The following is a 288358-nucleotide window of genomic DNA, read 5'->3' as shown; positions in this document are numbered from 1 at the left end:
TTTGGCAGCTTTTGCTGGGAAAGCATAAGCAAATACTCTGGGACACCCACTCCCCAATAATGGGACTTATGTTTGTAATATGCTGTACTGCATGGCTCTTGTAAGGGGCATTGCAAGTTGCTCCGTCCTAATTTTTGGCAGCTTTTGCTGGGAAAGCATAAGCAAATACTTTGGGACACCCACTCCCCAATAATGGGACTTATTTTTGTAATATGCTGTACTGCATGGCTCTTGTAAGGGGCATTGCAAGTTGCTCCGTCCTATTTTTTGGCAGCTTTTGCTGGGAAAGCATAAGCAAATACTCTGGGACACCCACTCCCCAATAATGGGACTTATGTTTGTAATATGCTGTACTGCATGGCTCTTGTAAGGGGCATTGCAAGTTGCTCTGTCCTAATTTTTGGCAGCTTTTGCTGGGAAAGCATAAGTAAATACTATGGGACACCCACTCCCCAATAATGGGACTTAAGTTTGTAATATGCTGTACTGCATGGCTCTTGTAAGGGGCATTGCAAGTTGCTCCATCCTAATTTTTGGCAGCTTTTGCTGGGAAAGCATAAGCAAATACCATGGGACACCCACTCCCCAATAATGGGACTTATGTTTGTAATATGCTGTACTGCATGTGACGTGCCCCCTGGGCCATGTGTACACGTGTGTGGGATACCCGGTGCCAGGTCTCTGTGATCTGTAGTCTCCGTGGTGGTGACCCGGTCCTGTGGCTCAGGCTGGTCAAACCAGTGGCAGTCTTTCTTAGGTTTTGAGCTTAATTGTCTGACTGCGCAACCCGTGGATTGCAGTCAGGGAGTACCACCCCTGCGAGGCAGACCGCCGAGGCTGTTGTGTGCGCAGCATAGAATGGGATAACTCCCCTCGGGAGGAGTATAGCCTCAGGGCAGTGAGTGTGGATGATGGGGGTGATGGTGCACGAGCGCAGCAGGAATGACTCAGAGTCTTTGCAGTGCAGTTCAGGGTCTTTACTGATGATTATAAGGTAGACCCTTCCGGGAGTACTGGCTAGCATAAGAGGCCTGGTCTGTCTGTGAGCAAGCAGGAGTTCCCCTGGCCAGGTGGAGTTGTAGGCCTCCCCGTCTGTCTGCACTCTTCCTGGCTACCTTGCTGTAAGCGGGTAGAAGTAGCCCACGTCCCTGAGTGTACTGTGTAGTGCTCACCCGTATGGCTGGTGACTTGGGGCCATCTGTTAGCCTCCGCTCCACGACGGTGGTGCTGGTCCCTTGCTTGTGACTGAGCCTCCGGGCTTCTATGGCCAGAGGACCTGAAATCCCCTGCCGGCTGGTTTCTGCTGCTGGATATATAAGTCCTCACAGCTTCGGACTCCTGTGTCCGGTTCCTATTGTCTTCTGCCTGGGCGAGCTCTGCTCAGCTTCCAGCCCCTGGTCTTTAGCCCCTAGCTCCTACAGAGCTCCTTGCTTTTACTTTCCCTTGCTCTCACTCTGACTCTGACTGTTCTCTGACTCACTCAACCCCGCCCCAGATCCAGTTTATAAGGGCAGAATTCTCCCCTCCTAGGATTGGGGCAGGAGGATGTTGCATGTTTAAGGGATCCTGACCAGGAAATCTCCCACTTGCTCTCCGACGTAATATCTCTATTACTGTGGTGACCAGACCCCTGGGGTGCCACACATGGCTCTTGTAAGGGGCATTGCAGTTCCTCATAATTTTTGGAATGCCTTCCATTCACTGCTTAGGCCAACAGTGCACGGGAGACCCAGTTGCTATAAATGGAAAAAAAGGTTTAGTTAACGCCCTCTGACCTCCATGTCATTTCCAAGGGGCATTGGAGTGGCTGAAAATTTTTGGTAGGCATTGCACTCACTGTATGCCCTATAACTGTGTAGCCGAACCGCTCCTTTTGTTACAGAAACATATCCTACAAGACATATCTGGTTGACTGGCCTGATATTGATGTGAATGGTCCCTCTTCCTCCTGCTCTTTCTCCTTTGCCACTACCTCATCCATGATTTATCACCTGAAGCTTTGTTTTAATGGGAGTCATAGAACTTTGATAGTAGCAGGAAAACATCCAGCAATCCTCGGAGGAGGTAAGATATGCGCCAAAACGCTGACCACCTCGGGCCTAGCTGCTACTACATACATGCGCTTGCATTACAACAACACAAAGCAGATGCTAACTTCTATCATCCTCATCATGCTCCTCACCTTGGCACTCTCAACTCCCCTGATCGAGAAGCCAGGACCCACCGGAGGAGTCTAATAGTCCGGTGGGCTCGGCCAATGCTGCCCTAAAGCAGGCCAGGCTAAGAAAAGTGTGGGAAAGTTTACCGGGACAAATAGGGGTGGCTGGCGACCGAGTATGGACACCCGGCCACCCCCTGGAGGCTGGGGAGCAAGTGGGGACACCCGGCCACCAGGCGTCTGGGGACTGAGTATGGATACCAGGCCGCCGACACAGCCATGGCGTGGTGGCCAGTTTCCGCCTCCACATGCCTAAAAAGCCCAATTTAAAGTGCAAGCAAGCAAGCAGTATGGTATTGCAGCCTGGGGGTGGGTGGGTGGCTGGCTGGCTGCATACTAGCGCTTGCATTGCAAGGAATGGGAGAGGTACAATTGAACACTGCCCTGGGACAAGGACTTGAATGGGGATAGTTGCAAGTCTGCAACGACAGGTGCAAGGTGGGTGGCATCTTGGCATGTACCATGAACAGGGGTTTGGCATGCACACACTACAGCGGAATAGGCTCTCCTTCCCACTAAATGCACTGGGGAGGGCACAGGTAATGTTTTGGTATACACGCTTAATCTTATGTATAAGGCACACCAGGACAAATATGGGCGACTGGGGACTGAGTATGGATACTTCGCTGCCGAAGCAGCCATGAGGTAGTGGCTAGCTTCGGCCTCCTCCAAACTAAAAGACCCCATTTCAAGTGCAAGCTAGCAGTATGGAATTGCAGTCTGGGGGTGGGTGGGTGGCAGGCTGCACACTTACACTTGCATTAAAAGAAAACATAGCAGATGCTAACTTCTGTCATCATCATCATGCTCCTCACCTTGGCACTCTCAACTCCACTGATGGAGAAGTCAGGGTCCACCGGAGGAGTCTGGTTCTCTGGTGGGCTCGTCCAATGCTGCCTAAAGCAGGCCGGGCTAAGAAAAGTGTGTGGGGGGATGTTCCAAGGAGAAATAGGGGCGGCTGGGGACCGTTTATGGACACCCGGCTGCCCCCAGGCGGCTGGGGACCGTGTGTGGACACCCGGCCACGGGGCGGCTGGGGACCGAGTATGGACACCCGGCCGCCGGGCTGCTGGGGACTGAGTAAGGATTCCAGGCCGCCAACACAGCCATGACGTGGTGGCCAGATTCCACCTCCACATGCCTAAAAGGCCCAAATTCAAGTTCAAGCAAGCAAGCAGTATGGTATTGCAGCCTGGGGGTGGGTGGGTGGCAGGCTGCATACTTGAGCTTGTATTGCAAGGAATGGGGGAGGTACAATTGAACACTGCCCTGGGACTAGAACTTGCATGGGTATAGTTGCAAGTCTACATCTTCTGATGCGGTAAGGATCACTTATGATGGGCACATTTTTAGACCTGGGAGTCAGAGATGCTTCCAGGGGTCTTCCCCATGCTGTTCCCTTGTCTTTTCAGCACTTTATGCATGTGTCACACAGCACATGGCCAGAAAAGGTTGTAAAATGTTAAAATGACATTTCACGGAGAATGCATTTGTCATAGTTGAAAGCAATACAAAAGTGCAAAAAGGCATAAAAAATGCTACTTGTGAACATAGCCTATGGTGTGGAGGAGTATTTTTGTTTTTGGTCATTTATTTTAACTTATACACAAGTCTTTACCCTGAAAACATATTTCTCAGTAAAAAAGTTTCACTTTCGTTTTTGAACATTTTATTGTGAGCCTGTAAAAGTGGCTTAATACCTCTGACCACGTTGTTGACAGTAGTGACCTGGGGGTCAGAAATGCTTCCTGGGGCGATCCCCATGCTGTCCCCATGTCATTTGAGCACTGTCACTATCGTTTTGGGCACTTGTTAGGCTTTTAAAAGACTGCCGGGGTGCCACCGCAAAAATGCTCGAGTCTCCCATAGACTAACATTGGGCTCGTTGCTCGGGTCGAGCACCTGAGTATCACGGTGAGCTCGGCCCGAGCTTCGAGCACCCGAGCATTTTAGTGCTCGCTCAACACTAATGATAAGACAATCGGGGATCTAATACCTCCCCATCCTAAATTCATCTTTAGAAAAGCAAAAAATATTGGCATGGAGGTAGCACTCACAATAAAAACCCACAAGCCCCCCACACCCCAAGCATCGTAGGCTTCTTTCCGTGCAGATACTGCAAAATGTGTAAAATCTTACACACAAAAAAACAGAGCCTTATTTCCCATGGTCACATAGAATTCCCCATAAAAGACCACATTACGTGCACCACTAAAGGAGTAATATATGGGTTAAAGTGCCCATGCAAAAAATTATATGTTGTACGTACTATACGACCTCTTAATAAAAGAATAAGTGAGCATGTTAGAAATATTAAAAATCAATATGAGGGACATCCCTTATCCAAACATTTCTAAGACAAACATAAAGGTTCTATAAAAGGTATAGAAATTACAGGGATACAGATTGTCCAAAAAAACTGGAGAACTGGTAACTTTATTAAACAGATGTCAAAGACAGAAACAAAGTGGATATTTAAGATGGACTCATTAAGGCCAAGAGGCCTAAACAGCGGCATTGAACTTTTTGCTTTAAATGATGACTAATTATAAGCACCTCCCACCAGCTTTAATATGTATATAATGTGAGCAGTGAGAATCAAGACCATCCCTGATGAAGGATACCGTAGTATCCGAAACGCGTTAAGACATTTGGCCTTTCCTGTCTCCGTCTTCAAGTCACGTGACCTACTAGGACCTTACGCAACGCAGGTCCTATTGCGTATACGGCTACGTCCGGGTGCTGCACTCTGGTGGCGGAGTCTCCGGCCAGGACTCCGACACCCATCAGCCCCGATATCTACCAGCCTGGACCACACACAGAAAGCCGCCCATCAACAAAAATCAACAAAAGTCTACAAAGGTAAAGCCTCAGCAGCGCACAACTCACTGGATCAACTGGTATGGTATTATATTCTTCTTTTTTTTCCATCTCCTCAAGATACTAAGTTCCCCATAGGAACTTTATTACTATCTAAAGGACTTACTACAGAGCCCAATCAGGCTCTTGGTATAGAGCTGGGAACACCTCAGAGTCCTGCAGCACCAAAGAGTTATTTACCAGCTGTGATCTGACCCACCAGTTCCCTCTCGGGCAGAATCTGACCCACCATACAGACCCTGCTGTGGTAAGATCTCTGACCCCATTACAGAACCTTATATACCTCTATATGTAAATACATAATAATAGTAAGTTGACCAATCAATCCTATGTTCACTGACCATGTGCACTATTTTTACTGTTGACACCTAACTTCCTTAGGTTTGTATAAATAACCCTGATGGCAAAACTGTGACCACGATCAGCTTCCTTGGATAAACGAAAATTTATTAGAGTCCATACAATCACCTCCCTACAGGTAAGGTATCTATAATATATATATATTAAAAAAAAAAAAGTGTGCTATAATTACTCACCTTTTTTTCTCAAGTTCCTACTCAACACCATCATATATTCCTCCTTGCTTACCCAGGACTGTGACTCCCCAGGTTAACGGATTCTATTACCAAACTCACATCTTCACTAAAACAGGTAACTATCTAACCCATTGATAAAAGGTGGCAGCATTTTTGTCTCCTACTAATTGGCCCCCTCTTCACTCACAGCTGACAGATTCAGCAAAGCAGGCCAGAGGCGCTCACACACCTGTGAACAGTAATCTTCCACCACGTAACTGCATTCCAGGTAACTAGGACCACGACCTATTAAAAGGTAATCTGTTGGTGTTCTGCAGAGCTTACTATAGCAAATATATACTTTTTGCAGGCACCAATATGTCTTGGATCTATAAAGATAAGCCAATAAGGAGAACCTGGACTCCTGAACACATTCCTCAATACTGAAGGAACCCCTTCCTACTCCTGGATTTTAACCTTGTATTTTAACTACACACTTTTTTATATCATTTTAAATATTCTTTGAACAAATAAAATCCTTTTTTACCGCCAACCCTCTCGTGCTATTTTAAGATTCAGTACACCAGCGCAGTAGACCTCTTTTTACAATTTGTTTATTTCTATGTGGTATATGGTGCCCCTTAATACTTGCTGCAGGTAAATCAGATTATTCCCACTAGCGCCCCTAAAATCGCCTCCCTTAAATACAAAGGTGGTGTAGCTTGGTACAGATTGGCTACTCCAATGAGTAACAGACACTGCTACTATGCCCAAAAGGTTTTACTTGGCTAGGTGCAGTAAAAAATTGGTATTAGATAAACAGGTGGAGTAGCTTGCAACACAGATAGGCTACTCCACTGTCTAACACACACTGCTAGAGGCCCAAAAGGATTGGCTTAGCTAGATTTAGCCAAATGCTGTGAAAAACACTTGCACAGCACTGGCACAGACCTGCCTGGCAAAAAGTGCTTGAAACTGCTGTAACCTAGCCCTCAAAAGGGCTGGAATTACAATGATTCCCTATTCCCTAAACCTATCTGTCTATTTAAAAGCAAATTCGCTTGCAATTCACACAGTTCCAAAGTATAGCACCCACAGCAGCAGCGGTGCCGTCTAACACTCAGCTGCAGCAGTGAGAAAATGGTGGCGACGGGGAAAATGGCTGAGTCTTATAGGGCAAGGACATGTGACATACACAGCCAACGACACATGCCCTTGCTTGTGTGAAAAAAAAGCACTTTGCTGCGTGTGTGCGCTGCTGATTGGCTGACAGACTGCACCTCCCCACTGTAAATGCGGGAAAGAAAAAAAATCCCCTGCCTATCTCCCCACCCACTCTACACTGAAACTGTCTATTAACATTGATTAACAGTATTACTGTGAAAAAATCCAGTTACGATTTTGGTGCACGAACAGTTATCAAACATAACCTCGAAAAGCCATATATTTTGCAAATCATTCGGGTTCGTCGAACGGCTCGAACACCGCCCAAAACAGCTTGAATTTTAGATTGGCGAACAGTTCGAGTCGAACACAGCTTATCTATAGACACTATTACAGTTTTTTTACGGCAAAAAATGCCAAAAGCAGGATAATACAGAGATTTGACCCGTTGAACTGCAAAACAGCAGTTATAGTTATGTGGCGTACACCACAATCTTTTAAACAGATATATTGGTGTCTGACCAGTCAGAGAGACACTATTACATTTTTTTATGGCTGAAATGCCAAAAACAGGATAATACAGAGATTTGACCTGTGGAACTGCAAAACCACAGTTATAGTTATGTGGCGTACACCAGACTCTTTTAAAGAGATGTATTTGTAACATCCCTAGCGGCTTGCAAAGTGCACCACCTCCGACCATGCAAGACCGCAATCTTACCTGTCAGTCCATGCTGCACTCTTTGCTCCAGTACCTGCTCTGTCCATCTCTCTTGTCTGATTGCTTAGGGCGTTGGCGCAGCTTTCTGCTTGTTTCTTATAGCTACTGTGTGCACAGTCCTAATGCATCCCCAGCCTATTGCTGTGAGTCACTGGATATTTCAGTGGGAGGTGCTTAAGCAACACCTTCACTCAGTTTGTCTTTGCAACTGAATTGCCAGGTCCTGTCCTGTATCTCGTCTTTTTCTGCCACCCTGGGGGCTGTATACCCAGGCCTGTTACCTGCACTTGTGACTTTAGTCAGTTTCCGCCACCCTGGGGGCTGAGTTCCCAGGCTCGTTCATGTATCTTGTTCCTGGTTCAGATCCTGTCTGAACAGTGTCCTAGTCCGTTACCTGTTTGTCTCTATGTCTGTACCTTTCCCTTTTCCTGCAGTGTCTGAACATGCACCTAACTTCAACTCATTGTCTCTTTACTTCTGTTTGTGAGTTTTGTGTCCACTCGCTACTTCATTGTAAGTACCTTGTGTGTATCTGGTTCTGCTTGTCCACTTTCCCTTCCTCCATATCTACCTCCTGTGTTCTAACCATCTTCCTGTATTCTCCAGTCTGTTCCATGTGAACAGAGCCCTGTCCTGTCGGCCTTCACCTTCTGCTATGTTCTGCTCTGCTTGTTCACCGCTCCAGTGATTCTGCTCTGCTCCGCTTGGTTACCGCACCTGCGGTTCTATTCTGCTCTGCTTGTTCACCGCTCCAGCGGTTCCGCTCTGCTTCTCTTGTTTACCGCACCTGTGGTTCTGCTCCGCTCTGCTTGTTCACCGCTCCAGTGGTTTTGCTCCACTCTGCTCGTTTACCGCACCTGCGGTTCTGCTCCGCTCTGCTTGTTCATCGCTCCGGCAGTTTTGATCCTCTCCGATCGTTTACCACACCTGCGGTTCTGCTCCGCTCTGCTTGTTCACCGCTCCGGCGGTTTTGCTCCTCTCTGTTTGTTCTCTGCACCTGCGGTTTTGCTCCACTCTGCTTGTTCACCGCTCTGGCGGTTTTGCTCCTCTCTGCTTGTTTACCCCACTGCGGTTCTGCTCCGTTCTGCTTGTTCTCCGCTCCGGTGGTTTTGCTCCTCTCTGCTTGTTCTCCGTACCTGCGGTTTTGCTCCGCTCTGCTTGTTCACCGCGCCTGCGGTTTTGCTCCGCTTTGCTTGTTCTCCTTTCCGGTGGTTCTGCTCTGCTCCACTTGTTTACCGCACCTGCAGTTCTATTCTGCTCTTCTTGTTCCCCGCTCCGGCGGTTCCTCTCTGCTTCGCTTGTTTACCGCACCTGCGGTTTTGCTCCGCTCTGCTTGTTCACTGCATCTGTGGTTTCGCTCTGCTCTGTTTGCTCACCGCTCCAGCGGTTCTGCTCTGCTTGTTCACCACATCTGCGGTTTTGCTCTGCTCTGCTGTCCACCGCACCTGCGGCACTGTTCCTGTGTCCCAGTCTGAACTGGTCCCTATCCTACCTGCGTTCCTACCTGCCAGTACCCGCCAGTCTGCATACCAGTCATGCCTGCCAGTGCCCACCTGTCTGCATGCCAGCCGAGCCTGCCAGTCCTCTCCTGTCTGCATACCAGCTGTGCCTGCCACTACCCACCTGTCTTCATACCAGCCGTGCCAGCCAGTACCCACCTGTCTGTATATCAGCCTAACCTGCCTATTCCTGCATTCCCCGGTGTGGGTCAACAGCTGTGACCGGGGTCTGACCTGGAGTAGCACCTGGTCCCTCTGCTCGGTTCCTCCCTGGTTCACGGAGTCGACTGAGCCGCAGTGTGACCTTGGTCAGACTGAGTTGATACTTAGTTACGCCCCTCCAGCCACTCCTTGGTTCATGGTACAGTGGGATGACTAATCACGCTCACGCCAGTTAGTCTGGGCGCGAGCGTAACAATATTGGTGTCTGACCAGTCAAGGAGACACTATTACTGTTTTTGTTTACGGCAAAAAATGCCAAAAGCAGGATAATACAGAGATTTGACCCGTGGAACTGCAAAATCACAGTTATATTTATGTGGCGTACACCAGAATCTTTTAAACAGATATATTGGTGTCTGACCAGTCAGGGAGACACTATTACTGTTCATTTTTATGGCAAAAAATGCAAAAAACAGGATAATACAGAGATTTGACCCGTGGAACTGCAAAACCACAGTTCTATTTTTCTGGCCTACAGCAGACTCTTTTTAACAGATATATTGGTGTGTGAACAATCACAGACACACTCAATTTTTTTTTTTGGGTGGGGGGGATGCCAAAGGGTTAATAAGACGCATATTTGGACAGTCTGACTGAGGAAAAAAAAATACAGGATTTAGATGGAAAGAAAAAAAAAATTCCTGGCCCCTGAGACAGGGGTGATAAGTCTAGCAATTTGACCAACAGGAGCTCACAGGACTGTAATGCAGCATTTGCTGGTATAACCACTGCGTCTCCTATACAGCCTGCCTGCCTGATATCTGGGATGGATATTAGTCCTGAGAAGGACTGTTTGTTTGATTTGGCAGGCTTTAGAGACCCTACGCTACCTATTTCGCACTATATATCTCTCCCTAAATCAGCAGCACTGACCCTACACTGGCTGATCCGGAGCGACTGTGTCCAAGATGGCGGCGCCCAGTTTTAAATACTCGAGGTGACGCTGTGCGGCCAGCCAATCACTGTAATGCCCACAAACAACATGGCTGCGGAATTACAGTGACTGGCTGGCAATCCCTGCATGTTCATTGGCTCTGTAAAGAGCGCAAACGTGCAGGGCGGAGACCCGAGTTCCCACCCGAGTAACCCGGAAATGCTCGGTGCTCGCCGAACATCCCGAGTAGCGTGATGCTCTGGCGAGTAACAAGCAGTGTCGAGCATGCTCGCTCAACACTAATCCCCAGTGATCAGCAAGTTATCCAAGATCCTATACATATACATACATACATAAATACCCATATACACCCATATACATACTCACATGTACATATACATACATCCACACATATACACCCTTTTACACAGGCATATATAGAGACATATACACACACATACACTCATATACTAATCTTTTATGGTGTCAGGATCTTCTGGAGTCCACTGTGGAGGAGGGGGCACACTACACAGCAGACAGCACAGATTCCAGCTTCCTGTTCCTGTGCTGTCCCTGCTGTGGACTTTCCTCTCCCACCCTCTGCACCTAGGAGATGCTGCTGGGAAGGGATCAGTGCACTGAGTGCAGGAGGCAGAAGACTCATTGTAAGTTTTTCTACGCTTGTCCCTTGTACTGTACTACTGTGCAGCTGCAGCAGCCGGGCTCCCTGAATTGATTGTGCACCGTATAGGAGGACAGACACAGCAGCCAATAAGCGCTCTCGTAAGTCTGATGTGGAAGCGTTCTTTGGCCATCTCTCTCTCCTGCATGACACGCCCCTTCCTCAATGCCGGCACTCTGCTCGGGGGAATGGGAATTGACTGAGCGGATACTGTTATGAGCATTAAAACCCCTGCCAGCTCTGGGCCACGGTGCAGCTGCACCGGCTGAACCGGTGGTGTGTCTGCTCCTGGATCAGATGATGTGCTGCCGATATCAATGTTTTTATTTTTTGCCAGTTAAAACAAGATAGAAAAAAGTAACTGCAATTCTTAAACCATTACACCAATGTTTCTGTTAATTCTCTTGAATTAAAACTGAAAGTCTACACTTAAAGAATATTTTTTTTAATATATTTTATAAGTATTTAATTTCTACTTTTAACTTAACATTTTACAAAGTGAATTGATTAGAAAAAATGGCTCTAAATTATGGAAAGATGGGTTCACGGCACAGTTCCAAATTAAACATACTTATGATGTCAAATGTTCTAAAAAGAGGAACACGTACATTGTCAAATGTGGCTCATACAGTTGCTTTCGAAAGTATTCAACTCTACTTGACTATTTTGTTACATTACAACCTGTGTTTAAATATTTTTGCAATCTAATTTGTGTGTGATGAATCAGCACTAAATAGTCTAAGTTGGTGAAGAGATGTGAGAAAAATATAGGCATAAATTAAATTTAACTGATCAAATAACTAAAAATTGGCATGTGCATAAAGTGGGTACTCTTTGTTTCATTACAGCCATTTGGTAAATTCTGAAAAGTTTATTTTTTCTCATTAAAGTACACTATGCCCCCTTCTTGACTGAAAAAAACAAATGTAGACATTTTTGAAAATTTATTAAAAAATAAAAAGTGAAATTTAACATGGTCATAAGTATTCTGACTCTTTGCTCAGACACTCATATTTAAGCCACATGCTGTTCATTTCCTTGTGATCCTCCTAGAGATGGTTCTACTGATAGGACTTGATTTGGAAAAGCACACACCTGTCTATATAAGACCCCACAGCTCACAGTGCATGTCAGACCAAATGAGAATCATGAGCTCAAAGTAACTGCCCAAGGAACCCAGAGACAGAATTGTGGCAAGTCACAGATCTTGCCAAGGGTACAAAAGAATTTCTGCATGACTCAAGGTTCCTAAGAGCACAGTGGCCTCTATAATCCTTAAATGGAAGATGTTTGGGACCACAAGAAGTCTTCCTAGACCTGGCCATCCAGCCAAACTGAGCAATCGTGGGAGAAGAGCCTTGGTGAGAGAGGTAAAGAAGACCCCAAGATCACTGTAGCTGAGCTCCAGAGATGCAGTAGGGAGATTGGAGAAAGTTTCACAAAGTTAACTATCACTGCAGCCCTCCACCAGTGGGGCCTTTATGGCAAGAGTGGCCCAACGTAAGCCTCTCCTCAGTGCAAGACATATGAAAGCCGGCATAGAGTTTTCTTAAAAACACATGAAGGACTCCCAGACTATGAGAAATAAGATTCTCTAGTCTGATGAGATGAAGATAGAACTTTTTGGTTTTAATTCTAAGTGGTATGTGTGGAGAAAACCAGAAACTGCTTATCACCTGCCCAATAGAATTCCTACAGTGAAACATGGTGGTGGCAGCATCATGCTATGGGGGTGTTTTTAAGTTGCAGGGACAGGACGACCTCTTTCAGAGTGCTCTGGACCTCAGACTTGGCTGAAGGTTCACCTTCCAACAGGACAATGACCCTAAGCACAAAGCTAAAATATCAAAGGAGTGGCTTCAGAACAACTCTGTGACCATTCTTAACTGGCCCAGCCAGAGCCCTGACCTAAACCCAATTGAGCATCTCTGGAGAGCTGAAAATGGCTGTCCACCAATGTTCATCATACAACCTGACGTAACTGGAGAGGATCTGCAAGAAATAATGGCAGAGGATCCCCAAATCCAGGTGTGAAAAACTGTTTGCATCATTTCCAAGAAGATGCATGGCTGTACTTGGTCAAAAGGGTGCTTCTGCTCAATACTGAGCAAAGGGTCTGAATACGTATGACCATGTGATATTTCAGTTTTTCTTTTTTAATAATTTTGCAAAAATTTCTACCTTTCTGTTTTTTTCAGTCAAGATGTGATGCAGAGTGTACTTTAATGAGAAAAAAATGAACTTTTTAGAATTTAACAAATGGCTGCAATGAAACAAAGAGTGAAAAATTTAACAGGGTCTGAATACTTTTCATACCCACTGTATGTATTCAATCCTCTAAAACATGCAAGCAATTAAAAAGCCACATGTTTAGTGAAAGGAAGTCCATCTGTGCACAATTTAAGTGTCACATGTCTGTCAGTATATACACTTTACCTCTTCTGAAAGGCCACAGAGGCTGCAATACCATTAACAAGAGGCACCACTAACAAAACAGCACCATGAAGACCAAGGAGATCTCCAAACAAGTCAGGGACAAAGTTGTGGAGAAGTACAAGTCAGGAATGGGTTAAAAAAAATTATGCAAATCACTGATGATCCCCCAGAGCACTATCAAATCCATTATCATCAAATGGAAAGAACATGGTACCACAACAAACCTGAAAAGAGATGGTCACCCACCAAAACTCTCAGCCCAGGCAAAGAGAAGCAGCACAAAAACCAAAGGTAACCCTGAAAGAGCAGCAGAGTTTCCAAATAGAGACTGGAGTATTTGTCCATATGACCACAATAAGCCATACACTACATAGAAGTGGCTTTTATGGAAGAGTGGGCAGAAAAAAAGCCTTTACTTACTCACAAAAATTGTAACTCATTTTGAGTTTGCCAAAAACATGTGGGAGACTTCCTAAATATATGGAGGAAGGTGCTGAGGTCAGATGAGACCAAAATTTAACTTTTTGACCACCAAAGCAAACGCTATGTCTGGTGCTAAACTAACACAGCTCATCACCCCAAGAACACCATCCCCACAGTGAAACATGGTGGTGGAAGCAACATGCTGTGGGGATGTTTTTGGGCAGCAGGGAAAGGGGAAATAGTATGAGTTGAGGGAAAGATGGATGGTGCAAAACACGTGGAAATGCTTCATTAAAACCTGTTTTAGTCTGTCAGTGATTTGAGACTGGGACGAAGGTTCACCTTCCAACAAGACAATGACCCAAAGCATGCTGTTAAAGCAACAATCAAGTAGTTTAAGGGGAAAAATGTAAATGTTGTGTAGTGGCCTAGTAACAGCCCAGACCTTAATCCAATAGAGAATCTGTGGTCAGACTTAAAGATTGCTGTTCACCAGAGGAAACCATCTGACCTGAAGGAGCTGGAGCAGTGTTGCCTTGAAGAATGGCAAAAAATCCCAGTGTCAAGATTTGGAAAGCTCATAGAGACTTATCCAAAACAATTTGCTGCTCTAATTGCTGCAAATGGAGGCTCTACAAAGTACTTACTTTAGGGAGGTGAATAGTTGTGCACGTTGAAGTCTTCAGTTATTTTTTCCCATTTTTTGTTTGCTTCATATAAAAAAGAAAACCAAATGTTTACAGTTGTAGGCATGCTCTTTACATGAACAAGTGATGCAAACTCAAAAAATAAACAGTGAAATTGCAGGTTATGAGGTAGAAAACATGAAAAATGACAAGGGGTTGAGTACTTTAGCAAGCCACTGTATATCACTCTAAAGGGAACCTGTCAGCTGATTTATGATGCCTTATGCATGTGCATCAAGAATTTGAGAAAAGTTCCTTCATTTCTTGAATTATAATCATCCAGCATTTCACAGAAAATCCTGGATGTTTTTAATGCAGAAAATGGTCTCTGATTCATGCGGCTTAAACAACTGACAGGTCCACAAGTCAAATGAATTATCTTAAAGGTTCCCTTTAATATAGTTTAAAAATATTGGACAAAAGTTACAAAAAAGAATTAATAGCATATAGTCATATCCATAAAAATATAAGTCACCTGAGAGTATCCAAAAATTCTTAATAATTGTGCTAGGTGAAAAGAAATGTCTGGATTCACATCTCCAATAAAACCAACCAAACTTCCAAAGTTCTCACACAAGTAATTAGGCACTGGGACTCCAGGACCAGATAAAATCTGCAGGACACTATCTATAGCATTATTCACATTGTTACAAGAGTCGTACACATGGTATCCAAGAGTCAGATTTGGCAAAATATCAGGATTCTTGTTAATCTCATCAATTGCAAACATAAAGGCCATAATATATCTGTAAAAACGAGGTGTTGGCCTAAAGAAAGTTAAAAAATCAGAAGTTACATTCTTGTGTCATAACTGATTCACTTTAAGTCACTACTGGAGATGATCGAATTTGATGAAATTTAAATTTGCCAAATCGATTTTACCAGAAAATTTGATTTACAGTGAAGTTATTCTTCATAAATTAGATGTCCCTTTTATGATTTAGAGTCTCTCCAGAACACATTAGGCTTAAAATGTTAAAATAAATAAGTGAAATAATACTTCACTTCTCACCACTTTCAGCTACCCCCAATGATTGCTGTCCCCTGTCCGGTCCACAATGCCTATTATTATCATTGTCGTGTGCAGATAAGAAATGGGGCAAACAACCAGGAAAGGGACAGTAATCATTGTGGCTGCCAGAGAAGAGAGTTGAGTATTTATTTTTGTATTTTAATATTTTGTCTTCTCTCTATGGTTCAATCAACTGGCCACCATTTTGCTGAATTTGCACAAAGGAAGCCACAATAAAAAACATGTATCCTAAGGAATATGCATTTTTGTGAAATTCAAGTAGACTTCAATTCTAAAAATGTCTCACAATAGGACATAAATTCAAAAAACATCACAGAAAAAAGATACAGCATTACTAACACCAGGTAAGATTACTAATGCACTAGCAGGATACAGAAGACCACCATGATAAAGGCAGGTGAAAAATACTGATGAAATCACCATTCACAAATTCACAAACCTATCAATTCATGAAGAGTGAGGTTACCTAGTCCTAAAATGGCACAGAGATGAGGCTTGTCAGTCACACAGTTACGTGTGATGTACAGTGTCTGGCTTACAGTTTTTTGATGATGCCTATACTATTAGATCAGGCGGGCTGTCCAGCACTATATAAGTGCACCATGTAAGGGCAGACACACCAGTCCACTCAAAGGGCCGTGCTGCATCCTGCATAAAAATGGAAAAATGTGCAAAAAAATGTGAAAAATAATGTATAAAATATATGAGGTATTGGTTGATATTTTGGCCAAAATATACAAGCTCAAAACCCTCGTTAAGGGTCCTCATACTTGTGAGCCCTACACTCAATTCAAAATATATCTGTCTTTTTTATCTGTGATCTTTTAAGACTTCAATTCTACTCAAATAAGCTCACTTATCTCTAGTTGCCATACTTACTCTTAGCCTAGACATCTAGCTTATTACTGATTTAAGAGATCTGAAAAAAAGAAAAAAAAAAAAGGGAATAAAGGTCATGTCACCTCCGCGTGTGCATTTCGGTCAGCATGTTGTATCATTGCTGTAAGCCATCAGCAGGAGTGGAACCTGCATTTACATTTCTTCTGTGATTTGGATTCAACCCTGGTTTTGGCTTACAGATGCTGATATTACATAATAAGTGACCTTAAGTGCTGCATTCTAGTTGAAAGCATAACATGTTACCTTACACGCGACATGAGTCCTTGCAAAGTGATTTATTAGACCTTGGCAAAAATGTATTAGTCAGTAAATATGCTTTGTTTACATGAAAATGAAAAACTTGATTTAACTAAAATATATAAAGAATTTGTGTTACGACACTGTTATAGGATATCCCGAGGCTAGGGGCTCCTTCCCTATCCTATCCCAAAAGCTAAGGACTCCCTAGATATCTCTGCCCCCTGGATTACTTCTGATAATGAAGACACTGGGGCCACGGGCTTTGCTCAGCTCCTTAATCAGCCTATATCTGTCCCCCTCCCCACTCAGGGAAATAGGGAGTTGTAGTGTATAGGAATACACAAACCAGACAAACAAGGGAAGACTTACAGGGATAAATAAAAATACCAATCATACAAATATGCACTCTCAAACAACAGAGTGAAACTCCGGGAAGTAAAGGAAGGAAAAAACCAATAGAAGTGGATGAGTATATACACACAGACAAATCACCATTCAACAGTCTTCGGAACAACACTCTAAACGCCTCCTAAAAACAACCAAAACCTCTACTTCCAGAACCAGACAGTATAACACGGCAATCCATGAAACTAACACTGGCGAGTTTATATAGCAAAAAGGAGTGGCCAACATTGAACCTGAGATCATTAACCCCATAAGGTTCAATGACAGACAATGCATGGCATGATTGGTTGTAAGTTCCTGTTCATTGCCATGCAGCGCTAGTCATAGCTTTGAACTGTCATTGTGACAGTGACAGTTAAGTGCTGACAGCTGTCTGTGACAGCTGAGTGGCAAGAAAAGAACTGCAGGGACCCATGCCGGCAGTCCCTGGACCCAGATTGCTGTGATTGGTCAGTCAATATGACTGACCGATCTCAGCATGATAGTACATGAGATGCTGTAATTTGAGCACCTCCTGCTCGATCAGTGATGGAGGTCAGCGCTGTCAGTGGCTGAGCTCCGGCACTAAACATCCAGGAGTGGTGTCTTCACCACCCCTGGCTGTTAGCCCCCTGAATGCTGCAATCATGCTTGATCTCAGCATTCAGGAGGCAGGCAAAGGGGAGGGAGCTCTCTCTGCCTTCAGATCGGTGCCCCGCGACATAATCGCAGGGCCAAATTGTTGCCATGGTGACCATGGGGTTGTCATGACGACCCTTGGGTCACCAAGCTACAGAAAACTGCTGACACCATGCTCACAGCATGATCTCAGGATCTTTAACTATAGGTATGATGCACTGCAATGTAGTGCATTGCAATGCATTATACCTGTAATCAAAGGGAAAAAAGTGAAAATTCATAAAAGAGACTAAGTAAAAAAGTTTCAAAGAATGCTAATTTTTAAAAAAAAAATACGTTCAGTTTTTTTTATAAATAATAATAATAAAAAAAAATTACACTAATAAATACACATTTTTACATAAAAAAATAAAATAAATTAATAAAGTATACATATTTGGTATTGCCGCGTCCAGAATGACCAGACCTACAAAAGGGTCAGACTAGTGAATGCCATAAAGCAAACAATGCTTTATCATCATACCGCTGGAAAAAAGCACAATAAAACGCGATGAAAAACAAATATAAATAAAATTGGCACCACTGAAAATGTCATCTTGTCCCGCAAAAAACAAGCCGCCATGGAGCCCCATCACCAGAAAAATAAAAAAGTTATAGCTTTTAGAATGAAGCGATGCAAAAATAATTATTTTTTCCATAAAAGTTTTTATTGTGTAAAAGCGCCAAATCATAAAAAAAATTATATAAATGAGTTATCGCTGTAATTGTACTGACCCAAAAAATAAAGTTGCCTTATCAATTTTACCACACGCAGAACGGCATAAAAAAAAATTCTGAATTGCTGGTTTTTGTTCATTCTGCCTCCGCAATAATCGGAATAGAAAGTGATCAGAAAATGTCATGTGCCCAAAAATGGTAAAAATAAAAACGTCAACGTGTCCCACAAAAAACAATCCCTCACATGACTGTCTCGGAGGAAGATTCCCTATAATGAGGCAGATGGAAGCACTTTGGACATCGTTTGACCTGTGATCCGGCGATCTCTATCTTTTTATGTTTATGTCTATCTTTTTACATAAAAGTGCAGATGGCCGCAGTTTTGTGCACCTCTAAAAAGAAGGACAATGCTGAACAGAGGTCAAACGGAGTCCAGAGTAACTCTGCTGCCTCATTATAGTGAATGGATTCCTTGGGTTCACCTGAATCACGTCACTCAGAGATTGATTTGGAAAGTAATTGCTCAGTGTAGAGCACTTGATAAATGTGATCCCAAATTTTATGTAAAATGTTCCAAATAAAAGCTTCAACTCAATCCACACAAAAAAACAAAAAAAAACACTCAGGTCCATCATCTGTCAAAGGAATTATAAGGGGCTTCCACGTTACTGGTAGCACAAAGGCTCTGGAAAAGTGAAATGGCTCCTCACCCCTAAAAGAAATTCAGCATGTTCTGCGCTATGAAATTCTAAAGTCCCCCTGCCCTTTTGAGCCTCAGTGTGTACCTAAAGTACATTTAGCATCCACATGTTTGAAAGGGGTATGATTTCCAAAATGGGGTCATTTGAGGGGGGATTCTGTTCTTCTAGCACTTAGGGACTCTGTATATGGAGTCCACAAACTATTCTAGGAAAATCTGCGCTCCAGGAGGAAAATAGCGCTCAGTCTTTCCTGAGTGTCACCGTGTGGCTAAACAGTAGAGTACAGCCACATATGAGGTATTGCCACATTCAGCAGAAATTGTGGGACAATTTTTGGTGCCATTTTTAACCATTATCCCCAGCTGAAAATGTAAAATCTGTGACTAAAACTACATTTTTGTGGTAAAAATGTAATTTACTTTTCTTCCCTGTCCAATGGTATAAAATTCTGTAACTCACCTGTGGTGTCGATATGATAACTGCACCCCTAGATGAGATCATTGAGAGGTGTAGTTTGTAAAATGGGGTCACTTATGGGGAATTCTGCTGTTCTGGCACCTTAAGGGATCTCCCAGTGGGTCATGGCATCCTCAAACGATAATAATAAAATCTGTACTATAATATGGTTCTCCTTTCCTTCTGACCTTTGCACTGTGCCTCAAAAGCATGTAGGGTATTGGTGTACTCAGAAGAAATTGCAAAACAAAATTTGAGGTCAATTTTCTCCTGTTACCCATATGAAAATAAAAGATTTGGGGCTAAAAGACATTTTTTGTGGAAAAAAAATAGATTTTTTTATTTTCATGATTCTAAGTTACAAACTTCTGTGAGGTACCTGGGGGTTCAAAGTGCTCACCATACATCTAGATAAGTTCCTTGAGGGGTCTAGTCTCCAAAATGAGGTTACTTGTTGGGGGGTTTCCACTGTTTAGGCACATCAGGGGCTCTCTAAATGCGACATGGTGTCTTTCTCAATTCCAGCAAATTTTGCGTTTAAAAAGTTAAATGGTACTCCTTCCATTCTGAGTCTTGTTGTACGCCCAAACAGTGTATTTCCCCCCCATATGGGGTATCAGCGTACTCGGAAGAAATTGCACAATAACTTTTGGGTCAATTTTCTCCTGTTATCCTTGTGAAAATCAAAAAATTGGGACTAAAATTTATTTTTGTGTAAAAAATTTGATTTTGATTTTCACGGCTCTACGTTACAAACTTCTGTGAAGCACCTAGGGGTTCAAAGTGCTCTCCGCACATCTAAATAAGTTCATTCAGGGGTCTAGTTTCCAAAATGAGGTCACTTGAGGGGGGCTTCCACTGTTTAGGCACATCAGGGGCTCCCCAAATGCAACATGGTGTCCGCTAATTATTGCAGCAAATTTTGAATTCAATAAGTCAAATGGTGCTCTGTCACTTCCAAGCCCTGCCATGTGCCCAAACAGCAGTTTTCCGCCACATATTGGGTATCGTCATGCTCAAGAGAAATTGTACAATACATTTTGATGTCCATTTTTTTCTGTTACCCTTGTGAAAATAAAAAAATATGGGTCTAAATTTAAGTTCTTGTGAAAAAAAGTTAAATGTTAAATACTTTTTCCTCATTGCTTCAGTTCCTGTGAAGCACCTTAAGGGTTAATTAACTTTTTGAATGTGGTTTTGAGCACCTTGAGTAGTTCAGTTTTTGGAATGGCTTCACTTTTGGGAATTTTGTGTCATTTAGGTCCCTCAAAGTCACTTCAAATGTGATGTGGTCCCTAAAAAAATGGTTTTGTAAATTTTGTTAGAAAAATGAGAAATCGCTGGTCAACTTTTAACCCTTATAACTTCCTGTAGACATGTGAGAAATGTTATTTATTAACTTTTTTTGTATGACATATCTCTCTGATTTAAGGGCATAACAATTCTAAGCTTGAAAATTGCAAAATTTTCTACATTTTCTCCAAATTTACGTTTTTTTTTTCACAAATAAATGCAAGTGATATTGAAGAAATTTTACCACTATCATGAAGTACTATATGTCATGGAAAAACAATCTCAGAATCAGTGGGATCCCTTGATGCATTCTAGATTTATTATATTAATAATAATCTTTATTTTTCATATAATGCTAACATATTCCGCAGCGCTTTACATACATAATCATCTATTAGCTCTTAAAGTGACAGTGGTCAGATTTGAAAAATGAGGTCCGATCATTAACCTACAAAGTGTCTCGGTCTTTAAGGGGTTAAAGCAGGAAAGCTCAAGGAGCTTTCAACTGAACAGGTTAACCCTTTCACTGTGTTCAGAAACTTGCACTGTTTAATATGTTGGAGAAGTGCTTCTAATCAGTGCAGGAGTATGTGACATCAGATACGGTGGTCTTCTGGCCCCTCTCTGTAACACTAAACCTGTGACAATTTGGCTGTATGAGGTTAAGGGCTCCCAGATACAGAGAATGTATGGCAATGAATAGAGACTGCATGGCTCACTAGTAAAATGTCACATAACATTTATGTGCAGCTATGCTACATATGATACATCCTCCAGTCCAAATGACATTTCTTTTGGAGAATATCAATGTATTGTCTGTATCTGATGGATTATGCCATTCGTTTCTAATCCTGAATCATACAGAAGACATTAGATGTTTGTGGAGTTGCAGTAATGACTTCAGCACCTCTATAAAAGCTTAATCTACCTCTAGAAAACAAGAATAAATTTAAGATACTTACAAGTGGCAATAAGAATACAAATCATTCAGTTCTCTGTACTTCATTTGTTCAAAACAACTCACGGCAAATATCCCCCCGATGATGACATCTCCGTCCTGCACATAATGTGCATTGAATAAAGTCGTTCTTTTCCGGAGAGAACATTGTAGACTTTTGCCTATTTTTCGACTGTGTGATAATGAAATAATGCTGAGACATACAATTTCTATAAAGAAAGATTTACCAATCATTGCTGCTTTACAAAGTTTTGGGATCAATTATTTTCAGAGAGAACAGATCATGACACAGTCTCCATGTAGCTGTTCCTAAGGGTATTGTGCAGCCTTGCATAGTCTTATATAGGCATGGCAATACAAGAGAGACAGATTTATTCCTATAATCTCTTGTGACAACCTTACAGTTTTGGTATTTTGTATTTTAAAATACATAAAAACAGATTTTGATTGTAATATTGTTTTCTTTGTACTATTCATGTGCTGAATTCTTACACAAGATGTTTGAAATAGTATCAGATTTTAATCATTCATGTTTATAACTGTAATACTTTATGATGTAAGTTTTCTAACCCCTTCATCACCCCGCCAGTTTCACCTTCCTGACCAGGCCAATTTTTTCAATTCTAACAAGTGTCATTTAACCACTTTCTGATGTTGGGCGTAATAATCCATACCTGCACCCTGGGTCTTAATGACCAGATACTTATTATGCCCTGGTGATCGCACCAACACAGAGGCTGTGCTGGCACGATTGCTGCCAGGTGTCAGTTGATTTTGACTGCTGACACCCGGTACTATGTGCCAAGAGTGGTCCCGCACCACTCCTGGCACACTAACCCCTGAAATGCTGCGATCAAAGTAGATTGCAGCATTTAAGGGGAAAGCAGTGGTAAGAGAGCCCCTCTTACCCTGTATCGGTGACCCAGTGCTGTGAGCACAGGGTCCCGATCATTGCCATGGTTACGATTGATATCGTCATGATGACATCCGGATCTCCAGACATCAGGAAGTAAGGTAGATTGTGCTCAGTGCATGATCTACCTAACTTGTGTTTGCAGGGCTGATAGTCTGCATAGCATAGGAAATACTGCTGCATCTATATGCTATGCAAGCAATCAGCTTTGTCCACTCCTGAGTTCTTATGTGTGGAGTCTGAACTGAATACCAACGCACGTATTGATGCTGGTAGTCAACAACTGCCCTCTTCTACTCACAAATCCTTCCCAACATCTGCAATGTAGAGTTCCAACACGTGGGGACATTGCACACTAGTCGGTGAGCTGGAAGCTGCAAACGCAGCGGAAGCATCGAGGGCTGTGGGATATGGAGATAACTTTCTAAAATGGGCACACATGAGGCATACTTTGACAAGCAGATCTGGCAGATCAGGGTAAGTATTGAGAAACCGCTGAACAACTAGGTTAAACACATGGTCCAGGCATGGTAAGTGAGCTTGCCTCGCTTCAGAGCCACCACCAGGTTCTGGCCATTGTCACACACCATGCCTGGCTGTAGGTTCAGCGGTGTCAGCCAGAGATCTGCCTGCTCTTTCAAAGCTGTCCTCAACTCTTCAGCATTGTGCGGTTTTTCACCTAAGCATATTAGGTTCAGCAAAGTCTGTTGCCGCTTAGCCGAGGTAGTGTTGCAGAGCTTCCAGATTGTGACTGATGTGGTCATTTCAGAGATGGAGGCTGAAGATGAGGAGGAGGAGGAGGTGCAGGAGCTCTAGAATGTGGGGGCAACCCTGATTGACCTAGGGCCCGCAATCCTCTGCATCGGGAGGACCTGTTCCGTGCCAAGGTCCGACTGGGTCCTGGCTTCCACTATATTAACCCAGTGTGCTGTCAGTGAGATGTACCGTCCCTGCCCACAAGCACTTGTCCACGTTTCTGTGGTTAGGTGGACTTTCTCAGTAACTACGTTGATGAGGGCATGGCTAATGTTCTGGCACACGTGATTATGTAATGCGGGGATGACACAATGGGAGAAATAGAGGCAGCTGGGGACCGAGTACCGAGGAACAGCCGCCATCAGGGTTCAGAAAGCTTCCATCTCCATGAGCCAAAAAGGTAAAATTTCGAACACTAATATTCGAGAAATGTGTGAATTTAGTAGTGTTGCCTGTGGGGCATTGGCTGCGTACTTGCTCTTGCTTTCCAATGACATGGGTTGGGACAACTGAACTTTTTGCTGGGACAAGGACGTGGACGTGGTTGCTGATTGTGCTACTTGAGAGTGTGCAACAACAGTTGCAGGGCGGGAGGCTTCTTGGGATGCGCCATGGACAGAGGATTGGCGTGCACGCACAACAGTGGAGGAAACAGTGGTGTCACCTGCAGACACTGGTTCTGGACCCTGGGGTTCAGCCTACTTAGTCAGATGCTTTGCTGCCATTTGCCTGGTCATGCTGGTGGTGGTCAGGCTGCTAGTTTTGCTACCCCTGCTGATACTGGCCTGGCAGGTGGTGAAAATGGCTTTTTTGGGGCTATATGCAGAGTCTTGAAAAATCAACCAGACTCGGGAAGACCTAACAGTTTTACTGGCAATGGGGAACGCTTTGCCTTCTTGTGTCTGCTGCCACCACACTGCTTGTTCCTGCCTGTTGTGATGCTATGCCACCCTCCCCTTGCTCTGCTGCTATCCTTGCTCTGCATGTCCCCTGCCAGGTTGGGCCAGTTATTATATCATCCACCACCTCGTCTTCCACACACTGGTCTTCCTCCTGACTTTCTGGCAATTGTGTCTCATCATCATCCACCTCTTGTGACAGTAATTGCACTTTCCCACCGTTGCCTTCATACGGCTGCTAAAATATTTGGGCATCGCATCACGCATTCTCCTCTTGACCCGCTTGAAGCTGGCCAGGCAAGAAGCCCAAATTTATAAATGGAAAAGTGAACAGCTCTTCTGAGAGTGATTGTCCAAGTGTGGGATCAGTTGTCTCCGGGCACTTGGCATGGTGGGAAGAAGGAGGATAAGAGTGAGGAATATGCGATCCAGACTCAAGGCTACTGAAACTTAACCATGTGGAAGACAAGGTGGTGGTGGTTGAGGCAAAGTGACAGGAAGCATTATCTGTTATCCAACCAAAAACATTTTGACACTGATCTAGGTTCAATAGTGGTGTTCTGCGGTCCCCTAGTATACTTCGACAGGAAGGTCGAGTGACAAGATGTGGGTGTTTGTTGTGGCACATTTTCAGCTTGCTCACGGCCTCGGCCTCGGCTCTGCATGCACCATCACCATCACATCCACTTCCCCGTCCTTTGCCACGTGCCTTACCCATTTTAAATGGAGGACAATATTTTCCACGTTCACTACAAATGGCTGGATTTGGACCGTAGTTACATGTGCTATGTCTGACGGACAACCACAGTTTTAAATAGCGAGCCTGTAGGTTACTATTCTTCACAGCGACCTCGTGTGAATAGCTTCACTGACACATTGCTACAAAATGTAAATGGAGGCCAGAAATGGCTGAATTTGGACCGTAGTTACATGTGATACATCTGATGGACAACCACGGTTTTATATAGTGGGCCAGTAGTTTACTAATACTATTCTTCACAGCGACCTCGTGTGAATAGCTTCACTGACACAAAATTTAAATGGAGGCCAGAAATGGCTGAATTTGGGCCGCAGTTATATGTGATACGTCTGATGGACAACCAAGGTTTTAAATAGTGGGCCTGCAGGTTACTAGTCTTCACAGTGGCCTCGTGTTAATAGCTTCACTGACACACTGCAACAAAATGTAAATGAAGGCCAGAAATGGCTGAATTTGGACCGCAGTTATATGTAATACCTCTGACGGACAATCATGGTTTTAAATAGCTGGCCTGTAGGTTACTATTCTTCACAGCGACCTCGTGTGAATAGCTTCACTGACACTTCAACAAAATATAAATGAGGCCATAAATGGCTGAATTTGGATCTCAGTTATATGTGATACATCTGACTGATAACCAAGTGTGAATAACTTCACTGACACACTGCAATATTTCGTACAATATTTTCCACGTTCACTACAAATTTCTGGATTTTTATCGCTGTAATATGAAAAAGATCTGGCTATATTCTGCAGTGCTAACAAGCAAATTGAGCAGAAAAATGGTGTACTCTGGATTGCTTTTTAAGCAAACAATCAGTATTAAGATAAAAAAAAACTAGCCCTGGCCCCTGATACCTGGGACTATGTCTACAAATATCTGTAACATCAGATCAGGTGCAATGGACCCTTTTGTGCTGCATGCACTGCAGTCTGCCACAAGCTCTGCCTGCCTGCCTAACTCCTGCTATCACCACTGAATATATGTAGTTGGGTTAGTCCTCAGAAGGACTGTTAGTTCAGATGGATATATATATATATATATATATATATATATATATATATATATTTATATATATATACTGTGGAATACTTTTACTAATTATAAACAAGCAAATCTCTCCATGACTCAGCAGCAGCTCTCCCAACTCTGACTGTTTCTGGGGTAAACTGTGATGAGCCTAGCGTAACCGAGTCTTAAATAGACCCGATGACGCTATGCGGCCAGCCAATCACTTTAATGCCACAAGCGACATGCTTACGGCATTACTGAGCATGGCAAGCAATCCCTGCATGTTCATTGGCTCTCTAAAGAGAGCCAAACATGCAGGGCTGGGACCCTAGATTCTGCCTGAGCAACCTGGAAATGCGAGCTTGTTGAGCACAGTGATGCTCGGGTGATTAGTGGTGAGCACGTTCGCTCATCAATAGGATTCACATTATAAAATCAAAACTTTTTCTGTTACTACCGTACTACAGAAAGTAGGCCATATTTGAGCTTGTAATTGTTTTTTGCTTAGATTCTACTGTATCCAGGGCTCCATATTACTGTGCTACATAAACCATGCCACATTTGAGCTTTTAATTCTTTTGCGCTGATATTGTGCTCCTTCCAGGGATTGATATTATAAGATCTAATTTTTTTCTGTTATTATGGTGCTGCAGAGAGAAGGCCACATTTGAGCTTTTAGTTCTTTTGTACTGATATTCTGCTCCATTTAAGGGTTCACATTATGAATGAAGATGGACAAACCCAAACAGGAAAGTTTTGGTTCCATACCCAACACCCACTGTTTGTGCACAGACCCCAAACACAGACTTCTTCAGGAAGTCCGTGTTACTTTTCGGGTCTTGGTTCGCGTGTTTATCGCTCTGTCATCTGCATGACAGTGAAGGAAACATGGTTTCTGATCGATGGTAACATTGTTACCACGGGTGCGAGCTCTGTGGGAACACACTGTGAGTTGTCAGCGTGATCCAGCATGTGTGATTGTCACCTATGACAAAAAGCTTACGGCTGATGACAGGCGCCGGATAGTGAGACTACTACCTTCATCAGCCAGCACCTGCTGCCATTTTAAATAGCAAGTGCTGGCTCTTCTGGATGGAAGCAGTAGTCTCTCATCAGCGGCGCCTGTTCTGAAAGAAAAAAAAAGTTACAATTAATAACTTTTAGTATTGTTTCTTTATTACAGGTGACATGGGCATTGGGGATTATGCGTTAAGGTGACTATATGGTGTTTTTTTATTTTTCACTTTTTTACAGGTGATGAGGGCATCAGCAACTTGGTGTAGGTGAGCATAATTTGATTGCTATTTTTATTTCAATATTTGCTTATTCATTTTAACATTTTTCTTACTTTCAGCACAGGCGCCACTGATTAGAGACTACTGCTCCCATCCAGCGGCACCTGCGCTGCTATTTTCATTGACATCAGGCACCAGCTGATGGAATTAGTATTTTCATCAGCTGGTGCTGGACCTGAACAGTCAGGGGTTCGCCCATCACTAATCATGGTTCGAGATGCTCGGTGCTAGGCAAGGAGCTCGAGTCCCCATCCCACATGTTTGGTGCTGTTTAGACAGCGAATAAACATGCGAGGATTGCCTGCCACTCACTCAAATTCCGAAGCCATGTTAGTTGTGGCATTACAGTAATTGGATGGCCGCATAGCATCATCAGATCTATATCAGACTCTGTGACCCTATGCTCATCAAAGTCTACCCTTCAGACAGGCAGAGTAGGAAGAAGTGCCAGAGCAATATACATATGAACTAACAATTCTTATAAGAACAAATCCACATGCATATTATTAATCCTGGTGATAGTAGGCATTAGACAGGCAGAGTTTGTGGAGAATGTAAAGAACAGAATAGGGTCCATTGCACATTCTGTCTGCTGCTGTTACTGATATTCATTGGCCTAAATATCATGGCTAATGTACTTTTTTGCTCTTAATCCTAATTATTTGCTTTAAAAGCCATATAATACACAATTTTTACTGCTCTATTTGCTTGTTAGCAGTCTGCAGCCAGATTGGTTTCATTTTATTCACATTGCTGTAATGTGGAAGCAGAGAAACCTCATTTCAGACGTAATCCGATATTACTGTGGTAAAAATCGTGACATTTTTGGGAGCGTTCCAAATATTACACTCCATTTAAAGTCTCCCAGTTGTGTGCTGTTCAACCTATTCACACTTGGTCACTGATCAATACTGTACTACAAGGCCACTGCACAAAACCATGGTCATTAGACTTGATCTGACATTACTGCCATAATAATCGTGACATTTTGTGGAGAGTGCCAAATATTACACTCCATTTAAAATGGGCAAGACACGTGGAGAGGGACAGGGAGGTGGACGTGATGGTGATGGTGCATGCAGAGGTCGAGGCCGTGGGAAAGTTGAAAGAGTTCCTGCTGAGGGAGCGCAACAAGCACCCACATAATGTTGCCCGACCTTCCTGTCCCACTTTGTAGGGGGCTGCGGAATACCACTATTGAAGCCAAAGCTGTGTGAAAAGGTTGTTGGTTTGATAGCAGATAATGCTTCCAGTCAGTTTTCCACCACCACCACCTTTTTTTTCAACACGGTCCAGTCTCAGTCATGAGTGTGGACCACATATTACTCACCCTGATCCTCCTTCCTCTCACCATGCCGAGTTCCCGAAGACAAGTGATCCCACACCAACACAAGGGAAGTTGTCAGTACAACTGTTAAGTCTTCCTGAGTCTGTCCAGTTAACCCCAAAAAGGCCATTTGCAAAATCTGCCATGCCAGCATCAGCAGGGGCAGCAAAATTACCAGCCTGACCACCAGAAGCATGCTCAGGCACATGACAGCAAAGCATCCGACTAGTTGGGCAGAACGCCAGAATCGAGAAACAGTGTCTGCGGGTCACACCACTGCCTGTCCCTGTGTCTATAGCATAGGCGAAGATGCCGCCCGCCCTGCGCCTGTAATTGCACACTTGCAACCACCACCATAAGCAACCATGTCAACATAACATCATTGTCCCAGAGCAGCGTTCAGTTGTCCCTACCCCAGTTCTTGGAATGCAAGCTCATATAAGCATCCAACCACCCACAGGCCACAACACTAAACTGCCACATTTCTCTAATGTTTGCGCTTGAAATATTGCCTTTTAGGCTCATAGAGACAGAATCTTTTAGCAACCTCATGGCGGCAGCCTTCAATAGGTACTCAGTTACCAGCCAAACTCTTTCTCCTGGTGTGCCGCCTAACACAAGCACGCATCCCAGAACATTACCTGTCCCCTCAACAACGCAGTTACTGGGAATGTCCACCTAACCACAGACACATGGACAGGTTATTGTGGCCAGGGACGGTACATCTCGCTGACTGCACATTGGGTTAATAAAGTGAAACTGGGACTCAGTCGGACCCTGGAATGGAACACGTCCTGACTAGTGTTGAGCGATACCTTCCGATATCGGGAAATATCGGATCGGATTGGATCGGACCGATACCCAAAAAATATCGGATATCGCCGATTCCGATACCGGAAACCAATGCAAGTCAATTGGACACAAATATCGCAATTTAAAATAAACCGTTTCCTTCCTTGTAGGTTAATTCTACATGAAGGAAAACAACTAAGAATAATGTAGAATGTATTACATGAAAAGCCGGCAATTCAGAAGCAGCATACACAGGTACCCGACAATTTAGAACAGAAAGAATAAAGCATCATACATAGATTAGATAGATAGAAATATTTCAGTCACATATATAAGAAGTACAGTGACAGTGTTGCTTACTGTACTTGTCATTTAGTGTTAAAGGATTTATTTAAAAAAATAATAGTGTTTTCATGCACCGTCTCTTTAAAAAAGCCAGCTGGCAAATCAGCATCGGTACCTGACAATTTATAACAGAAAGAATAGAGCATCACACATAGATTAGATACATAGAAACATGTCAGTCACATATATAAGAAGTACAGTGATACTATTGATTACTGTACTTGTCATTTAGTGTTAAAATAAAGGATTTATTAAAAAAAAAATTGGCGTGGGGTTCCCCGCAATTTTAGTCTCTAGCGGAGGTTAAGCAGACAGCTGGGGTAGATGTTTGAAGCCTGAGAAGGGGGTAATACCCACAGAGCTTCCCAGTCTACTAATATCAGCCCCCAGCTGAATACCTAGCCTTTACTAGCTATTAAAATGGGGGATCCCCAAAAAGATGACATGGGGTCCCCCCTATTTTAATAGCTAGCAAAGGCTAGGCAGACAGCTGGGGGCTAATATTAATAGCCCAGGAAGGGTGCCATGAATATTGGCCCCCTCCCAGGCTAGAAACACCAGCCGTCAGCCGCCCCAGAAATGGCGCATCCATAGGATGCGCCAATTCTGGCACTTAGCCTCGCTCTTCCCACTGCCCTGTAGCGGTGGCAGTGGGGTAATAGTGCTGGGATTGATGTCATCTTATAATGCCAGCTGACATCAAGCCCAGGTTAGTAATGGAGAGGCATCTATAAGACACCCCCATTACTAACCCCATAGTCAAAGTTAAAAAAAAGCACGAACACCCAGAATAAAGTCCTTTAATTGAAATAAACACATAATTCTTTATTGCTCTAAATTAAACCATACTTACCATCACGCCCATTCCAGCTGAAGCCAATGTCTTCTGCAATAAAAGTAAAATAATAAAGCAACATCATCCTTACCTGTCCATGGTTCCCACGACAGCTTCAGCTCTGCTACATTCACATGACTGGCTGGATCGCAGCCGAAAGACACTGAGCGCTGCTATCCAGCTTGACATCCTTCAGAGACACTGCAGAGCGCAAGCATGCCTGCGCTCTGCAGTGGCTGTGAAGGATGGCATGCTGGATGGCAGCGCTCAGCTGGGATCTAGCCTGTCATCTCAATGCCATCCCAGCGTGGGAGAATTCTCCTGCTGAAGCACTGAGCGCAGGAGAATTTTCCCACGCTGTCAATGACGTGCATGAGGTGAGCTGAGCGCATTGGACCTGACCTTGGCTCATCTGGATGCCGTCACAGCGAGACACTGAGGAGCGCAAGCATGCCTGCGCTTCTCAGTGTCTGTGGCGTGGCAAGCTGGATGGCAGCTTTCTGCTGCGGTCCAGCCTGTCATGTCAATGTAGCAGAGCTGAAGCAGTCGTGGGAACGATGGAAAGGTAAGTATGAGGTTGCTTTATTATTTTGCTTTTATTGCTGGAGATTGTTGGCTTCAGCTGGAATGGGCGTGGTGGTAAGTGTGGCTTAATTTAGAACCTTAAAAAATTGTGTGTTTATTTCAATTAAAGGACTTTATTCTGGGTGTTGTGTTTTGTTAAATATTTTACTAGAAATTCATGGTGGTCATGTCTAATATTGGCGTGACCCCATGAATTTCGGGCTTAGGCCCAGCTGATAATGCCAAGCTGGCCCTAACCCCTATATTACCCAATGAGCCACCGCACCAGGGCCCTGGATGAGTTGGGTACAGCGCCAGAAGGTGGCGCTTCTATGAACGTGCCATTTTCTGGGGTGGCTGTGGACTGCAATTTGCAGCGGAGGGGGGCAGAAAGCTTGGGCCTCCCTGCGCAATGGATTCCAGCCCCCAGCTGCCTAGATGCACCTGGCTGGACACAAAAATAGGGCAAAGCCCAACATATTTTTTTTTAAATTATTTCATGAAATTCATGAAATAATTAAAAAAAAAAAGGGCTTCCCTATATTGTTGCGTCCGGCCAGGTACAAGTAGGCAGCTGGTCGTTGGGGGCAGCCCGTTTCTGCCTGCTGTACCTGGCTGGACACAAAAATAGGTCGAAGCCCCGTCACTTTTTTTAAATTATTTCATGAAATTCATGAAATAATTAAAAAAAGGGCTTCCCTGAAGGCCACGTCAAATTTTTGGTGAAAAATTTAATAAAAATTAAAAAAAAAAAAAATTTAGGGACTGCATCTTTATTAACCCCTCCACGTGAGGGGTTAATAAAGATGCAGTCCCTAAATTATTATTTTTTTTTATTATTTTTTAATTAATTTTTCCCAAAAATGTTGACGTGGGCTTCGCCATATTTTTTTATGCCAGCCAGGTACAGCATCCAGGAACAGGTTGCCCCCAACCACCAGATACCTATTTGTACCTGGCCGGACTCAACAATATAGGTAACCCTTTTTTTTATTAATATTTCATGAATTTCATGAAATAATTAAAAAAAAAATACGTGGGGTCTCGCCCTATTTTTATGTCCAGCCAGGTACATCTAGGCAGGGCCCTGGTGCGGTGGCTCACTGAGTAATAAAGGGGTTAGGGCCAGCTAGGCATTATCAGCTGGCCCTAAGCCCGAAATTCATGGGGTCACGCCAATATTAGACATTACCGCCATGAATTTCTAGTAAAGTATTTAAAAAAACACAACAACAAGAATAAAGTCCTTTAATTGAAAAAAATACACAATTTTTTAATGTTGTAAATTAAACCAAATATACCATCACGTCCATTCCACCTGAAGCCAATGTCTTCTGCAATAAAAGTAAAATAATAAAGCAACATCATCCTTACCTCTCCATGGTTCCAAAGACAGCTTCAGCTCTGCTACATTGACAAGACAGGCTGGATCGCAGCCGAAAGCTGCCATCCAGCTTGTTATGCCGCAGACACTGGGAAGTGAAGGCATGCTTGCGCTCCTCAGTGTCTCGCTGTGATGGCATCTAGATGAGCCGAGGTCATGTACAATGAACTCAGTTCACCTCATGCACGTCACTGACAGCGTGGGAAAATTCTCCTGCGCTCAGCGCTTCAGCAGGAGAATTCTCCCACGCTGGGATGGCATTGAGATGACAGGCTGGATGGCAGCTGAGCGCTGCCATCCAGCATGCCAACCTTCATAGACACTGCAGAGCGCTGGCTTGCTTGCGCTCTGCAATGTCTCTGAAGGATGACAAGCTGGATGGCAGCGCTCATCTGTGATCCACCCTGTCATCTCAATGCCATCCCAGTGTGGGAGAATTCTCCTGCTCAAGCGCTGAGCGCAGGAGAATTCTCGCACGCTGTCAGTGACGTGCATGAGGTGAGCTGAGTTCATTGTACATGAGCTCACCTCATGCACGTCACTGACAGCGTGGGAAAATTCTCCTGCGCTTAGCGCTTCAGCAGGAGAATTTTCTCACGCTCACTGCAAGCGCAGGAGAATTTTCCCATGCTGTCAGTGATGTGCATGAGGTGAGCCGAGTTCATTGGACATGACCTCGGCTCATCTGGATGCCGTCACAGCCAGACACTGAGGAGCGCAAGCATGTCTGCGCTTCTCAGTTTCTGCAGCATGGCAAGCTGGATGGCAGCTTTCGGCTGTGATCCAGCCTGTCATGTGAATGTAGCAGAGCTGGGGCCATCCTGGGAACCATGGAAAGGTAAGGATGAGGTTGCTTTATTATTTTACTTTTATTGCAGGAGATCATTGGCTTCAGCTGGAATGGGCGTGATGGTAAGTATGGTTTAATTTAAAACATTAAAGAATTGTTTGTTTATTTCAATTAAAGGACTTTATTCTGGGTGTTTGTGTTTTTTTTTTTAACTTTGACTATGGGGTTAGTAATGGGGGTGTCTTATAGATGCCTCTCCATTACTAACCTGGGCTTGATGTCAGCTGGCATTATAAGCGGACATCAACCCCAGCCCTATTACCCCACTGCCACCGCTACAGGGCAGTGGGAAGAGCGAGACTAAGTGCTAGAATTGGGGCATCCTATGGATGCGCCATTTCTGGGGCGGCTGACGGCTGGTGATTCTAGTCTGGGAGGGGGCCAATATTCATGGCACCCTTCCTGGTCTATTAATATCAGCCCCCAGCTGTCTGCCTAGCCTTTGCTAGCTATTAAAATAGGGGGGACCCCATGTCATTATTTTGAGGGTCCCCCATTTTAATAGCTAGTAAAGGCTAGGTATTCAGCTGGGGGCTGATATTAGTAGCCTGGGAAGCTCTGTGGGTTTTACCCCCTTCCCAGGCTTCAAACATCTGCCCCAGCCGTCTGCTTAACCTCCGCTAGAGACTAAAATTACGGGGAACCCCACGCCAATTTTTTTTTAATAAATTGTTTATTTTAACACTAAATAACAAGTACAGTAATCAACACTATCACTGTACTTTTTATATATGTGACTGACATGTTTCTATGTATCTAATCTATGTGTGATGCTCTATTCTTTCTATTTTAAATTGTCGGATACCGCTGTCTGAATTGCCGGCCAGCTTTTTTAAAGAGACGGTGCATGAAAACACTATTATTTTTATAAATAAATCCTTTAACACTCAATGGCAAGTACAGTAAGCAACACTGTCACTGTACTTCTTATATATGTGACTGACATGTTTCTATCTATCTAATCTATGTGTGATGCTCTATTAATTCTGTTCTAAATTGTCGGGTACCGGTGTATGCCGCTGCTGAATTGCAGGTTTTCATGTAATACATTCTACATTATTCTTAGCCATCCAGCTTGTCATCCTTCAGAGACACTACAGAGCGCAGGCATTATGGGAACTTCCGATTCCGGTATTCGATATTCTAAAAGTATCGGAAATCAGTATCGGAACTCCGATACCGCGAATATCGGTCGATACCCGATATTTCAGTATCGGAATGCTCAACACTAGTCCTGTGCCTTGCAAGGCTAGTGCACAGTTCTCTGTGCTGTTCACTGCTGTCTGCAAGGTCTCTATGTGTGAGTGCAGCTCACGCTGTAGTGTGTGCTTCAGCCACGTCTGGTTGTAGTGCACTCAGCATGCGTCACTGCCTCATACATTGTGCTTTTTTGCTAATTGATCATTTTTCCTGATTTCTCCTATTAGTGTGGTGGTTCCATCCGTATCCAGCTACATTGGTTCCAAACACACTATATAGGAGTAGAAAGAGAAATTTTATTTTGTATTGCAGCGCTAGTGCACAGTGCTCTGCATTTGCACTGTTCACGGCAGTCTGCAAGGACTCTGTGTGTGAGTGCAGTTCATGCTGTAGTGTGTGCTTCTGCCACGCCTGGTTGTAGTGCTCTCAGCGTGCGTCACTGCCTCATACATTGTCCTTTTTTGCTAATTGATCATTTTTCCTGATTTCTCCTATAAGTGTGGTGGTTCCATCCGTATTCAGCTACATTGGATCCAAACACACTATATAGGAATAGATAGTGGAGCCTTTCTGCAGCCTTGTGCCCTGCAGCCCCAGCCAGATTGGTATTAGCCTATTTTTTGCAGCCTCATCTATTGCATTGTAAGTTACCTTCATGCATTGTAATAGCTACAAAAAGTTTGTGATACTATCGGTATTACATCTTTGGGCACATCCAGTGTCTTTTTGTGACAAAAAAAACCTTAATAAAGTTCACCAAACACTCCACTTTACAGTTGTGTAGGCCACATTAGCTCATATTAAAGGCTAGTCCACACTTTATAAAATTAGTGTTTCTTATACCTGTTAGCAGCTGTTCAGGAATAAGCAAACTAAGCCCTTAGTACTTTTCTGAAAATCTTTATCAGTCTACCAAGATGAAGAAGGCAGGGAGTAAGGCATATGGTTGTGGGCGAGGGCGTGGAGTTTCTGCAGGGAGAGGACGTGAGAATTCTGTGCCTGCAGGGAGAGGACATGGGGATTCTGTGCCTGCTGCGGGCACCAGTAACTCAGCATCCCCGAGTTTTACCAGGGAACAGTCCTTTATGTGCAGCTTTGTAGGAGCTAGCCGTACCCCACTGCTGCGGGAGGACCAAATTGAAGCCGTTGTCGGATGGATGGCAGCTAACGCATAGACTTCAATTAGTTCCAGATCCTCTCAGGTCCTGAGCACTGAATAGCACCCATCTGTCTCTTCATCACCTGCCAAATTGCCCAGGCAGTCAGAGAGCCCTGGACAGGAGCCATCTCTACTTCTGTTCTCTGAATATCTTGGCTTGGAAAGAGTGGGCCAGCCAAGCAGAATTCGAGAATTTGAAGAAGAGGCAGTATGCAGTGATGCGCAACCATTTTGTCTCTCTGAATCTGAAGAGGCGAGTGGGCCAGTGCCTATGGTCAGCAGCACACCTCAGTACGCATCTGATGATGAGACTCAGGTGCCACTTTCTGGTGCGTACTGTGCTGTCGAGACTACCCAGGAGAAGCAATTGTTTGAAGAGGGTGGTGTAGATGATGAGGTCCTTGACCCTTCATTGCGTGAGGGACAGGAAGGTGGTGGGAGCAGCTCTGAGGAAGAGATTCCCCGAACAGCCCAAAAAGGAGGGAGAGAGAGGGGGCAGACTTGGTTGCCTGTAGCCTCCACTTTGGCACCCATTAGGAGCATGGCTCTTCCAAAAATCAAAGCGGGCGCTCCCAAGACTTGCAGTGCCTGGTCCTTTTTTGACACAGTTGCAGATGACATTTGCTTTGTCAAATGCAAGCTGTGTAATCAGAAGGTGAAAAGAGGGAAAAGTGTCAGCAACCTCAATACCACAAATATGTGAAAACATGTGCGGACCGAGCACGTGGTGGAGTTACAAAGACACACTGAAGACCTAGGCCAACCTACAGCCCCACCTACCACCTCTTCAGATCGTGTTGTAGCCTCTTCCTCTAGCTCACACACAGCTGGTTCGGCTTCCTCACTAGTGTTGAGCCACCTCTGTAGTGTTCGAGTTCGGTTCGGTTCGTCGAACACCCGTATGTTCGCCGAACTGTTCGTCGAACTGTTCATCGAACTCCTTCGAACACCATTAAAAGCAATGGCAGGCAAACAAAAACACATAGAAATACATAGGTGTCCAAAAGCTGAAAAACTGCTCAGAAGACACAACCAACACATGGAAAAGTGACAAGTACATATAGTCATGCGAAAAGAAAAGAGGTGGAGGAGTAAAAGGAGGGGGAGACACAGATATAGGCATGTCATGCCCTTCTAAAACCAAAAAAGTGCGAAGCTGACACGGCCAGTCCGTTCCTGCCCGTGCAACCTCCGTGTCGCCGGGTTTGTGCCAGAGCCGCGGTGGACCCTGATGGCCAGCCCCTCTCTCCCAATACTGGTGCCTGTCCGCTGGTGGGTCGAGCCCCCCCACGGTGGGGGGGGGGTAACATCTGCAGAAGAAAGACCATCTTCCAGCCAAACTAAGATGTCTACTTCTTTTCGTGGACAATGTGATATGATCCCTTTCTTACGGACACGCCCATCGCTACAAATTCCAGATGAGGCACAAAAACAGCAGGTGCTTCTACTGATATCAAGTGCTCCTTCAAGTGGGCTCTACTCCACCTCAACTTCAACATCACAAATACTCCAGTCCTCAGAGGTGTCACCCCAATCGCACTTGCTTCTTCACAGCTCCCAAGTCTCCAGCTGCCCGTCTGAGTATGGGGTAACACAGATGGTTGAGTCTGCACAGCTGTTTACTCATACTATAGCCTGGGAAACGGAGGTCTGCTCCAGAGCTTCTGTTAATCCAGACGAGGAAATTATCTCCACTGATGCCCAGAATCTTTATAAGTCAGATCCAGGACCAGATGAAGAAGATTCTGAGCATAATGTAGACCCTCGTTCCCAAACTGTAACTCCTGTTGGTGGAGACAATGATGAAGATGATGATGAGACTCAAATACCTGATTGGAGCGACAACTTGACTTTTCGGTCAGGGCAGGAAGAGGTTGGCTCTGAGGACGACGGGTGTGAGAACGCACAGGGTGATGATAACGAGGTTGGAGATCCCACTTACTGTCAACCCACAGTCAGCCAGTCGATGAGGTCCGGAGAGGAGGTGGAGGAGGATGTGAGTAGCCCAGGGGATGGGGATGACTCGGTACCCGGGCCTTTGCCTGGCCTTGGGGATGTCGCTGTGGTCGGCTCCCGGGCCCGTACCCTGGGGTCACTCTTTAAAAGGGAGGATAATTGTTAATTTTATAAAAGTTTGTGACGCCACCTGTGGTATCTGGTGAGAAGGACCAGCGCTGCAGCAGTCCACTGAGGCCGGTGATAAGGCAGCTTGATGGTATAGCTCCCCACAGGTGGGGCTAGGCCTCAGAAAAGCGTATGCAGGGGGAATGCAGGACAGGCGAGACCCAGCTGGGTCAGAGCAAGAACGGGAACGGACACGGTAGTCACTTCAGTACCTTATACTGGTGGAAATTTAGGCACATCCCGGAGCACAGTAGGGTGAAGGGTGAATATCAGGATCCTCCCCAATGAGCGGGTGTAGGGCCTCCTGTTTCTTGCCTCTGCGTAGTAAGTTTCTGACCTGCCTGGAGCTCGGCCTAACTTTGTCTCTGTCCTGCGCTGGCTGACCTTATGGTAGGGCCTTGTCTTGCAGTACACGCTCCCAGTATGCGGGGCCTAAGCATCTCCTGGCTCTGTTACGTATCAGCACCTTAGCGATCCGGGGACTTGTAGTTCTCCAGGGATTCAGGTTATGCCTTACTGGGTCATAGAGATCACGGTAAGCTCGGATCCGGTGTCCGGTAAATGCTTCGGGGTGAGCTGGTTAAGCTCCTCGGCCCCTTATGTACTAACTCGCCACTCGCCTTCGGCCTACTCGGGCCCTCACTAGGCTATACACACTAACGGCAGCTTGCCGTGCTTCACCGATCTTATGGCGCTGACACATCTTAAGCTGTAACTATGCTCCCTGAATCTAGCTAGCAGGAGCCTCGTGCTCCACTGCTGAACTATTAACTGAGTTATCTAGACTAGACTGAGCTCCACTGCAGACTGACCTCTCTTAGGCTTCTCTACTGCAGGAACTCTTCAGAGGAACTGAACTGCCTAGCTCCACCTTCCCTATTTATATCCCTAACGGGCTCCCTCTGCTTGTCTGAGGTGGAAGGTGGAGATGTGTGAATGTTTATGGGGCCTCTTGTGGAGGATTCCATCAATGCACTCTTCTAGGGTCTGTGATACCAAGCGCAGCTGGGCATCACCGATGCTATTGACGACGAGGTTAGGTTGCGCCTTCCTGGACAGGGACAGAGTACTGGAAGCACGTCAACAACTGCATCCTCAACCACAACTCTGCCTCTGACCACAAGTCGTTGTGGCTCTTCAGGTCGCATGGGCTCTAAGCCTTGCATAGCCTGGGCATTTTTTCAGATCGATAAGGATGACCCAACTCGTGTTATCTGTAATATTTGTCACCAAAAGCTAAGTAGAAGCCAAAAATCCATAGTTTGAGAACTTCATGCATGAACCGTCACATGGATATGAAGCATAAATTGCAGTGGGAAGCTCACCCTTGCTACAATGCGGCCTAGCGGGCCTGGCAAACCACCGACTGCCCCATCTTGTGAATCCACGGCCTCTTCATCCTCTGTGGCTGGGGGGACAGCAGTCACACATGTTTTTGGACGCAGACCTGCCACCTTTATACCCGCAACAGCTAGTTTGATTGGCAGGTCGTCAGTTCATTTGGAAGTGGAAAAACCTGCTGGTGTTGAGCGCTCTCTGACATCGAGAGCTCCACCTTTGGATCAAGGCAACCTAACATGTCTGCCTGCATCTTTCTCACAGACCGGCAGTTTGCCGGGGACACCCTACTCAACCACGTCTAAGCACAACAACCACCCCTCGGTCCCTCAGATGTGGACAAGTAAAAGACCATTTCCTCCTAGCCATGACAAAGCTAAGAGGTTGAATTTCACCATCTGCAAGCTCTTGGCTACAGAAATGCTGCCTTTCCGCCTGGTGGACACAGAGGATTTTCGAGACCTTATGTCCGTCGCAGTGCCCCAAAACCAGATGCCCAGTCAGCACTACTTCTCAAAGAAAGGTGTGCCTGGGCTCCACCAGCAAGTCGCACACAACATCACCGCTTCTTTGTGAAACTCTGTGTGTGACAGGGTGCATTTCACCACAGACACTTGGACGAGTAGGCATGGACAGGGGCGTTACATGTCGCTGACTGGGCACTGGGTAACTATGGTGACAGCGGGACAAGGGGCTGCTGTCCAAGTCTTACCATCCCCACGAGCTGTGCGTCAATCCTCTTTATCTCGAAGTTCTTCCACTGCTTCTGCCTCCTCAACCTCCTCTCGGTCCTCCACCTGCACCCAAAGACAGTCTGGTAATGCCACCTGCTTTCTAACTGCACAGAAGGAATCCTGCACACCTCCTTACTATGCTGGCAGCAGGACTCAACGGCATCAGTGTTTACTTTGAAATGTCTGGGAAATGTGAGACACACAGCTGAGGAGTTGTGGTCAGCTCTGGAGACCCAGTTTCATAAATGGTTGTCTCCACTGGACCTGCAACCAGGGAAGGCCGTGTGCGACAATGCAGCAAACCTGGGTGCAGCCCTTCGCCGGGGCAATGTCACACACGTGTCTTGTAATGCTCACGTGTTGAACCTGGTTGTCCAGCAATTTTTAGCCCACTATCCCAGACTAGATGGCCTTCTGTAATGGGCATGGTCGCTGTGTGCTCACTTCCGCCGTTCGCATCCCGCAGCTCAACGACTTACATCTCTACAGAAGTCGTTGGGCCTGCCAGTTCACCGGCTGAAATGTGATGTGCCGACACGGTGGAATTCAACTCTGCACATGTTGCAGCGACTGTGGCAGCACCGACAAGCCCTGGTGCAATACGTTCTGACGTATAACCTGGGCCAATGAGATCCAGAGGTGGGGCAAATCACGCTGCAGGAGTGGTCTGATATCAGGGACCTATGAAGTTGACGCGCCCCCTGGGCCGTGGGGTACCCGGAGCCGGGCCGGTAGACGCTGGGGGTTATAGTCACTGTGGTAGTGACTCGGTCCGTGACCCAGGGCGGTCAATCCAAGGGTAATTTGTATATATGTGTTTTATAATGCCCCACTATGCCACCTGTGGAGTGCGGCAAAAGGGGCCGCCGCTGCGGAACAGTCCTCTGAAGCTGGTGGTTATGCAGCAATGGTATTATTACTCCCCACAGGAAGAGTGTAGCTTCAGGGCAGTGTGGGTGGATGATTGTGGTTGTAGTGCAGGGAGTCAGTAATGAACACAGAGTCCGTGTGATGCAGTCCAAAGATCTTTACTCACAGTTGTTGCAGTCCAGATTACCGGTACCAGAGCAATCTCCCCCGTCGTGCTGTGCGTACTCAGTGAGGGGCTCAGTCCACCCCCAGATAGCTCCGGAGTACTTAGCAGGACCCCCTACTTTGCGTCCTTTCTCTGGCCTTCTCCCTGCACCTCGCACCCAGTCACACTTCAATCCGGTATCCTCGGGCCTTGGCGGGCGACGTGTGTTCCGTTACCTGGGTCCTATGTGGCTTCCTTCTTAGTGAGACTGGTGTGGACTTTGGCCTGCAGTACATGAAATGCTGCAGCCTCCGGTTTCTAGATGAGCCTTTCTGTTTCTCCGCTAGTTGAGGGACCGGTTCCCGTTATCTGGCCTGACCACTCTACCTCCTGGTAGCAGCGGGCGTACGGTTGGCCTTCTGCACGGCCCATACCCCTAGGGTCCCTTTGGTTCCTGGAGCCTTCCTGCTCCCACTCGTCTCTTCTCTCCTTCAGTCCAGGGCCTCCCAGGCTAGGCCCGCCTCCGGAGCAGAGCTCATGCAGAGCCTCTGCTCCTGTCACTTCTCCTCCTCTGACTGGCTTGCTCTTTATAAGATGGCTTCCTATTTATACTCTCCCTGTCATGTGCTACCCTAAGCTGCTCCCCTAAGCACCCACTACATAGGACCCTCCCGCCAGCTAGGGACCTGGGACTGTGTTCTCCCTTAGGAGCAATCTCGCCCTACCCCCACTGCGGGTATGTGTTGGATGCAGGTGTTAGGGTCCCGAGCCATACTCCTTCCTTACCTGAGGGTGAGATACCACACCTCTGGGTGAGATGCAGTAACTCTGTGGCGATTGAACCCTCAGGGGCGCCACACACCCTTCTGAACAGTTTTGAAATGGCGATGAAGATGTTTAGTGCTGACGACGATGCCATTATCAGCATGACTATTCTGGTGATTTACATGCTGGAGTACACATTAAACAGAATTCAGAGTCAGGTGGTGGGACAAGAGGAGGTGGAGGAAGTAGAGGAGGAGTTGTATGCGGAAGGGATAAAATCTCGAAGGTCCAAACGGTCGTCAGCACCAAGGCGGCAGGCATGGGAGGGTGGGGGAGAGGGATTAACCAGGGCACATGGTAGCAGCCAAACTCTTGAGGAAGGTGCAGGAGCCGAGGAAGAAGTGGAGGACGAACTGGCGATGGGCATGGAAGACTCATCAGATGAGGGAGACCTTGATCACATTTCTGTTGTGCGAGGTTGGGGGGAGAGGGCAGAGGAAGGAAGCATGATTCTTACCTCGCTACCAACACAACAAGGACTTGGTCCTCCTGGATGCGCAAGACACATGAGTGCCTTCTTGCTGCACTACCTGCAACATGACCCTCAGATTGTCAGAATTCGAAGTAATCCCGACTACTGGGTTGCCACACTCTTAGATCCCCGGTACAAAAGTAAATTTGCAGAAATTATTCCTGCCATAGAAAGGGATTCACGCATGCAGGAGTATCTGCAGATGCTGTTGCAGAATCTTACATGTGCTTTTCCACAAAATACCAGTGTTGCACGTAGTGAATCTCACAGTTCTAACTTGCAAACCATGTGACTGTCGAGTCTTCATCACTCAAACCGTAACAGTAACACAGTATCTGCTGGTAACAGTAATTTTGTGGAATCGTTTCACCACTTTTTTAGACCATCCTTTGCAAGGCCACAGGAGACAAGAAGTCTGACACATATACTCTCCCTGTCATGTGCTACCCTGGGAGTTGGGAGTTGGGCCAAAAAATGGCAAATGGGGTTCAATGCCGATAAATGTACCCTGTGCTACCCTGGGAGTTGGGCCAAAAAATGGCAAATGGGGTTCAATGCCGATAAATGTACCCTGTGCTACCCTGGGAGTTGGGAGTTGGGCCAAAAAATGGCAAATGGGGTTCAATGCCGATAAATGTAAGGTCATGCACATGGGAAAGAAAAACAGCAGTCACCCATACATATTAAATGGGAAACCGTGGGGGAAATCTGACATGGAGAAGGACCTGGGCGTCTTGGTTAATAGCAAATTAAATTGGAGTGCCCAGTGTCAGGCAGCAGCTGCGAAGGCAAATAGAGTCATGGCATGCATCAGAAGAGGAATAGGGGCATATGATGAGAACATTGTTCTTCCTCTGTATAAAGCGCTGGTAAGGCCGCACTTAGAATATTGTGCACAGTTCTGGGCTCCGGTGTTCAGGAAAGACATATTGGAGCTAGAGAGGGTACAAAGGAGGGCGACTAAGGTAATAAAGGGAATGGAGGGACTAGAATACCCAGAGAGGTTGTCAAAATTAGGCCTATTTACGTTGGAAAAGAGAAGGCTTAGGGGAGACCTCATAAACATGTATAAATACATCAGGGGGCGGTACAGAGATCTCTCCCATGACCTGTTTATACCAAGGATGGTGACAAAGACGAGGGGGCACACTATGCGTCTGGAGGAAAGGAGGTTCCTGCACCAGCATAGAAGGGGATTCTTTACGGTCAGAGCCGTGAGACTCTGGAACTCTCTGGGAGAGGAAGTGGTGATGTCCAACTCACTTAATGAGTTCAAGAGAGGCCTTTACGCCTTTCTTGATAACAATAAAATTACATCTTATGCTTAGTGATAGTTAATTAATCCAGGGATTTAATCTGACTGCCAGATTGGAGTCGGGAAGTGAATTTTTCCTCAATGATGTAAATTGGCCTATACCGCATGGTTTTTTTTTTGCCTTCCCCTGGATCAACGCTGCGGAATACCTGCAGTGCACAAGAAATAGGCTGAACTCGATGGACGCTTGTCTTTTTTCGGCCTTATAAACTATGTAACATAGTCAACGCCTAGAGAGGATGGTACAGGAGTATCTCCAAGTGGACATCGAAGACATGACTTTGTCACTGGACCCTTGCTCATTTTGGGATTCCAATCTGGAAAAATGGCTGGAGCTCACCACTCACACCTTGGAGATCTTGTCATGCCCTGCAGACAGCGTTCTCTCTGAACGTGTGTTCAGTGATGCTGGTGGTGTGCTGACAGATAAGCGCATGTGGCTGTCCCCTGAGAATATAGACAGACTCACGTTCATAAAGATGAACAAATCATGGATTCGCAAGGACTTTTCTACCCCTGTGTCATCCTGGGGAGACTAAAGCTTGAGGATTTGGTAAAATCACCTCACAAACCATTTTAAGCAACTGTGGGGCAATTGATGCCACTTAACCCTAGAACGCATGACCATAAAAATCTACACTTTCACATACCTGGGGCTTTTTAGGCCCGTGTGCTAATAACATGGAATAACTCAAAGTCAAATGTGTCCGGCAAATTTTCCTACTCTGTCCACATCCACTCTACTACTAATTTAAAACTTGCTCCAATTACACCTCTGGCTCCTCTGTTTTCAGTATTTACCCGGGACTCAAACACCGCTAGCTGCTGCTCAGAAGTGCCGTCTGCACAGTCAACACTTGCTCCAGTGTTATAGGGGTTCAGTAACGTCAGCTGTTCACCTGCTGTGTGTACGGCAATTTCTCCTGCTCTGTCCACATTCCAAAACTACAGATTTTAAAGTTGCTCCAATTAGGCCTGTGGCTCCTCTGTTTTCAGTATTATCCCTGGGCTCCAACACCGCCAGTTGCCACTCAGAAGTGCCGTCTGCACAGTCAACACTTGCTGCCGTGTTATTGGGGTTCAGTAACGTCAGCTGATCCCCAGCTGTGTGTCCGGAAAATTCTCCTGCTCTGTCCACATGCACTCTATTACTAATTTAAAACTTGCTACAATTACACCTCTGGCTCCTCTGTTTTCAGTATTTACCCTGGGCTCCAACACCGCTAGTTGCTGCTCAGAAGTGCAGTCTGCACAGTCAACGCTTACTCCAGTGTTATTTGGGTTCAGCAACGTCAGCTGATCCCCTGCTGTGTGTACAGCAATTTCTCCCTCTCTGTCCACATTCACACTACTACAGATTTTAAAGTTGCTCCAATTAGGCCTCTGGCTCCTCTGTTTTCAGTATTATCCCTGAGTTCCAACACCACCAGTTGCCGCTCAGAAGTGCCGTCTGCACAGTCAACGCTTGTACCAGTGTTATTTTGGTTCAGTAACGTTAGCTAATCCCCAGCTGTGTGTACGACAAATTCTCCAGCTCTGTCCACATCCACTGTACTACAGATTTAAAACTTACTCTAATTACACCTCTGGCTCCTCTCTGTTTTCAGTATTATCCCTGAGCTCCAACACCACCAGTTGCTGCTCAGGAGTGCCGTCTGCACAGTCAACACTTGCTGCCGTGTTTATGGGGTTCAGTAACGTCAGCCGATCTCCAGCTGTGTGTCCGGCAAATTCTCCTGCTCTGTCCACATCCACTGTACTACAGATTTAAAACTTGCTCCAATTACACCTCTGGCTCCTGTCTGTTTTCAGTATTATCCCTGAGATCCAACACCGCCACTTGCTGCTCATAATTGCCGTCTGCACAGTCAACACTTGTTGCCGTGTTATTGGGGTTCAGTAGCGTAAGCTGATCCCCAGCTGTGTGTCCAGCAAATTCTCCTGCTCGGTCCACATTCTCACTACTACTACAGATTTAAAACTTGCTCCAATTGCAACTCTGGCTCCTCTCTGTTTTCAGTATAATCCGTGAGTTCCAACACCACCAGTTGCTGCTCAGAAGTGCCGTCTGCACAGTCAACACTTGCTGCCTTGTTATTGGCGTTCAGTAACGTCAGCTGATCCCCAGCTGTGTGTCCGACAAATTCTCCTGCTCTGTCCACATCCACTCTACTACTAATTTAAAACTTTCTCCAATTACACCTCTGGCTCATCTGTTGTCAGTATTTACCCCGGGCTCCAACACCGCTAGTTGCTGCTCAGAAGTGCCGTCTGCACAGTGAACGCTTGCACAAGTGTTATTGGGGTTCAGTAACGTCAGCTTATCCCCAGCTGTGTGTCCGGCAAATTCTCCTGCTCTGTCCACATTCTCACTACTACTACAGATTTAAAACTTGCTCCAATTACACTTCTGGCTTCTCTCTGTTTTCAGTATTATCCCTGAGCTCCCTCACCGCCAGTAGTTGCTGCTCAGAAGTGCCGTCTGCACAGTCAACACTTGCTGCCATGTTATTGGGGTTCAGTAGCGTCAGCTGATCCCCAGCTGTGTGTCCGGCAAATTCTCCTGCTCGGTCCACATTCTCACTACTACTTCAGATTTAAAATTTGCTCCAATTACACCTCTGGCTCCTCTCTGTTTTCAATATTATCCCTGAGCTCCAACACTGCCAGTTGCTGCTCAGAAGTGCCGTCTGCACAGTCAACACTTGCTGCCGTGTTATTTTGGTTCAGTAACGTCAGCTGATCCCCAGGTGTGTGTCCGACAAATTCTCCTGCTCTGTCCACATCCACTGTACTACAGATTTAAAACTTGCTCCAATTACACCTCTGGCTCCTCTCTGTTTTCAGTATTATCCCTGAGCTCAAACACCACCAGTTGCTGCTCAGAAGTGCCATCTGCACAGTCAACACTTGCTGCCGTGTTATTGAGGTTCAGTAACGTCAGCTGATCTCCAGCTGTGTGTCCGGCAAATTCTCTTGCTCTGTCCACATCCACTGTACTACAGATTTAAAACTTGCTCCAATTACACCACTGGCTCCTCTCTGTTTTCAGTATTATCCCTGAGCTCCAACACTGCCAGTTGCTGCTCATAAGTGCCGTCTGCACAGTCAACACTTGTTGTCGTGTTATTGGGGTTCAGTAACGTCAGCTGATCCCCTGCTGTGTGTCCGGCAAATTCTCCTGCTCGGTCCACATTCTCACTACTACTACAGATTTAAAACTTGCTCCAATTACACCTCTGGATCCGCTCTGTTTTTTGTATTATCCCTGAGCTCCAACACCACCAGTTGCTGCTCAGAAGTTCCATCTGCACAGTCAACACTTGCGGCCGAGTTATTGGGGCTCAGTAACGTCAGCTGATCCAAAGCTGTGTGTCCTGCAAATTCTCCTGCTCTGTCCACATCCACTATACTACCGATTTAAAACTTGCTCCAATTATACCTCTGGCTCCTCTCTGTTTTCAGTAATATCCCTGAGCTCCAACACTGCCAGTTGCTGCTCAGAAGTGCCGTCAACACCGTCAACACTTGCTGCCGTGTTATTGGGGTTCAGTGATGTCAGCTGATCCCCTGCTGTGTGTCCGGCAAATTCTCCTGCTCTGTCGACATCCACTATACTACTAATGTAAAACTTCCTCAAATTACACCTCTGGCTCCTCTGTTTTCAGTATTTACCCTGGGCTCCAACACTGCTAGTTGCTGCTCCGAAGTGCCGTCTGCACAGTCAACGCTTGCGGCCGTGTTATTGGGGTTCCGTAACGTCAGCTGATCCCCAGCTGTGTGTCCAGAAAATTCTCCTGCTCTGTCCACATTCTCACTACTACTACAGATTTAAAACTTTCTCCAATTACACCTCTGGCTCCGCTCTGTTGTCAGTATTATTCCTGAGCTCCATCACCGCCAGGTGCTGCTCAGAAGTGCCATCTGCACAGTCAACACTTGCTGCCATGTTATTGGGGTTCAGTAACGTCAGCTGATCCCCAGCTGTGTGTCCGGCAAATTCTCCTGCTCTGTCCACATACACTTTGCTACAGATTTAAAACTTGCTCCAATTACATCTCAGGCTCCTCTCCGTTTTCAGTATTAACCTGAGCTCCAACAATGCCATTTGCTGCTTAGAAGTGCCGTCTGCACAGTCAACACTTGCTGCCGTGTTATTGGGATTCAGTAACGTCAGCTTATCCCCAGCTGTGTGTCCGGCAAATTCTCCTGATCTGTCTACATTCTCACTACTACTACCGATTTAAAACTTGCTCCAATTACACCTCTGGCTCCTCTCTGTTTTCAGTATTATCCCTGAGCTCCAACACCGCCAGTTGCTGCTCAGAAGTGCCGTCTGCACAGCCAACACTTGCTGCCGTGTTATTGGGGTTCAGTAATGTCAACTGATCCCCAGCTGTGTGTCCGGCAAATTCTCCTGCTCTTTCCAGATCCACTGTACTACAGATTTAAAACTTGCTCCAATTACACCTCTGGCTCCTCTCTGTTTTCAGTGTTATCCCTGACCTCCAACACCGCCAGTTGCTGCTCAGAAGTGCCATCTGAACAGTGAACACTTGCTGCCGTTTTATTGGGCTTCAGTAACGTCAACTGATCCCCAGCTTGTGTCTGACAAATTCTCCTGCTCTGTCCGCATTCTAACTACTACTACAGATTTAAAACTTGCTCCAATTACACCTCTGGATCCGCTCTGTTTTCTGTATTATCCCTGAGCTCCAACACCACCAGTTGCTGCTCAGAAGTTCCATCTGCACAGTCAACACTTGCGGCCGATTTATTGGGATTCAGTAACGTCAGCTGATCCCCAGCTGTGTGTCCTGCAAATTCTCCTGCTCTGTCCACATCCACTATACTACCGATTTAAAACTTGCTCCAATTACACCTCTGGCTCCTCTCTGTTTTCAGTAATATCCCTGAGCTCCAACACTGCCAGTTGCTGCTCAGAAGTGCCGTCTGCACCGTCAACACTTGCTGCCGTGTTATTGGGGTTCAGTAACGTCAGCTGATCCCCTGCTGTGTGTCCGGCAAATTCTCCTGCTCTGTCGACATCCACTCCTCTACTAATGTAAAACTTCCTCAAATTACACCTCTGGCTCCTCTGTTTTCAGTATTTACCCTGGGCTCCAACACTGCTAGTTGCTGATCAGAAGTGCCGTCTGCACAGTCAACGCTTGCGGCCGTGTTATTGGGGTTCCGTAACGTCAGCTGATCCCCAGCTGTGTGTCCGGAAAATTCTCCTGCTCTGTCCACATTCTCACTACTACTACAGATTTAAAACTTTCTCCAATTACACCTCTGGCTCCGCTCTGTTGTCAGTATTATTCCTGAGCTCCATCACCGCCAGGTGCTGCTCAGAAGTGCCATCTGCACAGTCAACACTTGCTGCCGTGTTATTGGGGTTGAGTAACGTCAGCTGGTCTCCAGCTGTGTTTCCGGCAAATTCTCCTTCTCTGTCCACATCCACTTTGCTACAGATTTAAAACTTGCTCCAATTACATCTCTGGCTCCTCTCCGTTTTCAGTATTAACCCTGAGCTCCAACACTGCCATTTGCTGCTTAGAAGTGCCGTCTGCACAGTCAACACTTGCTGCCGTGTTATTGGGGTTCAGTAACGTCAGCTTATCCCCAGCTGTGTGTCCGGCAAATTCTCCTGATTTGTCTACATTCTCATTACTACTACAGATTTAAAACTTGCTCCAATTACACCTCTGGCTCCTCTCTGTTTTCATTATTATCCCTGAGCTGCAACACCGCCAGTTGCTGCTCAGAAGTGCCATCTGCACAGTTAACACTTGCTGCCGTGTTATTGGGGTTCAGTAACGTCAGCTGATCCCCAACTGTGTGTCCGGCAAATTCTCCTGCTCGGTCCACATTCTCACTACTACTACAGATTTAAAACTTGCTCCAATTACATCTCTGGCTCCTCTCTGTTTTCAGTATTATTCCTGAGCTCCAACACCGCCAGTTGCTGTTTAGAAGTGCCGTCTGCACAGTCAACACTTGCTGCCGTGTTATTGGGGTTCAGTAGCATCAGCTGATCCCCAGCTGTGTGTCCGGCAAATTCTCCTGATCTGTCCACATTCTCACTACTTCTACAGATTTAAAACTTGCTCCAATTACACCTCTGGCTCCTCTGTGTTTTCAGTATGATCCGTGAGCTCCAACACCACCAGTTGCTGCTCAGAAGAGCCGTCTGCACAGTCAACATTTGCTGCCGTGTTATTGGGGTTCAGTAATGTCAACTGATCCCCAGCTGTGTGTCCGGCAAATTCTCCTGCTCTGTCCAGATCCACTGTACTTCAGAGTTAAAACTTGCTCCAATTACACCTCTGGCTCCTCTCTGTTTTCAGTGTTATCCCTGACCTCCAACACCGCCAGTTGCTGCTCAGAAGTGCCATCTGAACAGTCAACACTTGTTGCCGTTTTATTGGGCTTCAGTAACGTCAACTGATCCCCAGCTTGTGTCCGACAAATTCTCCTGCTCTGTCTGCATTCTAACTACTACTACAGATTTAAAACTTGCTCCAATTACACCTCTGGATCCTCTCTGTTTTCAGTATCATACCTGAGCTCCAACACCACCAGTTGCTGCTCAGAAGTGCCATCTGCAAAGTCAACACTTGCTGCCGTGTTATTGGGGTTCAGTAACGTCAGCTTGTCCCCAGCTGTGTGTCCGTCAAATTCTCCTGCTCGGTCCACATCTACTATACTACAGATTTAAAACTTGCTCCAATTACACCTCTGGCTCCTCTCTGTTTTCAGTAATATCCCTGAGCTCCAACACTGCCAGTTGCTGCTCAGAAGTGCCGTCTGCACCGTCAACACTTGCTGCCGTGTTATTGGGGTTCAGTAACGTCAGCTGATCCCCTGCTGTGTGTCCGGCAAATTCTCCAGCTCTGTCCACATCCACTCTACTACTAATTTAAAACTAGCTCCAATTACACCTCTGGCTCCTCTGTTTTCAGTATTTACCCTGAACTCCAACACTGTTAGTTGCTGCTCAGAAGTGCGGTCTGCACAGTCAACGCTTGCACCAGTGTTATTGGGGTTCAGTAACATCAGCTGATCCACAGCTGTGTGTCCGGCAAAATCTCCTGCTCTGTACACATTCTCTCTACTACTACAGATTTAAAACTTTCTCCAATTACACCTCTGGCTCCGCTCTGTTGTTAGTATTATTCCTGAGCTCCAACACCGCCAGTTGCTGCTCAGAAGTGCCGTCTGCACAGTCAACACTTGCTGCCGTGTTATTGGGGTTCAGTAACGTCAGCTGGTCTCCAGCTGTGTTTCCGGCAAATTCTCCTTCTCTGTCCACATCCACTTTGCTACAGATTTAAAACTTGCTCCAATTACATCTCTGGCTCCTCTCCGTTTTCAGTATTAACCCTGAGCTCCAACACTGCCATTTGCTGCTTAGAAGTGCCGTCTGCACAGTCAACACTTGCTGCCGTGTTATTGGGGTTCAGTAACGTCAGCTTATCCCCAGCTGTGTGTCCGGCAAATTCTCCTGATTTGTCTACATTCTCATTACTACTACAGATTTAAAACTTGCTCCAATTACACCTCTGGCTCCTCTCTGTTTTCATTATTATCCCTGAGCTGCAACACCGCCAGTTGCTGCTCAGAAGTGCCATCTGCACAGTTAACACTTGCTGCCGTGTTATTGGGGTTCAGTAACGTCAGCTGATCCCCAACTGTGTGTCCGGCAAATTCTCCTGCTCGGTCCACATTCTCACTACTACTACAGATTTAAAACTTGCTCCAATTACATCTCTGGCTCCTCTCTGTTTTCAGTATTATTCCTGAGCTCCAACACCGCCAGTTGCTGTTTAGAAGTGCCGTCTGCACAGTCAACACTTGCTGCCGTGTTATTGGGGTTCAGTAGCATCAGCTGATCCCCAGCTGTGTGTCCGGCAAATTCTCCTGATCTGTCCACATTCTCACTACTTCTACAGATTTATAACTTGCTCCAATTACACCTCTGGCTCCTCTGTGTTTTCAGTATGATCCGTGAGCTCCAACACCACCAGTTGCTGCTCAGAAGAGCCGTCTGCACAGTCAACATTTGCTGCCGTGTTATTGGGGTTCAGTAATGTCAACTGATCCCCAGCTGTGTGTCCGGCAAATTCTCCTGCTCTGTCCAGATCCACTGTACTTCAGAGTTAAAACTTGCTCCAATTACACCTCTGGCTCCTCTCTGTTTTCAGTGTTATCCCTGACCTCCAACACCGCCAGTTGCTGCTCAGAAGTGCCATCTGAACAGTCAACACTTGTTGCCGTTTTATTGGGCTTCAGTAACGTCAACTGATCCCCAGCATGTGTCCGACAAATTCTCCTGCTCTGTCTGCATTCTAACTACTACTACAGATTTAAAACTTGCTCCAATTACACCTCTGGATCCTCTCTGTTTTCAGTATCATACCTGAGCTCCAACACCACCAGTTGCTGCTCAGAAGTGCCATCTGCAAAGTCAACACTTGCTGCCGTGTTATTGGGGTTCAGTAACGTCAGCTTGTCCCCAGCTGTGTGTCCGGCAAATTCTCCTGCTCGGTCCACATCTACTATACTACAGATTTAAAACTTGCTCCAATTACACCTCTGGCTCCTCTCTGTTTTCAGTAATATCCCTGAGCTCCAACACTGCCAGTTGCTGCTCAGAAGTGCCGTCTGCACCGTCAACACTTGCTGCCGTGTTATTGGGGTTCAGTAACGTCAGCTGATCCCCTGCTGTGTGTCCGGCAAATTCTCCAGCTCTGTCCACATCCACTCTACTACTAATTTAAAACTAGCTCCAATGACACCTCTGGCTCCTCTGTTTTCAGTATTTACCCTGAGCTCCAACACTGTTAGTTGCTGCTCAGAAGTGCGGTCTGCACAGTCAACGCTTGCACCAGTGTTATTGGGGTTCAGTAACATCAGCTGATCCACAGCTGTGTGTCCGGCAAAATCTCCTGCTCTGTACACATTCTCTCTACTACTACAGATTTAAAACTTTCTCCAATTACACCTCTGGCTCCGCTCTGTTGTTAGTATTATTCCTGAGCTCCAACACCGCCAGTTGCTGCTCAGAAGTGCCGTCTGCACAGTCAACACTTGCTGCCATGTTATTGGGGTTCAGTAACGTCAGCTGATCCCCAGCTGTGTGTCCGGCATATTCTCCTGCTCTGTCCACATCCACTTTACTACAGATTTAAAACTTGCTCCAATTACACCTCTGGCTCCTCTCCGTTTTCAGTATTAACCCTGAGCTCCAACACTGCAATTTGCAGTTTATAAGTGCCGTCTGCACAGTCAACACTTGCTGCTGTGTTATTGGGGTTCAGTAACGACAGCTTATCCCCAGCTGTGTGTCAGGCAAATTCTCCTGATCTGTACACATTCTCACTACTACTACAGATTTAAAACTTGCTACAATTACACCTCTGGCTCCTCTCTGTTTTCAGTTTTATCCCTGAGCTCCAACACCGCCAGTTGCTGCTCAGAAGTGCCGTCTGCACAGTCAACACTTGCTGCCATGTTATTGGGGTTCAGTAACGTCAGCTGATCCCCAGCAGTGTGTTCGGCAAATTCTCCTGCTCTGTCCACATTCTCACTACTACTACAGATTTAAAACTTGCTCCAATTACACCTCTGGCTCCTCTCCGCTTTCAGTATGATCTGTGAGCTCCTATACTGCCAGTTGCTGCTGAGAAGTTCCGTCTGCACAGTCAACACTTGCTGCCGTGTTATTGGGGTTCAGTAACGTCAGTTGATCCCCAGCTGTGTGTTCGGCAAATTCTCCTGCTCTGTCCACATCCACTTTACTACAGATTTAAAACTTGCTCCAATTAGACCTCTGGCTCCTCTCCGCTTTCAGTTTTAACCCTAAGCTCCAACACTGACATTTGCAGCTTAGAAATGACATCTGCACAGTCAACACTTGCTGCCATGTTATTGGGGTTCAGTAACATCAGCTGATCCCCAGCTGTGTTTCCGGCAAATTCTCCTGCTCGGTTCACATTCTCACTACTACTACAGATTTAAAACTTGCTCCAATTACACCTCTGGCTCCTCTCTGTTTTCAGTATTATCCCTGAGCTCCAACACCGCCAGTTGCTGCTCAGAAGTGCCGTCTGCACAGTCAACACTTGCTGCCGTGTTATTGGGGTTCAGTAACGTCAGCTGATACCCAGCTGTGTGTCCGCAAAATTCTCCTGCTCGGTCCACATTCTCACTACTACTACAGATTTAAAACTTGCTCCAATTACACCTCTGGCTCCTCTCTGTTTTCAGTATGATCTGTGAGCTCCAACACCGCCAGTTGCTGCTCAGAAGTGCCGTCTGCACAGTCAACACTTGCTGCCATGTTATTGGGGATCAGTAACATCAACTGATCCACAGCTGTGTGTCCGGCAAATTCTCCTGCTCTGTCCACATCCACTGTACTACAGATTTAAAACTTGCTCCAATTGCACCTCTGGCTCTTCTCTGTTTTCAGTATGATCTGTGAGCTCCAACACCGCCAGTTGCTGCTCAGAAGTGCCGTCTGCACAGTCACCACTTGCTGCCGTGTTATTGGGGTTCAGTAACGTCAACTGATCCCCAGCTGTGTGTCCGAGAAATTCTCCTGCTCTGTCCACATTCTAACTACTACTACAGATTTAAAACTTTCTCCAATTACACCTCTGGATCCTCTCTGTTTTCAGTATTATCCCTGAGCTCCAACACCACCAGTTGCTGCTCAGAAGTGCCATCTGCACAGTCAACACTTGCTGCCGTGTTATTGTGGTTCAGTAACGTCAGCTGATCCCCAGCTGTGTGTCCGGCAAATTCTCCTGCTCTGGCCACATCCACTGTACTACAGATTTAAAACTTGCTCCAATCACACCTCTGGCTCCTCTCTGTTTTCAGTATTATCCCTGAGCTCCAACACCGCCATTTGCTGCTCAGAAGTGCCGTCTGCACAGTCAACACTTGCTGCCTTGTTATTGGGGTTCAGTAACGTCAGCTGATACCCAGCTGTGTGTCCGAAAAATTCTCCTGCTCTGTCCACATTCTCACTACTACTACAGATTTAAAGCTTGCTCCAATTACACCTCTGGCTCCACTCTTTTTTCAGTACTTACCCTGGGTTACAGACCCATTAGCTGTTTCCTGGCAGTGTCTTTGGCACGGTTACTCCCTAATGCCCAGCCTTGTTCCAGCACGCCAGCTGTTTCCGGGTACTGTCAACATCACTTTGCCTCCAATACTTTGTCCTTTCATGTTGCGGTCGGGTTAGCCGACTCTATTGTGCCTGCAGCTTAGGTGACTCCTATGTGGGCTGCGGGAGATGGCAATGAAGGCTGGTTCCATAGTGCCAATAGGACAAGCACCCCATGTAGGACTGTGGGTTTCGGTAACTCAGGACGGCTCGCGGCCTTGCAACTTTTTTTCATGGGTACCTTCTGCTACCCATCTGAGTTCCAGTACCGTCAGCTGGTTCTCGGCAGTGCCTTTGGCTTAGGTGCCTCCTTCTCGTTATCCAAGTTCCACCAATGTCTGCTGGTCCTTGGTAGTGCTTTCTGGCACAGGTAACTCCTGCTTAGTAACCGGGTTCTAGTACCGTCAGCTGGTCCTCGGTATTTCCATTGGCTCTAGTGCCTTCTGCTCCCCATCCGGGTTCCAGTACCGTCAGCTGGTTCTCGGCAGTTCCTCAGCCTTCTTGTACCTTCTGCTACATTTCCAAGTTCAAGCTTTTTGAAATAGTTCTTGGTAATCACTCTGGATCTTCCTGACATAAACCCTGAAGACAAGGACCCTGAAGACTAGTGTTGAACCACTCCCGTAGTGTTCGAGTTCGGTTCGGTTCGTCGAACACCCGTGTGTTCGCCGAACTGTTCGTCGAACTGTTCGTCGAACACCTTCGAACACCGTTAAAACCAATGGCAGGCAAACAAAAACACATAGAAACACATAGAAAACACCTTCAAAGGTGTCCAAAACCTGACAAACTGCTCAGAAGACACAACTAACACAAGGAAAAGTGACAAGTACATATAGTCATGCGAAAAGAAAAGAGGTGGAGGAGTAAAAGGAGGGGGAGACACAGATATAGGCATGACATGCACTTCTAAAAGCAAAGAAGTGCGAAGCCGACACGGCCAGTCCGTTCCTGCCCGTGTCACCTCCGTGTCGCCGGGTTTGAGCCAGAGCCGCGGTGGACCCTGACGGCCAGCCCCCTCTCCCAATACTGGTGCCTGTCCGCTGGTGGGTCGAGCGAGCCCCCCTGTGGTGGAGGCAGCTCTAAGCTTTTTAATTTAAATTGTCTCTCTAATTTGAATGAATACACTTTAAATCCTTTTACAAGGATCTATTAGAGGACAAGTCTCATGCCTGCAGCCGCGTAATTACAGGTCCAGTAGTGTCCACTAAAGCTGCTGCAGTTAAAAAGCTTTTATAAGGATCGAGCTCGGGGGTCCACCGCAAGGCGTCCTACCGCCAGTCCCAGCCCTTATGCCTTGGGGTGCCTCCTGATTAGAGATGAGCGTTGTTCTACTCGAACTGTTCGCCAATCTCAAATTCGAGCTGTTTTGGGCGGTGTTCGAGCCGTTCGGCGAACACGAACAATTTGAGAAAAATTCGGCTGTTCGAGGTTATGTTCGATAACTGTTCGTGCACCAAAATCATAACTGGATTTTTTCTCAGTAATGATGAAAATTAATGTTAATACGCAGTTTGAGTGTACAGCGGGGGGGGGGGGGGCAGGGGATGGATCTCTGCAGGAACAATGAAGATCTCCATTTTTTTTTTCTCTTTCCCGCATTTACAGTGGGGAGGTGCAATCTGTCAGCATATCAGCACGCACACACGGAGCGAAGTGCTTTTTTTCATACAAGCAAGGGCATGTGTCATTGGCAGTGTATGTCACATGTCCTTGCCCTATAAGACCAAGCCATTTTCCCCGTCGCCACCATTTTCTCACTGCTGCAGCTGCGTGTTAGACGGCACCGCTTTTGCTGTGTGCGCTATACCTTGTTAATTTCAAGCCAATTTTCGCACAAATCTACAGATAGCATGGGAGTAGGGAATAGTTGTGATTGCAGTCCTTTTAAGGACTAGGTTACAGCATTTCCTACGACTTTTATCAGGCAGGTCTGTGCTCTTAAATAGATAGATTGTGGGAGTAAAGACTAATTGTAATTGGAGTCCTTTTCAGGACTAGGTTACATCAGTTCCTATCAGTTTTTGCCAGGCAGATCTGTGCCAGTGCTGTGCAAGTTTTTTTCACAGCATTTGGCTGAATCTAGCAAAGCTAATCCTTTTTGGCCTATTGCAGAGTGTGTTAGTCAGTGGAGTAGCCTATCTGTGTTGCAAGATATACCACCTGTGTATAGAATACCAATTTTTTTACTGCACCTAGTGAAGTAAAATCTTTTGGACATACCATCATTCTATTAGTCCATATATACTGACCTCCATCAGGTTGCAAATTGAATATATTTTTTTCTGCATCTACCTCTGAAAAAATATTGGGCTTCTAGCTGTGTGTGGGACTTGTTCTATTAATCCATCTATACAGACCTCCATCAGGTTGCAAACTGAATATATTTTTTTCTGCATCTACCTCTGAAAAAATATTGGGCTTCTAGCTGTGTGTGGGACTTGTTGTATTAGTCCATCTATACTGACCTCCATCAGGTTGCAAACTGAATATTTTTTTTTCTGCATCTACCTCTGAAAAAATATTGGGCTTCTAGCTGTGTGTGGGACTTGTTCTATTAATCCATCTATACTGACCTCCATCAGGTTGCAAACTGAATATATTTTTTTCTGCATCTACCTCTGAAAAAATATTGGGCTTCTAGCTGTGTGTGGGACTTGTTGTATTAGTCCATCTATACTGACCTCCATCAGGTTGCAAACTGAATATATTTTTTTCTGCATCTACCTCTGAAAAAATATTGGGCTTCTAGCTGTGTGTGGGACTTGTTCTATTAATCCATCTATACAGACCTCCATAAGGTTGCAAACTGAATATATTTTTTTCTGCATCTACCTCTGAAAAAATATGTGGCCTTCTAGCAGTGTGTGGGACTTTCTCTATTAGTCCATCTATACTGACCTCCATCAGGTTGCAAACTGAATATAATTTTTTTCTGCATCTAGCTCTGAAAAAATATTTAGCCTTCTAGCAGTGTGTGGGACTTTCTCTATTAGTTCATCTATACTGACCTCCATCAGGTTGCAAATTAAAAATAATTTTTATCTGCATCTACAGTACCTCTGAAAAAATATTTGGGCTTCTAGCTGTGTGTGGGACTTGTTGTATTAGTCCATCTATACTGACCTCCATCAGGTTGCAAATTGAATATAATTTTTATTTGCATCAAGCTCTGAAAAAATATTTGGCCTTCTAGCAGTGTGTGGGACATTCTCTATTAGTCCATCTATACTGACCTCCATTAGGTTGCAAATTGAATATAATTTTTATCTGCATCTAGCTCTGAAAAAATATTTGGCCTTCTAGCAGTGTGTGGGACTTTCTCTATTAGTCCATCTATACTGACCTCCATCAGGTTGCAAATTAAAAATAATTTTTATCTGCATCTACCTCTGAAAAAATATTTGGGCTTCTAGCTGTGTGTGGGACTTGTTCTATTAATCCATCTATACTGACCTCCATCAGGTTGCAAACTGAATATATTTTTTTCTGCATCTACCTCTGAAATAATATTGGGCTTCTAGCTGTGTGTGGGACTTGTTGTATTAGTCCATCTATACTGACCTCCATCAGGTTGCAAATTAAAAATGATTTTTATCTGCATCTACAGTACCTCTGAAAAAATATTTGGGCTTCTAGCTGTGTATGGGACTTGTTCTATTAGTCCATCTATACTGACCTCCATCAGGTTGCAAATTGAATATAATTTTTATCTGCATCTAGCTCTGAAAAAATATTTGGCCTTCTAGCAGTGTGTGGGACTTTCTCTATTAGTCCATCTATACTGACCTCCATCAGGTTGCAAATTAAAAATAATTTTTATCTGCATCTAGCTCTGAAAAAATATTTGGCCTTCTAGCAGTGTGTGGGACTTTCTCTATTAGTCCATCTATACTGACCTCCATCAGCTGGCAAATTAAAAATAATTTTTATCTGCATCTACCTCTGAAAAAATATTTGGGCTTCTAGCTGTGTGTGGAACTTGTTCTATTAATCCATCTATACAGACCTCCATCAGGTTGCAAACTGAATATAATTTTTTTCTGCATCTAGCTCTGAAAAAATATTTGGCCTTCTAGCAGTGTGTGGGACTTGTTCTATTAGTCCACCTATACTGACCTCCATCAGGTTGCAAATTCAAAATAATTTTTTGTCTGCATCTAGCTCTGAAAAAATATTTGGCCTTCTAGCAGTGTGTGGGACTTTCTCTATTAGTCCATCTATACTGACCTTCATCAGGTTGCAAACTGAATATATTTTTTTTCTGCATCTACCTCTGAAAAAATATTGGGCTTGTAGCTGTGTGTGGGACTTGTTCTATTAATCCATCTATACAGACCTCCATCAGGTTGCAAACTGAATAAAAAAATTTTCTGCATCTACCTCTGAAAAAATATTTGGGCTTCTAGCTGTGTGTGGGACTTGTTCTATTAGTCCATCTATACTGACCTCCATCAGGTTGCAAATTGAATATAATTTTTTTCTGCATCTAACCCAGCCAATAGTTTTGGCCTAATACCACAGTTTGGCCACTCAGCTCTGCTCGGTTCCCATCCATTGTTTTTTTGTGCAAACAACTCCAGAGTTGTGAATTAGTTTAACAACCAAAATGAGTGGAAAAAGGCCTGCTGCTGGTGGAAAGGGGAATAGGCGTGTTGGGAAGGGGAAAAAAGGTTGTGTCCATGGGGTAGGTGTTAAAGCAACAGTAACATCTGCAGAAGAAAGACCATCTTCCAGCCAAACTAAAATGTCTACTTCTTTTAGCGGACAATGTGATAAGATCCCATTCTTACGGCCACGCCAATCGCTACAAATTCCAGATGAGGCACAAAAACAGCAGGTGCTTCAACGGATATCAAGTGCTCCTTTAAGTGGGCTCTCCTCCACATCAACTTCAACATCACAAATACTCCAGTCCTCAAAGGTGTCACCCCAATCGCACTTGCTTCCTCACAGCTCCTAAATCTCCAGCTGCCCGTCTGAGTATGAGGTAGAACAGATGGTTGAGTCTGCAGAGCTGTTTACTCATACTATAGCCTGGGAATCAGAGGTCGTCTCCAGCGCTTCTGTGAATCCAGACGAGGAAATGATCTGCACTGATGCCCAGAATCTTTATGAGTCGGATCCAGGACCAGACGTAGAAGGTTCTGACCATAATGTAGACCCTCATTCCCAAACTGTAACTCTTGTTGGTGGAGACAATGAGGAAGACGATGATAAGACTCAAATACCTGATTGGAGCGACAACTTTAGTTTTTTGTCAGGGCAGGAACAGGTTGGCTCTGAGGATGACGGGTGTGATAACGCACAGGGTGATGATGATGAGGTTGGAGATCTCACTTACTGTCAACCCACAGTCAGCCAAGAGATGAGGTCAGCAGAGGAGGTGGAGGAAGATGCTAGTGACGACGAGGTCAGGTTGCGCCTTCCTGGACAGAGACGTAGTACTGGAAGCACGTCAACAACTGCATCCTCAAACACAACTCTGCCTCTCACCACAAGTCGTGGTGGCTCTTCAGGTCGCATGGGTGCTAAGCCTTGCATAGCCTGGGCATTTTTTCAGATCGATAAAGATGACCCAACTCGTGTTATCTGTAACATTTGTCAGCAAAAGCTAAGTAGAGGCCAAAAAATACATAGTTTGAGTACTTCATGCATGAACCGGCACATGGACATGAAGCATAAGTTGCAGTGGGAAGCTCAGTGTGCTACAATGCGGCCTAGCCGGCCGGGCCAACCGCCGTCTGCCATATCTTGTGCATCCGCGGCCTCTTCATCCTCTGTGACTGGGGGGACAGCAGTCACACCTGTTTTGGGGCGCAGAGCTGCCAACTCTTTACCCGCAACAGCCAGCGTGATTGGCAGGTCATCATTTTCTTTGGAGGTGGTAACACAAGCTGGTGTTGAGTGCTGTCCGACATCGATAGCACCACCTTTGGATCAAGGCAACCTAACATGTCCGCCTGCATCTTCCTCACAGACCGGCAGATTGCCGGGGACACGCTTATCAACCCCGTCTAAGCACAATAGCCAGCCCTCGGTCCCTCAGATGTGGACAAGTAAAAGACCATTTCCTCCTAGCCATGAGAAAGCTAAGAGGTTGAATTTCACCATCTGCAAGCTCTTGGCTACAGAAATACTGCCTTTCCGCCTGGTGGACACATAGGATTTTCAAGACCTTATGTCCGTCGCAGTGCCCCAGTACCAGATGCCCAGTCGGCACTACTTCTCAAAGAAAGGTGTGCCTGCGCTCCACCAGCATGTCGCACACAACATCACCGCTTCTTTGAGAAACTCTGTGTGTGACAGGGTGCATTTCACCACAGACACTTGGACGAGTACGCATGGACAGGGGCGTTACATGTCGCTGACTGGGCACTGGGTAACTATGGTGACAGCAGGACAAGTGGCTGCTGTCCAAGTCTTGCCGTCCCCACGAGTTGTGCGTCAATCCTCTTTATGTCAAAGTTCCTCCACTGCTTCTGCCTCCTCAACCTCCTCTCGGTCTTCCACCTGCACCCAAAGCCTGTCTGGTCATGCCACAAGCTTTCTAACTGCGCAGAAGGGATCCTGCACACCTCCTTACTATGCTGGCAGTAGGGCTCAACGTCATCAGGCGGTTTTTACATTGAAATGTCTGGGAAATGTGAGTCACACAGCCGAGGAGTTGTGGTCAGCTCTGGAGAACCAATTTCATGAATGGTTGTCTCCACTGGACCTGAAACCAGGGAAGGCCGTGTGCGACAATGCTGCAAACCTGGGTGCGGCCCTTCGCCGGGGCAATGTCACACACGTGCCTTGTATGGCTCATGTGTTGAACCTGGTTGTCCAGCAATTTTTAGCCCACTATCCCAGACTAGATGGCCTTCTGCAGAGGGCACGGTCGCTGTGTGCTCACTTCGGCCATTCGCATCCCGCAGCTCAGCGACTTACATCTCTACAGAAGTCGTTGGGCCTGCCACTTCACCGGCTAAAATGCGATGTGCCTACCCGGTGGAATTCAACTCTGCACATGTTGCAGCGACTGTGGCAGCACCGACAAGCCCTGGTGCAATACAATCTGACGTATAGCCTGGGCCAATGAGATCCAGAGGTGGGGCAAATCACGCTGGAGGAGTGGTCTCAGATCAGGGACCTATGCACCCTTCTGCACAGTTTTGAAATGGCGACGAAGATGTTTAGTGCTGACGATGCTATTATCAGCATGACTATTCCGGTGATTTACATGCTGGAGCACATGTTAAACAGAATTCGGAGTCAGGTGGTGGCACATGAGGAGGTGGAGGAAGTAGAGGAGGAGGAGTTGTATGCGGAAGGGCTAACATCTGCAAGGTCCAGACGGTCGGCAGCACCAAGGCGGCAGGCATGTGAGGGTGGGGGAGATGGTTTTACCAGGGCGCATGGTAGCAGCCAAACTAGTGAGGAAGGTGCAGGAGCCCAGGAAGAAGTGGAGGACGAACTGATGGAAGACTCATCAGATGAGGGAGACCTTGATCACATTTCTGTTGTGCGAGGTTGGGGGGAGAGGACAGAGGAAGGAAGCATGATTGTTACCTCGCCACCAACACAACAGGGACTTGGAGCTCCTGGATGCGCAAGACACATGAGTGCCTTCTTGCTGCACTACCTGCAACATGACCCTCGAATTGTGAGAATTAGAAATAATCCTGACTACTGGGTTGCCACACTGTTAGATCCCCGGTACAAAAGTAAATTTGCAGAAATTATTCCTGCCATAGAAAGGGATGCACGCATGCAGGAGTATCAGCAGAGACTGTTGCAGAATCTTACATGTGCTTTTCCACAAAATACCAGTGGTGCACGTAGTGAATCTCACAGTTCCAACTTGCCAACCGTGGGACCGTCAAGTGTTCAGCACTCAAACCGTAACAGAACCACAGTATCTGCTGGTAACATCAATTTTGCGGAATCATTTCACCACTTTTTTAGCCCATCCTTTGCAAGGCCACAGGAGACAAGAAGTCTGACACATAGTCAATGCCTAGAGACGATGGTACAGGAGTATCTCCAAGTAAACATTGAAGCCATGACTGTGTCACTGGACCCTTGCTCTTTTTGGGCTTCCAATCTGGATAAATGGCCGGAGCTAGCCACTTGCGCCTTGGAGATCTTGTCATGCCCCGCAGCCAGCGTTCTGTCTGAACGTGTGTTCAGCGCTGCTGGTGGTGTGCTGACAGATAAGCGCACGCGGCTCTCCACTGATAATGTAGACAGACTCACGTTCATAAAGATGAACAAATCATGGATCCGAAACGACTTTTCTACCCCTGTGTCATCCTGGGGAGAGTAAAAGCTTGATGATTGGTTAAAATCACCCTACCAACCGTTTTAAGCTTTCAAATTACTAATCATGTTTATCTGTATCTTGGCTGGAAAATAATTTGGGCTTTGTAGCAGTGTGCAGCACTGATTCTATTAGGCCATCTATAATAAGCTCCACCAGATTTAAAATTACTAATCATGTTTATCTGTATCTTGACTGGAAAATAATTTGGGCTTTGTAGCAGTGTGCAGCACTGATCCTATTAGGCCATCTATACTAAAGCTTCACCAGATTTAAAATTAATAATAATTTTTAGCTGCATCTAGCCCGGGAAATAATTTTGGGGCTCCAAGATGCACAAGACACATAAGTGCCTTCTTGCTGCACTACCTGCAGCATGACCCTCATATTGTCAGAATTCGAAGTAATCATGACTACTGGGTTGCCACACTCTTAGATCCCCCAAACTTTTCAATCAACCTTTTCAATTTAATAAAGACCAAAAAAATGGTCATTTTTGAAATTATAAGCATTAGCAGGTTGTTAGAAACTGAAATCAAACAGTTTTCAACTCAAAACTTTATTCTAGGTAATGTTAGATTTTCACATAGGACCCCTTGTTCGAAAGGAGCTTCTGAACTCTCTCGTCCATTGAATTTGTCAGGTTTTGGATGGTTTCTGCTTCAATTGTTTTGCATGAGGACAGAATACCCTCCCAGAGCTGTTGCTTAGATGTGAACTGCCTCCCGCCATCATAGACACTCCTTTTAATGATGCTCCAAAGGTTCTGAATGGGGTAGAGGTCAGGGGAGCATGGGGGTCACACCATAAGTTTGTCCCCTTTTATGCCCATATCAGCCAGAGATGCAGATGTTTTATGTGCAGCATGAGATGGTGCATTATCATGCAAAAAAATGATCTTGCTGTGAAATACACGGTTCTTCTTCTTGAACCATGGCAGGAAGTGCTGTTTGAGAAAATCCACATACATTATGGAGTTCATCTTTAGCGCCTTCAGGGATCCTAAAGGGGCCGACAGTCTCTCTCCCCATGATTCCAGCCCAAAACATTACTCCACCTCCTCCTTGTTGGCGCTGTATCCGTGTTTGCGTGGGGTGTCCATCAACCAGCCATCCTCCACTCCATCCATCTGGACCATCGAGCGCTGCATGGCACTCATCCGTGAACAAAACAGTTTTGAAATCAGGCTTCATGTAATGTTTGGCCCACTGGAGCCGTTTCTGCTTGTGTGAAGTGGATAGAGGAGGTCGACAGGATGGCGTATGCACAGCTGCAAACCTCTGAAGGACCCTGCATCTTGTTGTTCGGGGGACGTTGGAGGCACCAGCAGCTTCAAAAACTTGTCTGCTGCTATGACAAGGCTTTTTTGCCTCTGCTCTTTCAACCTGACGTAATTGCCTGTAGGAAAGAGTCCTCAATTTGCCCTTATCAGCACGCACACGTGTGTACTGTGAATCAGCTACATACTTCTTGATTGCCAAGACACTTCATCCTGATCATCGCACAATGTTGATTGTAGTCATGCCTTGACCTAAACACTCCACAATTTGTTGCTTCTCAGCAGCCGACACATCCTTTTTCTTTCCCATTTTGGCAGAAAATGTAGGCTGCTTAATAATGTGAGACAGCCTTCTTAAGTAGTCTTGCCTTTCATTGGACACACCTGCCAAACTAATTAGCACAGGTGTCTTCAATTGCTTACAGTGATATAAAGAGCACTGACACACATCACCATCAATGAGTTTAACTGACAAACAAACAAATTCTTCCCTTATCACTCCTAAACACTTTTTGCATAATAATTTGGAACACAGTGTACATGTGCTTTTCCACAAAACACCAGTGGTTCACGTAGTGAATCTTACAGTTCTAACTTGCCAACCGTGATCTGTATGGAGTTGTTCAATAAAGGGCCCAAAATTAAGATAACATAGATGGGAGAGGTCTCTATGAATAGGAATTCCTAAGTATTTGATACCCTGTGAGGGCCAGGCAAAGGGAAAGTTGGACTGGATGGAATCCTGTATGGATTTGGGGAGGGAGACATCGAGGGCCTCAGACTTCGCTGCATTGATTTTAAAATTTGACCATGTATCAAAGTGATCTATTTCAGCCATAACAGCATGGATGGATATACGTGATTGAGTGATATATACTAGGACATCATCAGCAAATAGAGAGCACTTGTACTCGGTGCCTCCCACCTCAATCCACCTAATATTGGGGTTATGGCGAATTGATGAGAGCAGGTGCTCCGCCACTAGGATGTATAAGAGAGGGGACAGAGAACATCCCTGCCTTGTCCCATTGGTGATTGTGAAAGGTGATGAAAATGTTCTGACGCGCCCCCTGGGCCTTGGGACACCCGGAGCCGGACCCTTTTTGGTGGATGCTGGTGGTTGTAGTCTCCGTGGCGGCGACCCGATTCCGTGGCTCAGGGCGGTCAAACCAGTGGCGGAACTATTTATGTGGTTTTGATGTTTAAATGTCCGACTACGCCACCCGTGGATTGCGGCCAGAGTGAACCGCCGCTCCAGGGCAGACCACTGAGGCTGGTGTTGTGGGTGCAACAGAGCGTAGCATAACTCCCCACGGGAGGAGTATAGCCTCAGGGCAGTGTATGCGGAGGATGGGGGTGATGGTGCAGGGCAGCAGCAGTAACGACACGGAGTCAGTGATGCAGTCCAGGGCCTTTACTCACAGTTCTTATTATCCAGACCACGTCTGCAGGTAACGGCTGCCCACGTCGTACTGTGCTCACCAGGTGAGGGGCTCAGACAACTCCCAGATAACTTTGGAGCGCTTCACAGGACCCCCTTTGTGTGTCCTTTGTCTGGCCTTTCTTACCAACCCTTCTGTCCGGTTGCCTCGGGCCTCCTCTTGGTAAACTTGGCGCCAGTTTCCCTGACCCTATGTGGTGCCTTCCTAGCGGGTGTAGCGAGGGGCTGCGCCACATAAAATGTCACAGCCTCCTGTTTCTAGCTGAGGGTCGTTTCCTGCCTCCACTAGTTTCGGGGACCGGTCTCCCCCTTTGGCCTGACCCCTCCACGCAGGTGGATTCGGGCGTGCGGTGGCGACTCGCCCGTCCGCACCCCTGGGATCCCTTCGTTCCTCGTTCCTGGAGCCTTCTCCGCTCCTCTTCCTTCCTTCTCCCTCTTCCAGGCCTGGGCCTCTGTTACTAGGCCCGCCTCCGGAGCAGAGCTCATGCAGAGCCCCTGCTCCCTGCCACTTCTGCTCAGACTTCTCTGCACTGAACTAAGATGGTGCCCACCTTTTATACTCCCTTCTCAATGCACCCAGGAACTGCTTCCTCCCTGCTCCTGCACTACAGGGTTCCCCTTCCTCAGTGTTCCCTCCCCCCACTCCAGCCAGGGACAGGGACTGTCGTGCCCATCTCAGGGGCATATTGGTCGCCCTGCCCCACGGCAATGTGGTGTAATGCATGCAGGTGTCGGGTCCTGATCCACACTACATCCTTACCTGAGAGTGAGATATCACACCTCTGGGTGAGGTGCAATACCTCTGTAGCAACCGAGCCCTCAGGGTGCTACAGTTCCATTTATCTTCAGCCTTGGTGACGTATTGCGATACAGGGCCGTGATTTTGGCTATAAAAGGGTCCCCTAGACCCCTACCCCAAGCTTTTTAAGAGAATCATATATGGCGTGCCAGGAGACTCTATGGAATGCTTTCTCAGCATCCAACGAGAGTATCTAATTACAAATTTTTAACTGCATCTAGCCCAGGAAATACTTTGTGCCTAGTAGCAGTGTCTGCTAGTCAGCGGATTATCCCGGCTGTTAAGCAAGCTACACCACCTGTAGTTTGGACACTTAATTTTTTCAAAGGAAATGCTTCGGGACCACGGGATACTCAGTGAAGAGCATCAGGAGGCACCCCAAGGCATAGGGGCTGGGACTGGCAGTAGGATGCCTTGCGGTGGACAGCCGAGCTCGATCCTTATAAAAGCTTTTTAACTGCAGCAGCTTTAGTGGACGCTACTGGAGCTGGAATTACGCGGCTGCTGGCATGAGACTTGCCCTCCAATAGATCCTTGTAAATGGATTTAAAGTGTATTCATTCAAATTAGAGAGACAATTTAAATTAAAAAGCTTAGAGCTGCCTCCACCACAGGGGGGCTCGCTCGACCCACCAGCAGACAGGCACCAGTATTGGGAGAGGGGGGCCGGCCGTCAGGGTTCACCGCGGCTCTGACACAAACCCGGCGACGCGGAGGTGGCACGGGCAGGAGCAGACTGAACGTGTCGGCTTCTCACTTTTTGGATTTTAGAAGGGCATGACATGCCTATATCTGTGTCTCCCCCTCCTTTTACTCCTCCACCTCTTTTCTTTTCGCATGACTATATGTACTTGTCACTTTTCCATGTGTTAGTTGTGTCTTCTGAGCAGTTTGTCAGCTTTTGGACACCTTTGAAGGTGTTTTCTATGTGTTTCTATGTGTTTTTGTTTGCCTGCCATTGGTTTTAACGGTGTTCGAAGGTGTTCGACGAACAGTTCAACGAACAGTTCGGCGAACACACGGGTGTTCGACGAACCGAACCGAACTCGAACACTACGGGTGTGGCTCAACACTACTCCTGATGCTCTTCACTGAGTATCCCGGGGTCCCGAAGCATTTCCATTGAAAAAATTAAGTGTCCAAACTACAGGTGGTGTTGCTTGCTTAATAGCTGGGATAATCCGCTGACTAGCAGACACTGCTACTAGGCACAAAGTATTTCCTGGGCTAGATGCAGTTAAAAATTTGTAATTAGATACTCTCGTTGGATGCTGAGAAAGCATTCCATAGAGTCTCCTGGCACGCCATATATTATCTTACCTGCAGAAGTGGTCTGGATAATAAGAACTGTGAGTAACGGCCCTGGACTGCATCACTGACTCTGTGTCGTTACTGCTGCTGCCCTGCACCATCACCCCCATCCTCCGCATACACTGCCCTGAGGCTATACTCCTCCCGTGGGGAGTTATACAACGCTCTGCTCCACCCACAACACCAGCCTCAGCGGTCTGCCCTGCAGCGGCGGTTCACTCTGACCGCAATCCACGGGTGGCGTAGTCGGACATTTAAACATCAAAACCACATAAATAGTTCCGCCACTGGTTTGACCGCCCTGAGCAACGGAACCGGGTCGCCGCCACGGAGTCTACAACCACCAGCATCCACCAAAAAGGGTCCGGCTCCGGGTGTCCCAAGGCCCAGGGGGCGAGTCAGAACATTTTCATCACCTTTCATAATCACCAATGGGACAAGGCAGGGATGTCCTCTGTCCCCTCTCTTATACATCCTAGTGACGGAGAACCTGCTCTCATCAATTCGCCATAACCCCAATATTAGGTGGATTGAGGTGGGAAGCACCGAGTACAAGTGCTCTGCATTTGCTGATGATGTCCTAGTATATATCACTCAATCACATATATCCATCCCTGCTGTTATGGCTAAACTAGATCACTTTGATACATGGTCAAATTTTAAAATCAATGCAGCGAAGTCTGAGGCCCTCGATGTCTCCCTCCCAAATCCATACAGGATTCCATCCAGTCCAACTTTCCCTTTGCCTGGCCCTCAAAGAGTATCAAATACTTAGGAATTCCTATTCATATAGACCTTTCCAGTCTATGTTATCTTAATTTTGGGCCCTTTATTGAACAACTCCATACAGATCACGGTTGGCAAGTTAGAACTGTAAGATTCACTACGGGAACCACTGGTGTTTTGTGGAAAAGCACATGTACGCTGTCTTCCAAATTATTATGCAAAAAGTGTTTAGGAGTGATAAGGGAAGAATTTGTTTGTTTGTCAGTTAAACTCATTGATGGTGATGTGTGTCAGGGCTCTTTATATCACTCTAAGCAATTGCAGACACCTGTGCTAATTAGTTTGGCAGGTGTGTCCAAAGAAAGACAAGACTACTTAAGAAGGCTGTCCCACATTATTAAGCAGCCTACATTTTCTGCCAAAATGGGAAAGAAAAAGGATCTGTCGGCTGCTGAGAAGCAGCAAATTGTGGAGTGTTTAGGTCAAGGCATGACTACAATCAACATTGTGCGATGATCAGGGTGAAGTGTCTTGGCAATCAAGAAGTATGTAGCTGTTTCACAGTACACACGTGTGCGTGCTGATAAGGGCAAATTGAGGACTCTTTCCTACAGGCAATTACGTCAAGTTAAAAGAGCAACGGCAAAAAAGCCTTGTCATAGCAGCAGAAAAGTTTTTGAAGCTGCTGGTGACTCCAACGTCCCCCGAACAACAAGATGCAGGGTCCTTCAGAAGTTTGCAGCTGTGCGTAAGCCATCCTGTCGACCGCCTCTATCCACTGCACACAAGCAGAAATGGCTCCAGTGGGCCAAACAATACATGAAGAGAGACTTCAAAACTGTTTTGTTCACGGATGAGTGCCGTGCAACGCTCGATGGTCCAGATGGATGGAGAGGAGGATGGCTGGTTGATGGACACCCCACGCAAACACGGCTACAGCGCCAACAAGGAGGAGGTGGAGTAATGTTTTGGGCTGGAATCATGGGGAGAGAGATTATCGGCCCCTTTAGGATCCCTGAAGGGGTAAAGATGAACTTCATAATTTATGTGGAGTTTCTCGAACAGCACTTCCTGCCATGGTTCAAGAAGAAGAACCGTGTATTTCACAGCAAGATCATTTTCATGCATGATAATGCACCGTCTCATGCTGCACATAACACATCTGAATCTCAGGCTGATATGGGCATAAAAGGGGACAAACTTATGGTGTGACCCCCATGCTCCCCTGACCTCATCCCCATTCAGAACCTCTGGAGCATCATCAAAAGGAGTGTCTATGATGGCGGGAGGCAGTTCACATCTAAGCAACAGCTCTGGGAGGGTATTCTGTCCTCATGCAAAACAATTGAAGCAGAAACCATCCAAAACCTGACAAATTCAATGGACGAGAGAGTTCAGAAGCTCCTTTCGAACAAGGGGTCCTATGTGAAAATGTAACATCACCTAGAATAAAGTTTTGAGTTGAAAACTGTTTGATTTAAGTTTTTAATAACCTGCTAATGCTTATAATTTCAAAAATTACAATTTTTTTATTCTTTATTAAAATGAAAAGGTTGATCGAAGAGTGTGGGAGATCTAAGAGTGTGGCTACCCAGTAGTCAGGATTACTTCGAATTCTGACAATCTGAGGATCATGTTGCAGGTAGTGCAGCAAGAAGGCACTCATGTGTCTTGCGCAACATGGAGCCCCAAAATTATTTTCCGGGCTAGATGCAGCTAAAAATTATTATTAATTTGAAAGCTGGTGGAGCTTAGTATAGATGGCCTAATAGAATCATTACTGCACACTGCTTCAAAGCCCAAATAATTCTCCAGCCAAGATACAGATAAACATGATTAGTAATTTTAAATCTGGTGGAGCTTAGTATAGATGGCCTAATAGAATCAGTACTGCACACTGCTACAAAGCCCAAATAATTTTCCAGCCAATATATAGATAAACATGATTAGTAATTTGAAAGCTTGAAACGGTTGGTGAGGTGATTTTAACCAATCATCAAGCTTTTACTCTCCCCAGGATGACACATGGGTAGAAAAGTCATTTCGGATCCAAGATTTGTTCATCTTTATGAACGTGAGTCTGTCTACATTATCAGTGGAGAGCTGCGTGCACTTATTTGTCAGCACACCACCAGCAGCGCTGAACACACGTTCAGACAGAACGCTGGCTGCGGGGCATGACAAGATCTCCAAGGCGTAAGTGGCTAGCTCCGGCCATTTATCCAGATTGGAAGCCCAAAAAGAGCAAGGGTCCAGTGACACAGTCATGGCTTCAATGTTTACTTGGAGATACTCCTGTACCATCGTCTCTAGGCGTTGACTATGTGTCAGACTTCTTGTCTCCTGTGGCCTTGCAAACGATGGGCTAAAAAAGTGGTAAAATGATTCTGCAAAATTGATGTTACCAGCTGATACTGTGTTTCTGTTAAGGTTTGAGTGCTGAACACTCGACGGTCCCCCGGCTGGCAAGTTGGAACTGTGAGATTCACTACGTGCACCACTGGTGTTTTGTGGAAAAGCAAATGTAAGATTCTGCAACAGTCTCCGCTGATACTCCTGCATGCGTGCATCCCTTTCTATGGCAGGAATAATTTCTGCAAATTTACTTTTGTACCGGGGATCTAACAGTGAGGCAACCCAGTAGTCAGGATTATTTCTAATCTAATTCTCACAATTCGAGGGTCATGTTGCAGGGAGTGCAGCAAGAAGGCACTCATGTGTCTTGCGCATCCAGGATCACCAAGTCCCTGTTGTGTTGGTGGTGAGGTAACAATCATGCTTCCTTCCTCTATCCTCTCCCCCCAACCTCGCACAACAGAAATGTGATCAAGGTCTCCCTCATCTGATGAGTCTTCCATCAGTTCGTCCTCCACTTATTCCTGTGCTCCTGCACCTTCCTCACTTGTTTGGCTGCTACCATGCGCCGTGGTAAAACCATCTCCCCCACCCTCACATGCCTGCTTCCTTGGTGCTGCCGACCGTCTGGACCTTGCAGATGTTAGGCCTTCCGCATACAACTCCTCCTCCTCTACTTCCTCCACCTCCTCTTGTGCCACTACCTGACTCCGAATTCTGTTTAACATGTGCTCCAGCATGTAAATCACCGGAATAGTCATGCGGATAATGGTTTCGTCAGCACTAAACATCTTCGTCGTCATTTCAAAACTGTGCAGAAGGGTGCATAGGTCCCTGATCTGAGACCACTCATCCAGCGTGATTTGCCCCACCTCTGGATCTCGTTGGCCCAGGCTATACGTCAGCACGTATTGCACCAGGGCTTGTCGGTGCTGCCACAGTTGCTGCGACATGTGCAGAGTTGAATTCCACCGGGAAGGCACATCGCATTTTAGCCGGTGAAGTGGCAGGCCCAACGACTTCTGTAGAGATGTAAGTCGCTGAGCTGCGGGATGCGAGCGGCAGAAGTGAGCACACAGTGACCGTGCCCTCTGCAAAAGGCCATATAGTCCGGGATAGTGGTCTAAAAATTGCTGGGCGACCAGGTTCAACACGTGAGCCATACAAGGCACGTGTGTGATATTGACCCGGCGAAGGGCCGCACCCAGGTTTGCAGCATTGTCGCACACGGCCTTCCATGGTTTCAGGTCCAGTGGAGACAACCATTCATGAAATTGATTCTCCAGAGCTGACCACAACTCCTCAGCTGTGTGACTCACATTTCCCAGACATTTCAAAGTAAAAACTGCCTGATGACGTTGAGCCCTACTGCCAGCATAGTAAGGAGGTGTGCAGGATCCCTTCTGCGCAGTTAGAAAGCTTGTGGCATGACCAGACAGGCTTTGGGTGCAGGTTGAGGACCGAGAGGAGGTTGAGGAGGCAGAAGCAGTGGAGAAACTTTGAGATAAAGAGGATTGACGCACAACTCGTGGGGACGGCAAGACTTGGACAGCAGCCACTTGTCCTGCTGTCACCATAGTTACCCAGTGTCCAGTCAGCGACATGTAATGCCCCTGTCCATGTCTACTCGTCCAAGTGTCTGTGGTGAAATGAACCCTGTCACACACAGAGATTCTCAAAGAAGCGGTGATGTTGTGTGCGACATGCTTGTGGAGCCGCAGGCACACCTTTCTTTGAGAAGTAGTGCTGACTGGGCATCTGGTACTGGGGCACTGCGACGGACATAAGGTCTCGAAAATCCTCTGTGTCCACCAGGCGGAAAGGCAGCATTTCTGTAGCCAATAGCTTGCAGATGGTGAAATTCAACCTCTTAGCTTTCTCATGGCTACGTGGAAATGGTCTTTTACTTGTCCACATCTGAGGGACCGAGGGGTGGCTTTTGTGTTTAGACGGGGTTGATAAGGCTGTCCCCGGCAAACTGTCGGTCTGTGAGGAAGATGCAGGCGGACATATTAGGTTGCCTTGATCCAAAGGTGGTGCTATCGATGTCGGACAGCGCTCAACACCAGCTGGTGTTACCACCTCCAAAGAAAATGATGACCTGCCAATCACGCTGGCTGTTGCGGGTAAAGAGGAGGCAGGTCTGCAACCCAAAACAGGTGTGACTGCTGTCCCCCCAGTCACAGAGGATGAAGAGGCCGCGGATGCACAAGATGTGGCAGACGGTGGTTGGCCCGGCCGGCTAGGCCGCATTGTAGCACAGTGAGCTTCCCACTGCAACTTATGCTTCATGTATATGTGCTGGTTCATGGATGATGTACTCAAACTTTGTATTTTTTGGCCTCTACTTAGCTTTTGCTGACAAATGTTACAGAGTTGGGTCATCTTTATCGATCTGAAAAAATGCCCAGGCTATGCAAGGCTTAGCACCCATGCGTCCTGAAGAGCCACCACGACTTGTGGTCAGAGGCAGAGTTGTGCTTGAGGATGCAGTTGTTGACGTGCTTCCAGTACTACGTCTCTGTCCAGGAAGGCACAACCTGACTTCATCGTCACTAGCATCCTCCTCCACCTCCTCTGCTGACCTCATTGACTGGCTGACTGTGGGTTGACAGTAAGTGGGATCTCCAACCTCATCATCATCACCCTGTGTGTTATCACACCCGTCTTCCTCAGAGCCAAACTGTTCCTGCCCAGACAAAAAACGAAAGTTGTCGCTCCAATCAGGTATTTGAGTCTCATCATCATCTTCCTCATTGTCTCCACCAACAGGAGTTACAGTTTGGGAATGAGGGTCAACATTATGGTCAGAACCTTCTGCGTCTGGTCCTGGATCCTACTCATAAAGATTCTGGGCATCAGTGCAGATCATTTCCTCGTCTGGATTCACAGATGCTCTGGAGCCGACCTCTGATTCCCAGGCTATAGTATGAGTAAACAGCTCTGCAGACTCAACCATCTGTTCTACGCCATACTCAGATGGGCAGCTGGAGATTTGGGAGCTGTGAGGAAGCAAGTGCGATTGGGGTGACACCTCTGAGGACTGGAGTATTTGTGATGTTGAAGTTGAGGTGGAGGAGGGCCCACTTAAAGGAGCACTTGATATCCGTTGAAGCACCTGCTGTTTTTGTGCCTCATCTGGAATTTGTAGCGATTGGCGTGGCCGTAAGAAAGGGATCGTATTGCATTGTCCGCTAAAAGAAGAAGACATTTTAGCTTGGCTGGAAGATGGTCTTTCTTCTGCAGATGTTACTGCTGCTTTAACACCTACCCCACAGACACAACCTTTTTTCCCCTTCCCAACATACCTATTCCCCTTTCCACCAGCAGCAGGCCTTTTTCCACTCATTTTGGTGGTTAACTAATTCACAAATCTGGAGTTGTTTGCACAAAAGACAATGGATGGGAACTGAGCAGAGCTAAGTGGCCAAACTGTGGTACTAGGCCAAAAGTATTGGCTGGGTTAGATGCAGATAAAAATGATATTGAATTTGCAACCTGATAGAGGTCAGTATAGATGGACTAATAGAACAAGTCCCACACACTGCTAGAAGCCCAAATATTTTTTCAGAGCTAGATGCAGAAAAAAATTATATTCAATTTGCAACCTGATGGAGGTCAGTATAGATGGACTAATAGAACAAGTCCCACACACAGCTAGAAGCCCAAAATTTTTTTCAGAGGTCGATGCAGAAAAAAAATATTTTTAATTTGCAACCTGATGGAGGTGAGTATAGATGGACTAATAGAACAAGTCCCACACACTGCTAGAAGCCCAAATTTTTTTTCAGAGCTAGATGCAGAAAAAAATTATATTCAATTTGCAACCTGATGGAGGTCAGTATAGATGGACTAATAGACTTATGCTATGCCCAAAAGGATTTACTTCACTTGGTGCAGTAAAAAAAATTGGTATTCTATACACAGGTGGTGTAGCTTGCAACACAGATAGGCTACTCCACTGACTAAGACACTCTGCAATAGGCCAAAAGGGATTAGCTTTGCTAGATTTAGCCAAATGCTGTGAAAAAAACTTGCACAGCACTGGCACAGACCTGCCTTGCAAAAACTGATAGGAACTGATGTAACTTAGTCCTGAAATGGACTGCAATTACAATTAGTCTTTACTCCCAACCTATCTATTTAAGAGCACAGACCTGCCTGATAAAAGTCGTAGGAAATGCTGTAACCTAGTCCTTAAAAGGACAGCAATCACAACTCTTCCCTACTCCCAAGCTATCTGTAGATTTGTACGAAAATTGGCTTGAAATTAACAAGGTATAGCGCACACAGCAACAGCGGTGCCGTCTAACATGCAGCTGCAGCAGTGAGAAAATGGTGGCGACGGGGAAAATGGCTGGGTCTTATAGGGCAAGGACATGTGACATACACTGCCAATGACACATGCCCTTGCTTGAATGAAAAAAAGCAGTTCGCTCCGTGTGTGCTCTGCTAATAGGCTGACAGACTGCACCTCCCCACTGTAAATGCGGGAAAGAGAAAAAAAAAATGGAGATCTTCATTATTTCTGCAGAGATCCATCCCATGCCCCTCACCCCCACCCCGCTGTACACTCAAACTGTGTATTAACATTGATTATCAGCATTACTGTGAAAAAATCTAGTTACGATTTTGGTGCACGAACATTTATCGAGCATAACCTCGAACAGCCGGATTTTATTCAAATCGTTCAGGTTCGTCGAACGGCTCGAACACCGCCCAAAGCAGCTCGAATTTGAGGTTGACAAACAGTTCGATTCGAACACAGCTCATCTCTAAATACTACGTCATGGTGCCCTGTGCTTATTGGTCCAATGACGTACTATTAGTTCATGCGGTGATCGCGCCCGCACACAAGTAGTGTGTCAGCTAATTGTCACAGCTGACACCCGGTACTATGTGCAGTGAGTGGTCATGCACTGCTCACTGCACATTAACCCCCAAAATTCTCCGATCGTAGTCGATCGCAGCATTGCGGGGGCAAGGGGAGGTAAGGGCAGATACTTACCTCCTCTGGCGGTGTCCCGCATTGTCTGCGGCCGCTCCCGGATGTTGTCATGATGACCCGATGTCGTCATGATAACATCCGGGTCACCAGATAGCAGGAAGTTACTTTGATCGTGCACAGTGCATGACCAAAGTAACTTCTCCCTCTGCAGCTGTGACAGCATGTATAGCACAGGGATGCTGCTGCATTGCTGTTGTATACAAGCAATCTGAATATGAAAAGCGAAAGTCCCATAGTGGGACAATGTGTAAAAGTACCAAAAGTCTCAGAAAGTGAAAAACAAAAAAAAAAATGTAAAAATATAAAAAAAAAATAACAAAAAGAATCCAAAAAAATAAAAATATACTGTACCCATGAACAAATATTATTGTGAAAAAAAAACCAATAAAAGTACACATATGTGGTATCACTGTGTCCGGAGCGACCTGACCTATAAAACTGTCACACTAGTTAACCCCTTTAGTGAAGAAAAAAAAAAAAACTAAGCAAAAAACTATGCTTTATCATCATACAGCCAAACAAAAGATGCAATAAAACGCGATAAAAAAGATGAATGCAATTAAAAATGATACCGCTGAAAACGTCATCTTGTCCCGCAAAAAAAACAAGCAGCCATACAGCTCCAACGAAAAAATAAAAAAGATATAGCTCTTAGAATAAAGCGTTACAAAAAATTATTTTTTCTATAAAAGTTTTTATTGTGTAAAAGTGCCAAAACATAAAAAAACGATATAAATGTGGAACCACTGTAAACGTACTGACCCTAAGAATAACGCTGCCTTATCAATTTTACCACACGCGGAACGGCATAAAAAAATAAACGATTTCGGAATTGTTGTTTTTTGTTTATTCTGCCTCCCAAAAATTGGAATAGAAAGCGATCAAAAAATGTCACGTGCCCGAAAATGGTAACTTGTCCCGCAAAAAAAAAGCCATCACATGATGGCTGAAATATGGAAAAATTATAGCTCTTAAAATATGGTGATGCAAAAACTAGTCTTTGCAAAAAAAGCATCTTTTAGTGTGTGACAACTCTCAATCATAAAAAACTATATGAATTTGGTATCGCTGTAATTTCACCGACCCGAAGAATAAAGTCGTCTAATCAATTATACCGCACGAGGAACGGAGTTAAAAATAAAATCTAGGGTTGTACTAGGGTTAGGGTTGTGCTAGGGTTAGGATTGGGCTAGGGTTAGAGTTAGGCTAGGGTTAGGGTTGGGCTAGGGTTAGGATTGGGCAAGGGTTAGTGTTGGGCTATGGTTGGGTTAGGAGTTGGGCTAGGGTAAGGGTTGGGCTACGGTTAGCAATGGGCCAGGGTTAGACTAGGGTTATGGTTGGGCTAGGGTTATGGTTGGGGTTAGGCTAGCATTATGGTTGGGCTTGGGTTAGGTTTATGCTAGGGTTAGGGTTGGGCTAGGGTTAGGGATGGGCTAGGGTTAGGGTTGGAGTTGGGGTTGTATTAGGGTTACGATTGTGTTGGGATTTTTTCAAAAGTAAAGAAAAAAAATGATGATGATATGGCCACTAGTGTTGAGCGCAAGTGATCACTACTTGAGTTTGCATCGGGTGCTCGGGTATGCACCAAGTATCGCGGGTGCTCAAGTGACATGCTCGAGTCTCCGTCCCATAAGTTTTGCAGCTGTTATACAGCCAAAAAAAAACTTACGGGGATTGCCTGTCATGCATGAGCGATTCCAGCATGTTTTTTTGGGTGATAATAACCGTGAAACATGTGGGCGGGGACTTGAGCATGTCACTCGAGTACCCGCGATACTTGGTGAATACCCAAGTACCCGATGCAAACTGTAGAAATGAGCACTTCCGCTCAAGACTAATGACAACTTATTCAATATGATGACCTAATGTTATCAAATTCTCTGTCATACCTCTGGGTTCAAAATGTTCACTATATCCCTTTATAAAATCCTTGAGGGGTCTTGGTTCCAAAATGGTGTCACTTGTGGGGGGTTTCCACTATTTAGGCACATCAGGGGCTCCCCAAACGCAACATGGTGTCCACTAATTGTTTAAGCAAATTTTACATTCAAAAGTCAAATGGCGCTCCTTCCCTTCCGAACCCTGCCGTTCGCCCAAACAGTGTTTTTTCCCCACATATTGGGTATCGGCTTACTCAGGAGAAATTGCACAACAAACTACATGGTGCAATTTCTCCTGTTTCCCTTATGAAAATGCAAAATTGGAGGCTGAACAACATTTTTGTTGGAAAATGTGAAAATTTTATTTTTACGGCTCAATGTTCTAAACTTCTGTGACGCACCTGGGTGTTCAAGGAGCTCATTACACATCTAGAAAAGTTCCATGAGGGGTCTAGTTTCCAAAATGGTTTCACTTGTGGGGAGTTTCCACTGTTTAGGCACATCAGGAGCTCCCCAAACGTAAAATGGCGTCCACTAATTGTTCAAGCAAATTTTAAATTCAAAAAGTCAAATGGCGCTCCTTCCTTTCTGAACCCTGCAGTGTGCCCAAACAGTGGTTTTCTCCAACATATTGGGTATGAGCTTACTCAGGAGAAATTGCACAACAAATTGTATGGTGCAATTTCTCCTGTTACCCTTAAGAAAATGACATATTGGAGGCTGAAAAACATTTTTGTTGGAAAAATGTGAAAATTTTATTTTTACGGCTTAATGTTCTAAACTTCTGTGAAGCACATATTGCTGTTCATGCACCTAAATTTCTATTGGCTACATCTTTTGGTTGGAATTTTTCTTTGTTTGTGACACTAATTAAATTAGATCTGTGCTTTAATAAACCAGAAATCCTACTTAGTACACCATGTTAAGGTTGAGATGTCTGAATTCCTGAAATCTTGGAAACAAATCTTAATATTTGTAGTTCAAGACATAGAAAATAATTGATTTTGCTCAAATAATTTGGCGCCCTAACAGGGATCAGAGATGCATTGTACCATCCGGATCTAGAGTGAGAAAGAACTCTTCAGTGAAAGTGAACCTAAAAAGCTGCAGTATAAAATAAGATGCATATTTTTGTATGTTTCCTTCAGTTCCATTGTAAGTTTGGTCCTCTTCCATCCCAGGTGAGTTATTTTGCATTAAATAGTCAGGTACAAGGCCTGAAGAGATACATATGTCTTTATGTACTGTGTGCATGTTAGGGAATTAGTTTATAAATGTGAAATATAGTTGTTCTCAAATTTGGAGGATTAGTAGTGCTGCTGTGTCTTGTTTGGCTGTTGAGAAGGATCAACTCAACAGAAGGGATGTCCTGTAGTTTGTTTACTGGAGTTCGTCTTATGTAGGGTTTGAAATTGGCTTGGTGCCTACTTACACATGAATAAATTGTGTCCTCACTGTGATACAAGTTTCAAGGGTGTTTACCTGAGGGGGTTTGGGGACAAGCAAACTTGCTTTGGAAAGGAAACTTGCCTTAGTAAATGGACATTGAAAACCTAAATGAAAAACAGCAAAGAGAGTGGTCAGAGAAGGTCAAGGCAAAAAATTCCATAACTTATTGTAAAAGAATGTTGAAAAGGGAAAAAATTGAAGGTAGTTTCTGGCACAAATGGCTGGATAAAAATATATAAGTTTATTGAGTCAAGTTAAAAGTCTATTTAAAAATTAAGGACCTCAACTTTTAAATGGACTTTAAATTTGAGTCAATAGGCTTATATATTTTTTATTCAGTGAGTTGTGCCCGAAACTACCCTCGTTTTTTTGTCTGTTAGCTGCAATCACCAGCAGGTACGGCACATGCTGGTTTCTAATCACAGCAACAGATTCATCCATGTTACCAGCATGAACAGCTCTACTGAGACATATACAAACCCAGAGGTGGTCTGTATATGTCTCAGTAGTAGCTGTTCATGAGACAACAGTATAGTTGGCTACAAGACAATTGTCTGAAGTCTAAAGCTGAGCAATGAAAGAATGTGCTTGAGGAAGTGACTAGAGGAGTATGGGTGAAGAAACCACTATAGGTAATAAAATGAAAGTTTTGACAATGGACTGGACAGACTTTGTCAATGAGAACCATCAGTACCTTCTCTCTATAACAGACAGGGAGCGTGGATAAGTACAGAATCCTTGATAAAGAGAAAGTTGTTTAAATTGTGCGGCACCCAAAACTAAGCTTAATGTCCCAAATGCTCCTATAATACATGTGGTGATTAAAACGGATATAGTGCATAGAGGATACAGCACTCAATCTCCCTACATTTGCTGACATGGATTCAGGAGAGGGTCGAGAGTAGCACAGTAGGGGAGGCTTATAGAGGGCCCCTAGACAACTGATTATGAGCCAGGTGGGCCATAGAATAATTCTCCTTGGGCACTGGTGACTGCCCCTCCTCAAAGGGTGGTTGCGATGAGAATAAGCTCTGGTATTCAGGAGGCCAGTTAGGTATGCATGCTGAAACAGCTTCCTAACCCCTACGAGATGCCTGTTCTTTCCTTCAGACATATCCAACAGATACAAGTTTCACATAACTGTACAAGGCAAGATCTTGAGGTGTTAGTAGATGCAAAAAGCAGGAAACCATCAAAAGAATATTGAATTATTACATATGAAGCCGAGTATTTACGGACTTTAGACTCATGGGAATAGTACTGGAAAATATTGCAGCATTGAGGTCTGACAAAGCAGAAGGATTAATCCATAGCATTAAATGACATAACTCAGGAGAAAGATGAGATGATGGAAAAGTATTTTTACAATTTGCAGATGGCTTAGACAGCTATGGTATATTCTCCAAGATATAACCTTAATATACATAGATTGGGAACTGCTTTCGTGAATGAACTAAAGATACCCATTAGGGCGGGACTTGCAAGCGTGTTGTCATGGCTCGGTTTGGAGATTTGTTCCGCTGACCTGTTGGTCCAAGGTCTATTCCTCTTTCTGCTGAGCTATTACATTTTTTCTCCTGTCCAAGTGCTAATGCTTCCAACTGTCTTTGTTTCTCCATTTTCCCATTTTGATCTGCCCTATCACATTCTGGATTGGGCATTATATGTTCACACTTCACTGCACTTCTTTTCTGGCTATACCTCTATTTGGACTTGGGTTAAGGAGTTTCAGCCATTCAGCTAAGGGGTTTACCTTGCATGGTAAACACCATTTTATTTCCAACAGTAAGCCTGTTTGTTTTCTACCCATAATTCCTTTCCTTGCCATATTTCAAGCAGTTTTACACCAGAAAACAGTAACAGGATCTCTCTCCAGAATTTTGAAAACAAAGATTTGACTAAAATACTGGAATAAGCTCATTAGCTGTCTAAAAATTTTATTGAATGTGTGGTCTTTTAAAGGTTTTCACTGTTCCAAAAATCTGATACCATTGAAAACACATAGCAGATTCAACAACAATGATCTAAAATGGAAATTGTATAATTCGTCATTGTGAAAATGAAAAAAATACAAATTGAAAAAAAATCTGAATACATTAAATTGCTAAACATAATTTATGTGGTTATATTTTCTCTATCATATTTATTCTTATTTAACAAATTGCCCTTTGAATTTAAGTCTGGTCTCAGGATAATAATATAACATTTAGGAAAAAATATACAAGCCAGAATTCCAATACTTGAAGACAATATAGCAAATATCTCTACGAGAACTGAACTTTTTCCAGTTACACTTAAATAGGCTGGAATAAAAGCCACCCAGACACTGCAGACAATCAGCATGCTGAATGTGATGTTTTTGGCTTCATTGTAACTATCTGGCAAATTTCTTGCCAGAAAAGCAACAAAGAAACTCACTGCAGCAAGAAACCCCATATTACCCAGAATAATGGAAAAGGCCATTATTGACCCTTCATTACATTGAAGAATAATTTTGTCATCATACAAGTCAAAGTTGTTTTCTGGGAATGGCGGTGCAGTAGATAACCAGATAATGCAAAGTACAACTTGGATAAATGAACAAACAAACACTAAGGAGTTGGTGATCTTTACTCCAATAAATTTTCTACATTTGCTTCCAGGTTTGGTGACTTTGAAGGCCGTGTAGACCATAATAGTCTTAGCCAAAATAGAAGAGATGGCTACTGAGAAGATGATCCCAAATAAAGTCTGACGAAGCATACAGGTGACTCTTGTAGGACGACCAAGGAACAAAAATATACAGAGGAAGCTTAACATAATGGAGACAAGTAAGATGAAGCTTAGGCTTTGGTTAGTTGCTTTTACAACTGGAGTATCTCTAAATAAAGTGAAGATTCCCAAGATAACCGAAGTTTGGAGAAAAAGAAAAATAACAATGATAGCTATAATAAGAGTTATTGAGTCATCGGAATATGATAAAAATTCTGTCTCCTTTGGTGCACATTGATTGTTGTCATTTGGCCACTGGTCTGTAGGACATCTAATGCATGATCGCTTGTCTACAAGCAAAATAAAAGAAAATATATTTTATTTTAAATTTGTTCGATGAATGCAACTATAAGAAATATTTTGAAAAAAAAAAGATATTTACTAGAAAGTGATGAGAACCTACATGATCTAGTTTTACAAAAACAATTGATTACATGTAAAACTGCAACGTAAAAGATAAATTAGTCCAAAATCACTTGAGAAATAAGTGGATTACCAGTGATTAGATAGAAATGTCTAATGTATCATTTTGGTTTTGCTTGATGTAATATTGATTTATGTTAAAAAAAGGACCTGTCATTTGCCATAGATATAGTTTGGCTTGACAGAACATAGCTAAAGGGAATTTTAAATGTTAACATTGATCTTTTTGTAGTTTCCATATTTTGTAAAACCCCATTTGTATTGGATTACACATTACGTTAAACACTTTGTCTCATGCAAAACTCCACATGTATTTTATTCCCTTTGTGCTTGTAGATTTTTCTATATAGGAAAATAATCAGGCATTTATTTGTAAGATTTAGAAAATACAATTGTTCTATATGAATGAGAAAAGGTTCACCAAAATTAATAAAACATATATGTGAGGTCAACTCAGCTAATCCAAAAGGTCTACGTTTTGTAGAACTCGAAGTGTTTAATATTCCAGAATGAGGAGACTTCACAAATTATTACTTGAAAGGGAGGCAAAGTGGATAATTATCTACAAATGCACAAGGCCCTTTAGGTCTATATGACAAGAATGATCTATCTTTGTTGGTATTATATACACTGCTCAAAAAAATAAAGGGAACACTTAAACAACACAATGTAACTCCAAGTCAATGACACTTCTGTGAAATCTACCTGTCCAGTCATGAAGCAACACTGATTGTGAATCAATTTCTCCTGCTGTTGTGCAAATGGAACAGACAACTTGTAGAAATGATAGGCAATTCGCAAGATACCACCTATAAAGGAGGGGTTCTGCATGTGATGACCACAGACCATTTCTCTGTTCTCATCCTTTTTGGTTGTTGTTTTGGTCACTTTTTCATTTTGCCATTGCTCTCATCCCTAGAGGTACAGTAGCATGAGGCTGTGTCTACAGTACAACACACAGAAGTTGCTCAGGTAGTGCAGTTCATCCAGAATGGCACATCAGTGGGAGCTGTGGCAAGAAGGATAGCTGTGTCTGTCAGCACAGTGTCCTCAGCATGGAGCAGATACCAGGAGATGTGGAGGGAGCGATAGTAGGGCAACAAACCAGCAGCAGGACCATTACCTCCTTTTTGTACAATGGAGGAACAGGAGGAGCACTGCAAGAGCCCTGCAAAATTACCTCCTTCAGGCCACAAATGTGCATGTGTCTGCACAAACAGTTAGAAACCGACTCCATGAGGGTGGTATGAGGGCCCGACATCCACAGATGGGGGTTGTGCTCACAGAACACCATGATTGGCAAAGTCGCCACTGCCACCCTGTGCTCTTCACAGATAAAAGCAGGTTCACACTGAGCACATGTGACAGATGTGACAGATGTGACAGAGTCTGGAGACGCCGTGGAGAGCAATCTGCTGCCTGCAACATCTTTCAGCATGACCGGTTTGGCAGTGGGTCAATAATGGTGTGGGGTGGCATTTCTTTGGAGGGCCACACAGCACTCCACGTGCTCGCGAGAGGTAGCCTGACTGCCATTAGGTACCGAGATGAGATCCTCAGACCCCTTGTGAGACCATATGCTGGTGCAGTTGGCCCTGGGTTCCTCCTAATGCAGGACAATGCCAGACCTCATGTGGCTGGAGTGTGTCAGCAGTTCCTGCAAGATGAAGGCATTGAAGCTATGGACTGGCCCGCCCGTTCCCCAGACCTGAATCCGATTGAGCACATCTGGGACATCATGTCTCGCTCCATCCACCAACGTCACATTGCACCACAGACTGTCCAGGAGTTGGCAGATGCTTTAGTCCAGGTCTGGGAGGAGATCCCACAGTAGACCAACCTCAACCTCATCAGGAGAATGCCCAGGCATTGTAGGGAGGTCATACAGGCACGTGGAGGCCACACACAATAATGAGCCTCATTTTCACTTGTTTTAAGGACATTACATAATGGATCAGCCTGTAGTGTGTTTTTCCACTTTAATTTTGGGGGTGACTCCAAATCCAGGCCTCCATTGGTTAATAAATGTGATTTCCATTGATGATTTTTGTGTGATTTTGTTGTCAGCACATTCAACTTTGTACAGAACAAAGTATTCAATGAGAATATTTCATTTATTCAGGATAGGATGTGTTATTTCAGTGTTCCCTTTATTTTTTGAGCAGTGTGCTTTAAACATAAACATATTGCTGTTTTTGTACATAGGAAGTATGCTTATGTCATATTACATTCAGACCTATAGAAGTGTACTGACACGCAAAAATGCCGTCTGGTCACACCCTAAGAACTCCCCGTCGGCCTGTTTGATTTTAATGGACTACAATAAAACTACTTGATTTTTACACTAATTAACCAAAAGAGAACCTCCCATATTAATGCGAATAAGACAAGATAAAAAATATACATAAATCATATATATTTTATTGAACACATATACCAATGACATACAGTACATATTAAAATCAATAAAATACAAAAAGGAGAACACACTGCCACTGAACAAGTCAAGGTAGAGCTAATGTTATTGTAAATATAATATAAGCTCTAACACACTCCACATGGAAAAATATAATACCACATTAGTATTAACAACAATAAATAAGTAATAGGGTTGAGCGAGCATGTTCTGTCCGAGTATGCACACGGGAGCGATTCAACCATATCTCCGAGCAGCTATAAATACTCGGAGCTCGGCTCAAGCATACTCGCCGAAAGGGTTAATAGAACATACTCGCTCAACACTAATAAGTAACAGTCACGGGATTTCTATATCATAAGTACCCAGATGTGGGTTATTATAAAGTGCTCTGTGCAACAAACAATTGTATGGTATTTACTATCCTAATCTCTTAACTAGAGATGAGCGTTGTTCTACTCGAACTGTTCGCCAATCTCAAATTCGAGCTGTTTTGGGCGGTGTTCGAGCCGGTCGGCGAACACGAACAATTTGAGAAAAATTCGGCTGTTCGAGGTTATGTTCGATAACTGTTCGTGCACCAAAATCATAACTGGATTTTTTCTCAGTAATGATGAAAATTAATGTTAATACGCAGTTTGAGTGTACAGCGGGGCGGGGGGAGGGGCAGGGGATGGATCTCTGCAGGAACAATGAAGATCTCCATTTTTTTTCTCTTTCCCGCATTTGCAGTGGGGAGGTGCAATCTGTCAGCCTATCAGCAGCGCACACACGGAGCGAAGTGCTTTTTTTCACACAAGCAAGGGCATGTGTGTTTGGCAGTGTATGTCACATGTCCTTGCCCTATAAGACCAAGCCATTTTCCCCGTCGCCACCATTTTCTCACTGCTGCAGCTGCGTGTTAGATGGCACCGCTGTTGCTGTGTGCGCTATACCTTGTTAATTTCAAGCCAATTTTCGCACAAATATACAGATAGCTTGGGAGTAGGGAATAGTTGTGATTGCAGTCCTTTTAAGGACTAGGTTACAGCATTTCCTACGACTTTTATCAGGCAGGTCTGTGCTCTTAAATAGATAGATTGTGGGAGTAAAGACTAATTGTAATTGGAGTCCTTTTCAGGACTAGGTTACATCAGTTCCTATCAGTTTTTGCCAGGCAGGTCTGTGCCAGTGCTGTGCAAGTTTTTTTCACAGCATTTGGCTGAATCTAGCAAAGCTAATCCTTTTTGGCCTATTGCAGAGTGTCTTAGTCAGTGGAGTAGCCTATCTGTGTTGCAAGATATAACACCTGTGTATAGAATACCAATTTTTTTACTGCACCTAGTGAAGTAAAATCTTTTGGGCATAGCATCATTCTATTAGTCCATCTATACTGATCTCCATCAGGTTGCAAACTGAATATAATTTTTTTCTGCATCTAGCTCTGAAAAAATATTTGGGCTTCTAGCAGTGTGTGGGACTTGGTCTATTAGTCCATCTATACTGACCTCCATCAGGTTGCAAATTAAAAATAATTTTTTTCTTCATTTAGCTCTGAAAAAATATTTGGGCTTCTAGCAGTGTGTGGGACTTGTTCTATTAGTCCTTGTATACTGACCTCCAGCAGGTTGCAAATTGAATATAATTTTTTTCTGCATCTAGCTCTGAAAAAATATTTGGGCTTCTAGCGGTGTGTGGGACTTGGTCTATTAGTCCATCTATACTGACCTCCATCAGGTTGCAAATTAAAAATAATTTTTTTCTGCATCTAGCTCTGAAAAAATATTTGGGCTTCTAGCAGTGTGTGGGACTTGGTCTATTAGTCCATCTATACTGACCTCCATCAGGTTGCAAATTAAAAATATTTTTTTTCTTCATTTATCACTGAAAAAATATTTGGGCTTCTAGCAGCGTGTGGGACTTGGTCTATTAGTCCATCTATACTGACCTCCATCAGGTTGCAAATTAATAATAATTTTTTTCTGCATCTAGCTCTGAAAAAATATTTGGGCTTCTAGCAGTGTGTGGGACTTGGTCTATTAGTCCATCTATACTGACCTCCATCAGGTTGCAAATTGAATAAAAAAAATTTCTGCATCTAGCTCTGAAAAAATATTTGGGCTTCTAGCGGTGTGTGGGACTTGGTCTATTAGTCCATCTATACTGACCTCCATCAGGTTGCAAATTAAAAATAATTTTTTTCTTCATTTAGCTCTGAAAAAATATTTGGGATTCTAGCAGTGTGTGGGACTTGTTCTATTAGTCCTTCTATACTGACGTCCAGCAGGTTGCAAATTGAATATAATTTTTTTCTGCATCTAGCTCTGAAAAAATATTTGGGCTTCTAGCGGTGTGTGGGACTTGGTCTATTAGTCCATCTATACTGACCTCCATTAGGTTGCAAATTAAAAATAATTTTTTTCTGCATCTAGCTCTGAAAAAATATTTGGGCTTCTAGCAGTGTGTGGGACTTGGTCTATTAGTCCATCTATACTGACCTCCATCAGGTTGCAAATTAAAAATAATTTTTTTCTGCATCTAGCTCTGAAAAAATATTTGGGCTTCTAGCAGTGTGTGGGACTTGGTCTATTAGTCCATCTATACTGACCTCCATCAGGTTGCAAATTGAATAAAAAAATTTTCTGCATCTAGCTCTGAAAAAATATTTGGGCTTCTAGCGGTGTGTGGGACTTGGTCTATTAGTCCATCTATACTGACCTCCATCAGGTTGCAAATTAAAAATAATTTTTTTCTGCATCTAACCCAGCCAATAGTTTTGGCCTAATACCACAGTTTGGCCACTCAGCTCTGCTCGGTTACCATCCATTGTTTTTTTGTGCAAACAACTCCAGAGTTGTGAATTAGTTAACCACCAAAATGAGTGGAAAAAGGCCTGCTGCTGGTGGAAAGGGGAATAGGCGTGTTGGGAAGGGGAAAAAAGGTTGTGTCCGTGGGGTAGGTGCAGAAGAAAGACCATCTTCCAGCCAAACTAAAATGTCTACTTCTTTTAGCGGACAATGTGATAAGATCCCTTTCTTACGGCCACGCCAATCGCTACAAATTCCAGATGAGGCACAAAAACAGCAGGTGCTTCAACGGATATCAAGTGCTCCTTTAAGTGGGCTCTCCTCCACATCAACTTCAACATCACAAATACTCCAGTCCTCAAAGGTGTCACCCAAATCGCACTTGCTTCCTCACAGCTCCCAAATCTCCAGCTGCCCGTCTGAGTATGAGGTAGAACAGATGGTTGAGTCTGCAGAGCTGTTTACTCATACTATAGCCTGGGAATCAGAGGTCGACTCCAGCGCTTCTGTGAATCCAGACGAGGAAATGATCTGCACTGATGCCCAGAATCTTTATGAGTCGGATCCAGGACCAGACGCAGAAGGTTCTGACCATAATGTAGACCCTCATTCCCAAACTGTAACTCCTGTTGGTGGAGACAATGAGGAAGACGATGATAAGACTCAAATACCTGATTGGAGCGACAACTTTAGTTTTTTGTCAGGGCAGGAACAGGTTGGCTCTGAGGACGACGGGTGTGATAACACACAGGGTGATGATGATGAGGTTGGAGATCCCACTTACTGTCAACCCACAGTCAGCCAAGAGATGAGGTCAGCAGAGGAGGTGGAGGAAGATGCTAGTGACGACGAGGTCAGGTTGCGCCTTCCTGGACAGAGACGTAGTACTGGAAGCACGTCAACAACTGCATCCTCAAACACAACTCTGCCTCTCACCAAAAGTCGTGGTGGCTCTTCAGTAGTGTTGAGCCACCCCCGTAGTGTTCGGGTTCGGTTCGGTTCGTCGAACACCGGGATGTTCGAGGAACTGTTCTTCGAACTGTTCGTCAAACACCTTAGAACACCGTCGAACACCGTTAAAACCAATGGCAGGCAAACAAAAACACATAGAAACACATAGAAAACACCTGCAAAGGTGTCCAAAAGCTGACAAACTGCTCAGAAGACACTCTCTTTAAAAAAGCCGGACGGCAAATTCAGCAGCGGCATACACCGGTACCCGACAATTTAGACAAGAAGGAATAGAGCATCACACATAGATTAGATAGATAGAAACATGTCAGTCACACATATAAGAAGCACAGTGACAGTGTTGCTTACTGTACTTGTCATTTAGTGTAAAGGATTTATCAAAAAAAATAATAGTGTTTTCATGCACCGTCTCTTTAAAAAAGCCGGCCGGCAATTCAGCAGCGGTACCCGACAATTTAGAACAGAAAGAATAGAGCTTCACACATAGATTAGATAGATAGAAACATGTCAGTCACGTATATAATAAGTACAGTGATAGTGTTGCTTACTGTACTTGTCATTTAGTGTAAAGGATTTATTTAAAAAAATAATAGTGTTTTCATGCACTGTCTCTTTAAAAAAGCCGGCCGGCAATTCAGCAGCGGTACCCGACAATTTAGAACAGAAAGATAGAGCATCACACATAGATTAGATAGATAGAAACATGTCAGTCACATATATATGAAGTACAGTGATAGTGTTGGTTACTGTACTTGTCATTTAGTATTAAAATAAAGGATTTATTATTAAAAAAATTGGCGTGGGGTTCCCCTTAATTTTAGGCTCTAGCGGAGGTTAAGCAGACGGCTGGGGCAGATGTTTGAAGCCTGGGAAGGGGGTAATACCCACGGAGCTTCCCAGGCTACTAATATCAGCCCCCAGCTGAATACATAGCCTTTACTAGCTATTAAAATGGGGGACCCCCCAAAAAAAATGACGTGGGGTCCCCCCTAATTTAATAGCTAGGAAAGGCTAGGCAGACAGCTGGGGGCTGATATTAATAGCCCAGGAAGGGAGCCATGAATATTGGCCCCCTCCCAGGCTAGAAACACCAGCCGTCAGCCGCCCCAGAAATGGCGCATTCATAGGATGCGCCAATTCTGGCACTTAGCCTCGCTCTTCCACGCTGCCCTGGTGCGGTGGCAGGGGGTAATAGGGTTGGGGTTGATGTCAGCTTATAATGCCAGCTGACATCAAGCCCAGGTTAGTAATGGAGAGGCGTCTATAAGACACCCCCATTACTAACCCCATAGTCAAAGTTAAAAAAAACACAAACACCCAGAATAAAGTCCTTTAATTGAAATAAAGACACAATCCTTTATTGTTCTAAATTAAACCATACTTACCATCACGCCCATTCCAGCTGAAACCAACGATCTCCTGCAATAAAAGAAAAATAATAAAGCAACCTCATCCTTACCTTTCCATGGTTCCCACGACAGCTTCAGCTCTGCTACATCGAGATGACAGGCTGGACCGCAGCAGAACGCTGCCATCCAGCCTGTCATCCCGCAGACACTGAGAAGCGCAGGCTTGCTTGCGCTGCTCAGCGTCTCTCTGTGACGACATCCAGATGAGCCGAGTTCATGTCCAATGAACTCGGCTCACCTCATGCACGTCACTGACAGCGTGGGAAAATTCTCACGCTGAAGCGCTGATTGCAGGAGAATTTTCCCACGCTGTCAGTGACGTGCAGGAGGTGAGCTGAGCTCATTGGACATGAGCTCACCTCATGCACATCACTGACAGCGTGGGAGAATTCTCCTGCACTCAGCACTTCAGCGTGAGAATTTTCCCACGCTGTCAGTGACGTGCATGAGGTGAGCCGAGTTCATTGGACATGACCTCGGCTCATCTGGATGCCGTCACAGCGAGACAGTGAGGAGCGCAAGCATGCCTGCGCTTCTCAATGTCTGCGGGATGACAGACTGGATGGCAGCGTTCTGCTGCGGTCCAGCCAGTCATCTCGATGTAGCAGAGCTGAAGCTGTCGTGGGAACCATGGAAAGGTAAGGATGAGGTTGGTTTATTATTTTACTTTTATTGCAGGAGATCGTTGGCTTCAGCTGGAATGGGTGTGATGGTAAGTATGGTTTAATTTAGAACAATAAAGAATTGTGTCTTTATTTCAATTAAAGGACTTTATTCTGGGTGTTGTGTTTTTTTTAAATACTTTACTAGAAATTCATGGCGGTCATGTCTAATACTGGCGTGACCCCATGAATTTTGGGCTTGGGGCCAGCTGATAATACCAAGCTGGCCCTAACCCCTTTATTACCCAGTGAGCCACCGCACCAGGGCCCTGGATGAGTTGGGTACAGCGCCAGAAGATGGCGCTTCTATGAACGCGCCATTTTCCGGGGTGGCTGCGGACTGCAATTTGTAGCGGGGGGGGGCCCAGAAAGCTTGGGCCTCCCTGCGCTGCAGATTCCAGCCCCCAGCTGCCTAGTGCAGCACTGATCCTATTAGGCCATCTATAATAAGCTTCACCAGATTTAAAATTAAAAATAATTTTTAGCTGCATCTAGCCCGGAAAATAATTTTGGGGCTCCGAGATGCGCAAGACACATAAGTGCCTTCTTGCTGCACTACCTGCAGCATGACCCTCATATTGTCAGAATTCGAAGTAATCATGACTACTGGGTTGCCACACTCATAGATCCCCCAAACTTTTCGATCAACCTTTTCATTTTAATAAAGACCAAAAAAATGGTCATTTTTGAAATTATAAGCATTAGCAGGTTGTTAGAAACTGAAATCAAACAGTTTTCAACTCAAAACTTTATTCTAGGTGATGTTACATTTTCACATAGGACCCCTTGTTCGAAAGGAGCTTCTGAACTCTCTCGTCCATTGAATTTGTCAGGTTTTGGATGGTTTCTGCTTCAATTGTTTTGCATGAGGACAGAATACCCTCCCAGAGCTGTTGCTTAGATGTGAACTGCCTCCCGCCATCATAGACACTCCTTTTAATGATGCTCCAAAGGTTCTGAATGGGGTAGAGGTCAGGGGAGCATGGGGGTCACACCATAAGTTTGTCCCCTTTTATGCCCATATCAGCCAGAGATGCAGATGTTTTATGTGCAGCATGAGATGGTGCATTATCATGCAGAAAAATGATCTTGCTGTGAAATACACGGTTCTTCTTCTTGAACCATGGCAGGAAAAGCTGTTTGAGAAAATCCACATACATTATGGAGTTCATCTTTAGCGCCTTCAGGGATCCTAAAGGGGCCGACAATCTCTCTCCCCATGATTCCAGCCCAAAACATTACTCCACCTCCTCCTTGTTGGCGCTGTAGCCGTGTTTGCGTGGGGTGTCCATCAACCAGCCATCCTCCACTCCATTCATCTGGACCATTGAGCGCTGCACGGCACTCATCCGTGAACAAAACAGTTTTGAAATCAGTCTTCATGTAATGTTTGGCCCACTGGAGCCCTTTCTGCTTGTGTGAAGTGGATAGAGGAGGTCGACAGGATGGCATATGCACAGCTGCAAACCTCTGAAGGACCCTGCATCTTGTTGTTCGGGGGACGTTGGAGGCACAAGCAGCTTCAAAAACTTGTCTGCTGCTATGACAAGGCTTTTTTGCCGCTGCTGTTTCAACCTGACGTAATTGCCTGTAGGAAAGAGTCCTCAATTTGCCCTTATCAGCACGCACACGTGTGTACTGTGAATCAGCTACATACTTCTTGATTGCCAAGACACTTCATCCTGATCATCGCACAATGTTGATTGTAGTCATGCCTTGACCTAAACACTCCACAATTTGTTGCTTCTCAGCAGCCGACACATCCTTTTTCTTTCCCATTTTGGCAGAAAATGTAGGCTGCTTAATAATGTGAGAGAGCCTTCTTAAGTAGTCTTGCCTTTCATTGGACTCACCTGCCAAACTAATTAGCACAGGTGTCTGCAATTGCTTACAGTGATATAAAGAGCCCTGACACACATCACCATCAATGAGTTTAACTGACAAACAAACAAATTCTTCCCTTATCACTCCTAAACACTTTTTGCATAATAATTTGGAACGCGGTGTACATGTGCTTTTCCACAAAACACCAGTGGTTCACGTAGTGAATCTTACAGTTCTAACTTGCCAACCGTGGTCTGTATGGAATTGTTCAATAAAGGGCCCAAAATTAAGATAACATAGATGGGAGAGGTCTCTATGAATAGGAATTCCTAAGTATTTGATACCCTGTGAGGGCCAGGCAAAGGGAAAGTTGGACTGGATGGAATCCTATATCGATTTAGGGAGGGAGACATCGAGGGCCTCAGACTTCGCTGCATTGATTTTAAAATTTTACCATGTAACAAAGTGATCTATTTCAGCCATAACAGCAGGGATGGATATATGTGATTGAGTGATATATACTAGGACATCATCAGCAAATAGAGAGCACTTGTACTCGGTGCCTCCCACCTCAATCCACCTAATATTGGGGTTATGGCGAATTGATGAGAGCAGGTGCTCCGTCACTAGGATGTATAAGAGAGGGGACAGAGGACATCCCTGCCTTGTCCCATTGGTGATTGTGAAAGGTGATGAAAATGTTCTGACGCACCCCCTGGGCCTTGGGACACCCGGAGCCGGACCCTTTTTGGTGGATGCTGGTGGTTGTAGTCTTCGTGGCGGCGATCCGGTTCCGTGGCTCAGGGCGGTCAAACCAGTGGCGGAACTATTTATGTGGTTTTGATGTTTAAATGTCCGACTACGCCACCCGTGGATTGCGGTCAGAGTGAACCGCCGCTACAGGGCAGACCGCTAAGGCTGGTGTTGTGGGTGCAGCAGAGCGTAGCATAACTCCCCACGGGAGGAGTATAGCCTCAGGGCAGTGTATGCGGAGAATGGGGGTGATGGTGCAGGACAGCAGCAGTAACGACACGGAGTCAGTGATGCAGTTCAGGGCCTTTACTCACAGTTCTTATTATCCAGACCACGTCTGCAGGTAACGGCTGCCCACGTCGTACTGTGCTCACCAGGTGAGGGGCTCAGACAACTCCCAGATAACTTTGGAACGCTTCACAGGACCCCCTTTGTGTGTCCTTTGTCTGGCCTTTCTTACCAACACTTCTGTCCGGCTGCCTCGGGCCTCCTCTTGGTAAACTTGGCGCCAGTTTCCCTGACCCTATGTGGTGCCTTCCTAGCGGGTGGAGCAAGGGGCTGCGCCACATAAAATGTCAGAGCCTCCGGTTTCTAGCTGAGGGTCGTTTCCTGCCTCCACTAGTTCGGGGACCGGTCTCCCCCTTTGGCCTGACCCCTCCACGCAGGTGGATTCGGGCGTGCGGTGGCGACTCGCCCATCCGCACCCCTGGGATCCCTTCATTCCTCGATCCTGGAGCCTTCTCCGCTCCTCTTCCTTCCTTCTCCCTCTTGCAGGCCTGGGCCTCTGTTACTAGGCCCGCCTCCGGAGCAGAGCTCATGCAGAGCCCCTGCTCCCTGCCACTTCTGCTCAGACTTCTCTGCACTGAACTAAGATGGTGCCCACCTTTTATACTCCCTTCTCAATGCACCCAGGAACTGCTTCCTCCCTGCTCCTGCACTGCAGGGTTCCCCTTCCTCAGTGTTCCCTCCCCCCACTCCAGCCAGGGACAGGGACTGTCGTGCCCATCTCAGGGGCATATTGGTCGCCCTGCCCCACGGCAATGTGGTGTAATGCATGCAGGTGTCGGGTCCTGATCCACACTCCATCCTTATCTGAGAGTGAGATATCACACCTCTGGGTGAGGTGCAATACGTCTGTAGCAACCGAGCCCTCGGTGCTACAGTTCCATTTATCTTCAGCCTAGGTGACGTATTGTGATACAGGGCCGTGATTTTGGCTATAAAAGGGTCCCCTAGACCCCTACCCCAAGCTTTTTAAAAGAATCATATATGGCGTGCCAGGAGACTCTATGGAATGCTTTCTCAGCATCCAACGAGAGTATCTACTTACAAATTTTTAACTGCATCTAGCCCAGGAAATACTTTGTGCCTAGTAGCAGTGTCTGCTAGTCAGCGGATTATCCCGGCTGTTAAGCAAGCTACACCACCTGTAGGTTGGACACTTAATTTTTTCAAAGGAAATGCTTCGGGACCACGGGATACTTAGTGAAGAGCATCAGGAGGCACCCCAAGGCATAGGGGCTGGGACTGGCACTAGGATGCCTTGCGGTGGACAGCCGAGCTCGATCCTTATAAAAGCTTTTTAACTGCAGCAGCTTTAGTGGACGCTACTGGAGCTGGAATTACGCGGCTGCTGGCATGAGACTTGCCCTCCAATAGATCCTTGTAAATGGATTTAAAGTGTATTCATTCAAATTAGAGGGACAATTTAAATTAAAAAGCTTAGAGCTGCCTCCACCACAGGGGGGCTCTCTCGACCCACCAGCGGACAGGCACCAGTATTGGGAGAGGGGGGCTGGCCGTCAGGGTTCACCGCGGCTCTGGCACAAACCCGGCGACACGGAGGTGGCACGGGCAGGAGCGGACTGGCCGTCTCGGCTTCTCACTTTTTGGATTTTAGAAGGGCATGACATGCCTATATCTGTGTCTCCCCCTCCTTTTACTCCTCCACCTCTTTTCTTTTCGCATGACTATATGTACTTGTCACTTTTCCATGTGTTAGTTGTGTCTTCTGAGCAGTTTGTCAGCTTTTGGACACCTTTGAAGGTGTTTTCTATGTGTTTCTATGTGTTTTTGTTTGCCTGCCATTGGTTTTAACGGTGTTCGAAGGTGTTCGACGAACAGTTCGACGAACAGTTCGGCGAACACACAGGTGTTCGACGAACCGAACCGAACTCGAACACTACGGGGGTGGCTCAACACTACTCTTAACTCCTTCAATTGGACACATGCAGTATACCAGCAGATCACTGCAAATAGTATATAATCTAGTGAAATACTGCAGTATACCTGCAAAAATTGAAGACAAATAAGAATGTTTATCAAGCATGCAAATTGCAGTTAGGTCACATGCTGCATTAATCACAGGACAATTCCAACCACAATCTAATAAGGATAGAGGGTGATAAGTATTAATTTAATCATGATAGGAAAGAGCTATCACGCGAAACGCGCGTAAGGGAGAAACAAGTTCTGGTAATTATTGTCTTACCTTCCATCTGGTGTATTTTGCACTTTCCTATCATGATTAAATGAATACAGTACACACAGCGAAAAGTACCAAACAACAGTATCACTGTGCTTGATTGGCAGCAAACTCGCCTGACCTTAACCCCATAGATAATCTATTATAGAGAATCTATGGAGTATTGTCAAGAGGAAGATGAGCGACACCAGACCCAACAATGCAGACGAGCTGAAGGCTGCTATCAAAGAAACCTGGGCTTCCACAACACCTCAGCAGTGCCACAGGCTGATCATCTCCTGGCCACGCCGTATTGATGCAGTAATTGATGCAAAAGGATCCCCGACCAAGTATTGAGTGCATTAACTGAACATACATTTCAGTAGGCCAACATTTTGAATTTTAAAAACCTTTTTCAAGCTGTTGTTATAAAGTATTCTAATTTACTGAGATAATGACTTTTGTGTTTTCATTGACTGTAAGCCATAATCATCAACATTAACAGAAATAAACAATTGGAATAGATCACTGTGTTTGTAATGACTCTATATAATATATGGGTTTCACATTTTTGTATTGAAGAACTGTAATAAATGAACTTTTTGATGATATTCTAATTTAGTGAGATGCTCCTGTATCAAGGCAGATGGGACATACACATAACGGCAGACTACTATTGGAATCTCCAACGTGATTGTCCTGATGACAAAGAGGAAATTGCATAGACAGCAGTTTTTGAAGCACTGACATTAACCCCATTCTGATGTGGGGTGTAATAATACGTACCTGTGCCCTGGGCCTTAATGACCAGGAACAGATTATTATGGCCTGGCGATCGTTTACGTAAAGAGACTGTGCGGGCGTGATAACCGCCAGGTGTCAGCTGATTCAAACAGCTGACACCCAGTACTATGTGCCAGGAGCGGTCCCGAACTGCTCCCGGCACATTAACCCCTAAAATGCTGCGATTAAAGTCGATCGCAGCATTTCCAGGGCAAGCAGAGGTAAGAGCGATATTCTTACCTTGGATCAGAGACCCCGAGTTGTGTGCCATGGTGACCCAATGTCTCCATGATGAAATCCGGGTCGCCAAGTATCAGGAAGTTAGATATATCATGCGCAGTGCACGATCTATATAATTTGTGCCAGTGCAGAGATGGCAGCCTGTATAGCACAGAATTCTCTGGTGGGCCCGTCCAACCCTGCTGTGAAGCAGCCTTGGCTAAGAAAACTGTGTGGGAAGGTTCCTGGAAACTTTATGGCTGCATTTTTAATATTAATTTTTTAATGTGAACTGGCTCCGTACCATCCCTGGCCACATTCACCTGTCCATGTGTTTGTGGTTAGGTGGTCTTTCCCAGTAAGTGCATTGGGGAGGGTACGGGTAATGTTGTGGGACCCGTGATTGTGGACGGCGGAGATGACACCGAGACAAACAGTGGCGGCTGGGGACCGAGTATGGATTCCCGGTCACCGCCATAAGATTGTGGACAGCTTCCGCCTCGACAAGCCTAAAAAGCCACATTTCAAGTGAAAGCAGCTTTAGAGGACTTCGTGGAAGAAATGACAGCTCGAGTAGATATGGTTTCCCAAGTCCTTTCACCAAGCTAAAGAATATGGCTGTGGTGAAATACAACTCAGCAAAAAAAGCTGTGAACTGGCTCTGTACCGTTCCTGTCCACATTCACTTGACCATTCACTTATGGGTAGGCGGTCCATCCCAGTAAGTGCAGTGGGGAGGGCACGGGTAATGTTGTGGGACCCTTGTTTGTGAAAGGCGGAGACAACACCGAGACAAACAGTGGCGGCTGGGGACCGAGTATGGATTCCCGGTCTCCGCCATAAGATTGTGGACAGCTTCTGCCATCCACAAGCCAAAAATGCCACATTTCAAGTGCAAACAGCTGTCAAAAATTTGGCAATATATTATTGCGGCCTGTGGGTGGATGGGTGGCTGGCTGCATACTTGCGCATGCATTCCAAGGAATGGATTAGGGGCAACTGAACGCTGCACTGAGACCCGGATGTGGACAATGATTGTTGCAAGTCTGCAATGACAGGTGCATGACGGGAGGCATCTTCGCATGCACTAAGGATCACTTATGATGAGCACACTTTTAGGCAGTGACTTGGGAGTCAGAGATGATTCCAGAGGTCTTCCCCATGCTGTTTCCATGTCTTTTCAGCACTGTATGCATGTATCTGATGATGTGTCACACACCACATGGCCAGATAAGGTTGTAAAATGGTAAAATGACATTTACCAGTGAATGCATTTGTCTTTGTTGAAAGCAATGCAAAAGTGCAAAAACGCATCAAAAACGCTATGTGTGAACATAGCCCATGGTGTGGATGAGTATTTTTGGTTTTGGTTATTTATTTTGCCTTATATACAAATCATTACCCTGGAACGGATGTTCCTTAATTGTTGGGGGATTTCCACTGTTTAGTTGCATCAGGGGCTCTCCAAACATGACATGGCGTCTGCTCTCGATTCCAGCCAATCTTGCATTCAAAAAGTTGCACAGTGCTCCGTCCCTTCTTAACCCTTCCATGCACCCAAACAGTATATTTTCCCCACATAGGGATATCGGTGCACTCAGGAGAAAATGCACAACAATATTTGGGGTGCACTTTTTCCTCTTACCCTTGTGAAAATAAAAAAACTGGAGCTAAAAGAAAATTTTTGCCGGAAAAATTAGATTTTTTTTTATGTTTATGACTCTACAATTAGAGATGAGCGGTGTTCGACTCGAACTGTTCGCCAATCTCAAATTCAAGCTGTTTTGGGCGCTTTTTGAGCCGTTCGGCGAACACGAACGATTTGAAAAAAATTCGGCTGTTCGAGGCTATGTTCCATAACTGTTCGTGCACCAAAATCATAACTGGATTTTTTCTCAGTAATGCTGAAAATTAATGTTAATACACAGTTTGAGTGTACAGCGGGGCGGGGGGAGGGGCAGGGGATGGATCTCTGCAGAAATAATGAAGATCTCCATTTTTTTTTCTCCTCCCCACATTTACAGTGGGGCGGTGCAGTCTGTCAGCCTATCAGCAGCGCGCACGCGGAGCAAACTGCTTTTTTTCACACAAGCAAGGGCATGTGTCATTGGCAGTGTATGTCACATGTCCTTGCCCTATAAGACCCAGTCATTTTCCCCGTCGCCACCATTTTCTCACTGCTGCAGCTGCGTGTTAGACGGCCCCGCTGTTGCTGTGTGCGCTATACTTTGTTAATTTCAAGCCAATTTTCGCACAAATCTACAGATAGCTTGGAAGGAGGGAAGAGTTGTGATTGCAGTCCTTTTAAGGACTAGGTTACATCATTTCCTATGACTTTTATCAGGCAGGTCTGTGCTCTTAAATAGATAGGTTGGGAGTAAAGACTAATTGTAATTTCAGTCCTTTTCAGGGCTAGGTTACATCAGTTCCTATCACTTTTTGTCAGGCAGGTCTGTGCCAGTGCTGTGCAAGTTTTTTTCACAGCATTTGGCTAAATCTAGCAAAGCAAATCCTTTTTGGCCTGTTGAAGAGTGTGTTAGTCAGTGGAGTAGCCTATCTGTGTTGCAAGCTACACCACCTGTGTATAGAATACAATTTTTTTTGCTGCACCTAGTGAAGTAAAACCTTTTGGGCATAGCGTCATTCTATTAGTCCATCTAAACTAACCTCCATCAGGTTGAAAATTCAATATAATTTTTTTCTGCATCGAGCTCTGAAAAAATATTTAGGCTTTTAGCAGTGTGTGGGACTTGTTCTATTAGTCCATCTATACTGACATCCATCAGGTTACAAGTTCAATATAACTTTTTTCTGCATCAAGCTCTGAAAAAATATTTCGGCTTCTAGCAGTGTGTGGGACTTGTTCTATTAGTCCATCTATACTAACCTCCATCAGGTTGCAAATTCAATATAATTTTTTTCTCCATCTACCTCTGAAAAAATATTTTGGCTTCTAGCAGTGTGTGGAACTTGTTCTATTAGTCCATCTATACTAACCTCCATCTGGTTGCAAGTTCAATATAATTTTTTTCTGCATCGAGGTCTGAAAAAATATTTCGGCTTCTAGCAGTGTGTGGGACTGGTTCTATTAGTCCATCTATACTAACCTACATCAGGTTGCAAGTTCAATATAATTTTTTTCTGCATCGAGGTCTGAAAAAATATTTAGGCTTCTAGCAGTGTGTGGGACTTGTTCTATTAGTCCATCTATACTAACCTCCATCAGGTTGCAAGTTCAATATAATTTTTTTCTACATCGAGGTCTGAAAAAATATTTCGGCTTCTAGCAGTGTGTGGGACTTGTTCTGTTAGTCCATCTATACTAACCTCCATTAGGTTGCAAGTTAAATATAATTTTTTATGCATCTAGGTCTGAAAAAATAGTTAGGCTTCTAGCAGTGTGTGGGACTTGTTCTATTAGTCCATCTATACTAACCTCCATCAGGTTGCAAGTTCAATATAATTTTTTTCTGCATCGAGCTCTGAAAAAATATTTATGCTTCTAGAAGTGTGTGGGACTTGTTCTATTAGTCCATCTATACTAACCTCCAACAGGTTGCAAGTTAAATATATTTTTTTTCTGCATCGAGGTCTGAAAAAATATTTAGGCTTCTAGCAGTATGTGGGACTTGTTCTATTAGTCCATCTAAACTAACCTCCATCAGGTTGCAAGTTCAATATAATTTTTTTCTGCATCGAGCTCTGAAAAAATATTTAGGCTTCTAGCAGTGTGTGGGACTTGTTCTATTAGTCCATCTATACTAACCTCCATCAGGTTGCAAGTTCAATATAATTTTTTTCTGCATCGAGCTCTGAAAAAATATTTATGCTTCTAGAAGTGTGTGGGACTTGTTCTATTAGTCCATCTATACTAACCTCCAACAGGTTGCATGTTAAATATATTTTTTTTCTGCATCGAGGTCTGAAAAAATATTTAGGCTTCTAGCAGTATGTGGGACTTGTTCTATTAGTCCATCTAAACTAACCTCCAACAGGTTGCAAGTTCAATATAATTTTTTTCTGCATCGAGCTCTGAAAAAATATTTAGGCTTCTAGCAGTGTGTGGACTTGTTCTATTAGTCCATCTATACTAACCTCCATCAGGTTGCAAGTTCAATATAATTTTTTTCTACATCGAGGTCTGAAAAAATATTTCGGCTTCTAGCAGTGTGTGGGACTTGTTCTGTTAGTCCATCTATACTAACCTCCATCAGGTTGCAAGTTAAATATAATTTTTTATGCATCTAGGTCTGAAAAAATAGTTAGGCTTCTAGCAGTGTGTGGGACTTGTTCTATTAGTCCATCTATACTAACTTCCATCAGGTTGCAAGTTCAATATAATTTTTTTCTGCATCGAGCTCTGAAAAAATATTTATGCTTCTAGAAGTGTGTGGGACTTGTTCTATTAGTCCATCTATACTAACCTCCAACAGGTTGCAAGTTAAATATATTTTTTTTCTGCATCGAGGTCTGAAAAAATATTTAGGCTTCTAGCAGTATGTGGGACTTGTTCTATTAGTCCATCTAAACTAACCTCCATCAGGTTGCAAGTTCAATATAATTTTTTTCTGCATCGAGCTCTGAAAAAATATTTAGGCTTCTAGCAGTGTGTGGGACTTGTTCTATTAGTCCATCTATACTAACCTCCATCAGGTTGCAAGTTCAATATAATTTTTTTCTGCATCGAGCTCTGAAAAAATATTTATGCTTCTAGAAGTGTGTGGGACTTGTTCTATTAGTCCATCTATACTAACCTCCAACAGGTTGCAAGTTAAATATATTTTTTTTCTGCATCGAGGTCTGAAAAAATATTTAGGCTTCTAGCAGTATGTGGGACTTGCTCTATTAGTCCATCTATACTAACCTCCATCAGGTTGCAAATTCAATATAATTTTTTTCTCCATCTCGCACTGAAAAAATATTTCGGCTTCTAGCAGTGTGTGGGACTTGTTCTATTAGTCCATCTATACAAACCTCCATCTGGTTGCAAATTCAAAATAATTTTTATCCGCATCTAACCCAGCCAATACTTTTGGGCTAATACCACAGTTTGGCCACTCAGCTCTGCTCGGTTCCCATCCATTGTTTTTTGTGCAAACAACTCCAGAGATGTGAATTAGTTAACCACCAAAATGAGTGGAAAAAGGCCTGCTGCTGGTGGAAAGGGGAATAGGCGTGTTGGGAAGGGAATAAAAGGTTGTGTCCGTGGGGTAGGTGTTAAAGCAGCAGTAACATCTGCAGAAGAAAGACCATGTCTACTTCTTTTACAGGACAATGTGATAAGATCCCTTTCTTACGGCCATGCCAATTGCTACAAATTCCAAATGAGGCACAAAAACAGCAGGTGCTTCAACGGATATCAAGTGCTCCTTTAAGTGGGCTCTCCTCCTCCTCAGCTTCAACATCACAAATACTCCAGTCCTCAGAGGTGTCACCCCAATCGCACTTGCTTCCTCACAGCTCCCAAATCTCCAGCTGCCCATCTGAGTATGGGGTAGAACAGATGTTTGAGTCTGCAGAGCTGTTTACTCATACTATAGCCTGGGAATCAGAGGTCGGCTCCAGAGATTCTGTGAATCCAGACGAGGAAATGATCTGCACTGATGCCTAGAATCTTTTTGAGTTGGATCCAGGACCAGACGCAGAAGATTCTGACCATAATGTAGACCCTCGTTCCCAAACTGTAACTCCTGCTGGTGGAAACAATGAGGAAGACGATGATGAGACTCAAATACTTGATTGGAGAGACAACTTTAGTTTTTTGTCAGGGCAGGAAGAGGTTGGCTCTGAGGACGATGGGTGTGATTACACACAGGGTGATGATGACGAGGTGGGAGATCCCACTTACTGTCAACCCACAGTCAGCCAAGAGATGAGGTCAGCAGAGGAGGTGGAGGAGGATGCTAGTGACGATGAAGTCAGGTTGCGCCTTCCTGGATAGAGACATAGTACTGGAAGCACGTCAACAGCTGCATCCTCAAACACAACTCTGCCTCTGACAACAAGTCATGGAGGCTCTTCAGGTCGCCTGGTTGCTAAGCCTTGCATAGCCTGGAAATTTTTTCAGATCGATAAAGATGAACCAACTCGTGTTATCTGTAACATTTGACAGCAAAAGCTAAGTAGAGGCCAAAAAATACATTGTTTGAGTACTTCATGCATGAACCGGCACATGGATATGAAGCATAAGTTGCAGTGGGAAGCTCACTGTGCTACAATGTGGCCTAGCTGGCCGGGCCACCCACCGTCTGCCACATCTTGTGCATCCGCGGCCTCTTCATCCTCTGTGACTGGGGGAACAGCAGTCACACCTGTTTTGGGATGCAGACCAGCCACCTCTATACCTGCAACAGCCAGCGTGATTGGCAGGTCATCATTTTCTTTGGAGGTGGAAACACCAGCTGGTGTTCAGCGCAGTCCGACATCGATAGCACCACCTTTGGATCAAGGCACCCTAACATGTCTGCCTGCATCTTCCTCACAGACCAACTGTTTGCCGGGGACAGCCTTATCAACCCCGTCTAAACACAAAAGCCAGGCCTCGGTCCCTCAGATGTGGACAAGTAAAAGTCAATTTCCTCCTAGCCATGAGAAAGCTAAGAGGTTGAATTTCACCATCTGCAAGCTCTTGGCTACAGAAATGCTGCCTTTCCGCCTGGTGGACACAGAGGATTTTCGAGACCTTATGTCCGTCGCAGTGCCCAAGTACCAGATGCCCAGTCGGCACTACTTCTCAAAGAAAGGTGTGCCTGCGCTCCACCAGCATGTCGCACACAACATCACTGCTTCTTTGAGAAGCTCTGTGTGTGACAGGGTGCATTTCACCACAGACACTTGGATGAGTAGGCATGGACAGGGGCGTTACATGTCGCTGACTGAGCACTGGGTAACTATGGTGACAGCAGGAAAAGGGGCTGCTGTCCAAGTCTTGCCATCCCCACGAGTTGTGCGTCAATCCTCTTTATCTCAAAGTTCCTCCACTGCTTCTGCCTCCTCAACCTCCTCTCGGTCCTCCACCTGCACCCAATGCCTGTCTGGTCATGCCACAAGATTTCTAACGGCGCAGAAGGGATCCTGCACACCTCCTTACTATGCTGGCAGCAGGGCTCAACGTCATCAGGCGGTTTTTACTTTGAAATGTATGGGAAATGTGAGACACACAGCTGAGGAGTTGTGGTCAGCTCTGGCGTACCAGTTTCATGAATGGTTGTCTCCACTGGACCTGAAACCAGGGAAGGCCATGTGCGACAATGCTGCAAACCTGGGTGCGGCCCTTCGCCGTGTCAATGTCTCACACGTGCCTTGTATGGCTCACGTGTTGAACCTGGTTGTTCAGCAATTTTTAGCCCACTATCCCGGATTAGTTGGCCTTCTGCAGAGGGCATTGTCGCTGTGTGCTCACTTCCGCCGTTCGCATCCCGCAGCTCGGTGACTTACATATCTACAGAAGTCGTTGGGCCTGCCACTTCACCGGCTAAAATGCGATGTGCCTACCGGGTGGAATTCAACTCTGCACATGTTGCAGCGACTGTGGCAGCACCGACAAGCCCTGGTGCAATACGTTTTGACGTATAGCCTGGGCCAACGAGATCCAGAGGTGGGGCAAATCACTCTGGAGGAGTGGTCTCAGATCAGGGACCTATGCACCCTTCTGCACAGTTTTGAAATGGCGACGAAGATGTTTAGTGCTGACGATGCCATTATCAGCAAGACTATTCCGGTGATTTACATGCTGAAGCACATGTTAAACAGAATTCGGAGTCAGGTGGTGGCACAATAGGAGGTGGAGGAAGCAGAGGAGGAGGAGTTGTTTGCGGAAGGGCTAACATCTGCAAGGTCCAGACGGTCAGCAGCACCAAGGCGGCAGGCATGTGAGGGTGGGGGAGAAGGTTTTACCAGGGCGCATGGTAGCAGCCAAACTAGTGAGGAAGGTGCAGGAGCCCAGGAAGAAGCGGAGGACGAACTGATGGAAGACTCATCAGATGATGGAGACCTTGATCACATTTCTGTTGTGCGAGGTTGGGGGGAGAGGACAGAGGAAGGAAGCATGATTGTTTCCTCACCACCAACACAACAGGGACTTGGTGCTCCTGGATGCGCAAGACACATGAGTGCCTTCTTGCTGCACTACATGCAACATGACCCTCGAATTGTGCGAAATAGAAATAATCCTGACTACTGGGTTGTCTCACTGTTAGATCCCCGGTACAAAAATAAATTTCTGCAAATCATTCCTGCCATAGAAAGGGATGTATGCATGCAGGAGTATCAGCAGAGACTGTTGCTGAATCTTACATGTGCTTTTCCACAAAACACCAGTGGTGCACGTAGTGAATCTCATAGTTCCAACTTGCCAACCGTGGGACATTCAAGTGTTCAGCACTCAAACCGTAACAGAAACACAGTATCTGCTGGTAACTTCAATTTTGCGGAATCGTTTCACCACTTTTTAAGCCCATCCTTTGCAAGGCCACAGGAGACAAGAAGTCTGACACATAGTCAACGCCAAGAGACGATGGTCAAGCGGCTCTCCAATGATAATGTAGACAGACTCACGTTCATAAAGATGAACAAATCATGGATCCGAAACGACTTTTCTACCCCTGGGTCATCCTGGGGAGAGTAAAAGCTATCTGTATCTTGGCTGGAAAATAATTTGGGCTTTGTAGCAGTTTGCAGTACTGATTCTATTAGGCCATCTATACTAAGCTCCACAAGATTTAAAATTACTAATCATGTTTATCTGTATCTTGGCTGGAAAATAATTTGGGCTTTGTAGCAGTTTGCAGTACTGATTCTATTAGGCCATCTATACTAAGCACCACTAGACTTAAAATTACTAATCATGTTTATCTGTATTTTGGCTGGAAAATAATTTGGGCCTTGTAGCAGTTTGCTGTACTGATTCTATTAGGCCATCTATACTAAGCTCCACCAGCTTTCAAATTAATAATAATTTTTAGCTGCATCTAGCCCGGAAAATAATTTTGGGTCTCATAGATGCCCAAGACACATGAGTGCCTTCTTGCTGCACTACCTGCAACATGACCCTCAGATTGTCAGAATTCAAAGTAATCTTGACTACTGGGTTGCCACACTCTTAGATCCACCACACTCTTCGATCAACCTTTTCATTTTAATAAAGAACAAAAAAATGGTCATTTTTGAAATTATAAGCATTAGCAGGTTATTAGAAACTGAAATCAAACAGTTTTCAACTCAAAACTTAATTCTAGGTGATGTTACATTTAGTCCATTGAATTTGTCAGGTTTTGGATGGTTTCTGCTTCAATTGTTTTGCATGAGGACAGAATACCCTCCCAGAGCTGTTGCTTAGATGTGAACTGCCTCCCGCCATCACAGACACTCCTTTTGATGATGCTCCATAGGTTCTCAATGGGGTTGAGGTCAGGGGAGCATGGGGGTCACACCATAAGTTTGTCCCCTTTTATGCCCATATCAGCCAGTGATGAAGATGTGTTATATGCAGCATGAGACGGTGCATTATCATGCATGAAAATGATCTTGCTGCGGAATACACGGTTCTTCTTCTTGAACCATGGCAGGAAGTGCTGTTTGAGAAACTCCACATACATTATGGAGTTCATCTTTACCCCTTCAGGGATCCTAAAGGGGCCGACAATCTCTCTCCCCATGATTCCAGCCCAAAATATTACTCCACCTCCTCCTTGTTGGCGCTGTAGCCGTGTTTGCGAGGGGTGTCCATCAACCAGCCATTCTCCACTCCATCTACCTGGACCATCGAGTGTTGCACGGCACTCATCGGTGGACAAAACAGTTTTGAAGTCAGTCTTCATGTATTGTTTGGCCCACTGGAGCCGTTTCTGCTTGTGTGCAGTGGATAGAGGAGGTCGACAGGATGGCTTACGCACAGCTGCAAACCTCTGAAGGACTCTGCATCTTGTTGGTCGGGGGACGTTGGAGGCACCAGGAGCTTCAAAAACTTGTCTGCTGCTATGACAAGGCTTTTTTGCCGCTGCTCTTTTAACCTGACGTAATTGCCTGTGGGAAAGAGTCCTCAATTTTCCCTTATCAGCGCGCACACGTGTGTACTTTGAATCAGCTACATACTTCTTGATTGTGCGATGATCAGGATGAAAGTGTCTTGGCAATGTTGATTGTAGTCATGCCTTGACCTAAACACTCCACAATTTGTTGCTTCTCAGCAGCCGACACATCTTTTTTCTTTCCCTTTTTGGCAGAAAATGTAGGCTGCTTAATAATGTGGGACAGCCTTCTTAAGTAGCCTTGCCTTTCATTGGACACACCTGCCAAACTAATTAGCACAGGTATCTGCAATTGCTTACAGTGATATAAAGAGCCCTGACACACATCACTGTCATTGAGTTTAACTGACTAACAAACAAATTCTTCCCTTATCACTCCTAAACACTTTTTGCATAATAATTTGGAACACAGTGTACATTTGCTTTTCCACAAAACACCAGTGGTTCACGTAGTGAATCTTACAGTTCTATCTTGCCAACCATGGTCTGTATGGAGTTGTACAATAAAGGGCCCAAAATTAAGATAACATAGGCGAGAGAGGTCTCTATGAATATGAATTCCTAAGTATTTGATACCCTGTGAGGGCCAGGCAAAGGGAAAGTTGGACTGGATGGAATCCTGTATGGATTTGGGGAGGGAGACATCGAGGGCATCAGACTTCGCTGCATTGATTTTAAAATTTGACCATGTAACAAAGTGATCTATTTCAGCCATAACAGCAGAGATGGATATATGTGATTGAGTGATATATACTAGGACATCATCAGCAAATGCAGAGCACTTGTACTCAGTGCCTCCCAACTCAATCCACCTAATATTGGGGTTATGGCGAATTGATGAGAGCAGGTGCTCCGTCACTAGGATGTATAAGAGAGGGGACAGAGGACATCCCTGTCTTGTCCCATTGGAGATTATGAAAGGTGATGAAAATGTTCTATTTATCTTCAGCCTAGGTGACGTATTGCGATACAGGGCCGTGATTTTGCCTAAAAAATTGTCCCCTAAACCCCTACCCCAAGCTTTTTAAGGGAATAATATATGGCGTGCCAGGAGACTCCATGGAGTTCTTTCTCAGCATCCAACGAGAGTATCTAATTACAAATTTTTAACTGCATCTAGCACAGGAAATACTTTGTGCCAATATCAGTGTCTGCTAGTCAGCGGATTATCCCACCTGTTAAGCAAGCTACACCACCTGTAGTTTGGATGCTTAATTTTTTCAAAGGAAATGGTTCGGGCCCCCGGGACTCTCAGTGAAGAGCATCGGGGAGGCACCCCAAGGCATAGGGGCTGTGACTGGCGGTAGGACGCCTTGCGGTGGACAGCAGAGCTCGATCCTTATAAAAGCTTTTTAACTGCAGCAGCTTTAGTGGACGCTACTGGAGCTGGAATTACGCGGCTGCTGGCATGAGACTTGCCCTCCAATAGATCCTTGTAAAAGGATTTAAAGTGTATTCATTCAAATTAGAGAGACAATTTAAATTAAAAAGCTTAGACCTGCCTCCACCACAGGGGGGCTCGCTCGACCCACCAGCGGACAGGCACCAGTATTGGGAGAGGGGTGCTGGCCGTCAGGGTCCACCGCGGCTCTGGCACAAACCCGGCGACACGGAGGTCTCACGGGCAGGAACGGACTGGCCGTGTCGGCTTTGCACTTTTTTGGTTTTAGAAGGGCATGACATGCCTATATCTGTGTCTCCCCCTCCTTTTACTCCTCCACCTCTTTTCTTTTCGCATGACTATATGTACTTGTCACTTTTCCATGTGTTAGTTGTGTCTTCTGAGCAGTTTGTCAGCTTTTGGACACCTTTGAAGGTGTTTTCTATGTATTTCTATGTGTTTTTGTTTGCCTGCCATTGGTTTTAACGGTGTTCGAAGGTGTTCGACGAACAGTTCGATGAACAGTTCGGCGAACATACGGGTGTTCGACGAACCGAACCGAACTCGAACACTACGGGGGTGGCTCAACACTATCTACAATATAAACTTCTGTGAAGCACCTGGTTCCATGAGGGGTCTAGTTTCCAAAATAAGGTCAGCTGTTGGCAGTTTCCACTGTTTAGGCACATCAGGGGCTCTCCAAATGCGACATGGTGTCGGCTAATTGTTCAAGCAAATTTTACATTCAAAAACTCAAGTAGCGCTCCTTCCGTTCTGAACGCTGCCATGCGCCCAAACATTAGCCTTCCCCCACATATGGGGTATTGACTTACTCAGGAGAAATAGCACAACAAATGTTATGGTGCAATTTCTACTGTTACCCTTATGAAAATGCAAAAACAATTTTGTGTGAAAAATGTGAAAATTTTATTTTCATGGCTCAATGTTATAAACTTCTGTGAAGCACCTGGGGGATCAGGGTGCTCTGCACACATCTAGAGAAATTCCTTGAGGGGTCTAGTTTCCAAAATGGAGTCAGTTGTGGGGTGTTTCCACTGTTTAGGCACAACAGGGGATCTCCAAACGCGACATTGCGTCCACTAATTATTCAAGCAAATTTTACATTCAAAAAGTCAAATAGTGCTCCTTCCCTTCCGAACACTGCCGTGTGCCCAAACAGTAGTAATCCCCCACATCTGAGGTATTGACTTACTCAGGAGAAATAGTACAACCAAAGGTATGGTGAAATTTCTACTGTTACCCTTATGAAAATGCAAAATGCAAAATTTGCTGCTGAAAAACATTTTTGTGTGAAAAATGTGAAAATTTTATTTTTATGGCTCAATATTATAAACTTCTGTGAAGCACCTGGTGGTTCAAGGTGCTCACTACACATCTAGGTAATCTCCCTGATGGGTCTAGTTTCCAAAATGGTGTCCCTTGGGGGGGGTTTTCTCTGTTTAGGCACATCAAGGGCTCTCCAAACATGACATGGTGTCCGTTAGTTATTCAAGAAAATTTTACATTCAAAAAGCCAAATGGCGCTCCTTCCCTTCTGAACCCTGCCGGGCACCCAAACAGTGGTTTTACCCCACATATGCGGTATCGGCATGCTCAGGAGAAATTGAACAACAAATTTTATGGTCCATTTTTTCCTGTAACTCTTGTGAAAATGAAAAAAATTGTGTCTAAATAACATTTTTGTGAAAAATGTTCATTGTTTACTTCCACAGTCCAAAAATTCCTGTGAAGCACCTGAAGGGTTAATAAACTTTTTGAATGTGGTTTTGAGCACCTTGAGGGGTGCAGTTTTTAGAATAGTGTCACTTTTGGGTATTTTCTGTCATAAAGACCCCTAAAAGTCACTTCAAATATGATGTGGTCCCTAAAAAAATGTTTTTGTAAATTTTGTTGTAAAAATGAGAAGTCGCAGGTCAAATTTTAACTTTTATAACTTCCTAACAAAAAAACATTTTAGTTCCAAAATTTGGCTGATGTAAAGTAGATATGTGTGCATTTTATTTATTAACTATTTTGTGTGACATAACTCTCTGATTTAAGGGCATGAAAATTCAAAGTTTGAAAACTGCAAAATTTTCAAACTTTTCGCAAAATTTTTGATTTTTTCACAAAGTAATGCAAGTCATACCAAAGAAATTTTATCACTATCATGAAGTACAATATGTCATGAAAAAACAGAATCAAGGGGATACCTGGAAGCATTCCATAGTTATTACCTCACAAAGTGACAATGGTCAGAACTGTAAAAATTGGCCTGGTGCAAACCGCCGTTGGGAGTAAAAAGGTTAATAATAGTGTTGAGCGAGCACTAAAATGCTCGGGTGCTCGAAGCTCGGGTCGAGCTCACCGTGATACTCGGGTGCTTGACCCGAGCAACGAGCCCAATGTTAGTCTATGGGAGACCCGAGCATTTTTGCGGCGGCACCCCCGGCAGTCTGTAGAAAGCCTAGAAAGTGCCCAAAACGATAGTGACAGTGCTCAAAAGACTTGGGGACAGCTTGGGGATCACCCCAGGAAGCATTTCTGACCCCCAGGTCACTGTTGTCAACAACGTGGTCAGAAGTTTTAAGCCACTTTTACGGGCACACAATAAAACATTCAAAAATGAAACTGAAACTGTTTTCCCCTTTTTTCCCCCCTGAAATATGTTAACCCCTTAACGACCATGGGTCTTTCTGTTTTTGTGTTTTCATTTTTTGCTCCCCTTTTTCCCAGAGCCAGAACTTTTAAAAGTTTAGTTCAATATGGCCATATGAGGGCTTATTTTTTGCGGGACGAGTTGTACTTTTAAACGCCATCACTGGTTTTACCATATCATGAACTGGAAAACGGGAAAAAAATTCCAAGTGTGGTGAAATTGCAAAAAAAATGCAATTCCACAGTTGTTTTTTGGGTCCTTTTTTTTACCACAGTCACTGAATGCTAAAACTGACCTGCCATTATTATTCTCCAAGTCATTATGAGTTTGTAGATACCAAACATGTATAGGTTCTTTTTTAGTTAAGTGGTGAAAAAAAATCCAAAGTTTGCTTAAAAATAAAAAAAATTAAAAAAAAAGACGCCATTTTCCCAGACCCGTAGTGTCTTCATTTTTCGGGATCTGGGGCCTGGTGAGGGCTTAATTTTTGCGCACTGACGTTGTTATTGATACTATTTTAAGGTAGATCCAATGTTTTGATCGCCCGTTATTGCATTTTAATGCAATGTTGCAGCGACAAAAAAAACGTAAATCTGGCGTTTAGATTTTTTTTATCGTTACGCAGTTTACCGATCAGATTAATTCTTCTTTTATATTGATAGATCGGGCAATTCTGAATGCAGCGATACCAAATATGTGTATGTGGGATTTTTTTTTTATTATTTTATTTTGAATGGGGCGAAAGGGTAACGATTTAAACTTTTATATTTTTTTTATTTTTTTAATATTTTTAAAAACATTTTTTTTACACTTACTGCATGCTTCAATAGTCTCCATAGGAGACTAGAATCAGCAGTTGTCTGATTGCTGGGAGTTCTGTGGAAACTGTTTGGGTAAGAATACAAGGAGAGAACAACGGAAAGGACACCATTGTAGGCATTTACTACAGGCCACCTGGGCAAGCTGAAGATATGGATGAACTCTTTATGTATCAAATGACCAAGTTCTCCAAAAAATATGACGTAGTGGTCATGGGAGATTTCAACTATCCAGACATTTGTTGGGAATCTCTCTCAAGTAAAACTAACAGGTCAAGAAAATTCTTATCCTCTCTTGCTGACAACTTTATCTTCCAAAAGGTAGGGGAGAAAACAAGGTGATCTGCTACTTTGGATCTAATCCTTATAAACAAGGAGGAAATGGTTGAGGAGGTAAAGGTGGCTGGGACCCTAGGAGGCAGCGATCATGCTATTATAGAATTTTGGATAACTAGAGGAGGAAGACATGTGAAGACTCAAACTTCAAGGTTAGATTTTAGAAAGGCAGATTTTAAGAGACTCAGAAAGAGAATAGGAGGGATGCAATGGCTGGATGTCCTTAAGGACAAAAATGTCCAGGAAGGATGGGAAATTTTTAAAAATGAGATTCTCAAAGCACAATCGTTAACAATCCCGAAAAGTAGGAAGAATGGGAAGCATTTAAGGAAACCAGGATGGATGAACACAGAACTTAAACACATGCTAAAAAGAAAGAAAGAAATGTTTATTAAATGGAAAGAGGGAGGCATATCTAAAGAAGATTATAATGCAGTCTGCAGATCCTGCAGGGCACGTATCAGGGTAGCTAAAGCTGACAATGAATTAAGGCTTGCAAGAGATGTCAAAAGCAATAAAAAAGGATTTTGGGGGTATGTCAAAAGTAAAAGAAAAGTCAAAGATGCTATAGGATTTTTACAGGATGAAAATGGAGAAATGGTAAGAGAGGATGTTGAGAAGGCCGAACTTTTTAATTCCTATTTTGCATCTGTTTTCTCTCAGAAAGAAAATGTAACATCAACTGATCTTCACTGTCCTTTTAAAGGAATAGAGGAATCCAAGCTATCTGTAAACAGAAAGATTGTGAGGGAATATTTAGCTAACATAAATGAGTTCAAGTCTCCAGGTCCAGATGAATTACACCCCAGAGTACTGAAGGAGATCGTAGAAGAAATTTTAGAACCACTCTCCATAATCTTTGAAAATTCTTGGAGAACAGGAGAAGTCCCAGAAGACTGGAGAAGAGCAAATGTTGTTCCTATCTTCAAAAAGGGGAAGAAGGTGGACCCAGGGAACTATAGGCCGGTGAGTCTGACTTCTATACCAGGAAAGATCTTTGAACAAATTATTAAACAACATGTATGTAAGTACATGGATAAGAATGAAGTGATTAACCAGAGTCAGCATGGGTTTGTAACTAACAAGTCATGTCAGACTAACTTAATTTCCTTCTATGACAGAATCACTGACTGGGTGGATCAGGGAAATGCTGTAGATATAGTATATCTTGACTTCAGCAAAGCATTTGACAAAGTATCTCACACCATCCTTATTGAAAAAATGACCAAGTATGCAATGGACCAGGCAACTGTTAGGTGGATTCATAACTGGCTTAGTGATCGGACTCAAAGGGTGGTTGTAAATGGCTTCACATCCAGCTGGATGAATGTCTCAAGTGGGGTACCACAGGGCTCTGTCCTGGGACCTGTATTGTTCAACATCTTTATCAATGATTTAGATGAAGGAATTGAGGGTAAACTGATTAAATTTGCTGATGACACAAAGCTAGGAGGGATAGCTAATACTAGAGAAGAGAGAGAGAGGATTCAAAAAGACCTAAATAAACTGGAGCAGTGGGCAGCAACCAACAGAATGGTTTTTAACAGGGAAAAATGCAAAGTACTACATCTGGGCAATAAAAATGAAAAAAGCATATACAGAATGGGAGGAAAAGAGCTAAGCAACAGAACATGTGAAAAAGACTTAGGTATACTAATAGATCATAGACTGAACATGAGTCAACAGTGTGATGCAGCAGCAAAAAAGGCAAATACAATTCTGGGATGTATTAACAGAAGCATGCAGTCTAGATCACGTGAAGTCATTATCGTTCTTTACTCCTCTTTGGTCAGACCTCATCTGGAATACTGTGTACAGTTTTGGGCACCACATTTTAAAAAAGACATAGACAAACTGGAGCAAGTTCAGAGAAGAGCGACCAGAATGGTGACTGGTCTGCAAACCATGTCCTATGAGGAACGGTTGCAGGATTTGGGAATGTTTAGCTTGCAAAAAAGAAGACTGAGAGGAGACTTAATAGCTGTCTACAAATATGTCAAGGGCTGTCACATTGTAGAAGGATCATCTTTATTCTCATTTGCACAAGGAAAGACTAGAAGCAATGGGATGAAACTAAATGGGAGGAGACACAGATTAGATATTAGAAAAAACTTTTTGACAGTTAGGGTGATTAATGAGTGGTACAGGCTGCCACGAAAGGTGGTGAGTTCCCCTTCAATGGACGTCTTCAAACAGAGGCTGGACAGACATCTGTCTGAGATGATCTAGTGAATCCTGCTTTGAGCAGGGGGTTGGACCAGATGACCCAGGAGGTCCCTTCCAACTCTACCATTCTATGATTCTATGATTCTATGCTTCTACTGCATACAGGCGATGAGCAGATTGCTTGTATGCAGCAGAAATGCTCACTTGCTATGAGCTCTGACCACTACGTGGCGCTCATAGCAATTGAGACATGACAACCACAGGGGTCTACTGTAGACCCTGGGTTGTCATGCCCACCCGTTGGTGACCCACGATCACGTGACGGGGTCACCGATGGGCGGGGCTTAGGACGCGCTTCCCCGAAGCGCGAGTTAAATGCCGCTGTCAGAGATTGACAGCGGCATTTAGCATGTTAACAGCCGTGGGTGGATCAGCTGACATGTGCCCGGTTCAGTGCGGGCTCAGCGGTGCGTACTATTACTGACCTGGTCGGAAAGTGGTTAAGGAACATCCTTTCCAGGGTGAAGACTTGTGTATAAGGTTAAATAAATAACCAAAAACAAAAATACTCCTCCACACATTGGGCTATGTTCACAAGTAGCATTTTTTATGCGTTTTTGCACTTTTGTATTGCTTTTAACCGTGACAAATGCATTCACCGGGAAATGTCATTTTAACATTTTGCAACCTTATCTGGCCATGTGCTGTGTGACACATGCATACAGTGCTGAAAATACATGGGAACAGCATGGGGAAGACCCCTGGAATCATCTATGACACCCAGGTCACTGCATAAAAGTGTGCCCATCAGAAGTGATCCTTGCCGCATCAGAAGATGCAGACTTGCCACTATCCCCGTGCAAGTCCTTGTCCCAGGGCAATGTTTAATTGTACCTTCCCCATTCCTTGCAATGCAAGAGAAAATATGCAGCCTGCCACCCACCCACTTTACTTTTAATGCAAGGGTAAGTGTGCAGCCTGCCACCCACCGACCCCAAGGCTGCAATGCCATACTGCTAGCTTACATTTGAAATGGGACCTTTTAGTTTGGAGGAGGCCGAAGCTGGCCACTACCTCATGGCTGCTTCATCGGCCTGGTATCCATACTCAGTCCCCAGCCGCCCGGCGGCCGGGTGTCCATACTCAGTCCCCAGCTGCCCCTATTTCTCCTGTCACCTTCCCACACACTTTTCTTAGCCTGGCCTGCTTTAGGGCAGCATTGGACGAGCCCACCAGAGAACCAGACTCCTCCGGTGGGCCCTGGCTTCTCCATCAGGGGAGTTGAGAGTGCCAAGGTGAGGAGCATGATGATGATGATAGAAGTTAGCATCTGCTTTGTTTTCTTTTATTGCCAGCGTAAGTGTGCAACCTGCCACCCACCCACCCCCAGGCTGCAATGCCATACTGCTAGCTTGCACTCGAAATGGGGTCTTATAGTTTGGGGTAGGCCGAAGCTGGCCACTACCTCATGGCTGCTTCGGCGGCCTGTTATCCATACTCAGTCCCCAGCCGTCCGGCAGCCAAGTGTCCACACTCGGTCCCCAGCCGCCAGGGGGCGGCCGGGTGTCTATACTCGGTCCCAAGCTGCCCCGCGGCCGGGTGTCCACACACGGTCCCCAGCCACCTGGGGGTGGCCGAGTGTCCATAAACGGTCCCAAGCCACCCCTATTTCTCCTGTCACCTTCCCACACACTTTTCTTAGCCTGGCCTGCTTTAGGGCAGCATTGAACGAGCCCACCAGAGAACAAGACTCCTCCGGTGGGCCCTGGCTTCTCCATCAGGGGAGTTGAGAGTGCCAAGGTGAGGAGCATGATGATGATGATAGAAGTTAGCATCTTTGTTTTCTTGGAATGCAAGCGCATGAATGTAGTAGCGGCTACGCCTGAGGTGGTCAGCGTTTTGGTGCAAATCCTACCTCCTCCGAGGATTGCTGGATGTTTTCCTGCTACTATCTCAGTTCTATGACTTCAGGTTCAGGTGATAAATGATGGATGATGAGGTGGGGGCAAAGGAGAAAGAGCAGGAGGAACAGGGACCATTCACATCAATATCAGGCCAGTAAACCACACATGTCATGTAGGATATTTTTCTGTACCAAAAGGAGCGGTTTGGCTGCACAGTTATAGGGCATACAGTGAGTGCAATGCCTACCAAAAATTTAGAGGCACTCCAATGCCCCTTGGAAGTGACATGCTGGTCAGAGGGCCTTAACTAAACCATTTTTTTCATTTATAGCAACTGTGTCTCCTGTGCACTGTTGGCCTAAGCAGTGAATGGAAGTTTTTCCAAAAATTATGAGGAACTGCAATGCCCCTTGAAACAGACGTGGATTACAGCATAATAAAAACCTTCTACCCATTATTGGGGAGTGGGTCTCCCTTAGTGTTCGCCTATGCATTGAAAAGCAAAAGCTAACTAAAATTAGGAGGAAATGCAATGCCCGTTGGAAGAGTCGTGGAGGTCGCAGTAGCTTAACAGGACGGTTTTAATGCCCCTTACAAGAGCCATACAGTACAGCATCTTAAAAATATTATTCCCATTATTGGGGAGTGGGTCTCCCACAGTCTTTGCTTATGCCTTCCAAGCAAAAGCTGACAAAAATATGGACGAAGGAACTTTCAATAAAGGCAACACGGACGACGGTGACCCTGGTGGTATAGTGGTGGTGGAGGCTGAGGATAAGGAGAAGAGCATAAAACAGCCGAAATGAAGAAACGTATACCCATGTGTGGGTGTGAAGCGGTGCATGTGAATGAATACACCTCCCGAAATAACACAGTGGATTTGACTTTATGTTACTCTGCTGTCATTTGGTGGTGATGAGAAGGCTGGCCCAATACAGCCCTTGTTCATTTTGATAAGGGTCAGCTTGTCAGCATTGTCAGTTGACAGGCGAGTGCACTTATCAGTTATAATTTCCCCAGTGGCACTAAAAACACGCTCCGATAACACGCTAGCTGCAGGGCAGGCCAGGACCTCCAAGGCGTGCAGAGCAAGTTCATTCCAAGTGTCGAGCTTGGATACCCAATAATAAAAAGGCACAGAGGAATCACGGAGGATGCTGGTACGGTCGGCAAGGTACTCCCTCACCATATTTTGAAACTTTCCATTCCTTGTGAGAGTACCCCACGCCTCACGGTCTGTCCGAAGGGAGGGTCTGAGAAAAGTGTCCCAGAACGTTGACAGTGTTCCCCTGTCTCTGATGGATTGGAGTTTCGTCTCTCTCACATGTACGCCTTGGTGGGGCAACGAACTGTGACCTCTGCTGCTAGCGTGTTCAGATGGGAATTTTTTTTAACAGTTCTGCAGCAAGGGCTTTCTGGTACTGCCCCATTTTTGTTGACCTCTCCACCACAGGAATAAGAGAGTGAAAGTTCTCCTTGTAGCGGGGGTCTAAAAGTGTCACCAACAAGTAATGACTGTCACCCAACATTTTGACAATGCGAGGGTCACGGTTAAGGCAGCATAACAAAGTCAGCCATGCGTGCCAGACTGGTAACCGGCAAGACTTTCGTGTCCTCACCAAGATGACGACTGACCATGCTCTCCTCCTCCTCCTCCCCCCTGTCCTGAGGCCACCCACGCGGAACCGACGGTATGACAGTTGTACAGGTACTACGGTCTACAGTGCAAGATACAAGCTCCTGTTCTTCCTCCTCCGCCTCCTCCTCTCCCTCATTGTCCCCAATGCACGTTGGAATGAGATGAGGCTGCACTGCGTGTAATCGACCGCTACAGCTTCTTTATCCATCTCATCATACTCTGGCTGCAATGACTCCTCTTTAATTCTCTGCAGAGGGCGTTGCAAAAGACAGACTAGGGGAATGCTGATGCTAATGATGGCGTCATCGCCACTCACCATCTTGGTGGACTCCTCAAAGTTTGTCAAGATGGTACATATGTCAGACATCCTGGTCCACTCCTGAAGTCTTATGTGTAGAGTCTGTCCAGAATATCGATGGCCTTGCTGCAGCTGGTACTCCACAACTGCTCTCTTCTGCTTACAAATCCTTTGCAACATGAGGAGGTTGGAGTTCCAGTGTTTGTGGACATCACACACCAATCGGTGTGACAGAAGCTGCAAACGTTGCTGCAACACAGCAAGGGCAGCGGAAGCTGAAGCCTACTTGTGAAAATGAGCTGACAGGCGGCGTACTTTGACGAGCAGATCTGGCAACTTGGGGTACGATTTAAGAAACCGCTGAACCACGAGGTTAAGCACATGAGAAAGGCATGGTACGTGTGTGATCTCGCCTCGCCTCAGAGCCTCCACCAGGTTACGGCCATTGTCACACACGACCATGCCTGGATGTAGGTTCAGCGGTCTCAGCCACAGATCTGCCTGCTCTTTCACAGCTGTCCACAACTTACAAGCAGAGTGAGGTTTCTCACCTAAGCTTATGAGGTTCAGCACAGCCTGTTGCTTCCAGCTTGTAACTGATGTGGTGATATCTGAGATGGAGGCTGAACATGAGGAGGGGGAGGAGGATAATGCGCAGTAGCTGTACACTGTGGGGCAACTCTGACTGACATAGGGCCCGCAATCCTCGGTGTGGGGAGGATGTGTTCCGTCCCAAGGTCCGACTGGATCCCGGCTTCCACTATGTTTACCCAGTGTGCCGTCAGGGAGATTACCGTCCCTTGCCACAAGCACTTGTCCACGTGTCCGTTGTCAGGTGGACTCTCCCAGTAATTGCGTTGTTGAAGGCACAGCAGATGTTTTGGGATACGTGCTTGTGTAGGGCGAGGATGGCACACCGGGCAAAATAGTGTCAGCTGGGGACCGAGTACCGAGGGACGGCCACCGCCATAAGGCTGCAGAAGGATTCCGTCTCCACCAGCCTAAAAGGCAGCATTTCCAACACAAGCAGTCGTGAAATGTGTGAATTTAGAGCTGTGGGTTGTGGGGCATTGGCTGTGAATTTCCGCTTTCATTCAAATGTCTGGGATATGATCAATTGAACCCTGCAGTGGGACGTGGACGTGGACGTTGATGCTGTTTCTTGAGAAACTGCCATAACAAGTGAAGACTGAGAGGAGGGGGCATCTTTGCATGCAGTATGGACAGGGGATTGCCTTGCACACACAACAGGGGGTTCTATTGCACGCACAATAGCGGAAGAAGCAGTGGTGACACCCGCTGACACTTGTCGTGGACCCTGGGGTTCACCCCTCAAAGTCGAGTGCTTTTCTGCCATGTGCCTGATCATGCTGGTGGTGGTCAGGCTGGTAGTTTTGTCACACCTGCTGATGCTGGCATGGCAGATGGTACAAATGGCCTTTTTGGGGTTATCAGTAGAGATGAGCGTTGTTCTACTCGAACTGTTCGCCAATCTCAAATTCGAGCTGTTTTGGGCGGTGTTCGAGCCGGTCGGCGAACACGAACAATTTGAGAAAAATTCGGCTGTTCGAGGTTATGTTCGATAACTGTTCGTGCACCAAAATCATAACTGGATTTTTTCTCAGTAATGATGAAAATTAATGTTAATACGCAGTTTGAGTGTACAGCGGGGCGGGGGGAGGGGCAGGGGATGGATCTCTGCAGGAACAATGAAGATCTCCATTTTTTTTTCTCTTTCCCGCATTTGCAGTGGGGAGGTGCAATCTGTCAGCCTATCAGCAGCGCACACACGGAGCGAAGTGCTTTTTTTCACACAAGCAAGGGCATGTGTGATTGGCAGTGTATGTCACATGTCCTTGCCCTATAAGACCAAGCCATTTTCCCCGTCGCCACCATTTTCTCACTGCTGCAGCTGCATGTTAGACGGCACCGCTGTTGCTGTGTGTGCTATACCTTGTTAATTTCAAGCCAATTTTCGCACAAATATACAGATAGCTTGGGAGTAGGGAATAGTTGTGATTGCAGTCCTTTTAAGGACTAGGTTACAGCATTTCCTACGACTTTTATCAGGGAGGTCTGTGCTCTTAAATAGATAGGTTGTGGGAGTAAAGACTAATTGTAATTGGAGTCCTTTTCAGGACTAGGTTACATGAGTTCCTATCAGTTTTTGCCAGGCAGGTCTGTGCCAGTGCTGTGCAAGTTTTTTTAACAGCATTTGGCTGAATCTAGCAAAGCTAATCCTTTTTGGCCTATTGCAGAGTGTGTTAGTCAGTGGAGTAGCCTATCTGTGTTGCAAGATATAACACCTGTGTATAGAATACGAATTTTTTTACTGCACCTAGTGAAGTAAAATCTTTTGGGCATAGCATCATTCTATTAGTCCATCTATACTGACCTCCATCAGGTTGCAAACTGAATATAATTTTTTTCTGCATCTAGCTCTGAAAAAATATTTGGGCTTCTAGCGGTGTGTGGGACTTGGTCTATTAGTCCATCTATACTGACCTCCATCAGGTTGCAAATTAAAATAATTTTTTTCTGCATCTACCTCTGAAAAAATATTTGGGCTTCTAGCAGTGTGTGGGACTTGGTCTATTAGTCCATCTATACTGACCTACATCAGGTTGCAAATTAAAAATAATTTTTTTCTGCATCTAGCTCTGAAAAAATATTTGGGCTTCTAGCGGTGTGTGGGACTTGGTCTATTAGTCCATCTATGCTGACCTCCATCAGGTTGCAAATTAAAAATAATTTTTTTCTGCATCTAGCTCTGAAAAAATATTTGGGCTTCTAGCGGTGTGTGGGACTTGGTCTATTAGTCCATCTATACTGACCTCCATCAGGTTGCAAATTAAAAATAATTTTTTTCTGCATCTAGCTCTGAAAAAATATTTGGGCTTCTAGCAGTGTGTGGGACTTGGTCTATTAGTCCATCTATACTGACCTCCATCAGGTTGCAAATTAAAAATAATTTTTTTCTGCATCTAGCTCTGAAAAAATATTTGGGCTTCTAGCAGTGTGTGGGACTTGGTCTATTAGTCCATCTATACTGACCTCCATCAGGTTGCAAATTAAAAATAATTTTTTTCTGCATCTAACCCAGCCAATAGTTTTGTCATAATACCACAGTTTGGCCACTCAGCTCTGCTCGGTTACCATCCATTGTTTTTTTGTGCAAACAACTCCAGAGTTGTGAATTAGTTAACCACCAAAATGAGTGGAAAAAGGCCTGCTGCTGGTGGAAAGGGGAATAGGCGTGTTGGGAAGGGGAAAAAAGGTTGTGTCCGTGGGGTAGGTGCAGAAGAAAGACCATCTTCCAGCCAAACTAAAATGTCTACTTCTTTTAGCGGACAATGTGATAAGATCCCTTTCTTACGGCCACGCCAATCGCTACAAATTCCAGATGAGGCACAAAAACAGCAGGTGCTTCAACGGATATCAAGTGGGCTCTCCTCCACATCAACTTCAACATCACAAATACTCCAGTCCTCAAAGGTGTCACCCAAATCGCACTTGCTTCCTCACAGCTCCCAAATCTCCAGCTGCCCGTCTGAGTGTGAGGTAGAACAGATGGTTGAGTCTGCAGAGCTGTTTACTCATACTATAGCCTGGGAATCAGAGGTCGACTCCAGCGCTTCTGTGAATCCAGACGAGGAAATGATCTGCACTGATGCCCAGAATCTTTATGAGTCGGATCCAGGACCAGACGCAGAAGGTTCTGACCATAATGTAGACCCTCATTCCCAAACTGTAACTCCTGTTGGTGGAGACAATGAGGAAGACGATGATAAGACTCAAATACCTGATTGGAGCGACAACTTTAGTTTTTTGTCAGGGCAGGAACAGGTTGGCTCTGAGGACGACGGGTGTGATAACGCACAGGGTGATGATGATGAGGTCGGAGATCCCACTTACTGTCAACCTACAGTCAGCCAAGAGATGAGGTCAGCAGAGGAGGTGGAGGAAGATGCTAGTGACGACGAGGTCAGGTTGCGCCTTCCTGGACAGAGACGTAGTACTGGAAGCACGTCAACAACTGCATCCTCAAACACAACTCTGCCTCTCACCACAAGTCGTGGTGGCTCTTCAGGTCGCATGGGTGCTAAGCCTTGCATAGCCTGGGCATTTTTTCAGATCGATAAAGATGACCCAACTCGTGTTATCTGTAACATTTGTCAGCAAAAGCTAAGTAGAGGCCAAAAAATACATAGTTTGAGTACTTCATGCATGAACCGGCACATGGACATGAAGCATAAGTTGCAGTGGGAAGCTCAGTGTGCTACAATGCGGCCTAGCCGGCCGGGCCAATCACCGTCTGCCATATCTTGTGCATCCGCGGCCTCTTCATCCTCTGTGACTGGGGGGACAGCAGTCACACCTGTTTTGGGGCGCAGACCTGCCACCTCTTTACCCGCAACAGCCAGCGTGATTGGCAGGTCATCATTTTCTTTGGAGGTGGTAACAACAGCTGGTGTTGAGCGCTGTCCGACATCGATAGCACCACCTTTGGATCAAGGCAACCTAACATGTCCGCCTGCATCTTCCTCACAGACCGGCAGTTTGCCGGGGACACCCTTATCAATAGTGTTGAGCCACCCCCGTAGTGTTCGAGTTCGGTTCGGTTCGTCGAACACCCGTGTGTTCGCCGAACTGTTCGTCGAACTGTTCGTCGAACACCTTCGAACACCGTTAAAACCAATGGCAGGCAAACAAAAACACATAGAAACACATGGAAAACACCTTCAAAGGTGTCCAAAAGCTGACAAACTGCTCAGAAGACACAACTAACACATGGAAAAGTGACAAGTACATATAGTCATGCGAAAAGAAAAGAGGTGGAGGAGTAAAAGGAGGGGGAGACACAGATACAGGCATGTCATGCCCTTCTAAAATCCAAAAAGTGAGAAGCCGAGACGGCCAGTCCGCTCCTGCCCGTGCCACCTCCGTGTCGCCGGGTTTGTGCCAGAGCCGCGGTGAACCCTGACGGCCAGCCCCCCTCTCCCAATACTGGTGCCTGTCCGCTGGTGGGTCGAGAGAGCCCCCCTGTGGTGGAGGCAGCTCTAAGCTTTTTAATTTAAATTGTCCCTCTAATTTGAATGAATACACTTTAAATCCATTTACAAGGATCTATTGGAGGGCAAGTCTCATGCCAGCAGCCGCGTAATTCCAGCTCCAGTAGCGTCCACTAAAGCTGCTGCAGTTAAAAAGCTTTTATAAGGATCGAGCTCGGCTGTCCACCGCAAGGCATCCTAGTGCCAGTCCCAGCCCCTATGCCTTGGGGTGCCTCCTGATGCTCTTCACTAAGTATCCCGTGGTCCCGAAGCATTTCCTTTGAAAAAATTAAGTGTCCAAACTACAGGTGGTGTAGCTTGCTTAACAGCCGGGATAATCCGCTGACTAGCAGACACTGCTACTAGGCACAAAGTATTTCCTGGGCTAGATGCAGTTAAAAATTTGTAAGTAGATACTCTCGTTGGATGCTGAGAAAGCATTCCATAGAGTCTCCTGGCACGCCATATATGATTCTCTTAAAAAGCTTGGGGTAGGGGTCTAGGGGACCCTTTTATAGCCAAAATCACGGCCCTGTATCACAATACGTCACCTAGGCTGAAGATAAATGGAACTGTAGCACCGAGGGCTCGGTTGCTACAGACGTATTGCACCTCACCCAGAGGTGTGATATCTCACTCTCAGATAAGGATGGAGTGTGGATCAGGACCCGACACCTGCATGCAATACACCACATTGCCGTGGGGCAGGGCGACCAATATGCCCCTGAGATGGGCACGACAGTCCCTGTCCCTGGCTGGAGTGGGGGGAGGGAACACTGAGGAAGGGGAACCCTGCAGTGCAGGAGCAGGGAGGAAGCAGTTCCTGGGTGCATTGAGAAGGGAGTATAAAAGGTGGGCACCATCTTAGTTCAGTGCAGAGAAGTCTGAGCAGAAGTGGCAGGGAGCAGGGGCTCTGCATGAGCTCTGCTCTGGAGGCGGGCCTAGTAACAGAGGCCCAGGCCTGCAAGAGGGAGAAGGAAGGAAGAGGAGCGGAGAAGGCTCCAGGAACGAGGAATGAAGGGATCCCAGGGGTGCGGACGGGCGAGTCGCCACCGCACGCCCAAATCCACCTGCGTGGAGGGGTCAGGCCAAAGGGGGAGACCGGTCCCCGAATTAGTGGAGGCAGGAAACGACCCTCAGCTAGAAACCGGAGGCTCTGACATTTTATGTGGCGCAGCCCCTTGCTCCACCCGCTAGGAAGGCACCACATAGTGTCAGGGAAACTGGCGCCAAGTTTACCAAGAGGAGGCCCGAGGCAGCCGGACAGAAGTGTTGGTAAGAAAGGCCAGACAAAGGACACACAAAGGGGGTCCTGTGAAGCGCTCCAAAGTTATCTGGGAGTTGTCTGAGCCCCTCACCTGGTGAGCACAGTACGACGTGGGCAGCCGTTACCTGCAGACGTGGTCTGGATAATAAGAACTGTGAGTAAAGGCCCTGAACTGCATCACTGACTCCGTGTCGTTACTGCTGCTGCCCTGCACCATCACCCCCATCCTCCGCATACACTGCCCTGAGGCTATACTCCTCCCGTGGGGAGTTATGCTACGCTCTGCTGCACCCACAACACCAGCCTTAGCGGTCTGCCCTGTAGCGGCGGTTCACTCTGACCGCAATTCACGGGTGGCGTAGTCGGACATTTAAACATCAAAACCACATAAATAGTTCCGCCACTGGTTTGACCGCCCTGAGCCACGGAACCGGATCGCCGCCACAAAGACTACAACCACCAGCATCCACCAAAAAATGTCCGGCTCCGGGTGTCCCAAGGCCCAGGGGGTGCGTCAGAACATTTTCATCACCTTTCACAATCACCAATGGGACAAGGCAGGGATGTCCTCTGTCCCCTCTCTTATACATCCTAGTGACGGAGCACCTGCTCTCATCAATTCGCCATAACCCCAATATTAGGTGGATTGAGGTGGGAGGCACCGAGTACAAGTGCTCTCTATTTGCTGATGATGTCCTAGTATATATCACTCAATCACATATATCCATCCCTGCTGTTATGGCTGAAATAGATCACTTTGTTACATGATAAAATTTTAAAATCAATGCAGCGAAGTCTGAGGCCCTCGATGTCTCCCTCCCTAAATCCATATAGGATTCCATCCAGTCCAACTTTCCCTTTGCCTGGCCCTCACAGGGTATCAAATACTTAGGAATTCCTATTCATAGAGACCTCTCCCATCTATGTTATCTTAATTTTGGGCCCTTTATTGAACAATTCCATACAGACCACGGTTGGCAAGTTAGAACTGTAAGATTCACTACGTGAACCACTGGTGTTTTGTGGAAAAGCACATGTACACCGCGTTCCAAATTATTATGCAAAAAGTGTTTAGGAGTGATAAGGGAAGAATTTGTTTGTTTGTCAGTTAAACTCATTGATGGTGATGTGTGTCAGGGCTCTTTATATCACTGTAAGCAATTGCAGACACCTGTGCTAATTAGTTTGGCAGGTGTGTCCAATGAAAGGCAAGACTACTTAAGAAGGCTCTCTCACATTATTAAGCAGCCTACATTTTCTGCCAAAATGGGAAAGAAAAAGGATGTGTCGGCTGCTGAGAAGCAACAAATTGTGGAGTGTTTAGGTCAAGGCATGACTACAATCAACATTGTGCGATGATCAGGATGAAGTGTCTTGGCAATCAAGAAGTATGTAGCTGATTCACAGTACACACGTGTGCGTGCTGATAAGGGCAAATTGAGGACTCTTTCCTACAGGCAATTACGTCAGGTTGAAACAGCAGCGGCAAAAAAGCCTTGTCATAGCAGCAGACAAGTTTTTGAAGCTGCTTGTGCCTCCAACGTCCCCCGAACAACAAGATGCAGGGTCCTTCAGAGGTTTGCAGCTGTGCACATGCCATCCTGTCGACCTCCTCTATCCACTTCACACAAGCAGAAACGGCTCCAGTGGGCCAAACATTACATGAAGACTGATTTCAAAACTGTTTTGTTCACGGATGAGTGCCGTGCAGCGCTCGATGGTCCAGATGAATGGAGTGGAGGATGGCTGGTTGATGGACACCCCACGCAAACACGGCTACAGCGCCAACAAGGAGGAGGTGGAGTAATGTTTTGGGCTGGAATCATGGGGAGAGAGATTGTCGGCCCCTTTAGGATCCCTGAAGGCGCTAAAGATGAACTCCATAATGTATGTGGATTTTCTCAAACAGCACTTCCTGCCATGGTTCAAGAAGAAGAACCGTGTATTTCACAGCAAGATCATTTTTCTGCATGATAATGCACCATCTCATGCTGCACATAAAACATCTGCATCTCTGGCTGATATGGGCATAAAAGGGGACAAACTTATGGTGTGACCCCCATGCTCCCCTGACCTCTACCCCATTCAGAACCTTTGGAGCATCATTAAAAGGAGTGTCTATGATGGCGGGAGGCAGTTCACATCTAAGCAACAGCTCTGGGAGGGTATTCTGTCCTCATGCAAAACAATTGAAGCAGAAACCATCCAAAACCTGACAAATTCAATGGACGAGAGAGTTCAGAAGCTCCTTTCGAACAAGGGGTCCTATGTGAAAATGTAACATCACCTAGAATAAAGTTTTGAGTTGAAAACTGTTTGATTTCAGTTTCTAACAACCTGCTAATGCTTATAATTTCAAAAATGACCATTTTTTTGGTCTTTATTAAAATGAAAAGGTTGATCGAAAAGTTTGGGGGATCTAAGAGTGTGGCAACCCAGTAGTCATGATTACTTCGAATTCTGACAATATGAGGGTCATGCTGCAGGTAGTGCAGCAAGAAGGCACTTATGTGTCTTGCGCATCTCGGAGCCCCAAAATTATTTTCCGGGCTAGATGCAGCTAAAAATTATTTTTAATTTTAAATCTGGTGAAGCTTATTATAGATGGCCTAATAGGATCAGTGCTGCACACTGCTACAAAGCCCAAATTATTTTCCAGTCAAGATACAGATAAACATGATTAGTAATTTGAAAGCTTAAAACGGTTGGTAGGGTGATTTTAACCAATCATCAAGCTTTTACTCTCCCCAGGATGACACAGGGGTAGAAAAGTCGTTTCGGATCTATGATTTGTTCATCTTTATGAACGTGAGTCTGTCTACATTATCAGTGGAGAGCCGCGTGCGCTTATCTGTCAGCACACCACCAGCAGCGCTGAACACACGTTCAGACAGAACGCTGGCTGCGGGGCATGGCAAGATCTCCAAGGCGTAAGTGGCTAGCTCCGGCCATTTATCCAGATTGGAAGCCCAAAAAGAGCAAGGGTCCAGTGACACAGTCGTGGCTTCAATGTTTACTTGGAGATACTCCTGTACCATCGTCTCTAGGCGTTGACTATGTGTCAGACTTCTTGTCTCCTGTGGCCTTGCAAAGGATGGGCTAAAAAGTGGTGAAATGATTCCGCAAAATTGATGTTACCAGCAGATACTGTGGTTCTGTTACGGTTTGAGTGCTGAACACTTGACGGTCCCACGGTTGGCAAGTTGGAACTGTGAGATTCACTACGTGCACCACTGGTATTTTGTGGAAAAGCACATGTAAGATTCTGCAACAGTCTCTGCTGATACTCCTGCATGCATGCATCCCTTTCTATGGCAGGAATAATTTCTGCAAATTTACTTTTGTACCGGGGATCTAACAGTGTGGCAACCCAGTAGTCAGGATTATTTCTAATTCTCACAATTCGAGGGTCATGTTGCAGGTAGTGCAGCAAGAAGGCACTCATGTGTGTTGCGCATCCAGGAGCACCAAGTCCCTGTTGTGTTGGTGGCGAGGTAACAATCATGCTTCCTTCCTCTGTCCTCTCCCCCCAACCTCGCACAACAGAAATGTGATCAAGGTCTCCCTCATCTGATGAGTCTTCCATCAGTTCGTCCTCCACTTCTTCCTGGGCTCCTGCACCTTCCTCACTAGTTTGGCTGCTACCATGCGCCCTGGTAAAACCATCTCCCCCACCCTCACATGCCTGCTGCCTTGGTGCTGCCGACCGTCTGGACCTTGCAGATGTTAGCCCTTCCGCATACAACTCCTCCTCCTCTACTTCCTCCACCTCCTCTTGTGCCACCACCTGACTCCGAATTCTGTTTAACATGTGCTCCAGCATGTAAATCACCGGAATAGTCATGCTGATAATGGCATCGTCAGCACTAAACATCTTCGTCGCCATTTCAAAACTGTGCAGAAGGGTGCATAGGTTCCTGATCTGAGACCACTCCTCCAGCGTGATTTGCCCCACCTCTGAATCTCGTTGGCCCAGGCAATACGTCAGAACGTATTGAACCAGGGCTTGTCGGTGCTGCCACAGTCGCTGCAACATGTGCAGAGTTGAATTACACCGGGTAGGCACATCGCATTTTAGCCGGTGAAGTGGCAGGCCCAACGACTTCTGTAGAGATGTAAGTCGCTGAGCTGCGGGATGCGAACGGCGGAAGTGAGCACACAGCGACCGTGCCCTCTGCAGAAGGCCATCTAGTCTGGGATAGTGGGCTAAAAATTGCTGGACAACCAGGTTCAACACGTGAGCCATACAAGGCACGTGTGTGACATTGCCCCGGCGAAGGGCCGCACCCAGGTTTGCAGCATTGTCGCACACGGCCTTCCCTGGTTTCAGGTCCAGTGGAGACAACCATTCATGAAATTGGTTCTCCAGAGCTGACCACAACTCCTCAGCTGTGTGACTCACATTTCCCAGACATTTCAATGTAAAAACCGCCTGATGACGTTGAGCCCTACTGCCAGCATAGTAAGGAGGTGTGCAGGATCCCTTCTGCGCAGTTAGAAAGCTTGTGGCATGACCAGACAGGCTTTGGGTGCAGGTGGAAGACCGAGAGGAGGTTGAGGAGGCAGAAGCAGTGGAGGAACTTTGACATAAAGAGGATTGACGCACAACTCGTGGGGACGGCAAGACTTGGACAGCAGCCCCTTGTCCTGCTGTCACCATAGTTACCCAGTGCCCAGTCAGCGACATGTAACGCCCCTGTCCATGCCTACTCGTCCAAGTGTCTGTGGTGAAATGCACCCTGTCACACACAGAGTTTCTCAAAGAAGCGGTGATGTTGTGTGCGACATGCTGGTGGAGCGCAGGCACACCTTTCTTTGAGAAGTAGTGCCGACTGGGCATCTGGTACTGGGGCACTGCGACGGACATAAGGTCTCGAAAATCCTCTGTGTCCACCAGGCGGAAAGGCAGCATTTCTGTAGCCAAGAGCTTGCAGATGGTGAAATTCAACCTCTTAGCTTTCTCATGGCTAGGAGGAAATGGTCTTTTACTTGTCCACATCTGAGGGACCGAGGGCTGGCTATTGTGCTTAGACGGGGTTGATAAGGGTGTCCCCGGCAAACTGCCGGTCTGTGAGGAAGATGCAGGCGGACATGTTAGGTTGCCTTGATCCAAAGGTGGTGCTATCGATGTCGGACAGCGCTCAACACCAGCTGGTGTTACCACCTCCAAAGAAAATGATGACCTGCCAATCACGCTGGCTGTTGCGGGTAAAGAGGTGGCAGGTCTGCGCCCCAAAACAGGTGTGACTGCTGTCCCCCCAGTCACAGAGGATGAAGAGGCCGCGGATGCACAAGATATAGCAGACGGTGATTGGCCCGGTCGGCTAGGCCGCATTGTAGCACACTGAGCTTCCCACTGCAACTTATGCTTCATGTCCATGTGCCGGTTCATGCATGAAGTACTCAAACTATGTATTTTTTGGCCTCTACTTAGCTTTTGCTGACAAATGTTACAGATAACACGAGTTGGGTCATCTTTATCGATCTGAAAAAATGCCCAGGCTATGCAAGGCTTAGCACCCATGCGACCTGAAGAGCCACCACGACTTGTGGTGAGAGGCAGAGTTGTGTTTGAGGATGCAGTTGTTGACGTGCTTCCAGTACTACGTCTCTGTCCAGGAAGGCGCAACCTGACCTCGTCGTCACTAGCATCTTCCTCCACCTCCTCTGCTGACCTCATCTCTTGGCTGACTGTGGGTTGACAGTAAGTGGGATCTCCGACCTCATCATCATCACCCTGTGCGTTATCACACCCGTCGTCCTCAGAGCCAACCTGTTCCTGCCCTGACAAAAAACTAAAGTTGTCGCTCCAATCAGGTATTTGAGTCTTATCATCGTCTTCCTCATTGTCTCCACCAACAGGAGTTACAGTTTGGGAATGAGGGTCTACATTATGGTCAGAACCTTCTGCGTCTGGTCCTGGATCCGACTCATAAAGATTCTGGGCATCAGTGCAGATCATTTCCTCGTCTGGATTCACAGAAGCGCTGGAGTCGACCTCTGATTCCCAGGCTATAGTATGAGTAAACTGCTCTGCAGACTCAACCATCTGTTCTACCTCATACTCAGATGGGCAGCTGGAGATTTGGGAGCTGTGAGGAAGCAAGTGCGATTTGGGTGACACCTTTGAGGACTGGAGTATTTGTGATGTTGAAGTTGATGTGGAGGAGAGCCCACTTAAAGGAGCACTTGATATCCGTTGAAGCACCTGCTGTTTTTGTGCCTCATCTGGAATTTGTAGCGATTGGCGTGGCCGTAAGAAAGGGATCTTATCACATTGTCCGCTAAAAGAAGTAGACATTTTAGTTTGGCTGGAAGATGGTCTTTCTTCTGCACCTACCCCACGGACACAACCTTTTTTCCCCTTCCCAACACGCCTATTCCCCTTTCCACCAGCAGCGGGCCTTTTTCCACTCATTTTGGTGGTTAACTAATTCACAACTCTGGAGTTGTTTGCACAAAAAAACAATGGATGGTAACCGAGCAGAGCTGAGTGGCCAAACTGTGGTATTAGGCCAAAACTATTGGCTGGGCTAGATGCAGAAAAAAATTATTTTTAATTTGCAACCTGATGGAGGTCAGTATAGATGGACTAATAGAACAAGTCCCACACGCTGCTAGAAGCCCAAATATTTTTTCAGAGATAAATGAAGAAAAAAATTATTTTTAATTTGCAACCTGATGGAGGTCAGTATAGATGGACTAATAGACCAAGTCCCACACACTGCTAGAAGCCCAAATATTTTTTCAGAGCTAGATGCAGAAAAAAATTATTTTTAATTTGCAACCTGATGGAGGTCAGTATAGATGGACTAATAGACCAAGTCCCACACACTGCTAGAAGCCCAAATATTTTTTCAGAGCTAGATGCAGAAAAAAATTATTTTTAATTTGCAACCTGATGGAGGTCAGTATAGATGGACTAATAGACCAAGTCCCACACACCACTAGAAGCCCAAATATTTTTTCAGAGCTAGATGCAGAAAAAAATTATTTTTAATTTGCAACCTGATGGAGGTCAGTATAGATGGACTAATAGACCAAGTCCCACACACTGCTAGAAGCCCAAATATTTTTTCAGAGCTAGATGCAGAAAAAAATTATTTTTAATTTGCAACCTGATGGAGGTCAGTATAGATGGACTAATAGACCAAGTCCCACACACTGCTGGATGCCCAAATATTTTTTCAGAGCTACATGCAGAAAAAAATTATTTTTAATTTGCAACCTGATGGAGGTCAGTATAGATGGACTAATAGAACAAGTCCCACACGTTGCTAGAAGCCCAAATATTTTTTCAGAGATAAATGAAGAAAAAAATTATTTTTAATTTGCAACCTGATGGAGGTCAGTATAGATGGACTAATAGACCAAGTCCCACACACCGCTAGAAGCCCAAATATTTTTTCAGAGCTAGATGCAGAATTTTTTTTTATTCAATTTGCAACCTGATGGAGGTCAGTATAGATGGACTAATAGACCAAGTCCCACACACTGCTAGAAGCCCAAATATTTTTTCAGAGCTAGATGCAGAAAATTTTTTTATTCAATTTGCAACCTGATGGAGGTCAGTATAGATGGACTAATAGACCAAGTCCCACACACTGCTAGAAGCCCAAATATTTTTTCAGAGCTACATGCAGAAAAAAATTATTTTTAATTTGCAACCTGATGGAGGTCAGTATAGATGGACTAATAGAACAAGTCCCACACGCTGCTAGAAGCCCAAATATTTTTTCAGAGATAAATGAAGAAAAAAATTATTTTTAATTTGCAACCTGATGGAGGTCAGTATAGATGGACTAATAGACCAAGTCCCACACACTGCTAGAAGCCCAAATATTTTTTCAGAGCTAGATGCAGAAAAAAATTATTTTTAATTTGCAACCTGATGGAGGTCAGTATATATGGACTAATAGACCAAGTCCCACACACTGCTAGAAGCCCAAATATTTTTTCAGAGCTAGATGCAGAAAAAAATTATTTTTAATTTGCAACCTGATGGAGGTCAGTATAGATGGACTAATAGACCAAGTCCCACACACCGCTAGAAGCACAAATATTTTTTCAGAGCTAGATGCAGAAAAAAATTATTTTTAATTTGCAACCTGATGGAGGTCAGTATAGATGGACTAATAGACCAAGTCCCACACACTGCTAGAAGCCCAAATATTTTTTCAGAGCTAGATGCAGAAAAAAAAAAATTTTAATTTGCAACCTGATGGAGGTCAGTATAGATGGACTAATAGACCAAGTCCCACACACTGCTAGAAGCCCAAATATTTTTTCAGAGCTACATGCAGAAAAAAATTATTTTTAATTTGCAACCTGATGGAGGTCAGTATAGATGGACTAATAGAACAAGTCCCACACGCTGCTAGAAGCCCAAATATTTTTTCAGAGATAAATGAAGAAAAAAATTATTTTTAATTTGCAACCTGATGGAGGTCAGTATAGATGGACTAATAGACCAAGTCCCACACACCGCTAGAAGCCCAAATATTTTTTCAGAGCTAGATGCAGAAAAAAATTATATTCAGTTTGCAACCTGATGGAGGTCAGTATAGATGGACTAATAGAATGATGCTATGCCCAAAAGATTTTACTTCACTAGGTGCAGTAAAAAAATTGGTATTCTATACACAGGTGGTATATCTTGCAACACAGATAGGCTACTCCACTGACTAACACACTCTGCAATAGGCCAAAAAGGATTAGCTTTGCTATATTCAGCCAAATGCTGTGAAAAAAACTTGCACAGCACTGGCACAGACCTGCCTGGCAAAAACTGATAGGAACTGATGTAACCTAGTCCTGAAAAGGACTCCAATTACAATTAGTCTTTACTCCCACAATCTATCTATTTAAGAGCACAGACCTGCCTGATAAAAGTCGTAGGAAATGCTGTAACCTAGTCCTTAAAAGGACTGCAATCACAACTATTCCCTACTCCCAAGCTATCTGTATATTTGTGCGAAAATTGGCTTGAAATTAACAAGGTATAGCGCACACAGCAACAGCGGTGCCGTCTAACACGCAGCTGCAGCAGTGAGAAAATGGTGGCAACGGGGAAAATGGCTTGGTCTTATAGGGCAAGGACATGTGACATACACTGCCAATCACACATGCCCTTGCTTGTGTGAAAAAAAGCACTTCGCTCCGTGTGTGCGCTGCTGATAGGCTGACAGATTGCACCTCCCCACTGCAAATGCGGGAAAGAGAAAAAAAAATGGAGATCTTCATTGTTCCTGCAGAGATCCATCCCCTGCCCCTCCCCCCGCCCCGCTGTACACTCAAACTGCGTATTAACATTAATTTTCATCATTACTGAGAAAAAATCCAGTTATGATTTTGGTGCACGAACAGTTATCGAACATAACCTCGAACAGGCGAATTTTTCTCAAATTGTTCGTGTTCGCCGACCGGCTCGAACACCGCCCAAAACAGCTCGAATTTGAGATTGGCGAACAGTTCGAGTAGAACAACGCTCATCTCTACTTATCAACCCCGTCTAAGCACAGTAGCCAGCCCTCGGTCCCTCAGATGTGGACAAGTAAAAGACCATTTCCTCCTAGCCATGAGAAAGCTAAGAGGTTGAATTTCACCATCTGCAAGCTCTTGGCTACAGAAATGCTGCCTTTCCGCCTGGTGGACACAGAGGATTTTCGAGACCTTATGTCCGTCGCAGTGCCCCAGTACCAGATGCCCAGTCGGCACTACTTCTCAAAGAAAGGTGTGCCTGCGCTCCACCAGCATGTCGCACACAACATCACCGCTTCTTTGAGAAACTCTGTGTGTGACAGGGTGCATTTCACCACAGACACTTGGACGAGTAGGCATGGACAGGGGCGTTACATGTCGCTGACTGGGCACTGGGTAACTATGGTGACAGCAGGACAAGGGGCTGCTGTCCAAGTCTTGCCGTCCCCACGAGTTGTGCGTCAATCCTCTTTATGTCAAAGTTCCTCCACTGCTTCTGCCTCCTCAACCTCCTCTCGGTCTTCCACCTGCACCCAAAGCCTGTCTGGTCATGCCACAAGCTTTCTAACTGCGCAGAAGGGATCCTGCACACCTCCTTACTATGCTGGCAGTAGGGCTCAACGTCATCAGGCGGTTTTTACATTGAAATGTCTGGGAAATGTGAGTCACACAGCTGAGGAGTTGTGGTCAGCTCTGGAGAACCAATTTCATGAATGGTTGTCTCCACTGGACCTGAAACCAGGGAAGACCGTGTGCGACAATGCTGCAAACCTGGGTGCGGCCCTTCGCCGGGGCAATGTCACTCACGTGCCTTGTATGGCTCACGTGTTGAACCTGGTTGTCCAGCAATTTTTAGCCCACTATCCCAGACTAGATGGCCTTCTGCAGAGGGCACGGTCGCTGTGTGCTCACTTCCGCCGTTCGCATCCCGCAGCTCAGCGACTTACATCTCTACAGAAGTCGTTGGGCCTGCCACTTCACCGGCTAAAATGCGATGTGCCTACCCGGTGGAATTCAACTCTGCACATGTTGCAGCGACTGTGGCAGCACCGACAAGCCCTGGTGCAATACGTTCTGACGTATAGCCTGGGCCAACGAGATTCAGAGGTGGGGCAAATCACGCTGGAGGAGTGGTCTCAGATCAGGGACCTATGCACCCTTCTGCACAGTTTTGAAATGGCGACGAAGATGTTTAGTGCTGACGATGCCATTATCAGCATGACTATTCCGGTGATTTACATGCTGGAGCACATGTTAAACAGAATTCGGAGTCAGGTGGTGGCACAAGAGGAGGTGGAGGAAGTAGAGGAGGAGGAGTTGTATGCGGAAGGGCTAACATCTGCAAGGTCCAGACGGTCGGCAGCACCAAGGCGGCAGGCATGTGAGGGTGGGGGAGATGGTTTTACCAGGGCGCATGGTAGCAGCCAAACTAGTGAGGAAGGTGCAGGAGCCCAGGAAGAAGTGGAGGACGAACTGATGGAAGACTCATCAGATGAGGGAGACCTTGATCACATTTCTGTTGTGCGAGGTTGGGGGGAGAGGACAGAGGAAGGAATCATGATTGTTACCTCGCCACCAACACAACAGGGACTTGGTGCTCCTGGATGCGCAACACACATGAGTGCCTTCTTGCTGCACTACCTGCAACATGACCCTCGAATTGTGAGAATTAGAAATAATCCTGACTACTGGGTTGCCACACTGTTAGATCCCCGGTACAAAAGTAAATTTGCAGAAATTATTCCTGCCATAGAAAGGGATGCACGCATGCAGGAGTATCAGCAGAGACTGTTGCAGAATCTTACATGTGCTTTTCCACAAAATACCAGTGGTGCACGTAGTGAATCTCACAGTTCCAACTTGCCAACCGTGGGACCGTCAAGTGTTCAGCACTCAAACCGTGACAGAACCACAGTATCTGCTGGTAACATCAATTTTGCGGAATCATTTCACCACTTTTTTAGCCCATCCTTTGCAAGGCCACAGGAGACAAGAAGTCTGACACATAGTCAACGCCTAGAGACGATGGTACAGGAGTATCTCCAAGTAAACATTGAAGCCACGACTGTGTCACTGGACCCTTGCTCTTTTTGGGCTTCCAATCTGGATAAATGGCCGGAGCTAGCCACTTACGCCTTGGAGATCTTGTCATGCCCCGCAGCCAGCGTTCTGTCTGAACGTGTGTTCAGCGCTGCTGGTGGTGTGCTGACAGATAAGCGCACGCGGCTCTCCACTGATAATGTAGACAGACTCACGTTCATAAAGATGAACAAATCATGGATCCGAAACGACTTTTCTACCCCTGTGTCATCCTGGGGAGAGTAAAAGCTTGATGATTGGTTAAAATCACCCTACCAACCGTTTTAAGCTTTCAAATTACTAATCATGTTTATCTGTATCTTGACTGGAAAATAATTTGGGCTTTGTAGCAGTGTGCAGCACTGATCCTATTAGGCCATCTATACTAAAGCTTCACCAGATTTAAAATTAAAAATAATTTTTAGCTGCATCTAGCCCGGAAAATAATTTTGGGGCTCCGAGATGCGCAAGGCACATAAGTGCCTTCTTGCTGCACTACCTGCAGCATGACCCTCATATTGTCAGAATTCGAAGTAATCATGACTACTGGGTTGCCACACTCTTAGATCCCCCAAACTTTTCGATCAACCTTTTCATTTTAATAAAGACCAAAAAAATGGTCATTTTTGAAATTATAAGCATTAGCAGGTTGTTAGAAACTGAAATCAAACAGTTTTCAACTCAAAACTTTATTCTAGGTGATGTTACATTTTCACATAGGACCCCTTGTTCGAAAGGAGCTTCTGAACTCTCTCGTCCATTGAATTTGTCAGGTTTTGGATGGTTTCTGCTTCAATTGTTTTGCATGAGGACAGAATACCCTCCCAGAGCTGTTGCTTAGATGTGAACTGCCTCCCGCCATCATAGACACTCCTTTTAATGATGCTCCAAAGGTTCTGAATGGGGTAGAGGTCAGGGGAGCATGGGGGTCACACCATAAGTTTGTCCCCTTTTATGCCCATATCAGCCAGAGATGCAGATGTTTTATGTGCAGCATGAGATGGTGCATTATCATGCAGAAAAATGATCTTGCTGTGAAATACACGGTTCTTCTTCTTGAACCATGGCAGGAAGTGCTGTTTGAGAAAATCCACATACATTATGGAGTTCATCTTTAGCGCCTTCAGGGATCCTAAAGGGGCCGACAATCTCTCTCCCCATGATTCCAGCCCAAAACATTACTCCACCTCCTCCTTGTTGGCGCTGTAGCCGTGTTTGCGTGGGGTGTCCATCAACCAGCCATCCTCCACTCCATCCATCTGGACCATCGAGCGCTGCACGGCACTCATCCGTGAACAAAACAGTTTTGAAATCAGTCTTCATGTAATGTTTGGCCCACTGGAGCCGTTTCTGCTTGTGTGAAGTGGATAGAGGAGGTCGACAGGATGGCGCATGCACAGCTGCAAACCTCTGAAGGACCCTGCATCTTGTTGTTCGGGGGACGTTGGAGGCACAAGCAGCTTCAAAAACTTGTCTGCTGCTATGACAAGGCTTTTTTGCCGCTGCTCTTTCAACCTGACGTAATTGCCTGTAGGAAAGAGTCCTCAATTTGCCCTTATCAGCACGCACACGTGTGTACTGTGAATCAGCTACATACTTCTTGATTGCCAGGACACTTCATCCTGATCATCGCACAATGTTGATTGTAGTCATGCCTTGACCTAAACACTCCACAATTTGTTGCTTCTCAGCAGCCGACACATCCTTTTTCTTTCCCATTTTGGCAGAAAATGTAGGCTGCTTAATAATGTGAGAGAGCCTTCTTAAGTAGTCTTGCCTTTCATTGGACACACCTGCCAAACTAATTAGCACAGGTGTCTGCAATTGCTTACAGTGATATAAAGAGCCCTGACACACATCACCATCAATGAGTTTAACTGACAAACAAACAAATTCTTCCCTTATCACTCCTAAACACTTTTTGTATAATAATTTGGAACGCAGTGTACATGTGCTTTTCCACAAAACACCAGTGGTTCACGTAGTGAATCTTACAGTTCTAACTTGCCAACCGTGGTCTGTATGGAGTTGTTCAATAAAGGGCCCAAAATTAAGATAACATAGATGGGAGAGGTCTCTATGAATAGGAATTCCTAAGTATTTGATACCCTGTGAGGGCCAGGCAAAGGGAAAGTTGGACTGGATGGAATCCTATATGGATTTGGGGAGGGAGACATCGAGGGCCTCAGACTTCGCTGCATTGATTTTAAAATTTTACCATGTAACAAAGTGATCTATTTCAGCCATAACAGCATGGATGGATATATGTGATTGAGTGATATATACTAGGACATCATCAGCAAATAGAGAGCACTTGTACTCGGTGCCTCCCACCTCAATCCACCTAATATTGGGGTTATGGCGAATTGATGAGAGCAGGTGCTCCGTCACTAGGATGTATAAGAGAGGGGACAGAGGACATCACTGCCTTGTCCCATTGGTGATTGTGAAAGGTGATGAAAATGTTCTGACGCACCCCCTGGGCCTTGGGACACCCGTAGCCGGACCCTTTTTGGTGGATGCTGGTGGTTGTAGTCTTCGTGGCGGCGACCCAGTTCCGTGGCTCAGGGCGGTCAAACCAGTGGCGGAACTATTTATGTGGTTTTCATGTTTAAATGTCCGACTACGCCACCCGTGGATTGCGGTCAGAGTGAACCGCCGCTACAGGGCAGACCACTGAGGCTGGTGTTGTGGGTGCAGCAGAGCGTAGCATAACTCCCCACGGGAGGAGTATAGCCTCAGGGCAGTGTATGCGGAGGATGGGGGTGATGGTGCAGGACAGCAGCAGTAACGACACGGAGTCAGTGATGCAGTTCAGGGCCTTTACTCACAGTTCTTATTATCCAGACCACGTCTGCAGGTAACGGCTGCCCACGTCGTACTGTGCTCACCAGGTGAGGGGCTCAGACAACTCCCAGATAACTTTGGAGCACTTCACAGGACCCCCTTTGTGTGTCCTTTGTCTGGCCTTTCTTACCAACACTTCTGTCCGGCTGCCTCGGGCCTCCTCTTGGTAAACTTGGCGCCAGTTTCCCTGACCCTATGTGGTGCCTTCCTAGCGGGTGTAGCGAGGGGCTGCGCCACATAAAATGTCAGAGCCTCCGGTTTCTAGCTGAGGGTCGTTTCCTGCCTCCACTAGTTCGGGGACCGGTCTCCCCCTTTGGCCTGACCCCTCCACGCAGGTGGATTCGGGCGTGCGGTGGCGACTCGCCCGTCCGCACCCCTGGGATCCCTTCATTCCTCGTTCCTGGAGCCTTCTCCGCTCCTCTTCCTTCCTTCTCCCTCTTCCAGGCCTGGGCCTCTGTTACTAGGCCCGCCTCCGGAGCAGAGCTCATGCAGAGCCCCTGCTCCCTGCCACTTCTGCTCAGACTTCTCTGCACTGAACTAAGATGGTGCCCACCTTTTATACTCCCTTCTCAATGCACCCAGGAACTGCTTCCTCCCTGCTCCTGCACTACAGGGTTCCCCTTCCTCAGTGTTCCCTCCCCCCACTCCAGCCAGGGACAGGGACTGTCGTGCCCATCTCAGGGGCATATTGGTCGCCCTGCCCCACGGCAATGTGGTGTAATGCATGCAGGTGTCGGGTCCTGATCCACACTCCATCCTTACCTGAGAGTGAGATATCACACCTCTGGGTGAGGTGCAATACGTCTTTAGCAACTGAGCCCTCAGGGTGCTACAGTTCCATTTATCTTCAGCCTAGGTGACGTATTGCGATACAGGGCCGTGATTTTGGCTATAAAAGGGTCCCCTAGACCCCTACCCCAAGCTTTTTAAGAGAATCATATATGGCGTGCCAGGAGACTCTATGGAATGCTTTCTCAGCATCCAACGAGAGTATCTAATTACAAATTTTTAACTGCATCTAGCCCAGGAAATACTTTGTGCCTAGTAGCAGTGTCTGCTAGTAAGCGGATTATCCCGGCTGTTAAGCAAGCTGCACCACCTGTAGTTTAGACACTTAATTTTTTCAAAGGAAATGCTTCGGGACCATGGGATACTTAGTGAAGAGCATCAGGAGGCACCCCAAGGCATAGGGGCTGGGACTGGCAGTAGGATGCCTTGCGGTGGACAGCCGAGCTCGATCCTTATAAAAGCTTTTTAACTGCAGCAGCTTTAGTGGACGCTACTGGAGCTGGAATTACCGCGGCTGCTGGCATGAGACTTGCCCTCCAATAGATCCTTGTAAATGGATTTAAAGTGTATTCATTCAAATTAGAGAGACAATTTAAATTAAAAAGCTTAGAGCTGCCTCCACCACAGGGGGGCTCGCTCGACCCACCAGCGGACAGGCACCAGTATTGGGAGAGGGGGGCTGGCCGTCAGGGTTCACCGCGGCTCTGGCACAAACCCGGCGACACGGAGGTGGCACGGGCAGGAGCGGACTGGCCGTGTCGGCTTCTCACTTTTTGGATTTTAGAAGGGCATGACATGCCTATATCTGTGTCTCCCCCTCCTTTTACTCCTCCACCTCTTTTATTTTCGCATGACTATATGTACTTGTCACTTTTCCATGTGTTAGTTATGTCTTCTGAGCAGTTTGTCAGCTTTTGGACACCTTTGAAGGTGTTTTCTATGTGTTTCTATGTGTTTTTGTTTGCCTGCCATTGGTTTTAACGGTGTTCGAAGGTGTTCGACGAACAGTTCGACGAACAGTTCGGCGAACACACGGGTGTTCGACGAACCGAACCGAACTCGAACACTACGGGGGTGGCTCAACACTAGTTATCAGCAGAGTCTTTAAAAAAATTCCAGACTCTGGAAGACCTGCAGGTTGTACTGGCAACGTCCCTCGTGTTGTTGTTACGGGGAACTGTTGCCTGCCTCCTGTGTGCGGCCACCACACTGCTTCTTCCTGCCTATTGGGGTACTTTGCCTACCTCACCCTGTGTGCTGCTGGCGTCGCTCGGCATTTCCTCCTGCCATGTTGGGTCAGTTACTAGATCATCCACCACCACCTCCTCTTCCACTTGCACACCACGATCCTCCTCCTCACTTCCTGGCAATTGTGTCTCGTCATCGTCCACCACTTGTGACAAATTGCCAGCGTCGACTTCCTGTGGCCGTGGCAGTTCAAAAATTTGTGCATTGTTACATGGGATCTCCTCTTCCACCACTCCAAGCGGAGCAGGTGAGGTGCACCAATCTGGAAATGGACCAGTGATCAGCTCGTCAGAGTGTCCAAGTCTGGGATCAGTTGCTGTATGATGACACTTGGCATGGTGGGAGGAAGGAGCATCAGGATGAGGAGGAGTATGCGGTCGAGACTCACGGCTACTAAGATTTGACCGTGTGGAAGACAGACCGGAGGTGGTGGTGCCCAGGTAACTGGAAGTATTATCTGCTATCCAATTACAAACCTGTTCACACTGATCAGTTCACAATACTGATGTTGTTCTGTGCTTCCCTAGTAATTCGGTCAAGAAGTGGGAGCGAGAAGATGTGGCTGTTGGTTGTGACACATTTTCACCTTGGTCACGGCCCCGTCCTCTGCACGCACCACTACCAGAACGTCCAGTTCCACGTCCCTTGCCACGCGCCTTGCCCATTGTAAGGGAAGTGAAATAGCTTACACTCGAACTATCAATGGAAAAAGTGTAATAAAAAATAGATTAGAACCGTGGAAGAGTAAAACCACAGTTCTATTTCTCTGGCATACACCCGACACTTTTAAACAATCTGAACAATATGGGAGAAACTATTACTGTTTTTCTTTACGGAAAAAGTACCAAAAGCTGAATAATAGAGATTTTATTACCTTGGAATGGCAAAACCACCGGTATTGTTTACTGGGGTATGCCAGACAATTTTAAATAGATATATTTGCGGCTGAACATTGAGCGACACACTCAAACTGCTTTTTTTTAGTTAAAAATGGCCCAAAAGTGGATAATACAGAGGTTTGAACCGTGGAACTGCAAAAACACACTTCTATTTCTCTGGCCTACACCAGACGATTTTCAACAAATATATTTGTGTCTGAACAATCAGGGAGACACTATTAATTTTTTTTTTTCACGGCAAAAAATGCCAAAAGCAGGATAATAGAGATTTTTTACCGTGGAACGGCAAAACCACAGTTATAATTTACTGTTGTATACCAGATTCTTTCAAACAGATATATTGGTTTCTGAACAACCAGGAGACACTATTACTGTTTTTCTTTACGGCAAAAAATGCCAAAAGCAGGATAATACAGAGATTTGACCCGTGGGACTTCAAAACCACAGTTCTATTTCTTGGGCCTACACAAGATTATTTTCAACAGATATATTGGTTTCTGAACAATCAGGAGACACTATTACTGTTTTTCTTTACAGCAAAAAATGTCAAAAGCTGGATAATAGAGATTTTTTTACCGTGGGACAGCAAAACCACAGTTATAATTTACTGGTGTACAGCAGACTCTTTTAAACAGATATATTTGTGTCTGAACAATGAGGAGACACTATTATAGTTTTTCTTTACAGCAAAAAATGGCAAAAGCAGGATAATACAGAGATTTGACCCGTGGAACTGCAAAACCACAGTACTATTTCTCGGGCCTACACCAGACTATTTTCAACAGTTATATTTGTGTCTGAACAATCAGGAGACACTATTACTGTTTTTCTTTACGGCAAAAATTGCCAAAAGCAGGATAATACAGAGATTTGACCCGTGGGACTGCAAAACCACAGTTCTATTTCTCGGGCCTACAACGGACTATTTTCAACAGATATATTTGTCTGAACAATCAGGAGACACTATTACTGTTTTTCTTTACGGCAAAAAATGGCAAAACCAGGATAATACAGAGATTTGACCCGTGGAAGTGCAAAACCACAGTTCTATTTCTTGGGCCTACACCAGACTATTTTCAACAGATATATTTTTGTCTGAACAATCAGGAGACACTATTACGGTTTTTCTTTACGGAAAAAATTCCAAAAGCTGGATTATAGAGATTTTTTACCGTGGGACGGCAAAACCACAGTTATAAGTTACTGGTGTATACCAGACTCTTTTAAACAGATACAGTTATATGAAAAAGTTTGGGCACCCCTATTAATCTTAAGCTTAATGTTTTATAAAAATTGGTGTTTTTGCAGCAGCTATTTCAGTTTGATATATGTAATAACTGTTGGACACAGTAATGTTTCTGCCTTGAAATGATGTTTATTGTACTAACAGAAAATGTGCAATCTGCATTCAAATCAAACAAAAACACCAATATTTATAAAACATTAAGCTTAAGATTAATAGGGGTGCCCAAACTTTTTCATATAACTGTATATTGGTGTCTGAACAATCAGGAGACACTATTACTGTTTTTCTTCACGGAAAAGATACCAAAAGCTGGATAATATAGATTTTTTACCATGGTACGGCAAAACCACAGTTATAATTTACTGGTTTATACCAGATTCTTTTAAACAGATATATTGGTGTCTGAACAATCAGGAGACACTATTGCTTTTTTTCTTTATGGCAAAAAATGCCAAAGGCAGGATAATACAGAGATTTGAACCGTGGAACTGCAAGACCACAGCTCTATTTCTCGGGCCTACACCAAACTATTTTAAACAGATATATTTGTGTCTGAACAATCAGGAGACACTATTTCAGTTTTTATTTACGGCAAAAAATGCCAAAAGCAGGATAATATTTTTCACCGTGGAACAGCAAAACCACAGTTATAATTTGCTGGTGTATACCAGACTTTTTTAAACAGATATGTTGGTGTCTGAACAATCAGGAGACACTATTACTATTTTGCTTTACGGAAAAACTGCCAAAGTCTGGATAATAGAGATTTTTTACCGTAGAACGGCAAAACCACAGTTATAATTTACTGGTGTATACCAGACTCTTTTAAACAGAGTTGGATAATACAGGGGTTTGAACCGTGGGACTGCAAAACCACACTTCTATTTCTCTGGCCTACACCAGACTCTTTTAAAAAAAATTATTTGTGTATGAACTGTCACAGACACAATTTTTTTATTTTTTTTTTTAGGGGGGAGGGGGACACCGAAAGGTTAATAAGATGGGTATTTGTACAGTGTGAAGGAGGGAAAAAAAAAAGAGGATTTAAATTAAAAAAAAGGATTTTTCTTGGCCCCCGAGACCTGGAGCTAAGTCTAGCAATTTCAGCAACAGGAGCACACAGGATTGTAATGCAGCGTTTGCTAACATAACCACTGCGTCTCCTATAAAGCCTGTCTGCCTGCCTGCCTGATATCTGGGATGGATATTAGTCCTGAGAAGGACTGTTTGTTTGATCTGGCAGCCTTTACAGACCCTACACTAACTATTTTGCAGTATATATCTCTCCCTAAATCAGCAGTGCTGTCCCTACACTGTCTGATCCCAGCCGTCTGTGTCCAAGATGGCGGCGCCCGGTTTTAAATACTCAAGGTGACGCTGTGCGGCCAGCCAATCAATGTAATCCCATTGAACACCTGTGGAGAGATCTTAAAATTGCTGTTGGAAGAAGGCACCTTCACATATAAGAGCCAACAATTTTGTCTGACTACTTTTTGGGTTTAGTGTGAATTTATGTCTAATTTGCCATTTTTTCTCATTTATTTGGTGTTCCAATACACAAAAAGGAAATCAACTTGTATAACTAGTGTTGAGCGAACATGCTCGACACTGCTTGGTACTCGCCCGAGCATCACGCTACTCGAGATGTTCGGCGAGCACCGAGCATTTCCGGGTTACTAGGGCGGGAGCTCGGGTCTCCGCCCTGCATGTTTGGCGCTCTTTACAGAGCCAATGAACATGCAGGGATTGCCAGCCAGTCACTGTAATGCTGCAGCCATGTTGGTTGTGGGCATTACAGTGATTGGCTGGCCACACAGCGTCACCTCGAGTATTTAAAACCGGGCGCCGCCATCTTGGACACAGTCACTCCGGTTAGACAGTGTATTGACAGCGCTGCTGATTTAGGGAGAGATATAAACTGCGAAATAGTTAGTGTAGGGTCTGTGAAGGCTGCCAGAACAAACAAACAGTCCTTTTCAGGACTAATATCCATCCCAGATAGCAGGCAGGCAGGCTGTATAGGAGACACAGTGGTTATACCAGCAAACGCTGCATTACAGTCCTGTGTGCTCCTGTTGCTCAAATTGCTGGACTTAGCACCAGGTGTCAGGGGCCAGGAAAAATCCTTTTTCTTCCATCTAAATCCTCCTTTTTTTTCCTCCTTTACACTGTACAAATACGCGTCTTATTAACCTTTTGATGTGTCCCCCCTCCCCCCCCCCAAAAAAAAAGCGTGTCTCTGATTTTTCAGACACAAATATAACTGTTGAAAATAGTCTGGTGTAGGCTAGAGAAACAGAAGTGTTGTTTTGCATTTCCACGGTTCAAACCTCTGTATTATCCATTTTGGGCCATTTGTATCTAAAAAAAAAAAACAGTTTGAGTGTGTCGCTCACTGTTCAGCCGCAAATATCTCTATTTAAAAAATTGTGGTATACCCCAGTAACCAATAACTGTGGTTTTGCCATCCCACGGTAAAAAATCTCTATTATTCACATTTTGGTAGTTTTTTCCGTAAAGAAAAACAGTAGTGTCTCCTGACTGTTGTGACACAAAAATATATCTGTTGAAAATAGTGTTGTATAGGCCCGACATCCCAGTGTGGTTTCGCAGTTCCACGGGTCAAATCGCTGTACTATCCAGTTTTGTGCCTTTGGTATCTAAAAAAAAAGCAGTTTGAGTGTGTCGCTCACTGTTCAGCCGCAAATATCTCTATTTAAAAAAGTGTGGTATACCCCAGTAAACAATAACTGTGGTTTTGCCATCCCACGGTAAAAAATCTTTATTATTCAGCTTTTGGTAGTTTTTTCCGTAAAGAAAAACAATAGTGTCTCCTGACTGTTGTGACACAAAAATATATCTGTTGAAAATAGTCTTGTTTAGGCCCGACATCCCAGTGTGGTTTCGCAGTTCCACGGGTCAAATCACTGTACTATCCAGTTTTGGGCCTTTGGTATCTAAAAAAAAAGCAGTTTGAGTGTGTCACTCACTGTTCAGCCGCAAATATCTCTATTTAAAAAAGTGTGGTATACCCCAGTAAACAATAATTGTGGTTTTGCCGTGCCACGGTAAAAAATCTCTATTATTCAGCTTTTGGTAGTTTTTTCCGTAAAGAAAAACAGTAGTGTCTCCTGACTGTTGTGACACAAAAATATATCTGTTGAAAATAGTCTTGTGTAGGCCTGACATCCCAGTGTGGTTTCGCAGTTCCACGGGTCAAATCGCTGTACTATCCAGTTTTGGGCCTTTGGTATCTAAAAAAAAAGCAGTTTGCGTGTGTCGCTCACTGTTCAGCCGCAAATATCTCTATTTAAAAAAGTGTGGTATACCCCAGTAAACAATAACTGTTGTTTTGCCATCCCACTGTAAAAAATCTTTATTATTCAGCTTTTGGTAGTTTTTTTCCGTAAAGAAAAACAGTAGTGTCTCCTGACTGTTGTGACTCAAAAATATATCTGTTGAAAATAGTCTTGTATAGGCCCGACATCCCAGTGTGGTTTCGCTGTTCCACGGGTCAAATCGCTGTACTATCCAGTTTTGGGCCTTTGGTATCTAAAAAAAAAGCAGTTTGAGTGTGTCGCTCACTGTTCAGCTGCAAATATCTCTATTTAAAAAAGTGTGGTATACCCCAGTAATCAATAACTGTGGTTTTGCCATCCCACGGTAAAAAATTTCTATTATTCAGCTTTTGGTAGTTTTTTCCGTAAAGAAAAACAGTAGTGTCTCCTGACTGTTGTGACAAAAAATATATCTGTTGAAAATAGTCTTGTGTAGGCCCGACATCCCAGTGTGGTTTCGCAGTTCCACGGGTCAAATCGCTGTACTATCCAGTTTTGGGCCTTTGGTATCTAAAAAAAAGCAATTTGAGTGTGTCACTCACTGTTCAGCCGCAAATATCTCTATTTAAAAAAGTGTGGTATACCCCAGTAAACAATAACTGTGGTTTTCCTCTTCCATGGTTCTAATCTACTCTTTATTACCCTTTTTCCATTGATAGTGCAAGTGTAAGCTATTTTACTTCATTTACAATGGGCAAGGCGTGTGGCAAGGGACGTGGAAGTGGACGTTCTGGTGATGGTTCGTGCAGAGGACGGGGCCGTGGCCAAAGTGAAAATGTGCCACAACCAACAGCCACATCTTCTCGCTCCCACTTCTTGACCGAATTACTAGGGAAGCACAGAACAATACCAGTATTGAGAACTGATCAGTGTGAACAGGTTATTAATTGGATAGCAGACAATACTTTCAGTTACCTGGGCACCACCATCTCCGGTCCGTCTTCCACACGGTCAACTCTTAGTAGCCATGAATCTCGACCGCATACTCCTCCTCACCCTGATGCTCCTTCCTCCCACCATGCCGAGTGTCGTCAGACAGCAAGTGATCCCACACTTGGACACTCTGAAGAGCTGTTCACTGGTCCATTTCCATATTTGGGCCCCTCGCCTGATACGCTTGAAGTGGTGGAAGAGGAGATTCCATGTTGCGATGCCCAAATATTTGAACAGCCACGGCCACAGGAAGTCGACGTTGGCAGTCTGTCACAAGAGGTGGACGATGACGAGACACAATTGCCAGGAAGTGAGGAGGAGGATCGTGGTGCACAAGTGGAAGAGGAGGAGGTGGTTTATGATCTAGTAACTGACCCAACGTGGAAGGAGGACATGCAGAGTGAGGCCAGCAGCACACAGGGGGAGGGAGGCAGAGTACCCCAACAGGCAGGAAGAAGCAGTGTGGTGGCCGCAGACAGAAGGCAGGCAACCGCTCCCCGTAACACCAACACGAGGAACGTTGCCAGTACAACCGTTAGGTCTTCCAGAGTCTGGAATTTTTTTAAAGACTCTGCTGATAACCCCATAAGGGCCATATGTTCCACCTGCCATGCCAGCATCAGCAGGGGTGACAAAACTACCAGCCTGACCACCACCAGCATGATAAGGCACATGGCAGCAAAGCACCCGACTTTGTGGGGCGAAACCCAGGGTCCACGACCAGTGTCAGCGGGTGTCACCACTGCTTCTTCCACTGTTGTGCGTGCAATAGAACCCCCTGTTGTGTGTGCAAGGCAATCCCCTGTCCATACTGCATGTAAAGATGCCCCCTCCTCTCAGTCTTCACTTGTTATGGCAGTTTCTCAAGAAACAGTATCAACATCCAGGTCCACGTCCCACCGCAGCGTTCAATTGTCCATATCCCAGACCTTTGAACGAAAGGCCACAGTCCTAAATTCGCACATTTCACGACTGCTTGCATTGGAAATGCTGCCTTTTAGGCTGGTGGAGACGGAATCCTTCCGCAATCTTATGGCGGTGGCCGTCCCAGGGTACTCGGTCCCCAGCCGACACTATTTTGCCCGGTGTGCCATCTCCGCACTACACAAGCACGTGTCCCAAAGCATCTGCCGTGCCCTCAACAACGCAGTTACTGGGAGAGTCCACCTTACAACGGACACGTGGACAAGTGCTTGTGGCCAGGGACGGTACATCTCTCTGACGGCACACTGGGTAAACATAGTGGAAGCCGGGACCCAGTCGGACCTTGGGACGGAACACATCCTCCCCACACCGAGGATTGCGGGCCCTATGTCAGTCAGAGTTGCCCCCACAGTGTACAGCTCCTGCGCATCCTCCTCCTCCTACTCCTCATGTTCAGCCTCCATCTCAGATATCACCACATCAGTAACAAGCTGGAAGCATTGCAGTACTGCCTCCGCCAAGCGGCAACAGGCTGTGCTGAAACTCATAAGCTTAGGTGATAAACCTCACACTGCTTGTGAGTTGTGGACAGCTGTGAAAGAACAGGCAGATCTGTTGCTGAGACCGCTGAACCTACGTCCCGGCATGGTCGTGTGTGACAATAGCCTTAACCTGGTGGCGGCTCTGAGGCGAGCTGAGATCACACACGTACCATGCCTGGCTCATGTGCTTAACCTCGTGGTTCAGCGGTTTCTTAAATCGTACCCCGAGTTGCCAGATCTGCTCGTGAAAGTACGCTTCCTGTCAGCTCATTTTCGCAAGTCGGCTACAGCTTCCGTCGCCCTTGCTGTGCTGCAGCAGCGTTTGCAGCTTCCGGCACACCGACTTGTGTGTGTGGTCCCCACACGTTGGAACTCTACCCTCCACATGTTGCAAAGGATTTGTGAGCAGAAGAGAGCAGTTGTGGAGTACCAGCTGCAACAAGGCCGTCGATATTCAGGTCAGACTCCACACATAAGACCTCAGGAGTGGACCTGGATGTCTGACATATGTACCATCCTGACAAACTTTGAGGAGGCACAAAGCTAGGAGGGATAGCTAATACTAGAGAAGAGAGAGAGAGGATTCAAAAAGACCTAAATAAACTGGATCAGTGGGCAGCAACCAACAGAATGGTTTTTAACAGGGAAAAATGCAAAGTACTACATCTGGGCAATAAAAATGAAAAAAGCATATACAGAATGGGAGGAATAGAGCTAAGCAACAGTACATGTGAAAAAGACTTAGGTATACTAGTAGATCATAGACTAAACATGAGTCAACAGTGTGGTGCAGCAGCAAAAAAGGCAAATACAATTCTGGGATGTATTAACAGAAGCATACAGTCTAGATCACGTGAAGTCATTATCGGTCTTTACTCCTCTTTGGTCAGACCTCATCTGGAATACTGTGTACAGTTTTGGGCACCACATTTTAAAAAAGACATAGACAAACTGGAGCAAGTTCAGAGAAGAGCGACCAGAATGGTGACTGGTCTGCAAACCATGTCCTATGAGGAACGGTTGCAGGATTTGGGAATGTTTAGCTTGCAAAAAAGAAGACTGAGAGGAGACTTAATAGCTGTCTACAAATATGTCAAGGGCTGTCACATTGTAGAAGGATCATCTTTATTCTCATTTGCACAAGGAAAGACTAGAAGCAATGGGATGAAACTAAATGGGAGGAGACACAGATTAGATATTAGAAAAAACTTTTTGACAGTTAGGGTGATTAATGAGTGGAACAGGCTGCCACGAGAGGTGGTGAGTTCCCCTTCAATGGACGTCTTCAAACAGAGGCTGGATAGACATCTGTCTGAGATGATCTAGTGAATCCTTCTTTGAGCAGGGGGTTGGACCAGATGACCCAGGAGGTCCCTTCCAACTCAACCATTCTATGATTCTATGATTCTATGAGGCCACCAAGATGGTGAGTGGCGATGACGCCATCATTAGTGTCAGCATCCCACTTGTCTGTCTTTTGCAACGCTCTCTGCAGAGAATTAAAGAGAAGAGATGAGCGTTGTTCTACTCGAACTGTTCGCCAATCTCAAATTCGAGCTGTTTTGGGCGGTGTTCGAGCCGTTCGGCGAACACGAACAATTTGAGAAAAATTCGGCTGTTCGAGGTTATGTTCGATAACTGTTCGTGCACCAAAATCATAACTGGATTTTTTCTCAGTAATGATGAAAATTAATGTTAATACGCAGTTTGAGTGTACAGCGGGGTGGGGGGAGGGGCAGGGGATGGATCTCTGCAGGAACAATGAAGATCTCCATTTTTTTTTTCTCTTTCCCGCATTTGCAGTGGGGAGGTGAAATCTGTCAGCCTATCAGCAGCGCACACACGGAGCGAAGTGCTTTTTTTCACACAAGCAAGGGCATGTGTCATTGGCAGTGTATGTCACATGTCCTTGCCCTATAAGACCAAGCCATTTTCCCCGTCGCCACCATTTTCTCACTGCTGCAGCTGCGTGTTAGACGGCACCGCTGTTGCTGTGTGCGCTATACCTTGTTAATTTCAAGCCAATTTTCGCACAAATATACAGATAGCTTAGGAGTAGGGAATAGTTGTGATTGCAGTCCTTTTAAGGACTAGGTTACAGCATTTCCTACGACTTTTATCAGGGAGGTCTGTGCTCTTAAATAGATAGGTTGTGGGAGTAAAGACTAATTGTAATTGGAGTCCTTTTCAGGACTAGGTTACATGAGTTCCTATCAGTTTTTGCCAGGCAGGTCTGTGCCAGTGCTGTGCAAGTTTTTTTCACAGCATTTGGCTGAATCTAGCAAAGCTAATCCTTTTTGGCCTATTGCAGAGTGTGTTAGTCAGTGGAGTAGCCTATCTGTGTTGCAAGATATAACACCTGTGTATAGAATACCAATTTTTTTACTGCACCTAGTGAAGTAAAATCTTTTGGGCATAGCATCATTCTATTAGTCCATCTATACTGACCTCCATCAGGATGCAAACTGAATATAATTTTTTTCTGCATCTAGCTCTGAAAAAATATTTGGGCTTCTAGCAGTGTGTGGGACTTGGTCTATTAGTCCATCTATACTGACCTCCATCAGGTTGCAAATTAAAAATAATTTTTTTCTTCATTTAGCTCTGAAAAAATATTTGGGCTTCTAGCAGTGTGTGGGACTTGTTCTATTAGTCCTTCTATACTGACCTCCAGCAGGTTGCAAATTGAATATAATTTTTTTCTGCATCTAGCTCTGAAAAAATAGTTGGGCTTCTAGCGGTGTGTGGGACTTGGTCTATTAGTCCATCTATACTGACCTCCATCAGGTTGCAAATTAAAAATAATTTTTTTCTGCATCTAGCTCTGAAAAAATATTTGGGCTTCTAGCAGTGTGTGGGACTTGGTCTATTAGTCCATCTATACTGACCTCCATCAGGTTGCAAATTAAAAATAATTTTTTTCTGCATCTAGCTCTGAAAAAATATTTGGGCTTCTAACGGTGTGTGGGACTTGGTCTATTAGTCCATCTATACTGACCTCCATCAGGTTGCAAATTAAAAATAATTTTTTTCTGCATCTAGCTCTGAAAAAATATTTGGGCTTCTAGCAGTGTGTGGGACTTGGTCTATTAGTCCATCTATACTGACCTCCATCAGGTTGCAAATTAAAAATAATTTTTTTGCTTCATTTAGCTCTGAAAAAATATTTGGGCTTCTAGCAGTGTGTGGGACTTGTTCTATTAGTCCTTCTATACTGACCTCCAGCAGGTTGCAAATTGAATATAATTTTTTTCTGCATCTAGCTCTGAAAAAATAGTTGGGCTTCTAGCGGTGTGTGGGACTTGGTCTATTAGTCCATCTATACTGACCTCCATCAGGTTGCAAATTAAAAATAATTTTTATCTGCATCTACAGTACCTCTGAAAAAATATTTGGGCTTCTAGCTGTGTGTGGGACTATTTGTATTAGTCCATCTATACTGACCTCCATCAGGTTGCAAACTGAATATATTTTTTTCTGCATCTAGCTCTGAAAAAATATTTGGCCTTCTAGTAGTGTGTCTGACTTTCTCTATTAGTCCATCTATACTGACCTCCATCAGGTTGCAAATTAAAACTAATTTTTATCTGCATCTACAGTACCTCTGAAAAAATATTTGGGCTTCTAGCTGTGTGTGGGACTATTTGTATTAGTCCATCTATACTGACCTCTATCAGGTTGCAAATTCAAAATAATTTTTTTCTGCATCTAACCCAGCCAATAGTTTTGGCCTAATACCACAGTTTGGCCACTCAGCTCTGCTCGGTTACCATCCATTGTTTTTTTGTGCAAACAACTCCAGAGTTGTGAATTAGTTAACCACCAAAATGAGTGGAAAAAGGCCTGCTGCTGGTGGAAAGGGGAATAGGCGTGTTGGGAAGGGGAAAAAAAGTTGTGTCCGTGGGGTAGGTGTTAAAGCAACAGTAACATCTGCAGAAGAAAGACCATCTTCCAGCCAAACTAAAATGTCTACTTCTTTTAGCGGACAATGTGATAAGATCCCTTTCTTACGGCCACGCCAATCGCTACAAATTCCAGATGAGGCACAAAAACAGCAGGTGCTTCAACGGATATCAAGTGCTCCTTTAAGTGGGCTCTCCTCCACATCAACTTCAACATCACAAATACTCCAGTCCTCAAAGGTGTCACCCAAATCGCACTTGCTTCCTCACAGCTCCCAAATCTCCAGCTGCCCGTCTGAGTATGAGGTAGAACAGATGGTTGAGTCTGCAGAGCTGTTTACTCATACTATAGCCTGGGAATCAGAGGTCGACTCCAGCGCTTCTGTGAATCCAGACGAGGAAATGATCTGCACTGATGCCCAGAATCTTTATGAGTCGGATCCAGGACCAGACGCAGAAGGTTCTGACCATAATGTAGACCCTCATTCCCAAACTGTAACTCCTGTTGGTGGAGACAATGAGGAAGACGATGATAAGACTCAAATACCTGATTGGAGCGACAACTTTAGTTTTTTGTCAGGGCAGGAACAGGTTGGCTCTGAGGACGACGGGTGTGATAACGCACAGGGTGATGATGATGAGGTCGGAGATCCCACTTACTGTCAACCCACAGTCAGCCAAGAGATGAGGTCAGCAGAGGAGGTGGAGGAAGATGCTAGTGACGACGAGGTCAGGTTGCGCCTTCCTGGACAGAGACGTAGTACTGGAAGCACGTCAACAACTGCATCCTCAAACACAACTCTGCCTCTCACCACAAGTCGTGGTGGCTCTTCAGGTCGCATGGGTGCTAAGCCTTGCATAGCCTGGGCATTTTTTCAGATCGATAAAGATGACCCAACTCGTGTTATCTGTAACATTTGTCAGCAAAAGCTAAGTAGAGGCCAAAAAATACATAGTTTGAGTACTTCATGCATGAACCGGCACATGGACATGAAGCATAAGTTGCAGTGGGAAGCTCAGTGTGCTACAATGCAGCCTAGCCGGCCGGGCCAATCACCGTCTGCCATATCTTGTGCATCCGCGGCCTCTTCATCCTCTGTGACTGGGGGGACAGCAGTCACACCTGTTTTGGGGCGCAGACCTGCCACCTCTTTACCCGCAACAGCCAGCGTGATTGGCAGGTCATCATTTTCTTTGGAGGTGGTAACACCAGCTGGTGTTGAGCGCTGTCCGACATCGATAGCACCACCTTTGGATCAAGGCAACCTAACATGTCCGCCTGCATCTTCCTCACAGACCGGCAGTTTGCCGGGGACACCCTTATCAACCCCGTCTAAGCACAATAGCCAGCCCTTGGTCCCTCAGATGTGGACAAGTAAAAGACCATTTCCTCCTAGCCATGAGAAAGCTAAGAGGTTGAATTTCACCATCTGCAAGCTCTTGGCTACAGAAATGCTGCCTTTCCGCCTGGTGGACACAGAGGATTTTCGAGACCTTATGTCCGTCGCAGTGCCCCAGTACCAGATGCCCAGTCGGCACTACTTCTCAAAGAAAGGTGTGCCTGCGCTCCACCAGCATGTCGCACACAACATCACCGCTTCTTTGAGAAACTCTGTGTGTGACAGGGTGCATTTCACCACAGACACTTGGACGAGTAGGCATGGACAGGGGCGTTACATGTCGCTGACTGGGCACTGGGTAACTATGGTGACAGCAGGACAAGGGGCTGCTGTCCAAGTCTTGCCGTCCCCACGAGTTGTGCGTCAATCCTCTTTATGTCAAAGTTCCTCCACTGCTTCTGCCTCCTCAACCTCCTCTCGGTCTTCCACCTGCACCCAAAGCCTGTCTGGTCATGCCACAAGCTTTCTAACTGCGCAGAAGGGATCCTGCACACCTCCTTACTATGCTGGCAGTAGGGCTCAACGTCATCAGGCGGTTTTTACATTGAAATGTCTGGGAAATGTGAGTCACACAGCTGAGGAGTTGTGGTCAGCTCTGGAGAACCAATTTCATGAATGGTTGTCTCCACTGGACCTGAAACCAGGGAAGGCCGTGTGCGACAATGCTGCAAACCTGGGTGCGGCCCTTCGCCGGGGCAATGTCACACACGTGCCTTGTATGGCTCACGTGTTGAACCTGGTTGTCCAGCAATTTTTAGCCCACTATCCCAGACTAGATGGCCTTCTGCAGAGGGCACGGTCGCTGTGTGCTCACTTCCGCCGTTCGCATCCCGCAGCTCAGCGACTTACATCTCTACAGAAGTCGTTGGGCCTGCCACTTCACCGGCTAAAATGCGATGTGCCTACCCGGTGGAATTCAACTCTGCACATGTTGCAGCGACTGTGGTAGCACCGACAAGCCCTGGTGCAATACGTTCTGACGTATAGCCTGGGCCAACGAGATTCAGAGGTGGGGCAAATCACGCTGGAGGAGTGGTCTCAGATCAGGGACCTATGCACCCTTCTGCACAGTTTTGAAATGGCGACGAAGATGTTTAGTGCTGACGATGCCATTATCAGCATGACTATTCCGGTGTTTTACATGCTGGAGCACATGTTAAACAGAATTCGGAGTCAGGTGGTGGCACAAGAGGAGGTGGAGGAAGTAGAGGAGGAGGAGTTGTATGCGGAAGGGCTAACATCTGCAAGGTCCAGACGGTCGGCAGCACCAAGGCGGCAGGCATGTGAGGGTGGGGGAGATGGTTTTACCAGGGCGCATGGTAGCAGCCAAACTAGTGAGGAAGGTGCAGGAGCCCAGGAAGAAGTGGAGGACGAACTGATGGAAGACTCATCAGATGAGGGAGACCTTGATCACATTTCTGTTGTGCGAGGTTGGGGGGAGAGGACAGAGGAAGGAAGCATGATTGTTACCTCGCCACCAACACAACAGGGACTTGGTGCTCCTGGATGCGCAACACACATGAGTGCCTTCTTGCTGCACTACCTGCAACATGACCCTCGAATTGTGAGAATTAGAAATAATCCTGACTACTGGGTTGCCACACTGTTAGATCCCCGGTACAAAAGTAAATTTGCAGAAATTATTCCTGCCATAGAAAGGGATGCACGCATGCAGGAGTATCAGCAGAGACTGTTGCAGAATCTTACATGTGTTTTCCACAAAATACCAGTGGTGCACGTAGTGAATCTCACAGTTCCAACTTGCCAACCGTGGGACCGTCAAGTGTTCAGCACTCAAACCGTAACAGAACCACAGTATCTGCTGGTAACATCAATTTTGCGGAATCATTTCACCACTTTTTTAGCCCATCCTTTGCAAGGCCACAGGAGACAAGAAGTCTGACACATAGTCAACGCCTAGAGACGATGGTACAGGAGTATCTCCAAGTAAATATTGAAGCCACGACTGTGTCACTGGACCCTTGCTCTTTTTGGGCTTCCAATCTGGATAAATGGCCGGAGCTAGCCACTTACGCCTTGGAGATCTTGTCATGCCCCGCAGCCAGCGTTCTGTCTGAACATGTGTTCAGCGCTGCTGGTGGTGTGCTGACAGATAAGCGCACGCGGCTCTCCACTGATAATGTAGACAGACTCACGTTCATAAAGATGAACAAATCATGGATCCGAAACGACTTTTCTACCCCTGTGTCATCCTGGGGAGAGTAAAAGCTTGATGATTGGTTAAAATCACCCTACCAACCGTTTTAAGCTTTCAAATTACTAATCATGTTTATCTGTATCTTGACTGGAAAATAATTTGGGCTTTGTAGCAGTGTGCAGCACTGATCCTATTAGGCCATCTATACTAAAGCTTCACCAGATTTAAAATTAAAAATAATTTTTAGCTGCATCTAGCCCGGAAAATAATTTTGGGGCTCCGAGATGCGCAAGACACATAAGTGCCTTCTTGCTGCACTACCTGCAGCATGACCCTCATATTGTCAGAATTCGAAGTAATCATGACTACTGGGTTGCCACACTCTTAGATCCCCCAAACTTTTCGATCAACCTTTTCATTTTAATAAAGACCAAAAAAATGGTCATTTTTGAAATTATAAGCATTAGCAGGTTGTTAGAAACTGAAATCAAACAGTTTTCAACTCAAAACTTTATTCTAGGTGATGTTACATTTTCACATAGGACCCCTTGTTCGAAAGGAGCTTCTGAACTCTCTCGTCCATTGAATTTGTCAGGTTTTGGATGGTTTCTGCTTCAATTGTTTTGCATGAGGACAGAATACCCTCCCAGAGCTGTTGCTTAGATGTGACCTGCCTCCCGCCATCATAGACACTCCTTTTAATGATGCTCCAAAGGTTCTGAATGGGGTAGAGGTCAGGGGAGCATGGGGGTCACACCATAAGTTTGTCCCCTTTTATGCCCATATCAGCCAGAGATGCAGATGTTTTATGTGCAGCATGAGATGGTGCATTATCATGCAGAAAAATGATCTTGCTGTGAAATACACGGTTCTTCTTCTTGAACCATGGCAGGAAGTGCTGTTTGAGAAAATCCACATACATTATGGAGTTCATCTTTAGCGCCTTCAGGGATCCTAAAGGGGCCGACAATCTCTCTCCCCATAATTCCAGCCCAAAACATTACTCCACCTCCTCCTTGTTGGCGCTGTAGCCGTGTTTGCGTGGGGTGTCCATCAACCAGCCATCCTCCACTCCATCCATCTGGACCATCGAGCGCTGCACGGCACTCATCCGTGAACAAAACTGTTTTGAAATCAGTCTTCATGTAATGTTTGGCCCACTGGAGCCGTTTATGCTTGTGTGAAGTGGATAGAGGAGGTCGACACTATGGCGTATGCACAGCTGCAAACCTCTGAAGGACCCTGCATCTTGTTGTTCGGGGGACGTTGGAGGCACAAGCAGCTTCAAAAACTTGTCTGCTGCTATGACAAGGCTTTTTGGCCGCTGCTCTTTCAACCTGACGTAATTGCCTGTAGGAAAGAGTCCTCAATTTGCCCTTATCAGCACGCACACGTGTGTACTGTGAATCAGCTACATACTTCTTGATTGCCAAGACACTTCATCCTGATCATCGCACAATGTTGATTGTAGTCATGCCTTGACCTAAACACTCCACAATTTGTTGCTTCTCAGCAGCCGACACATCCTTTTTCTTTCCCATTTTGGCAGAAAATGTAGGCTGCTTAATAATGTGAGAGAGCCTTCTTAAGTAGTCTTGCCTTTCATTGGACACACCTGCCAAACTAATTAGCACAGTGATAATTGCTTACAGTGATATAAAGAGCCCTGACACACATCACCATCAATGAGTTTAACTGACAAACAAACAAATTCTTCCCTTATCACTCCTAAACACTTTTTGCATAATAATTTGGAACGCAGTGTACATGTGCTTTTCCACAAAACACCAGCGGTTCACGTAGTGAATCTTACAGTTCTAACTTGCCAACCGTGGTCTGTATGGAGTTGTTCAATAAAGGGCCCAAAATTAAGATAACATAGATGGGAGAGGTCTCTATGAATAGGAATTCCTAAGTATTTGATACCCTGTGAGGGACAGGCAAAGGGAAAGTTGGACTGGATGGAATCCTATATGGATTTGGGGAGGGAGACATCGAGGGCCTCAGACTTCGCTGCATTGATTTTAAAATTTGACCATGTAACAAAGTGATCTATTTCAGCCATAACAGCAGGGATGGATATATGTGATTGAGTGATATATACTAGGACATCATCAGCAAATAGAGAGCACTTGTACTCGGTGCCTCCCACCTCAATCCACCTAATATTGGGGTTATGGCGAATTGATGAGAGCAGGTGCTCCGTCACTAGGATGTATAAGAGAGGGGACAGAGGACATCCCTGCCTTGTCCCATTGGTGATTGTGAAAGGTGATGAAAATGTTCTGACGCACCACCTGGGCCTTGGGACACCCGGAGCCGGACCCTTTTTGGTGGATGCTGGTGGTTGTAGTCTTCGTGGCGGCGACCCGGTTCCGTGGCTCAGGGCGGTCAAACCAGTGGCGGAACTATTTATGTGGTTTTGATGTTTAAATGTCTGACTACTCCACCCGTGGATTGCGGTCAGAGTGAACCGCTGCTACAGGGCAGACCGCTGAGGCTGGTGTTGTGGGTGCAGCAGAGCGTAGCATAACTCCCCACGGGAGGAGTATAGCCTCAGGGCAGTGTATGCGGAGGATGGGGGTGATGGTGCAGGGCAGCAGCAGTAATGACACGGAGTCAGTGATGCAGTCCAGGGCCTTTACTCACAGTTCTTATTATCCAGACCACGTCTGCAGGTAACGGCTGCCCACGTCGTACTGTGCTCACCAGGTGAGGGGCTCAGACAACTCCCAGATAACTTTGGAGCACTTCACAGGACCCCCTTTGTGTGTCCTTTGTCTGGCCTTTCTTACCAACACTTCTGTCCGGCTGCCTCGGGCCTCCTCTTGGTAAACTTGGCGCCAGTTTCCCTGACCCTATGTGGTGCCTTCCTAGCGGGTGTAGCGAGGGGCTGCGCCACATAAAATGTCAGAGCCTCCGGTTTCTAGCTGAGGGTCGTTTCCTGCCTCCACTAGTTCGGGGACCGGTCTCCCCCTTTGGCCTGACCCCTCCACGCAGGTGGATTCGGGCGTGCGGTGGCGACTCGCCCGTCCGCACCCCTGGGATCCCTTCATTCCTCGTTCCTGGAGCCTTCTCCGCTCCTCTTCCTTCCTTCTCCCTCTTCCAGGCCTGGGCCTCTGTTACTAGGCCCGCCTCCGGAGCAGAGCTCATGCAGAGCCCCTGCTCCCTGCCACTTCTGCTCAGACTTCTCTGCACTGAACTAAGATGGTGCCCACCTTTTATACTCCCTTCACAATGCACCCAGGAACTGCTTCCTCCCTGCTCCTGCACTACAGGGTTCCCCTTCCTCAGTGTTCCCTCCCCCCACTCCAGCCAGGGACAGGGACTGTCGTGCCCATCTCAGGGGCATATTGGTCGCCCTGCCCCACGGCAATGTGGTGTAATTCATGCAGGTGTCGGGTCCTGATCCACACTCCATCCTTACCTGAGAGTGAGATATCACACCTCTGGGTGAGGTGCAATACGTCTGTAGCAACCGAGCCCTCAGGGTGCTACAGTTCCATTTATCTTCAGCCTAGGTGACGTATTGCGATACAGGGCCGTGATTTTGGCTATAAAAGGGTCCCCTAGACCCCTACCCCAAGCTTTTTAAGAGAATCATATATGGCGTGCCAGGAGACTCTATGGAATGCTTTCTCAGCATCCAACGAGAGTATCTAATTACAAATTTTTAACTGCATCTAGCCCAGGAAATACTTTGTGCCTAGTAGCAGTGTCTGCTAGTGAGTGGATTATCCCGGCTGTTAAGCAAGCTGCACCACCTGTAGTTTAGACACTTAATTTTTTCAAAGGAAATGCTTCGGGACCATGGGATACTTAGTGAAGAGCATCAGGAGGCACCCCAAGGCATAGGGGCTGGGACTGGCAGTAGGATGCCTTGCGGTGGACAGCCGAGCTCGATCCTTATAAAAGCTTTTTAACTGCAGCAGCTTTAGTGGACGCTACTGGAGCTGGAATTACCGCGGCTGCTGGCATGAGACTTGCCCTCCAATAGATCCTTGTAAATGGATTTAAAGTGTATTCATTCAAATTAGAGAGACAATTTAAATTAAAAAGCTTAGAGCTGCCTCCACCACAGGGGGGCTCGCTCGACCCACCAGCGGACAGGCACCAGTATTGGGAGAGGGGGGCTGGCCGTCAGGGTTCACCGCGGCTCTGGCACAAACCCGGCGACACGGAGGTGACACGGGCAGGAGCGGACTGGCCGTGTCGGCTTCTCACTTTTTGGATTTTAGAAGGGCATGACATGCCTATATCTGTGTCTCCCCCTCCTTTTACTCCTCCACCTCTTTTATTTTCGCATGACTATATGTACTTGTCACTTTTCCATGTGTTAGTTATGTCTTCTGAGCAGTTTGTCAGCTTTTGGACACCTTTGAAGGTGTTTTCTATGTGTTTCTATGTGTTTTTGTTTGCCTGCCATTGGTTTTAACGGTGTTCGAAGGTGTTCGACGAACAGTTCGACGAACAGTTCGGCGAACACACGGGTGTTCGACGAACCGAACCGAACTCGAACACTACGGGGGTGGCTCAACACTACTAAGGAGGAGGCATTTCAGCCAGAGTATGATGAGATGGATCAAGAAGCCGTAGCGGGCAATTACACACAGCCCAGCCTCATTTCATCCGAACGTGCATTGGGGGACAATGAGGGAGAGGGGGAGGAGGAGGAGGAGGAGGAAGAACAGGAGCTGCTATCATGCGTTGTAGACGGTAGTACCTGTACAAGTGTCATACCGTCGGTTCAGCGTGGGTGGTCTGAGGACAGGGGGGAGGAGGAAGAGGAGGAGGAGGAGGAGAGCATGGTCAGTCGTCATCTTGGTGAGGACACGGAAATCTTGCCCGTTACCAGTCAGGCACGCATGGCTGACTTTATGTTACGCTGCCTTAACCGTGACCCTCGCGTTGTCAAAATGTTGGGTGACAGTCATTACTGATTGGTGACATTTGTAGACCCCCGCTACAATGAGAACTTTCAATCTCTTATTCCTGAGGTGGAGAGGTCTACAAAAATGGGGCAATACCAGAAGGCCCTTGCTGCAGAACTCTTAAAAAAATTCCCATCTGAACACGCTAGCGGCAGAGGTCACAGGTCGTTGCCCAACCAGGGCGTACAGGCGAGAGAGATGCAACTCCAATCCAGCAGAGGCAGGGGAACACTGTCAACGCTCTGGGACAGTTTTCTGACACCCGCCCAGCTTACAGGCCCTGGGACGCGGGGTACTCTCACAAGGAGTGGAAAGTTTCAAAAGATGGTGAGGGAGTACCTTGCTGATCATACCAGCCTTCTCTGTGATTCCTCTGTGCCTTTTAATTATTGGGTATCCAAGCTGGACACTTGGAATGAACTCGCTCTGTACGCCTTGGAGGTCCTGGCCTGCCCTGCCGCTAGCGTGTTATCGGAGCGTGTTTTTAGTGCCGCTGGGGGAATTATAACTGATAAGCGCACTCGCCTGTCAACTGACAACGCTGACAATCTGACCCTTATGAAAATGAACAAGGGCTGGATTGGGCCAGACATCTCATCACCACCAAATGACAGCAGAGTAATATAAAGTCAAATCCACTGTGTTATTTCGGGAGGTGTATTCATATGCACCACTTCACACCCACACATGGGCATACGCTTCCTCGTTTCAGCTGTTTAATCTTCTTCTCCTTATCCTCAGCCTCCACCACCACTATACCACCAGGGTGCCAGCATTGCAAGTTAATCCGTCCTAATTTTTGGCAGCTTTTGCTGGGAAAGCATAAGCAAATACCATGGGACACCCACTCCCCAATAATGGGACTTATGTTTGTAATATGCTGTACTGCATGGCTCTTGTAAGGGGCATTGCAAGTTGCTCCGTCCTAATTTTTGGCAGCTTTTCCTGGGAAAGCATAAGCAAATACTATGGGAGACCCACTCCCCAATAACGGGACTTATGTTTGTAATATGCTGTACTGCATGGCTCTTGTAAGGGGCATTGCAAGTTGCTCCGTCCTAATTTTTGGCAGCTTTTGCTTGCAAGGCATAAGCAAATACTATGGGACACCCACTGCCCAATAATGGGACTTATGTTTGTAATATGCTGTACTGCATGGCTCTTGTAAGGGGCATTGCAAGTTGCTCCATCCTAATTTTTGGCAGCTTTTGCTTGCAAGGCATAAGCAAATACTATGGGACACCCACTCCCCTATAATGGGACTTATGTTTGTAATATGCTGTACTGCATGGCTCTTGTAAGGGGCATTGCAAGTTGCTCCGTCCTAATTTTTGGCAGCTTTTGCTGGGAAAGCATAAGAAAATACTATGGGACACCCACTCCCCAATAATGGGACTTATGTTTGTAATATGCTGTACTGCATGGCTCTTGTAAGGGGCATTGCAAGTTGCTCCGTCCTAATTTTTGGCAGCTTTTGCTTGCAAGGCATAAGCAAATACTATGGGACACCCACTCCCCAATAATGGGACTTATGTTTGTAATATGCTGTACTGCATGGCTCTTGTAAGGGGCATTGCAAGTTGCTCCATCCTAATTTTTGGCAGCTTTTGCTGGGAAAGCATAAGCAAATACTATGGGAGACCCACTCCCCAATAATGGGACTTATGTTTGTAATATGCTGTACTGCATTGCTCTTGTAAGGGGCATTGCAAGTTGCTCCGTCCTAATTTTTGGCAGCTTTTGCTTGCAAGGCATAAGCAAATACTATGGGACACCCACTGCCCAATAATGGGACTTATGTTTGTAATATGCTGTACTGCATGGCTCTTGTAAGGGGCATTGCAAGTTGCTCCATCCTAATTTTTGGCAGCTTTTGCTTGCAAGGCATAAGCAAATACTATGGGACACCCACTCCCCTATAATGGGACTTATGTTTGTAATATGCTGTACTGCATGGCTCTTGTAAGGGGCATTGCAAGTTGCTCCATCCTAATTTTTGGCAGCTTTTGCTGGGAAAGCATAAGCAAATACCATGGGACACCCACTCCCCAATAATGGGACTTATGTTTGTAATATGCTTTACTGCATGGCTCTTGTAATGGGCATTGCAAGTTGCTCCATCCTAATTTTTGGCAGCTTTTGCTGGGAAAGCATAAGCAAATACTATGGGAGACCCACTCCCCAATAATGGGACTTATGTTTGTAATATGCTGTACTGCATGGCTCTTGTAAGGGGCATTGCAAGTTGCTCCGTCCTAATTTTTGGCAGCTTTTGCTGGGAAAGCATAAGAAAATACTATGGGAGACCCACTCCCCAATAATGGGACTTATGTTTGTAATATGCTGTACTGCATGGCTCTTGTAAGGGGCATTGCAAGTTGCTCCGTCCTAATTTTTGGCAGCTTTTGCTTGCAAGGCATAAGCAAATACTATGGGACACCCACTCCCCAATAATGGGACTTATGTTTGTAATATGCTGTACTGCATGGCTCTTGTAAGGGGCATTGCAAGTTGCTCCATCCTAATTTTTGGCAGCTTTTGCTGGGAAAGCATAAGCAAATACTATGGGAGACCCACTCCCCAATAATGGGACTTATGTTTGTAATATGCTGTACTGCATTGCTCTTGTAAGGGGCATTGCAAGTTGCTCCGTCCTAATTTTTGGAAGCTTTTGCTTGCAAGGCATAAGCAAATACTATAGGACACCCACTCCCCAATAATGGGACTTATGTTTGTAACATGCTGTACTGCATGGCTCTTGTAAGGGGCATTGCAAGTTGCTCCATCCTAATTTTTGGCAGCTTTTGCTGGGAAAGCATAAGCAAATACCATGGGACACCCACTCCCCAATAATGGGACTTATGTTTGTAATATGCTGTACTGCATGGCTCTTGTAAGGGGCATTGCAAGTTCCTCCATCCTAATTTTTGGCAGCTTTTGCTGGGAAAGCATAAGCAAATACTATGGGAAACCCACTCCCCAATAATGGGACTTATGTTTGTAATATGCTGTACGGCATGGCTCTTGTAAGGGGCATTGCAAATTGCTCCGTCCTAATTTTTGGCAGCTTTTGCAAGGCATAAGCAAATACTATGGGACACCCACTCCCCAATAATGGGACTTATGTTTGTAATATGCTGTACTGCATGTGACGCGCCCCCGGGGCCGTGTGTACACGTGTGTGGGATACCCGGTGCCGGGTCTCTGGGGTCTGTAGTCTCCGTGGCGGTGACCCGGTCCCGTGGCTCAGGCTGGTCAAACCAGTGGCAGTCTTTCTTAGGTTTTGAGGTTAATTGTCCGACTGCGCCACCCGTGGATTGCGGTCCGGGAATAGCACCGCTGCGAGGCAGACCGCTGAGGGTGGTGTTGTGTGCGCAGCATAGAATGGGATAACTCCCCTCGGGAGGAGTATAGCCTCAGGGCAGTGAGTGTGGATGATGGGGGTGATGGTGCACGAGCGCAGCAGGAACGACTCAGAGTCTTTGCAGTGCAGTTCAGGGTCTTTACTGATGATTATAAGGTAGACTCTCCTGGGAGTACTGGCTAGCATAAGAGGCCTGGTCAGTCTGTGAGCAAGCAGGAGTTCCCCTGGCCAGGTGGAGTTGTAGGCCTCCCTGTCTGTCTGCACTCTTCCTGGCTACCTTGCTGTAAGTGGGTAGAAGTGGCCCACGTCCCTGAGTGTACCGTGTAGTGCTCATCCGTATGGCTGGTGACTTGGGGCCTTCTGTTAGCCTCTGCTCCACGACGGCGGTGCTGGTCCCTTGCTTGTGACTGAGCCTCCGGGCTTCTATGGCCAGAGGACCTGAAATCCCCTGCTGGCTGTTTTCTGCTGCTGGATATATAAGTCCTCACAGCTTCGGACTCCTTTGTCCGGTTCCTATTGTCTTCTGCCTGGGCGAGCTCTGCTCAGCTTCCAGCCCCTGGTCTTTAGCTCCTAGCTCCTACAGAGCTCCTTGTTGTTACTTTCCCTTGCTCTCACTCTGACTCTGACTGTTCTCTGACTCACTCAACCCTGCCCCAGATCCAGTTTATAAGGGCAGAATTCTCCCCTCCCAGGACTGGGGCAGGAGGATGTTGCATGTTTAAGGGATCCTGACCAGGAAACCTCCCACTTGCTCTCCGACGTAATATCTCTATTACTGTGGTGACCAGACCCCTGGTGTGCCACACATGGCTCTTGTAAGGGGCATTGCAGTTCCTCATAATTTTTGGAAAGCCTTCCATTCTCTGCTTAGGCCAACAGTGCACGGGAGACCCAGTTGCTATAAATCGAAAAAAAGGTTTAGTTAACGCCCTCTGACCTCCATGTCATTTCCAAGGGGCATTGGAGTGGCTCGAAATTTTTGGTAGGCATTGCACTCACTGTATGCCCTATAACTGTGTAGCCAAACCGCTCCTTTTGTTACAGAAACATATCCTACAAGACATATCTGGTTGACTGGCCTGATATTGATGTGAATGGTCCCTGTTCCTCCTGCTCTTTCTCCTTTGCCACCACCTCATCCATCATATATCACCTGAAGCTTTGTTTTAACGGGAGTCATAGAACTGGGATAGTAGCAAGAAAACATCCAGCAATCCTCGGAGGAGGTAGGATATGCGCCAAAACGCGGACCACCTCAGGCCTAGGCGCGACTACATAGATGCGCTTGCATTCCAAGAAAACAAAGCAGATGCTAACTTCTATCATCATCATCATGTTCCTCACCTAGGCACTCTCAACTCCCCTGATGGAGAAGCCAGAGCCACCGGAGGAGTCTGGTTCTCTGGTGGGCTCGTCCAATGCAGCCCTAAAGCAGGCCAGGCTAAGAAAAGTGTGGGGGAAGGTGACAGGAGAAATCAGGGCGGCTGGGGACCGAGTATGGACACCTGGCCGCCACCTGGCGGCTGGGGACCGAGCGTGGACACCCGGCCGCCGGGCAGCTGGGGACAGAGTATGGATACCTCACTGCCGAAGCGGCCATGAGGTAGTGGCCAGCTTCGGCCTCCTCCAAACTAAAAGGCCCCATTTCAAGTGAAAGCTAGCAGTACGGTATTGCAGCCTGCGGGTGGGTGGGTGGTTGGCTGCATATTTTCGCTTGCATTGCAAGGAATGGGGGAGGTACAATTAAACACTGCCCTGGGACAAGGACTTGCACGGGGATAGTTGCAAGTTTGCATCTTCTGATGCGGCAAGGATCACTTCTGATGGGCACACTTTTAGACAGTGACCTGGGGGTCAGAGATGCTTCCAGGGGTCTTCCCCATGCTGATCCCTTGTCTTTTCAGCACTGTATGCATGTGTCACACAGCACATGGCCAGATAAGGTTGTAAAATGTTAAAATGACATTTCCCGGTGAACGCATTTGTCAGGGTTAAAAGAAATACAAAAGTGCAAAAACGCATGAAAAATGCTACTTGTGTACATAGCCCAAGGTGTGGAGGAGTATTTTTGTTTTTGGTTATTTATTTTACCTTATACACAAGTTTTTACCCTGGAAAGGAAATTCCTTAACATATTTCACAGGAAAACCGTTTCAGTTTAGTTTTTGAACGTTTTATTGTGAGCCCGCAATAGTGGCTTAATACCTCTGACCACGTTGTTGACAGCAGTGACCTGGGGGTCAGAAATGCTTCCAGGGGCGATCCCCATGCTGCCCCCATGTCTTTTGAGCACTGTCACTATCGTTTTGGGCACTTTTTAGGCTTTCTACAGACTGCCGGGGGTGCTGCCGCAAAAATGCTCAGGTCTCTCATAGACTAACATTGGGCTCGTTGCTCGGGTCGAGCACCCGAGTATCACGGTAAGCTCACCACTATCAGTCGTCATCTTGGTGAGGACACGGAAGTCTTGCCCGTTACCAGTCTGGCACCCATGGCAGACTTTATGTTACGCTGCCTTAACCGTGACCCTCGCATTGTCAAAATGTTGGGTGACAGTCATTACTGGTTGATGACACTTTTAGACCCCCTCTACAAGGAGAACTTTCACTCTCTTATTCCTGAGTTGGAGAGGTCTACAAAAATGGGGCAGTACCAGAAGGCCCTTGCTGCAGAACTATTAAAAAAATTCCCATCTGAACACGGTAGCGGCAGAGGTCACAGTTCGCTGCCCAACTAAGGCATACAGGCGAGAGAGACGCAACTCCAATCCAGCAGAGGCAGGGGAACACTGTCAATGTTCTAGGACAGTTTTCTGAGACCTGCCTAGCTTACAGGCTGTAACGGGTCTGGGAGGCGGAACCTCTGAGCTACTATACAAGGGGGCAGTCCTTGTAAGGGAGCGGGTGGCGACCAGGGAAGACGGGCAGGAGGTCACAGCAGGTGACCGGGACAGTCTCTGAGTGAACGGGCTGGAGGTCACGGCAAGTGACCGGGACAGTCTCTGGATGAACGGGCTGATGGTCACGGCAAGTGACCGTGGCAGTCTCTGAATGAACGGGCAGATGGTCACGGCAAGTGACCGGGGCAGTCTCTGGATGAACGGGCAGATGGTCACGGCAAGTGACCGGGGCAGTCTCTAGGTAAAGGGTTGGTACGACCTGTGGCGGCTGATGATAGACGTGAGCTCCCAGGTGAGCAGGCGAGAGTCTCTGGATGAACGGGTGGTCACAGCACGTGACGGCGGAGCCTCCAGGAAGACCAACAGACAGGCGGCAGATGAGCGCTCCCAGGTGAGCGGGCAGAAGTCTCTGGACAGGCGGGTGGTCACAGCACGTGACGGCAGAGCCTCCAGGTAGGCTAGCAGACAGGCAGCAGATGAGCGCTCCCAGGTGAGCGAGCAGGAGTCACTGGACAGGCAGGTGGTCACAGCACGTGACGGCGGAGCCTCCAGGTAGACTAGCAGGCAGGTAGCAGGTGTGTGCTCCCAGGTGAGCGAGCAAGCTGGTCCATAGACAGACTGACAGGAGTTGGAAGGCAGACCGTCGGACCTCAGACTAGCAGGCAGGTAGCGGATAATCAGGCAGGAATCTGGCAGGTAACTGGCAGGTAACTGGCAGGTAACTGGCAACGGGACCTGAGGGCTGAAGCAGAGTAGTAAACAGTGCAACAACATTGCTCGGGCACCTCCATTTTGGAGGAGGTGCCTTATATATGGTGAAGTCCTCCGGCCATTGGCCGGGGACTCCTTAGGACGACGCGCGCGGCCCCTTTAAGAGGGAGGGAGAGCGCGCGCGCGCGCCCTAAGCACAGTGGACGGGAAGGAGCACGCGCTGCCAGCAGAGCGGGAGGAGGACGCCGGGCACGGAGCAGGGAGGTGAGGGGAACAGCGTCCCTGCCTAGCAGAGGGCAGGGACGCCGGCGCTACAGTACCCCCCCTTTAGGCCCCCCCTTTTTTAGGCCAGACAGAAATTTAGCTAGGATAAGAGGGGCATGGATGTTCTCCCGGGGCTCCCACGTTCTCTCCTCAGGACCAAACCCCCTCCAATCTACTAGAAAAAAGGTCTTTCCTCTTACCCTTTTGGTGGCAAGAATGTTCTCTACCTCAAACTCGTCCTCAGCAGAAACCGGAGCAGGAGGCGTACCTGTAGACTTGGAAAAAGAGTTAAGGACCACAGGTTTGAGGAGAGATACATGGAAGGAGTTAGGGATCCGTAAGTTGGCCGGGAGTTTTAATTTATAGGCCACCGGGTTGATCTGACAGATGACCTCCAGAGGACCGATGAAACGAGGCCCTAACTTGTAAGAAGGTATCTTGAGTCGGACATATTTAGACGAGAGCCAGACTTTATCTCCAGGACGAAATTGTGGAGGATCCAGGCGTTTTTTGTCAGCGTGTCTTTTCATCCGTTCGGACGACTGGAGGAGTGCGGATCGGGTACTCTCCCAAATGGAGGAAAATTTGCTAACGAGAGATTCCGCAGCCGGGTTGTCCACAGAGGTGGAGACAGGAAAAGGAATCCGAGGATGCTGACCGAAGACTAGAAAAAACGGGGATTTGGAGGAGGATTCGCTCTCGTGATTGTTATAGGAGAACTCGGCCCATGGTAGGAGATCCACCCAGTCAGAATGATGGGCATTAACGAAGTGCCGGAGGTAACTGGTCAGGTTCTGATTGATCCGCTCCACTTGACCATTGGACTGTGGATGGTAAGCGGAAGAGAAGTCCAGCGTGACGTCTAGCAGTTTACAAGTGGCTCTCCAGAAACGTGAGGTGAACTGTACCCCACGATCCGACACGATGTGGAGGGGCAGGCCATGAAGACGGAAGATGTGGCGGATAAAGTCTTTAGCCAGCTCGGGTGCAGACGGAAGGCCAGGCAGGGGAATAAAGTGAGCCATCTTGGAAAAGCGGTCAGCGACCACCCAAATGACCGTACAACCGGCAGAGACGGGGAGATCAGTTATGAAGTCCATAGCAATATGCTGCCAGGGGGCAGCAGGCACAGGAAGCGGAAGAAGGCGTCCAGCTGGCAGGTGTCTCGGGACTTTGCTGCGGGCGCAGGACACACAGGCAGAAACAAAGTCTATTACGTCCTTGTGCAGGGTAGGCCACCAGTAGTGCCGGGCAATAAGCTGGAGGGTCTTTTTCTGACCGGCGTGGCCAGCTAGTTTAGACGAGTGACCCCAGTGTAGGATCTTCTCCCGATCAGGTACTGATACGAACGTCTTACCAGGAGGGAGACGATTTAGGCTCACGGGAGCCACCTGCATTACTCTGGCGGGATCGATGATATGTTTAGGTTCTTCCTCGAGATCGGACACCAGAAAGGATCGGGACAAGGCATCTGCTTTGACGTTTTTGTCAGCCGGGCGAAAATGAAGAACAAAATCAAAGCGAGCAAAATACAAGGACCACCGGGCTTGGCGCGGGTTAAGTCTCTGGGCATGCTGGAGGTAAGCCAAGTTCTTGTGGTCAGTGTAAATTATTACCGGGTGAAGAGCCCCCTTGAGTAGGTAACGCCACTCCTCCAATGCCAGTTTGATGGCCAATAACTCTCGGTCTCCTATGGAATAGTTGCGCTCAGAAGAGGAGAAGAGTTTGGAGAAGAAGCCACAAGTTACCATTTTCCCGGAAGATGATTTTTGAGTAAGTACCGCTCCGGCTCCAGAGGAGGTGGCGTCAACTTCCAGGAAGAACTGCTTGTTGCCGTCCGGGCAATGCAGCACCGGGGCGGAAGAGAGGGCCTGTTTTAGGGAAAGAAAGGCCTCCTCTGCTTCGGGCGGCCACTCTTTGGGGTTAGTACCCTTACGGGTGAGCGCGGAAATTGGGGCAGTCCGGGAAGAGAAGTGTGGTATGAAGAGGCGGTAGTAGTTGGCGAAGCCCAGGAATCGCTGAATGGCCTTCAACCCCTCCGGTCGAGGCCATTTCTTGATGGCAGACAGTTTCTCTGGATCCATTCGTAGGCCGGTCTGAGAAATAATGTAGCCCAAAAACGGAAGCGAGGTCTGCTCAAAGAGGCACTTCTCGTATTTAGCGAAGAGGTGATTCTGCCTGAGCCTGAGCAGGACCTGACGGACGTCCCTCCGGTGAGTCTGGAGATCCGGAGAGAAGACCAAGATGTCGTCCAGGTACACCACTACGCAGGAGTAGAGAAGGTCCCGGAAGATGTCATTGACCAACTCTTGAAAGACGGCAGGAGCGTTACAGAGACCAAAGGGCATTACCAGATATTCATAGGGGCCATCCCGGGTGTTGAATGCCGTCTTCCATTCATCCCCCTGACGGATACGAACCAGGTTGTACGCCCCACGGAGGTCCAGTTTGGTGAAGATTCTAGCCCCCCTCAGACGATCAAATAACTCCGGAATGAGCGGAAGGGGGTACTTATTCTTCACCGTGATCTGGTTAAGGCCTCTATAGTCTATACAGGGACGGAGAGAGCCGTCCTTCTTTTTGACGAAAAAGAAGCCTGCTCCCGCCGGGGAGGTAGATTTCCGGATGAATCCCCTGGCCAGATTCTCCTCAATATATTCGGACATCGACCGGGTCTCAGCAGCGGATAAAGGATAAATACGCCCACGGGGAGGAGTAGTACCAGGTAACAGGTCGATAGGGCAGTCGTATGGTCTATGAGGAGGTAGTGTCTCTGCTTCCTTTTTATTAAAGAAGTCTGCCTAAGACCAATAAGGAATCGGAAGTCCAGGTAGATTAGCTGGGGTAGGAGAAGGACGGACGGGATGGACGGGAACCAGACAGGTCTTATGGCAGTCCTGTCCCCAGCGAAGGACTTCTCCGGTCTGCCAGTCAAGCACGGGTGCATGTCTCTGGAGCCAAGGCAGGCCTAGCAAGAGGGCGTGAGAGAGTCCAGGCAGAACATGAAAGGAGATACTCTCAGAATGCAGCATTCCCACCTGCAGAGTAATGGATTCGGTGATGAGTTGGATGGGGCGTGGTAAGAGGCCCCCATCCACGTCAGCAACAGACAAGGGTACAGCCAGAGGTTTGGTGGGGATGCGGTATTTCTCTACCAGGGACTGTGAAATAAGATTCCCGGCTGCTCCAGAGTCAAGTTGGGCTAGTTCGAAATAACGGTTCTCCCCGCAGATGATTGAGACTGACAGCAGCAGAGATGGAGAGGATTTATTCTTGTCTAGGTTGACCTCTCTGAGCGAACCTAGACACAGGCGTTTCCCGACCTCTCCGGGCAGGCACGGATCCGGTGCTCCTTACTGCCACAGTAGAAGCAGCTCCCCTCGGCACGGCGTAAGTCCTGACGGGTTTTGACCATCTTGGTCTGGTCGACCTGCATAGACTCAGGAGAGTGTACCTGGGTAGAGACGGAGGGAGTGACGGGTTTCTGAAAAGTAGGAGCTAGACATGGTAACCTCCTCTCACGGGTGACCTCTTTGGCACGCTCCTGGAACCGTAGGTCAATCCGGGTGGCAAGAGTTATTAGGTCATCAAGAGTGGTAGGAATGTCCCGACCGGCAAGTTCATCTTTAATACGGCCGGACAGACCCTCCCAGAAGACGGATACCAGAGCGTCGTTATCCCAGGCCAGCTCCGAGGCAAGGGTACGGAACCGTATGGCATATTGGCCCACGGTGAGACTTCCCTGACGGAGGCGTAGCAGTGATGATGCGGATGAGGTCTTCCGTCCGGGTTCGTCGAAGACTTTCCGGAAAGCCGTGAGAAAAGCAGGCAAGTTGGACACCAGGGGGTCTCCTCTCTCCCATAGAGGATTTAGCCAGGCCAGGGCCTCCCCGGTGAGATGGGACATGATGAATGCAATTTTGGCCCGGTCGGAGTTAAACTGGTGGGACAATAGTTCAAAGTGCATGGTGCACTGATTTATGAAGCCCCGAGCCTGGGCGGAGTCGCCTCCGAAGCGAGGAGGTGCAGAAAGCCGGGGTCCGGGGTAGGATACCATGGTATTAGTGGGCAGCGGAGCTGCCGGATTGCGAGACATGGCACTGGCGGAGGTTGCTGGTGGAGCAGTCAGAGTGTCCAGGCGAGTATTGACATTCCGCAGGTGACCCAGGATGGACTCCTGTTGGGACCTTTGACGGGACAGTTCATGACACAGGTCCGAGAGCGAGGGAGCTTGGGTGCCACCGGGTTCCATGGCCCGAGCAAACTGTAGCGGGTCTGGGAGGCGGAACCTCTGAGCTACTATACAAGGGGGCAGTCCTTGTAAGGGAGCGGGTGGCGACCAGGGAAGACGGGCAGGAGGTCACAGCAGGTGACCGGGACAGTCTCTGAGTGAACGGGCTGGAGGTCACGGCAAGTGACCGGGACAGTCTCTGGATGAACGGGCTGATGGTCACGGCAAGTGACCGGGGCAGTCTCTGAATGAACGGGCAGATGGTCACGGCAAGTGACCGGGGCAGTCTCTGGATGAATGGGCAGATGGTCACGGCAAGTGACCGGGGCAGTCTCTAGGTAAAGGGTTGGTCCGACCTGTGGCGGCTGATGATAGACGTGAGCTCCCAGGTGAGCAGGCGAGAGTCTCTGGATGAACGGGTGGTCACAGCACGTGACGGCGGAGCCTCCAGGAAGACCAACAGACAGGCGGCAGATGAGCGCTCCCAGGTGAGCGGGCAGAAGTCTCTGGACAGGCGGGTGGTCACAGCACGTGACGGCAGAGCCTCCAGGTAGGCTAGCAGACAGGCAGCAGATGAGCGCTCCCAGGTGAGCGAGCAGGAGTCACTGGACAGGCAGGTGGTCACAGCACGTGACGGCGGAGCCTCCAGGTAGACTAGCAGGCAGGTAGCAGGTGTGTGCTCCCAGGTGAGCGGGCAAGCTGGTCCATAGACAGACTGACAGGAGTTGGAAGGCAGACCGTCGGACCTCAGACTAGCAGGCAGGTAGCGGATAATCAGGCAGGAATCTGGCAGGTAACTGGCAGGTAACTGGCAGGTAACTGGCAACGGGACCTGAGGGCTGAAGCAGAGTAGTAAACAGTGCAACAACATTGCTCGGGCACCTCCATTTTGGAGGAGGTGCCTTATATATGGTGAAGTCCTCCGGCCATTGGCCGGGGACTCCTTAGGACGACGCGCGCGGCCCCTTTAAGAGGGAGGGAGAGCGCGCGCGCGCGCCCTAAGCACAGTGGACGGGAAGGAGCGCGCGCTGCCAGCAGAGCGGGAGGAGGACGCCGGGCACGGAGCAGGGAGGTGAGGGGAACAGCGTCCCTGCCTAGCAGAGGGCAGGGACGCCGGCGCTACACAGGCCCTGAGGCGCAGGGTACTCTCACAAGGAGTGGAAAGTTTTAAAAGATGGTGAGGGAGTACCAGCATCCTCCGTGATTCCTCTGTGCCTTTTAATTATTGGGTATCCAAGCTGGACACTTGGAATGAACTCACTCTGTATGCCTTGGAGGTCCTGGCCTGCCCTGCCGCTAGCATGTTATCGGAGCGTGTTTTTAGTGCCACTGGGGGAATTATAACTGATAAGCGCACTCGCCTGTCAACTGACAATGCTGACAAGCTGACCCTTATCAAAATGAACAAGGGCTGGATTGGGCCAGACTTCTCATCACCACCAAATTACAGCAGAGTAACATAAAGTCAAATCCACTGTGTTATTTCGGGAGGTGTATTCCCATGCATCGCTTTACACCCACACATGGGTATACGCTTCCTCATTTCGGCTGTTTTTTGCTCTTCTCCTTATCCTCAGCCTCCATGACCACTATACAACCAGGGTGACAGTGGTCCATGTTGTCAGCATTGCAAGTTCCTCTGTCCTAATTTTTGGCAGCTTTTGCTTGGAAGGCATAGGCAAAGACTATGGGAGACCCACTCCCCAATCATGGGAATAATGTTTTTAATATGCTGTACTGCATGGCTCTTGTAAGGGAGATTGCAAGTTCCTCCTTCCTAATTCTTGGCAGCTTTTGCTTGGAAGGCATAGGCAAAGACTATGGGAGACCCACTCCCCAATAATGGGAATAATGTTTTTAATATGCTGTACTGCATGGCTCTTGTAAGGGGCATTAAAATCGTCTTGTTAAGCTACTGTGACCTCCACGTCTCTTCCAAGGGTCGTTAATATTGTCTTTTTATTACACTGCGACCTACACCACTCTTCCAAGGGGCATTAAAAGCGTCTTGTTAAGCTACTGTGACCTCCACGTCTCTTCCACGGGACATTGATATTGTCTTTTTATTCCACTGTAACCTCCACCACTCTTCCAAGGGGCATTGATATTGTCTTTTTATTCCACTGCGACCTCCACCACTCTTCCAAGGGGCATTAAATCCGCCTTGTTAAGCTACTGTGACCTCCACGTCTCTTCCACGGGGCATTGATATTGTCTTTTTATTCCACTGTAACCTCCACCACTCATCCAAGGGGCATTAAAACTGTCTTGTTAAACCACTCTGAACTCCACGACTATTCCAAGGGGCATTAAAACCATCTTGTTAAGCTACTGTTACATCCACATCTCTTCCAAGGGGCAATAAAACTGTCTTGTTAAACCACTCTAAACTCCACGTCTCTTCTAAGGGGCATTAAAACCGTCTTGTTAAACCACTCTGAACTCCACAGTAGTGTTGAGCCACCCCCGTAGTGTTCGAGTTCGGTTCGGTTCGTCGAACACCCGTGTGTTCGCCGAACTGTTCGTCGAACTGTTCGTCGAACACCTTCGAACACCGTTAAAACCAATGGCAGGCAAACAAAAACACATAGAAACACATAGAAAACACCTTCAAAGGTGTCCAAAAGCTGACAAACTGCTCAGAAGACACAACTAACACATGGAAAAGTGACAAGTACATATAGTCATGCGAAAAGAAAAGAGGTGGAGGAGTAAAAGGAGGGGGAGACACAGATATAGGCATGTCATGCCCTTCTAAAATCTAAAAAGTGAGAAGCCGAGACAGCCAGTCCGCCCCTGCCCGTGCCACCTCCGTGTCGCCGGGTTTGTGCCAGAGCCGCGGTGAACCCTGACGGCCAGCCCCCCTCTCCCAATACTGGTGCCTGTCCGCTGGTGGGTCGAGAGAGCCCCCCTGTGGTGGAGGCAGCTCTAAGCTTTTTAATTTAAATTGTCCCTCTAATTTGAATGAATACACTTTAAATCCATTTACAAGGATCTATTGGAGGGCAAGTCTCATGCCAGCAGCCGCGTAATTCCAGCTCCAGTAGCGTCCACTAAAGCTGCTGCAGTTAAAAAGCTTTTATAAGGATCGAGCTCGGCTGTCCACCGCAAGGCATCCTAGTGCCAGTCCCAGCCCCTATGCCTTGGGGTGCCTCCTGATGCTCTTCACTAAGTATCCCGTGGTCCCGAAGCATTTCCTTTGAAAAAATTAAGTGTCCAAACTACAGGTGGTGTAGCTTGCTTAACAGCCGGGATAATCCGCTGACTAGCAGACACTGCTACTAGGCACAAAGTATTTCCTGGGCTAGATGCAGTTAAAAATTTGTAAGTAGATACTCTCGTTGGATGCTGAGAAAGCATTCCATAGAGTCTCCTGGCACGCCATATATGATTCTCTTAAAAAGCTTGGGGTAGGGGTCTAGTGGACCATTTTATAGCCAAAATCACGGCCCTGTATCACAATACGTCACCTAGGCTGAGGATAAATGGAACTGTAGCACCGAGGGCTCGGTTGCTACAGACGTATTGCACCTCACCCAGAGGTGTGATATCTCACTCTCAGATAAGGATGGAGTGTGGATCAGGACCCGACACCTGCATGCATTACACCACATTGCCGTGGGGCAGGGCGACCAATATGCCCCTGAGATGGGCACGACAGTCCCTGTCCCTGGCTGGAGTGGGGGGAGGGAACACTGAGGAAGGGGAACCCTGCAGTGCAGGAGCAGGGAGGAAGCAGTTCCTGGATGCATTGAGAAGGGAGTATAAAAGGTGGGCACCATCTTAGTTCAGTGCAGAGAAGTCTGAGCAGAAGTGGCAGGGAGCAGGGGCTCTGCATGAGCTCTGCTCCGGAGGCGGGCCTAGTAACAGAGGCCCAGGCCTGCAAGAGGGAGAAGGAAGGAAGAGGAGCGGAGAAGGCTCCAGGAACGAGGAATGAAGGGATCCCAGGGGTGCGGACGGGCGAGTCGCCACCGCACGCCCGAATCCACCTGCGTGGAGGGGTCAGGCCAAAGGGGGAGACCGGTCCCCGAACTAGTGGAGGCAGGAAACGACCCTCAGCTAGAAACCGGAGGCTCTGACATTTTATGTGGCGCAGCCCCTTGCTCCACCCGCTAGGAAGGCACCACATAGGGTCAGGGAAACTGGCGCCAAGTTTACCAAGAGGAGGCCTGAGGCAGCCGGACAGAAGTGTTGATAAGAAAGGCCAGACAAAGGACACACAAAGGGGGTCCTGTGAAGCGCTCCAAAGTTATCTGGGAGTTGTCTGAGCCCCTCACCTGGTGAGCACAGTACGACGTGGGCAGCCGTTACCTGCAGACGTGGTCTGGATAATAAGAACTGTGAGTAAAGGCCCTGAACTGCATCACTGACTCCGTGTCGTTACTGTTGCTGCCCTGCACCATCACCCCCATCCTCCGCATACACTGCCCTGAGGCTATACTCCTCCCGTGGGGAGTTATGCTACGCTCTGCTGCACCCACAACACCAGCCTTAGCGGTCTGCCCTGTAGCGGCGGTTCACTCTGACCGCAATCCACGGGTGGCGTAGTCGGACATTTAAACATCAAAACCACATAAATAGTTCCGCCACTGGTTTGACCGCCCTGAGCCACGGAACCGGATCGCCGCCACGAAGACTACAACCACCAGCATCCACCAAAAAGGGTCCGGCTCCGGGTGTCCCAAGGCCCAGGGGGTGCGTCAGAACATTTTCATCACCTTTCACAATCACCAATGGGACAAGGCAGGGATGTCCTCTGTCCCCTCTCTTATACATCCTAGTGACGGAGCACCTGCTCTCATCAATTCGCCATAACCCCAATATTAGGTGGATTGAGGTGGGAGGCACCGAGTACAAGTGCTCTCTATTTGCTGATGATGTCCTAGTATATATCACTCAATCACATATATCCATCCCTGCTGTTATGGCTGAAATAGATCACTTTATTACATGGTAAAATTTTAAAATCAATGCAGCGAAGTCTGAGGCCCTCGATGTCTCCCTCCCTAAATCCATATAGGATTCTATCCAGTCCAACTTTCCCTTTGCCTGGCCCTCACAGGGTATCAAATACTTAGGAATTCCTATTCATAGAGACCTCTCCCATCTATGTTATCTTAATTTTGGGCCCTTTATTGAACAATTCCATACAGACCACGGTTGGCAAGTTGGAACTGTGAGATTCACTACGTGCACCACTGGTATTTTGTGGAAAAGCACATGTAAGATTCTGCAACAGTCTCTGCTGATACTCCTGCATGCGTGCATCCCTTTCTATGGCAGGAATAATTTCTGCAAATTTACTTTTGTACCGGGGATCTAACAGTGTGGCAACCCAGTAGTCAGGATTATTTCTAATTCTCACAATTCGAGGGTCATGTTGCAGGTAGTGCAGCAAGAAGGCACTCATGTGTGTTGCGCATCCAGGAGCACCAAGTCCCTGTTGTGTTGGTGGCGAGGTAACAATCATGCTTCCTTCCTCTGTCCTCTCCCCCCAACCTCGCACAACAGAAATGTGATCAAGGTCTCCCTCATCTGATGAGTCTTCCATCAGTTCGTCCTCCACTTCTTCCTGGGCTCCTGCACCTTCCTCACTAGTTTGGCTGCTACCATGCGCCCTGGTAAAATCATCTCCCCCACCCTCACATGCCTGCCGCCCTGGTGCTGCCGACCGTCTGGACCTTGCAGATGTTAGCCCTTCCGCATACAACTCCTCCTCCTCTACTTCCTCCACCTCCTCTTGTGCCACCACCTGACTCCGAATTCTGTTTAACATGTGCTCCAGCATGTAAATCACCGGAATAGTCATGCTGATAATGGCATCGTCAGCACTAAACATCTTCGTCGCCATTTCAAAACTGTGCAGAAGGGTGCATAGGTCCCTGATCTGAGACCACTCCTCCAGCGTGATTTGTCCCACCTCTGAATCTCGTTGGCCCAGGCTATACGTCAGAACGTATTGCACCAGGGCTTGTCGGTGCTGCCACAGTCGCTGCAACATGTGCAGAGTTGAATTCCACCGGGTAGGCACATCGCATTTTAGCCGGTGAAGTGGCAGGCCCAACGACTTCTGTAGAGATGTAAGTCGCTGAGCTGCGGGATGCGAACGGCGGAAGTGAGCACACAGCGACCGTGCCCTCTGCAGAAGGCCATCTAGTCTGTGATAGTGGGCTAAAAATTGCTGGACAACCAGGTTCAACACGTGAGCCATACAAGGCACGTGTGTGACATTGCCCCGGCGAATGGCCGCACCCAGGTTTGCAGCATTGTCGCACACGGCCTTCCCTGGTTTCAGGTCCAGTGGAGACAACCATTCATGAAATTGGTTCTCCAGAGCTGACCACAACTCCTCGGCTGTGTGACTCACATTTCCCAGACATTTCAATGTAAAAACCGCCTGATGACGTTGAGCCCTACTGCCAGCATAGTAAGGAGGTGTGCAGGATCCCTTCTGCGCAGTTAGAAAGCTTGTGGCATGACCAGACAGGCTTTGGGTGCAGGTGGAAGACCGAGAGGAGGTTGAGGAGGCAGAAGCAGTGGAGGAAAAATGACATAAAGAGGATTGACGCACAACTCGTGGGGACGGCAAGACTTGGACAGCAGCCCCTTGTCCTGCTGTCACCATAGTTACCCAGTGCCCAGTCAGCGACATGTAACGCCCCTGTCCATGCCTACTCGTCCAAGTGTCTGTGGTGAAATGCACCCTGTCACACACAGAGTTTCTCAAAGAAGCGGTGATGTTGTGTGCGACATGCTGGTGGAGCGCAGGCACACCTTTCTTTGAGAAGTAGTGCCGACTGGGCATCTGGTACTGGGGCACTGCGACGGACATAAGGTCTCGAAAATCCTCTGTGTCCACCAGGCGGAAAGGCAGCATTTCTGTAGCCAAGAGCTTGCAGATGGTGAAATTCAACCTCTTAGCTTTCTCATGGCTAGGAGGAAATGGTCTTTTACTTGTCCACATCTGAGGGACCGAGGGCTGGCTATTGTGCTTAGACGGGGTTGATAAGGGTGTCCCCGGCAAACTGCCGGTCTGTGAGGAAGATGCAGGCGGACATGTTAGGTTGCCTTGATCCAAAGGTGGTGCTATCGATGTCGGACAGCGCTCAAGACCAGCTGGTGTTACCACCTCCAAAGAAAATGATGACCTGCCAATCACGCTGGCTGTTGCGGGTAAAGAGGTGGCAGGTCTGCGCCCCAAAACAGGTGTGACTGCTGTCCCCCCAGTCACAGAGGATGAAGAGGCCGCGGATGCACAAGATATGGCAGACGGTGGTTGGCCCGGCCGGCTAGACCGCATTGTAGCACACTGAGCTTCCCACTGCAACTTATGCTTCATGTCCATGTGCCGGTTCATGCATGAAGTACTCAAACTATGTATTTTTTGGCCTCTACTTAGCTTTTGCTGACAAATGTTACAGATAACACGAGTTGGGTCATCTTTATCGATCTGAAAAAATGCCCAGGCTATGCAAGGCTTAGCACCCATGCGACCTGAAGAGCCACCACGACTTGTGGTGAGAGGCAGAGTTGTGTTTGAGGATGCAGTTGTTGACGTGCTTCCAGTACTACGTCTCTGTCCAGGAAGGCGCAACCTGACCTCGTCGTCACTAGCATCTTCCTCCACCTCCTCTGCTGACCTCATCTCTTGGCTGACTGTGGGTTGACAGTAAGTGGGATCTCCGACCTCATCATCATCACCCTGTGCGTTATCACACCCGTCGTCCTCAGAGCCAACCTGTTCCTGCCCTGACAAAAAACTAAAGTTGTCGCTCCAATCAGGTATTTGAGTCTTATCATCGTCTTCCTCATTGTCTCCACCAACAGGAGTTACAGTTTGGGAATGAGGGTCTACATTATGGTCAGAACCTTCTGCGTCTGGTCCTGGATCCGACTCATAAAGATTCTGGGCATCAGTGCAGATCATTTCCTCGTCTGGATTCACAGAAGCGCTGGAGTCGACCTCTGATTCCCAGGCTATAGTATGAGTAAACAGCTCTGCAGACTCAACCATCTGTTCTACCTCATACTCAGACGGGCAGCTGGAGATTTGGGAGCTGTGAGGAAGCAAGTGCGATTTGGGTGACACCTTTGAGGACTGGAGTATTTGTGATGTTGAAGTTGATGTGGAGGAGAGCCCACTTAAAGGAGCACTTGATATCCGTTGAAGCACCTGCTGTTTTTGTGCCTCATCTGGAATTTGTAGCGATTGGCGTGGCCGTAAGAAAGGGATCTTATCACATTGTCCGCTAAAAGAAGTAGACATTTTAGTTTGGCTGGAAGATATTCTTTCTTCTGCACCTACCCCACGGACACAACCTTTTTTCCCCTTCCCAACACGCCTATTCCCCTTTCCACCAGCAGCAGGCCTTTTTCCACTCATTTTGGTGGTTAACTAATTCACAACTCTGGAGTTGTTTGCACAAAAAAACAATGGATGGTAACCGAGCAGAGCTGAGTGGCCAAACTGTGGTATTAGGCCAAAACTATTGGCTGGGTTAGATGCAGAAAAAAATTATTTTTAATTTGCAACCTGATGGAGGTCAGTATAGATGGACTAATAGACCAAGTCCCACACACCGCTAGAAGCCCAAATATTTTTTCAGAGCTAGATGCAGAAAAAAATTATTTTTAATTTGCAACCTGATGGAGGTCAGTATAGATGGACTAATAGACCAAGTCCCACACACTGCTAGAAGCCCAAATATTTTTTCAGAGCTAGATGCAGAAAAAAATTATTTTTAATTTGCAACCTGATGGAGGTCAGTATAGATGGACTAATAGACCAAGTCCCACACACCGCTAGAAGCCCAAATATTTTTTCAGAGCTAGATGCAGAAAAAAATTATATTCAATTTGCAACCTGCTGGACGTCAGTATAGAAGGACTAATAGAACAAGTCCCACACACTGCTAGAAGTCCAAATATTTTTTCAGAGCTAAATGAAGAAAAAAATTATTTTTAATTTGCAACCTGATGGAGGTCAGTATAGATGGACTAATAGACCAAGTCCCACACACTGCTAGAAGCCCAAATATTTTTTCAGAGCTAGATGCAGAAAAAAATTATTTTTAATTTGCAACCTGATGGAGGTCAGTATAGATGGACTAATAGACCAAGTCCCACACACCGCTAGAAGCCCAAATATTTTTTCAGAGCTAGATGCAGAAATTTTTTTTATTCAATTTGCAACCTGATGGAGGTCAGTATAGATGGACTAATAGACCAAGTCCCACACACTGCTAGAAGCCCAAATATTTTTTCAGAGCTAGATGCAGAAAAAAATTATTTTTAATTTGCAACCTGATGGAGGTCAGTATAGATGGACTAATAGACCAAGTCCCACACACTGCTAGAAGCCCAAATATTTTTTCAGAGCTAGATGCAGAAAAAAAATATTTTTAATTTGCAACCTGATGGAGGTCAGTATAGATGGACTAATAGAACAAGTCCCACACGCTGCTAGAAGCCCAAATATTTTTTCAGAGATAAATGAAGAAAAAAATTATTTTTAATTTGCAACCTGATGGAGGTCAGTATAGATGGACTAATAGACCAAGTCCCACACACTGCGAGAAGCCCAAATATTTTTTCAGAGTTAGATGCAGAAAAAAAATATTTTTAATTTGCAACCTGATGGAGGTCAGTATAGATGGACTAATAGACCAAGTCCCACACACCGCTAGAAGCCCAAATATTTTATCAGAGCTAGATGCAGAAAAAAATTATATTCAATTTGCAACCTGCTGGAGGTCAGTATAGAAGGACTAATAGAACAAGTCCCACACACTGCTAGAAGCCCAAATATTTTTTCAGAGCTAAATGAAGAAAAAAATTATTTTTAATTTGCAACCTGATGGAGGTCAGTATAGATGGACTTATAGACCAAGTCCCACACACTGCTAGAAGCCCAAATATTTTTTCAGAGCTAGATGCAGAAAAAAATTATATTCAGTTTGCAACCTGATGGAGGTCAGTATAGATGGACTAATAGAATGATGCTATGCCCAAAAGATTTTACTTCACTAGGTGCAGTAAAAAAATTGGTATTCTATACACAGGTGGTATATCTTGCAACACAGATAGGCTACTCCACTGACTAACACACTCTGCAATAGGCCAAAAAGGATTAGCTTTGCTAGATTCAGCCAAATGCTGTGAAAAAAACTTGCACAGCACTGGCACAGACCTGCCTGGCAAAAACTGATAGGAACTGATGTAACCTAGTCCTGAAAAGGACTCCAATTACAATTAGTCTTTACTCCCACAATCTATCTATTTAAGAGCACAGACCTGCCTGATAAAAGTCGTAGGAAATGCTGTAACCTAGTCCTTAAAAGGACTGCAATCACAACTATTCCCTACTCCCAAGCTATCTGTATATTTTTGCGAAAATTGGCTTGAAATTAACAAGGTATAGCGCACACAGCAACAGCGGTGCCGCCTAACACGCAGCTGCAGCAGTGAGAAAATGGTGGCGACGGGGAAAATGGCTTGGTCTTATAGGGCAAGGACATGTGACATACACTGCCAATCACACATGCCCTTGCTTGTGTGAAAAAAAGCACTTCGCTCCGTGTGTGCGCTGCTGATAGGCTGACAGATTGAACCTCCCCACTGCAAATGCGGGAAAGAGAAAAAAAAATGGAGATCTTCATTGTTCCTGCAGAGATCCATCCCCTGCCCCTCCCCCCGCCCCGCTGTACACTCAAACTGCGTATTAACATTAATTTTCATCATTACTGAGAAAAAATCCAGTTATGATTTTGGTGCACGAACAGTTATCGAACATAACCTCGAACAGCCGAATTTTTCTCAAATTGTTCGTGTTCGCCGACCGGCTCGAACACCGCCCAAAACAGCTCGAATTTGAGATTGGCGAACAGTTCGAGTAGAACAACGCTCATCTCTACTCCACAGCTCTTCCAAGGGGCATTGACATGTTTTTAATTACCTCTAACCTCCACGACTCTTGCAACGGGCATTGCATTTCCTCCTAATTTTTGTCAGCTTTTGCTTTTCAATGCATAGGCGAACACTAAGGGAGACCCACTCCCCAATAATGTGTAGAAGGTTTTTAATATGCTGTAATCCACATCTGTTTCAAGGGGCATTGTAGTGCCTAATAATTTTTGCCTTCCATTCCCTGCTTAGGCCAACAGTGTACAGGAGAACCAGTTGTTATAAATGGAAAAAACTGTTTAGTTAAGGCCCTCTGACCTCCTTGTCACTTCCAAGGGGCATTGGAGTGCCTCAAAATTTTTGGTAGGCATTGAATTCACTGTATGCCTTATAACTGTGTAGCTGGACCGCTCCTTTTGGTACAGAAACATATCCTACAAGACATGTGTGGTTGGCTGGCCTGATATTGATGTGAATGGTCCCTGTTCCTCCTGCTCTTTCTCCTTTGCCACCACCTCATCCATGATTCATCACCTGAAGCTTTGTTTTAACGGGAGTCATAGAACTGGGATAGTAGCAGGAAAACATCCAGCAATCCTCGAAGGAGGTAGAATATGCGCCAAAACGCTGAACACCTCAGGCCTAGCTGCTACTACATACATGCGCTTGCATTCCAAGGAACAGAAAGCTAAGGAGGTGGATGGCCTCATGATCATGAATAATTTACTCGTTGTGTAGGAGGCCGACCACTGCTGCTGTCTACCTTCTGAACTTTGTGTTGAAGCCTGATTGACCCAGGACCCGCAATCCTCTATGTCTGGAGGACGTGTTGCATCCCAGTGTCCAACTGTGTCCCGGCTTCCACAAAATTAAACCAGTGTGAAGGCGTCAGTGAGATGTACCATTCCTGGCTACATTCACTTGTCCACGTGTTTGTGGTTAGGCTGTCCTTCCCACTAAATGCACTGGGGAGGGCACAGGTAATGTTTTGGTATGCGCGCTTGTGTATAAGGCGCACCGGGACAAATAGGGGCGGCTGGGGACCGTTTATGGACTCCCGGCCACCCCCACGCGGCTGGGGACTGTGTGTGGGCACCCGGCCGCGGGGCGGCTGGGGACTGAGTATGGACACCCGGCCGCCCCCTGGCGGCTGGGGACCAAGCGTGGACACCCGGCCGCCGGGTGGCTGGGGACTGAGTATGAATACCAGGCTACCGACGCAGCCATGACGTGGTGGCCAGATTCCACCTCCACATGCCTAAAAGGCCCAATTTCAAGTGCGAGCAAGCTAGCAGTATGGTATTGCAGCCTGGGGGTGGGTGGGTGGCAGGCTGCATACTTGCTCTTGTACTGCAAGTTATGGGGGAGGTACAATTAAACACTGCCCTGGGACAAGGACTTGCATGGGGATAGTTGCAAGTCTGCATCTTCTGATGCGGCAAGGATCACTTCTGATGGGCACGCTTTTAGGCAGTGACCTGGGTGTCAGAGATGCTTCCAGGGTTCTTCCCCATGCTGTTCCCATGTCTTTTAAGCACTGTATGTGTAGCGCCCCGAGGGTTCGGCTGCTACAGGGGTATTGCACCTCAGTCCAGAGGTGTGATATTCCACTCCCGGGTAAGGATGGAGTATGGACCAGGGCTCAGTTAGCTGCATACAGCACACACACCCCATTTCCGAGGGACAGCTCAACGGTGCTCCCACTAGACATAAGTGCAGGCACGACCGACTATGTCCCTGCCTGGAGTGGAGAGGGGGGTGGAACACCCAGTGCTGTAGGGGCAGATAGGGGTTGGTTCCTGAGTGTAGATAGGAGCCCATTGGTTGCTGGTCACCTGAGCTCATGGCTAGAGGGAGGTATAAAAGGTGGGCACCATCTTAGTTCTGGGTGAGTTCAGCCAGAGGAGAAGACAGGGAGTAGAGGCTCTGTAGGAGCTCTACTCCAGGAGGGCCTAGTGAGAGGCCGAGGAGGAGGTGATGGGGAGCTGGGATTTTGGCTCATCTCAGCTCCAAGAGAATGGAACAGAAAGGAACAGAAAGGAACAGAGAAAGAGAAGGAGAGACAGAGAAACAGAAGAGCTCAGGAACAAGAAGGTGGAAGGGACCCTAAGAACCCACGAGAATCCAGGGTGCAGGGTCAGGCAGATTAAGGGTACCGGATCCCAAGTTGGTGGAGGAGAAACAACCCTCAGCCAAAGACCGGTCGTCGTGATCATCTATTGGTGCGACTCCTAATCAAACCTGCTAGGAGGGCACCATATAGGACAGCGGAGGACGGGGCCCACGTTTAACCGCACAAGTCCGCGGCAGCCGGACAAAAGTGGGTCACTGGTGAGGCAGGCCAGAGAAAGGATTAAAGGGGGTCCTGTGCCATGCTCTTGACTGCTTGGGAGTTGACCGAGCCCCACACCTGGTGGACGCAGCACGGCTCGGGCGGTCACTGCCGACGGAAGTGACCCGGAACAAACGAACTGTGAGTAAAGACCCTGGACTGTAACTTGTTGTCCGTGTGCTCCTTCGCTCCTCCGGAACTACCGGTACTGGGACCTTCACCACCATCACTCCCACCATCCACTACACTGCCCTGGGGCTGCACTCTTCCCGTGGGGAGTCACACTACTCTAGCTGCACACCTCATCAGCCCCAGCGGTCTGCATGCAGCGGCAGTTCCTAATAACCGCAATCCACGGGTGGCGTAGTCGGACATTATCTAAAGTACAGTAGCAGACTACCATTGGTCTGACCACCCTGAGCCTCGGGACCGGGCCGCCACTACTACTACTCCCATCGTTCCCTATTGCCCGGATCAGCGTGCCCCACGGCTCAGGGGGCGAGTCATATGCATGTGTCACACAGCACATGGCCAGATAAGGTTGTAAAATGTTAAAATGACATTTCCCTGTGAATGCATTTGTCACGGTTGAAAGCAATATAAACGTGCAAAAACGCATAAAAAATGCTACTTGTGAACATAGCCCAAGGTGTGGAGGAGTATTTTTGTTTTTGGTTATTTATTTTACCTTATACACAAGTCTTTACCCTGGAAAGGATGTTCCTTAACCCCTCTCCGACCTGGTCAGAAATAGTACGCACCAGGTCGGGAAGGCCGGTTCAGCGGGGGCTCCGGCGGTGAGCCCGCACTGAAGCGAGCACATGTCAGCTGATTATTGGAATCGCAATCCACCCGCGGCTGTTAACATGTTAAATCTCTGACAGTGGCAATTAACTCGCGCTTCCGGGAGTCCTAAGCCCCGCCCATCAGTGACCCCGTCACGTGATCGCGGGTCACCAATGGGTGGGCATGACAACTCAGGGTTTGCAGCAGACGCCTGTGGTTGTCATGTCTCAATTGCTATGAGCGCCACCTAGTGTTCAGCGCTCATAGCAAGTGAGCATTTCTCCTGCATACAAGCGATCTGCTCATCGCTTGTATGCAGTAGAAGCAATCAGACAACTGCTGCTTCTAGTATCCTCTCGAGACTATAGAAGCAAGCAGAAAGTGTAAAAAAAAAGTTTTTAAAAAAATAAAAAAAATATATAAAAGTTTAAGTCACCCCCCTTTCGCCCCATTCAAAATAAAATATATATATATAAAAAAAAAACACATACACATATTTGGTATCGCCGCGTTCAGAATCGCCCGATCTATCAATATAAAAGAAGAACTAATACAATCAGTAAACGGCGTAGCGAGAAAAAAATTTTAAACGCCAGAATTAAGTTTTTATGGTCGCTACAACTTTGCAATAAAATGCAATAACGGGCGATCAAAACATCGGATCTACCCCAAAATAGTATCAATAAAAACGTGAGCTCGGCATGCGAAAAATAAGCCCTCACCTGGCGCCAGATCCCGAAAAATGGAGAAGCTAAGGGTCTCGGAAAATGGCGTCATTTTTTTTTGTTTTTTTAGCAAGCTTTGGATTTTTTTTTCACCACTTAAATAAAAAAGAACCTATACATGTTTGGTGTTTATGAACTCGTAACGACCTGGAAAATAATGATGGCAGGTCAGTTTTAGCAATCTGTGAACGTGGTAAAAAAAGGACCCAAAAAACAACTGTGGAATTGCATTTTTTTGCAGTTTCACTGCACTTGGAATTTTTTTCCCATTTTCCAGCACACGATATGGTAAAACCAGTGATGGTGTTTAAAAGTACAACTCGTCCCGCAATAAATAAGCCCTCACATGGCCATATTGAACGAAAATTTAAAAAGTTCTGGCTCTGGGAAGAAGGGGAGCAAAAAAGGAAAACACAAAAACAGAAAGACCCATGGTCGTTAAGGGGTTAACATATTTCACAGAAAAGCACTTTCACTTTCGTTTTTGAACGTTTTATTGTGAGCCTGTAAAAGTGGCTTAATACCTCTGACCACGTTGTTGACAGCAGTGACCTGGGGGTCAGAAATGCTTCCAGGGGTGATCCCCATGCTGTCCCCATGTCATTTGAGCACTGTCACTATCGTTTTGGGCACTTTTTAGGCTTTCTACAGACTGCCGGGGGAGCCGCTGCAAAAATGTTCGGGTCTCCCATAGACTAACATGGGGCTCGTTGCTCGGGTCGAGCACCCGAGTATCACAGTGAGCTCGGCCCGAGCTTCGAGCACCCGAGCATTTTAGTGCTCGCTCAACACTAATCAGGATCTAAGACTTATGAGATTCGAAAACGTATCGATTGTACATCTAGATATATTATATACTTTGCTACATGTCATTGTGGACTCATATACGTGGGGTTAACCTCTCGTCAGATTAAAGTAAGGATCCGTTGTTATGCACACGCCCGGACTGACTGGCGTGTGCGGGTGTTGTGGTTCCACTGGACCATGGACCGGAGAGTGCCTGAAGGGGCGTGACTAAGTATCTGGCCGATCCGACCAAGGTGGCACGACGGCATACGACGCCAGTGCACCAGGGAGAAACCGGGCAGAGGGACCAGGTGCTACTCCAGGTCAAACTCCGGACACGGGGGTTGACCCACACTAGGATTACTGGAACAGGGAGGTTAGGCTGGCACAGACTGGTGGATGTAAGCAAACACGGCAGGAATGCAGATGGGTGGATACAGGCGAGTATGCAGGCAGGGAGGTACTGGCCGAAAGGACGGGCTGGAGCACAGAGAGGTTAAGACCCAGTACAGACTGGGTCACAGAACCGCAGATGCGGTAGACAACCACAGCAGAGAGGGAACGCCCGAAGCGGTGGGCAAGAACAGAGCAGGACGGGGCTGCAGGAGCAGCGAGCACAAGCAGGGCAGGACAGGACTGCCGGAGCAGCGGGCAGAAGCAGGGCAGGGCGGAAACCGCAGAAGCAGTAAGCAAGATAAGAGCAGAGCAGAAACCGCAGGAGCGGCAAGCAAGGCAAGAGCAGAGTGAAAACCGCAAGAGCGGCAAGCTAAGCAGGAGCAGAGCGGACACCGCAGAGCGGTAAGCAAGGCAGGAGCAGAGCAGAAACCGCAAGAGCGGCAAGCTAAGCAGGAGCAGAGCGGACACTGCAGAGCGGTAAACAAGGCAGGAGCAGAGCAGAAACTGCAAGAGCGGCAAGCTAAGCAGGAGCAGAGCGGACACCGCAGAGCGGTAAACAAGGCAGGAGCAGAGTAGAAACCGCAAGAGCGGCAAGCTAAGCAGGAGCAGAGCGGACACCGCAGAGCGGTAAACAAGGCAGGAGCAGAGCAGAAACCGCAAGTGCGGCAAGCTAATCAGGAGCAGAGCGGACACCGCAGAGCAGTAAACAAGGCAGGAGCAGAGCAGAAACCGCAAGAGCGGCAAGCTAAGCAGGAGCAGAGCGGACACCGCAGAGCGGTAAACAAGGCAGGAGCAGAGCAGAAACCGCAAGAGCGGCAAGCTAAGCAGGAGCAGAGCGGACACCGCAGAGTGGTAAACAAGGCAAGGGGATAGGACTCTGTTCACAAAGAACAGACGGAGAAGGAAAGGCAGAACCAGAAGCACGCACAGTACTTACATAGAAGCAGCGAGCGTACACTAAATTCACAACAGAGGTACAGAGACGACGAGAAGGAATTTAGGAGCGGGTTCAGACTCTGCAGAAAGACGCAGAAAACAGACATAGAGGGAAAAGGGAGACAAGGTTAAAGTAGAAACGAGGCACAGACAACAGGGAACAGAGGAACGGGAACAGAGATAGCAAGGCAGGAACACAAACAGGACTCTGTTCAGACGGGAACAGATACCGCAAGGCAGGGACACAAACAGGACTCTGTTCAGACAGGAACAGATATCGCAAGGCAGAGACACAAACAGGACTCTGTTCAGACAGGAACAGATACCGCAAGGCACAGACAGGCAGATCTAGGAATACGGCCCCTAGAAGGCGAAAGAACAGGCAAGAGGAATGTTCACAAGAACAGACCACAGTTCAGACACAGAACTGGAAAACAGGCAGGAAAACAGGATAGGACCTGGCATATCAGAGACAAAAAGCCAACTGACAAGAAACAATGCTCAGGCGCCATCTTGAGGAAGAAGGTGGTATAAATACCCAAAGATTGACAGCAATAGGCTGAAGGTGCAACAGGGGCGTGTCCGCAGCAGGTACAAGAAACAGGAAGTTCAGCGGGCGTCGCCCTATGCAGCCAAAGTGGAGCAGAGCAGAGCACAAGGAAAGAAGCCAGACCAGGAAGCTGGGCGGGAGATGAAGTTTGCGATCTTGCATGATGAGAGATGGAACACCATGCAAGAACGCCGCCAGGTATGCTACATCCGTGAGCATGTATTGGGCATTCAGGCACCAGTTGACCACTCGGATGTGTCCACGCTCAGGGCCATACCTCGTCATTTTAAACTATATCATAACTGTGACAGTACACAATTAAAAGTTAGAGGTAAAGATCAACTTGTTGGAACTGTAAGAGGTGGAAAGGTAAGCCAACGTTTGGCCCAATTAGAAACTAATTGGATTTGGACCTTGGATACTGTCCATCCCAAGGGTATCAACGAAAACTTGAGTTTTGTCCCACTTTTGTGATCACCCAATGTGAACACATGTACATATATGAGTTTTAAGTGTTTTTTATCATTGAATTTATTTTAATTATCCTTAGATGTTCACACGTCTATCTACGTATCTGATCATGATGTATTACAGATGCTATTATTATTCCATCACTCTAATACTTACGATGTGGGAGCTGCCATTATGAATAGTACATATCCTAAAACTAAGAAGATATCTACATCTACATCTATTCTATAGAGCCAAATGCCCAGTTGACCACGAGGAATCAGGGCTTTAAGATCGGAAACTATAACATTTTGAATATGGAAATGATGGCTATTTACTGTGTGGGAGCTATAATTGCAAATGTTAAGCACTTTGTCTGAATAAGATTTTCTATATGTATAAAAAGTCACTGATACCTATTAATGTGCAAAATGGCATAAATGTTAAAATTTGTACCCCTTGTAATTGTCACAATATATGTGTGGGCACTATATGTTCCCTTGAACCGATTTTGGGTGTAGACATGAGTTTAGTAGATTTATATGGCTGATCTGCCGTTTAGCCATTAGAATTCTCGATGGGATATGTACGATATATTTATAGTCTCCCACCTTCATTCCATATGATCATCCCTAAATACTTATTTTTGGGAGCCGAAGTATACATGCGTATCATGCCTGTGGCGCGCCCCCCGGCCCTCGGCATCTCATTGTGAGGACCTGCACTGCGTTCAGCTGATCGTGATGCGGGTACCACGTGATGCCGACGCTGTTGGCTGCTCCACCTGCCGTGACTCGATATTCGTCATCAAAGGTCGTCAAACAGATTGATCAGAACACGGATATCCGGCTCTGTGCACGTGGTGATTGGTGTGGGGACATTTAAAAACACTGATACTGCCATATACCCCCTGACAAAGGTTCGCCGAAATACGCGTTGGGGTGGATTTACACCATCCAGCCGGTGGTACGCTCCAGGCTTCCTATATGTAAGGTAGCTATATACTCTATTCTATACATATAATCATGATTTACCAACTGCCCCAGATTGGTGGGAATGTTGGAGAGATATTTTTGATTGGAGCATGTGAATGTAATCATTTACAGTACTGTTATGCCATAATGGCTGGCGGGTTGTTACATCCATTGTTTCTTGTACATGGCCATTGGTGTTAAAGACTCCTTATGCAATTGAACTTATTTTTTACCAAGATATGTTTAATAAAGATATATATATTTTTACATCAAACAAATGCTTATGGGCTTTATGTCGTGGCTTTTCCCATCCCTTTTCTTCAGTTGTTTTTGCAATGCCCTTTTGCTAGTTGTACATGAGTCTCCCCATTGTGGTGATATATCTTTTGTGAGATTATGCAGACTCTTCCGTGGTATGTTTTAATCATTTCGGCCATATCTGCAAATATGCTTATTCAAAATAGAGAGTATTAAATTAAACTTATAACATGAAAACAACTGCTGTATAAATTGTAAAGATCACCATAATTGTAATGCATGCAAATTATCCTAGAATTAAATAGCAATTAATAATATATAAAGTACATAGGAAAGGTAGCACTCACCAGTGGCAGCAGTAAAGCAGACGTAATTCAGAGAAAAGTTATCACGGGAAGCGGTAGGCTAGGTTGTGCGTGAGAGTGCAGGACTGGACATCACTGGAAGCCTACTGCTTCCCATAATGACTTTTCTCTGAATAAAGATTGTTTTACTGCTGCCGCTGGTGAGTGCTACCTTTCCTATGTTATCTATATATTATTATAGCAATCTTGGTGCAGCACCATGGACCATCGGCAGGCAGTTTTTTGCTTCTATCTAGATGATTACAAGTCCCATAAGCCCATAAGCTCTAAAGACTCGTGCCTTCAGTACTCCATTTCTCCTGGGATTCATTAAATAGCTATTAATACCTGTCTCATTAGATATTTCCCCATCAGAACACTGCAGACATTCAAAGCAGCACTTAAGTCTTCTTCCATTCATTAAGATTCTTCGATAACCTGGTGGACAGTCTTCAGTGCACTTAGAGACTGGAATCTAAAACGTAAGTGATGACATTTTTTAATACAATATATGAATTCTCATATTGTTGAAACTAAAAAATACTAAAATATTAAATATCTATAACATTTCTTTATACATTTACAAGTTTGTAAAGATGTGAAAAAATAAAAACAAAAGTAAAAAAATGGAAAATATATTGCAAGTAAAAACAATATTTTCCTATAAAAACAAAAATAAAGTAAAAAAAAGTACACTTATTGTAAAACAAGCCCTTATATAGCTCTAAAACACAATTGTTTGTAAAAAATTGCTTTTAGTGTGCAAAAATAGCAAATCATAAAAAAGTGTATATATACACTGCTCCAAAAAATCAAGGGAACACTTAAACAACAGAATATAACTCCAAGTAAATCAAACTTCTGTGAAATCAAACTGTCCACTTAGGAAGCAACACTGGTTGAAAATCAATTTCACAAGCTGTTGTGCAAATGGAATAGACAATAGATGGAAATTATTGGCAATTATCAAGACACACTCACTAAAGGAGTGGTTCTGCAGGTGGGGACCACAGACCACATCTCAGTACCAATGCTTTCTCGCTGATGTTTTGGTAACTTTTGAATGGTGGTTGTGCTTTCACACTCGTGGTAGCATGAGACAGACTCTATAACCCACTGAAGTTGCTCAGGTAGAACAGCTCATCCAGGATGGCACATCAATGCGAGTTGTGGCAAGAAGGTTTGCTTTGTCTGTCAGCGTAGTGTCCAGAGGATGTAGGCACTACCAGGAGACAGGCCAGTACACCAGGAGACTTGGAGGGGACCATAGGAGGGCAACAACTCAGCAGTAGGACCGCTACCTCTGCCTTTGTGCAAGGAGGAACAGGAGGAGCACTGCCAGAGCCCTGCAAAATGACCTCAAGCAGGCCACAAATGTGCATGTGTCTGCACAAATGGTTAGAAACTGACTCCATGATGGTGGTATGAGGGCCCGACATCCACAGATGGGGGTTGTGCACACAGCCAAACACCGTGCAGGACGCTTGGCATTTGCCACAGAACGCAAGGATTGGCAAAGTTGCCACTGGCGCCCTGTGCTCTTCTCAGATGAAATAAGGTTCACACTGAGCACATGTGACAGACGTGACAGAGTCTGGAGATGCCGTGGAGAGCGATCAGCTGCCTGCAACATCCTTCAGCATGACTGGTTTGGCAATGGGTCAGTAATGGTGTGGGGTGGCATTTCTTTGGAGGAACGCACAGCCCTCCATGTGCTTGCCAGAGGTAGCCTGACTGCCATTAGCTACCGAGATTAGATCCTCAGACCGCTTGTGAGACCATATGCTGGTGCGGTTGGCCCTGGGTTCCTCCTAATGCAGGACAATGCCAGACCTCATGTGGCTGGAGTGTATCAGCAGTTCCTGCAAGATGAAGGCATTGAAGCTATGGGCTTGCCCGCCCCTTCTCCAGACCTGAATCCGATTGAGCACATCTCGCTCCATCCACAAACGTCACGTTGCACCACACTCTGTCCAGGAGTTGGCATATGCTTTAGTCCAGGTCTGGGAGAAGATCCCACAGTAGACCCACCGCAACCTCATCAGGAGCATGCCCAGGCATCGTAGGGAGGTCATACAGGCACGTGGAGGCCACACACAATACTGAGTCTCATTTTGACTTGTTTTAAGGACATTACAGCAAAGTTGGATCAGCCTGTAGTGTGTTTTTCCACTTTAATTTTGGGTGTGACTCCAAATCCAGGCCTCTATTCGTTAATAAATTGATTTCCAATGATTTTTGTGTGATTTTGTTGTCATCACATTAAACTATGTACAGAACAAAGTATTCAATGAGAATATTTCATTTATTCAGATCTAGGATGTGTTATTTGAGTGTTCCCAATATTTTTTTGAGCAGTGTATATTGGTATCGGAATGATCTGAAGAATAAAGTTTTCTGACAACTTTTGCCTCACAATAAATAGCGTGGAAAAAAGTAAAAATACAAACAATATATAAACTTTTCTTTTTTGTTCACTCTGCCATCCAAAAATCAGAAAAAGGCAATCAAAATAAGATATGGAGACCAAAATAATACTAATAAAAAAGTCAGCTCATCCCACAGAATACCAGCCTCAACACTGCTTGTTCAGCGGAAAAATTAAAAGTGATACAGTTGAAACCGGAAGTTTACATACACTATATAAAGAGACACATATGCATGTTTTTCTCAATATCTGACATGAAATCAGAAAATACCTTACCCATTTTAGGTTAATTAGGGTGCCATAATGTTTAATATTTGTCAAATGCCAGAATAATGAGATAGACAAGGTTTTGAGGCATTTTTATTAGTTGCTGCAAAGACAAAAGCTTACATACACTAAGATTGCCATGCCTTTAAACAATTCTGGGCTGTCCATATGATCATGTCATTATGAGTTAATTAGAGACACACCTGTGGATGTATTTTAATGCACACCTGAAACACACGGCTTCTTTGTGCAGCATCATGGGAAAGTCTAAAGAAATCAGCCAAGATGTCAGGAAGACAATTGTGGACTTGCACAAGTCTGGCTCATTCTTGCATACAATTTCAAGATACCTGAAGGTGCCTCGTTTATCTGTACAAACAACTATACGCAAGTACATACAAGATGGGAATGTCCAGCCATCATACCGCTAAGGAAGGACACGGATTCAGTGTCCCTGAGATGAACGTGCTTTGGTCCAACATGTGCATATCAACCCAATGACAAAAGCAAAAGACCTTGTGAAGATGATGGCGGAAACTGGTAAGATTATGTCAATAACCACAGTGGAACTAGTACTGTATCACCATGGGCTGAAAAGCCACTCTGCCAGGAAGAAGCCATTACTCCAAAAGAAACATAAAAAATCCAGATTAATGTTTGCAAATGCACACAGGAACAAAGACCTTTTTTGGAGACATGTCCTGTGGTTTGATGAAACTAAAGTGTAACTTTTTGGGCATAATGACCATCGTTACTTTTGGAGGAAAAAGGGAGAAGCTTGGAAGCCTAAGAACACCATCCCAACTGTGAAACACGGGGGTGGCAACATCATGTTGTGGCGTTGTTTTTCTGCAGGACGGACTGGTGAACTTCACAAAATAGATGGCATCATGAGAAAAGAAGAATATGTGGCATTACTGAAGCAGCATCTCAACCCATCAGTCAGGATGTTGAAGCTTGGGTGGAAATGGGTCTTCCAAATGGACAATGACTCGAAGCATACTGCCAAAATGGTAACAAAGTGGCTTAAGGATAACAAAGTCAATGTTTTGGAGTGGCCATAACAAAGCCATGATCTCAATCCTATTGAAAATTTATGGGCAAAGCTTAAAAGGCAGGTGCGAGCAAGGCGACTTACAAACCTGGATCAGTTACACCAGTTTTGTTAGGAGGAATAAACCCAAATTCCGACCAACTATTGTGAAAAGCTTGTGGAAGGATATCCCAAACGTTTACCCCAAGCAATTCAGTTTAAGGGCAATGGTACCAAATATTAATGAAATGTATGTAAACTTTTGACTTTGCAGTAAGTAATAAAAATGCCTTAAAACATTCTCTCTCTCTTTATTCTGGTACTTGGAAAGGTTTATTCTGATTTCATGTCAGATATTGAGACAAACATGGATATGTGTCTTTTTATATAGTGTATGGAAACTTCTGCTTTCAACTGTAGCTATCAGAATTAGAGATGAGCGGTGTTCGACTAGAACTGTTCGCCAATCTCAAATTCGAGCTGTTTTGGGCGGTGTTCGAGTTGTTCGACGAACCCGAACGATTTGCAAAAAATTCGGCTGTTCGAGGTTATGTTCGATAACTGTTCGTGCACCAAAAGCGTGTCCTGCATGTCTGGCGCTATTTAGAGCACCAATCATGCAGGGATTGTCTGCCACTCACTGTAATGCCACAGCCATGGTGGTTGTGGCATTACAGTGATTGCCCAAATCGATGGGAACAGTGCTCACAGTGAAACATGAAAAGCCGGCAATTCATCAGCGGCATACACCGGTACCCGACAATTTAGAACAGAAAGAATAGAGCATCACACATAGATTAGATAGACAGAAACATGTCAGTCACATATATATGAAGTACAGTGACAGTGTTGCTTACTGTACTTGTCATTTAGTGTAAAGGATTTATCAAAAAAAAATAATAGTGTTTTCATGCACCGTCTCTTTAAAAAAGCCGGCCGGCAATTCAGCAGCGGTACCCAACAATTTAGAATAGAAGAAATAGAGAATCACACATAGATTAGGTAGATAGAAACATGTCAGTCACATATATATGAAGTACAGTGACAGTGTTGCTTACTGTACTTGTCATTTAGTATAAAGGATTTATTAAAAAAAATAATAGTGTTTTCATGCACTGTCTCTTTAAAAAAGCCGGCCGGCAATTCAGCATCTGTACCCGACAATTTAGAATAGAAGGAATAGAGAATCACACATAGATTAGATAGATAGAAACAGGTCAGTCACATATATATGAAGTACAGTGACAGTGTTGCTTACTGTACTTGTCATTTAGTGTAAAGGATTTATTAAAAAAAAATAATAGTGTTTTCATGCACCGTCTCTTTAAAAAAGCAGGCCGGCAATTCAGCATCTGTACCCGACAATTTAGAATAGAAGGAATAGAGAATCACACATAGATTAGATAGATAGAAACATGTCAGTCACATATATATGAAGTACAGTGATAGTGTTGATTACTGTACTTGTCATTTAGTGTTAAAATAAAGGATTTATTTAAAAAAAAAGTGGCGTGGGGTTCCCCTTAATTTTAGTCTCTAGCGGAGGTTAAGCAGACTGCTGGGGCAGATGTTTGAAGCCTGGGAAGGGGGTAATACCCACGGAGCTTCCCAGGCTACTAATATCAGCCCCCAGCGGAATACCTAGCATTTACTAGCTATTAAAATGGGGGACCCCCCAAAAAAATGACGTGGGGTCCCCCCTATTTTAATAGCTAGCAAAGGCTAGGCAGACAGCTGGAGGCTGATATTAATAGCCCAGAAGGGTGCCATGAATATTGGCCCCCTCCCAGGCTAGAAACACCAGCCGTCAGCCGCCCCAGAAATGGCGCATCCTTAGAATGCGCCAATTCTGGCACTTAGCCTCGCTCTTCCCACTGCCCTGTAGCGGTGGCAGTGGGGTAATAGGGTTGGGGTTGATGTCAGCTTATAATGCCAGCTGACATCAAGCCCAGGTTAGTAATGGAGAGGCGTCCCCATTACTAACCCCATAGTCAAAGTTAAAAGAAAACACAAACACCCAGAATAAAGTCCTTTAATTGAAATAAAGACACATTCCTTTATTGTTCTAAATTAAACCATACTTACCGTCACGCCCATTCCAGCTGAAGCCAACGATCTCCTGCAATAAAAGAAAAATAATAAAGCAACCTCATCCTTACCTTTCCATGGTTCCCACGACAGCTTCAGCTCTGCTACATCGACATAACAGGCTGGACCGCAGCAGAACGCCGCCATCCAGCCTGTCATCCCGCAGACACTGAGAAGCGCAGGCATGCTTGCGCTCTGCAGTGTCTGGCTGTGACGGCATCCAGATGAGCCGAGGTCATGTCCAATGAACTCGGCGCACCTCATGCACGTCACTGACAGCGTGGGAGAATTCTCCTGCACTCAGCACTTCAGCGTGAGAATTCTCCCACGCTGTCAGTGACGTACATGAGGTCAGCTGAGTTCATTGGACATGAATGAGCTCACCTCATGCACGTCACTGACAGCGTGGGAAACTTCTCCTGCACTCAGCGCTTCAGCGTGAGAATTTTCCCACGCTGTCAGTGACGTGCATGAGGTGAGCTCATTCATGTCCAATGAACTCAGCTGACCTCATGTACGTCACTGACAGCGTGGGAGAATTCTCACGCTGAAGTGCTGAGTGCAGGAGAATTCTCCCACGCTGTCAGTGACGTGCATGAGGTGAGCCGAGTTCATTGGACATGAACTTGTCTCATCTTTATGCCGTCACAGCCAGACACTGCAGAGCGCAAGCAAGCCTGCGCTTCTCAGTGTCCGCGGGATGACAGGCTGGATGGCAGCTTTCTGCTGCGGTCCAGCCTGTCATCTCGATGTAGCAGAGCTGAAGCTGTCCTGGGAACCATGGAAAGGTAAGGATGATGTTGGTTTATTATTTTACTTTTATTGCAGAAGACATTGGCTTCAGCTGGAATGGGCGTGATGGTAAGTATGGTTTATTTTAGAACAATAAAGAATTGTGTGTTTATTTCAATTAAAGGACTTTATTCTGGGTGTTTGTGTTTTTTTAAATACTTTACTAGAAATTCATGGTGGTCATGTCTAATATTGGCGTGACCCCATCAATTTCGGGCTTAGGGCCAGCTGATAATGCCAAGCTGGCCTTAACCCCTTTATTACCCAGTGAGCCACCGCACCAGGGCCCTGGATGAGTTGGGTACAGCGCCAGAAGATGGCGCTTCTATGAACGCGCCATTTTCTGGGGCGGCTGCGGACTGCAATTTGCAGCGGGTGGGGCCCAGAAAGCTTGGGCCTCCCTGCGCTGCGGATTCCAGCTCCCAGCTGCCTAGTTGTACCTGGCTGGGCACAAGAATAGGGCGAAGCCCCACGCATTTCTTTTTTAAATTATTTCATGAAATTCATGGAATAATTAAGAAAAAAAGGGCTTCCCTATATTGTTGTGTCCAACCAGGTACAAATAGGCAGCTGGTGGTTGGGGGCAGCCCGTCCCTGCCTGCTGTACCTGGCTGGACACAAATACAGTGCGAAGCCCCACGTCAATTTTTTTTTAATTATTTCATGAAATAATTTTTTTAAAAAAGGGCTTCCCTATATTGTTGTGTCTGGCCAGGTACAAATAGGCAGCTGGTGGTTGGGGGCAGCCCGTTCCTGCCTGCTGTACCTGACTGGACACAAATATAGGGCGAAGCCCCACGTCAATTTTTTTTAAATTATTTCAGGAAATTCATGAAATAATGGAAAAAAAATTGATGTTGGGCTTCGCCCTATATTTGTGTCCAGTCAGGTACAGCAGGCAGGAACGGGCTGCTCCCAACCACCAGCTGCCTATTTGTACCTAGCCGGACACAACAATATAGGGAAGCCCTTTTTTTCTTAATTATTCCATGAATTTCATGAATCTAAAAAAAAAATGCGTGGAGCTACGCCCTATTTTTGTGTCCAGCCAGGTACAACTAGGCAGCTGGGGGCTGGAATCTGCAGCGCAGGGAGGCCCAAGCTTTCTGGGCCCCACCCGCTGCAAATTGCAGTCCGCAGCCGCCCCGGAAAATGGCGCGTTCATAGAAGCCCCATCTTCTGGCGCTGTACCCAACTCATCCAGGGCCCTGGTGCGGTGGCTCACTGGGTAATAAAGGGGTTAGGGCCAGCTTGGTATTATCAGCTGGCCCCAAGCCCAAAATTCATGGGGTCACGCCAGTATTAGACATGACCGCCATGAATTTCTAGTAAAGTATTTAAAAAAAACACAACACCCAGAATAAAGTCCTTTAATTGAAATAAAGACACAATTCTTTATTGTTCTAAATTAAACCATACTTACCATCACACCCATTCCAGCTGAAGCCAACGATCTCCTGCAATAAAAGAAAAATAATAAAGCAACCTCATCCTTACCTTTCCATGGTTCCCACGACAGCTCCAGCTCTGCTACATCGAGATGACTGGCTGGACCGCAGCAGAACGCTGCCATCCAGTCTGTCATCCCGCAGACACTGAGAAGCGCAGGCATGCTTGCGCTCCTCACTGTCTCGCTGTGACGGCATCCAGATGAGCCGAGGTCATGTCCAATGAACTCGGCTCACCTCATGCACGTCACTGACAGCGTGGGAAAATTCTCACGCTGAAGCGCTGAGTGCAGGAGAATTCTCCCACGCAGTCAGTGACGTGCAGGAGGTGAGCTGAGTTCATTGGACATGAGCTCACCTTATGCACGTCACTGACAGCGTGGGAGAATTCTCCTGCACTCACCGCTTCAGCGTGAGAATTTTCCCACGCTGTCAGTGACGTGCATGAGGTGAGCCGAGTTCATTGGACATGAACTCGGCTCATCTGGATGTCGTCACAGAGAGACGCTGAGCAGCGCAAGCAAGCCTGCGCTTCTCAGTGTCTGCGGGATGAGAGGCTGGATGGCAGCGTTCTGCTGCGGTCCAGCCTGTCATCTCGATGTAGCAGAGCTGAAGCTGTCGTGGGAACCATGGAAAGGTAAGGATGAGGTTGCTTTATTATTTTTCTTTTATTGCAGGAGATCGTTGGCTTCAGCTGGAATGGGCGTGATGGTAAGTATGGTTTAATTTAGAACAATAAAGGATTGTGTCTTTATTTCAATTAAAGGACTTTATTCTGGGTGTTTGTGTTTTTTTTAACTTTGACTATGGGGTTAGTAATGGGGGTGTCTTATAGACGCCTCTCCATTACTAACCTGGGCTTGATGTCAGCTGGCATTATAAGCTGACATCAACCCCAACCCTATTACCCCCTGCCACCGCACCAGGGCAGCGTGGAAGAGCGAGGCTAAGTGCCAGAATTGGCGCATCCTATGAATGCGCCATTTCTGGGGCGGCTGACGGCTGGTGTTTCTAGCCTGGGAGGGGGCCAATATTCATGGCTCCCTTCCTGGGCTATTAATATCAGCCCCCAGCTGTCTGCCTAGCCTTTGCTAGCTATTAAATTAGGGGGGACCCCACGTCATTTTTTTTGGGGGGTCCCCCATTTTAATAGCTAGTAAAGGCTATGTATTCAGCTGGGGGCTGATATTAGTAGCCTGGGAAGCTCTGTGGGTATTACCCCCTTCCCAGGCTTCAAACATCTGCCCCAGCCGTCTGCTTAACCTCCGCTAGAGTCTAAAATTAAGGGGAACCCCACGCCAATTTTTTTAATAATAAATCCTTTATTTTAATACTAAATGACAAGTACAGTAACCAACACTATCACTGTACTTCATATATATGTGACTGACATGTTTCTATCTATCTAATCTATGTGTGATGCTCTATCTTTCTGTTCTAAATTGTCGGGTACCGCTGCTGAATTGCCGGCCGGCTTTTTTAAAGAGACAGTGCATGAAAACACTATTATTTTTTTAAATAAATCCTTTACACTAAATGACAAGTACAGTAAGCAACACTATCACTGTACTTCATATATATGTGACTGACATGTTTCTATCTATCTAATCTATGTGTGAAGCTCTATTCTTTCTGTTCTAAATTGTCGGGTACAGATGCTGAATTGCCGGCCGGCTTTTTTAAAGAGACGGTGCATGAAAACACTAATATTTTTTTTAATAAATCCTTTACACTAAATGACAAGTGCAGTAACCAACACTGTCACTGTGCTTCTTATATGTGTGACTGACATGTTTCTATCTATCTAATCTATGTGTGATGCTCTATTCCTTCTTGTCTAAATTGTCGGGTACCGGTGTATGCCGCTGCTGAATTTGCCGGCCGGCTTTTTTAAAGAGAGTGTCTTCTGAGCAGTTTGTCAGCTTTTGGACACCTTTGCAGGTGTTTTCTATGTGTTTCTATGTGTTTTTGTTTGCCTGCCATTGGTTTTAACGGTGTTCGACGGTGTTCTAAGGTGTTCGACGAACAGTTCGACGAACAGTTCCTCGAACATCCCGGTGTTCGACGAACCGAACCGAACCCGAACACTACGGGGGTGGCTCAACACTAGTTGTGATAGCTGCTTTAGACTCCGTTTTGGAAGATGAGATTCTTAAAGCTCAGGAGAATGCCCCATCTAACACTCCTCATGGGAGGTTGTTTGTGCCTGGGACCTTTAGGAGAGATTTGTTTGTTGAGTGTCACGAATCTCGGTTGGCAGGTCATCCCGGAATCTCTGAGACCAAGAGACTGGTGGGTCGCAGTTTTTGGTGGCCTGGATGGCAGAAGGAAGTCATTAAGTGGGTGCGCCAATGTACTATATGTGCTAGATCTAAGTCCTCACATACTCCTGCTGCGGGGTTGCTTTGTCCTTTGGAGGTCCCCAGTGCTCCTTGGACACATTTGGCTATGGACTTTATAACTGACCTTCCCCCCTCTGAGGGTTTTACTGTCATCTGGGTGGTCGTGGACCGTTTTAGCAAGATGTGTCACTTGGTTCCCTTCGTCAAACTGCCCTGCGCTAAAACTCTCGCTAAGACCTTTGTCAAAGAAATTGTCAGACTTCATGGCGTTCCTACTGACATTGTTTCTGATAGGGGTCCTCAGTTCGTGGCTCGTTTTTGGCGTGCCTTTTGTGACAGGTTGGGAATTCATTTGTCGTTTTCGTCCGGATATCATCCTGAATCTAATGGCCAGACAGAAAGGAAAAACCAGGATGTTGAGCAGTTCTTGCATTGTTTTGTGGCAGACAATCAAGAGGGGTGGTCTGAGTTTCTGCCACTTGCCGAATTTGCTCTGAACAATCATACATCTTCTTCTGCTGGTTGTTCGCCTTTTTTTTGTTGTTCTGGGAGACATCCGTCGTTTGGGTCGTTCTCCAAGTTGGGATCTGCCGTGCCTGAGGAGGAGAATTTTTCCGGTGATTTGGAAAGAGTTTGGACGGATGTGCGTGGTAATCTTCAGGAGGCCAACAGAAAATCTAAAGACTACTTTGATAGGAAACGACAGGAGGTTTTGTTCGCTGTTGGTGACATGGTTTGGTTGTCCTCTAGGAATCTGCGGTTGAGGATTCCTTCTAAGAAATTGGGTCCCAAGTTTGTAGGGCCCTTTAAGGTGCTTCAGGTTGTCAACCAATCTGCTGTTAGGTTGGAGGTTCCTACCTCCTGGAGAATTAATCCGGTCTTTCATGTCTCTCTGTTAAAAAAAGCTGTTGTGTCGGATGGTGACGCCTCTGCCTCTGTTCCTCCGGTGGTGGAGGACGGGGAATATGAAATTTCTCGTATCCTTGACTCTAGACGGTATAGAGGTAGTTTGCAGTATCTTGTGGCCTGGAAAGGTTTCGGACCCGAGGATAACTCTTGGGTGAGGTCAGATGATGTTTCCGCGTCCAGACTTATCAGAGCGTTTCACAGGAGATTTCCTGATAAGCCTGGTCCTAGGGGATCCGGAGGATCCTCTAAGAAGGGGGGGTACTGTTAGAACCTTGCTGTTAGGTTTTTTTTCCTTTGCTGGTCACATGACCTTGTTGGCCTATTTAATCCTGCTCCGCCCTTCTGGCTTTGCTGGACTTCATTGTATATCTACTTTCTAGCTAGCCTGTGCTCTGTATCTATCTCTGTTAGTTTGCTTGGTCTACGGACCTCTATGTTCTATCTATTTAGTTTGTTCGTCTGTCTGCTACTATTTCTGTTAGGAGGTGTCCCATATTCCTTGCAGTCCTTAGTACTTGTAGGGATTCCCTCCCCACATCTATAGGTCTTCGTACAGACTAGATTAGGACTTTAGCAGGTCTGATCGCAGGATCAGGTTCCCTGTTACATCGTAGGGATTCAGCTGAGTCCTATAGTAGGGACAGATCTCCTCTCTTTCCTTAGCTTTGGTAGCAGAACATAACAGGTGGAGGTTAGTATAGATGGACTAATAGGTCAAGTCCCACACACTGCTACAAGCCGAAATATTTTTTCAGAGCTAGAAGCAGATAAAAATTATTAAGAATTTGCATCCTGGTGGAGGTTAGTATAGATGGACTAATAGAACAAGTCCCACACACTGCTACAAGCCGAAATATTTTTTCAGAGCTAGATGCAGATAAAAATTATATTGAATTTGCAACCTGGTGGAGGTTAGTATAGATGGACTAATAGAACAAGTCCCACACACTGCTACAAGCCGAAGCCAAAATATTTTTTCATAGCTAGATGCAGATAAAAGTTATATTGAATTGGCAACCTGGTGGAGTTTAGTATAGATGGACTAATAGAACAAGTCCAACACACGCTACAAGCCAAAATATTTTTTCAGAGCTAGATGCAGATAAAAATTATTTTGAATTTGCAACCTGGTGGAGGTTAGTATAGATGGACTAATAGAACTAGTCCCACGCAATGCTACAAGCCGAAATATTTTTTCAGAGCTAAATGCAGAAAAAAATTATATTGAATTTGCAACCTGGTGGAGGTTAGTTTAGATGGACTAATAGAACATGTCACACACACTGTTACAAGCCAAAGCTGAAATATTTTTTCAGAGATAGATGCAGATAAAAATTATATTGAATTTGCAACCTGGTGGAGGTTAGTATAGATGGACTAATAGGTCAAGTCCCACACACTGCTACAAGCCGAAATATTTTTTCAGAGCTAGATGCAGAAAAAAATTATATTGAATTTGCAACCTGTTGGAGGTTAGTACAGATGGACTAATAGAACAAGTCAAACACACTGCAACAAGCCGAAATATTTTTTCAGAGCTAGATGCAGATAAAAATTATTTTGAATTTGCAACTTGGTGGAGGTTAGTATAGATGGACTAATAGAACAAGTCCCACACACTGCTACAAGCCGAAGCGAAAATATTTTTTCAGAGCTAGGTGCAGATAAAAATTATTTTGAATTTGCAACCTGGAGGAGGTTAGTATTGATGGACTAATAGAACAAGTCCCACACACTGCTACAAGCCCAAATATTTTTTCACAGCTAGATGCAGATAAGAATTAATTTGAATTTGCAACCAGATGTAGGTTAGTATAGATGGACTAATAGAACAAGTCCCACACACTGCTACAAGCTGAAATATTTTTCCAAAGCTAGATGCAGATAAAAATTATTTTGAATTTGCATCCTGATGTAGGTTAGTATAGATGGACTAATAGAACAAGTCCCACACACTGCTACAAGCTGAAATATTTTTTCGGAGCTAGATGCAGATAAAAATTATATTGAATTTGCAACCTGGTGGAGGTTAGTATAGATGGACTAATAGGTCAAGTCCCACACACTGCTACAAGCCGAAATATTTTTTCAGAGCTAGATGCAGATAAAAATTATATTGAATTTGCAACCTGTTGGAGGTTAGTATAGATGGACTAATAGAACAAGTCCCACACACTGCTACAAGCCGAAGCGAAAATATTTTTTCAGAGCTAGATGCAGATAAAAATTATTTTCAATTTGCAACCTGGTGGAGGTTAGTATTGATGGACTAATAGAACAAGTCCCACACACTGCTACAAGCTGAAATATTTTTCCAAAGCTAGATGCAGATAAAAATTATTTTGAATTTGCAACCTGGTGTAGGTTAGTATAGATGGACTAATAGAACAAGTCCCACACACTGCTACAAGCTGAAATATTTTTTCGGAGGTAGAAGCAGATAAAAATTATATTGAATTTGCAACCTGGTGGAGGTTAGTATAGATGGACTAATAGGTCAAGTCCCACACACTGCTACAAGCCAAAATATTTTTTCAGAGCTAGAAGCAGATAAAAATTATTAAGAATTTGCATCCTGGTGGAGGTTAGTATAGATGGACTAATAGAACAAGTCCCACACACTGCTACAAGACGAAATATTTTTTCAGAGCTAGATGCAGAAAAAAATTATATTGAATTTGCAACCTGGTGGAGGTTAGTATAGATGGACTAATAGAACAAGTCCCACACACTGCTACAAGCTGAAGCCAAAATATTTTTTCAGAGCTAGATGCAGATAAAAATTATATTGAATTTGCAACCTGGTGGAGGTTAGTATAGATGGACTAATAGGTCAAGTCCCACACACTGCTACAAGCCGAAATATTTTTTCAGAGCTAGATGCAGAAATAAATTATATTGAATTTGCAACCTGGTGGAGGTTAGTATAGATGGACTAATAGAACAAGTCCCACACACTGCTGCAAGCCGAAATATTTTTTCAGAGCTAGATGCAGAAAAAAATTATATTGAATTTGCAACCTGGTGGAGGTTAGTATAGATGGACTAATAGAACAAGTCCCACAGACTGCTACAAGCCGAAATATTTTTTCAGAGCTAGATGCAGGTAAAAATTATTTTGAATTTGCAACCTGGTGGAGGTTAGTTTAGATGGACTAATAGAATGATGCTATGCCCAAAAGGTTTTACTTCACTAGGTGCAGTAAAAAAATTTGTATTTTATACACAGGTGGTGTAGCTTGCAACACAGGTAGGCTACTCCGCTGACTCACACACACTACACAAGGCCAAAAAGGATTTGCTTTGCTAGATTTAGCCAAATGCTGTGAAAAAAACTTGCACAGCAGTAAAACAGACCTGCCTGGCACAAAGTGATAGGAACTGATGTAACCTAGCCCTCAAAAGGACTGCAATTACAATTAGTCTTTACTCCCAAACTATCTATTTAAGAGCACAGACCTACCTGATAAAAGTGATAGGAACTGATGTAACCTAGCCCTGAAAAGGACTGTAATTACAATTAGTCCTTACTCCCAACCTATCTATTTAAGAGCACAGACCTGCCTGATAAAAGTCATAGGAAATTATGTAACCTAGTCCTTAAAAGGATTGCAATCACAACTATTCCCTACTCCCAAGCTATCTGTAGATTTGTGAGAAAATTGGCTTGAAATTAATAAAGTATAGTGCACACAGCAACAGCGGTGCCGTCTAACACGCAGCTGCAGCAGTGAGAAAATGGTGGCGACGGGGAAACTGGCTGGGTCTTATAGGGCAAGGACATGTGACATACAATGCCAATGACACATGCCCTTGCTAGTGTGAAAAAAAAGCAGTTCGCTCCGTGTGTGCACTGCTGATAGGCTGACAGATTGCACCTCCCCACTGTAAATGCGGGAAGGATAAAAAAAATGGAGATCTTCATTATTTCGAAAGAGATCCATCCCCTGCCCCTCCCCCCACCCTGCTGTACACTCAAACTACGTATTAACATTAATTTTCAGCATTACTAAGAAAAAATCCAGTTATGATTTTGGTGCACGAACAGTATCGAACATAACCTCAAACAGCCGAATTTTTTTCAAATTGTTCGTGTTCGCCGAACGGCTCGAACACCGCCCAAAACAGCTCGAATTTGAGATTGGCGAACAGATCAAGTCGAACACCGCTCATCTCTAATAATAATAGCTCTGCTTTTCATCACCTGTCTCATCTATTGCATTATTTCTGTGTCTTATTGTGTATAAATATGGGACTCTTCAGATTTTGGGTTATATCAGCCTGATGAAGAGGCCTGAGTAGTCTCAAAGCTTGCAACCTGTTACCATCTTTTCACTTAGCCATTGAAAGGTATCAACCACTGAGGACCGTCAAATCAAAGTATTTTTCATACGTAAGAAAGGGATTTTGACAAATCAATGAGGGTTTAAGGACCAAGACCCCGACGGATGAGTGTCTCACTGCGCAGTGCCTGTCCTATATTAAAGCTTTTATAAGTGATAGTAACAGTTTAGAAATAGAAAACTAATGAAAATTGAGTTCAGCCCCAGTCTTCTATGACGTTCCTCAAACGAAAAGTCACATGAATTAAAGTATAAAAACTTATTTAAGCAATAGCCTGATAGGTTGAAGTGAAGGGTATTTTATAATAAAGCAAACCATAAAAGTGCTTAAAGTGTTAAAATATATATTTATAAAGGACACCCTTTTGAGTTTGGTGGAGACCATTTTCAGTATTGTTGTTTGTGTATTTTTTAAGCTAGCTTCCGACATCTGATTTCTACACATATGAAATCAGCCTTTTATTAAAACAGACAATATGAAAACTCTTAAGCTGTTTGACATTTAAGAAAAATATATTTTCCCAAATATATAATTTTATTACAGGGAAAAAGTATTAAAGAAAGGCATTTAGATAACATATAACTTATTGACTGTTCAGCCAAATACATTAAATTAATCACACATGAAAAGAGGTTCCGATACTGACCTTGTCATTTTGCCAAAATACTTTACTACTATCTATGAAAAGCTGATCTTCTTCCTGCACAGATAGATTAAATATTCCAACATTTTTTAGAATAAACCAATTTTTAAACATTATTCTAAAAGTATTAATGTGATAGTAAGTGTTCATTACTCCTTTGTTATTAAAGTAAACTTCTTTTCCCATTGAATCTTGGAAATTAAGATTTCTTAAAAAGTACTGAAAGAAATGAAACAGTAATCAATAAGTATAGAGAAAAAAAACTTGGCTCATATATAGTGGCATAACTAGAGACCGATGGGCTCCAATGCAAAATTTGGACCTGTCCCCCTCCTTCCTGCATGTTGGTGAGATGTATGGGCACTTGTAGTGTACTAATTCCTATAAGGAAATACATGTTTCCCCATATTCTGTAGTAATGTCCCCCATACTGTACTAATGTCCCACATCTTGGGCCCATTTTAACCTAGATACTTTCCAGTATATATGTCCCACATCCTGGTATATATTTCTCCCATCCTGGGACCCTGTCTGGTATATATTCCCCTATTCTGGGTTCTTTCCTGGTATATATCTTCTCATTCTGCAATTGTTCTGCATAAAAATAAAGATAAAAAAAATTCTACCCTTCTACTCACCTTCTCCTGCTCCCACGTCGCTCGGTGTCTTCTTCTAAAGCCGACACATAGGCCAGCAGTTGACATCAGCACACCTGCTATGGGTGACGTATTAACTCACTGCCATGCACCGTATGCCAATGTCAGCTGCCAGCCTCTTACTGTGTCACGCCAGGTGTGGAAAACACAGAGGGAAGAGTGAAAGGGACTCCAGACTCTAGGGAATGGGGGGAGTGGAGACCTCCTAGTCTGGTCTAGTGTCACCATGTCTCAACTAACGTCCCTATATTGCCTCCTCAGCAATCGCCGCACGTGTCCCTCCCCCTGTCTTTCCCAGGCACATGGTTAAGGCTAGGGATGGGAAGAGATGAGCACTAGTCGATCTCCACTAAACTGTATGGATAACACGGGTAGACAAACAGGGGAAGAATGCTTAGCTTTAGATGACTACAGATAAATGCGAACTCGGCCTCAAACTCCAGAGAGGACTAAGTACTGCTCTTGCTAAACCTTCAAAAGTTGTAATGAATATAGCCGGCACCTCCCTCAAAGATACACCAGGTATTTATACACCTAGGCCAGGGAGCTAATTAGCAAGATGGAGTTAGCTGCTGGGTCCTAGAAACAGCCAGCCTCTAAGAAGATGTCTGTAATGCCAAACATAAAGATCTCCTGCAACCAAATGCAGGGCGACTGTCTGTCACCTCTGACAAACCTGTGACATATTGGCCGCTAGCATGTATTGCAGTGAAGGGACCCGGCAGGTCTCTGTGCCGCAATCCATTTCAGCTAAATGTACATCTTTAGATGCACATCCAGCTAAAATTGTCACTGTGTTGGCTGGCTTCCTCACGGGTCCAGTTGCGGTAACATTGTCTGCACCCTGCGTACGTTATGCCCATGTTCATAGAAGAAATTTGTTTGGATATTTGTTTAGATTATTTAAAACTGAAGAAGCTGAAAAATTTTGGTGATGACATAATAGGCTTTTTATCGACAGACTTTATCCTACAGCTGTATCCTCCTATAGCCATCGGCTTTCGGTATTCCTCGACGTGTTGGATTGCCTTGTGAACTGTTCAATGCTTGAGTATTTAGGCAGTTAGCATTCATGTCACTAATGTGTATTGCTTCAAAATTTCTGCATTTCTACAATCGATCGCAGCATTCCGGTGGCAAGGGGAGGTAAGTGCCACTTACTCACCTCTTCCCTGGCGTCCCGCTCTGTCTGTGCAGAGTCCAGGTGGTTGTCATGGTGGCCCGATGTCGTCATGATGACATCCGGGTAACCAGACATCAGGAAGTTAGTTAAATCGGGCTCAGTGCGCGGTCTAACTAACTTGTGTGCAGGGCTGCAGCCTGCATAACATAGAAATGATTCCTGCAGCATTTTAATGCTATGCAGGCAAACGGAGTTAAAAAAAATGAAAGTCCCATAGTAGGACAAAGTGTAAAAGTAAAAAAAAAAATCAGAAAGTGAAAAAAATAAAAAATTGTAAAAATATTAAAAAAAAAATAAAAAAATAAAAAATAAAAATATGCTTTACCCATAAATAAATATTATTCTGGAAAAAAAACAAAAAAACAATACAAAAAGTACACATATTTGGTATTACCGCGTCCGGAATGACCTGACCTATAAAACTGTCACACTAGTTAACTCCTTTAGTGAACACGGTAAAAAAATAAATAAAAAGCAAATAAAAAAAAATGCATTATCATCATACCGCCAAACAATAAATGGAATAAATCGCGATCAAAAGACGAATGTAAATGAAAATGGTATCGCTGAAAGCATCATCTTGTCCTGAAAAAATCAAGCCACCATAAAGTTCCATCAGTCGAAAAATAAAAAAGTTATAGCTCTCAGAATAAAGCGAAGCAAAAAAATTGTTTTTTCTATAAAATAGATTTTATTGTGTAAAAGCGCCAAAACATAAAAAAACTATATAAATGTGATACTGTTGTAAACGTACTAACCCAAAGAATATAGCTGTATTATCAATCTTAACTAGTGTTGAGTAACCCCCGTAGTGTTCGAGTTCGGTTCGGTTCGTCGAACACCCGTATGTTCGCCGAACTGTTCGTCAAACTGTTCGTCGAACACCTTCGAACACCGTTAAAACCAATGGCAGGCAAACAAAAACACATAGAAACACATAGAAAACACCTTCAAAGGTGTCCAAAAGCTGACAATCTGCTCAGAAGACACAACTAACACATGGAAAAGTGACAAGTACATATAGTCGTGAGAAAAGAAAAGAGGTGGAGGAGTAAAAGGAGGGGGGGACACAGATTTAGGCATGTCATGCCCTTCAAAAGCCAAAAAAGTGCGAAGCCGACACGGCCAGTCCGTTCCTGCCCGTGCGACCTCCGTGTCGCCGGGTTTGTTCCAGAGCTGCGGTGGACCCTGACGGCCAGCCCACCTCTCCCAATACTGGTGCCTGTCTGCTGGTGGGTCGAGCGAGCCCCCCTGTGGTGGAGGCAGGTCTAAGCTTTTTAATTTAAATTGTCTCTCTAATTTGAATGAATACACTTTAAATCCTTTTACAAGGATCTATTGGAGGGCAAGTCTCATGCAAGCAGCCGCGTAATTCCAGCTCCAGTAGCGTCCACTAAAGCTGCTGCAGTTAAAAAGCTTTTATAAGGATCGAGCTCGGCGGTCCACCGCAAGGCGTCCTACCGCCAGTCCCAGCCCCTATGCCTTGGGGTGCCTCCCCGATGCTCTTCACTGAGTGTCCCGGGGGCCCGAACCATTTGCTTTGAAAAAATTAAGTGTCAAAACTACAGGTGGTGTAGCTTGCTTAACAGCTGGGATAATCCGCTGACTAGCAGACACTGCTACTAGGCACAAAGTATTTCCTGGGCTAGATAATCTCGTTGGATGCTGAGAAAGCGCTCCATAGAGTCTCCTGGCACGCCATATATTATTCCCTTAAAAAGCTTGGGGTAGGGGTCTAGGGGACCCTTTTTTAGGCAAAATCACGGCCCTGTATCGCAATACATCACCTAGGCTGAAGATAAATGGAACATTTTCATCATCTTTCAATATCACCAATGCAACAAGGCAGGGATGTCCTCTGTCCCCTCTCTGATACATCTTAGTGACGGAGCACCTGCTCTCATCAATTCGCCATAACCCCAATATTAGGTGGATTGAGGTGGGAGACACTGAGTACAAGTGCTCTCTATTTGCTGATGATGTCCTAGTATATATCACTCAATCACATATATCCATCCCTGTTGTTATGGCTGAAATAGATCACTTTGTTACATGGTCAAATTTTAAAATCACTGCAGCGAAGTCTGAGGCCCTCGATGTCTCCCTCCCCAAATCCATACAGGATTCCATCCAGTCCAACTTTCCCTTTGCCTGGCCCTCACAGGGTATCAAATACTTAGGAATTCCCATTCATAGAGACCTCTCCCGTCTATGTTATCTTAATTTTGGGCCCTTTATTGAACAACTCCATACAGACCACGGTTGGCAAGTTAGAACTGTAAGATTGACTACGTGAACCACTGGTGTTTTGTGGAAAAGCACATGTACACTGTGTTCCAAATTATTATGCCAAAAGTGTTTAGGAGTGATAAGGGATGAATTTTTTTGTTTGTCCGTTAAACTCATTGATGGTGATGTGTGTCAGGGCTCTTTATATCACTGTAAGCAATTGCAGACACCTGTGCTAATTAGTTTGGCAGGTGTTTGCAATGAAAGGCAAGACTACTTAAGAAGGCTGTCCCACATTATTAAGCAGCCTACATTTTCTGCCAAAATGGGAAAGAAAAAGGATGTGTCGGCTGCTGAGTAGCAACAAATTGTGGAGTGTTTAGATCAAGGCATTACTACAATCAACATTGCCAAGACACTTCATCCTGATCATCGCACAATATTGAAGTATGTAGCTGATTCACAGTACACACGTGTGCGTGCTGATAAGGGAAAATTGAGGACTCTTTTCTACAGGAAATTACGTCAGGTTAAAAGAGCAGGGGCAAAAAAGCCTTGTCAGAGCAGCAGACAAGTTTTTGAAGCTGCTGGTGCCTCCAACGTCCCCCGAAAAACAAGATGCAGAGTCCTTCAGAGGTTTGCAGCTGTGTGTAAGCCATCCTGTCGACCTCCTCTATCCACTGCACACAAGCAGAAACGGCTCCAGTGGGCCAAACAATACATGAAGACTAACTTCAAAACTGTTTTGTTCACCGATGAGTGCCGTGCAACGCTCGATGGTCCAGATGGATGGAGTGGAGGATGGCTGGTTGATGGACACCCCACGCAAACATGGCTACGGCGCCAACAAGGAGGAGGTGGAGTAATGTTTTGGGCTGGAATCATGGGGAGAGAGATTGTCGGCCCCTTTAGGATCCCTGAAGGGGTAAAGATGAACTCAATAATGTATGTGGAGTTTCTCAAACAGCACTTCCTGCCATGGTTCAGGAAGAAGAACCGTGTATTCCGCAGCAAGATCATTTTCATGCATGATAATGCACCGTCTCATGCTGCACATAACACATCTGCATCTATGGCTGATATGGGCATAAAAGGGGACAAACTTATGGTGTGACCCCATGCTCCCCTGACCTCAACCCCATTCAGAACCTCTGGAGCATCATCAAAAGGAGTGTCTATGATGGCGGGAGGCAGTTCACATCTAAGCAACAGCTCTGGGAGGGTATTCTGTCCTCATGCAAAACAATTGAAGCAAAAACAATCCAAAACCTGACAAATTCAATGGACGAGAAATTTCAGAAGCTCCTTTCGAACAAGGGGTCCTATGTGCAAATGTAACATCACCAAGAATAAAGTTTTGAGTTGAAAACTGTTTGATTTCAGTTTCTAATAACCTGCAAATGCTTATAATTTCAAAAAATAACCCATTTTTTTGTTCTTTATTAAAATGAAAAGCTTGATCGAAGAGAGTGGGGGGATCTAAGAGTGTGGCAACCCAGTAGTCAGGATTACTTCGATTTCTGACAATCTGAGGGTCATGATGCAGATAGTGCAGCAAGAAGGCACTCATGTGTCTTGCGCATCTAGGAGCCCCAAAATTATTTTCCGGGCTAGATGCAGCTAAAAGTTATTAGTAATTTGAAAGCTGGTGGAGCTTAGTATAGATGGCCTAATAGAATCAGTACTGCAAACTGCTACAAAGCCCAAATTATTTTCCAGCCAAGATACAGATAAACATGATTAGTAATTTTAAATCTGGTGGAGTTTAGTATAGATGGCCTAATAGAACCAGTACTGCAAACTGCTACAAAGCCCAAATTATTTTCCAGCCAAAATACAGATAAACATGATTAGTAATTTTAAATCTGGTGGAGTTTAGTATAGATGACGTAATATAATCAGTACTGCACACTGCTACAAGGCCCAAATTATTTTCCAGCCAAGATACAGATAAACATGATTAGTAATTTTAAATCTGGTGGAGCTTAGTATAGATGGCCTAATAGAATCAGTACTGCACACTGCTACAAGGCCCAAATTATTTTCCAGCCAAGATACAGATAAACATGATTAGTAATTTTAAAGCTTAAAACGGTTGGTGAGGTGATTTTAACAAATCATCAAGCTGTTACTCTTTACAGAGCCAATGAACATGCAGGGATTGCCAGCCAGTCACTGTAATGCTGCAGCCATGTTGGTTGTGGGCATTACAGTGATTGGCTGGCCGCACAGTTTCTCCTCGAGTATTTAAAACCGGGCGCCGCCATCTTGGACACAGTCGCTCCGTATTAGACAGTGTTGGGACAGCGCTGCTGATTTAGGGAGAGATATAAACTGCGAAATAGTTAGTGTAGGGTCTGTAAAGGCTGCCAGAACAAACAAACAGTCCTTTTCAGGACTAATATCCATCCCAGATACCAGGCAGGCAGGCTGTATAGGAGACACAGTGGTTATACCAGCAAACGCTGCATTACAGTCCTGTGTGCTCCTGTTGCTCAAATTGCTGGACTTAGCACCAGGTGTCGGGGGCCAGGAAAAATCCTTTTTTCCATCTAAATCCTCCTTTTTTTTTCCTCCTTCACACTGTAAAAATACACGTCTTATTAACCTTTTGGTGTGTCCCCCCTCCCCCCCCCCCAAAAAAAAAGCGTGTCTCTGATTTTTCAGACACAAATATAACTGTTGAAAATAGTCTGGTGAAGGCTAAAGAAACAGAAGTGTTGTTTTGCACTTCCACGGTTCAAACCTCTGTATTATCCATTTTGGGCCATTTGTATCTAAAAAAAAAAACAGTTTGAGTGTGTCTCTCACTGTTCAGCTGCAAATATCTCTATTTAAAAAACTGTGGTATACCCCAGTAAACAATAACTGTGGTTTTGCCATCCCACGGTAAAAAATCTCTATTATTCAGCTTTTGGTAGTTTTTTCCGTAAAGAAAAACAGTACTGTCTCCTGACTGTTGTGACACAAAAATATATCTGTTGAAAATAGTCTTGTGTAGGCCCGACATCCCAGTGTGGTTTCGCAGTTTCACGGGTAAAATCGCTGTACTATCCAGTTTTGGGCCTTTGGTATCTAAAAAAAAAGCAGTTTTAGTGTGTCGCTCACTGTTCAGCCGCAAATATCTCTATTTAAAAAAGTGTGGTATACCCCAGTAAACAATAACTGTGGTTTTGCCATCCCACGGTAAAAAATCTCTATTATTCAGCTTTTGGTAGTTTTTTCCGTAAAGAAAAACAGTAGTGTCTCCTGACTGTTGTGACACAAAAATATATCTGTTGAAAATAGTCTTGTGTAGGCCCGACATCCCAGTGTGGTTTCGCAGTTCCATGGGTCAAATCGCTGTACTATCCAGTTTTGGGCCTTTGGTATCTAAAAAAAAAGCAGTTTGAGTGTGTCGCTCACTGTTCAGCCGCAAATATCTCTATTTAAAAAAGTGTGGTATACCCCAGTAAACAATAACTGTGGTTTTGCCATCCCACGGTAAAAAATCTCTATTATTCAGCTTTTGGTAGTTTTTTCCGTAAAGAAAAACAATAGTGTCTCCTGACTGTTGTGACACATAAATATATCTGTTGAAAATAGTCTTGTGTAGGCCCGACATCCCAGTATGGTTTCGCAGTTCCACGGGTCAAATCGCTGCACTATCCAGTTTTGGGCCTTTGGTATCTAAAAAAAAAGCAGTTTGAGTGTGTCGCTCACTGTTCAGCCGCAAATATCTCTATTTAAAAAAGTCTGGTATACCCCAGTAAACAATAACTGCGTTTTTGCCATCCCACGGTAAAAAATCTCTATTATTCAGCTTTTGGTAGTTTATTCCGTAAAGAAAAACAGTAGTGTCTCCTGACTGTTGTGACTCAAAAATATATCTGTTGAAAATAGTCTTGTGTAGGCCCGACATCCCAGTGTGGTTTCGCAGTTCCACGGGTCAAATCGCTGTACTATCCAATTTTGGGCCTTGGGTATCTAAAAAAAAAGCAGCTTGAGTGTGTCGCTCACTGTTCAGCCGCAAATATCTCTATTTAAAAAAGTGTGGTATACCCCAGTAAACAATAACTGTGGTTTTGCATTACCACGGTAAAAAATCTCTATTATTCAGCTTTTGGTAGTTTTTTCCGTAAAGAAAAACAGTAGTGTTTCCTGACTGTTGTGACACAAAAATATATCTGTTGAAAATAGTCTTGTGTAGGCCCGACATCCCAGTGTGGTTTTGCAGTTCCACGGGTCAAATCGCTGTGCTATCCAGTTTTGGGCCTTTGGTATCTAAAAAAAAAAGCAGTTTGAGTGTGTCGCTCACTGTTCAGCCGCAAATATCTCTATTTAAAAAAGTGTGGTATGCCCCAGTAAACAATAACTGTGGTTTTGCCATCCCACGGTAAAAAATCTTTATTATTCACCTTTTGTAGTTTTTTCCGTAAAGAAAAACAGTATTGTCTCCTGACTGTTGTGACACAAAAATATATCTGTTGAAAATAGTCTTGTGTAGGCCCGACATCCCAGTGTGGTTTCGCAGTTCCACGGGTCAAATCGCTGTACTATCCAGTTTTGGGCCTTTGGTATCTAAAAAAAAAGCAGTTTGAGTGTTTCGCTCACTGTTCAGCCGCAAATATCTCTATTTAAAAAGGTGTGGTATACCCCAGTAAACAATAACTGTGGTTTTGCCATCCCACAGTAAAAAATCTCTATTATTTAGCTTTTGGTAGTTTTTTCCGTAAAGAAAAACAGTAGTGTCTCCTGACTGTTGTGACACAAAAATATATCTGTTGAAAATAGTCTTGTGTATGCCCGACATCCCAGTGTGGTTTCGCAGTTCCACGGGTCAAATCGCTGTACTATCAAGTTTTTGGCCTTTGGTATCTAAAAAAAAAGCAGTTTGAGTGTGTCGCTCACTGTTTAGCCGCAAATATCTCTATTTAAAAAAGTGTGGTATACCCCAGTAAACAATAACTGTGGTTTTGCCATCCCACGGTAAAAAATCTCTATTATTCAGCTTTGGGTAGTTTTTTCCGTAAAGAAAAACAGTACTCTCTCCTGACTGTTGTGACACAAAAATATATCTGTTGAAAATAGTCTTGTGTAGGCCCGACATCCCAGTGTGGTTTCGCAGTTCCACGGGTCAAATCGCTGTACTATCCAGTTTTGGGCCTTTGGTATCTAAAAAAAAGCAGCTTGAGTGTGTCGCTCACTGTTCAGCCGCAAATATCTCTATTTAAAAAAGTGTGGTATACCCCAGTAAACAATAACTGTGGTTTTGCATTACCACGGTAAAAAATCTCTATTATTCAGCTTTTGGTAGTTTTTTCCGTAAAGAAAAACAGTAGTGTTTCCTGACTGCTGTGACACAAAAATATATCTGTTGAAAATAGTCTTGTGCAGGCCCGACATCCCAGTGTGGTTTTGCAGTTCCACGGGTCAAATCGCTGTGCCATCCAGTTTTGGGCCTTTGGTATCTAAAAAAAAAGCAGTTTGAGTGTGTCGCTCACTGTTCAGCCGCAGATATCTCTATTTAAAAAAGTGTGGTATGCCCCAGTAAACAATAACTGTGGTTTTGCCATCCCACGGTAAAAAATCTCTATTATTCAGCTTTTGGTAGTTTTTTCCGTAAAGAAAAACAGTAGTGTCTCCTGACTGTTGTGACACAAAAATATATCTGTTGAAAATAGTCTTGTGTAGGCCCGACTTCCCAGTGTGGTTTCGCAGTTCCATGGGTCAAATCGCTGTACTATCCAGTTTTGGGCCTTTGGTATCTAAAAAAAAGCAGTTTGAGTGTGTCGCTCACTGTTTAGCCGCAAATATCTCTATTTAAAAAAGTGTGGTATACCCCAGTAAACAATAACTGTGGTTTTGCCATCCCATGGTAAAAATCTCTATTATTCAGCTTTTGGTAGTTTTTTCCATAAAGAAAAACAGTAGTGTCTCCTGACTGTTGTGACACAAAAATATATCTGTTGAAAATAGTCTTGTGTAGGCCCGACATCCCAGTGTGGTTTTGCAGTTCCACGGGTCAAATCGCTGTGCTATCCAGTTTTGGGCCTTTGGTATCTAAAAAAAAAGCAGTTTGAGTGTGTCGCTCACTGTTCAGCCGCAAATATCTCTATTTAAAAAAGTGTGGTATGCCCCAGTAAACAATAACTGTGGTTTTGCCATCCCACGGTAAAAAATCTCTATTATTCAGCTTTTGGTAGTTTTTTCCGTAAAGAAAAACAGTAGTGTTTCCTGACTGTTGTGACACAAAAATATATCTGTTGAAAATAGTCTTGTGTAGGCCCGACATCCCAGTGTGGTTTTGCAGTTCCACGGGTCAAATCGCTGTTCTATCCAGTTTTGGGCCTTTGGTATCTAAAAAAAAAGCAGTTTGAGTGTGTCGCTCACTGTTCAGCCGCAAATATCTCTATTTAAAAAAGTGTGGTATGCCCCAGTAAACAATAACTGTGGTTTTGCCATCCCACGGTAAAAAATCTCTATTATTCAGCTTTTGGTAGTTTTTTCCGTAAAGAAAAACAGTAGTGTCTCCTGACTGTTGTGACACAAAAATATATCTGTTGAAAATAGTCTTGTGTAGGCCCGACATCCCAGTGTGGTTTCGCAGTTCCACGGGTCAAATCGCTGTACTATCCAGTTTTGGGCCTTTGGTATCTAAAAAAAAAGCAGTTTTAGTGTTTTGCTCACTGTTCAGCCGCAAATATCTCTATTTAAAAAAGTGTGGTATACCCCAGTAAACAATAACTGTGGTTTTGCCATCCCACAGTAAAAAATCTCTATTATTTAGCTTTTGGTAGTTTTTTCCGTAAAGAAAAACAGTAGTGTCTCCTGACTGTTGTGACACAAAAATATATCTGTTGAAAATAGTCTTGTGTATGCCCGACATCCCAGTGTGGTTTCGCAGTTCCACGGGTCAAATCACTGTACTATCCAGTTTTTGGCCTTTGGTATCTAAAAAAAAAGCAGTTTGAGTGTGTCGCTCACTGTTTAGCCGCAAATATCTCTATTTAAAAAAGTGTGGTATACCCCAGTAAACAATAACTGTGGTTTTTCCATCCCACGGTAAAAAATCTCTATTATTCAGCTTTGGGTAGTTTTTTCCGTAAAGAAAAACAGTACTGTCTCCTGACTGTTGTGACACAAAAATATATCTGTTGAAAATAGTCTTGTGTAGGCCCGACATCCCAGTGTGGTTTCGCAGTTCCACGGGTCAAATCGCTGTACTATCCAGTTTTGGGCCTTTGGTATCTAAAAAAAAAGCAGCTTGACTGTGTCGCTCACTGTTCAGCCGCAAATATCTCTATTTAAAAAAGTGTGGTATGCCCCAGTAAACAATAACTGTGGTTTTGCAATCCCACGGTAAAAAATCTCTATTATTCAGCTTTTGGTAGTTTTTTCCGTAAAGAAAAACAGTAGTGTCTCCTGACTGTTGTGACACAAAAATATATCTGTTGAAAATAGTCTTGTGTAGGCCCGACATCCCAGTGTGGTTTCGCAGTTCCATGGGTCAAATCGCTGTACTATCCAGTTTTGGGCCTTTGGTATCTAAAAAAAAGCAGTTTGAGTGTGTCGCTCACTGTTTAGCCGCAAATATCTCTATTTAAAAAAGTGTGGTATACCCCAGTAAACAATAACTGTGGTTTTGCCATCCCATGGTAAAAAATCTCTATTATTCAGCTTTTGGTAGTTTTTTCCATAAAGAAAAACAGTAGTGTCTCCTGACTGTTGTGACACAAAAATATATCTGTTAAAAATAGTCTTGTGTAGGCCCGACATCCCAGTGTGGTTTCGCAGTTACATGGGTCAAATAGCTGTACTATCCAGTTTTGGGCCTTTGGTATCTAAAAAAAAAGCAGTTTGAGTGTGTCGCTCACTGTTAAGCCGCAAATCTCTCTATTTAAAAAAGTGTGGTATACCCCAGTAAACAAAAACTGTGGTTTTGCCATCCCTCGGTAAAAAATCTCTATTATTCAGCTTTTGGTAGTTTTTTCCGTAAAGAAAAACAGTAGTGTCTCCTGACTGCTGTGACACAAAAATATATCTGTTGAAAATAGTTTTGTGTAGGCCCGACATCCCAGTGTGGTTTGTCAGTTCCACGGGTCAAATCGCTGTACTATCCAGTTTTGGGCCTTTGGTATCTAGAAAAAAAGCAGTTTGAGTGTGTCGCTCACTGTTCAGCCGCAAATATCTCTATTTAAAAAAGTGTGGTATATCCCAGTAAACAATAACTGTGGTTTTGCCATCCCACGGTAAAAAATCTCTATTATTCAGCTTTTGGTAGTTTTTTCCGTAAAGAAAAACAGTAGTGTCTCCTGACTGTTGTGACACAAAAATATATCTGTTGAAAATAGTCTTGTGTAGGCCCGACATCCCAGTGTGGTTTCGCAGTTCCACGGGTCAAATCGCTGTACTATCCAGTTTTGGGCCTTTGGTATCTAAAAAAAAAGCAGTTTTAGTGTTTTGCTCACTGTTCAGCCGCAAATATCTCTATTTAAAAAAGTGTGGTATACCCCAGTAAACAATAACTGTGGTTTTGCCATCCCACAGTAAAAAATCTCTATTATTTAGCTTTTGGTAGTTTTTTCCGTAAAGAAAAACAGTAGTGTCTCCTGACTGTTGTGACACAAAAATATATCTGTTGAAAATAGTCTTGTGTATGCCCGACATCCCAGTGTGGTTTCGCAGTTCCACGGGTCAAATCACTGTACTATCCAGTTTTTGGCCTTTGGTATCTAAAAAAAAAGCAGTTTGAGTGTGTCGCTCACTGTTTAGCCGCAAATATCTCTATTTAAAAAAGTGTGGTATACCCCAGTAAACAATAACTGTGGTTTTTCCATCCCACGGTAAAAAATCTCTATTATTCAGCTTTGGGTAGTTTTTTCCGTAAAGAAAAACAGTACTGTCTCCTGACTGTTGTGACACAAAAATATATCTGTTGAAAATAGTCTTGTGTAGGCCCGACATCCCAGTGTGGTTTCGCAGTTCCACGGGTCAAATCGCTGTACTATCCAGTTTTGGGCCTTTGGTATCTAAAAAAAAAGCAGCTTGACTGTGTCGCTCACTGTTCAGCCGCAAATATCTCTATTTAAAAAAGTGTGGTATGCCCCAGTAAACAATAACTGTGGTTTTGCAATCCCACGGTAAAAAATCTCTATTATTCAGCTTTTGGTAGTTTTTTCCGTAAAGAAAAACAGTAGTGTCTCCTGACTGTTGTGACACAAAAATATATCTGTTGAAAATAGTCTTGTGTAGGCCCGACATCCCAGTGTGGTTTCGCAGTTCCATGGGTCAAATCGCTGTACTATCCAGTTTTGGGCCTTTGGTATCTAAAAAAAAGCAGTTTGAGTGTGTCGCTCACTGTTTAGCCGCAAATATCTCTATTTAAAAAAGTGTGGTATACCCCAGTAAACAATAACTGTGGTTTTGCCATCCCATGGTAAAAAATCTCTATTATTCAGCTTTTGGTAGTTTTTTCCATAAAGAAAAACAGTAGTGTCTCCTGACTGTTGTGACACAAAAATATATCTGTTAAAAATAGTCTTGTGTAGGCCCGACATCCCAGTGTGGTTTCGCAGTTACATGGGTCAAATAGCTGTACTATCCAGTTTTGGGCCTTTGGTATCTAAAAAAAAAGCAGTTTGAGTGTGTCGCTCACTGTTAAGCCGCAAATCTCTCTATTTAAAAAAGTGTGGTATACCCCAGTAAACAAAAACTGTGGTTTTGCCATCCCTCGGTAAAAAATCTCTATTATTCAGCTTTTGGTAGTTTTTTCCGTAAAGAAAAACAGTAGTGTCTCCTGACTGCTGTGACACAAAAATATATCTGTTGAAAATAGTTTTGTGTAGGCCCGACATCCCAGTGTGGTTTGTCAGTTCCACGGGTCAAATCGCTGTACTATCCAGTTTTGGGCCTTTGGTATCTAGAAAAAAAGCAGTTTGAGTGTGTCGCTCACTGTTCAGCCGCAAATATCTCTATTTAAAAAAGTGTGGTATATCCCAGTAAACAATAACTGTGGTTTTGCCATCCCACGGTAAAAAATCTCTATTATTCAGTTTTTTTTTGTTTTTTCCGTAAAGAAAAACAGTAATGTCTCCTGACTGTTGTGACACAAAAATACATCTGTTGAAAATAGTCTTGTGTAGGCCCGACATCCCAGTGTGGTTTCGCAGTTCCACGGGTCAAATTGCTGTACTATCCAGTTTTGGGCCTTTGGTATCTAAAAAAAAAGCAGTTTGAGTGTGTCGCTCACTGTTCAGCCGCAAATATCTCTATTTAAAAAAGTGTGGTATATCCCAGTAAACAATAACTGTGGTTTTGCCATCCCACGGTAAAAAATCTCTATTATTCAGCTTTTGGTCGTTTTTACCGCAAAGAAAAACAATAGTGTCTCCTGACTGTTGTAACACAAAAATATATCTGTTGAAAATAGTCTTGTGTAGGCCCGACATCCCAGTGTGGTTTCGCAGTTCCACGGGTCAAATCGCTGTACTATCCAGTTTTGGGCCTTGGGATCTAAAAAAAAAGCTGTTTGAGTGTGACGCTCACTGTTCAGCCGCAAATATCTCTATTTAAAAAAGTGTGATATACCCCAGTAAACAATAACTGTGGTTTTGTCATCCCATGGTAAAAAATCTCTATTATTCAGCTTTTGGTAGTTTTTTCCGTAAAGAAAAACAGTAATGTCTCCTGACTGTTGTGACACAAAAATATATCTGTTGAAAATAGTCTTGTGTAGGCCCGACATCCCAGTGTGGTTTCGCAGTTCCACGGGTCAAATCGCTGTACTATCCAGTTTTGGGCCTTTGGTATCTAAAAAAAAAGCAGTTTGAGTGTGTCGCTCACTGTTCAGCCGCAAATATCTCTATTTAAAAAAGTGTGGTATACCCCAGTAAACAATAACTGTGGTTTTGTCATCCCATGGTAAAAAATCTCTATTATTCAGCTTTTGGTAGTTTTTTCCGTAAAGAAAAACAGTAGTGTCTCCTGACTGTTGTGACACAAAAATATATCTGTTGAAAATAGTCTTGTGTAGGCCCGACATCTCAGTGTGGTTTCGCAGTTCCACGGGTAAAATCGCTGTACTATCCAGTTTTTGGCCTTTGGTATCTAAAAAAAAAGCAGTTTGAGTGTGTCGCTCACTGTTCAGCCGCAAATATCTCTATTTAAAAAAGTGTGGTTTACCCCAGTAAACAATAACTGTGGTTTTGCCATCCCACGGTAAAAAATCTCTATTATTCAGCTTTTGGTAGTTTTTTCCGTAAAGAAAAACAGTAGTGTCTCCTGACTGTTGTGACACAAAAATATATCTGTTGAAAATAGTCTTTTTTAGGCCCGACATCCCAGTGTGGTTTCGCAGTTCCACGGGTCAAATCGCTGTACTATCCAGTTTTGGGCCTTTGGTATCTAAAAAAAAAGCAGTTTGAGTGTGTGGCTCACTGTTCATACGCAAATATCTCTATTTAAAAAAGTGTGGTATACCCAGTAAACAATAACTGTGGTTTTGCCATCCCACGGTAAAAAATCTCTGTTATTCAGCTTTTGGTAGTTTTTTCCGTATAGAAAAACAGTAGTGTCTCCTGACTGTTGTGACACAAAAATATATCTGTTGAAAATAGTCTTGTGTAGGCCCGACATCCCAGTGTGGTTTCGCAGTTCCACGGGTCAAATCGCTGTACTATCCAGTTTTGGGCCTTTGGTATCTAAAAAAAAAGCAGTTTGAGTGTGTGGCTCACTGTTCATACGCAAATATCTCTATTTAAAAAAGTGTGGTATACCCAGTAAACAATAACTGTGGTTTTGCCATCCCACGGTAAAAAATCTCTGTTATTCAGCTTTTGGTAGTTTTTTCCGTATAGAAAAACAGTAGTGTCTCCTGACTGTTGTGACACAAAAATATATCTGTTGAAAATAGTCTTGTGTAGGCCCGACATCCCAGTGTGGTTTCGCAGTTCCACGGGTCAAATCGCTGTACTATCCAGTTTTGGGCCTTTGGTATCTAAAAAAAAAGCAGTTTGAGTGTGTGGCTCACTGTTCAGACGCAAATATCTCTATTTAAAAAAGTGTGGTATACCCCAGTAAACAATAACTGTGGTTTTGCCATCCCACGGTAAAAAATCTCTATTATTCATTTTTTTTTAGTTTTTTCCGTAAAGAAAAACAGTAGTGTCTCCTGACTGTTGTGACACAAAAATATATCTGTTGAAAATAGTCTTGTGTAGGCCCGACATCTGTGTGGTTTCGCAGTCCCACGGGTAAAATCGCTGTACTATCCAGTTTTTGGCCTTTGGTATCTAAAAAAAAAGCAGTTTGAGTGTGTCGCTCACTGTTCAGCCGCAAATATCTCTATTTAAAAAAGTGTGGTATACCCCAGTAAACAATAACTGTGGTTTTGCCATCCCTCGGTAAAAAATCTCTATTATTCAGCTTTTGGTAGTTTTTTCCGTAAAGAAAAACAATAGTGTCTCCTGACTGCTGTGACACAAAAATTTATCTGTTGAAAATAGTTTTGTGTAGGCCCGACAACCCAGTGTGGTTTCGCAGTTCCACGGGTCAAATCGCTGTACTATCCAGTTTTGGGCCTTTGGTATCTAAAAAAAAAGCAGTTTGAGTGTGTCGCTCACTGTCCAGCCGCAAATGTCTCTATTTAAAAAAGTGTGGTATACCCCAGTAAACAATAACTGTGGTTTTGCCATCCCACGGTAAAAATCTCTATTATTCAGCTTTTGGTAGTTTTTTCCGTAAAGAAAAACAGTAGTGTCTCCTGACTGTTGTGACACAAAAATATATCTGTTGAAAATAGTCTTGTGTAGGCCCGATATCCCAGTGTGGTTTCGCAGTTCCACGGGTCAAATCGCTGTACTATCCAGTTTTGGGCCTTTGGTATCTAGAAAAAATGCAGTTTGAGTGTGTCGCTCACTGTTCAGCCGCAAATATCTCTATTTAAAAAAGTGTGGTATATCCCAGTAAACAATAACTGTGGTTTTGCCATCCCACGGTAAAAAATCTCTATTATTCAGTTTTTTTTTGTTTCTTCCGTAAAGAAAAACAGTAATGTCTCCTGACTGTTGTGACACAAAAATATTTCTGTTGAAAATAGTCTTGTGTAGGCCCGACATCCCAGTGTGGTTTCGCAGTTCCATGGGTCAAATAGCTGTACTATCCAGTTTTGGGCCTTTGCTATCTAAAAAAAAAGCAGTTTGAGTGTGTCGCTCACTGTTCAGCCGCAAATATCTCTATTTAAAAAAGTGTGGTATACCCCAGTAAACAATAACTGTGGTTTTGCCATCCCATGGTAAAAAATCTCTATTATTCAGCTTTTGGTAGTTTTTTCCGTAAAGAAAAACAGTAGTGTCTCCTGACTGTTGTGACACAAAAATATATCTGTTGAAAATAGTCTTGTGTAGGCCCGACATCCCAGTGTGGTTTCGCAGTTCCACGGGTCAAATCGCTGTACTATCCAGTTTTGGGCCTTTGGTATCTAAAAAAAAAGCAGTTTGAGCGTGTCGCTCACTGTTCAGCCGCAAATATCTCTATTTAAAAAAGTGTGGTATACCCCAGTAAAAAATAACTGTGGTTTTGCCATCCCACGGTAAAAAATCTCTATTATTCAGCTTTTGGTAGTTTTTTCCGTAAAGAAAAACAGTAGTGTCTCCTGACTGTTGTGACACAAAAATATATCTGTTGAAAATAGTCTTGTGTAGGCCCGACATCCCAGTGTGGTTTCGCAGTTCCACGGGTCAAATCGCTGTACTATCCAGTTTTGGGCCTTTGGTATCTAAAAAAAAAGCAGTTTGAGTGTGTCGCTCACTGTTCAGCCGCAAATATCTCTATTTAAAAAAGTGTGGTATACCCCAGTAAACAATAACTGTGGTTTTGCCATCCCACAGTAAAAAATCTCTATTATTCAGCTTTTGGTAGTTTTTTCCGTAAAGAAAAACAGTAGTGTCTCCTGACTGTTGTGACACAAAAATATAACTGTTGAAAATAGTCTTGTGTAGGCCCGACATCCCAGTGTGGTTTCGCAGTTCCACGGGTCAAATCGCTGTACTATCCAGTTTTGGGCCTTTGGTATCTAAAAAAAAAGCAGTTTGAGTGTGTCGCTCACTGTTCAGCCGCAAATATCTCTTTTTAAAAAAGTGTGGTATACCCCAGTAAACAATAACTGTGGTTTTCCTCTTCCACGGTTCTAATCTACTCTTTATTACCCTTTTTCCATTGATAGTGCAAGTGTAAGCTATTTTACTTCATTTACAATGGGCAAGGCGCGTGGCAAGGGACGTGGAAGTGGACGTTCTGGTGATGATTCGTGCAGAGGATGGGGCCGTGGCCAAGGTGAAAATGTGCCACAACCAACAGCCACATCTTCTCGCTCCCACTTCTTGACCGAATTACTAGGGAAGCACAGAACAACACCAGTATTGAGAACTGATCAGTGTGAACAGGTTATTAATTGGATAGCAGACAATACTTCCAGTTACCTGGGCACCACCACCTCCGGTCTGTCTTCCACACGGTCAACTCTTAGTAGCCGTGAGTCTCGACTGCATACTCTTCCTCACCCTGATGCTCCTTCCTCCCACCATGCCGAGTGCCGTCAGACAGCAAGTGATCCCACACTTGGACACTCTGAAGAGCTGTTCACTGGTCCATTTCCATATTTGGGCCCCTCGCCTGATACGCTTGAAGTGGTGGAAGAGGAGATCCCATGTTGCGATGCCCAAATATTTGAACAGCCACGGCCACAGGAAGTCGACGTTGGCAATCTGTCACAAGAGGTGGACGATGACGAGACACAATTGCCAGGAAGTGAGGAGGAGGATCGTGGTGCGCAAGTGGAAGAGGAGGAGGTGGTGGATGATCTAGTAACTGACCCAACGTGGAAGGAGGACATGCAGAGTGAGGCCAGCAGCACACAGGGGAAGGGAGGCAGAGTACCCCAACAGGCAGGAAGAAGCAGTGTGGTGGCCGCAGACAGAGGGCAGGCAACCGTTCCCCATAACACCAACACGAGGGACGTTGCCAGTACAAGCGGTAGGTCTTCCAGAGTCTGGAATTTTTTTAAAGACTCTGTTGATAACCCCAAAAAGGCCATATGTTCCACCTGCCATGCCAGCATCAGCAGGGGTGACAAAACTACCAGCCTCACCACCACCAGCATGATCAGGCACATGGCAGCAAAGCACCCATCTTTGTGGGGCAAAACCCAGGGTCCACGACCAGTGTCAGCGGGTGTCACCACTGCTTCTTCCACTGTTGTGCGTGCAATATAACCCCCTGTTGTGTGTGCAATCCCCTGTCCATACTGCATGTAAAGATGCCCCCTCCTCTCAGTCTTCACTTGTTATGGCAGTTTCTCAAGAAACAGCATCAACGTCCACGTCCACGTCCCACCGCAGCGTTCAATTGTCCATATCCCAGACCTTTGAATGAAAGCGGAAATTCGCAGCTAACGCCCCACAGGCCACAGTCCTAAATTCGCACATTTCACTAGTGCTTGCATTGGAAATGCTGCCTTTTAGGCTGGTGGAGACGGAATCCTTCCGCAATCTTATGGTGGTGGCCGTCCCTCGGTACTCGGTCCCCAGCCGACACTATTTTGCCCGGTGTGCCATCCCCGCACTACACAAGCACGTTTCCCAAAGCATCTGCCTTGCCCTCAACAACGCAGTTACTGGGAGAGTCCACCTGACAACGGACACGTGGACAAGTGCTTGTGGCCAGGGACGGTACATCTCTCTGACGGCACACTGGATAAACATAGTGGAAGACGGGACCCAGTCGGACCTTGGGACGGAACACATCCTCCCCACACCGAGGATTGCGGGCCCTATGTCAGTCAGAGTTGCCCCCACAGTGTACAGCTCCTGCGCATCCTCCTCCTCCTCTCCCTCATGTTCAGCCTCTATCTTAGATATCACCACATCAGTTACAAGCTGGAAGCATTGCAGTACTGCCTCCGCCAAGCAGCAACAGGCTGTGCTGAAACTCATAAGCTTAGGTGATAAACCTCACACTGCTTGTGAGTTGTGGACAGCTGTGAAAGAGCAGGCAGATCTGTGGCTGAGACCGCTGAACCTACATCCTGGCATGGTCGTGTGTGACAATGGCCGTAACCTGGTGGCGGCTCTGAGGCGAGGTGAGATCACACACATACCATGCCTGGCTCATGTGCTTAACCTCGTGGTTCAGCGGTTTCTTAAATCGTACCCCGAGTTGCCAGATCTGCTCGTGAAAGTACGCCGCCTGTCAGCTCACTTTCGCAATTCGGCTACAGCTTCCGCCGCCCTTGCTGTGTTGCAGCAGTGTTTGCAGCTTCCGGCACACCGACTGGTGTGTGATGTCCCCACATGTTGGAACTCTACCCTCCACATGTTGCAAAGGATTTGTGAGCAGAAGAGAGCAGTTGTGGAGTACCAGCTGCAACAAGGCCGTCGATATTCAGGTCAGACTCCACACATAAGACCTCAGGAGTGGACCTGGATGTCTGACATATGTACCATCCTGACAAACTTTGAGGAGGCCACCAAGATGGTGAGTGGCGATGACGCCATCATTAGTGTCAGCATACCACTTGTCTGTCTTTTGCAACGCTCTCTGCAGAGAATTAAAGAGCAGGCATTGCAGCCAGAGTATGATGAGATGGATCAAGAAGCCGTAGCAGGCGATTACACACAGCCCAGCTTCATCTCATCCCAACATGCATTGGGGGACAATGAGGGAGAGGAGGAAGAGGAGGAGGAGGAGGAAGAACAGGAGCTGCTATCATGCGTTGTAGACGGTAGTACCTGTACAAGTGTCATACCGTCGGTTCAGCGTGGGTGGCCTGAGGACAGGGGGGAGGAGGAAGAGGAGGAGGAGGAGGAGGAGGAGAGCATGGTCAGTCGTCATCTTGGTGAGGACACGGAAATCTTGCTCGTTACCAGTCTGGCACGCATGGCTGACTTTATGTTACGCTGCCTTAACAGTGACCCTCGCGTTGTCAAAATGTTGGGTGACAGTCATTACTGGTTGGTGACACTTGTAGACCCCCGCTACAAGGAGAACTTTCACTCTCTTATTCCTGAGGTGGAGAGGTCTACAAAAATGGGGCAATACCAGAAGGCCCTTGCTGCAGAACTCTTAAAAAAAATTCCCATCTGAACTCGCTAGTGGCAGAGATCACAGTTCATTGCCCAACCAAGGCATACAGGCGAGAGAGATGCAACTCCAATCCAGCAGAGGCAGGAGAACACTGTCAACGTTCTGGGACAGTTTTCTGACACCTGCCCAGCTTACAGGCCCTGAGTCGCGGGGTACTCTCTCAAGGAGTGGAAAGTTTCAAAAGATGGTGAGGGAGTACCTTGCCAATCGTACCAGCGTCCTCCGTGATTCCTCTGTGCCTTTTAATTATTGGGTATCCAAGCTGGACAATTGGAATGAACTCGCTCTGTATGCCTTGGAGGTCCTGGCCTGCCCTGCCGCTAGCGTGTTATCGGAGCGTGTTTTTAGTGCCGCTGGGGGAATTATAACTGATAAGCACACTCGCCTGTCAACTGACAATACTGACAAGATGACCCTTATCAAAATGAACAAGGGCTGGATTGGGCCAGACTTCTCATCAGCACCAAGTGACAGCAGAGTAACATAAAGTCAAATCCACTGTGTTATTTCGGAAGGTGTATTCACATGCACCGCTTCACACCCACACATGGGTATACGCTTCCTCGTTTCAGCTGTTTAATCTTATTCTCCTTATCCTCAGCCTCCACCACCACTATACCACCAGGGTGCCAGCATTGCAAGTTCCTCCGTCCTAATTTTTGGCAGCTTTTGCTGGGAAAGCATAAGCAAATACCATGGGACACCCACTCCCCAATAATGGGACTTATGTTTGTAATATGCTGTACTGCATGGCTCTTTTAAGGGGCATTGCAAGTTGCTCCGTCTTAATTGTTGGCAGCTTTTGCTGGGAAAGCATAAGCAAATACTATGGGAGACCCACTCCCCAATAATGGGACTTATGTTTGTAATATGCTGTACTGCATGGCTCTTGTAAGGGGCATTGCAAGTTGCTCCGTCCTAATTTTTGGCAGCTTTTGCTGGGAAAGCATAAGCAAATACTATGGGAGACCCACTCCCCAATAATGGGACTTATGTTTGTAATATGCTGTACTGAATGGCTCTTGTAAGGGGCATTGCAAGTTGCTCCGTCCTAATTTTTGGCAGCTTTTGCTTGCAAGGCATAAGCAAATACTATGGGACACCCACTCCCCAATAATGGGACTTATTTTTGTAATATGCTGTACTGCATGACTCTTGTAAGGGGCATTGCAAGTTGCTCCGTCCTAATTTTTGGCAGCTTTTGCTTGCAAGGCATAAGCTAATACTATGGGACACCCACTCCCCAATAATGGGACTTATGTTTGTAATATGCTGTACTGCATGGCTCTTGTAAGGGGCATTGCAAGTTGCTCCATTCTAATTTTTGGCAGCTTTTGCTGGGAAAGCATAAGCAAATACTATGGGAGACCCACTCCCCAATAATGGGACTTATGTTTGTAATATGCTGTACTGCATGGCTCTTGTAAGGGGCATTGCAAGTTGCTCCGTCCTAATTTTTTGGCAGCTTTTGCTGGGAAAGCATAAGCAAATACTATGGGAGACCCACTCCCCAATAATGGGACTTATGTTTGTAATATGCTGTACTGCATGGCTCTTGTAAGGGGCATTGCAAGTTGCTCCGTCCTAATTATTGGCAGCTTTTGCTTGCAAGGCATAAGCAAATACTATGGGACACCCACTCCCCAATAATGGGACTTATGTTTGTAATATGCTGTACTGCATGGCTCTTGTAAGGGGCATTGCAAGTTGCTCCGTCCTAATTATTGGCAGCTTTTGCTTGCAAGGCATAAGCAAATACTATGGGACACCCACTCCCCAATAATGGGACTTATGTTTGTAATATGCTGTACTGCATGGCTCTTGTAAGGGGCATTGCAAGTTGCTCCGTCCTAATTTTTGGCAGCTTTTGCTGGGAAAGCATAAGCAAATACCATGGGACACCCACTCCCCAATAATGGGACTTATGTTTGTAATATGCTGTACTGCATGGCTCTTGTAAGGGGCATTGCAAGTTGCTCCGTCCTAATTTTTGGCAGCTTTTGCAGGGAAAGCATAAGCAAATACCATGGGACACCCACTCCCCAATAATGGGACTTATGTTTGTAATATGCTGTACTGCATGGCTCTTGTAAGGGGCATTGCAAGTTGCTCCGTCCTAATTTTTGGCAGCTTTTGCTTGCAAGGCATAAGCAAATACTATGGGACACCCACTCCCCAATAATGGGACTTATGTTTGTAATATGCTGTACTGCATGGCTCTTGTAAGGGGCATTGCAAGTTGCTCCATCCTAATTTTTGGCAGCTTTTGCAGGGAAAGCATAAGCAAATACCATGGGACACCCACTCCCCAATAATGGGACTTATGTTTGTAATATGCTGTATTGCATGGCTCTTGTAAGGGGCATTGCAAGTTGCTCCGTCCTAATTTTTGGCAGATTTTGCTGGGAAAGCATAAGCAAATACTATGGGAGACCCACTCCCCAATAATGGGACTTATGTTTGTAATATGCTGTACTGCATGGCTCTTGTAAAGGGCATTGCAAGTTGCTCCGTCCTAATTTTTGGCAGCTTTTGCTGGGAAAGCATAAGCAAATACTATGGGAAACCCACTCCCCAATAATGGGACTTATGTTTGTAATATGCTGTACTGCATGGCTCTTGTAAGGGGCATTGCAAGTTGCTCCGTCCTAATTATTGGCATCTTTTGCTTGCAAGGTATAAGCAAATACTATGGGACACCCACTCCCCATTAATGGGACTTATGTTTGTAATATGCTGTACTGCATGTGACGCGCCCCCTGGGCCGTGTGTACACGTGTGTGGGATACCCGGTGCCGGGTCTCTGGGGTCTGTTGTCTCCGTGGCGGTGACCCGTTCCCGTGGCTCAGGCTGGTCAAACCAGTGGCAGTCTTTCTTAGGTTTTGAGGTTAATTGTCCGACTGCGCCACACGTGGATTGTGGTCAGGGAGTACCACCGCTGCGCGGCAGACCGCTGAGGCTGGTGTTGTGTGCGCAGCATAGAATGGGATAACTCCCCTCGGGAGGAGTATAGCCTCAGGGCAGTGAGTGTGGATGATGGGGGTGATGGTGCACGAGCGCAGCAGGAACGACTCAGAGTCTTTGCAGTGCAGTTCAGGGTCTTTACTGATGATTATAAGGTAGACCCTCCCGGGAGTACTGGCTAGCATAAGAGGCCTGGTCTGTCTGTGAGCAAGCAGGAGTTCCCCTCGCCAGGTGGAGTTGTAGGCCTCCCCGTCTGTCTTCACTCTTCCTGGCTACCTTGCTGTAAGCGGGTAGAAGTAGCCCACGTCCCTGAGTGTACCGTGTAGTGCTCACCCGTATGGCTGGTGACTTGGGGCCTTCTGTTAGCCTCCGCTCCACGACGGCGGTGCTGGTCCTTTGCTTGTGACTGAGCCTCCGGGCTTCTATGGCCAGAGGACCTGAAATCCCCTGCCGGCTGGTTTCTTCTGCTAAGTCCTCACAGCTTCGGACTCCTGTGTCCGGTTCCTATTGTCTTCTGCCAGGGCGAGCTCTGCTCAGCTTCCAGCCCCTGGTCTTTAGCTCCTAGCTCCTACAGAGCTCCTTGCTGTTACTTTCCCTTGCTCTCACTCTGACTCTGACTGTTCTCTAACTCACTCAACCCCGCCCCAGATCCAGTTTATAAGGGCAGAATTCTCCCCTCCCAGGACTGGGGCAGGAGGATGTTGCATGTTTAAGGGATCCTGACCAGGAAAACTCCCACTTGCTCTCCGACGTAATATCTCTATTACTGTGGTGACCAGACCCCTGGGGTGCCACACATGGCTCTTGTAAGGGGCATTGCAGTTCCTCATAATTTTTGGAAAGCATTCCATTCACTGCTTAGGCCAACAGTATACAAGAGACCCAGTTGCTATAAATTGAAAAAAAGGTTTAGTTAACGCCCTCTGACCTCCATGTCATTTCCAAGGGGCATTGGAGTGGCTCGAAATTTTTGGTAGGCATTGCACTCACTGTATGCCCTATAACTGTGTAGCCGAACCGCTCCTTTTGTTACAGAAACATATCCTACAAGACATATCTGGTTGACTGGCCTGATATTGAAGTGAATGGTTCCTGTTCCTCCTGCTCTTTCTCCTTTGCCACCACCTCATCCATCATTTATCACCTGAAGCTTTGTTTTAACAGGAGTCATAGAACTGGGATAGTAGCAGGAAAACATCCAGCAAACCTCGAAGGAGGTAGGATATGCGCCAAAACGCGGACCACCTCAGGCCTAGCCGCTACTACATACATGCGCTTGCATTCCAAGAAAACAAAGCAGATGCTAACTTCTATCATCATCATCAAGCTCCTCACCTAGGCACTCTCAACTCCCCTGATGGAGAAGCCAGGGCCCTCCGGAGGAGTCTGGTTCTCTGGTGGGCTCATCCAATGCTGCCCTAAAGCAGGCCAGGCTAAGAAAAGTGTGGGGGAAGGTGACAGGAGAAATCAGGGCAGCTGGGGACCGAGTATGGACACCAGGCCGCCACCTGGCGGCTGGGGACCGAGAGTGGACAGCAGGCCGCCGGGCAGCTGGGGACAGAGTATGGATACCTCACTGCCGAAGCGGCCATGAGGTAGTGGCCAGCTTCGGCCTCCTCCAAACTAAAATGCCCCATTTCAAGTGAAAGCTAGCAGTATGGTATTGCAGCCTGCAGGTGGGTGGGTGGTTGGCTGCATATTTTCGCTTGCATTGCAAGGAATGGGGGAGGTACAATTGAACACTGCCCTGGGACAAGGACTTGCACGGGGATAGTTGCAAGTCTGCATCTTCTGATGCAGCAAGGATCACTTCTGATGGGCACACTTTTAAGCAGTGACCTGGGGGTCAGAGATGCTTCCAGGGGTCTTCCCCATGCTGATCCCTTGTCTTTTCAGCACTGTATGCATGTGTCACACAGCACATGGCCAGATAAGGTTGTAAAATGTTAAAATGACATTTCCCGGTGAACGCATTTGTCACGGTTGAAAGCAATACAAAAGTGCAAAAACGCATGAAAAATGCTACTTGTGAACATAGCCCAAGGTGTGGAGGAGTATTTTTGTTTTTGGTTATTTATTTTACCTTATACACAAGTTTTTACCCTGGAATGGAAATTCCTTCACATATTTCACAGGAAAACCGTTTCAGTTTCGTTTTTGAACGTTTTATTTTGAGCCCGCAAAAGTGGCTTAATACCTCTGACCACGTTGTTGACAGCAGTGACCTGGGGGTCAGAAATGCTTCCAAGGGCGATCCCCATGCTGCCACCATGTCTTTTGAGCACTGTCACTATCATTTTGGGCACTTTTTAGGCTTTCTACAGACTGCCGGGGGTGCTGCCGCAAAAATGCTCGGGTCTCTCATAGACTAACATGGGGCTCGTTGCTCGTGTCGAGCACCCGAGTATCACGGTAAGCTCGGCCCGAGCTTCGAGCACCCGAGCATTTTAGTGATCGCTCAACACTATCAGTCGTCATCTTCGTGAGGACACGGAAGTCTTGCCCGTTACCAGTCTGGCACCCATGGCTGACTTTATGTTACACTGTCTTAACCATGACCCTCGCATTGTCAAAATGTTGGGTGACAGTCATTACTGGTTGATGACACTTTTAGACCCCCTCTACAAGGAGAACTTTCACTCTCTTATTCCTGAGTTGGAGAGGTCTACAAAAATGGGGCAGTACCAGAAGGCCCTTCCTGCAGAACTATTAAAAAAATTCCCATCTGAACACGGTAGCGGCAGAGGTCACAGTTCGCTGCCCAACTAAGGCATACAGGCGAGAGAGACGCAACTCCAATCCAGCAGAGGCAGGGGAACACTGTCAATGTTCTAGGACAGTTTTCTGAGACCTGCCCAGCTTACAGGCCCTGAGGCGCAGGGTACTCTCACAAGGAGTGGAAAGTTTCAAAAGATGGTGAGGGAGTACCAGCGTCCTCCGTGATTCCTCTGTGCCTTTTAATTATTGGGTATCCAAGCTGGACAATTGGAATGAACTCGCTCTGTACACCTTGGAGGTCCTGGCCTGCCCTGACACTAGCGTGTTATCGGAGCGTGTTTTTAGTGCCGCTGGGGGAATTATAACTGATAAGCGCACTCGCCTGTCAGCTGACAATGCTGACAAGCTGACCCTTGTCAAAATGAACAAAGGCTGGATTGGGCCAGACTTCTCATCACCACCAAATGACAGCAGAGTAACATAAAGTCAAATCCACTGTGTTATTTCGGGAGGTGTATTCCCATGCATCGCTTCACACCCACACATGGGTATACGCTTCCTCATTTCGGCTTTTTTTGCTCTTCTCCTTATCCTCAGCCTCCATGACCACTATACCACCAGGGTGACCGTGGTCCATGTTGCCAGCATTGCAAGTTCCTCTGTCCTAATTTTTGGCAGCTTTTGCTTGGAAGGCATAGGCAAAGACTATGGGAGTCCCACTCCCCAATAATGGGAATAATGTTTTTAATATGCTGTACTGCATGGCTCTTGTAAGGGACATTGCAAGTAGTGTTGAGCCACCCCCGTAGTGTTCGGGTTCGGTTCGGTTCGTCGAACACCGGGATGTTCGAGGAACTGTTCGTCGAACTGTTCGTCGAACACCTTAGAACACCGTCGAACACCGTTAAAACCAATGGCAGGCAAACAAAAACACATAGAAACACATAGAAAACACCTGCAAAGGTGTCCAAAAGCTGACAAACTGCTCAGAAGACACTCTCTTTAAAAAAGCCGGCCGGCAAATTCAGCAGCGGCATACACCGGTACCCGACAATTTAGACAAGAAGGAATAGAGCATCACACATAGATTAGATAGATAGAAACATGTCAGTCACACATATAAGAAGCACAGTGACAGTGTTGGTTACTGCACTTGTCATTTAGTGTAAAGGATTTATTAAAAAAAATATTAGTGTTTTCAAGCACCCTCTCTTTAAAAAAGCCGGCCGGCAATTCAGCATCTGTACCCGACAATTTAGAACAGAAAGAATAGAGCTTCACACATAGATTAGATAGATAGAAACATGTCAGTCACATATATATGAAGTACAGTGATAGTGTTGCTTACTGTACTTGTCATTTAGTGTAAAGGATTTATTTAAAAAAATAATAGTGTTTTCATGCACTGTCTCTTTAAAAAAGCCGGCCGGCAATTCAGCATCTGTACCCGACAATTTAGAACAGACAGATAGAGCATCACACATAGATTAGATAGATAGAAACATGTCAGTCACATATATATGAAGTACAGTGATAGTGTTGGTTACTGTACTTGTCATTTAGTATTAAAATAAAGGATTTATTATTAAAAAAATTGGCGTGGGGTTCCCCTTAATTTTAGGCTCTAGCGGAGGTTAAGCAGACGGCTGGGGCAGATGTTTGAAGCCTGGGAAGGGGGTAATACCCACAGAGCTTCCCAGGCTACTAATATCAGCCCCCAGCTGAATACATAGCCTTTACTAGCTATTAAAATGGGGGACCCCCCAAAAAAAATGACGTGGGGTCCCCCCTAATTTAATAGCTAGCAAAGGCTAGGCAGACAGCTGGGGGCTGATATTAATAGCCCAGGAAGGGAGCCATGAATATTGGCCCCCTCCCAGGCTAGAAACACCAGCCGTCAGCCGCCCCAGAAATGGCGCATTCATAGGATGCGCCAATTCTGGCACTTAGCCTCGCTCTTCCACGCTGCCCTGGTGCGGTGGCAGGGGGTAATAGGGTTGGGGTTGATGTCAGCTTATAATGCCAGCTGACATCAAGCCCAGGTTAGTAATGGAGAGGCGTCTATAAGACACCCCCATTACTAACCCCATAGTCAAAGTTAAAAAAAACACAAACACCCAGAATAAAGTCCTTTAATTGAAATAAAGACACAATCCTTTATTGTTCTAAATTAAACCATACTTACCGTCACGCCCATTCCAGCTGAAGCCAACGATCTCCTGCAATAAAAGAAAAATAATAAAGCAACCTCATCCTTACCTTTCCATGGTTCCCACGACAGCTTCAGCTCTGCTACATCGAGATGACAGGCTGGACCGCAGCAGAACGCTGCCATCCAGCCTCTCATCCCGCAGACACTGAGAAGCGCAGGCTTGCTTGCGCTGCTCAGCGTCTCTCTGTGACGACATCCAGATGAGCCGAGTTCATGTCCAATGAACTCGGCTCACCTCATGCACGTCACTGACAGCGTGGGAAAATTCTCACGCTGAAGCGGTGAGTGCAGGAGAATTCTCCCACGCTGTCAGTGACGTGCATAAGGTGAGCTCATGTCCAATGAACTCAGCTCACCTCCTGCACGTCACTGACAGCGTGGGAGAATTCTCCTGCACTCAGCGCTTCAGCGTGAGAATTTTCCCACGCTGTCAGTGACGTGCATGAGGTGAGCCGAGTTCATTGGACATGACCTCGGCTCATCTGGATGCCGTCACAGCGAGACAGTGAGGAGCGCAAGCATGCCTGCGCTTCTCAGTGTCTGCGGGATGACAGACTGGATGGCAGCGTTCTGCTGCGGTCCAGCCAGTCATCTCGATGTAGCAGAGCTGAAGCTGTCGTGGGAACCATGGAAAGGTAAGGATGAGGTTGGTTTATTATTTTTCTTTTATTGCAGGAGATCGTTGGCTTCAGCTGGAATGGGTGTGATGGTAAGTATGGTTTAATTTAGAACAATAAAGAATTGTGTCTTTATTTCAATTAAAGGACTTTATTCTGGGTGTTGTGTTTTTTTTAAATACTTTACTAGAAATTCATGGCGGTCATGTCTAATACTGGCGTGACCCCATGAATTTTGGGCTTGGGGCCAGCTGATAATACCAAGCTGGCCCTAACCCCTTTATTACCCAGTGAGCCACCGCACCAGGGCCCTGGATGAGTTGGGTACAGCGCCAGAAGATGGCGCTTCTATGAACGCGCCATTTTCCGGGGTGGCTGCGGACTGCAATTTGTAGCGGGGGGGGGCCCAGAAAGCTTGGGCCTCCCTGCGCTGCAGATTCCAGCCCCCAGCTACCTAGTTGTACCTGGCTGGACACAAAAATAGGGCGAAGCCCCACGTACTTTTTTTTTAATTATTTCATGAAATTCATGAAATAATTAAGAAAAAAAGGCCTTCCCTATATTGTTGTGTCCGGCCAGGTACAAATAGGCAGCTGGTGGTTGGGGGCAGCCCGTTCCTGCCTGCTGTACCTGGCTGGACACAAATATAGTGCGAAGCCCCACTTCAATTTTTTTTAATTATTTCATGAAATTCATGAAATAATTAAGAAAAAAAGGGCTTCCCTATATTGTTGTGTCCGGCCAGGTACAAATAGGCAGCTGGTGGTTGGGGGCAGCCCGTTCCTGCCTGCTGTACCTGGCTGGACACAAATATAGTGCGAAGCCCCACTTCAATTTTTTTAAATTATTTCAGGAAATTCATGAAATAATTTAAAAAAAATTGACGTGGGGCTTCGCACTATATTTGTGTCCAGCCAGGTACAGCAGGCAGGAACGGGCTGCCCCCAACCACCAGCTGCCTATTTGTACCTGGCCGGACACAACAATATAGGGAAGCCCTTTTTTTCTTAATTATTTCATGAAATAATTTAAAGAAAATTGACGTGGGGCTTCGCACTATATTTGTGTCCAGCCAGGTACAGCAGGCAGGAAAGGGCTGCCCCCAACCACCAGCTGCCTATTTGTACCTGGCCGGACACAACAATATAGGGAAGCCCTTTTTTTCTTAATTATTTCATGAAATAATTTAAAGAAAATTGACGTGGGGCTTCGCCCTGTTTTTGTGTCCAGCCAGGTACAACTAGGCAGCTGGGGGCTGGAATCCGCAGCGCAGGGAGGCCCAAGCTTTCTGGGCCACCCCCGTTGCAAATTGCAGTCCGCAGCCACCCCGGAAAATGGCGCGTTCATAGAAGCGCCATCTTCTGGCGCTGTACCCAACTCATCCAGGGCCCTGATGCGGTGGCTCACTGGGTAATAAAGGGGTTAGGGCCAGCTTGGCATTATCAGCTGGCCCTAAGCCCGAAATTCATGGGGTCACGCCAATATTAGACATGACCACCATGAATTTCTAGTAAAGTATTTAAAAAAAACACAACACCCAGAAAAAAGTCCTTTAATTGAAATAAACACACAATTCTTTATTGTTCTAAATTAAACCATACTTACCATCACGCCCATTCCAGCTGAAGCCAACGATCTCCTGCAATAAAAGAAAAATAATAAAGCAACCTCATCCTTACCTTTCCATGGTTCCCACGACAGCTTCAGCTCTGCTACATCGAGATGACAGGCTGGACCGCAGCAGAACGCTGCCATCCAGCCTGTCATCCCGCAGACACTGAGAAGCGCAGGCTTGCTTGCGCTCCACAGTGTCTCTCTGTGAGGGCATCCAGATGAGCCGAGTTATTGTCCAATGAACTCGGCTCACCTCATGCACGTCACTGACAGCGTGGGAAAATTCTCCTGCACTCAGCGCTTCAGCGTGGGAGAATTCTCACACTGAAGCGCTGAGTGCCGGAGAATTCTCCCACGCTGTCAGTGACATGCAGGAGGTGAGCTGAGTTCATTGGACATGAGCTCACCTTATGCACGTTACTGACAGCGTGGGAGAATTCTCCTGCACTCACCGCTTCAGCGTGAGAATTTTCCCACGCTGTCAGTGACGTGCATGAGGTGAGCCGAGTTCATTGGACATGAACTCGGCTCATCTGGATGTCGTCACAGAGAGACGCTGAGCAGCGCAAGCAAGCCTGCGCTTCTCAGTGTCTGCGGGATGAGAGGCTGGATGGCAGCGTTCTGCTGCGGTCCAGCCTGTCATCTCGATGTAGCAGAGCTGAAGCTGTCGTGGGAACCATGGAAAGGTAAGGATGAGGTTGCTTTATTATTTTTCTTTTATTGCAGGAGATCGTTGGCTTCAGCTGGAATGGGCGTGACGGTAAGTATGGTTTAATTTAGAACAATAAAGGATTGTGTCTTTATTTCAATTAAAGGACTTTATTCTGGGTGTTTGTGTTTTTTTTAACTTTGACTATGGGGTTAGTAATGGGGGTGTCTTATAGACGCCTCTCCATTACTAACCTGGGCTTGATGTCAGCTGGCATTATAAGCTGACATCAACCCCAACCCTATTACCCCCTGCCACCGCACCAGGGCAGCGTGGAAGAGCGAGGCTAAGTGCCAGAATTGGCGCATCCTATGAATGCGCCATTTCTGGGGCGGCTGACGGCTGGTGTTTCTAGCCTGGGAGGGGGCCAATATTCATGGCTCCCTTCCTGGGCTATTAATATCAGCCCCCAGCTGTCTGCCTAGCCTTTGCTAGCTATTAAATTAGGGGGGACCCCACGTCATTTTTTTTGGGGGGTCCCCCATTTTAATAGCTAGTAAAGGCTATGTATTCAGCTGGGGGCTGATATTAGTAGCCTGGGAAGCTCGTGGGTATTACCCCCTTCCCAGGCTTCAAACATCTGCCCCAGCCGTCTGCTTAACCTCCGCTAGAGCCTAAAATTAAGGGGAACCCCACGCCAATTTTTTTAATAATAAATCCTTTATTTTAATACTAAATGACAAGTACAGTAACCAACACTATCAGTGTACTTCATATATATGTGACTGACATGTTTCTATCTATCTAATCTATGTGTGATACTCTATCTTTCTGTTCTAAATTGTCGGGTACCGCTGCTGAATTGCCGGCCGACTTTTTTAAAGAGACGGTGCATGAAAACACTATTATTTTTTTTGATAAATCCTTTACGCTAAATGACAAGTACAGTAAGCAGCACTGTCACTGTACTTCATATATATGTGACTGACATGTTTCTATCTATCTAATCTATGTGTGATTCTCTATTCTTTCTATTCTAAATTGTCGGGTACCGCTGCTGAATTGCCGGCCGGCTTTTTTAAAGAGACGGTGCACGAAAACACTATTATTTTTTTTGATAAATCCTTTACGCTAAATGACAAGTACAGTAAGCAGCACTTTCACTGTACTTCGTATATATGTGGCTGACATGTTTATATCTATCTAATCTTTGTGTGAAGCTCTATTCTTTCGGTTCTAAATTGTCGGGTACAGGTGTATGCCGCTGCTGAATTGCCGGCTTTTCATGTTTCACTGTTGGCACTGTTCCCATCGATTTGGGCAATCACTGTAATGCCACAACCACCATGGCTGTGGCATTACAGTGAGTGGCAGACAATCCCTGCATGATTGGTGCTCTAAATAGCACCAGACATGCAGGACACGCTTTTGGTGCACGAACAGTTATCGAACATAACCTCGAACAGCCGAATTTTTTGCAAATCGTTCGGGTTCGTCGAACAACTCGAACACCGCCCAAAACAGCTCGAATTTGAGATTGGCGAACAGTTCTAGTCGAACACCGCTCATCTCTAATTGCAAGTTCCCCCTTCCTAATTTTTGTCAGCTTTTGCTTGGAAGGCATAGGCAAAGACTATGGGAGACCCACTCCCCAATAATGGGAATAATGTCTTTAATATGCTGTACTGCATGGCTCTGGTAAGGGGCATTAAAATCGTCTTGTTAAGCTACTGTGACCTCCACGTCTGTTCCAAGGGTTGTTAATATTGTCTTTTTATTCCACTGCGGCCTCCACCACTCTTCCAAGGGGCATTAAAAGCGTCTTGTTAAGCTACTGTGACTTCCACGTCTCTTCCACAGGGCGTTGATATTGTCTTTTTATTCCACTGTAACCTTCACCACTCTTCCAAGGGGCATTGATATTGTCTTTTTATTCCACTGCGACCTCCACCACTCTTCCAAGGGGCATTAAAACCATCTTGTTAAGCTACTGTGACCTCCACATCCCTTCCAAGGGGCATTAAAACCATCTTGTTAAGCTACTGTGACCTCCACATCTCTTCCAAGGGGCATTAAAACTGTCTTGTTAAACCACTCTGAACTCCACGTCTCTTCTAAGGGGCCTTAAAACCGTCTTGTTAAACCACTCTGAACTCCACAGCTCTTCCAAGGGGCATTGACATGTTGTTTTTAATTACCTCTAACCTCCACGACTCTTGCAACGGGCATTGCATTTCCTCCTAATTTTTGTCAGCTTTTGCTTTTCAATGCATAGGCGAACACTAAGGGAGACCCACTCCAAAATAATGGGTAGAAGGTTTTTAATATGCTGTAATCCACGTCTGTTTCAAGGGGCATTGCAGTGCCTAATAATTTTTGGAAAGCCTTCCATTCCCTGCTTAGGCCAACAGTGTACAGGAGACCCAGTTGCTATAAATGGAAAAAATGGTTTAGTTAAGGCCCTCTGACCTCCATGTCACTTCCAAGGGGCATTGGAGTGCCTCGAAATTTTTGGTAGGCATTGCATTCACTGTATGCCTTATAACTGTGTTGCTGAACCGCTCCTTTTGGTACAGAAACATATCCTACAAGACATGTGTGGTTGGCTGGCCTGATGTTGATGTGAATGGTCCCTGTTCCTCCTGCTCTTTCTCCTTTGCCACCACCTCATCCATCATTCATCACCTAAAGCTTTGTTTGGGGAGGGCACAGGTAATGTTTTGGTATGCGCGCTTGTGTATAATGCGCACCGGGACAAATAGGGGCGGCTGGGGACCGTTTATGGACACCCGGCCACCCCCACGCGGCTGGGGACTGTGTGTGGGCACCCGGCCGCAGGGCGGCTGGGGACTGAGTATGGACACCCGGCCGCCCCCTGGCGGCTGGGGACCAAGCGTGGACACCCGGCAACCGGGCGGCTGGGGACTGAGTATGAATACCAGGCTACCGACGCAGCCATGACGTGGTGGCCAGATTTCACCTCCAAAAGCCTAAAAGGCCCAATTTCAAGTGCAAGCAAGTTAGCAGTATGGTATTGCAGCCTGGGGTGTGGGTGGGTGGCAGGCTGCATACTTGCGCTTGTATTGCAAGTTATGGGGGAGGTACAATTGAACACTGCCCTGGGACAAGGACTTGCACGGGGATAGTTGCAAGTCTGCACCTTCTGATGCGGCAAGGATCACTTCTGATGGGCACACTTTTAGGCAGTATCCTGGGTGTCAGAGATGCTTCCAGGGGTCTTCCCCATGCTGTTCCCATGTCTTTTTAGCACTGTATGCATGTGTCACACAGCACATGGCCAGATAAGGTTGTAAAATGTTAAAATGACATTTCCCGGTGAATGCATTTGTCACGGTTGAAAGCAATACAAACATGCAAAAACGCATAAAAAATGCTACTTGTGAACATAGCCCAAGGTGTGGAGGAGTATTTTTGTTTTTGGTTAATTATTTTACCTTATACACAAGTTTTTACCCTGGAAAGGATGTTCCTTAATCGCTTTCCGACCTGGTCAGTAATAGTACGCACCAGGTCGGGAAGGCCGGTTCAGCGGGGGCTCCGGCGGTGAGCCCGCACTGAAGCGAGCACATGTCAGCTGATTATTGGAATCGCAATCCACCCGCGGCTGTTAACATGTTAAATCTCTGACAGTGGCATTTAACTCGCGCTTCCGGGAGTCCTAAGCCCCGCCCATCATTGACCTCGTCACGTGATCGCGGGTCACCAATGGGTGGGCATGACAACTCAGGGTCTGCAGCAGACGCCTGTGGTTGTCATGTCTCAATTGCTATGAGCGCCACCTAGTGGTCAGCGCTCATAGCAAGTGAGCATTTCTCCTGCATACAAGCGATCTGCTCATCACTTGTATGCAGTAGAAGCAATCAGACAACTGCTACTTCTAGTCTCCTCTGGAGACTATAGAAGCAAGCAGAAAGTGTAAAAAAAAAGTTTTTAAAAAAAATAAAAAATATATAAAAGTTTAAGTCACCCCCCTTTCGCCCCATTCAAAATAAAATATATATATATAAAAAAAACAAACACATACACATATTTGGTATCGCCGCGTTCAGAATCGCCCGATCTATCAATATAAAAGAAGAATTAATGCAATCAGTAAACGGCGTAACGAGAAAAAAATTTTAAACGCCAGAATTAAGTTTTTTTGGTCGCTACAACTTTGCAATAAAATGCAATAACGGGCGATCAAAACATCAGATCTACCCCAAAATGGTATCAATAAAAACGTCAGCCCGGCACGCAAAAAATAAGCCCTCACCTGGCCCCAGTTCCCGAAAAATGGAGAAGCTAAGGGTCTCGGATAATGGCGTCATTTTTTTTGTTTTTTTAGCAAGCTTTGGATTTTTTTTTCACCACTTAAATAAAATAGAACCTATACATGTTTGGTGTCTATGAACTCGTAACGACCTGGAAAATAATGATGGCAGGTCAGTTTTAGCAATCTGTGAACGTGGTGAAAAAAGGACCCAAAAAACAACTGTGGAATTGTATTTTTTTTGCAGTTTCACTGCACTTGGAATTTTTTTCCCATTTTCCAGCACATGATATGGTAAAACCAGTGATGGTGTTTAAAATTACAACTCGTCCCGCAAAAAATAAGCCCTCACATGGCCATATTGAACGAAAATTAAAAAAGTTCTGGCACTGGGAAAAAGGGGAGCAAAAAAGGAAAACACAAAAACAGAAAGACCCATGGTCGTTAAGGGGTTAACATATTTCACAGGAAAGCACTTTCACTTTCGTTTTTGAACGTTTTATTGTGAGCCTGTAAAAGTGGCTTAATACCTCTGACCACGTTGTTGACAGCAGTGACCTGGGGGTCAGAAATGCTTCCAGGGGCGATCCCCATGCTGTCCCCATGTCATTTGAGCACTGTCACTATCGTTTTGGGCACTTTTTAGGCTTTCTACAGACTGCCGGGGGAGCCGCCTCAAAAATGTTCGGGTCTCCCATAGACTAACATTGGGCTCGTTGCTCGGGTCGAGCACCTGAGTTTCACGGCGAGCTCTGCCCGAGCTTCGAGCACCCGAGCATTTTAGTGCTCGCTCAACACTAGTCGTTTCGGATCCATGATTTGTTCATCTTTATGAACGTGAGTCTGTCTACGTTATCAGTGGAGAGCCGCGTGCGCATATCTGTCAGAACAACACCAGCAGCGCTGAACACACGTTCAGACAGAACGCTGGCTGCGGGGCATGACAAGATCTCCAAGGCGTAAGTGGCGAGCTCCGGCCATTTATCCAGATTGGAAGCCCAAAAAGAGCAAGGGTCCAGTGACACAGTCATGGCTTCAATGTTTACTTGGAGATACTCCTGTACCATTGTCTCTAGGCGTTGACTATGTGTCAGACTTCTTGTCTCCTGTTGCATTGCATAGGATGGGCTAAAAAAGTCGTGAAATGATTCTGCAAAATTGATGTTACCAGCAGATACTGTGTTTCTGTTACGTTTTGAGAGCTGAACACTCAACGGTCCCACGGTGGGCAAGTTGGAACTGTGAGATTCACTAATTGCACCACTAGTGTTTTGGGGAAAAGCACATGTAAGATTCTGCAACAGTCTCTGCTGATACTCCTGCATGCGTGCATCTCTTTCCATGGCAGGAATAATTTCTGCAAATTTACTTTTGTACCGGGGATCTAACAGTGTGGCAACCCAGTAGTCAGGATTATTTCTAATTCTCACAATTCGAGGGTCATGTTGCAGGTAGTGCAGCAAGAAGGCACTCATGTGTCTTGCGCATCCAGGAGCACCAAGTCCCTGTTGTGTTGGTGGCGAGTTAACAATCATGCTTCCTTCCTCTGCCCTCTCCCCCCAACCTCGCACAACAGAAATCTGATCAAGGTCTCCCTCATCTGATGAGTCTTCCATCAGTTCGTCCTTCACTTCCTCCTGTGCTCCTGCACCTTCCTCACTAGTTTGGCTGCTACCATGTGCCCTGGTGAAACCATCTCCCCCACCCTCACATGCCGGCCGCCTTGGTGCTGCCGACCGTCTGGACCTTGCAGATGTTAGCCCTTCCGCATACAACTACTCCTCCTCTTCTTCCTCCACCTCCTCTTGTGCCACCACCTGACTCCGAAATCTGTTCAACATGTGATCCAGCATGTAAATCACCGCAATAGTCATGCTGACAATGGCATCGTCAGCACTAAACATCTTCGTCGCCATTTCAAAACTGTGCAGAAAGGTGCATAGGTCCCTGATCTGAGACCACTCCTCCAGCGTGATTTGCCCCACCTCTGGATCTCGTTGGCCCAGGGTATACGTCCCAACCTTTTGCACCAGGGCTTGTCGGTGCTGCAACAGTCGCTGCAACATGTGCAGAGTTGAATTCCACCGGGTTTGCACATCGCATTTTATCCGGTGAAGTGGCAGGCCCAACGACTTCTGTAGAGATGTAAGTCGCTGAGCTGCGGGATGCGAATGGCGGAAGTGAGCACAGAGTGACCGTGCCCTCTGCAGAAGGCCATCTAGTCCGGGATAGTGGGCTAAAAATTGCACGACAACCAGGTTCAACATGTGAGCCATACAAGGCACGTTTGTGACATTGCTCCGGCGAAGGCCCGCACCCAGGTTTGCAGCATTGTCGCACACGGCCTTCCCTTGTTTCAGGTCCAGTGGAAACAACCATTCAAGAAACTGGTTCTCCAGAGCTGACCACAACTCCTCAGCTGTGTGACTCACATTTCCCAGACATTTCAAAGTAAAAACCGCCTGATGACGTTGAGCCCTGCTGCCAGCATAGTAAAGAGGTGTGCAGGATCCCTTCTGCGCAGTTAGAAAGCTTTTGGCATGACCAGACAGGCTTTGGGTGCAGGTGGAGGACCGAGAGGAGGTTGAGGAGGCAGAAGCAGTGGAGGAACTTTGAGATAAAGAGGATTGACGCACAACTCGTGGGGTTGGCAAGACTTGGACAGCAGCCCCTTGTCCTGCTGTCACCATAGTTTCCCAGTACCCAGTCAGCGAAATGTAACGTCCCTGTCCATGCCTACTCATTCAAGTGTCTGTGTTGAAATGCACCCTGTCACACACAGAGTTTCTCAAAGAAGCGGTGATGTTGTGTGCGACATGCTGGTGGAGCGCAGGCACACCTTTCTTTGAGAAGTAGTGCAGACTGGGCATCTGGTACTGGGGCACTGCGACGGACATAAGGTCTCGAAAATCCTCTGTGTCCATCAGGTGGAAAGGCAGCATTTCTGTAGCCAAGAGCTTGCAGATGGTGAAATTCAACCTCTTAGCTTTCTCATGGCTAGGAGGAAATGGTCTTTTACTTGTCCACATCTGAGAGACCGATGGCTGGCTGTTGTGCTTAGATGGGGTTGAGAAGGGTGTCCCTGGCAAACTGCCAGTCTGTGAGGAAGATTCAGGCGGACATGTTAGGTTGCCTTGATCCAAAGGTGGTGCTATCGATGTCGGACAGCGCTGAACACCAGCTGGTGTTTCCACCTCCAAAGAAAATGATGACCTGCCAATCACTCTGGCCTTTCTGTGTCCCAAAACAGGTGTGACTGCTGTCCCCCCAGTCACAGAGGATTAAAAGGCCATGGATGCACAAGATGTGGTAGACGGTGGTTGGCCCGGCCTGCTAGGCCGCATTGTAGCACAGTGAGCTTCCCACTGCAACTTATGCTTCATATCCATGTGCCGGTTCATGCATGAAATACTCAAACTATGTCGTTTTTGGCCTCTACTTAGCTTTTGCTGACAAATGTTACAGATAACACGAGTTGGGTAATCTTTATCGATCTGAAAAAATGCCCAGGCTATGCAAGGCTTAGCACCCATGCGACCTGAAGAGCCACCACGACTTGTGGTCAGAGGCAGAGTTGTGTTTGAGGATGCAGTTGTTAACATGCTTCCAGTACTCCGTCTCTGTCCTGGAAGGCGCAACCTGACCTCGTCATCACTAGCATCCTCCTCTACCCCCTCTGCTGACCTCATCTCTTGGCTGACTGTGGGTTGACAGTAAGTGGGATCTCCAACCTCGTCATCATCACCCTGTGTGTTATCAAACCCGTCGTCCTCAGAGCCAACCTCTTCCTGCCCTGACAAAAAAATTAAGTTGTCGCTCCAATCAGGTATTTGAGTCTCATCATTGTCTTCCTCATTGTCTCCACCAACAGGAATTACAGTTTGGGAACGAGGGTCTACATTATGGTCAGAACCTTCTGCGTCTGGTCCTGGATCCGACTCATAAAGATTCTGGGCAGCAGTGCAGATCATTTCCTCGTCTGGATTCACAGAAGCTCTGGAGCCGACCTCTGATTCCCAGGCTATAGTATGAGTAAACAGCTCTGCAGACTCAACCATCTGTTCTACCCCATACTCAGACGGGCAGCTGGAGACTTCGGAGCTGTGAGGAAGCAAGTGGTATTGGGGTGACACCTCTGAGGACTGGAGTATTTGTGATGTTGAAGTTGAGGTGGAGGAGAGCCCACTTAAAGGAGCACTTGATATCCATTGAAGCACCTGCTATTTTTGTGCCTCATCTGGAATTTGTAGCGATTGGCATGGCCGTAAGAAAGGGATCTTATCACATCGTCCGCTAAAAGAAGTAGACATCTTAGTTTCGCTGGAAGATGGTCTTTCTTCTGCATATGTTACTGTTGCTTTAACACCTACCCCACGGACACAACCTTTTTTTCCCTTCCCAGCACGTCTATTCCCCTTTCCACCAGCAGCAAGCCTTTTTCCACTCATTTTGGTGGTTAACTAATTCACAACTTTGGAGTTGTTTGCACAAAAAACAATGAATGGGAACCGAGCAGAGCTGAGTGGCCAAACTGTGGTATTAGCCCAAAAGTATTGGCTGGGTTAGATGCAGATAAAAATTATTTTGAATTTGCAACCTGCTGGAGGTTAGTATAGATGGACTAATAGAACAAGTCCCACACACTGCTAGAAGCCGAAATATTTTTTCAGAGCTAGATGCAGAAAAAAATTATATTGAATTTGCAACCTGCTGGAGGTTAGTATAGATGGACTAATAGAACAAGTCCCACACACTGCTAGAAGCCGAAATATTTTTTCAAAGCTAGATGCAGAAAAAAATTATATTGAATTTTCAACCTGCTAGAGGTTAGTATAGATGGACTGATAGAACAAGTCCCACACACTGCTGGAAGCAAAAATATTTTTTCTGAGCTAGATGCAGAAAAAAATTATATTGAATTTGCAACCTGCTGGAGGTTAGTATAGATGGACTAATAGAACAGGTCCCACCCACTGCTAGAAGCCGAAATATATTTTCAGAGCTAGATGCAGAAAAAAATTATATTGAATTTGCAACCTGATGGAGGTTAGTATAGATGGACTAATAGAACAAGTCCCACACACTGCTAGAAGCCGAAATAGTTTTTCAGAGCTAGATGCAGAAAAAAATTATATTGAATTTGCAACCTGATGGAGGTTAGTTTAGATGGATAATAGAATGATGCTATGCCCAAAATGTTTTACTTCACTAGGTGCAGTAAAAAAAACAGTATTCTATACACAGGTGGTGTAGCTTGCAACACAGATAGGCTACTCCACTGACTAACACACACTACAAGAGGACAAAAAGGATCAGCTTTGCTAGATTTAGCCAAATGCTGTGAAAAAACTTGCACAGCACTGGCACAGACCTTCCTTGTAAAAAGTGATAGGAACTGATGTAACCTAGCCCTGAAAAGGACTGCAATTACAATTAGTCTTTACTCCCAACCTATCTATTTAAGAGCACAGACCTGCCTGATAAAAGTGATAGGAACTGATGTAACCTAGCCCTGAAAAGGACTGCAATTACAATTAGTCTTTACTCCCAACCTATCTATTTAAGAGCACAGACCTGCCTGATAAAAGTGATAGTAACTGATGTAACCTAGCCCTGAAAAGGACTGCAATTACAATTAGTCTTTACTCCCAACCTATCTATTTAAGAGCACAGACCTGCCTGATAAAAGTGATAGGAACTGATGTAACCTAGCCCTGAAAAGGACTGCAATTACAATTAGTCTTTACTCCCAACCTCTCTATTTAAGAGCACAGACCTGCCTGATAAAAGACGTAGGAAATGATGTAACCTAGTCCTTAAAAGGATTGCAATCACAACTATTCCCTACTCCCAAGCTATCAGTAGATTTGTGCAAAAATTGGCTTGAAATTAACAAAGTATAGCGCACACAGCAACAGCGGTGCCATCTAATACGCAGCTGCAGCAGTGAGAAAATGGTGGCGACGGGGAAAATGGCTGGGTCTTATAGGGCAAGGACATGTGACAAACACTGCCCATGACACATGCCCTTGCTTTTGTGAAAAAAAAAAAGTTTGCTCCGTGTGTGCGCTGCTGATAGGCTGACAGATTGCACCTCCCCACTGTAAATGCGGGAAAGAGAAAAAAAAATGGAGATCTTCATTATTTCTGCAGAGATCCATCCCCTGCCCCTCCACCTGCCTCGCTGTACACTCAAACTGCGTATTAACATTAATTTTCAGCATTACTGAGAAAAAATCCAGTTATGATTTTGGTGCACGAACAGTTAGCGAACATAACCTCGAACAGCCGTATTTTTTGCAAATCGTTCGTGTTCGCCGAACAGCTCGAACACCATCCAAAACAGCTCGAATTTGAGATTGGCGAAAAGTTCGACTCGAACACCGCTCATCTCTAATCTTAACACACACAGTACGGCATAAAAAAAACAAAAAAACTATTCCTGAATTGTTGGTTTCTGTTTATTCTGCCTCCCAAAAATCATACTAGAAAGCGATCAAAAAATGTCATGTGCCTGAAAATGGTACCAATAAAAACATCAACTCGTCCTGCAAAAAACGAGCCATCACAAGACTCGTCTTTTAGTGTGTGACAGATGTCATTCATAAAAACCTGATATGAATCTGGTATCACTGTAATCGCACCGACCCGAAGAATAAAGTCATCTAATCACTTATGCCGCACGAGGAACGGCGTAAAAAATAAACTCTAGGGTTAGGGTTATGCTAGGGATAGGGTTGTGCTAGGATTAGGGTTAGGGTTGTGTGGGGTTGGTACTATCAGCATTTGGTCAGTATTCGGTCAGTATTTTTTCTCAGGAGTGGGAGCCTGAGAATACGGCCAAGGCCTAAAGCTGAAGATGGCCTGTAAAACACGACACCAGTCACGAGCAAAGAATATAGATCAGAGTTGGCTGCGTATTGATTTTTTAAATTTTTTTTTACCCCTTCTGATTATTTTTGAATAGCATAATAACTGTTGGCCTCCCAATAATTTGAGAGGGCTCATGTGATTAAATCACAAAAATTTTTTTAAAAAAAATTCAAAATTCTTTTTGAAATTGAGGCACTCATCTCTAGTTTCCAAATTTTTTTGATTTTGCCATTTTTTAAACACACACCTTTGAATGTAGACATATGTAATATGTGTGAGCTTCATAAAAAAAGTTAAAAAATAAAACTCATTATATAAACAGGAATGTGCATTTCAAATAGACCTAGAAAGAAAACATTTTCCAAGTATTTTTGACGCAGTTTTTGGAGAGTATTTGGAAAATTTTGATCAAACAAAATTTTCAAAAACAGCTTTACAGACTTCCCAGAATACATTTTGTTTGCAAACTCACTTTAAATGGAAGCTGTCCCCAGAAAAATGCTGTTCATTCTGCAGGGACCACATTCTAGAGCAGGGGGAGAGGAGTAGATTGATAGATATTTTTATGAGTAAATATTCAGTATACCTTGTGATTTAATAATTTAAACCTCTGCTCTTTCTGGAATTTTCGGTCCAGTGGGCGATCCTACCAGTTTTCTTTGTATAAATGTATATGAAGTGACAGCTGTTAGTCACTGATAGGAGCAACATTTTTTAAATTAAAATTCTACACTCATTTTTTTTTAAATGCTTCATGGCGAATCAATTTGCAGCAAACAGAAAGTAATTAAACTTCCCTGAAAAAAACATGTATACACTTTGAAGTATCTACAATTGTATTCAAATCATTTTTAGCACTTAATGCAAACATAGACATGTATCTGTCTGTCTCCCGGTACATCATCTGACCCCATCTGCAAACCCCATGCTGCATATCTGACCGTCTTATCCAAACTGTATTTATCTGTCTCCCGGTATCCATCCATCCATTATCTACTGTGTATCCACTGATCCCTGCTAATTTCATTCTATCTGTCCTTGGTATGTTTGATCCAATCTGCATGTTCATCACCTCAATCTTTTGATCCCAATACACACTGGTCCCTAGCTGTCTGTTTCCTGAAAACTTTTAGCCTCTGTGTCCTAATTACTCCCCACCTCCATCCATGCTTTTGTGAGCAGTGTTCCTGTGGCTCCTCCTCTCCTGCACACTTGTCCCACCTAATGTGCTGGCCAGAGCTCCATAAATCAAGCGTACCAAGTTTGGCACAGACGGGTCTGCTTTTAAAGGGTTGCTTTTTATGGGGCTAAAAATTAAATATGCCAGAAATAGGCCATAAGGTATGGATAACTATTTACTACTTGAACTTAGATTCTCTTTCTCATTCACACTTAACATTAATTATTCTTACATATGTCCTTACTGTTTTTGCCCCACTAATCCTCACTCTCCTTCACTATCCCCAAACCCCAGCACCCTCTAACCAAATCATCATCTCTCCTTCCTTCTTACCTCCCCACCTGACCTCATCTACAAACCTGCTCCTCAACCTCAGATCGATGCTACCAAAACATAAAACAAGCCAGACACTCTCCTACTCCCACCTGCTCTCCATCTCTCTGCTTCTCCTCACTGCTAGATCTCCCATTCCTGGACCCCCACAGCTTGCACCTACCACCAGTTCCTCCACCTATCGCATCAAACCAACTGCAAACTACCACAACCTCTCTTACGCAAAACCGGTCCCCATGACACCCACCCCCCTGTTCCCTCTCTCTGGAGCACTCTGGAATGCCCGCTTTGTCTGCAACAAGCTCCGTTTTGTCCACGACCTCTTTACCTCTCATCATCTCTCCTTCCTGGGCATCACAGAGACATGGCTGACACCCTCCGACACTGCCTCCCCTGCTGCACTCTGTTGCGGTGGCTTGCACTTAACCAACATTCCTCGCCCTGGTATCAGACAAGGTGGAGGAGTGGGTCTTCTCCTCTCTAACAATTACACCTTAGCCCTACTCATACTCTTCCCTCCCTTATTTTCATTTCTTTTGAAGTCAACTATGTCCGCATCTACTCTCCTTCCAACCTCCAAGTGGCTGTCATATACCGAGCTCCAGGCTCGGTCAGTGCCTTTATTGACCAATTCTCCACCTCGCTTCTTTACTTTCTCTCTGCTGACACTCCCACAATCATCATGGGCGATTTCAACATCCCCACTGACACTCGCCAGTCAGCAGCATCCAAACTCCTATTGCTTACTTCATCCTTTGGACTTAATCAGTGGTCCTCTTCTGCCACCCACACAGACTTACACACACTAGACCTCATCTTCACTCTACTCTGCTCCCTATCTAACCTCACAACCTCCCCCTACCCCTATCTGACCACCATCTACTCACTTTCTCATCCCTGTCCTCCTTACCTGTCACCCATGTCCAGAAACTGGCACACCACCGCAGAAACCTTGCACATCTAGACACCCACACTCTCTCTGTTCTCCCACTACCATCCATATCTTCACATCATGACACAGACAGCGCCACTGCTTTTTACAATGCCACTCTCGCATCAGCTATTGACTCGGTCGCCCCTCTTATGCATGGCAGAGTGCGACGAGTCAACAGGCAACCCTGGCACAACAACCTCACTAAACAGTTTTGACAAGCATCCAGGGTTGTGGAGCGGCATTGGAAGAAAACACATTCTCAAGATGAATTCACTGCATTCAAACAAGCAACACTCGCATTCAAATGAGCACTCACCTCTGCTAAACAGTCCTGCTTCACAACTTCATATCTACCCTATCATACAACCTCAAACAGCTATTCAACACTTTTAACTCTCTCATTCACCCTCCACTGCCCCCTCCGACCTCCGTTATCTCTGCTGAGGAGTTTGCCACACACTTCAAAAACAAGATTAACCAAACACGGCAAGTCCTTACTGTCCGACCACCACAACACCTTTGTTTTCCACACCATTGCCCTACCGCCATAACCTCTCTTCCTAACATCACGGAAAGAGACCATACTCATCTCCTCTCCAAATCACACCTCACCACATGTGCACTCGGCCCCATCCCATCCCACCTCCTCCCCAACCTCACCCCCACACTCATCCCATCCCTAACCCATCTTTTCAACCTATCACTATCTTCTGGTACCATCCTCGCTGCCTTCAAACATGCCACAATTACGCCCATCCTCAAAAAGCCATCCCTCGACCCAACCGCATTGTCCAGCTATACCCCCATATCACTGCTCGCATTTGCCTCCAAACTCCTTGAGCAACACGTTCACGCTGAACTTTCCTCCCACTTCTCATCTAACTCTCTCTTCGACAACTGACAATCCGGTTTCCGCCCCCATGATTTCACCAAAACTGCCCTTACCAAAATCACCAATGACTTACTTACAGCCAAAGCTAACAGACAATTCTGTACTCCTTCTTCTTTACCTGTCCTCTGCTTTCGATACAGTTGACCACTGCCTCCTACTACAGATCCTCTCTTCCTTTGGTGTCAAAGACCTTGCCCTATCTTGGATTTCCTCATACCTTTCTAACTGCACTATTAGCGTCTCCCACTCCCACACTACCTCCTCACCTCGCCCCCTCTCTGTTGGAGCCCTCAAGGCGATGTCCCAGGGCCCCTACTCTTCTCATTCTATACCCTTGGCCTGGGACAGCTCATAAAATCCCATGGCTTCCAGTACCATCTGTATGCTAATGACACCCAGATCTACCTCTCTGGCCCAGATGTCACCTCTCTGCTGTCCAGAATCACAGCATGTCTAGCAGCCATATCCTCCTTATTCTCCTCCCACTACCTAAAGCTCAATGTGGACAAAACTGAACTTATTATCTTTCCCCCATCTCGCATATCTTTCCCACCTGATCTTTGTATCACAATAAATTACATCACCCTTTCCCCTGTACCGACAATCAGCTGCCCCGTAGTAACCCTTGACTCTGCCCTATCCTTCAAACCCCACATCCAAGCTCTCGCCACCTCCTGTCACCTGCAACTCAAAAATATTTCCAGAATCCGTCCTTTCCTCAACCCTCAATCTACTAAGCTGCTTGTGCATGTCCTCATCATCTCCCGCCTCGACTACTGCAACATCCTCCTATGTGGCCTACCTGCTAGCACTCTCGCACCCCTCCAGTCCATCCTTTACTCTGCTGGTCCATCTCTCGCCACACTACTCCTCTGCTACCTCCCTTTGCAAATCTCTTCACCGGCTCCCATTTCTCCAGTGTATTCAGTTTACACTACTAACACTGACCTAAAAAGCCATTCATAACCTCTCTCCTCCATACATCTTTGAACTAATCTCCTGAAATATTCCCTCATGTAATCTCCGGTCCTCCCAAGACCTCCTTCTCTCCTCCACACTTATTTGTTCCTCACGCAATCTCCTCCAAGATTTCTCCCGAATATCCCACATCCTATGGCATTCTGTGCCTCAACACGTCTGATTATCCGCCACACTTGGATCCTTGAGACGGAACCTGAAAACCCATCTCTTCAATCAAGCTTACAGTCTGCCATGACCTTGCTTGCTGCCACCTCAACAACACCAGAGCTACAGCAACCCCTCAACCTACTGTCACCTTCCCCATTCCTGTAGAATGTAAGCACGAAAAGGCAGGGTCCTCTTCCCTCCGTACGAGTCTATCATTGTTAGTTTGTTTACTGTAAGTGATATCTGTATTTGATATGTAACCGCTCCTTATGTACAGCGCCATGGAATCAATGGTGCTATATAAATAAATAATAATAATATAAAAGTGACCTTAAAATACTGTATATGTCTATCGGTACATGGATAGTAAAGTTCTATTGTTTCTTCAGTGTTTTATGGCTTTCTCTCCTATCTCTAAAGCTAATCTTTGAGTTGTGACATCCTCTCACTATCCATATTCACCACAAACTGGTTGCTGCATTCCCTGCATTTGCTTTTATACCTGCTATTATAATTTCTCCTGATTGTCTATGTTATATGATGTGATGTGATAGCTGCAAAGCATGATAGATTCTCCAGAGGACGCGTGAGCCTTTTCTGGTTGTTGCAATCTTCTGCAATGGAGAAAACCTTTGTAGGTGATTCTCTTGAATAGAAACTCAGTTTGTTTTAGTTTGCTGAATTCAGTAAATTCCTAAAATATTTACACAAATTGGATTTGCATCAAACTAATTTTATTGTGACAGACTCTATTAAAGGTGCATGTCTGTCTACTTTACGAAAAAAATGGTATGGGGTTTTATTATTGTAAGTTTTTTTTATACTGAAAATGTAAAAAATTTGAAAATTGTCCAGACAGAGAAGAAAAGTCACCAATACACCTGGAGTAAAAGGATTCAATTACCTTCATCATGTGCTTACAATTGAATTTTCTTGGCATATGAAGAAAGCCTTCATGTAGAGCGTGAGCCATGGCATAGACAGCGTTATATGCATGATAGGTGGTTCTAAATGTTTCAGTGTAATAATGATTGCTTCCAATTTCTTGTAGTTTTACAGTCTTATTGCAATTTTTAAGTTTGTGTTGATAATATTCTTCAGCTAACATTTTGAGGATGGGGTTTGAAGGTTTACATCTCAGGTATACAATTAGGATATGTTCAAGTATAGGGTCATTTGGACGATTTTCAAGACTTATATCTTCTAAAAATGTTTTCAGCCGTGGGATCTTTATACTTGGTGATGAAAATATGAGGCTTCCATGACATGATGCTTTGCATTTTACTGATGAAAGAATGTGAATATTTGACCCCGCAGGTATTATCAGGGTCTTCACTTTTCCTGAAATGCTTTGTTCCTCAATAAATTCTACAGTGAAAAATGAAATTGTGCCACAAATTACGATAATGTTTGAGGTTGAGTTTTGAAATATCCTTCTGTTCTTTTCATTGCTGTTTTCTACATTTGTGATATCATCCGTTTGCATTTTTAGAATAAACTCAACACAAATATCATAAACTTCTGCCAGTTTCATTAACTCCTGACTTTGCGTGTGCCCTCCATCATCATCAGAGGCAATAACACCAATCCATGTCCAATCAAAATGTTGGAGAAGTTTAACTATTGCCAGATATTGAGTTTGATCATTGGGAAGAGTTTGGAAGAAGGATGGATACAATTGTTTATTAGATAAAAGAGGATATGTGGCACCGTAGCTGATCTAAAGGAAAAAAATAGCAATTAAGCACAAGAAAATTGTAGCAAATGTTAAATTAAAAGTACAAAGACCCAAAAGTCTTAATGAATAGCATATGCACCATTCAAGGAGATGTTAAGCCTCCTTTACCAACAGCACATATAATATCATCTGCTTGAGAGCTGGCTTCGGAACAAGAAAATTTTGCCCTAGAGGATCCATTAGCCACACACCTCCAACTAAGTGTATCGCCGAGTCTAACACCTTTCTTCTCGTGTTCCTAGGTCTTGTCCATCACAAAATCATTATTGTTATCCCAGATTTGTCTCATTGTTGCCAATGTGTGGGAGATGAAATGAGTTTTGCCCCCATCCATGCCAGATTCCAACCTTGAGATTTATTCTGGCTGAGTGCTGCTACCATAGAAAGTGCCTCTACAACTATCGGGGTTGTCATCATGAAGAAGTTGTATACTTTGAAATGCATTGAGAAATAAACCAATTTTTCTCGGATTGGCATCCTTCAACATTTCTTCTAAGGCAGCACAGAATTAACCCATTTGTTTCTAAACTATTTCAACAACCATGGCTCACAAAGCAAGTAACACATCTTGGCATTAGAATTTGGTTCTCCATCTCCTCTAGCCTCATGTCAAGCAGGTACAAAGGCAGACTGTTCTTCTCTTTTAATAAATCAACTGTAGGAAGTTGTCCTGATGTGTAGTACCTTCTTGGGGTTAAGTGGGTTTGGCATCATTTAGATATCAGTAATTTTAACGTAGACAAAAAATAGTACGTTTGACTTCAGTGTTTCAGACCAGCGTGTCTTCAGTGCTTCATTGGTGTATTTCACATATGGATCAATAAATAAATGACTTACAAAGCTTCATCTATCCTTTGCAATGTTAAACAAAGACAGCATACAGATGGCACACGTATGCCATTTATGTACTGTAAAAGTAGACTACAGTGGCTTGCGAAAGTATCCCCCCTTGACTTTTTTACCTATTTTGTTACATTATAACTTGTGTTTCAATATTTTGCAATCCAACTTATGTGTGATGCATCAGCACTGCATAGTCTAAGTTCGCAGAGTGATGTGAGAAAAATATAGGCATAAATTAAATTTATGGGATCAAATAACTAAAAACTGCCATGCACATAAATATTCACCCTTTTTGCTATGAAGCTCCTATACATTTCTGGAGCAAGCAATTACCTTCCTAGGTCACATTCTTAGTGAAAGGAAGTCCATCTGGGTGCAATCCAAGTGTCACATGGTGTGTCAGTATATACACACCTTTTCTGAAAGGCCATAAAGGCTGCAATTCCATTAAGCAAGAGGAACCACTAAGCAAATCAACACCATGAAGACCAAGGAGATCTCCAAACAAGTCACGACCAAAGTTGTTGAGAAGTACAAATCAGAGTTGGGTTAAACAAAAATAGCCCAATCAATTTCTGATGATTCCCTGGCACATAATCAAATTCATTATCATCAAATGGAAAGAGCATGGTACCACAACAAAGATGACAAGAGAGGGCGTCCACCAAAACTTGGGCAGGGAGGGCATTAATCAGAGAGGCTGCAAAGAGACCAAAGGTAACCCTGACAGAACTGCAGAATTCCCAAATAGAGACTGGAGTATCTGTCTTTACACCACAATAAGCCGTACACTCCATAGAGGTAGCCTTTATGGAAGAGTGGGCAGAAAAAAGCTTTTACTTACACACAAAAATTGTAAGGCTCGTTTTAAGTTTGCCAAAAGTTTTCAGTTTATTTTCAGTTTGCCAAAAGATGTGGTAGGCTCCCCAAATGTATGGAGAAATGAGATGTGGTCAGATGAGACAAAAATTGATCTTTTTGGCCACCAAGGTAAATGCTATATCTGAAAACATCTAACTTGAAACAGTTGGACCAGTTTTGCCTTGAAGAATGGCCAAAAATCCCAGTGGCAAAATGTGGAAAGCTCATAGAAACTAATCCAAAGTGACTTGCAGTAGTAATTGCTGCCAAAGAAGGCTGTACAAATTACTGACTTTAGGGGTGTGAATAGTTATACATACTGAAGTTTTCAATTATTTTGTCCTATTTGTTGTTTGCGTCACAATAAAAAGAAAACCAAATGTTCACAGTTGTAAGCATGTTATTTGCATTATCTAATGCAAACCCTAAACAAAACAGTGACATTCTGGGTTGTGGGGTAGCAAAACACAAAAACTGCCAAGGGGGTGAATACTTTTTCAAGCCACTGTATATTTTTACTTTTCATGAGTGGTGCTGGAAAAAACTGACATGCCATTGTGAACTTTGCATGGTCAAATAGTCAGTGAAAAAAATCAGACATGTGAACAGACCCATAGACTTTAATAGGTGCATGTTGTATCCATGAAAAACACGGACAGAACATGTAAATGTAACATGAGGCCTTATTTGACTATGGGCTCATTCACAAGTTAGCCTTTTATGTATGATTGCTTTTCGTGTTTTTCACGGATAGCATTCGTACCTATGATAGCCTGTAGGGCTATTCACATTTCTGTGAATTAATTTGTGGACTGAGTGATCCATGCAGAATAGCACATATATGTCCGATGTGTCCCTGCTGTGACTGAGGCAAGCGTTATGATTCCATTACATCCTTCACTTCCTTATTACTGACATACTGCCAGAGTCAAAGTTGGCCAATTGTGAACTGTGATTCATACTACTTCTGTTGGGATGATTCAATAAGTGCCTGTGGGACTGTTAGTGTTTCCCATATTTTTTGCCATGGTGTAGGTGATTTTTTTTTCTCACTGTACCAGGTCTATTGCCAGTGTCACATTTTGGTTTAACATCCATATTGGACACAAGTATAACATTTAAAGACATTGTCCCCTTTTATACCTTTATATTGAAAGCCTATCCTTAGGCAAAGTCGTCAATATCAAATCAGTAAAGGTGTGACACCCGACAAGCTCACAGATCAACTCTTCCTGGTGCTAGCAGTGTCTAAATGTATTGACTTGAGGAACTGCACAGCACAGCTCTGACAATGCAATAATGGCCACATAAGGGTACTGCACATCTGGCCATTATTGATTGAAATAGCAGGCACTACCGGGCCACGACCATGGAGATGTGCTGTGCATGTGATGTGATGTGGTGGTCATCCTACTGTTTATAGGGGCAATAGGTCATCATACTATATATAGGGACTATGAGCTAGTATGAGGTACATAGGAGACTGTTGGGTCTCATACTGTGTTTGAAGGGCTATGGTCATATCAGTGGTGATAGCAGGAATTAGGCAGGCAGGCACGGTTTGTGGAAGTGTATACAGCACAAGAGGGTCCATTGAACGTTCTGTCTGCTCCTGCTGTTACATACAGTGTATGCGGCAGACTGCAGTGCATATAGTGCAAGAGGGTCCATTGAACATTCCTGCTGCTGCTGTTCTTACAGATATTTGTAGACATAGCCCCAGATATCAGGGTCCAGGGCTAATATTTTTGGATCTTAATCCTGATTATTTGGTTAAAAAGAAATCCAGAGTACACCATTTTTCTGCTCCATTTACTTGTTAGCACTTCAGAATACAGCCAGATCTTTTCCATATTACAGCAATAAAAATCCAAAAACTTGTAGGGAACGTGGAAAATATTGGCCTCCTTTATAGTTTGTTGCATTGTGTCAGTGAAGCCATTCACACGTGCTCGCTGTGAAGAATAGTAAACTGCAGGCCTGCTATTTAAAACCGTGGTTGTCTGTCAGACATATCGCATAACTGCGGTCCATTTGTAGTGACAGTGGAAAAAATTGTCTTCCAATTAAAATGGGCAAGGAAAATGGCAAGTGGACGTGATGGTGATTGTGCAGAGGCCAAGGCCATGGGCAAGCTGAAATTGTGCCACAACAAAAACCCACATCTTGTCGCTCAACCTTGATGTCCCAATTACTAGGGGACCGCAGAACACCATTATTAAACACAGAGCAGTGTCAAAAAGGTTGCTGGTTGGATAGCAGAAAATGCTTCCAGTCACTTTGCCAACACCACCACCACCACCATCACTCTATCTTCCACACAGTCAAGTCTCAGTAGCTTTGAGTCTGGACTGCAAATTCCTCACCTTTATCCTCTTTTATCCCAGCATGCCAAGTGCCCGAAGACATCTGATCCCACACTTGTAGACTCCAAAGAGCTGCTCTCTTTTCCATTTATAGATTCGGGCCTCTTGACCGGCCAGCTTGAAGCGGGGCAAGAGGAAAACGCATGTATCAATGCTCAAATATTTGAGCAGCCATGGTCAAAAAAGGCAACGGTGGGACGGTGCAATTACTGTCACAAGAGGTGGATGATTATGAGACACAATTGTCAGAAAGTCAGAAGGTGGACCAGGGTGCCAAAGTGGAAGACGAGGTGGTGGACAATACAGTAACTGACCCAACCTGGCAGGGGGACATGCAGAGCAAGGACAGCAGCACACAGGGGGTAGGCATAGCACCACCGCAGGCAGGAAAAAGCAGTGTGAAAGCCACAGACACAAGGCGGGAAAGCGTTCCCCTTAACACCAACGTGACGGAAGTTGCCAGTACAACTGTTAGGTCTTCCTGACTCTGGTTGTTTTTAAAGACTCTGCAGATACTTCCAAAATGGCCATTTGCACCATCTGTCAGGCCAGCATCAGCAGGGGTAGCAAAACCTACCAGCCTGCCAACCACCAGCATGATCAGGCACATGACAGCAAAGCACCAAATTAGGTGGGCCGAACGCCAGGGTCCAGAAACAATGTCTGCGGGTGACACCACTGCTTCTTCCACTGTTGTGCATGCACGCCAATCCCGTGTAAATGGCGCATGCAAAGATGCATCCCACCTTGCATCTGTCGTTGCACTCTCTCAACTAGCTCTATCAGAAAGCACGTCCACGTCCTTGTCCGAGAGCAGAGTTCAGTTGTCCCTACCCCAGTCCTTAGAATGCAAGTGCAAATACGCAGCTAATGCCCCACAGGCCACACTACTAAATTCACACATTTCGCGAGTGCTTGCACTCGAAATGTTGAATTTTAGGATTGTTGAGACAGAAGCTTTCCGCAACCTGATGGCAGCAGCCATCCCTTGGCACTCAGTCCCCAGCCGCCACTATTTCTCCCGGTGTGCTGTTGCCGCAAGCACGTGTCCCACAACATTAGCCGTGCCCTCAACAACGTAGTTAATGGGAAAGTCCACCTAACCAAGGACACGTGGACAAGTGCTTGAGGGGAGGGATGGTGGTACATCTTGCTGACGGCGCACTGGGTTAATATAGTGGAAGTCGGGACCCAGTTGGACTTTGGGATGGAACACACCCTCCCGAAGCCGAGGATTGCATGCCCTGGGTCAATCAGGGTTGCCTCCACATTGTACAGCTCTTGCATCTCCTCCTCTTCTGCCTCCATCTCCAAAATGACCACATCTGTCACAAGCTGGAAGCACTTCAGCCCTGCCTCGGCTAAGCTGCAAAAGGCTGTGCTGAAGCCAATATACTTAGGCGACAAACTGCACACCGCTGAACAGTTGTGGACATCTCTGAAAGAGCACGTAGATCCGTGGCTGACACCACTGAACCTACAGTCAGACATGGTTGTGTGAGGCAATGGCCGGAACCTGGTGGCGGCTCTGAAGCAAGGTAAGCTCACACACATACCATGGCTGGCCCATGTGCTTAACTTTGTGATTCAGTGGTTTCTCAAAATCTGCAATTCAAAGAACGCCTTGTGTGTGCCCATTTTAGAAAGTCAGCTACAGCTTCTACCGCCCTTACCGTGCTTTAGCAGTGATTGCAGCTTCCAGCTCATCGACTGGTGTGCAATGTCCCCACATGTTGGAACTCAATGTTGCAGATTTTGGGAAGGATTTGTGAGCATCAGAGGGCAGTTGTTGACTAACAGCATCAATACGGCTTTTGGTATTCAGGTCAGCCTCCACACATAAGACCTCAGGAGTGGGAATGGATGTCAGACATCTGTGCCATCTTCCAAAACTTTGAGGACTAAACCAAGATGGTGAGCGGTGATGACACCATAATTAATATCACCATCCCGCTTCTTTGTCTTCTGAAACGCTTGCTACTCACAAGTAAAGAGGAGGCATTACAGGCGGAGCACAATGAGATGGAGCAAGGAACCATACAGGGTGATTCCATACAGCCTAGCCTCATCTCATCCCAACATGGATTGGATGACAATGAGGAAGAGAAGGAGGAGGAAGAACAGGAGCTAGTTTCCTGTGCTATAGATGGTACCACCCGCACAACTGTCATACTGTCTGTTCAGTGTGAATGGCCTGAGGACAGGGAGGAGGAGGAGAGCATGGTCAGTCGTCCTCTTGGTGAGGACATGGAAATCTTGCCTGCTAGCAGTCTCGCACACATGGCTGAGATTATGTTACGCTGCCTTCTCCAAATTTTGGGTGACAGTAATTACTGATTGGTGACACTATTAACCGCTGCTACAAGTAGAACTTTCTATCTCTTATTCCCATGATGGACAGGTCCGCTAAAATGGGGCAGTACCAGAAGGCCCTTGTTGTGGAATTATTAAAAAAAAATCCCATCTGAAAATGCTGGTGGCAGAGGTCACAGTTCGCTGAACAACCAAGGAGTACAGGCGAGAGAGACACAAATCCAATCCAGCAGAGGCAGGGAATCACTGTGAAAGTTCTGGGACAGTTTTCTCAGACCCTCCCATCGCACAGGCCCTGATGCGCGGGGTAGTCTCACAAGGAGGGAAAAGTTTGGGAAGATGCTGATGGAGTACCTTGCCGACCGTACCAACATCCTCCTTGATTCCTCTGTGCCTTATAATTATTGGGTATTCACGCTGGACACAAGGCATGAACTGGCTTTCTACACCTTGGAGGTCCTGGCTTTCCCTGCCTCTAGCATTTTGTCAGAGCGGGTTTTTTGTGCCGCTGGGGGAATTATAACTGATAGGAGCAACTGCCTTTCAACTGAAAATGCTGACAGGCTGACTCTTACAAAAACGAACAAGGACTGGATTGGGCCAAACCTCTCAACACCACTGAATGATAGCAGCGTAACGTAATCTCAAATTCAGTGTCTTTTTTTGGGAGGTTTAACTCTATTCCCATGCACCTCTGTCTTCACACCCAGACATGGGCATATGATTCCTGATTTTTTCTACTGCTCTTGTCCTTTTCCTTCTCATCATCCTCATCCTCCATCACCATATCACCACCATATCTACCATATCACTATATCTACGTCTCTTGCAAGGGACATTGGAGTACCTCTAGTATTTTGGCAGCCGTTGTATTCACTGCACAGGCAAACAGTATGGGAGACCTTTCTAATAATGGGAACATTTTTTTCATGAGGCCCTCCTCTACGTCTCTTCCAAGGGGCATTGGAGTGCGCCGAAATTTTTTTTTAGCCGCTGCAGTCACTGCATACCCTATAACTTTATAGCAGAACCACTCCTTTCTAATGGGAACATGTCTTTCCTGAGGCCCACCTCTATGTGTCTGTAAATTGGTATTGGGGTTTTTCCTAAATTTTGAAAAAAAGGATGAAAAAATAATCAGCTCACCTGATTGCAGTAGGCTTTTAGATGCAAGGAAGCACAGATACGTGTGGCCTCACGTGTTTAAACGAAGAAAAAAGGAGGAGGAAATCCAGCTTCCAAAATAGGAAAGTTTACTGTGATAAATCCACGCAGTTTAAAATTTCCATGTTGTATCGGGGAATCTCACATAGAAAAAATGTCAACGCGTTTCGAACACAGTCCTGTGTTCTTTGTCAAAGCTAACATGCATCTAACATACTATGATATTATACCCAATGGTGGCCAATGAAATCAATAGACCAAGTCACATGATAGTATGTCCAAGATGCATAATTAGTGTGAGCCAATCATATACAATGGAGAAATATATAAAACCAATATACAGAGAAGACAGACAAATATTGTGACAACATATGTTACATAGAATATATAAAATAGAATAACAGGGGCAAAGTATAAAATCAATAATGAAACATAATTTCATGACGTGCATAAAGACCCTCTGGGAAGCGAGATCCAAGATTATAAATCCAGAATGCCTCCCTGGTAAGTAAACAGCATCTGGAATCACCTCACGTGTTTAAACTAAGAAAAAAGGAGGAAATCTAGCTTCCAAAATAGCAAAGTTTATTGTGATAAATCCACGCAGTTTAAAATTTCCATGTTGTATCGGGGAATCTCACATAGAAAAAATCGCAAAGCGTTTCAAACACAGTCCTGTGTTCTTTGTCAAAGCTAACATGCATCTGACATACTATGATATTATACCCAATGGTGGCCAATGAAATCAATTGACCAAGTCCCATGATAGTATGTCCAAGATGCATAATTAGTGTGAGCCAATCATATTTCTTCGTTTAAACACGTGAGGCCACACGTATCCGTGCTCCCTTGCATCTAAAAGCCTACAGCAATCAGGTGAGCTGATTATTTTTTCATCCTTTTTTTCACTTTGAATGGTCACATTTTCTTGCTCACCGTTCCACTATATAATATTTTTATATATATCGAACTGTATTGATAATATTGAAAATTAAGAAATATTGTGGAACTATTTACCTACGGCTATATAAACAAACCTTTTCAAAAATATTATATACAAGAATCAGAAGGCACATTCTCAACCTGAATGCCAACGCAAGGTGGAGAGTGTTTTTTCTGCAGATAACCAGTATTACATACAATCCAGAGGAGTGTCAATGGGGGCCAAGCACTCTCCTTCGCTGGCAAACTTAGTTATAGCATATTGGGAGGAGTGTTATCTTTACAGTGCCGAAAATCCTTTCATGGAGTGCTTGGTCTCATGTGGCAGATACATTGACGATCTGCTCTTTGTCTGGTCGGGCGATGTGTCTGCCATACCGGACTTTGTACAGTATCTTGACGTCAATCATTGCAATTTGACGTTTACATATAAAACTGAAATTTCTGTTACTTAATTTCTCGATCTCAATTTGCAGGGAATTCCAGATCAACATATACTCACTAGTACATATTGCAAACCACAATCTGGAAATACCATTTTACATTTAAACAGTAGTCATCCCTTCCACACTATTAAAGCGGTACCTGTGGGCGAATTCACACGCAATGCAAGAAACTGCAATGATGATGGTATTCTATCTTCTGAACTCACACAAACATGGTCTAAATTATCTAAAAGAGGTTATCCAAAATGGACTTTAAATAGAGCCAAACATATAATTGAGAACAAAAGATATCGGAATCTTGAAACACATGATATCAAAGGTTCTGTAAATAAATCTAACAGACTGGTTCTATCATTGCAATATAGTCCTCAGTTTAATGCTATTAAATAAATTTTCTTTAAACATATATCCATTTTATATGAGAATGCAACTTTATCCAAAAGTTTGCATTCAAACTGTTCTGTAGTAGCAAGGAGAGGCACCACTATAGGTAATATTTTATCCCCCTTCCTCTTCTCTTCTAAAAAAATTTCCAGCACCTGGTTAAACTGTTCTAGCTTTTATATTTGCTGCCAAAATAGATGCAGTACATGCAAGCACACATCAGCAACCAAAAAATTCCAAAATTATAATCACACAGAAACCTTTAAAATTAAAGATTATATAAATTGTAATAGTTCTAATGTAATCTATGTGATTTTATGCAAAACTTGTGACCTTATGTATGTCGGATGTACTACAAGAAAACTTAAAGTTCGTATCTCAGAACATTTAACTAATATATCATCTCTTTCTAGTGCTAACCGTAATATCTCACATGCTTCTAGACATTTTATTGAATGCCATCAAAGATCCTCAAGTTCCTTGCAGGTTGTTGGTATTGAAAGAGTTAAGCCTGCACATCGAGGAGGTGATTCCAGACGCCGTTTACTTACCAGGGAGGCGTTCTGGATTTATAATCTGGGATGCAGATGTGCAGTACCCCGCTGCACCCACTACAGATGGACGGCCAAGCACCGCAGGCAAGCACTTCCGGCCTGTGGCCACCGGCACCGATAACATCTAATCGGCGAGGGTGCCGAGTGTGGGACTCCGGCCTATCATACATTGATGCCCTATCCTAGGGATAGAGCATCAATGTGAAAGTGGTGGACAACTCCTTTAAACTATGTATAGAGAGGGTTGTGGCACATCATACTGCGTATAAAATCTTTTAAGGCATCATACTCTAAGACATCATACATAGCATATTGGGCTATGGAGCATCATAATGTGTATGGGTGGCTGTAGAAAAGAGGCATAGTATTTAGAAGAGGCACTATAGAAAGGAGGCACAGAATAGATAGGTCACAGAATACACAGGGATATTAGGTAAAGGTGCAGTATAGAGAGAGTGATACGCTGAAAATAGGGAAATACTGGAGAAGGCAGTATGAGGCTCACTGTGGAGATAGGGAAAGCGAGAGGGAAACAGTGGATAGCGGCCAGTCTGAAGTATGGGAAAATGTGATAGCTATAATTCATAAGGACGGACAGTGTAGATGTTATAGTCCATAATGATGGTTAGTATGGAGGTAATAATTTACGAGGGCTGATGGTGTCTAGGTTATAAATCACAAGAGTTGATGGTGTGTTACCGATTATACAGATGGCATGTAGGCTATAGTTGATAAGAGTACCGTAGGTATTGTGGAGGCTATAGATCATAAGGATGGATGTTGTGTAGGTTAGAATTCATAAAAGCTGAAGTAAAGGCTAAAGTTAGAAAGGTCAGATGGTGTGGAGTTTATAGTTCATAAGGGTATATGATGTGCAGATTATAGTACAAAAGGGTAAACAGTGTGGCAGTTGTAGATTTTAAGGGGTACAGTTTTATAATTCATAAAGTTGCACGGTGTAGGCAATATGTTGTAGAAGATGACAGCGTGGAAGCCATGTACCATTAGAGGGACAGTGCAGTAAACACTGTGTGGGAAGAGCAATTATTGTTCAGCTGCACAGCATGGACAGATATTTTTATTCAGGAATACTACAATGTTGCAGAGACAAGCTGTGAATGTCTCCCTGGCATCTGGACCTAATGGAGATGAAAGGGATGAGAATGACAACAAATAGAGTAGGTGTCATCCATAAGGTACCTAGTTGTTAATGTTCATTTTGATACTGCCTATGTTTCAACAGTACTGTGGTTACTGCATAATCTGCAGTTTGATGATGACTGGCACCACCTTATAAATGTTAAGGACATACTAGGCATTATAGGTTCATTTGAAGCCTATAAATACGGCAGGTGCTGGCATGACATTGCAATTAAATGCTGTACTAAGCTTGGACCTGTATTCATGTACTGATTCTAGTGCTTGTGATGTATTCATGTACTGATAGTGATCCTAGTCCGGTATTCCTGTACTAATGGTGATACTGGTGATGTATTAATGTACTGATGGGGGTTAAGGTGATGTATTAATGTACTGATGAATAATTTGGTGATGTTTTTATGTACTGATTATGGTTCCAGTGCTGTATTTCTGTACTGATGGTGGTTCTGGTGATACATTTATGAACTTATGGTTGTCTTTGTGCTGCTTTTATATACTGATGGATGTTTTGATGTGATATTCATGTACTGATAGTGATTCTGGTGATGAATTCATGTACTGATGGTTGTTCTGATGTTGTATTCATGTAATGATGGTGGTTCTGATGATTTATTCATTTACAGATGGTGGTTCTAATGTTGTTTTTATGAAGCGATATTGGTTCCACTTACATATTAATATACTGATGATGGTTCTGGTGATCTACTGATGTACCGATGGTGGTTCTAATGATGTATTCATGTACTGATGGTGGGTCTGGTGATGAGTTCATGCACTGATGGTTGTCCAGATGATGTATTCATGTACTGATAGTGATTCTTATGATTTATACATTTACTGATGGTGGTTCTAGTGTTGTTTGTAGCATCGGCGTCTCTGCCCACTGCTAGGCAGAGACGCCGTCCCTCTCACCTTCCCGCTCCTGGCGCAGCATCCTCCTGCACTCCCCTCCTCGCTGCTGCTGGCACGCGCTCCTTCCTGGGCTCTGTGCTTGGCCGTCCTAAGAAGTCCCCGGCCAATGGCCGGAGGACCTTCCATATATAAAGCACCTCCTCCAAAATGGAGGTGTCCGAGCAAAGTTGTTGCACAGTTTCTGATCTCTGCTTCAGCCCTCAGGTCCCGCTGCCAAGCCTGCCAGCCTGCTCTCCTGGAGCGCTCACCTGTTACCTGCCTGTTACCTGCCCTGTCTGTCTGTCTGCTCACCAGGGAGCATCCGTCTGTTACCTGCAGAGTCCGTCAGCCCGCTCACCTGGGAGCGCTCACCTGTTACCTGCTGTGTCTGTCATCCCGCTCACCTAGGAGCGCCACCTGTTACCTTCCTGTTACCTGCCTTGTCGGTCTGCCTGCTCACCTGGGAGCGCCCGCCTGTTTCCTGCCAGCCTGCCTGGAGGCTCTGCCATCATTTGCTGTGACCACCTGCCTGGTTAACCTAGAGACTACTACCTGCTCTGCTGTCACGTACCATGACCACCTGTCAGCTACCAGAGACTTCTGCCTGCTTGCCGTGTCCATCCGTCATACGAGTCAGTCCCAGCCATCTGACCCATGGGAGCCACATGCTCTCTTACAAGGTCGTCCCCAGAGTAGCACCTGGTCCCTCAGCCTGGATCCTCCCTGGTCACGGTGTCGTTTGCTGCCGTCCAACCAGGGTCTGTTCGGGTTGATACTTAGTCACGCCCCTCTGGGTCCCTCCTTGCACCTCGGCACAGAGGTTCCACCACCCGGACCCGTTACAATGTTTTTATGAAGCGATATTGGTTCCACTTACATATTAATGTACTGATGATTCTGGTGGTGTATTGATGTGCGATGATGGTTCTAGTGATGCATTCATGTACTGATGGTGGGTCTTGTGATGTATTAATGTACCAATGGTGGTTCTGCTGATGTTTTTGTGTACTAATTGTGGTTTTGTTCATGTATTCATATACTATTAGTGGTTCTGGTGATGTACTCATGTCCTGATGGAGCTGGTTTTGCTGTATTCCTGCACTGTTGGTGATTCTTGTGCTTTACTCCTTTATAGGAGACAGTGATTTGTTCTAAAAACGATCAGATGATCACAGGTTCAAGTTCCCTGAGGGAAGAAAATATTAATGAATGAATAAAAGTAAACCCCCCCAAACAATTAAGGAATTGCCTTTCTTTTCACTGCAGGTCTAAATTGCATTACAGGTAGGGATGCCATTTCATTTTTCAATTAAGAAAGTAGAAAATCTAGAATTGGTCCAACTAACAGGTTATAAAGATATATAGACATTTGAGTGCGGCACTTCATATTACAACATAGAGTTGCTGAGAGTTCTGAAAGACTCAAAGTAGCAATATACTAAATGATACCCAACTTAATCCAATGGACACATTTGCACTCTAGTGGCTGCTATAGGAGAAATGTAAAGCCATTCTCATCTTAAACTAATATCAACTATTTCTCAAGGTCTTCATTTGCTAAAATTACATTTCAGTTAGTGATGGGATTGTCATATGAAAATCCGTTAACAATACAATTTTTAGCCAAAATCTTGTTTATGATCATGTCATGATTCCTAAGAATAAATGATACTTACCTGGGTATAACCATAAATATTTAAATGTTCTACTATCTGTAATGACGTCTTTGATGACTGATCGCCAACTACACCCAACAGTTTGTCATTACTGAAACAAGAATAGTTGGGGACTATGTCTCCACGACCAGATAATATCTGTAGTACATTCTCTACTGCTTTATTTTCATTATTACAGGAATCAGTCACATGGTATCCAAGGGTCACATTAGGTAAAATATATGGATTCTTGTTAATCTCATCTATGGCGAAAATAAAGGCAAGAACATATCTATAGAAGGACGGTAAAGGACTGCAAAGGGGTAGCAAAGAGAAAATAAAGATTTTTTTAGATTAGATCGAGATCGAAAAATGTAAAGAAAAGTTCTTAAAAGTACTGCAATAAGAAAACTATGTAGTTTGTGTCTTTTAATCTGGACAGACTTAATGAAGCTAATCTTCCTTTCTGCTTTTTTTTGCATATTCTTATTTGTTCCCTTGAGGAAAACAATCTTTCTCAAGTTGGTAATACATACATATATACAGTATACAAATATAGATATGTACCAGAAGTGCTAACAGTGGCAGGTAGGACATGTGACATTAACTTCTATTAAATTATACACATGACATATAGTGGTTGTATGTATGCATTCTAATAGTCTTTATGTTAAAAGTTACTCTTTTATTTTTCCAAGATAAAATTCATGCAAAAAGTATGATGGGGAGCATTACGTGCTTGCTGCTACCTGCCTGGCTAACAGGATCCTTTGCACTCATTCTTATCTTGAGTGTTTGGATTTGGATTGGAAGCGGTGAGGTTTTCATGCTTTCGCTCATCAAATTAATAGTCCTGGTCATGTAAGTAATACCAATCACTTGGTAATCATAGTATTAACTTAGTTAATCTTGTCATCTTATTTTCTATTTCTTTGGTTACACGTTTCAATCAATTGCTAAATGGAAAACTAACAAAACGTTTCACAAAAATGAAAACAGATAAAAACACAACTCCTCCTTCCTAAACTTCATTTGGTTATTTTTTTGCCTCATATTATAATTAAAGCTGAAAAATATGTCAAGAATGATTTAACTTGTGTCCCAGAAAATTAGCTTCACCCCCTCATTTTCTTGACTGTCTTTGGTCTGGTTGTAAGACAACTAGCTGCAGCTGGAGCCTCCCCTCTGTGCGCAATCTACATTAGGACACAAATATTGTTAGCCCTGCTGTTCTGTTGGGTCAAAAATGACCGAAATTGAAATTTGATCTTTTTTTAAATATTCATTATACGGTTCTGAAACTTGTTGTTGATTGACTTTTCCTCACTTGAGGGGTTCTTACTATGGATATTTTTTTTTTTTACTTTTTACTCCACGTTTTTTTTTACACTTGTACTATTCAGTCAAAAATGACCAATAACCTTTTATACAAATCTCCAGCCATTTTTGGAGTAAAATCTCATTTTAGACTATATTTTGCAAATACTACTATTTATCAATTTATCTTGATCCTTTTGGTCAGTGCAGATTTACGCATACATACATTTTCAAATTATGATAAAACAGATGGATTCGCTTCTGGTATAGTTATGTGCAAATTTTTTTTGCTTTATCTTATTTACCCTCCTGTTCATATAGAAATAGTTCAATTCAGTTGTCATCATTTCCCATTGTAAATGAAAAGATTTTCTTATTTTCCTTGTGTTAGCTGGTTCTATTACTGTGTATTGCTGACCTGAAAAGAGAACTAATAAATTCTGTATATTCCAAGTAAGCCTGCAAAGTACGGCATCAAAATACGGACTTTGTGCGACAGCAAAAGTTCATAAGCTGTAAACACTCAGGTATACATAGGAGAAAACACTGGAGAAAGAGCTGAAAAAAATCAAGGTATGCGAGTAGTTTTGGATTTGACACATGGACTCAAAGGACAAATGTTACGTGCAACAATTTTTTCACATCATACCAACTGGGACAGATGTTGCTGAAAAGAAAAATGACCATGCTGGGTACTGTCATAAAAAATAAGCCAGAACTTAAGCAAGGTATCCTCAGTTATAGAAATGTTTATCGTTCTATTTTACTAAGGATACAACAGTAGTTTCTTATGTTCCCAAAAAACACAAACAGGTCCTTCTGATGAGCACAATGCACCGTGATAGTGAAATCAGTGATCGAGACGATAGAAAGCCGGACATTATTTTATATTACAATGCCACAAAAGGGGCAGTTGATACTCTAGATCAACTCATAGGCACTTACACCTGTAAACGCAAAACAAATCGGTGGCCAATGGTTGTTTTTTACAATATTCTTGATGTGTCGGCATACAATGCATTTGTGTTATGGCATGAAATATACCCAAATTGGAATAAAAATAAACTGCATAAAAGAAATTTTTTATAGAGGAGTTGGAAAAATCACTGGTTAGCCCATATATTGAAGAAAGAAAAGTAACACCCAGAGATGATGGAGCGGAAGCCATTGTCCACAGGATCCAACAGCGTGCTAAAGAAAGTAAACCAACGGCTTCCTCCGGCACTGCTACGATACCCACGGCCTCCACCAGCAATGCAACCAGCCTAAAACGGAAACAATGCGCCTTCTGTCCAACATCAAGTAATCACAAAACAAATGTGATATATTGCAGTTGTGCAAAGTACTTATGCAAAAGACATGTAAATTATACGTGTGACGAATGCAAACAGTAAATTTAGAACCGTGAACCTTATTTACCATTTTATATAGAAAAAAAATGAACTTTTTATTGATTTATTTTTATTCATTTTTTTAAAAAAATATATTTACATACCGTTTGATGTTATTAGTTATAGTTTAGTTATATTAAAAAAAATTTTTTTACGTGCAAATGTGCAATATGCATGAATATTGCAATAAGGCCATGTAATATTTTTTGATACAAAAAAAAAAAAAAAAAAATTAAGTTTATGAACAAACATGTTCACATACAGTATAATAATGACAGCGGCACACATTCCCGGGAACAGCGGCGGCAGCGAGCAAAGCCGGTGCAAGGATGAGTGGAAGAGTTGGCGACTTGAGTCCCAAGCAGGAAGAGGCCTTAGGCACGTTCTGTGAGAGTGTGAAAGACATTCTGCCCCAGCTCCCTTCCTACTGCCATGATGACTACTTTCTGCTGCGCTGGCTTCGGGCCCGATGCTTTAACCTGCATAAATCAGAGAGTATGCTTTGGAAGCATGTGGAGTTTAGAAAGCACATAGATTCTGACAACGTGCTGTAGAAGTGGCAGCCTCCAGAAGCAGTCCAGAAGTATTTGTCAGGAGGACTGTGTGATTTTGACATGGAAGGCTGCCCTATCTGGTACGATGTTGTTGGGCCTTTGGATCCAAAGGGTTTGCTCTTCTCTGCTTCCAGGCAAGACCTTTTAAAGACCAAAATGAGAGACTGTGAGAGAATGCACCTGGAATGTCGTAGGCAGAGTGAGAAGCTGGGCAAAAGGGTTGAAGAAGTTGTGATGATCTATGATGTGGAAGGATTGGGATTAAAGCATGTGTGGAAACCAGCTGTAGATTAATATTGTGAGGTCTTGCAGATGTTTGAAGATAATTATCCCGAGGCTTTAAAAAGACTCTTTGTGATTAAAGCTCCTAAACTTTTCCCAGTGGCATATAACCTTGTTAAACATTTCTTGGGTGAAGACACCAGGTGGAAGATCATTGTGGTAGAAGACAACTGGAAAGAAGTTCTTCAGAAATACATTCCAGCAAATGAAATCCCCAAATACTATGGAGGAACCCTAGAAGACCCAGATGGTGATCCAAAATGTAAATCCAAGATAAATTATGGCGGAGACATCCCTAAATCCTACTATTTGCGGGACCAAGTTAAACAGAATTACGAGCAAATATCAACAGGGGTTCCAGTCAGCAAACGGAGTACGAGATCCTGTTCCCAGGCTGTGTACTCAGGTGGCAGTTCCAATCAGATGGTGGTGACATTGGATTTGGAATTTTCAGGAAGACAAAGGCGGGAGAGCGACAGAAAGCCGGGGAAATGATTGAGGTGGTGCCAAGTGAAAGATACAATTCCCACATGGTACCAGAAAATGGAACTTTGACATGCTCTGACCCTGGCACATATGTACTTCGCTTTTATAATACATACAGCTACATACACGCCAAGAAGGTCAGTTACACTGTAGAAGTCCTGCTACCAGACAAAAGCTCCGAAGAGAAGATTCAGAAACTAGAGGAAAAGTTGGAGACCAGTCTCAGCCTCTAAAAATATAATCCTCTCTATAAAGCCCAGAAGATCCCCAAATACAGCTGTGAAGTAGCACAGTATGTATTGTAAAAGCCCGCTAAGGTTCTGAAGATGCAATATGACATTTGTCCACTATGAAATCGGTTGGGAGTCTTTCATGTGCCTCATTGCATTTCAGATATGAACGTGAGAAGATGCCAGAATTACCTGTAGATAATGGAGTAAAAAATGTAATCATGCTTGAAATGAATACTAAAATGGATAGAGATACTTGAAGCACAGTTCGTTTTATTATTCTTAGAGTCCATACTTCATGATGATTATGGATAATTTGCATACCTCAGTAAATACCGGGATAAAGATTAGAATTATGAATTTTAATTAGATTTTATTTCATAATGAAGTGACAGATATTGCATTGGTTCGGTAATAACTTTAGCACTGTAATGGTTGTATTAGCCAATACCAAGTTCATGAATCAATACAGTATAATAATGCAAACAGATGTTCAAATAAAACACTTAAATTAGCTAAAAATGAAGACGTTAACAGGTCTGGTCAAAAATGACCGGAACATTATAAGTGTATAGTAGACCCGAACAGAATAGCAGGGTTAAAGGAGTTGTCCAGGCCTAAATACTAAGCTATGCACAGGATAGGGTATCAATAGTACATTTGTGGGAGTTCAATACCGGGCACAAATGTGTTTTTTGATTTGTCAGTGACCAGATGTATACACTTTGACTGGAGCTGCTGAACGCACCTCCATTTAAAGTGTTGCAACCACTGCTGGCTGCTGGATGCTACTGCAGAGCTCCTTCTATTAAAAAATTAGGAGCTGTAAGTTATAATTCAGTACTAGGCCCCAGTCAGCAGTACAAGTGCTCAGCAACTGCATTCCGATTGAGCTGTTAGAACCCTCCTGTTTGCTTTTTTTCCATCTTGTGTTTTGCGGTCACATGACCATCTGCCTTTATATTCCAGCTCCGCCCTTTTGGCTGGGCTGGACTTCAGTGTTTGACTGTCTCTCTAGCCAGGTGCTTTGGTGCCTTTCTCTGTCAGTTCGCTTGGTCCTTCTGGGACCTCTAGTACCTTTTGTCAGTTTGTCTTTTTGTGTTTTGCAACAACTTCTCTGTTTAGGAGGTGTCCCATTTTTGTCCCAGTCCTTAGTTCTTTTAGGGACCCCTCCCCTTATGCTATAGGTCATCGTTCAGACTAGCCGAGGACAAAGGCGGTTCTGTTCGCTAGGAACATGCAGCCTGCTACATCGTAGGGATTCAGCTTAGGCATGGAGTCATGGGGACTCGGTCTTGCAGCATGGGTGCTGTGAGGCACCAGACCGCCCGCCCTGCTGGTGAATTGTCACTGCGGCGGTGGTTGACGCACAGCTCTGCTCCCGTTCAGGCAGGAAATGTTAGGACCCACTGCAAGGTTTGCCATGACGTGGCAGTGGGCTTCATACAGTCTGATCAGAATGTTAAACTAAGAACCTCATGTTCAGTTTTATATATTTTTGCCGTGAGGCATTAGATCAACGTATGTTTTTGCAGGTGCGGTCCATTCTCTTTTTCAGCTGGACAACCATCTTTAATTACTACTAATTCTCCATGACCATCTTTTTCTTAGCTGAAAGAGGAAACTCATGCATTCTGAAGAAAATAGAACACTAGGAACTTTACCCATGTGTTCTCTACAGGATTTCTATTTTTTTTTTTCAGGAATGTGCAGAAACATCCTGCAGACTAAAATACAGTAAGGAAGACCTTATCTCCAGTTAGTTTAAAGGGAATCTGTCAGTTGGATCTACCCTACTAAGCCGTCTATATGAACATGCAGGTCATAGAATAAATTAATATCTTAATATCTGCGATCTGATTGTTCCAGAGAAATTTTTCTTTTTTCTTATATGTAAATAATCTGTTAATATCTATGGGCTGAACACAGTTATCTATGAGCATATTCAGCTAGAGCTTATTTTAAATGAAACGGGGAATCGCCAGTGTGAACAAGTAATGAGTGACACTTTGCTCTAATAATCACACACAGCTGTGCAGAAAGATTAGAGCTTACACATTACGACAGAAGTGAAGTGTGACTCATTACAAAAGCATTAGCAACTACAATCCTCTCACAGTACTTAAGCTTCCATTTCACAGGCAACCAGGATGGGGAAAGGCAGTACATTAGAGCTGATTGCACTGTGAGGAGACAACTGCAAACATGTTTGCTGTGTTTGTAATTAGACAAGTTTAAACTCTGATGTACTGAATTAGTAATAACTACTTGACTGATGTTAGTCTCATCTCTAAGACCCCAGACAGGCACCAAAATAAAAGTTATTCTAGTAAACACCTAACAACTACAGTAGGATCAGAGATATGTTTGATCCTGGCCATATGGATGCTGTTGTCAATTCTGACTGCAGAATCTATGCTTTTTAGATAAAGGTTAGGAGCTCCACCTATCACCTACAAGACCCCTGCAATGTGATCATTGGGTGATAATAGGTTGCTTTGGCAGCTGGAGGCCTAACAAATATTGACTATTCTGCTATATATCTGACCTCTTTAAACCCTACAGTAGGGTTCTCTAAGATGCCTGTTAGTATATCATTGATGAACATAATATTGACATATTGCAGTATGTCCCATAATTGGTCAAGTCCCATGATTGGATCAAAAAGTTGTAAAAAAAAATTAAAATAATTCTTCTTGAAAACTAAAAGAAATTGATAGATGTGTCCAGCAAAATAAAAATTATCTTGCTAGATCTGTACTTACAGTTTACAGACTCCATCAATTGGCTGATTCTGGTCACTTTCATAAAAATAATGTACAGTGAATATTCCTCCAATGATCATATCTCCATCCTGGAAATAATTTGTATTTAACAGAGGATAGTCTTTTCTAATAAAACAGTTTGGTCCTGAGCTTAGTTTTTGGCACTGTGTTAGTATAAGGACCTTAAAAATAATAACTATTACTAATAACGACTTCTCCGCCATCTCTGCAGGTTGGTGGCTCATCCATGTAATATTCCTTGGAATATAATCTAATCATAACAGATCCATCTGTCCTGCAGCTTTCTGAATGTTGTATACATTAGTAGGTTACTGAATGAGCCATCTTATATAGTGTGGATGGTGTCTGTGAGAGATTGTGAGGGAATATTATTAGTACAATATTAATATAAATCATGTGCTCTACACAGTCATATGGGAATCAAGCTAAATGCAGTATTGTACTGAAGACTTACAAATGTTTCCATAATAGAATATATTTTTTTCTGCTACAATATTGTATATTTCTATTATTGGTGTTTCCCAAAAATATAAAAAAATTCAATAGATGTTCCGTTTTTTTATTAAAGTTAGGCCCCATTATTTTTTGTTTCCCGCTAATCTGAAGATGAGAAGGTCAAATATCTCTTGAAATCAATGTTCTAATAATTATTAGAATGTAGTGATGAGTGAACGTGCTTGGTTAAGGGGTTATCCGAGCACACTCGGATGCTTACCGAGTATCTTGGGCGTGGTCGAAAACTATGTTTGAGTGGCCATGGCTGCATGTCTTGCGGATGTTAGACAGCTGCGACACATGCAAGGATTGCGTGTTTGTTAGGCAATTCCAGCATGTATCGCGGTTGTCTAACAGCCGCAAGACATGCAACTGCAGCTACTTGAACATAGTTTTCGAGCACACCCAAGATACTCGTTAAGCAAATGAGCATGATTGGTTAACCCTTTTAACCCAGCACGTTGGCTCATCTCAATTAGTATGGTTTACCATGTGAAAACCTACTTATAGCTTGTCCATGTAATGGTTACAAATATATATATTTTGTGACAGGGTCACTGGGGATGCATGTGAGGGGAGATATGTTTCACTATGGCTATTAGCTTCAGTGAACTGAACCTAAATATTTTCTTCAACATGTTAGGTGCTGAAGAGGTTAATCAGCCATTTTGGGTTGGGACCTGTGTGGGTAAGTGTGAGATGGGTGGGACACCTACTTACTATATCTCCACCTCAAGGGTGTAGCTGTAGAAGATAAATCTCCAGCAGTGAGTTGTTTTTCTCTGTTGTGTGTTTGGAGAAGGAAGTCTCCAGACTGTGTGGAACTTTAGCTCAGGATGAGCTGAAGTATGCTGCAATCTAAGTGGGCAACTCCCACATGCTATGGACTCTGCTATGGTTTATCTCTTGTTTTGACATTATGCCAGCAAGGCCATGTTGATTTCATTGAACCTGCAGTACTTTACAACATTTTAAATAAACCTGCAGATTAAAACATTACTGTGTCTATTTCTGGAAGCCACCAAGTGAGTCAATCTACCTGTGAATTGATTAATCTGTGACATAATGCAGCGACAGCACCATTACAACAGCACAAAGAGGGCAGTTTAATACTAGTGATGAGCGAATATGTTCGAGATCCAATCTCCAAACTTAAGTTCGATACAAATGTGGTACATTTGGATTCGTGATCGGAAAGGCGATCAAAGTTTGTTAAATTCTGGAAAATCGGTAACGTTCGGCAAATTTACATGGTAACGTGATTGCAGGGATAACATGGTGTCTTTTACAGTTTTGCTAGCATAGTGCTTGTGTATGATGAGCGGGGACATGTGGCAGATGAGTGAGGGGGCTGGTGATAGCTCAGAACAGGTCAGATCAGCAGCAAGTTTTTCTCTTTTTCCTGTAGGCGTTAACTTTATGTCAGGAAAACGCGGCTAGCCAATTAGAGCGCAGGAAGCATCCAGAGTGTCCCAGACACAAGGGCTTCTGCAATTGGCTGTTGAAATCACATGTCCTCTCCATATAAAAGCTGGCCATGTTCCCTCAGTGCCATTTTATGCATGTCACTGAAGGAGATAGACGCTGCTCAGTGCGCTCTGTTCTGTGTAATGAGAGATATTAGCTAAATAGATGGGCGCTTTGGTAGAATTCAGAAAGTGTAGATAAGTCATGTGTTGTGTACCTGTTCAATCGACCTTGCAGCCCTTACTTTTTGTTTTTGTGCAATGAGATTTTGACAGAAAGAGCAGGGCCTATGTTAGAGAACAGTGTTGTGCAACGGTTGCACTCTCTTTGCTCCATGCCAGGGTATACCTTCAATATATTTTTGCATTTGCTAATGTGATAAAGCAAGCCCTTGTAGACCACTTTTTGTGTTGGTGGGGTTGAAATTCAGCTATCTGCAGAGCTTGTCAGTGCAGAGCTTCTGAGTACGTATGAGCGAACATTTCAATGTTCAGTTCGGAAAAGTTTGCCGAACAAATTGATATTCACCGAATTCATTCGCAGAATGTTCAACGAACATTTCCGAATCCAATAGGAGTCAATGGAAGAACCAAAAAAATGCATAGACAACACCTAGAAACGGGACCAAAAGCTGCCAAAACACATCAAATTAGGTGTAGACACAAGGGAAGTGCCATCAATTGACCCAGAGTACAAGTACTATAAATATTATTACTGTGACAGTGACATTTATTCAGTTGCGCTTTACATGTCAATAGGGGTCACCGACTGGTACAACAGGAGAGAGGACCCTACCTGCGAGGACGCACTGTAACGGACGTGGTATGTGGAACCACTGTTCCACAGACCCCAGAGAGCCAGGAGGGGCGTGACTAAGCGAGCACCGGACTGTTCACTAGAGCCTCTGATGGTGAGGTTAGACTTGGCTCCCGATGAACGCCAGGTGCCACTCCAGGACAGACCAACGGACCCAGTAGAACAGACTATATGGTGCAGCAGGCAGAGTCTGTATCAGAGTGCAGCAGGCAGAGTCTGTATCAGAGTGCAGCAGGCAGAGTCTGTATCAGAGTGCAGCAGGCAGAGTTTGTATCAGAGTGCAGAAGGCAGAGTCTGTATCAGGAGTGCAGCAGGCAGAGTTTGTATCAGGAGTGCAGCAAGCAGAGTCTGTATCAGAGTGCAGCAGGCAGAGTCTGTATCAGAGTGCAGCAGGCAGAGTCTGTATCAGGAATGCAGCAGGCAGAGTCTGTATCAGGAATGCAGCAGGCAGAGTCTGTATCAGAGTGCAGCAGGCAGAGTCTGTATCAGAGTGCAGCAGGCAGAGTCTGTATCAGGAGTGCTGCAGGCAGAGTCTGTATCAGGAGTGCAGCAAGGACTGGTACGCAACCTTACACAACTTAGACTGCAGAACAGGAAGGTTCCACTAGAGCCAATCCAATAGATAGAGACCCAATCAGGATTCCCCACATTTAAAAAAATTTGTGGCAGACAGTAGCAATGTCTAATCAATTTCACTACAGTAGAAATAGTCTAAATAAGACCAAAACCTCTCCCAGTACAGCCCTAAATTAGGGCCTAACACCAACGAAGTGGCATCAATGTCATCAGACTACAAGTAGTTTAACGCAGACCCATACCTGTCCCACTACAGACAACCCAGGAGATGCAGACTCAATCGAAAGTGTTTACATTTAAAAAAATAGGGCCTAAGACCATCATTTCCGTGGCCAACAGATTGGAGATGATGGAGTTCAACCTCTTAGCTTTGTCATGTGTAGGATGAAACAATCTTTTGTGTGACCACAACTGCGGGATTGAGGGCTGGCTGCAGTGCTGAGAGAGGGCAGAGTACGGTGAAATGGACAAACCGATAGACCGTAAGTTAGGTGCAGATGGAGATGTTACGGTGGATTGAGAAACGTGTGATGTGCTCAGAGAAACAAACACAGCAGGTATGTCTACTTCACTTACAGCTGACTGGCTGTCACTCAGCCTAACTGCAGCGGGTATTCAACTGGTTCTGTCGGACACCTGCATGACACAACTTGGCATGGTAACAGAGGAGAAGGAAGAAGCAGCAGAGGTGTTTGATAGGGCGGCTGATGGTTGTTTATTGAGTTTAAAACGTTTGTGTACCCATTTGGGGAGAACAATATCTGCACCAAATGCTCAATTTCATCACAGTATAACTATAGAAATGCATGGAGACCAAAACCTCTTCCACTACAGTCAACCCAATGGATGGAGACCCAATCATGATTCTCCACATTTCAAAAAATTAGTGGCAGACACTAGCAATGTCTAATTAATTTCACTACAGTAGAAATAGTGTAAATAAGACCCACACCTCTTCCAGTACAGCCAACCTAGGAGATGGAGACTAGAGATGAGCGTTGTTCGACTCGAACTGTTCGCCAATCTCAAATTTGAGCTGTTTTGGGCGGTGTTCGAGCCGTTCGGTGAACACGAACGTTTTGAAAAAAATTCGGCTGTTCGAGGTTATGTTCGATAACTGTTCGTGCACCAAAATCATAACTGGATTTTTTCTCAGTAATGATGAAAATTAATGTTAATACACAGTTTGAGTGTACAGTGGGGCGGGGGGAGGGGCAGGGGATGTATCTCTGCAGGAATAATGAAGATCTCCATTTTTTTTTCTCTTTTCCGCATTTACAGTGGGGAGGTGCAATCAGTCAGCCTATTAGCAGCGCACACACGGAGCGAAGCGCTTTTTTTCACACAAGCAAGGCCATGTGTCATTGGCACTGTATGTCACATGTCCTTGCCCTATAAGACCCAGCCATTTTCCCCGTCGCCACCATTTTCTCACTGCTGCGGCTGCGTGTTAAACGGCACCGCTGTTGCTGTGTGCGCTATACCTTGTTAATCTCAAGCCAATTTTCGCACAAATCTACAGATAGCTTGGAAGTAGGCAATAGTTGTGATTGCAGTCCTTTTAAGGACTAGGTTACAGCATTTCCTACGACTTTTATCAGGCAGGTCTGTGCTCTTAAATAGATAGTTTGGGAGTAAAGACTAATTGAAATTGCAGTCCTTTTCAGGACTAAGTTACATCAGTTCCTATCAGTTTTTGCCAGGCAGGTCTGTGCCAGTGCTGTGCAAGTTTTTTTCACAGCATTTGGCTAAATCTAGCAAAGCTAATCCTTTTTGGCCTATTGCAGAGTGTATTAGTCAGTGGAGCAGCCTATCTGTGTTGCAAGCTAAACCACCTGTGTATAGAATACCAATTTTTTTACTGCACCTAGGGAAGTAAAACCTTTTGGGCATAGCATCATGCTATTAGTCCATCTATACTGACCTCCATCAGGTTGCAAATTGAATATAATTTTTTTCTGCATCTAGCTCTGAAAAAATATTTGGGCTTCTAGCAGTGTGTGGGACTTGTTCTATTAGTCCATCTATACTGACTTCCACCAGGTTGCGAATTGAATATAATTTTTATCTGCATTTAGCTTTGAAAAAATATTTGGGCTTCTAGCAGTGTGTGGGACTTGTTCTATTAGTCCATCTATACTGACCTCCATCAGGTTGCAAATTGAATATAATTTTTTTCTGCATCTAGCTCTGAAAAAATATTTGGGCTTCTAGCAGTGTGTGGGACTTGGTCTATTGGTCCATCTATACTGACCTCCATCAGGTTGCAAATTAAAAATAATTTTTATCTGCATCTAACTCTGAAAAAATATTTGGGCTTCTAGCAGTGTATGGGACTTGGTCTATTAGTCCATCTATACTGACCTCCATCAGGTTGCAAATTAAAAATAATTTTTATCAGCATCTAGGTCGGAAAAAATATTTGGGCTTCTAGCAGTGTGTGGGACTTAGTCTATTAGTCCATCTATACTGACCTCCATCTGGTTGCAAATAAAAAATAATTTTTATCTGCATCTAGCTCTGAAAAAAATATTTGGGCTTCTAGCAGTGTGTGGGACATGGTCTATTAGTCCATTTATACTGACCTCCATCAGGTTGCAAATTAAAAATAATTTTTATCTGCATCTAGTTCTGAAAAAATATTTGGGCTTCTAGCAGTGTGTGGGACTTGGTTTATTAGTCCATTTATACTGACCTCCATCAGGTTGCAAATTGAATATAATTTTTTTCTGCATCTAGCTCTGAAAAAATATTTGGGCTTCTAGCAGTGTGTGGGACTTGTTATATTAGTCCATCTATACTGACCTCCACCAGGTTGCAAATTGAATATAATTTTTTTCTGCATCTAGCTCTGAAAAAATATTTGGGCTTCTAGCAGTGTGTGGGATTGTTCTATTAGTCCATCTATATTGACCTCCATCAGGTTGCAAATTGAATATAATTTTTATCTGCATTAAGCTCTGAAAAAATATTTGGGCTTCTAGCAGTGTGTGGGTATTGGTCTATTAGTACATCTATACTGACCTCCATCAGGTTGCAAATTAAAAATAATTTTTATCTGCATCTAGCTCTGAAAAAATATTTGGGCTTCTAGCAGTGTGTGGGACTTGGTCTATTAGTCCATCTATACTGACCTCCATCAGGTTGCAAATTAAGAAAAATTTTTATCTGCATCTAGGTCTGAAAAAATATTTCGGCTTCTAGCAGTGTGTGGGACTTGGTCTATTAGTCCATCTATACTGACCTCCATCAGGTTGCAAATTAAAAATAATTTTTATCTGCATCTAGCTCTGAAAAAAATATTTCGGCTTCTAGCAGTGTGTGGGACTTGATCTATTAGTCCATCTATACTGACCTCCATCAGGTTGCAAATTAAAAATAATTTTTATCTGCATCTAGCTCTGAAAAAATATTTGGGCTTCTAGCATTGTGTGGGACTTGGTTTATTAGTCCATTTATACTGACCTCCATCAGTTTGCAAATTGAATATAATTTTTTTCTGCATCTAGCTCTGAAAAAATATTTTGGCTTCTAGCAGTGTGTGGGACTTGTTCTATTTGTCCATCTATACTGACCTCCACCAGGTTGCAAATTGAATATAATTTTTTTCTGCATCTAGCTCTGAAAAAATATTTGGGCTTCTAGCAGTGTGGGATTTGTTCTATTAGTCCATCTATACTGACCTCCATCAGGTTGCAAATTGAATATAATTTTTTCTGCATCTAGCTCTGAAAAAATATTTGGGCTTCTAGCAGTGTGTGGAACTTGGTTTATTAGTCCATTTATACTGACCTCCATCAGGTTGCAAATTGAATATAATTTTTTTCTGCATCTAGCTCTGAAAAAATATTTGGGCTTCTAGCAGTGTGTGAGACTTGGTCTATTAGTCCATCTATTCTGACCTCCATCAGGTTGCAAATTAAAAATAATTTTTATCTGCATCTAGCTCTGAAAAAATATTTGGGCTTCTAGCAGTGTGTGGGACTAGCTCTATTAGTCCATCTATACTGACCTCCATCAGGTTGCAAATTAAAAATAATTTTTATCTGCATCTAGCTCTGAAAAAATATTTGGGCTTCTAGCAGTGTGTGAGACTTGGTCTTTTAGTCCATCTATACTGACCTCCATCAGGTTGCAAATTAAAAATAATTTTTATCTGCATCTACAGTACCTCTGAAAAAATATTTGGGCTTCTAGCAGTGTGTGGGACTATTTGTATTAGTCCATCTATACTGACCTCCATCAGGTTGCAAATTGAATATAATTTTTTCTGCATCTAACTCTGAAAAAATATATGGGCTTCTAGCAGTTTGTGGGACTTGGTCTATTAGTCCATCTATTCTGACCTCCATCAGGTTGCAAATTAAAAATAATTTTTATCTGCATCTAGCTCTGAAAAAATATTTGGGCTTCTAGCAGTGTGTGGGACTAGCTCTATTAGTCCATCTATACTGACCTCCATCAGGTTGCAAATTCAATATAATTTTTTCTGCATCTAGCTCTGAAAAAATATTTGGGCTTCTAGCAGTGTGTGGGACTTGGTCTATTAGTCCATCTATACTGACCTCCATCAGATTGCAAATTAAAAATAATTTTTATCTGCATCTAGCTCTGAAAGAATATTTGGGCTTCTAGCAGTGTGTGGGACTTGGTCTTTTAGTCCATCTATACTGACCTCCATCAGGTTGCAAATTAAAAATAATTTTTATCTGCATCTAGCTCTGAAAGAATATTTGGGCTTCTAGCAGTGTGTGGGACTTGGTCTTTTAGTCCATCTATACTGACCTCCATCAGGTTGCAAATTAAAAATAATTTTTATCTGCATCTAGCTCTGAAAAAATATTTGGGCTTCTAGCAGTGTGTGGGACTTGGTCTTTTAGTCCATCTATACTGACCTCCATCAGGTTGCAAATTAAAAATAATTTTTATCTGCATCTAGCTCTGAAAGAATATTTGGGCTTCTAGCAGTGTGTGGGACTTGGTCTTTTAGTCCATCTATACTGACCTCCATCAGGTTGCAAATTAAAAATAATTTTTATCTGCATCTAGCTCTGAAAGAATATTTGGGCTTCTAGCAGTGTGTGGGACTTGGTCTTTTAGTCCATCTATACTGACCTCCATCAGGTTGCAAATTAAAAATAATTTTTATCTGCATCTAGCTCTGAAAAAATATTTGGGCTTCTAGCAGTGTGTGGGACTTGGTCTATTAGTCCATCTACAGTCATGGCCAAAAGTTTTGAGAATGACACCAAAATTATATTTTCACATGATCTGCTTGCCTCTGTTTTTTATTAGTGTTTGTCTGATGTTTATATCATATACAGAAATATAATTGCAATCATATTATGAGTACCAATAGGTTATATTGACAGTTAGAATGAGTTAATGCAGCAAGTCAATATTTGCAGTGTTGCCCCTTCTTCTTCAAGACCTCTGTAATTCTCCCTGGCATGCTCTCAATCCACTTTTGGACCAAATCCTGACTGATAGCAATCCATTCTTGCATAATCAATGCTTGCATTTTGCCAGAATTTGTTGGTTTTTGTTTGTCCACCCGTCTCTTGATGATTGACCACAAGTTCTCAATGGGATTAAGATCTAGGGAGTTTCCAGGCCATGGACCCAAAATCTCTATGTTTTGTTCCATGAACCATTTAGTTATCACCTTTGCTTTATGGCAAGGTGCTCCATCATGCTGGAAAAGGCATTGTTGGGCGCCAAACTGCTCTTGGACGGTTGGGAGAAGTTGCTCTTGGAGGACATTCTGGTACCATTCTTTATTCATGGCTGTGTTTTTAGGAAAGACTGTGAGTGAGCCGATGCCCTTGGCTGAGAAGCAACCCCACACATGAATGAATTCAGGATGCTTTACAGTTGGCATGAGAAAAGACTGGTGGTAGCGCTCACCTCTTCTTCTCCGAATAAGCTGTTTTCCAGATGTCCCAAACAATCGAAAAGGGGATTCATCAGAGAAAATGACTTTGCCCCAGTCCTCAGCAGTCCACTCCCTGTACCTTTTGCAGAATATCAGTCGGTCCCTGATGTTTTTTCTGGAGAGAAGTGGCTTCTTTGCTGCCCTCCTTGAAACCAGCCCTTGCTCAAAGAGTCTCCGCCTCACAGTGCATGCAGAAGCACTCACACCAGCCTGCTGCCATTCCTGAGCAAGCTCGGCACTGCTGGTAGTCCGATCCTGCAGCTGAAACAGTTTTACGATACGGTCCTGGCGCTTGCTGGTCTTTTTTGGGCGCCCTGGAGCCTTTTTGACAGCAATGGAAGCTCTCTCCTTGAAGTTATTGATGATGCGATAGATTGTTGATTGAGGTGCAATCGTGGTAACTGCGATACTCTTCCCTGTTAGGCCATTTTTGTGCAGTGCAATGATGGCTGCACGTGTTTCTTTAGAGATAACTATGGTTAACTGAAGAGAAACAATGATACCAAGAACCTGCCTCCTTTCAAAGTGTCCAGTGATGTCATTCTTACTTAATCATGACTGATTGATCGCCAGCCCTGTCCTCATCAACACCCACATCTGTGTTAATGGATCAATCACTAAACCGATGTTTTCTGCTCCTTTTAAGGGCAGGACTGCAATGATATTGAAATGTGTTTTGGGGGTTAAAGTTCATTTTCTGGGCAAATATTGACTTTGCAAGTACAGTAATTGCTGTTAAGCTGATCACTCTTTGACATTCAGGAGTATATGCAAATTGCCATTACAAAAAATGAAGCAGTAAACTTTGGAAAAATTACTATTTGTCTCATTCTCAATACTTTTGGCCATGACTGTATACTGACCTTCATCAGGTTGCAAATTAAAAATAATTTTTATCTGCATCTAGCTCTG

The 288358-nt window shown here is 45.1% G+C and overlaps 1 protein-coding gene and 1 pseudogene across 1 annotated transcript; one reads left to right on the top strand and one right to left on the bottom strand.

Moving 5' to 3' along the window:
- Window positions 1–81405: 81405 nt before the first annotated feature.
- On the bottom strand, window positions 81406–210107 carry LOC141219131 (vomeronasal type-2 receptor 26-like). The gene is made up of 3 exons (XM_073666018.1): window positions 210039–210107; window positions 192272–192398; window positions 81406–82331 (listed from the first exon to the last, which is right to left on the bottom strand). Exons 1-3 carry the CDS (start codon window positions 210105–210107, stop codon window positions 81406–81408), a joined length of 1122 nt encoding a protein of 373 aa, XP_073522119.1.
- Window positions 210108–274135: 64028 nt separating this feature from the next.
- Window positions 274136–275782, top strand: LOC141164303 (SEC14-like protein 2 pseudogene; annotated as a pseudogene).
- The last annotated feature ends 12576 nt before the right edge of the window (window positions 275783–288358 follow it).

Source organism: Phyllobates terribilis, unplaced genomic scaffold, assembly GCF_046119375.1.
Source record: "Phyllobates terribilis strain yellow unplaced genomic scaffold, ASM4611937v1 Scaffold_1__5_contigs__length_1240528914, whole genome shotgun sequence".
NCBI classification, from domain to species: Eukaryota; Metazoa; Chordata; class Amphibia; order Anura; family Dendrobatidae; genus Phyllobates; species Phyllobates terribilis.
This window is presented reverse-complemented; position numbering and strand designations above follow the sequence as displayed.

Bases quoted from the DNA above. Each gene is read 5' to 3' on its own strand.
- LOC141219131 (XM_073666018.1), bottom strand. From the start codon at position 210,107: ATGACGACATCGGGCCACCATGACAACCACCTGGACTCTGCACAGACA. The intron at 192,399-210,038 runs GTGAGTAAGTGG...CTTACGTTTTAG, and splicing joins AGCGGGACGCCAGGGAAGAG to ATTCCAGTCTCTAAGTGCAC. The intron at 82,332-192,271 runs GTATTAATAGCT...TTTTGCTTGTAG, and splicing joins GGAAATATCTAATGAGACAG to ACAAGCGATCATGCATTAGA.